Here is a 288,358-nt window from a genome sequence, read left to right as displayed (position 1 = left end):
GGTTAAAATTAGAATTGTGTGACGGAGGCCATGTTTATGGTCAAAATTACCTCTCGCCCTGGAAATAACAGAGATTGATAGGGAAGAAAATAAGACCACACAGGTTTTTTTTCATATAGATTCCAAAATGAATTAAAGACTTTATTAAGAGGGAAACATGCAGCCCTTGCTCAGACTGTCTATCTATGAGATAATGTTATTTTAATATAAAAGTAGAGTTTGGGAAAAAATGTTACCTTAAGAAGCCCAGAATTAAGACATTGGTCCCATTATTCCAGGTGGCCTGAGGCCCCTCATTTTCCTCCAGGCTTACCACAGTACAGGGTCCAATCATAAAAAAACTATAAAGTTATTAAGTTCCCAGGCCTGAATTGGCAGACATACCTACTCAATGCCACATTCCTTCAGCGCCTATGTTTCAAAGTTCAGCTTTCTGACATCAAATAAGCGGTTTTCCTTTTATGAGAACACAGACATAGATTTCTTATGAGTTTATAATGAAGCTTCAATCTGCCAATTAAAATACCCAGACAATATAGATATCGTTGGCCCCATCCATTGCACTAATATTATTATTAGGGCTCTCTCCAGGACTTCATATTTGCAAAGTATTTTGTAGGCTTTAATCATTTTAAGTTGCCAAACGTTTGCCCATTTTCTTTGTGCTTTTCTGTAATTGTTCAGACAAACCACTCCATTTTAACACACAAACGGCTCGCGTGGCGCATCGTGAAATGAACTAATTGTTTTAGTTCATTGTAACGCTAGTCTCAAAGACTGTGAACCCTGGCCATTGAGCCCTGAGCGTGGCCATGGAAAGCCCCCCTATATTCTATTTTTATTTCACTTTTGCCAAGTTCGTGAAGCGAATTCCTCTTTCCCTCTCACTCTGGCGTTTCTTCCTGCCCCAGAGGAACAACGCTGCGTCTATAATGTCTTCTAATGCACTATAAACGCGATGATGAATTGGACACAGGCTGGCTTCTTCTGAGTGGGAGTCCATTATCCTGTCACGGCGTTCCTTTCCTGTAACTTAATTTTTATTGTAACAAATGACTAAGCACCGAAAAATGAAATAGGCCGAGCCCAAGCGGCTCTCTGGCGGTAAGTGCGGCAGAGTGACGATTGTTTACAGCTGCCTTCCATGGGGCTCTCTGCTGACATTCACTGCCCAAACTGCAGTTATCAAAAGCATTTTCTGGCTGTTTATGGAAGCTCTTCGTTCACGGTGACGGCTAATGATATTATATAAAGTGCTTTGTAGAAAAGATCCCGCTAAGAGAAAGAGCGGAAGAGGCAGATTCACAAACTTAGAATTACCTGGAGACCAAGTTAAATTGGAGCACAGGGCCCCGCCTCCCACCAAAGGACATGTCTGTGGGGGAGGTCTCGGAATGACATTTTCAACTGTCCTCTCTCCTGATGGGTGGCTTAGATACCGAGGGACCCACTTCACCTAGAGCTTCTGGTAATCTATCTCCTCCATAAACGTCTGCTGTCCACTTGACCCCTACTTTATAAGAAGTCACTGCCCACTCCTCTCCCTCCTTTGGATTTCTTAGAAATTGGTGTGATTCTCTCAAATCCAAGTTCCCATCGGAAGATGATCTAGTCTCCCTTCGTTAGTTTTATAAATTAAGAGTCATCACCATGTCTAAAAGAGCAAAAAACGTCCTTCTGTTGCCGATGAGGAAAATATCAACCTGAAACCCACAGACCCCCAAAAGTCCAGTAAGTTTGATGTGTAATTAACTTAGCACTTCTTTCTGCATTGAAAGGCATAGAGCCATCAAATCCCTGAAGTGAGTCTGTGACCTATGGCAGGGCAAGGACCACTATCCTCAAAGAGTACAAAGTCAGACGTCTTGACTTCATTAATGTGAACCTTCTGTGTCAAAAGGTGCTTGGTTGAGAACCTGCCTCCAAAACAAAGTGGAGACTCCTGAAAATTACCTTCTGACCTCCACATGGGTGTGAGCACCCTTACACACGCACGTGCACACATACATACACACACACACACACAAACACAACATGCAGATGCAAAAAGAAAAGAAACCTTGGAAAAGAGTACAACTTTGTCAGTAATTAATAATTTATAATGAACGTTGTCTTTGCCATTCTGAAGCATTAGCATATTTTCTGATATTTGTGGTTTAAAAGCAGGGTAGCCACACTTTCCCAAAAGGATGAAAATTTTCCTAAGAAACGCTGAGGAGCAGAGAGACGCTCCAGGATTTGTGTGCCGTGGTTTAAGTGGAGGATGCTTTGAGAGCTGAAGGGGACTGAACCTATTCCAGGAGACCTAGGCATCTCAGCTTATCGTCCTATTAAACCTTAAAGAAGGGCAATCAGGACAATGAAAACTGTCATTTTTCCTGGTACTTGAAGCTGGAGTAGTTCTAAACTACCCCAGATTCATCTACACACCTGCAAAGTGCCATTATGGGAGTTTCCAGTCATTAGACTCTTAGTTACTGAAAGTTCAGTACACATCTCTGCGAACTCTACCCAGCCACAAAATCTAGAGGAACAAAAAAGGATGGAATATTTTTTCTTTCTTTTATTTATTTTTTGAACAATCTTTTCTTGTTTTACATACCGATCTCAGTTCCCTCTCCCTCCCCTCTATCTGCTCCCCCCACCTTCCACCCACCTCAACCCCATCCACTCCTCAGAGAGGGTGAGGCTTCCCATGGGGAGTCAACAAAGTCTGGCTTGTCACCTTGAGACAGGACCAAGACCTCACTCCTATATCTAGACTTAGCAAGGTATCTGTCCAAGGAGAACGGGCTCCAAAAACCCAGTTCAAGAACTATAGAGAGCTCCTGGTCCCACTGTTAGTGGCCTCACAGACTGCCCTAGCCACGCAACTGTTACATTCAGAGGGCCTAGTTTGGGCCTGTGCAGGTTCCCCAACTGTCAGTCCAGAGTCAGTAGCAAGAAGCCTGACACTAGAGAAACTCCCAGGAATCCACAAGGATGACCCCTGCTAAGACCCTAAGCAATAGTGGAGAAGGTACCTGAACTGGCCTTTTCCTGTAATCAGATTGATGTCTACCTTAATTGTCACCATAGAACCTTCACCCAGCAACTGATGGAAGCATGCAGAGATTCACAGCTAGTACTGGGCTGAGCTCCCAGAGTCCAGTTGAAGAGAGGGAGGAGGAGCAATAATATGAACAAAGGGGTCAAGACCATGATGGGGAAATGCACAGAAACAGCTGACCTGAGCTAGTGGGAGATAGTTGTGTGTGTGTGTGTGTGTGTGTGTGTGTGTGTGTGTGTGTGCGCACACACGCGCACATGCAGGCATGTAGGTATCTAAGGCAGGAGACTTGTGAGTTCAAGGTCAGCCTGGGCTTTATAGTGTAAACTCATCTAAATGAATGAGTGAATGAATAAATAAATAAAAGCATAAACCTTAAATCCCCTGGTTTTCAAAGAAAAGATAATCTTTGGGAGTAATCATGGCGAATAGTTACAAAATTCTGAAAGACATAGCAAAGCAGCAGCAGCTATTTTGCTGATATCTAATCAATTTCTGGTATTAGACAAGATGCTCTTGAAAGGGCCATCACGTGTTTCACCCTAATCACAAACCATGAGGCGTTAGAGGGGCTAACGAGGTCTCAACTCACTGTTAACTAATTATCTTTAGGTTGTTGTCATCACTTGCTAACAGTTAGGCTTCTGCCAACTCCACCACTGTGGGTGCCAACCCCAGAGTAACTGCCTCCAAACATACACGCCCCGACAGCGGGCAGCCCAGTACGGCTCACCCCACTGCTGGGGATGGGGGGTGGGGAGGTTGAGGCTGAAATCCCTGCTGTCACCAACACCTTTGCGCCCACAAACACGCACACACTTGCATGGAAAAAGCTTTTAGAAACTTTCATCTTTTTAAAAGGGCAGGACAAAAATCAATAAAGTGCTGCCCTGGCCTGCAGGCGGGGCTGGCTGAGGCGGCATGGGTGGCTGAGCTCTATGAGAAACAGATGGGAAGCTCCCTGGGACCAGGGCAGCCATTGTCTTTACAACCAAATCAACCAACCAATTGGAAGCAATTCATGTCCCTACCACCCCTCACCAAGCATTCCCCCACCCAACTTGCCGAATGACGGTCCCATCTGGATGTTGAGCTCAGGAGCAGAAAGGGGCATCCACTCAGCCAGAGAACCTATGATTTAGGTTCACACTTCACCCAAGTGTGAACCATGATTCATGTTGCGGTTTGAGTCGGCAGGGAAGCTCTTGCTTTTACTTCTGGTTTTGGACATTCTGCCATCAGGCAAGCAAAAATTCATCTGCTGCCATTTACATCCATATTGTTTCAGAATTTTTATTTTGCCTGGCCCAGGCATCCTTTTAGAGTTGGAAAAAAAAAACACACAAGCAAAATGAACCGAGCACAATGAGTCCTTGTTGGTGTAGTCTCTTAGCCACAGTTAGATCCTACAGAGTTCAGGATGCCAAATGACCCCAGCCACTTTGGAAAACTGGCTGTTTCTCATGGAAATAAACAGGCATCTGCCTCAGGGGTTCCACTCCTGGGCATTACCTAAAAGAAATGCAAAGATGTCTCCACAAAAGTAATTAGGCAGGAATATTTGTTGCTATTATTATTCATAATAGCTCCAGATTGGAAAACAACAAACTGTTTGTTGAAGGGAGAAAGGAGGATAATAGATTGAATACTCCTGTGAGAGACTGCCACTCAGCAAGAAAAAGAAACGGACTACTGATACAGTGCAATAGAGAGAATCTCCGAAACATTATGTTCATCCAAAGAAGTGGGACAGAATATTCTGTGATTGATTTCTATGAAGCCTGCCAATCATCAGAGCTGGTCTATAGTAAAAGGAGCCTGAAAGAACAGGGGCTCAATCGACTATGACAGGCCTAAAGAAATTTTTGGGGACGGTGGGACCGTCCTGTATCTGGGAATGTGGAGATGGTGAGCTCAGTACTCTGCTTGTAGTGCAAGCTCAGTTACTTGAGTTTAATCCCCAGAACTCACATAAAAAGTTGGATACATGATCATCTCATCGTCCCAAAGCTGGGGATGGGAGACAGGAGGAACCCTGAGGCTCTCTGACTAGCCAGCCTAGCCCAAATTGCCTTAAACCCCAGTGGGAGACCTCATCTCAGTAAAACCAAGGTGGATGGCATCTGAGGAACTGTATCTGAGAGTGATCCATAGCCTCCATAGGTGCGTGCGTGCACCCACATGTGAACATGAACACACACACACACATTCTGTATCATATACGGAATGATGGTCAAGTTTCTAAACACAGTCGACAAAATACACCCAGAAGAACCCCCAAGGCTTGTTTATGGTATTATGTTACATATTATATCTCAGCCTAAAATCAAAAGTTAGATATTTGGGAAATACAATAGGAACAAAGAGAGGATGAAGGGATCCAGAAACAGAAATGGGAAGCTGCTGCTGATGCTAAGGGAAGCTGAACTTATTAAGGAGGAGAGTAGCCTTGAATGTATGCAGAAATCCCTGGCCAGCTACCCACGACTCTTTGTACAGTCACTAATTGCTTACTGAGCACCAAACACTGTGCTGATCACTTTATGACGCTTTTGCTCGTTGGCTTGCTTTTTATTTGATCCTCCAGATGAGGTTGGGATTAATTACAGTCAGTGGTTCATGACACACGGACATCTCTGACTCTTGACAACGATCAGTTTGATCCTTCTACTCTCATCTTCCTACCTAAAGCCTGGGTTGAGGTCTTATTTTTTAAACACACACACACACACAAACAGGTGCTCGACCTCCAAAGTCCATCTATGCCACTATATCCACTCTTACATATAATTTTATTGATGCCACATGAGCACATAAATATAAAGTTCAATGCTATTTAGCTCTAACTTTATGGTAAATGTTATACATAACCTTGGGCAGGGGAGGTCTACCTCCTTTTCTTTAGTATTACATTACTATGGCTTATGGAAGTTATTATGTACCTTTGTATCATTTAACCTTTGCTACAAACCTGTGCGGCAGGTATTACCCACATTCATAGAAGGTGAGGTTGGAGCTCAGATAAACGTTCAAGGACAGATGGCCAGAAAGGGACAAAAGAAAGATTCAACCCTAAAGCTCTCTACCAAGATGCTATGCTAGATTTTCTACTCTCTGGTGCCACTGTCTGTGGCATATGGCTTTTTCTGTGTAACCACTGCTATGCACATTTAAATGGAAACATAGTAGTTGTCAGGGAATCCACGCTAGGAGCATGTGACAGAATCATCCAAGTCAATTTAATAACTTAGCGGTCATTGTACCCTGGGAGATAAATATAAATGTGTGTATTTAACTTCAATTACTAAATTTAGTTTACTAAAACTCAGACTAGCCAAGCAGAGACTGTCTTGGAAAAAGCCTTTGGAGTGTGTGTGTGTGTGTGTGTGTGTGTGTGTGTGTGTGTGTGCACTTTCTGGAGAATGTCTCAGAACAGCATCCTTATTTTATTTAATCTCTATGCTAAAAGGGTCAGTGCACAGGCGTTGTTTAACCAAGGCCTTGCTCCTCACCTTATAACTGTATACCAGAGGCCATGGAAACTGGATCGCCCTCTCAGGATGCCATTACAGCCAAGCAGAATCTCATTAAAAATCAATTCCTTGGGTCCATAAAGCCAGTTTATTTTATCTTCCTGGCATGCCTGCTGCTAGCAGTTACATAGTTCCATTGTGTGGCAATCTTGTCTGTTAAGGACATCGAACAAAACAGCTATTTAAAGATCTCCATTTTATGTTCAAGTTTATAATTTTACAGTAGTTTAGGTTTTCAGGGTTTGCTTTCGAGTTTCAGGTATCTTGTTACACGTAAGAAGCAGCATTGCCAGCTCCAGGGCGCTGTTAATTAAACATTTGCCTATATAAACGGGATGTTGTCTGATGGGAAAGAGCAGCAGGAGCTCCAGAGTTTAGAGTTCACTGTGTCCCGTTGTCACAGCTCCCCCTCAGCCGCTGCTTTCTTAGGTGGCACCTAAGGTCTTCATCACCAACAACGCGAAGCTCAGGCAGCGAGTTTTCTTTCTGTGGTGACTCAATTCTCGTGTCCCTAAATACCCCGGGGAACCATAGGTATTGGCTACACTTTATAAATGGGGAGATGAAAGCACACAGAGATTCCATGACCTGTGAAGGTCACACCCTGAATCCGCAACAGGGGCAGAAGAAATTGGAGCGGCTACTCCGTCCACATCTGGAACCTTTTAACTCTCTCGAGCCCCTTCAGTGGCTGTAGGGGCTGGCCGATTTCAAAGATCAGTGACCTTTTGGGATAGCGCCTGGCAATGAAACATACAGGCTTAAATTCCTTAGAGTTTGGCTATTGGGCTCCAATGGTGCAGGCTCAGAACACGTGCGGGAAAAGCCTGTATTGTCTGTGCTGAGAGTAACGGAAGCTGGAGAAGGAAGGGTGGGTTGGGATGAGGTAGGAAGACATGAAGAGCATTGCACACAGCAAGGGCTCTTTCCCTGCCACATGCTGTTGACTAGAAAAAAAAAAACACGTCATTTTTCTTTTTTTTTATGTCAAACCCCAGTGTAACTTTTAAAGCCCTCGGTGGAGGGCTGGGGCATAACTTACTGGGTAAGACTGCTTGCTGAGAGGTCAGGAGGACTGGAGTTTCACTCTCCATCACTCATTAAAGCTGGGCATGGCTACACTTGCCTGTAACCCCAGCGTTGGGCACAGAGGCAGGCTGGATCCTGAGAGCTTGTTGGCCAATCAGCTGAACCCAAATAACAAGTTGACAGTCCACTGATACACCCTGTCTCAAGGCAATATAATCACAAAGGAAGATACCTGATGTCCTTTTCTGGTATTCTCATATGGGTGGGCAAAGATAGGGCACTCATGTACTTATATGCGTGTGACACACACACACACACACACACACACACACACACACTCCTCTGGGGAAGATAACAACACTGCCCTCTTGTATGAACTCTTAAAAATCTGATTGCATTTCTCAATAAGCCATTCCTGAGCAACTTCTCTGCAGCCTCGTGTCAAGCTAGGTCTGCAGCACGGCAGTGGATAGCAGAAGGGGCGCGAGGTGCGTGTTCAAATAGGCTTGTGTTCTTCCGCTCCTTTCTGGAGACTTATAGGCACGCCATGGCTGTAGCAAGTCCAAATCGTCCTGCATGGAAGAAACCTCATTTTACCTTGTTTGGCCATGAACTTTAGTGTAACAAAACAGCCTCTCATTAAAAAAAAAATCAAGATATTTCTGAGAAATGAGTAATCCTTTAATATTAAACAAAGGAATAAAACTATACCCACCATAAGGAGTTCTGTCTAAAGCCTAAGGCACAGAATTCTGCCACTAGGAAAGAATCCAGTGGGTTAGACCAAGCCTCCATTCACAGAGAAGGAAGCATAGGTCAGCAAATAAACAGGAGAAAGCGGTTGTGTTTAGATTCACTACTTCCTGAGCAGGGCAGGCTGCTCATCACTCTGCTCCTTTAACAGTGTCCCATCCAAAAGTCACCCGTGCAAACAGGCGTGGTTGCCGTGTGGTTGCTCCGTGCTGCTGTTTGCCGGGGATGAACACTAAGCTGGGGAGCAGGCCCTAGGCAGAGGTCCACACGGGAGCTCCTGGAACTTGAAAAAGACTTGAGTTTGGAGTGGGGAGGGGCTTCAAGATGGCTACGGAGCTTAGGAAAGTTATAAGGCATAGGCATGCATGCTCAGATCCTGCAGCTGTATAATGGAAAAAAGGACATTGTCAGAAGCATTGATGGTTTCTGGGGACAGTGGTAGGCATTTCATGGGGGCCTGAAGAAAGAGTCCTTCGTGGTCCCCTTGAGTCAGTAGTGGGACTCCAATGAGGACACACGGACACTTGCCTTAGGAAAGACCAAAATTAGTCTCCTAGAACGTGGACCTGGACATTGATCTGTGTATATGCTGGTCACGTATAACCCTGCTATCTCAACCATTTATGTACATCAGCTACAATGGGCCCACACTTTCATCCAGGAGTTTGTGCATATGACAAAAACTCTGATCCTTGAGCTTTGTTACAATAAAGCCCAGGTAGGCGAACAGTGGGTAGAAATGAGGTTTGATGGCAAAACAGAATCCTGCTTCTTGAGCAGAGAGGCAGACGGGGAGTGGAAGGAGTTCTTAGGCAGGCCCGTGTAAGGAGAAGGAGCCTGTTCTTGGAACTTCCCCTTGGTGATATTTTATCACAGCGTGGTTTCCAGTCTTGGCTGAGAAATGAAGCTGGGAGGAACGGCCTGGCCCCATATCAGCTCTGACACATTTACAATAATGGAAGACATCTTTCCCTCATAACTTGAAAAACATGAAAGCAGATATTGGCTCTGAGTACGTCTGATAGTCTAACTTTATTTCCTGTCAACAGAAATGACTCTGATTTATATTGGCTCATCGACTTCACACACTCTTGTTCCCCTCATATTGAGAACCCATAGAGAGATGTAATACTCGGCCTCATGATGTATGCCTTTCCAGCAACGCTTTCTGGTCCAAAGCAGACCTCAGGGACCGGGGAAGACACTGGTGTTCTCACTCTGCTGACACTCAATCTTCCTGAGCATCTTTTCAGTGAGGACATCATCCGGGCTTCAGCAGAGCCCTGTGTTGGCTTTGATCTCTAAGCACCTTGTGCATCTGTCCCATGGTGCACAAGGCTGGCTGGCCTGCATCCAGCAGTTGCAGCGAGATGCCGCCTGCTGTGGGGTTTATCCACGTTGGCATCTGGTGCATTATTTTATCCTTCCAATATCTAGGCACATCAGAGGAGGGAGAGAGTTCTGAAATTTTCATTTTCTTCTCAAAATTGATCGATGCTTTGGGTAGTGCACATTGAGTGCCGTGCTTTTGTGGTTACTGCCGTTGTATGTCATCCGCTTTTAAATTTAGAGGCTTTCTTTCCACGGCTCTGTTATGATACGATGTGATACATTGAATCGAAGGTGGCATTAATCATAACTTGTGCTGTCCCTGTATGTGCCTCTAAGAGAGAAAATGTTACAATTAGAATACCGCTCTGTTATTTCTTACGCTTAAACGTTTTGTATTTTACCCCCACTAAAAGATCCTTCTAGATTTATTTACAGAGTTCTTTTATGTGTCATGCTTTGAAGACACAGGAAGGAAAAAAACAACCCAACAAAGTAGCACACACCACAGAGGCTGGAGGATCGGGAGTTCAAGGTTATCCTTAACTAAATAGCAAATTCAATGTTGGTCCGGGATATATGAGATTGTTTCCAAAGAAAAATATGCATAAATTGTCTAAAGTTCTCCTGAAACTTCCTTGTACTGGGCCAAATGTTCTGAATTCCTTTAGTGAAAAAAACTTCCGAGTCCATTTTACTAAACACAACAAAATGCTTTGCACCAATTCAGCTACAGTGTCAACTGTATCATGACTATCACCTGGCTCACAGTAAGTCTGGGTGCCAGTCCCCTGAGTGTGAGATGCCACGGATTAGGAGAAGCCAAGAACTTGAGGCATGCCTTGGTTTTAACGATGTTAAAATGGGAGGGTGAATGGGCCGCTTGTATGGGCTAAGTATGGGTTGCTTGGGTGTTAGATCATGGTGCCTGGTTCTCTTACACAAAATTCAAGGTGTTTTATACAAATTTCTATTTCTTCACTTACAATCCCACCTCAGAAAACAAGGTAAGGGTTAAAATCATTCACACAAGCAACACTTTGTTTTGCCCACATCAGTGTGTAAGCAATTTTTAGGAGCCTAAGTGAGCAAACTCACGTGCCCTTTAGGAATAGGTGCCAGCATCTCCTTTTAGAAAGAAACAGCTACAGACAGAGCTTAACAGTTAGTCCATCAGGCTGGGAGGCAAATTCGTACAGCTCCTGGGGAAGGCATCTGCCAATATCCATCAGTCTTTTGTTTTAAAAGTACAGTTTCTAATAGAAAAAGACTTAGAGTCAGGTACGGTGGTACAAGAGTGTAATCCCACTGCCCAGGAGGGTGAAGCAGGGAAATTGCTACCCAAGGCCAGCCTTGGCTATGTAGCGAGATACTATCTCACACACCCAGGGGCTGCAGACTACAGGTTACTTCAAGGCATTTGAATAGCATGTGCAGGGCCTAGAGTTCCACCCATGGGGTGTAGGGGAGATGAAAGATAAAGAGATATTTATTTTTTAAAGTATCTGGTAAAAGAACAGCAGCGCTGTTTCCCATTCTTTGTGTCTATTCGACAACAATCAAATGTCACATGCCTGATACTTTCCCAGCATTAGAGTGTGAATTCATGCTCTATGACATACTTCCAAATCTTATTTATTCTGGGAGAAAAAAGAGTGTTTTAGAGGGAAAAAATTGGTAACAACCATTAGAAATCTATTGAAGAAATAGTCTATATTATCTGAGTAAAAATTAAAGACAAACATGCCAGTGTCAATTTCAGTCAGTTTATTGGAATGTATGAAAACTCACACAGTTATCATGCGGTTCATAATTACTCATTTTATTTACTAACAGGAATTTTACTTATACATCAATGTGTTTATCGTTTGTTTTAAAACTTTTATTTATTTTTACTGGGGAGTCATGCATGTTCGACAGAGCAGACGGAGGTCAGGGGACCCCTTTGTGGAGTCTGTTCTCTCCTTCTGCCTTTACAAAGGTTAGGGATCAAACGCAGGTCTCCAGACTTGCATGGCCATCTCCTGTATCCTCTGAGCTATCTCGATAGCCTGTTTTATTTTTTTGAGGCAGGGTTTCACTTCAGTCCAGGCAGACCTGGAACTCAGAGCCATCCTTCTACCATAATCTCCAAAGTGCTGAGATTACAGGTTGGGCTATCACACCCAATAGGGATTTTCATTTGTGCAGCTAATATTACACATGTGCTTATGCAATCCAGTAAGAGCAGCGCCTTGCAGGCCCGAGACCTCGATAGTAAATGCCGGTGGTTCCGTGTACTTCCAGAAGAGGGCAATAGTGTACATCTTTGTAACCAGAATCTTGGCGCTGTTAGACATGCCCTAGAAACCTTAAGCTAAGACCTGTCAGTTAGATTCATGTCTCAGTCCTTAGCAGGATTGGGGAAACTACACCTAGGTGACCAGAAGAGACCAGAAGGTGGAAATTGAAGCCTTCTCTTCCAAGGTTTGTAATGTGCCTCGCAACAAAAGATACAGAGAGGACTTGGGCTGTTTGTAAAACAGCTGAGTTCCTTCTTCCTCTCTGAGGAAAGAAAAAGAGGAGGGAGGAGTCAGGGCATAGCCCTGTGGCGTTCATACCTCTGACACAGTAGTCACCTCCCACACTCACACCGCCCAGGGCTTTGATTCCTTCACATGCCAGCCTCACTAGAATTGCCCACGACTGGGCACTTCAGCTTTCCGTTAGCGTGCTCTGGGTAGCAATTCACCTGTTTTTATTCCATTTAAAGAAACTGCTGAGTTAGGTTCCCCTCCCCCAAGTTCTTTAACAAGGTACCGAATGTTTATGGATGAATAACTGTAACTTTGTGTCTGTTGTGTCCATAGCACTGAAAGACACCCACATCAGGAGAGAGTGGTTGGTATTAGAAGCCCCGCGAGTTTAACATCAACACTGAGCCAATACTCCAGCTGTTCCTGGCTTTCTTTTTCAGTATTAAAAAGCATATACCCTATAGAGAGTACTTAAGGAAGACGCTGGATAGAGAACTGTGTGCCCCACCTCCTACACAGGCCCCTTTGTGCTTTCTGTGGTTTTTCTTTCTTACCTAAATCTTTTCTGTTCTGTTAGTCTAGCTGCCTGTCTCCATACTGAAATCACCCTGTCCAAGTCACAAAAGCTATATAGTAAGGCTTTCCTCTGAGGAGCCTTTCAGCCTCCTCAATATCAACCTCTGCACCAAATTCTCTTCTTTTTTTTTTTTTCTTTCATTGAATTAGTCTTGGCATTCTACTTAATCACAATGAACACAAAAATCAAGAGGAGAATAGACAGTGAGACCCTGAGTCACGGATGTTCCCTCAGGCCCAGCATCTAATTTAAATCCTGGCTCTGGGTCTGTGCTGCTTGAAGCCGGTTATTTCTCTTTACCTGACTTCAGTTTCCTCCTAGGGACAGGGAAGACAACAGCGGTGCCTGCTTCCCGGGACTAACTCCAGGCTGGCGATTACAATGTGACAAGACAGGCAACAAGCTTGCTGTGTTGCCAGGGAACGTTAGGACAAATGCCTAACGGACTCCCAGGAGCCAGGAAGTTTCTGAAGCTCACTAGGCTAGCTGGGATCCCTGCTGTTTCTCAGCTAGCTTCCACCTTGGGCCAGTTTCTTTCCCCAAAAGTTTCATTTCTGCATTCACACGATGGAGGAAACATTGACCTTGTCAAGATCAAGTTGAAAGCCAAGGTAGTTTACCTAGGATGTCACCTGGACAGGTTTCCCTGTAAGCTATTTAACTGGGTTTGGTTCTAAAACCGAATTTTGTCTTATAGCTGAAGGCTTCTCCAACACTCATTGCTCGGTGACCGTAGAAATACTTGCCCAGAGCCACTGTAAAAGAATCCCGGGGCAGAGGGAAGCCTGTGACGTCACTGTGGCATCTTGAATTCCGGGACAGAGGAAAGCCTGTGATGTCACTGCGGGATCTTGAATCCTGGGGTAGAGGGAAGCCTGTGACGTCACTGTGGGATCTTGAGGCTTTGCTTTGCTTTCCTCTTTTGATGGACGGAAGAGGAGAGGTCGTTCTTCATTCTGGGGGCAAGGTCCCTTCCTAATTCATTTTCTGGTTCCTCCCTGGCTTAGCATAAATCCAAAGCCCTTTCTTAACTTCTTTTCCAGAATCAGAGGGAAGTTCAATGTAACAAAATTTTATAACTCCTGCTCAGCAGCATATATACTTTCAAAACATAAAAATACTTTTCCCTTGTCCTGCATTATTCTTTTCCTGGTACAATTTTCCTGGTGTATTGAAGTGGCATTCCAAGGTTTGCAATGACTTGGTGGTTTATGATCCTTCTGTGGCTGATCAGACTAAACATAATTCATTCATAGCTACTTAATACTCAGGAAAACCAACCCTGGACTTAGAGAACTATGGTGTGACCTCTGTAAGGTATCATTTATAATTCTAAAATTGCTACGATGGAGATATCAAGACGTGCCAAATGCTATAAACCGAACACCAGCCAGCAAATGGGGCAGCTACTATTGTATTTGCTTTTGCCCTCCTTTTTGGGTAGTTCCCCATAATGCTATTTTTGTTTAAATGGGTTCGGAGGTAATTACCTAGCAGAGGAAAGCAATGTTCACTTTACATTTTATTATTAAATACTTCAGGGAGTAAAAGAAGTCCCCTCTATAAGGAAGCACCACAGAAATGTAAACATTCCATTAACGTGCTGCAGTTTACTAGCCAAGACATGAATTTGTGTGAGCATAGAGGAGCCATCCCGCTATCAAGGGCTAATGGAACCCATCTGCTATTCATTGCTGCAAATTACTTTATGGCGGAAACCCCGACCGAACGTTTAAGTTATCCAGATGGGAACGTGAAGCATAGTGTTTCCATGCTGTTCAGAATGGATGTGTGTTCATAGCACTCTTAACCCTAAAATTTGCAATTTTTACAGCGTCATTTTCTGTATCTCATTTGTTTCCTGAATTATCTCCAACACATTCGATTTTAGGGAATGAAATGTTCCGTGGTACGCCGGGCGGTGGTGGCGCACACCTTTAATCCCAGCACTTGGGAGGCAGAGGCAGGCGGATCTCTGTGAGTTCGAGACCAGCCTGGTCTACAAGAGCTGGTTCCAGGACAGGCTCCAAAACCACAGAGAAACCCTGTCTCGAAAAACCAAAAAAAAAAAAAAAAAAAAAAAAAAAAAAAAAAAAAAAAAAAAGAAAGAAAAGAAAAAGAAATGTTCCGTGGTAGTAAAGTAATGGAATTATCAGTTTCCTGGATGTCATTTAACAACTATTTAAGATCTGCGCATACTGGTCCAGGTGCCGGGGATTGGCAATGAAACCACACAGGAGGGGACACCTTCTCTGCTGCCCCAGAGTTAACAGCCTGAGGATGGAGATGGAGAGGGAACAGCAGACGGCTAGGCAACACGGCAAATATCCTGAGTAAGGCTAGGCTGAGCACAGGAAGTGGAAGAGGCAAGGATGGGCTACAATCTTGTGGGACGTTGGAAGAAGAGCACCTGAATATCCAGAGCAAAACCAACTGTGTGGCCTTGGGCCCCCTAAGGGTTTAGACTCCCTCCAGTAGGCCATACACAGTAGGTCATACATAGTTAAGTTGAATGCTAACACATGAGGTTTGTTATTTGGGACGTGGCCATAGTGTGGAAAGTCAATCGGACTCCTGATGAGGAAGCTCCTCCAACTTCCAGGTGAGGAGCAACAAAGAAAGGCCAGGGCAGCAGTAAAAGTTGGGCGTGACTAAACGGGCCTTTGGGGCACAGAAGCACAGTATCTGGCAACAGTTGGAAGCTGGAGAAAACAGAAACAGACCAGCCAAGCAGGCAGCTCAGGATTTTGACTAAGGGGGTGGAGGAGTCAGGTTAAGTACTGGGTATGATCTTTGGAATCAGGAGTGCCTTGTGAGGTGGAATGAGCGAGAAGGGCCCCTGGAGACTCATGTGTTTGAATGCTGTGTTGCCTGAGATTTCTGTCCTGTCCTGTCCCATAGTTGTTCAGTCCCAAAGAAACACATAGAGGTCTACATTAATCATAAACCGGTTGGCCTATTAGCTCAGGCTTTTTATTAACTCTTTACATCCTACATTAACCCATAATTCTTGTCTGTATAAGCCACGTGACTTGGTACCTTTATCAGTGAGGCACCCTCATCTTGCTTCCTCTGCAACTGGAGGACGACTGCAGACTGAGTCTTTTCCTCTTCCCAGAATTTTCTTGTTCTCGTCACCCTGCCTATACTTCCTGACTACTGGCCAATCAGCATTTGATGAAAACAATACAAGTGACAGGGTACAAGACGGTTGTCCCACAACACTTCTGGGTCCCCAGTGTTTGGGAAGAATTAGGAGGTGTAGCCTTGTTAGAGGAGGTGTGTCACTGGGAGTGGCCCCAGTCCATGCCCTGTCTTGCTTGTCTTCTCTCTCTCTACCTATTGCCTTTGAATCAGGATATAAGCTCTCAGCTACTGTTCCAGCACCCTGCCTGCCTGTCTGCCTGCTTCCATGCTCCCCACTATAATGGCCATGGGCTAACCTTCTGAAACTGTAAGCAAGCTCTCAACTAAATGCTTTCTTTGAAAAATTGACTTGGTCATGGTGTTTCTTCACAGCAACGGAAGAGCAACTAAGACAGAAGTACAAAGCCTACAGGAGACAATAGTAAATTTGACTCTGCCCACCCAGACGGGTTGCACCTGGGGGACCTTCAGGTGTACCCAAGATGTGGCTGGAAATGTGAGTTAGGAGAGAAGATAGGATTGGAGACAGGAGAGTTGCCACTTATATATCATTGAGTAATTTTTAAAGATTTGTGCAAATGAACACAAGCACCAGTTGGCTTCTCTAAGGGAAATTTGACAGATACCATATTCAGTTATTTGGGAATTGTGTTGAAGTAACTGATAAAGTCTTGAGCTTTAAAGCCTTGCAGATAAAGATTAGAGTTTTCAATTCTGTCACTTAGTCTGCGTGGGAAATGTCACAGCTCCTGTTTTAGATGTGTTGACAGAGCTGGACATGGGCTCCCTGACGAAAGTCCTTTCTGAAACAAAGATGGCCCTGCAAATCCCAGGTGGGTGTGGCAGCCTGCCTCAGATTTCAGACTCAGAAAGAGGACACAGAAGATACCAGCTGCAAACTGGCAAACAAGACTAGCAACATCAGTGAGCTCTGGGTTTGATTGAGAACCCCTGCCTCAGTGACTAGACTAGAGCACAGTGGATGAAGATTACCAACAATTTTGGACCTTCCCATGCATGCACAAATAAATACCTGTAACCCATACTCAACATACAAATACGCAGCATGCATACCCTATTGCATATACACATGAAAAGAAGAAAAAGAAAAAAAATAGGTTATGCCTTTACAACTCATAACAAGAAAGAATTTATTTTTAAATGACAAAGCAGGATGGAGAATTCAGAAACTCATGGCTGCACAAGGTATAGAGAGTAAGTGACAGATGAGTGATCAGCCCATAGCAAGACATTGAAATCATCCCCCTCTGGGGCTCAGGGAACATTGTGGAAGCGATTGGAAAGAATGGAAGGGCCAGGGGGCAGGGAGGACTATGAGATGTCATTTTCAGGGTAAAGCACAGCCATTGTAACTACAACCTCCCAGCAGCACTGGGTCTGGGAGAAAAAAACCATCAACAGTCAGGCCATGGATGGAGGAGAGACCCAGGGCACCTTAACTCATAGGTTTAGGAAGTGGGCATATCATTACCTTCAGTTGTCCACCCATGGATGACCCCGTTGGGTTCCAACAGACACTTCCAATTCAATGGTTATGTGATGGCCCTGGCTAAATTAAATAGGCAACAAAACTAAGTCAAGAACATAGGATAAATTCTGGTAAGGATGAGGGACGGGGAGTCTGTAATAGGGATGGGAAGGAAATAAGAGGGCGTTGGAGAAAGCAATCTGTGTGTGTGTGTGTGTATGAAATCATCTCACAGCAAAATGCACACTGAGGTTCTTAGTGGGAAAATTATAGAGGAGCTGGTGTACAACATCAGCTACTAGAAAACTGCTAAGAAATATAGCCAGTTCTTTACGAAGCGAAGCTATCAAGTGAACTCTCTTCAGGACCTCAGGTTTGGGAAGGCCCTTTAAGTGAATCTATTGTTGGAGAGAGAATTAAGTGAATCTATTGTTGGAGAGAGAATTAAGAGAAATTCTCCTGGGGGTAGATCACTTTTTTAATTGCCATCTAAAATTACAGCCATGTGGGATGTAAATGAATGTCCAGTGCAAATGAAGAATGTATTTTTATTTATAGTGACGGGTAACTTTTAATCAAGTCCATATAAGGAGCTGGGTGATAACAGAGACTTACCAAGCACTCTGCGGTGTGGCGGATGAGTTGTGGTCGTATCCTACTAAGTTACGTTTGTTCCAAAGAACAGTCTGTCCGTGATTTTTTAACAATTGTCTAATCAAAAGATTGTTGAGTGACTTCAGCTGTGGAGACACTGGAAAACTCAGCTTGGTTTTTGTTTTTTAATTATTTAAATTTTTTTATGGAGGTGGTTATCTCACTGAACACTTTTGTGTGTACTTTCATTTCACAAAGTAGGTCAGTTTATTCCTGGTCCAACTGCTGATCTTTACTCTCATGTCTCACTCTTAGAAGGCACACCTCCAGCTGGGAAACCCATGAGAACACAATTAATGAACATCCCGATACTGGGCAAAAATGCTACCCAGGACAAGGGGTCACTGAGGCAAAGCCCTGACAGTTTGGTTTTAAACTCTCTGCTCTTTTGCAGTCTCAGGCACCAACAGCTACTAGTGATTTGCAGTCTGAGTAAAATGCAGAGAGGCAGGGCTGCTACGATCACATTCTTTAATAACATTCCAATCTAAAATTGAAAAGAGGTGGTCATCTATCAGATTTAAACAATAATTGAGGATCATGTAATCCAAACACAGGATGCAGATGTAAGTCCAAATGCTGTTTCGGAAGTTAGCCGTCAAAGAATGAGTTCACGCTGACTGAATCTTATTCTGAAAGGTAATGTTTCAGCTGCAATGTCAATCTGCTAGTCACTCCGCTAGCAACGTGAGGCAAATGGCTGGTACCGTTTGTGCCTTTAAGATCACAGGTCAAAAGAGCTAAGTAATGTGATAACAGAGAAAGACAAACACAACCTTTATTCTCTTTCAAAGGCCTCGAAAACAAGGCCTGGAACTACAGTTTAATCACAGGATTTTATGTTTCAGGGTCTCACATAAAAAGTTATAACAAAAGACTAATGTTGAACAAATGATAGCAAAATACATAGTTACCCTCAACTACAGAGTGAAAAAAATGTAGCAAACCCACTAGCCGACACAGAAGGGAGCTGACCAGCCAAACATGCATAATAAATAAAACTTTCTAAAAGTCCATGTAATGATCAGCATTTCAGTCAAAAATCACAGTCTGGGGTCTGATGTTAAATTTTATCACATTCAGAAGTCAGAAAGCCAGCACACTGGAATTACTAAAGAATTTTCTGACATCCATAAACACGAGACGAGATGATTTTCAGTTTTGAATCTTAGACATGCTGTGCCTCCACAAGCAATCAGCTACCACAGAACAAGAGAGTGCATGGAAATTGCTCACTATAACTCAATGCCTGACTGCCATAAAAATAAAAACATACTGAAAGACCTTGTGTGGCCAATTGGGAAGGCAAATACATTGATAACCTGAAAATAACTGCACTGGGGAGCCAGGACCACACCAAGTTAACTGTTCTCTTCAGGAAACCTGGGAGATAGTATCATGGGACATTGTATTTTCAAGTTCCTTTACATTATTATTCCATAAAAGGAGGGTTTTAAAATAAATGTCCCTTTATTGTCCCTTTATTTTATAGCTCTCAATCAATTGTGGGGAATCAACATCAGCTGAGTGATTTTTATCATTAAGGCTGAAATAATCCTGAGTCTATTTTGCATGTAAGAATATAATCCTCCGTGTTCTTTAAACATGATCACTAGCAATGAATTTCATTTGCCCATAAATTAAAACTGTGTTTAAGATAGCTCTTCGTGAAAATGATACGAAAGAATTAAACTATCCCTTTAAGCATTAAAAAATGATAACGTTAATTCAAAAGGAACTGAGCAAAGAGGCAAGGGAAACTCAGGGTCCCAGGAAAGCAGCTTCCAGCTAAGAGCATTTGCACCTCAGTTTCTATGGTTAAGACTCTTCTCCCTGAGCCATGCAAACTGGCCCTGCATTTTCAGGTTTTTCCATAGTGCCTTCTGAAGCATGCTTTAAATTTAATTACGAGTTGGCACGCTCCTGCCCTGCGTTTCCCAGAGCTAGCATTTTTTCTCATTCATTCCACAAATTGCAAGCTTCCTATGTTTAAAACCAATCCTGAGTACTCTGATTGTCACTGTTCATGGGAACAAATTATTAGTGGAAAAAACCCGAACTCAGGTGAGTGCTTCAGGCCCAGCCTGACTCAAAATTCCCAAAGTCAAAGGTACAGAGACTCTACAGGGAAGGCTATATATGCATCCTGGCCTTCCTGGAGCAGAACCTGAGAAGTTTGATGACTCTTCATCGACTTAAATGTTATCAAATATGCTTTCCCCACTCCTCCAAGCTTCTGCAGGCCATTAGTGGCCACCACTCTCTATCTCAGTCCCCCCCTCTCCCCACCTATACCTCCCTCCCAGAAATCTGCGTTACTGGCAAAGAAAAAGCTCAGACTCAGAATCAAGATCCAACTGCAGGCTGCTGGGCTTAACGAGTTTCAGTCCAGGGATCTCCTGTGCCTTTTGGAATGCCACAACTTTAAGGGCCTGACATGTCAACTCGGAAAGCCACGGGAGAGATGGGAAGAAATCGCAAGATATGGCATTTCGGCAATCCAAAACCCGAGAACAGAGTTGTTAATCTCTAAGAGGAAGAGGGTGATTCCTTTCTCCAGGCCCTTCGCCCACAAGAGGCTATCGGTGAGCTTGAAGTTGTATCAAGGAGCGAAAGGCCACCGCTAAAAGCGGCTTGGCCAAGAAGCAGGAAGGGGTCTTTGGGAAGCAGCATCACTCGTCGTCGTTGTCATCGTCGTCCTGGTCCTGGTAGCGAATGTAGACGACCAGCATGACAAAGCCCATGAGGATGCAGAGGGAGCCGACGACCAGGTAGGCGATGCCCAGGAAAGGGTTCTTGCCACCCATCCATGAGATGTTGCTTAAGATGATGAGCTTGTGGCCGCCGAAGGCGCGCACGGGGTAGTTGTAGGTGATGTTGACACGGTAGGCACCCCTGGGCAGGCCGGCCGAGTAGTTGCCCTGACGGATGCGCGCGTACAGCTTGCGAAAGGTGGGTAGCGCCGCCGTGCGCATCCACACCACGAAGTCCTGGTTGATGAAGCCGGTGTTGTTGGGATCAGAACTGAGCTCGTAAACCGGCCGGTGCCAGTTGGGCGGCGGCGCCGTGCCGCGGAAAGCCAGCGCCAGGCTGCCGTTCACCAGGGGCGGATTGCGAAACTTGACGTGGTAGTCGGTCCACCAGGCGATGGCGGTGCGATCGAGAGGCACCTCGACGTAGGGTCCCCCGGGCTGGCGCTGGTGCCACAGAGTGAAGGAGTCGTTGAAGAGGCTGTTGGCGATGGCGCCGCAGGGCGCGATGGGCAGGCCGGTGGCGCTGAGCTGGTAGGGGGCGCACTCGTTGGCCGGGTGGCGCAGCGCGCTGACCAGGCCGCTGAGCTGCGCGTCGTCGCGGGACACGCCGTAGCGCCGGTTGTTCTGGTAGAAGTTGGACAGCTCGTAGTAGAGGTAGACGGGGCCCGGAAAGAGCTCGGGTAGTGAGAAGTACCAGGCGCACGAGCAGTTGGGGGGTGGCGCGCGGCCCTGGCCCTCGGCGGCGCATAGCGAGCAGTTGCCGGTGCCGCCGTCGCCGGTGTAGTCGTACTCCAGCTCCTTGATGCCGTTGGAGGAGTAGAAGAGGCCCAGGCCCAGGCCGATGAAAGCCAGGCCTGCGCAGAAGAAGAGAGGCAGCGTGATGCCGGCCGAGAGCAGCGGCTGCCAGGCCGGGAGACGCTGCTGCGTGAAGGCAGTGTTGTCGGGTTGGTGCGCGCCCCGCGCTGTGGCGCTCCAGGTCATGGCGAGAGCTCGGCCGGGCACCCGCAGCGGGGTCTCAGCCCGGGGGCCTGCGCCTCCCCTCTCCCGCCTCTGCGCGCGCGCGCGTTCTCCCGGCTCGACGGCTGCTCCCCGGGCCCGCCTCCCGCCCGCGCAGGTGAGCCCGGCCCGCCCTCCGTGCAGGTGAGGTGGACGGCCCGGTACCCCGCGTCTCAGTTCAGTTCCGCCACCACCCAGGTGACCTGAGCCGGCTCCGCCCCTGCGTGGCGCCCTTCCCAGGTGAGCAGGGCGGGGTTCCCCAACTCACCAGGCCGGCTCTGGCTCCTCGGCTCTCAAAGTCCTGCTCTCCCTCCCCCTTCACCCCCCAGTTCACTGTGAGTGATGGGATCTGAGTAGCTCATACCTTTGCTCAGGCATCCACATCCCTTTCTGCCTTCTACAGCAGGGCCTGAGCCACTTTCTCCCACGCACAAGCCCGCCTTCAAGCATAAAGTTCCACCCCGGAGCTCACTCCAGGGTGGGGTTCTGTTGGCTTGATTATTTATTACCTTGTTAAGGTTGTTAAGCCTCGTTATGTAAGGAAAAGGGTGAGTCTTCACTTAGTTTTCCAGCGCAGGTTGTAGTATTTCTGTATCTACTCCCACCCCCACCCCAACTCTCCTTTACCAAAGGGACAATTACTTCGAAGCCAGATGTTCCAGTCTGGCTTAACAACTGCGAAAGGTGGAAAGTTCTGTAATTTAAAAAAAAAATGAAATTTTTAAAAAGAATCAAAGACTGGGAGAGTTTGTGGCTTTTGTCTTCTTCTCTAGCTGGTGGGAGAAACCACCAAGGAGGGGAAAAAATGCTGTGGACTCCACGTGACATTTTTTCAGACCGCCTGCTTGACCAGCGCGTTCCTAGGAGATCTAGCTGATATCCACAGTCAAGGACGATTGACTTGCTTGGCCAAAGAAAGGTGAACTAGAAGCATTTATCAACTATGTAAAAACCAATTAGCTCTAAGTGTTGCCTGGGACTCTGTTTTTATTTGTTTCTTTGTTTTTGAATCTAGGTTGATTAGAGCACACCAGAGCCTAGTTCATGTTGTATTAAATCCTTCTTAGCTACTGAAGCCTACTCACGTCTCCAGCTCATAAAATGCAAGTAACTTCGGTGCTGTCGCTGTTAAACTTCCACACCTGTATTGTGTATTGCGCCCAGGAACCACTCAAAACCCACTGAAACTTGGAAAATTTAAATACTTGTTTAAAATAGGTTTAAAAGTTGTCTTCCAAGTTTTCAGCCCTCTGCTGAACAGTGTAGAAGACAAAAGGAAGTGAGACCAAACTGGAGCCCTTGTAGGTCCCCCCCACCCCCAGATGGCGCTGTCCAGGCTGCTGTTTGTTTCTGTCAAGACACAAACTAGAGTTACTTGAGGAGAAGGATTGCTGGCCTGTAGGCAAGTCCGTGGGGTATTGCTTGGTTAATGAATGCCGTGGTTGCTGCCACCTTTGGGCAGATAGCACTGGAATACATAAGAAAACAAGGAACTGGGCGGTGGTGGACACCTTTAATCCCAGCACTTGGGAGGCAGAGGCTGGAGGATCTCGGTGAGTTCAAGGACAGCCTGACAGGATAGTCAGGACTGTTACACAGAGAAACGCTGTCTGGAGGGACCCATGGGAAGCAAGCCAGTAAGCAATGTTCCTCCATGTCTTCTGCTTTTGTTCCCACCTCCAGGCTCCTGCCCTAGCTTCCTTTGATGGTGGACTGTGATGTGGAAGAGCTAAGCCCTATCCTCCCCAGGCTGCTTTTTGCCATGGTAGTTTTATCACAGGAGTAGACAGGCATATATTCCTTAGGGGGTAAGAATCAAAGCAGCCAGTAGCTAGCATATAATCAAGCTGTACACACTGTTTGGTTAAAAGTGAGACCCCAGCCCTCTAACACCCCTATATCCAAAGAGTCTGGAATGTAAATATTGAGTTGGAAGTGTCACCCCAGACCCTGGCCTGGGAATTGCCAAGCACTTGGACTCCAATTCCCAGCCTGCCAAGCGCTTGGACTCCAACTCCCAGCCTGCCAAGTGCTGCCCCCGCCCTGGGGAGGATCAGGACCACTCCCACAGGGTATTAGGCTCACACTGGAAAAAGGAACACATGGTTTTGGGTTTTGCATGTGCTCTCCCTCTGTCATTCCATCCCACCCCATGCTCCTGGCCACCCAAGAGTGCTGCATTTATTAAATGCGGGCATTTTTTATTTGGTCTAATCTGGTTTGATTGGAGTTATTTGTATCAGCAAAGAGGCCCGTCTTAAGATTTTACTTAACACTCACAAGACTGACACTAAAATTAAAAAGCAGAATTATTTTAACAGTGGAAAGTTGATTTTCTTCCATTGAATGGATGCAGGTTGGACGTGCTGGCTGTTGGAGAATACTGCGGAAGACCCTGCTGTCTTCAGGTCTACCTCTCTCCCTGATAAGTCCCCAGAGCACGGTCCATTTCCCCTTACACTCCATCTTTCTTAAGCAGACCTCTTTACCCTTCTGGTGACGTCCTCCCACCGTCTGTTGGATCAGGCTGCAGGAAGAAATTGGTTCTCACAACTTTATCTAATGGATCTTCAGTCTACAGCTGCATGGCTGCCACACCCCTGGAAGCTCACCTGAGGAACTTAGGCCCTTTTCTCCATGACCCTTCTTCCTGGATTTCCCAAAGGCAATAGTTTACTCATTCTGCTGATTAAGGTAAAAATAAAACAGTGCTGTTTCCCAAGTGGCCCATTGGCCACGATGGGCGGTGGATACCAGGCAGGGAATACCTCAGTAAAGATGGCAGGACTTGGCCACCTAACCTGGCCATCAGTTAAGATGGTGATAAGGTCACCTGACCTCAGTCAAAATGGCAGCGGTCACATGTTGTATGGAAAAGCCATGTTTTTTGAGCTGAGGGAGTTTTAAACATAATAACAAGAGAGACCTAGAGGTGTGATCTGCCCTGTCACTGAGCTGCCTTGCCACAAGCTGTGGTGGGGAACAAAGGCTGGAATTAGAAACAACTGCCTCCTGGATCCAACCAACCTTGTTGGCAGCGGTAGTGGTGGCAGGGACAGTTTGAGGAAAAGTGGAGCCTGTGGGACAATGGCGGAGCATTTACAGGCGGGTGACTGATAGTTTGAGGGTTTATACCGTAGCCGATAACGTGAAAACCCGCCAAAACACCACAGGGCCTATGGGAGTACTCAGGGGCAATACTGCAAAGGCTATGGAAGAAAGACGTCTCTTCTCTCCAGGCAGGGTGGAAGCCAGCATGTGTTGTGCTAGCATGGGAGGACTGACCCTGGGTCGTCTGATCATGTTTTTAGCTATGGAAAGCAACCAGAGATGAATGCCAGCGAAGGGCTCAACCATAGCCTTGAAGACTGTGGTTGGCTGACTGGAAGGGGAAAACTCACCACCAAAGCCACTGGTGTGTGTAGAGGTTGGTGTTAGGCAGATAGAAAGCAGAGCTGTTGTAAAGAAATCATTACAACCTGGTTCCGGAGCCCAGGGTTCCAAGTTTCCTCAGCCAACCCACCCGTAGGCAGGAAGAAATATGGAGAGAGCCTGGCTGAGTAACAAGCACCAATGTATACACACTTCTTAGAGGGACAAGTGGCGTTCAGCCACCCGAGATTGGGCAAAAACATGTCAGATATACCCCTCTCAATTCCCTGGTCCTAATTTTTTCCCCCTAAACTTAACTTTGTCCTCTGTTCTGCCAGTACCTTAAACAGGTGTAAGAGACACCAGACATTTCCATACCACAAATGCCAGACAGGAACAGAGAGACCAGCTACTCCAGGATGTGACCAAGACCCAGCTTTCTCAGGTTCCCCCCAAGACGATGGCCACAAATAAGCAGGAAGCAGTCTTGAGAATCTGCCACCCCAATTCTTTTAACCTATTGTGATTAACTTTCTACCTTTTTGTTATAAAAAAAGAGATGGGAATGTTATGGTCTGTCCTGTCCCTTTAAGAGACACTCCCCGCCCACTCCCCCCATCTGCTGAGGCAGGCTGATCTTCAGCTTCCACTTCTAGCCTGAGTGTCTCCCTTTCCATCTCTCTCCCAAAGAGGCAGCTTCTGCCTCTCTCCCTTCTCCCCTTCCCCACCTGTGTGTTTCTCTTTCTTCCCCGCTCTTCTCCCTTCTCCCCTTCCCCCTTTTCCCTCCATAACCCACTAAATAAAACCCACTTTCTCTGCATGGAGTGCCTATTCTTCTAAGTTTCTCACCCCGCGAGACTGTGGTTCCTCATGAGACCAATAGACCGCCAACCAGCTCTCACCTGACGCATGGCTTCCTGCCTAGGACCTGCTGGCCTTCACGGCCCATGGGGGAACTGCAGTGTTTTGGTTTTTTTTTTCCATAACAGGAGGGTTAGCTGCCATTAGGAGAAGGAGAGAGGGGAAACAGGCAGTGGGAAAAGGCAGCTCTCTAGGTATTTGTAAAAAAGAGGAGAAAAAGCCAGAGATAATGGCCTAGAAGAACTTGTACCCTAAAGGGAAGACCTCTTTCTAGCAGGGAGAGGCATGCCATTTGGAGGGAAGATGATGGCACAGACGAGGCTCTATGCAGGCCTGGGAAGCTAGTGCCTTGTTGGCTCTGAAAACCAGAGAGTGAGAAGGAAGAACAGAGGAAGGAGGCAACTGGACTTTAGGCTCTACCAGTTTTCCTGTAAGAATTCTTCCTGCCTAGAGCTGGTAACACAGCCGGAGAAGCTGGTGGGAGTGAGACCCTGAGGCTAGGCATTCTTTCTGCGCAATAAAAGGCAGTATCAACAGCCCCGGAGAGGGAAGAGGTGGTGTGAGTGGGCCAACGGGAGGGCTGAGGGCTCGGGAAGAGGGTGCCTTTAGGAATTCATGAAAGGTTACCTGGGAGTCATACATCTCAGGCTCAGGCTAGACCCAGCTTCAGGGGGTTTTCTGGAGAAATGGATTGGAAAAGAAAATAGTCACCATCTTATGATCCCTGCGGAGGGACGGCTGAAGTGATGAGTCAGAATTTCAGAAAATAGAGCCAAGCTGATGATCCAGAGAGATGAAGGCTCCACTGGGCTGGCTGATGACAAGAAAGGCTGAGGTGGGATAGTGAAGACTAAGGTGAAGTGGTGCTGTGATCCATGTCTGCAGATTCAAGCAAGTTTAACTGGAAAACATTTAAAGAACACAATTTTGTCTGTGCTGAATATGTGGAGACATTTCTCATGCCCTTCCCTAGGCGATATAGGACAATTCTTGCATTGCTAGAAATTTAGAGGTAGTTTAAAGTATTCAGGTGACTATACTATACCAGTTTATGTCGGGTATTTGAGCATCTGCAGATCTTGGCATTCTTCAGGGTTCCTGGAACCAGCGTCCCTAGGATTTTAAGGGATGGCTATATGTGTCCTGTTTTCTCTACCAGCTCATGAATTCAGAGAGTCTAGGGACTGATATAAACCATGTGCCCCTCAGAACTCATTGCGTGACAAAGGCTCTGGGCTTGGGCCTTTGCTTTTATTATACATGTCATCATAATGTATTAGAAGATGCTTGGATCATGTGAACTCTTTCTAGTACCAATCACATGAAGAAATGCATTCATTCTGCGTGATTATTTATTGTATCAATCTTAGGAGAACTCAAGCGGGGGGGGGGAGATTTTCTCATCCAAATATTCCTAAAACTACTTCATTCTTGCCTTCTTTTTTTTCTAGGTTTTAACCAAGTAAGTATTTAATTTTAATTGGTTATAATTAGCATAAAATAAATTGTCATTCGACTTGCCAAATCACTGCCTTTTGGAAGGAAACGAAGAATGAGATAAATATTTTCTTTGTTCCTTTGTATTTTCTCTTCTTTGCTGTCATCTTCTCCTTTTTTCCCTTCTTTCTCTCTGCCAATGCCTTTCCCAGCTTCTTTTTCCTCCAGTGCTGGGGACCCAGCTCAGGGCTTTGTGTATGCAGAGCTGGTGTTACCACTGAGATTCAGCCCCAGGCTTCTTTGTCACTTTCCGGGAGTTCCATAATTCATAGGTCTGTCATCTTAAGTTGTCCTCCTGTTGTTGGACATATGGAGCTTTACTTTGTCAGCATTCGAAGGTATGTGGTAGTGAACTTTGGCATAGAATTAAAAAATTATTCTCTAAAGATAAATTTCTAAAGTAAGAAAAGGGCTTAAAATTCAAACGCTTAAATATATGGGCAGTAAGAGTCTTTCAAACTGTCACATGATGCATTTATTTTGTTACTTAAGCAAAATTTTGTTCTAAAAATCTATTTTTAACCAAGGATTATATTTGCTCTATGTTAATAAGCTGTCAGACACTGGGAGAGTCCCCTGATGTTGGGGAAAGAATGCTGGCCTGGCATGAAGGAAGTCCAGTTTACTCTAAAGTAAGGAACTAGCTCTGTGACTGTAGTCAAGTTGCTTAATTTTTTTCTAGCCTTACAATTGTTTACCTGTATGAATGTGTTTATCATAATGATAGTTAATATCTCCTTCCATGGGATGAATTCTGTTCCTACTCATCTGTGCTGGCTAGTTTTATGTCAACTTGATACAAGCTAAAGTCATCTGAGAGGAGGGAACCTCAATTGGGAAAATGGCTCCATAAGATCAGGCAAGCCTGTAAGGCATTTTTTTAGTTAGTGATTGATGTGGGTGGGTGCCCATTGTCGGTGGTGCCATCCCTAGGCTGGAAGTCCTGGAGTCTGTGAGGATACAGGTTGAGCAAACCATTAAGCAGCACCCCTCCATGGCCTCTGTATTAGCTCCTGCCTCCAGGTTCCTACCCTCACCGCTTTTTTTTAAAGATTTATTTATTTATTATATATACAACATTCTGCCTCCATGTATGCCCACATGCCAGAGGAGGGTGCCAGATCTCAGTACAGATGGTTGTGAGCCACCATGTGGTTGCTGGGAATTGAACTCAGGACCTCTGGAAGAGGAGCCAGTGCTCTTAACCGCTGAGCCATCTCTCCAGCCCACCCTCACCGCTTTTGATGATGAACTGTTATAGGTGACTGTGAGCCAAATAAACCTTTCCTACCCAGGTTGCTTTTGGTCACAGTGTTTCATCCCCAGCAACAGTAACCCTAAGATGTCTTCTTAAAGGAGTTTCGTGGCAATCACTCGTTGAATGAGAAGGTACCAGTTATTGTTTTCTGTGGGTCAGACACCCTTTAATGATTTCATCTACTTCAGAGCACCAACCAACCAGGTGAGGTCAGTTTTGTCATTCCCGATGAATGGATGCAGAGCCAGGATTCTGACTAATGGGATAGAGATGGCCCGAGTTCTCACAGTAGTAAGCAAAAGATGAAGGGTTCAAAGGTCAACTTAATTCTAGGGTCCTGCATTTCAACCACAACACTAAAATTCCTTGACTTAATTTCTCCTAAAGGAACTCAGAAGACTCCAACTTTGAACCAGTTTGCAGTATTGCAGGTAAGTTTTTAAACCCCAGAGATAATAGTCATTTCATTCACTGAAGCAAGGAGTTCCAGAACATCTGAGCTGCCTTTGTTTTTGTTTTTGCAAAGCCTTTGTTTTCAAGCCAACTTTCACATATCTGTTTCTCTTGCTAAAGTAAAAATAACTTCACTTGTCTGGCTCTCCGAAGGTATTGCATGTATTTTATTTAATTCATGACTATTTATGTTACAGTAATGGAGTCTGGGGTTTTAATTGGTGTTCCCTTATATCGGTTTATACTGCTTAAGATTGTTGCCTATTACTCTGCCCGTGGGGCAGCTTTTATTGAAAAGGAATCAAATTAAATTGCCTCATAAAATTACAGCATGTGTTCAGAAAAGTTTCTAAAATTCCATGTGTCTGGACTTCAATTTTCATTAAAAATTGTGCTCAGGAGCCTTCCTTTTTCAAATGTTATGGGGTGGTACCCCCTGGTGGAAGTTCTCCACAAACTTTAGTTAGCCAGCACTGAAGCAAAGGAGGTTCAAAACACAGGCACAACTTCTTTCCCCTTGGGGCGGTTCTTTGTCAAGGGATTTACTGAAAAACAGTGGAGGTCAAATGGTGAACTGTGAGTATGATAAGATGAAAAATGGGACCCAGACAGGTACCATCAGAAGGTCATAAATGACAGAGGTTTTGGGTATGGAATGGTTAGGTTAAAAGACGTCAGATTAACCTGGGAAGATGGGGCTGGTCCCCAGCAGTGTAGAGAATTTGCCTGTGGGGTTAGTACTTGGCAGGAGAGACTCCACATAAGGGAGAGGCAAGTTGGGAGACAGCATTGAGACCAGAACTATGTCTGGAAAGAGGAAACAGAATTGAATCAAAACTGAAACAGGCTGTCCCAGGTCTCAGGTAAGAGGACTCAGCACTAAGGGTGAGGACTGGAAACTGGAAGGGGACACGAAGACAGAACTGCATTTAGAGAACCAGTCTGTGGAAAGAGGCTGTTCCTTTGGCCATGCTTTCCCTGACAGAGGGAAACGTATTAGCTTAGGGAAGTCATCACCTCCATGATGACAAACTGATTCTTTAACTCAGTGACAGTACCTACTGGAAAGTTTAGGACGTCCTTACAAATGTATCAGGAATAAAAAAATTTAAAAAGTTTTCACCTGGTGGTGGTACACATCTTTAATCCCAGCACTCAGGAGGCAGAGGCAGGCAGATGCCTGTGAGTTCAAGGCCAGCCTGGTCTACAGAGTGAGTTCCAGGACAGCCAAGAAAAACAGAGAAACCTTGTCTCAAAAAAGAAACAAACAGACAAACAACCTACAAATAAATACACAGCAAATGTTTTGTGGGACATTTATTCTTTCAAATATGTTTTAGTTATTTAATGTTTAAAAGATATTGTTGAAAATGGTGCATAACTGGATGTTGACATGTAGAATGCAAATAGATTCATATCTATCCTCATGCACAAAACTCAATCCAGCCACACTGAACCTCATAGAAGAGAGAGTGGGAAGTAGCCTTGAACACATGGGCACAGGAGACCACTCCCTTAATATAACCCCAGCAGCACAGACACTGAGAGAAACAGTTAATAAATGGGACCTCCTGAAACTGAGAAGCTTCTGTAGGACAAAGATGCAATCAATAAGGCAAAACAACAGCCACCTGACTGGGAAAAGGTCTTCACCAAACCTATATCTGACAGAGGACTGGTTTCCAAAATCTGTGAGGAACTCAAGAAACTAGATCTCAAAGTACCAAAAATCCAATTAAAAAAAAAAGGGGATACAGATCTAAACAGAGAATTCTCAACAGAAGAATCTCAAATGGTCAAAAGACAATTAAGGAATTGCTCAACATCCTTAGCCTTCAGGGAAAAAAATGCAAATCAAGATGACTCTGAGATACCACCTTACACCAGTTAGAATGACTAAGATCAAAAACACCAATGATAGCTTATGCTGGAGAGGATGTGGAGTAAGGGGAACACTCCTCCATTGCTGGTGGGAGTGCAAACTTGTACAGCCACTTTGGAAATCGATATGACAGTTTGTCAGAAAATTGGGAATCAATCTATTTCAAGACCCCGCAATACCACTCTTGGGTATATACCCAAAGGATGCACACTCATACCACAAGATAACTTGCTCAACTATGTTCATAGCAGCATTATTCACAATAGCCAGAACCCGGAAACAACCTAGATGCCCCTCAACCAAAGAATAGATAAAGACAATGTGGTACATTTACACAATGGAGTGCTACTCAGTGGTGAAAAACAATGACATTTTAAAATTTGCAGGCAAATGGATGAAACTAGAAAAACATCCTGAGTGAGGTAATCGAGACTCAGAAAGGCAAACATGGTATGGACTCACTCATAAGTGGATATTAGACGTAAAGCAAAGGATAACCAGTCTATAGTCCATGACCCCAGAGAAGCTAGGTAACAAGGAGAACCCTAAAAGAGACATACATGGATCCCCCATGGGAATGGGAAATAGACAAGAACTACTAAGAAAATTGGAAGCATGGGGGGGGGAGGGTAGTAGGAGAGGGAGAGAGGAAAAGGGAAGTGGGGAGGAGAACATGAGGGAATGGAATGACTAAGATGGGAGAAGGACAGAGAGGGAGAACAAGGAAAGAGATACTTTGATTGAGGGAGCCATTATGGGGCTAGCAAGAAATTTGGCATTTAGGGAAATTGCCAGGAATCCACAAAGATGACCCCAGCTAAGACCCTAAGCAATAGTGGAGAAGGTACCTGAACTGGCCTTCCCCTGTAATCAGACTTATGACTACCTTAATTGCCATCATAGAAACTTCATCCAGTAACTGATGGAAACAGATGCCGAGATTCACAGGTAAGCACTGAGCTGAGCTCCCAGAGTCCAGTCAAAGAGAGGAAGGATCAATAATATGAGCAAAGGGGTCAAGACCATGATGGGAAAATGCACAGAAACAGCTGGCCTGAGCTAGTGGGAGCTCACTGACTCTGGAGAGTGAGGGAACCTGCATAGGTCCAAACTAGGCCCTCTGAATGTGGGTGACAGTTGTGTAGCTGGGGCAGTCGGTGGGGCCACTGGTAGTGGGACCAGGATTTATCTCCAGTGCTTGAACTGGCTTTTTGGAGCCCATTCTATTTGAAGGAATACTTTGCTCAGACTATATATAAGGGGGAGGGCCTTGATCCTGCCTCAAAGTGATGTGTCAGACTTTGTTGATGCCCCATGGGAAGTCTTACCCTCTCTGAGGATTGGATGGGGGGTGGGGTAGGTAGAAGGTGGGGGGACCCAGAGGAGGGGAGAAAGAGGGAATTGAGATTGGTATGTAAAATGAGAAAAGATTGTTTAAAAAAATAAAAAAAGAAGTAACCAAACCCCCCCAAAAAAAGAAAGAAAAGAAAAGAAAGAAAGAAAGGAAGGAAGGAAGGAAGGAAGGAAGGAAGGAAGGAAGAAAGAGGAGGTATTTGGGATTGTGGCTATACTTGATATTACTTAAAATTTAAAATAACACCTTGATGGAGGTGGGTCTTGTATCTTATCTGTTGCTTTCATTGGTTAACTAATAAAGAAAACTGCTTGGCCCTAATAGGACAGAAAATTAGGTAGGCGGAGTAGACAGAACAGAATTCTGGGAGAAAGAAGCCAAGTCAGTGAGTCGCCATGATTCTCCCACTCCAGACAGACACAGGTTAAGATCTTTCCTGGTAAGCCAGCTTGTGGTGCTACACAGAATATTAGAAATGGGTTAGATCAATATGTAAGAGCTAGCCAATAAGAGGCTGGAACTAATGGGCCAAGCAGTGTTTAAAAAAATACAGTTTCTGTGTAATTATTTCGGGTAAAGCTAGCCTTGCGGGCGGCCGGGTGCCAGGAACGTAGCCCGCCGCTCCTATCACAACAACACCTGATATTATTATGATGTTTGTTCAATCCAGCAGTATATATCTTCTTCAATAATTTGTCTTTCAGTAAAACCTGTCTTCTCTATGTGGGTTAGTTATTTATAGTTCTTTGTTGGAGGAGCCTGCTTGTTGGTTCACTCAGCCCCAAAATAATCACAGAAACCATATTATTTAAAGCACTGCTTGGCCCATTAGCTCTAGCTTTTTATTGGATAGCTCTTACATATTAATTTAACCCATTTTTATTAATCTGTATATCGCCATGTGGCTGTGACTAACTGGCTAAAGTTCTGGTGTCTGTCTCTAGCGGGGCTACATGACTTCTCTCAAACTCCACCTCCATTTTCCAAGCATTCCGTTTAGTTTTCCCCACCTATCTCTGTTTCTCTATAGCTCTGCTATAGGCCCAAAGCAGTTCCTTTATTAACCAATGATATTCATAGCATACAGAGGATAATCCCACATCACCTCCCCTTTTCTATTTAAATAAAAAGGAAGATTTTAACTTTAACATAGAAAAATTACATATGACAAAACAGGTATCAAGTAATAATTACAGTTATAATATTTATATCTACATTATCTTTTATCATAACTAAGGAAAACTATAACTATAAATTCTTTAACTCCATCAAAGACTCCAGAAGGATATAATATTACTTAAGAAAACAGAAAATGCATTGTAAGCTACTTCCAGAACTCTAGAATTGACAGAGACATCTTGCTGCCTGCATAGTCACCCACAGTTCATCTGTACCATTGGGGCATCCAGTCTTTAGCCCACAGGCCCATGGTATTGAGCAGACTAGAAGTCATTTCTTTGTGGGCCTTGCATGTTTAGTTCATACAACATAACATCAAGCGGTCCAGGTAAGAACAGTTTCTTGCCCAAATGGCTAACAAACTCCATGAGAATTAATTCCTGTCCCTCTCTGCAGCTAGACCCTCAGCACTCTGACTCCCTGTCTTTGTACATGGATTGAGCTGGTAGATCCTCTTTTATGAAAAAATAGAAAATTGTTTACTATTACTCAGTAGTGTTTCAAAATGATTGCTGGTGCCTTTAAGTGGTTCAATGAAGCAACATAACAAATACTTCAGGGCCCAAGGATGAAAGCAGAGGGCGTCTGGTGTTTAGAGCAAGATGAGCTGAATGTGGAGAGGCCTTTCTGGTGGGAGCCTGCTGTGAAGGGAGCCTGCTTCAGCTTGGAGGAAAAGGGAAGGTGCAACGCTGTGTTCACAAGAGAAAACACTAGCGCTGAAGAATGGAAATCTCTGCTACAATCATCAGGAGAAACATTGCGGTCCTTTCTGAACGGATGTGATAGAGGTATTTTTTTAAAAAAATAACCACCTAAACATCCTCCTGCACTATAGGACTTACAGCCATTATTGTAGCGATTGCCATGGTAGCAAACCAGAGAGAAAAGGGACGGTGTGTGGAACAAAGCCATTCCATGCAGGTCCCATGATCCAGTCTTGCAGCCTCTCTGGGTCTTGGTCCTCATGTCTGTGGCAAGGGTTAGATGATTCTGCAGCTTTCTTCTCAAAGCTTTTAAGGAAGATTTATCTATTTTTATTTTATGTGCATGGGTGTTTCCCTTGCATGTCTGAATGCTTCACATACATCCCTGGTGCCCATGAAGGCTGGAAAAGAGCCTTGGATCCCCTGGGACTGGAGTTAGAGTCAGTTGTGAGCCATCATATGGATGCTAGAAACCAACCCTGTGTCTCTGTGAGAGCAACAAGTGCTCTTCACTGCTGAGATCCCTTTCCAAGCCCCACTTTTAAGATTTTAAGCACTGTAGAGTAGCCCTGAGTCCAAGATTAAGCATCTGATAGGCTTCTGGGCACAGTGCTGCTGTGAGGTCGGCTAGATCTTCTGCATGTGTTTAATAAGCAAGCCAGCCAGGGAGCTATTGACAAGTTCTTATTAAGCCTGAGTTACCCAACAAGGGCATATGGTGGACAGAAGGTCTGGGCATGGCTGGTCTGGTTCTTCATGAAGAATAATTTGGTATTTGTTCTAACAAAGTAAGATACCATGAACAGCCTCAATGATTTTACTCTGCAAAAATTTTAAGTCTTTTATATAACCAATTTGCCTATTTAACCCATAAACGAATCTCAGTAAAGCCACCCATAGAATAAGACTGTACCTAAGGGGTGTGTGTGTGTCTTTGTGAGTGTGTGTATATGTGTGTGTATTCATGTGTACTGTATCTGTGTGTGTGTGTTAAGAAGCTGATGATTAGATTTAGAACTCCTGGCCTTGCTTTGTGAAAATAAACCAGAGAAGACTGATCTCTGCATTTCTTGTAATTGGAATTAGTATCATATTTGCTAATCTGCTATTTTGGACCATGAAGTATGGCTCTATTGCATGCATGATTATTTAAGCCATTGGGGCTGGGAAATCTATACTGAGCTTGTGTATTGTCTTAGTTTGAGTTTGTGTTGCTGTGAAGAGACACCACGACCACGCAACTCTTATCAATGAAAAGATTTCATTGGAGTGGCTCGCTTACAGTCTCAGAGGTTCAGTCCATTATTATCGCGGTAGGGAGCATGGCCGTGTGCAGGCAGATGTGCTGGAGAAGTGGCTGAGAGTCCTACATCTGGCAGACAATAGGAAGGACACTGGGTGGTATCCTGAGCATAAGAAACCTCAAAGCCCACCCCCACAGTGACACACTTCCTCTAACCAGGCAATACCGCTCCAACAAAGCCATATCTTCTAATAGTGACATTCCCTGAGATGACTGGGGCCAATTCAAGCTACCAACTATATCTTGGCCTGTAACTGATTTCCATGCCCAGAATCAAAGATCATGGAAAGCCTGATTTAAAAATGTAAGCATCTCTAGCATTTTTTTTCTCAGCAGCTTGTTGCACAAGGATGACGAAGGATAGTGAGTGGTAGGATAGCCGTGCCTGGAGGCCAGCCTCATGTAGAACATTGGCCCTAGAGTCCCGGAACTAACATGTTATGGGGAAAACTGCATGCATTGAGATGGGCCAGATAGTAGGAAAAACAGGGTAGGCAAAACTGTCCAATCAAGAAGGAGGAATTTCTCATTAAAAGCACAAACACCAAGATAAATGCCTTCCCTGTCTGTCCACGAAGCCATAGATGTCCCAGGCACTGTGTCGAAAGGGGTGCGTATGTCTGTGGAACTGGTAGAGCTGTAACTCAGGCGCCAGAGTGGAGGGTGTGAAGGAATACAATACAAGGTAACGCTCCTGACCTCCCAGATGGCGATGGGGGGGCACACATAGACACATTCCACATACGCACCCTAAGTAAATAATAAAGGGTCAGATTAGGACAAACCCAATGCCTGATTGGCAGTCACTACAGTTTCCCACTTTGTAGAGGCCTGTCATTTGTTGCCCCTACCAGAAGTGTGAGTATCACGTGACCCTCTGCACCCCATCCTAAACGACCATGAGAGGAACAGCACACCAGAGCCTAAGAGCTGGGCAGGCTTGAAAACAAACACAACAGGAACAAAACACAGGCTTGTGAAAGGCTGGTCCTTGGACGCCCCCTCCCACCCACTTCGGAAGTGGAGGAAAGTCCTTTCCTCCCAGTTGCTCTCCTGTTAGTCCCCACCTCTGGCTAGTCTTGGTATTTCATCCTGATGTTAGGGCAGCAGAGCGCCCTCTGCTGGCACGGAGAAACAGGTACCACTAGCCAAAGGGGCCAAACAAACCCCAGTTTCCCAAACACCTGAAGGTAAAGAACAAAGACAAATGTAACCGTATTAGTGAGCTTGCTAAGATCATAGCTCTCTCTCAGAAGGGACCTGTGGGTTATTATAAATCTTTTTCAAGTTTCTTTTGCATCAGTTTTCAAAATGCACAGAAAGCAGTACAGAAAGTACTCAGAAATCTCGTTCTCTGGCCCGCGGAACAGCCATGTCTGCTAGTTAGCTGTGAGGAGGCGTCTGTCTCCGGCACAGCAGCCTCCCTCCGAACTGTGCTTCACTCCTGGGACAGACTTACCAAGACAGCCCTGCCATGGAAGCTGCCTGTTAGCAGAGAGAAAGAGCTTCTTCCTTGGAGGAAATGCTATCTTAACATTTCCACGGTCCCGGGAGGTCTTCCCCAGGTCTGTTTCCTTATACTGTCCTACTGAAAGGCTGTATCTTGGTCACATTCTTATGCAGTGTTTGCTTGTATACAAACATAGAAAAAGGCTTGCAAAGAAATGTGTCAAACACGTCAGCTTTTATCTCTATGTGATGAGGCTACCAGCAATTTCTCCATTTAATATCCATATGTAAGCTCTCAGAAATAACTCAATGGATGTGAATTCTTTTCAGGAACAGAAGATATAAGAAAAATTTTAAAGAGATTTTTAAGAATTTTTAAGAAAAATTCACAAGAGATGGAAGTTCGTCTCTGGCATGTCCTTAGAGACCTCTCCTGTTTGACAGTGGCTCTCACCCCCCCCCCCCCCCCCCCCGTACGGAGCTCCTGAAGGAGATTTTGAAAACCTCCCTGTACTAGCATTCTATATAAGCATGAAGACCAGTTTGGATTCCCAGAACTCAGATAAAGTTGGGTGAGGTAGCACATGCCTCCCAAGAGATGGGGGATAGGGATAGGATTCTTGGCGGTCCCTGACCTGATAGCTGCTCTATGCGGTAGTGAACATGAGACCCAGCCTCAAACAAGGTGGCAGGTGAGAGCTAGCATCTAAAGCTGTCTTCTGACTTCCGCATACATGCTACAGCACACACGCGCACATGTGCATACAGATACACTTCACACAAACATCGTGCACGCGCATTGAAACAATACATGGATGAAAAAATACATATAGCCACAGTGGTAGTGACAGTTACTTCTTGCTCAGCTAGAGGACAAAGCTGATTAATCATGATGAAGCTCAGCTTCTGTGCTCCCTTCCCTCTGATACATTTGATATGTATCCCAGGCTAGCCCTAAACTCACTAAGCTAATCTTGAACTTCCGCTCCTCCTGCCTCTGCGACCTGAGCTCTGGGATTACAGGTGTGCACTCTTCTCTGGGTTGTGTTGTGCTGAGGCTCAACCCAAGGGTAACCATGCATATATTCATGCATGTATCTCCTGTCTGAACTACAACTCTAGCTCACTGAGGGACCTCAGGAGACTTGAGCTTGAGGAGGAAAACCTCTGTTTCAGCAAGACGGTGTGTGTGCATTCGTTGCTTTTCTTGTGCACGCCATCAGGTAGCAGAGAGGGAGCAGCTCAAGGGAGGGAAAGTTCATTCTGACCACGGTTTGAAGGAAAGCTGTATGAAGGGACGATGTGGCAGCAGGACCCCAAGGTGGCTGGTTGTGTAGTGTCTGCAGTCAGGATGCGAAGAGAAGATCAACAGCTCAGCTTCTAGCGGTTCACAGCGGTTCACAGCGGTTCACAGCCTCCCCAACAAGTCACCGGCTGAAGATCGCGTAAGTATTCAAACACATTTCGCACTCAACCACAGCAGTTCAGCCGCGGGAAAATCCAACTTGTGAGCATGTCAGCCTCCACAGCAGACAGCCACAGTCCTAAACCTTATCCTCCATCCTTCCACTCTACACTGCTCCCCACTTCCATATGCAACGCGTTCCAGACCCAAAAGAAGCACAGAAAGCAGTGGTTTAACATGGCTGTCACTATAGCTGACGCTTTGTGAAAATCGTCGTTTCTCACACTCAATGGCCAAATGATGAAACCCTCAATAAATAACCTAATTCTTCGCTGTTCCCTCTCCTTTTCTTTCCTAACTGCCCCTCCTTTTCTTCTTCTCTTCTTTTTACTATTGTCTTAATTTTTTAAAAACTTTCCTAGCATGGAAACCCCTTTACAAGTCTGGGTGGCCTAGAAGTTAGCTTAAGATATATTTTCAGTTTTGCACAAGCAATCTGCTAATCAGCACATGATCTGCAGTCTTCAGATACAGTCGAGAATAAACAACCAATGGACTTGTCAGTTTTACACATCATATTTTAGGGGATTTTTATTGTTCAATATACCTTATACCATGGAAGAGAGTCAAATGACATAGTGAATTTTTAAAAGATTCTTTAGGATTAATTAAACATCAATGATTTTATTACTTCTTTTGGATAACTTCATACATGTATACAATGCATTCTGGCTAGCCTCTGCCCCATTTACTCTTCTTTGCATCCCTCCCAGAGCAGTATAGTTTAAAATCAGCCATTAATTTATATAAAGTCTGAATTAAACTGTGTCAGAAGGGCAGAGATAAAGTTTTGAGGAAGCCACCGGGCTGGGAGGCAAAGTTTAGGGTTTCGTTCTCGGGGGAGCAAAGTTGGCTGCTCCTCAGGTCAGATCCACGAAGATCATGAGTAGCGATGCCCCTGACACTCTTTGTGTCCCTGTAACTTCTCTCACTTGTGCCCCGCAGTTAAGTGGCGTGTGTGAGCAATGGAAAATTCCTTTGACCCCAGGGCTGAGCCATGGAGGGTCATGCCAAAGGCTGCCACTTTCCAAAATAGGGCCAGCAGAGGTAAGCCTCATTAAATCACACCATCATCCCCCTAGTCTCAAGGGGCTTCCAGGTCTGTGGTGGCAGTAACTATGGTCTGTGCAGAAGATGGGCCCCATTTTAATTTTGCAAAAACCAAGATAAAGCTTCCTATGGAACTCTTTAACTCAGTCACACTTTAGGAAAGAAAGGAGCCTAGTTGAACATATTCTTTTATTGGAGGTATTGAGGATGGTTTTGTGATTTTTTAAAAAGCGTATAAATGAGACTGGGCAGGAAATACTTCAGCTTAAAATGTGGCGTAGAGTTACTATGTATGTGGAGGGCAATCTGTCACCCACATGACAGTAATTCTGGAAAAGGTACAATTATTATCTACAAAACCAGTTAACTGAACAGCTTTGAAACTTTATTAGATTTTCTTTAGTCCTAATTTTTTCCTTTCTCTGTATGACCATTAGATGGCGCTATGCATTCCCAAATGTGAAAAGCCCTGGAAATTCCAGACTGCACGGGAGTCGCTGACATTACTCTTAACATTTTCCTGCTATTGTCTCAATGAAGACACGAATGTTTCAGTTTCAATATAGAATTTCCAGGTTTTCATGGCATATTTATCAGAAACTCAGAACAATCCACAGTCTCACATGAGGTTTAAAAAAATTGCATAGAAAATGTCTTCTGTGAGACACTAGAATAATGCCTCTTCGAGCTGACTCCCTAATCTTGGGACCGCGTGCTGTGTCCCCTCCCCTTCTAAACCCTGTGCTGGTGACTTTTTACAAAGGTTGACAGCCTGCGTGGGTCTAGCTAAATCCTGCCTCCCCTGGTTCCTACCATCTGAAGCATCTACTTGCAAAGAGGCTACAAATCCATTTGCCAAGAATCTGAGGTGAAGTCTGAACTCTGGCAAAACTAAACTGCTTGGCTTGGCTAGAAATTGACCCCCAATTGCTCTCACCAGTAACCAGTTAATGGGAGATGTTGTAGTTTCCCCAGACTTCATCCCCTAGGTACCACTGCCTTACCATGCCGTAAGTCTCCTGGTCCCCCTCCATCTCCTGTCTCGTCTGCATTCACTCCAGGGTTCTGTACCAGACACATGGTTTCTCCCCCCCACAGTTCTCTGAACAGCCTCCTCTATAGCCGGGACTGTAAGCCCCGGTTGATGTTTCCCACTCTGTATATTCAGTCCACGTGTCCACTTTTTCCACTTGGAAGTCCCTGGGCATTCTGGACATTGAGTCATCTGAAATGAGACTCATGCCTAAGCCCCGGCTCATGCCTTTGGGGTGCCAGTGTTTTCCATGCAGCTGCCCTAGGCGGGGCCCTGAGAGGTAAGTCCCGCCCTCTACTCTTACCCCAGTATGAACACTGTTCCGGGTCTGCTTGTCTACAGCTCACCTGCTCGCCAGTTGTTGGCATTCGCTCTGTGCTATTCAGGTCATGGATTAGGTTACATGGATAATAACCGGCCAAACACCTGCTGGATTTGGAGCTCACAACTCACGATAGCCAGTGTGATCTTGGTATAACGCACATCTGGTGTGCGGTACCTGGCAGAAACCCCTGATGGCCTCTCGCCTCCTGAAGACAGATGTAAACTCCTTAAGTGTGAGGTCCTGGGCCAGCCCTACCTCTGGCCCCGTCTCCTCGGCCTCTGTACTCTGTTGCAGGACAAGCTTTGCAGTGCTTGCAAGCAGTGTTCTCTCTCCAGGCTCTGTACATGTCTCCTGGTTTCCGATGTCTACCTCTCCCCTTCCGGCTCCATTTCCTGTAGAAGAAGGGTCCTCCCATAACCACCTCTACTTAGGGTGGGTTCTCAGAAATCCTGGGACCCTCATCACACTGGGCCTCGCTGTTGTAGGCTGCTTAGTCTCCTAACTAGAAGAGGCACATCTATCCTGCTTGCCATGTCTCCACCAGCAGAACCCAGGGTTAAACCTGCAGTAGGCGCTCAATAAATACTTGTATGACAGAAGACCTGCCTACACCATCACCAGCCCACATAGTCTCCTCTCTACTCATTAAAAAATATTTATTATATTATATATTTGCAGTTCTGAGAACCTGAGGCCTTGCATCCACTAGCCAAGTGCACCACCACAGAGCTACATGCCCAGTCCTCTCCTGACTCTTACTGTCTCAGGTGATCCAGGGACCTGAGACCACATCTGTGGCACTCTCTAGACACCCAGTGGGAACATGCAGTCTCTGCGGACCCCTTAGCCTGTGCATCCTCTTCCACTGCACTCTGATGGCGTTCACAGAACAGTTTTCCTGTTTCTAAGAATCAGGCAGCAAATCGTGGTTAAGGCAGAAGTAAGTTTTCCCTTGATTCGAGGGTGTAAGCTTTGTGTTAGTTCTCTGGCCCAAACCTTCCATTTTAGTGCTTAAAAAATATCTTATTTAGAATCATAAGGGTTTGAAAACCTCAAACATTTACTTGGAAAAAAGAGCTACCCTCTCATTCGAGAGTGTCAAGGTCTGCGTTGAACGCATTTGCTGGACTTTCAGGCGAATACATTGGCCTCATTAAAAAAACCCAAGTCCATTTTTCTATGGTAAGCATAAAAGCTTCAACTTGCAAGCACATACTTTGTAAGCAATTTGCATGCCTCAATTCATTCTACGAGAGAGCCTCTTGTACTAGGTGCTATCAATTGTCATTCGCATTTCAGAGACAAGAAAATCACAAGGCAAAGAGCTTTATCAACTTACCCAGAGGCTATGGTCTCATTTATTAAAACCTGTAGGCCTGTTTCAACATGTTGCTTGCTACATGTGATGAAAAGGGAAGTCTGTGTATACAAACGTCTTAGCCTCCTCCCTGAGAGGAGCATCTTTGCCCAGAGCCCGGAAGGAAAATTGCAACCATTGCTGTCTCTCTCTCATCCTTGTGACAGTTTTCTTGAGGCAAGCAAAGCTTCTCTCCTCTTCACAAGCTGGCAGCCATCGTCATTGCTGTTGCTGCTCATGTATCATTAGCTGTTAAGGTGTGTGCGTATATGTTTATGTAAGATGTGTGTATGCATATGTACGTGTGCATGTATGTGCATATATGCACATATAAGCGCACTATATGCATGTATGTATTTATGCACGTGCATATAAATGTATGCATGTGCACGCACACATACATGCATGTGTGTGCATGTTATGTGTTTGCATGTGTATGTGTGTGCACACATGTATTTGTATGTATGTGTGCGTGTATGTATGTGTATATATGCTGAGAAAGAGAACAGCGAGGCAGAGTTTGCATCCTCTTGGTGACCCCATAAGGATTACACTGGATAAGTTTTACTGGGCTGTTGGAAATACTATTACTCTTTCAAATAGTCAAGATTTCACCCAATTTTTACCTGACTTCTATTTTGTCTGTTTCTGTTCTTCATTGTATCTGCTTATTTGACTTTTAATGACTGTTTCAATTGTCTTAGGGGTTATCGGTCTATTTAAACATCCTTAGCCATCAGCAAATGCAAATCAAAATCATACTGAGATTCCGTTTACACCTGCCGGTATGGCTAAGATCAAAAACACAAGCAACAGCTCATGCTGGAGAGGATGTGGAGTAAGAGGAATACCCCTCCATTGCTGGTGGGAATGCAAACTTGTATAGCCACTCTGGAAGTCAGTGTGGTGGTTTCTCAGAAAACTGGGAATCAACCTACCCCAGGACCCAGCTACACTGCTCTTGGGCATATATCCAAGGAATGCTCAATCATACCCCAAGGACACTTGGTCAACTATGTTCATAGCAACTTTATTTGTAATAATCAAAGCCTGGAAACAACCTAGATGTCCCTCAATTGAGGAATGGATAAAGAAATGTGGTACAATTACACAGTGGAGTATTACTCCACTGTTAAAAACAAGGACACCAGGAAATTTGGAGGCAAATAAATGGAACTAGGAAAAATTATCCCAAGTGAGGTAACCCTGACTGAGGAAGACAAATGTGGTATGTACTCATTCATAAGTGGATATAGTGCCATTCCCTGTGAACTTATGGGGGAGGAGCAATTGTATTCAAATTACCACAAGATCCTTCTGCCTCAGCCTCAAGAGTGTGGGATTCCCCCTTCTCATTTTTCTCATTTTCTTCTTCTTCCTCCACATCTTTCTCCTCATCCTTATCCACTTCTTCCTCCTCTTCCTCCACTTCATTACTGTTCCCTCCTTGTCCCCCTCCTTCTTCCTCCCCTCTTTCTTCACCCCTCATACTGGGGATTTAACAAAAGCCCTCAAACATGCTAAGCACACGCTTTACTACTGAATTAGACTGTAACCCTAATCTGAAAGATCTTTATTTCACTCCCGTAGCAGGCCATTGTTCTTGATGATTATTTTGTAGTCTTAGTCTAACCTTAATAATCATTTGTATAGATATAGATATAGCTCCATGGTAAAATGCTTGCCTAGCATATGTAGGCCCTGGGTTCAATTCCCAGGACTAAAAAAGGTAGTTTACTGGAGTTCACTTAAATTATTGCAACTAATTTGTATAAAAATGATAGCAATTGATAATTAACATAAATTACACCTGTGAAACTCATTTAAGCAAACACTGGAAAACATCTGTTAAGAGCTTAGTGCAAAATTTGGGGGGAACAATGTGTATTCTAGTATGCGTCTATTTAAAAATTGAGATAATGGGGCTGGGGAGACAGCTCAGTGGGTGAAGTGCTTGCTATGTAATAAGTCGAGATCTGAAGCAGCCATGTGAGAAGCCAGGCTTTGCGTGCATACCTATAGCATGTCTTAGTTTCCTTTCTATTGATGTGACAAAACACGATGGCGAAGCCAACTTATAGAAGACAGCATTTAACTCGGGGGCTCACACTTCTAGAGGATGAGAGGTCATGTCCATCATGGTCAGGGGAAGGTAGCCAGCAGGCAGGCTTGGTGTTGGAGCAATGGCTGAGAGCTTACGTATGGTCCAGAGGCAGAGAGAGCCAACTGGAAATGGTGGAGGATTTTGAAATCTCAAAGCCCTTTCACCCCAGTGGTACACCTTCTCCAACAAGGTGTACCACTAATCCTTTCCAAATAGTTTCACCAACTGGGGACCAGTTTTTCAAACACAGGAGCCTATAAATGCCATTCTCATTCAAACTACCACACTGGGGGAAGCAGAGGTATGGGAAACTCTGGGGCATGCTGGCCATCCAGTCTAGCTAAATGGGTGAGTTCCAGGTTCAGTGAGAAATCCTGTCTGAAGCAAACAAATCTATGTGGAGAGCAATAGGGGAGGACACCCTGTGGCAACCTCTGTCTCTACAGGTATATGTGAAGCTGAACACACACACACACACACACACACACACACACACACACACACATACATTCAAAAATTAAGATGCAATAAAATTATAAGACAAAGTATTCTGTATAAATTTTGTTCCCTAATGTAAAAATCTGTTCATTTCTTTAAAATAACCAAAAACAATCCTTTTCACAATTAATAATTTAAATGATATATCAAAGGAAAACACCAGAAACAAACTTGCCTGGCACTGTATGTTTTGAGAATGCTGATATAAATCATCAGGTTGTAACTCATGTGTTTTGCCTTATTGCTTAACAAAGCATATCAAAGCAATGTAAACGATAATGCTGCTATATAAATCAACTGGTTATAAGGTTTTTCTGGAGAGCAGAGCCTGGCGAGCTCAGACCTCCAGTCCCAATAACAAAGAGCTTGTCATGCTCGCCTTTGCATCCCAGCTCCTCAGTGCTAAAAAACAGCCCTTCTGGAGTTCCGTCAGCAAGTCTTCCTACACAATCAATCTTTTTGTGTGTTCTTAATTTTATTTTCTAGGCCATCTTCCTACTGAAATACTGCATATAATATATATAAATATTTAATGCATATATGCAGTAAATGTATAAACATATTTAAACTCTGTAGTGAATATAAATGCATTTTTAATAATATAAAATACACTAATGATTTCTTTTTATTTCATGTGCATTGAAGTTTTGCCTGTATGAGGGTGTTCAATCCCCTGGAACTGGAGTTACAGACAGTTGTGAGCTGTCATGTGGGTGCTGGGAATCGAACCAGGGTCCTCTGGAAGAGCAGCAGTGCTCTTAACCACTGAGCAATCCCTCCAGCCCCATTTTTAAAATATTTCATCTTACGACTATTATTCCATGCACTTCTTGCACTCATTTTCATATCAGTTATGACATTTTTATATAATTATTAACAGAGACAAAAATGCAGCTACCCTAAAATGTATAATCATAACACACAGTCTTTAGCTGCTGTTAGGAAAATGGACCCAAAGGGAGAGAAACAGTTTGTGCATTTTCATGGAATCCCAGATGCTGGAGCCATATCCCTGCCTGCCATCCGTTATCTCGAGCGGAGTCCAAGCTTTTAGAGTCATTTCCTAACTAATGCTAACAACCCCAGGTGCTTCCTGATCTCAGTTGTTCCGACTCTGAAAAAAAAAAAACAAAACGAGTAACTCAGGGAAACGAGTAAAATTCCTTTGTGAGCTTCCTTTCTGTGTATCAAGCCCGTGTTTCAACTTCGTGTTCTGGGAGATTGTGTATTCCCAGGCCCAGCTTGTCCCTGAGCTTCCCGTGTCCCTTTCTTGCGATACTCACCAGCGTCCACCTCCCTTTTCTGTCCTGTTTCTGTTTTGTGAATGTCACTGGAGTTGGTCTTTGACTCACAGTTAATGTTTACGCTAAGAGAATATGGGATTTCAGTGCCGCTCTTTGGCTTGATGGGTCTCTTCATGGCTTTTAGTCTGTGGTTTGGTCTTTTTTACTTGAGGGCACGTGGCATTGAACAAGCTGCAAAAAGGATGAGATGGGCGGAAGGAAAGAGTGGTCCCATAAGGCAGGATTCATAGTACTTCCGTAAGGCTGCCTCCTTTAAATCAACTTCAGTTTCTCACTTATTTCTATGGAAAAGTGTGATTTCTCCAACTCAGTGAACAGCTTGGAGGATGCAAATCTGTGATGCCATTGCCTCTGGTGTTCAGAAGGATCACACTGGCTTGTTAAAAACTGTTCACGGTGTCAATCACTGGGTCATCCAACTCCCCATGCCACTCTGAAAGTGATGTCAGAAATGCCCTTGGAGTAGCTTACCAGCTTCTGGAGCTAAAATCTGACTGCTTTCTGCTGTGCTTCTCAACCTTCCTACTGCTGTGACCTTGAATACTGTTCCTCATGCTGTGGTGACCGCAACCATAAAGTTATTTCATTGATACTTCATAGCTATAATTTTGCTCTTATTATAAATTATAATGTAAATATCTGGTATTCAGGATACCTGATATGTGACCCCTTTGGGGTCATGACTCATAAAAACCCAAAGAACAAAAGCCTCAATTCTAAATTTTATCTGTTTATTTAAGTTTGATCAAGTTTTTTTTGTCTATCTATCTATTTATCTGTCTGTCTATCTATCTGTCTATCTATCTATCTATCTATCTATCTATCTATCTATCTATCTATCTATCTATCTATCTATTTTTTACACAAGGTCTCACTATGTAGACCAGGCTGGACTGGAACTCAGAGATCTGCCTGCCTCTGCCTTCTGAGTGCTGGGGTTAAAGTCATGTGCCACCATGAACAGCTTTGCTTGTATTAGTATGTATGTATGTGTGTGTGTGTGTGTGTGTGTGTGTGTGTGTGTGTGTATGTGTGTGTGCAGGTGCCTGAGGAAGCCAGAGAGGGGTTCGGATTCTCTGAGCTAGACCACCCAGTGAGGTGCTGGGAAACATATATTCCTCTGGAAGAGGGGAGCAGATGCTCCCAATTACTGAGCCATCTTTCCCGCACCCAACTGAGAGTTCTAAAAGGTGACAGACAAGCAGGCATTTGGAAGGTTGCAACATAGTAATATGTCTTGGCCAGTTACATAGTCTTTTTGTTGTTGCTGTTATTGTTCTTCCATGAGAAGATGGTCGATGGGAAAATTTTACACTTAGGCAGGATTTCAAGGACAGAAGTCTGTCACACAGTCTTTGTATAAACTTCGTGTAAACAGAGCTCAATTTGAGTTTTCAATTACAAAAAAAACAAGAAAGCATTCACGTTTTAAAAGAAAGATGACAGGAAATGATTACAATGTAAACTGATCAAAGTTGGTCTTATGGTGATTTGTATGCCATTATAGAAATGTTTAATACAAGCTTGAGCCCCTTTATTATACAGCTAAGGTTTTCGTCACAGAAAAAAAAACCACAAAATAGAAATAATCGAAGAAGATCCCTCTAGCAATATCAGCTCAAAAGTTACTTTCTGTTTACCAGGCACCAGTCCAAGTGCATACAATAACTTCTAGCGTAGATAGGAAAGTAACAGGCAGGAAAGGTCGGCAGAGTTTAACTTCCTGCAGTTAGGATGGGTTACCCGGATCCACTCACGACCCGTGACAACCACTGTTCACGTTTAGGGCTACACACCCTCTGTTCATCTTTCTGCCAAATAGGATTCTGGTGAATTGCACCAATTTAAGATGGCTGGTGTAGTAAGAAAACAGTGAAGGCTTCCAAGTGACCCTTTCCCTGTTCACTCTCAAGTGGCTTTGATGTCACACTCATCTGAACTGATAAAAAAACATTTTTTTGTGTGTTAAATCTTAGCACTATGGAATGGTTCAGGCAAAGGTTCTGTCTCTCTCTCTCTCTCTCTCTCTCTCTCTCTCTCTCTCTCTCTCTCTCTGTGTGTGTGTGTGTGTGTGTGTGTGTGTGTGAAGGTTCTTTTAAGTGACCTAAAGGTAATTCTGGAGACCTTAACAATCCAAGTTTGACACTTTTGGTCAGAATGAACTTAGTGATAATACGGGAGGGTCACTGAGTGGACCAGAGAAAAGGCAGCGACGGGTGAGAGTAGAGTAGGTGGGCATTTTCCTTTCCCAAGTTTCTCACACATGCAACACCAGCTAATAACTTGGTTGGTTCTTGTAGTTAATGACCACTTGGCTTGTTAATGGATTGGAACCAAACCAGACATGTTACTGGGGCATGCTGACCATCAGCTGTATTAATAATAGGTTTAGAGAAAAATGATTACTATTTTAAGCTCACTTGCTTCTTCCACAAATGCCTTTGTTGTGTGCCAAGAAAAATATTAAAAATGAAGACATATAGTAAGTTTTAAGTTTTAATTTGCAGGGAGATTCTTGCCTTCCATGACAAGCTTTAATTTCTAGATGTTATTATACACATGCAGACAATATGTTTGAGGTGACTATGTGCAATTAGTTTTGTCTCACCTAAACAATCTTTTTATTGTATATGAAATATGTTTTTTAATTGACAAAACTATGATCAGGGTTTTATGAGTCTGTTTCTTAATACCCTGTCATAAGGTTTTCCAGGGCGGCACCCAACCTCTAGAAATGCATGCAGACAACTCCAAATGTAACATTCTCATCATGGTAGAGTCAGCTGGGGAGCTATGTCAAGAAGTAAACTGATCACGAGAGAGATTTGCGTTTGTTCTTTTAGGCCCAGCAAATATTTAGCCTCACTTGATTTTCCTGCTAGGAAGCTGGCAGACGTGTTTTATGGGGTGCAGCTCTTGATGCCTGGACACAGGACACAGTGTCACTAACTTGATTGTCTTTATAGACTTGTTTTCATGGTCTATTCTGCTCTCCAGCTGGGGACTCGTCTTGAGCTGGGTTTTAGGGCTCTTCCTTTTGTGTCCTCAGAGGACATGGAGTCTGCCTGCTCTTTAAGGATTTCTCCCCTCATGCTTCCTTCCCTGGTTTCCTCTTTCCTGACAGACTGCTGATCCTTGAGCTGCCCTAGCTGACTGTTGTGCATCAGGACCCCTGGGCTAACAAATGCAGACCTCCCGACCTCGTTGTTCTGCCCAGCCTCCACTTCGCCTCAGTTCTTCCTCTGAAGCCATTCTCGGTGTTCACTGTCACAGCCAGAGACTTCACAATAACCTCTCAGGTGTGGGTCTTTTTTCTCACTCCCTGTAATATGTGTGTCGCTTCCCAATATGAAGCTAGTGTCATTCTTCCTTTCTGAGAAATTTTATCATTTCTGTGAAATATTGAGCATTTTCTGTTCCTTTCGGAACATTCAGAAGTAGGACATCGCGGGCCCTCTGATTTAGATGTACGTTTGCATGTTTAGACCTGGGTGCAGAGCAGCTGCGCACTGACACCCACCCCCACATGCCACTGGGTCTCGCCTGTGGAGAATCCCCTTCTTTGTCTTGTATTCAGAACCAGCAGTAGTTCTCTGACCTACTGTGGATTGGATCACTCCAGCGTGGGGCTTAGGCATGCATTTAAAAAAAAATGAAATGGGTCAAAATTCAGCTTAACTGTGTATTAAGTGCGATCAAATTCATATAAATGGTTTTTTTTTTTGACCCTGGAGTCCCTTATTTGTAAAACACAGTCTAAGAACACTGATATCGTTTTCATGGGGATCAAACAAATAACATTTGCCAAGTGTCTGGTTAGAGTGGTGGATGCTCAATACATCATAATACGGCAGCCAATATCGTGGCCAAGGTGCACCACCCACCCAGCAAGGGATCACATGATTTCTGTGACTTGGCTTATTCTTCAGAACCCCTTGAGATAAGTACACTTATGACTTGCTCATAAGCACAGCAATCTAACATCTGTTTTCATTTAATTTGCAATATAATATTTTTATTATATATTTTGTGTACTTTATAACTATTTGAAATTCATAGTCTAGTTTTAAATGTTATTTAACCTGTTTTTTTGCTGTTAATTACATGACATAGTAATAGCTGAGAGTAGTCCATGAGTTGTTACTCTAGGATTTCCTTACACATCCAAGGATTACTAGATGTTTACAGTATAAGAACCAGCTTTGAATCCATTGATGTTCACTGCCAGATTGTTCCCCGAAGGCTGTGACATCTTATAGTAACAGGTTTTGACCTGGCTGTGACATCTGCTCAGTTCTTTATTTCTATTTTAAAAGTGGGATGAGCAATCTGTGAAACTTTCCTTAAGGAATCACAAAATTGGCAGTGATTCAATCAACCCAGCAGCTCATAATTAAATAAAAAAAATAAAAAAAGGGTGCAAGGAATCACATAAAGAGAAACCCAGTTACTGTGTGGTTAAGGAGCACGCGCAGTTACAGGAAAAGGTCCTCCAGCCTTACAAAGCCTGGGTAGCACAGATTTCAAAGTGACCACACAGATAGGGCTCTATTACATTGGTTTCTTTATTGCATTATATACATGTAGTGATCTGGGTGGGATACACAGACATCAAGAACTTCTTGATCCCCTGCCTTCCTTCTCCATCAGGGTCAGATCTGGATAAAAGCTGTTCTAGAGGTGAGGCTTGGGTTAATAGACAGTCCCCTCTTATGGAGACCTTGGACCTGTCTAGTGTCTCCTGGAAGTCACACATCTTCCTGGAGATGGACTTGAAGATGCTGATATGGAAAAATCTCTGCTCCACCAGGGCTGCTAAGTTGTGAATCTGGTGGCTTTCTCCTTGGGTTGTAGAGAAGGAGCCAACTACTGGAGGAGGAAATCAGGGAGGCAATAAGAGAAGAAAAGGCCAATGAAGTGGCTCATGCCTTTAGTTTCAGTGCTCCGAAGGCAAAGGCAGATGGATCTCTGTGAGTTCCAGGCCAGCCAGGGCTACATAGATGCACAGCAGTCTGAAAATGAGGGAGACAGAAAGAGAAGGCACAGCATGAGACAGGCAAAGAAGGTGAGAAAGCATGCGAGCACCCTAAGAAATAGCCTGACTCAAACCATAGGTGACCTACACTTTGCCTCTGGGATTTTTGGGGATCCAACTATCTCACTCTCATCTGTGACTTTAATCTGTCAATTTAGCCGGCAGACTTAAACACAAACACAGAGGCTTCTCTCCCTCTTGAGCCAATGTCTGGCTGTATTCTCCAGGCTGGACTTGAACTTGGGTTTAGTCACCTTACACCTCAGCCTTCCCAAAGCTGGGTCTAAAGGCACATGCAACCATGCGTGCTCAGCTAGGTACTTTTTTTTTTTTTTTGTTTTTTCGAGACAGGATTTCTCTGTGGTTTTGGAGCCTGTCCCGGAACTAGCTCTTGTAGACCAGGCTGGTCTCGAACTCACAGAGATCCGCCTGCCTCTGCCTCCCAAGTGCTGGGATTAAAGGCGTGCGCCACCACCGCCCGGCCTAGGTACTTCTTTTAAACAAGGTCCATCCCTTCATCCCTCCCATATTCTCCGGGCTGGGGAATCTCTACCCTGTCTTGTCTCGCTCCTCTTCTCCAGTACACCTTCTCTTCATTCTGACCAAACCTTGTAGTATCATCTCACAATCTTTAATGTTTCATTTATTCTCTGCCTCAACCTACTTCAGATGGTCTTTGGCCATCTTCCCTCTGTAGGAACAGCACAAAGATCCTCGAACCCTTGTCCATTGCCAAAACCACAGGGCACCTTCCCTCCGTGCTTCTGCAACCCAGCATCATTTGACCTAGCTGACCACTCTCCTCTCTACTTGAACCCCTTTTCCTTTGGCTTCCACAAGCCCTGTCCACAGCACTCTCTTGCCTCCCCCCTTCTTTTATACTTGCTTCTCGGCACCCCTGCCCTCTTCTCCTCCACCGATAAATGTTGGGATTGCTGAGTCGCTCTGTCTTTGTTCTTTTTATTTCCCGTGCCACACTCTCCTTGTCTTTTTTTCCTAGAGCAGAACCTCACCCAGTATTCTAACTTTCATTACTATCTATATACCTTGGCTCCTAAATTTATGTCTTTAGCCCAGACTGTCCCTTAGAGTGTCACAATCACCTAGCCAATTGCCCAGTTTCAGATTTCCACTTAAATGTATCAAACATACATCAAACTTGACAAGTTTCAAATTGAACTCTTCATCTCCTCCCACAAATCTTTTTTTTTTCTCCAGCAATGTTTCTTAACTCCTTAATGGTTCTCCAATGGACTCAGAATCTTAAGCTGAATTCTGCAAGTCACGTTAGATGATTACTTTCCTCATTCCCTTCGTTCAATCTCATTCCCAAACCTGTCAAATTTACCTCCTTAATACTTCTCCCATTAATCTATTTATCTCCCTCTTCATTAACACCCGGAAATCCCAGGCAACAGCCACCCCCTCACAGGATGCCTCTCCACCCAGGATCTTCCCATATATTGGCCATGCGGCCCAAGAAATATTTTTAAAACATAAACTCATCCTGCCTCAGTTCTGCCTCCCACGCTTCTAAGGTTGCCCACAGGGATGTCCTCAGATGTTCTCCTGACTGCCTTCCCCCAGTCTGGCAGTGGGGCCACCTTGTCAGGATAATCTTACCTACTTGAGCCTCGCCTTTCCTGTCTCCCACTTCACAGTCCTCTCTGTTCCCCAGATTGGCCAAACCATGCTGCTCAAACCCTACACTGCTTCTCAGAGGGTCTGCCCCAATCCTGCCACTGCTAACTTCCCCAGAGGACCCTCCCCACCCATCCACAAGGATCACACACGTCAGGGCCCTTGGCCTCCTTCTCTATGCTTGCTGCATACGGTGTTTCTATGTTGTTTCTAGGCCCTACAGGAGTAGTAGGCTCTTGGCTGTCCTGCCCACAGCCCACCCTGGTGCCTGATAGGATGACTGAGGAATGTCTGGTGTTCCTCCAATCTCATCGGCAGGTCAGCTGTGTAGCTCCTCTTCATTTGGGAACAGTCTTCTTTTCCTGCCAAAGCTGAACAGAGGCAAATCCTTCAGAAGTTCTTAAGGTGAGCCAGCTCTTTGGAGGAGCCAGGTCCAGCTCTTTGGGGGAGGTGACAGAGTTGACTCACTGGGTAGACTTGACCTCTTCCCTAGGAGTTCCTTCAACTTGCATACTCTACAGAGCTCTGCCTGAACTGAAGTGACCTCCTACATCCTTGCTCCACTCTTTCAGGAAGCCTTGGTATTTCCAAGAGAGGCCCTTCCCATCAGTCTATTGTCCTTGCTTTCATCCTATAGTGTGAAGCTGTTACTGGCGAGGCCCCAATTCACTAATATGAAACGGCTGAGAACCTTCTCAGAGAGCCATTTCAGGTTCTAGAAAGGGGATTAGAAAGACCAACCTGTTCTATGAAAACAAGTAGGGCGAGAATGTCATTATAAGTATCTTAAGAATGGCCTAGACTTTATGGGAGACAAATTGGTTGTGGCTGGCCCTCGGGGAGCAAGCTTTGTGGTAGAATAGATTAGACCAAAAGGTTTTCTAGTGGATAAAACCTGCAGAGGCCACAAGATGGTTAAGTTCGGAGTCTGTCCACTCCGACAGGAATAACCTAAAGTACTCCTAGAAGAGGTAGCTTGTGAGGCCTCCGCGCATCAGGGTGGTGCATCTGAACACTTTCTGTCCCTCTGATGCAGGACTGGGTGGACCAGTAACCACCTCTCGCGGAGGAAGGGACTTATTACACCCTGGCCATGTCTGTCCCCGGCAGAACCGACCTTTCCTGCTCTTTGTGCAGTGACACACCTCTCCGAGAAAGGAGGAGTACAGGATTTCCATCATTATCATTGCCCTATTAAAAAAACACAAACAAAACAACTAATTACTCTCAGGAAAAAGGGCACATAAACAGGATGAGTCTAAGCTGAACCTTGGGATGAGCCGTCCTTGTAAAGATTAGGAAAAGGTACCTCCCTTATCATACGCCCGCCCCTGGCCAGGGCTCTTGCCACCAAAGGGCAGGGGCTCCAGCCCACTGCTTAGGGTGGGAGGTAGGGCTCCGTGCTGCTGGTCTTCCGCATCCTCCTGGCTTGCCAACTCTCTCTGGGTCTGTCTGCCACGCCTCAGGTGCTTGCTGGCGGGGGCCCACAAATCCTTTCTTTTTGTTCAATCTCTTAGGGCAGCCTCCAGGCTGAAACGCACCTCTAACCTGGCTGCCAGGAGCAAGGATCTGGGAGCGCTCAGGGCGGGGGCTGCTCGCGCGGGGCGCGGGTCTCCTCCACCGGGTGCGCCCCAGTACCCACCCCGCAAGGCCCGGCTGTCCGCCGCGCGCCACGCCCCCGGGGTCCGGAAGGCACAGCAGTCCGCGCCCGGCTTCTGAGAACTTGGAGGCCGGTGGCGCGCGGCTGGGGCCGGGGATGCAGCGGTGGCTGCTTCCTGGTTCGCAGCTCGCCGAGTGGGGGAGAGCGTGAGCCCGCGCAGGCGGGGGCAGGAGGAGCGGGCGGAGGCGGGGGCAGAGACGCCAAGGCTGGAGCTAGCCGGACGGGTCGCTCTTGCTCTCCCGGGAGAGGATCTGCCGGGTCCCGGAGAAGGGGCGAGTCCCGCGCGCTCCGGAGAGACGGTCGGGAACCCACCAGCCCGCCGAGGGCTGGGAACCCGGCTCCCCTCCTTTCCACCTCTGGAGAAAGGGCGGGAGGGAAGGAGGGGAGGGGAAGGTTCCTCGGAGGAGACCGAATGGCCGGACGCAAGGGGCTCAGGCGCTGCTTCTCCCGGGAGCTACCTCCATGCCTGTGGCTGTGGCGAGGGCTGCTCTGAGCCCCGGCTCCCCGCTTCCCGGTGCCAGCTAGCGCGGCCCCCGCGGGGCCCCGGCAGCAGCGCCGACATGTCGTCCGGCACAATGAAGTTCAATGGCTATCTGAGGGTCCGCATCGGAGAGGCTGTGGGGCTGCAGCCCACCCGCTGGTCTCTGCGCCACTCGCTCTTCAAAAAGGGCCACCAGCTGCTGGACCCCTACCTGACAGTGAGCGTGGACCAGGTGCGCGTGGGCCAGACCAGCACCAAGCAGAAGACCAACAAACCCACCTACAACGAGGAGTTCTGCGCCAATGTCACCGACGGCGGTCACCTGGAGCTAGCCGTCTTCCACGAAACACCCTTGGGATACGACCACTTTGTGGCCAACTGCACGCTGCAGTTCCAGGAGCTGTTGCGCACGGCGGGCGCCTCGGACACCTTCGAGGGCTGGGTGAGTAGCGACCGCCTCGCCCCTTCATGTCTGCTGGACCTTTCCTCCTTTTTTTATTCTTAAAAACTCATCAGGGTTCCGCTCTCTCATGGCTCCGCCGCGGAGGGAATTCCCTCTAGACTCTCCCAGGTGACCTGCACTGTTGACGGGACAGCCGTGGGTGTGTGCGGGCGCAGGTGTGACTCTGGGAAGCCGGCCTGGCCACCGGCTTCTTTGTGGACCTGGACTTTGCGCTTAAGGGAAGCCTCTCAGTGATACAGAACGCCGCCCTCCTCCTCTCAACAGGGGCAGAGAGTGGAGAAAAGCAACGAAGGGGTGATAGGAAAGTGATATGGTTTGAGTTAAGTGCTTCAAGCACGTCTGAGGAGAAAGCCATACATTCTCGCGAGTATTATTCATAGTGTTTATGGATGCATGTTGGTTCAGCCACACAGACGTGCACACGTGTTTCAGCATGCACATCCATTACATCCCAGAGGTACAAAAGCTTCACTGGCAGGGATCAGAATGAGTGCATGGCTTTGCAGCCTGGCAGAGTTTTCTTTAGCGCCCCCCTACCACCCCGTATGTATGTGTGTGTGTGGGGGGGGGGGGAGGTGAAGCTTCTCTGTGTTAGCTATTAGTTAAGTTTAGGCAGCCTGGGGTGCATGGGTGCTGCAATCGCGTTTCCAAATTATTCTTCTGAGAAGCGGTGGCCAGAGCACCTTAGGTTTGGTTGTCTTCCCTCTGCGATGACATGTAGCTGCGCGCAACTTCTTACATGCCTCCCGGTTCCCATAGTTCCCTGGAGACAGAATTTCTACTGTAAATTTCTAGAGTGCCTCACACAGTGCCAAACGCCCTTATTTCCTAATCCTCACTCTGTCTTTGTGATGTTGGGGTTATTGTACTCACTCTGAGATGCTGAAATGATAATTACAGTGAAGTGGTCTGGCAAATGCAGCGTGCCTTGAAGACTCTAAGTTTAATAATGGCCTCAGTTCTGACAGGAATGGGTTTGGAACCCGAGGTGACTGAAACTCACAAGCGACGGGACAGGATGGAGATATGTGTTTTATGCTTTGGGGGTGTTGTTAATTTTACCATATGTTCTATAATAGTATCAAAGACCTGAAAGGTCCCGTCCTTTAAATAGAAGTGAGAAAAAAAAATCCATGACTTTTTAACCTCAGTTCTCAAATTATGGGGTTAATTTCACCTCAGCTGGAATTTAGATAGGATCCGATAAAAATACAGTTAAAAATTAACTTTGTTCTTGGGTCTCTCACACAGTAGCCCAGGTTGGCGGGAACTTGGGGACAACCCTTTTGTTTCAACTTTCCAAATAAGTTTACACGTTGTCTGTGAATTTCTGGACACAGAATTGAACCAAGCATGAGAATTTTGAAGTAGTGTTTGGTTGAGAGTTAGGGGGCAAATCTCCAGAGGAATTAGGTGCCGGAGTATGGTGGGACAGGCTGGTCGTCAGCCATGATAGGCACATCTTACTGGAGACAGCCCAGATTAGTCTGAAGGTTTGAGTCCCATGGGAGCTTTTACACACTACCACTTTTAAACATGCTAGCTAGGAACCTGAGAGCGGGACTCCAGCATTGGTACTTACAGACTTCGTGGGCAACAGAGAAAGTAGTTAAGACTGATAACATGGGGCAGAAGTGAAGACCTAGCCATGAGGCCACGATGAAACCTCTGCGTAGGCTTAGCTAACTAGTAGGAACACAGATCTGTTTATTGTTGCAGGGGAGGAAGATTTAAATGTGAATTAAAGTTCAAAAAAAATCTATATTTGCTTAAAATTTCGCCTAGACATTTAATAGGACCCACTGACAGCATCCTGGAAATCATCAACGGTAAGATAGGGCCAGCATCTCAACCATGTCCGAACCGGTGATCTGTCGTGAATTATATTCACTCAGGTGGCATATCTGGCCTATGGTCTAAGTGTTTTGGAACGGAGGGTAGGATGACTAGAGTGTTTTCTTTTTTCGTTAAGAAAATATATGAGGGGGCTGGAGGGATGGCCTAGTGGCTCAGAGCACTGACTGCACTTCCGGAGGATCTGGGTTCAATCCCCAGCACCCATATGGCAGCTCACACCTGTCTGTAACTCGAGTTTCAGGGGACCCAACAGCCATGGCAAAACACCAATGCACATAAAAATAAAATAAAATAAATCTTCAAAGGAAATAAAGAAAATATGTGAAACTACATGGAATACATTCTTCAAAATTATCTTTCACGGAAGAAATGTAGAAATACCTACATTTCCCTATCAAATCCAAGTGTATAATTTATTCACTCAAGTGGGAGAATAAAAATTATACTGGTTACAAGTAAAACTACAAATTACTGACCTAAAAATTTTAGCAAGGAGAGGGAGAGAGGGAGGGGAGCGGAGAAAACATATATAGTGCAATAAAAACAGTAAAAAAAAAATCTAGCAACTACTGGATCATAAGAGAGGGATGTAACCGTGAGTTTGTTTATAAAACACCATCTTTTTCACTAGAGTAAACCAGGAAATCCTCTGTGCTTCATTGCCCAAGATACTTCCCAAGTATCAAGAAGGTAACTGGTGATATCAGCTTTAGTACAGCCTTGTTGGTGTTCAGTGGCAGGAGGAGGGGAAAGGTCCATTTTAAGACAATGTATGCCTGGTGCCTACTCCCGTGTCTGGTGTGAAATAGACATATTTTTATGAGTCATATGCTCATTTTATTCAGTATATATATATATATATATATATATATATATATATATACATATATATATATGATAAATGAAGGTGAAAAGATACAGGTATAATTCTTCTTAAATGGAAATTAATCACATCAGACACTGAGATTAGTAAGACCCCAAATCACTGATTTGTGATTTGAACCCGATGAACAAACTGAGCTAAGAGTAAGGAAGTCTGTAAAGATAACAGAAATTAGCGAAGTGGAAAACAGGAACCCAACAATGAAAAAGCAGAGTCTTTCTCTTTTTCAATTGATAAGCCTCAAGCCAGGATGATGAAGATGAGAGGATACAGGATATAAGTTACCACCACTTGGAGCGGGAATGAGAACATCACTACAGAGCCTACTAACATTATAAAGGAAGAGACGCACAAGTTATAAACAGGGTTATGCCAGTGAGCTCTATAACTTAGATGAAATACACAAATTGCTTTAAAATATATAAACTGCCAATTACTCTCAAATAACTTAAGTAGTTTTATAATCATTAAACTAATTGTGTTTAAGTTAGAAGTTGTCAACAATACAAATTCAGTGTCCCGGGTGGCTTTCCTATTAACTTATATTATGTATTTATGCATTATGACCTGCTCTATAGACATTCTTTCAGAAAATAGAAGGGAATGAAACCTCTTAAATCATTATTTGAAGTAATTCATTATTTGAAACAATACCAAAGCACAGCAAAGGCATTCCAAAACAAGACAGCTGCAGGCAGGTATCATCCCTCATGACCTTAGATGCAAAAGCTTTAAATTGCAGTCAACTAAATCAAACACCATAGCAAGCAGATAGTACACCATAACCGACTGAGGGCTATTTCCAGGGCTCTAAGGCCAATTCAATGTTTGTAGAGCTACCCATGCGCTCCTCCTGTGGACAGCATCCAAGTGAAGGCTTGTATGATCACCTCAATAGATACAGAAAAACTATTTGAGAAAATGAACAATCCACTCAGGATCAAGTTGCTCAGCAAGTTAGAAACAGGAAGGAAGGTCTTCAACCCAATAAAGGCCGTCTATGCAAACGGCCTTAGTGGTGACAGAATGAATAATGTTCCCCTGTGACGAGGGACACGGCAAGGGCAGTGCTCTTTCTGCTTTTCTGCTCCTTTTCCACACCGTCTAAGAGTGCAACAAGGAAGTTTCAGATCACAGAGGAAGAAGTAAAACCATCTTTATTTGCCAAAAAAAGAGCTTGGAGGATCAACAATCAAGTTTAGCTGATTTGCAGATCCAAGCTAATGTACAAAAACAAAAATCAATTGTATTTTATTATTATTATTAGTAGTAGTGAACTATTGGAAACTGAAATTATAAATATCACATGTAAGAAATTTGAAGATGAAATTGGATGAATTAGATAGAATAGACGCAAGCCATTTTTTTTCCAGTGGGAATGCTAAAACATTGCTGTAATAAAGATCTAAGTAAATGGAGAGTATGATGTATTCATGGCTGGGAGGACTCTGAATTATTAAGAACTCTGTTCTTCCAAAATATTCAGTATATTTAAAGCAGACTCAGTCAGAATCTCAGTAAGGCTTGTCATAGAAATTGATAGAGTGATACTGATTTATATAGAGCTATAAAGGACCTGTATTATTTTTTTCAAAAGAACACATTGAAGCATTTGCATTAACTGATTTTAGCGTTTATTGTATTGAGTTAAGTTCTAACCCCAATTATTAAAAAGATCGAGCTCTGTAAAACGTAAGAATTAGTTCTTAAAAGGTTCCCAAGAACATGAAAACATAAGCTAATGTCTGGGAGTAAATTATTGCATAATATAAATTAGGCAAAGCACTTGCAGCAATAACTCTAAAATCTCAACAGTAATGAGAATATCCCAACTTGTGCAATTTAATAGTGGGTAGTATTTGAATAAGTACGTCTGTAGAAAATAGTATATTGTAATATACTCCGTAGTCCGAATCACTAAGGAAATGAAAATGAAAACAAAACCCAACAAATATATCAGTATGTTCCCACTGGATAAGCCACGCCCATAACAAGCGTAGGTTAGGAAGGGGGCAACTGTTGCTCTCCCACACAGCTGTTAGGAATGTCAAATGCTGCAGTCCTGTTGAAAAGCAGCATGGCTGTCTTTTAAAACAGTGAACATGGACTTATTGCATGGCTTAGCTACCCTTAAATGTTCACCAAGAGAGAGAAAGCCATGCATAGTAAGACTTGTGCACAACCCTTCGCAGCAGTTTGGTCTGGGATGGCTCCCAAACTGGAAGTTCACGTGCAAAAAAAGATGAATGTTTACGTAAATGGTGGTGCGTTCGTACCAGCGAAGACGGATCGATGAATCAGTGGCACACGGAGGAACCTGGCCGAGGCGCCAAGGAATTCTTCTCTGTGGCTCGGCCAGATCAACTTCTCTCACACCCACCTCCCCCCAAAAGAACATATATGATTCCACGTGTGCAAAGTTCTGGAAAATGAAATTAAGTCCCTGGTGACAGGAAGTGCAACCCTGGGTGCCTGGGAATTAGGGAAAGGCAAAATATAATGGAAGCACAGGTGAATTCTTTACTATTTTGACAGTGATGGCGCGTTCACACTTACCTAGATACACCAAAGCTTATCAAGCAGTGCACCTGATAGACAGGCCTTGTATAGATCTCAGTCGTACTTCAGGAAAGCATACAGTCTGCTTGACTGTGGAAAAACAGTCAAGATTTGTCATCTTTACTTTGCTGAAAGTGTAAAAGGATGCTAATGATGATGGAACCGAGCCAGCTCTGGCTCTGGGAGACAGCATTGCTTCCTCACGGTAGAAGCCTAGAAAACCCAAACTTAATAAGAGGAATTTATTTAATTAATTTCTCATCTTGGGACAGTTTCATTTTCTCAATTGTCACTCGTTTATTTTCTGCTTCTTCTAGAACTTGTTTGTTTTGTATAATTTCTTGAATTTCAGAATATCCAAAGCTTGCTTAAGGCACTGTCTCTCCCTCACCCCCCACCCCCCGGGGTTATTTGCTGTTGTTTTCTGACTTTTCAAATCGAGCCCTGATATCTAAAACTTGGTGCTGCGTGTAGAGGGTGCGAAGAGGGCAGGGGGAGCTGGAGGCTGCGTCATGGAAAGACCTTGGCACCCCCTCAGGAAGGAAGGACCCGCTTGGCGGGATCCCAGGCTCTTTTCCTGTTGAACCTCCTGAAGACATTCTGTTCTGTGTGGCCATGGAGAGCGGCTCTCTCAGCTTCTCTCTGAGACACCAGATTGATAGTCCTCTCAGGTGAAGCCGCCTGGTTACCTGTGGGCAGTCATTGATCGTTTTTAATTTCTTTCTTTTTTTTCTTTTTTTTTTCACTTGATTGCTGGATCCAGGGGCATGGAATTTTTTTTACACCCAAATTTTTCTCTATTTCCTGCCACTGGGCTTATCCTCTTTTGTACTTCGTAGTGCAGTTATTCACTCCCATGATTGATTTTTTCCCCCCTCTGAGACAGCTGTAAGGAGTGTCTAACACTGACTGGCTTGCGGTGTTCTAGGGGAATGTACTTAGAATCTCCAGGGAGGTCTGTTCCAGTGTCTGGGTTAGCTGTCTAGTCCTTCCATTTCCCCGGAAGATGGATTGTGCTCTGGGAGGGCTGGCTGCTTTGTCATGCAGGTTATGGCTCGGATGGATAGCCACCCTTCTCAAGAGCATATTCCCTGCCATGTTATTTGGTCATCCTTAATTGCACTGTGCTTGCCACTCTCTGAGATCACTTCGTTAATCAATTGCTTTACTATACCCCCTCCTTTTCAGTACTGGGGATTGAACCCAGGGCTTCATGTGGGCAAGCTCGTCTCTCTAACACAGAGCTATGCTGCTAGCTGCCCACTTTCCTTCTATAGAGCATAAACTCCTGGGAAGCAGGGTTCTGTTGTAACCCCAGCGCTGTGAACAGTCTGTGGTACGTGACACTAGATATTCGTCAAGAAACAAAATGAATATATAAAAGAAGTTTCATGTGACTTTGGGGCAAATGATGTGTATGCATTTTGGTAATATCTTTTTCTTCAAACATGTCATTCATCTTCTAAGCCAATCAGTGCTGTAGCTGTTTATTGATGGCATACCCATGTGAGCTTGAAAGACGGGGTTGGATGGTCATGCCCATTGAATATGTTAGCAGAATGGAAAATGCTATGGCTTGTGGGCTGGCTAGTTTTCTGGTGTAGGAGTGCCCAGCCACCCCTGAGCAGGAGATCCTGAGTTTTATAAAAAACCAAACCATCAAGAAGAGCTCCTCCATGGCCTGTGTGTCAGTTCCTGCCTCCACATTCCTGCCTTGACTGCCCTCAGTGATGGACTGCTACCTGCAAGATGAAGCAAACCCTTTCCTCCCCAGATGGCTTTTGGTCATGGTCTATCACAGCAATAGAAAGAGAACCAACGCAGATGGAAGATTCCCTGCTTTATGCATTCCAAGACTCTATGGCCTTTGCATTGGTGATACCAATAAATACTGGTAGTTTCTCCCAGCTGCAAATTCTCAGCCCAGTGTTAAATCTGAAGGCATACCCAAGAAGTACACAACTTCAGCCTTGGAGAGCTGCTGAGGTTGGTGGGTGGAGCCTGAATCTTTGCCTTGTGTGGAGAGCGTCTGGAAAAGAGACGTGTGGTGGCAGAAGTGGGCACGTTTTTATGAGGTGGGTAGCAGTTAGAATAAGAGAAGTACCTGGGGTCTTCTGTGTAATTTTTTTTTTGTTTTATGCAACATGGTCGTTGACTATCATGTTCCCCTTGTATGTTGATGGCGAAGTTCCCTCTTATTAGAACGTAAGAAAAAGATGGAACCCGAGTAATATCAGCTCTTACCCACTGCTTGCCATTCTTACTGTTATGATGTCCAGATTGGCCTCTCTTAGTTGCCACCCAGACACTTAAAACTCTTCCTTGGTTTCTCAAGCCAGACCAGAGAAGCCTAAAGTCTCTGCTTTGGTTAGGGATGTGCTCCTTTGTTTTGCTGCTCTTTCCCCCTTGAGCCACGAGTCTCCCCTCTCAGGTCCACAATCTTGAGTGTGAGAGCCTTCCATCTCTGCATCGGTGTGCACTGTGCTAGTTCCTATCCATGCTTCAGGCCTCGTGGCAGACACTACTATCCCAGAGAACCTTCTCTGACTTGCCCAGGTCTGGTTTGTTGCTCCTTCGATTCCCCTTGGCTTCAGGGTTATTGTGGGTAGGTGACTAAGCATCTTCTTCTTTGGTCATGAGTAGTGTAGCAGACACATTTCTATCTGAAATGCCAAGGTCCACCTGGACATGCCCACCATGGAGGGTGAACTGTGGGCTCGGCTTGATGTTGTGCCTTTAAGAGTCAGTGGGTGGAACAGATGTGGCCCATCCCTGCTTTGCTCAAATGACAGGGAAAAAAAATCTTTCCTCAAAAGGAATGGGAACTCTGATCTGACGATGCTCTCCAGTTGACATCACAGGTGAAAGGCCTTCAATACCTCTGACCCCTCAGAGGTGTTTCCATCTTTGGAAACTATGGAAAGGAATTAAGTTTTGTTATCTGTAAAGAACCTGCAAGTACTCCTGACTCCCACAGGCAGAAAGGTAGTCAACTCTGTATTTGAATCCTGAATGTCGTAAGAGAGTCCTAGTGGTTGAGCGGAAACTTCGCCTGGCCCAGAACTACCACGGTGAGCTGGCAGCTGACAGGCCTGCAGACAGCCTGCAGGTGTACTCCCTCGGCACCAATGCTGTAACACAGAAACGGAAGCCCTTTAGTGCCCTGACACTCCAGTTGGCCACAGACTCCACCACTCCCTGTTCTGGAAGCAGCCCTTTGACTCAGTGCCTTCTCAGTCCTGGGAGGGTTGGAGTTGGTGACACTCTAGCCTATACCTTTGTTTTCAGGATGTGGGGACGAGCCCAAGCTTTGATGGCTCACAGGAAGTGTGACACACAAACTCGAGAACATTTAATATCTGTATGCTGTGTATACGTATAAAGATGTACTTACTTCGATTTATTAAGATAGTTAGTAATTTATAAATATACATCTATATTTATCTAGATAACCTCTTTAGGTCTATAGAATTGTGTCCTGTTCAGGGAAGCTGGCATCGCAGTAATGATGTTGGGAAATAAGTATTGTATGAACTACCCCATTAGAAGACTCTTTGCATTTGATTTTTATTATGTTATAGTGCAGAGGAATGAGCCCAGTGTTTGCATATACTAGGCAAGCACCGCGTCGTGATTTAGTCCACAGCTTACAGAATATATGAGAACTGTGCTCTAATGGGAGTCAGAAGAACTGGGCTCAGCGTGTGACTTTGTCCCTTGTCAGCTGGGATCTCAGGCAAGTCTCCACTGATCAGAGTGTCAGCTTGCTGGCTGCTATCACCAGAGAATTGCACCAGGCTATCCCTGAGGACTCTTCCCTATGGACAGCCTCTGTCTCTGTGCTCTAGGCAGTTACGTCATTTCCTCCCTTTAGGAGTACCTGGCTTGGTTTTAAGAAGTCAATATGAATTCTACCTCATCAAAGTAAGTGATTCCTAAGAATTAAATTGGCCTCAAATCTAAGTTGCTCAGGCTTGGAGAGGATTTATCCTGTGTGTGGATGATCTGTCCGGCATCAACAATGATGTCGGTGTTATTTCCCTTGGCTTAAAATCAGGCCATGTAGTTGTATTTCTTAATTTACACTAATGCACTTCTTGTTCCATGGGGCACTTGTAAGTTATGTCCCTGTTACACGCCCCGCCCCCGTGTGTGTGTAAGAGAGAGAGAGACATAGAGACAGAGAGAGACAAAGACACAGTGAGACAAAGGGACAGAGGGAGGGAGGGACGAAGAGGGAGGTTTTGATAGAAGTCATTCTCATTAGCAGGGTGATTAAAGCTTTGCAGTCTCAAAGTGTCTGTAGCCCCCAGTCTATATATCCACCGTAGAAGACAACAGATACAATAAATCACTTGCAGGACAAATGCTTTAATTAGATGGAAGGAAGGAGCCCAAGGGTATTGGCTATCGCAGCACTGCAGTGCTGTGCCGAGGAATTCTGGAAGGCAGGAAGTTTTGCTGAGTACCATCCAAAAGTTTCCATCCCGGTTAGGAAGCCGGTCCGTTTCCATAGGACCCCGTGAATCAGAGCCTTGGCTGGCAAAGCACGGGGGACTTTGGGTGATAGAAAAACCCTTCACAGGCAACTCACCAGAAGTGCTTTTGCTGTTTACGGCCCTCTTGAAAGTTCCTTTGGTTTTGTATTTTACCCTTGTACACATCTGACCTCACAGGCAGAGGAATGCTGAGCTGGTTACCAGCCGTGTTTGGTTTGTGCTTGTGGTTAAAATTTGCCAGAGGATGGAACCACGGTCAGCACAAGCCCCTTATAATTGCATTAATAAACCAAGTCATTTGGGGCCAGTGTGAGCATGTTCCATATCCGGCCCCGGGAACTCAATTTCAGACCCAGGCTGCATTCTCTGCACAAACTAAGACCACAGTCTGTGCTTTCATGTGTAAGTCATGATTATCCCATGTCCAGCGCTGTCCCTGCATGTCTGTGTACCTGTGGCATGGTGTGGCTTCTGATTCCTTACTGGGCTTTGCCTTGGCTGCCTGTGACATCAGAGGCATGTGTGGGTTAAGTGCCTCTGATTTTTGTAGTCCCATTGGACGTGAAGACTATACTGCACTCTGCCTTCTGGAGATCAATCAGTGCTCAGATAGGTTTCAAACCTTGAAGTTCTTCCTGAAATAGCACCTAAAAAATCATGCATGTTTTAGCTGGTTTGCTAAATGGAAAAGTGTTCATTTATTTACCAGCCTCTAGTCTCTTGGACATGTTGCCCTGTTTGTCTGCCTTTCTTGGTGGCTGGAAGAGTTGAGAGCAGGTTTTAGATTTAGCAGATGGCTCAGAAACCATTTCAGTGACCTGGTTGGTAAAAGCTACAGACTCTTGTTTCTGGAAAAATTTGGGTGTGCTTCTTTTTCTGACCACATTCCGGGAATAATGTCACCTGATTAGTGGTCCCCGGCGCCTGACTCTGGATAATAGAGAGCGTCAGGTGAAAACATCCAACTGAAATGTATCACAACTCAGGCTTTTATTAATCCTGACTCCCATGGTGTGGTTCTAGTGTTTTTTCCCTTGTGTTGGAAGACACCTCTACTCCTCTTAGTCTGGCCATTAAAAAGGAAGGGAAGCCATACATTTTAAGCTTTTGCTTTAAAAGCCGTGTTTCCCTTGAGTTCCGGCTCCTGGTGGACTATCGTAGATAATAGCCAGCTTTGGGACCTATTTGGTCATGTTATTTAAGTATTTTCAAAAGCCTCTGTATTTGAACGGGAGCTTTGAGGTTTGCAACAGATAAAAAGTTAAAAAAAAAAAAAGAGTAAATCTAGGACATGTTGAGTGACCTTGGTTTGGTATCTTCTGAAAATCTAAACTTTCCCCTGTGAAATAAAACAGGGTTTGTCTGTTCTGTAACTGTGCTTAAATCATTTGCATTCTTTGGGAGCCGTAGCGGTATTGTGGTGTATGGCCGTCAGCACGAGCCAAATCAGTGTAGGTGGCAATTCTGCCTTTCTCTTACCTTTGGAGTTGGGGGGGAGGGGGTGTCTGCTATAGCCTGGGTACTTTTCACTCAGCAAAATGATGTTGGAAATTGAGCTGAATGGGGAGCATCTGGGAGCCCTCCCCTCCCCCCACAGCCAGTGGGAGATGACATAAGAATCTGGCCTTCTGCACTTTTGACCAACACTCTTTCTCCACTGCCCTCAGTGTGGGGTAGAGGCAGTGTGAATGCTCACAGGCGTTTGCCAGGCGCTACTGTGTGCCCAGGCGTGTACCAGAGGGGGTCCATATGGCAGCGCATGCATGACCCAGAACTGTTAGCTCACGGAGCTGCTGCCTGCACAGAGAGACGTCAATAGTAGGGGAATGGAGCTCAGCTGGTAGAAGCTTGCCTAGCAGGCAGTAGGCCCCGACTGGTCTCAAACACAGCAGAAACTGGGTATGGTGGTACATGCCTGTAATCGCAATCATTGAGATTGTGTCAAAAATAGTAACTTAAAAAAAAAAATCAAGGGCCGGGCGGTGGTGGCGTGTTGTAATAGGAGCGGCAGGGCTGCGTCCCCAGCACCCCGGCTGCCTGCTAGCTTATGCCCGAAATAACAGCACACAAACTGTATTCATTTAAACACTGCTTGGCCCATTTCTATCTAGCCTCTTCTAGGCTAATTCTCACATATTAATTTAGCCCATTTCTAATCATCTGCATAGCACCGCTAGGTGCGCTTACCAGGAAGATTCTAGCCTACGTCCATCCTAGGTTGGAGCTTCATTGCGTGTGTCTGCCCGGGAGAGCGGAGCATGGCGTCTCTGAGCTCACTTCCTCTTCCTCCCAGCATTCTATTCTGTTTACTCCTCCCACCTATGTTTTAACCTATCAGGGCCAAGCAGTTTCTTTATTGCTTAACCAATGAAATCAACAGATTGATATATGACACTCCCACATCAGTGGTGCACGCCTTTAATCCCAGCACTCGGGAGGCAGAGGCAGGCAGATCTCTGGGAGTTCGAAGCCAGCCTGGTTTACAAGAGCTAGTTCCAGGACAGGCACCAAAGCTACAGAAAAACCCTGTCTCGAAAACAAAAAACAAAACACACACAAAGAAAAAAAACAAAAAAAATCAAGGAAGCAAATGACCAGGCGATAACAAATTTTACAGAGGCTTCAAGTTGGGAAGTTAAAACAGGGTGGTATTAAATAAGAGTCTAGCTGTTTTGTCCAGAGTGGCCAGACACGAGCACACCGACAAGATGACATCTCTGTCATGACCAATGACACAAACAAGTGTAAGGTTAGAGAAAGGGTCCCAGGCAGAGACAGAACCGCCTGCTGTGTGATACCCAGTTCAGGATGGTAAAGAGGGTGGAGCTGGAGCCAACCAGCTCAGGGTCACTGTCGAACACTGCTGCTTTTCAGGTGTGACAAGGGACAAGTCACTTCCATCTCTGGCTGTGAATTTTCCTCTCTAGGGAGGGATGCTAACGTTGGCGACCTTAGGACAAACAAGCCCAGTACAAAGTAGGCCCCCAAGAACCAATAGCTTCGGTTGCTAGTCATCTGCTGAGGGGATGGGTATGTGGACACTCAGAAAAGAATCACACCAGCCAGTAAAAGTCACTCAGAAGGTTGCTTTTAGGACATCAGCACTTTAAGGTGGCCATGAGAAAGTTTCTCAGGATGGGGGAGGTGCAGTCTTGTGGCTGCTTCTCAGATGACATTAACAGAAGCCTCTGCTTATCAAACCCGAGGATCTGCTTCTGTCTGCCTGCTTCAGTACCATCATCTCTGAAGGCTGAGCGATGGGTGGAGAAAGAAACAAGAGTCTGAACTTTGTTCTAGATTTTAAGTTTTCTCATTAATTTTTTTCTGTGAACTTGTAAATATTAATGGAAGGCTTTAATAATTTAAAGCGACAGGATACTTGTATTGCAGTGCTACAATTGATAGGACCCTTAGGTGGTTATTGTTAATAAAACTGAATTTATAGGTGAGAATTAATTAATTAACACAAATAAGATTCTTGTTAAGAATAACTATATATAGTTTATCCTCGCTTACTTTTGAAAGTTCTCTTGCTTGATTATAATTTTATGAATTAGCTCTGGATAATTTTGAAAAGTTTTGGGTAAGGTCAATTTTTTTAAATGATATTTCCTTTAATGTTTCTGACCTTCCCTTGGAACATCCATTTAGTCTGTGTTGAGTATAAAAGGACACATGGGCATTTATTTGCCCAGGTTATGTAAGTTGGGATGCAGAATCCTCATGGACTAATTAATGCACAGATGCAGACAATTGCCACCTAGAGCAGTGCATCATGGGGCGATGCTTGGGTTTCAGCCAGATGCAGGTTCCATTGTTAGTTCTGCCTCCTGTTAGCTGAACTGTTTAACTCCTGCAAGTCAGTCTGCTGTCTGTCCATCTGTCTGTTCATCCATTTGTTCACCCACCTTCCTTCCTTCCTTCCTTCCTTCCTTCCTTCCTTCCTTCCTTCCTTCCTTCCTTCCTTCCTTCCTTTCTTTATCTTGATGTGTTTTTGTGTGTCTCTGTGATGTGTATGTGGTATATATATATATATATATATATATATATATATATATATATATGTGTGTGTGTGTGTGTGTGTGTGTGTGTGTGTGTGTGTGTGTGTATGTGTGGTTCGTTTGTGTCTGTGTTTGTGGTGAGTGTGCGTGTGTGTGCATGTGATTCTTCCTGTAGAGTAGATGCCAAAATTGACCTTGATATCTCCTTCTGTGGTTCTCTTTCTCTCCACCCCCCACCCCCCAGATTGAGACAGTCTCTCACTGAACCTGGAACTCACTGATTGACGAGGCTGGCTGCGCTGGGAGCCATGGAGCCTTCTATTTCTGGTTCCCAGCCCTTGATTACATTGCACAGACACACTGCAGCCTTTTACCTGTGTGTTGGGGATCCAAACTGAGATCCTCATGTTTGCACGCTACGGCAAGCACCTTAGCCACTGGGCCACCTCCCCAGTCCCTAGCCTCAGCTTTTTATCCTGTCAGTGCCCACTTCTCAGGGTCATTTGAGAATTCAGGATGGACTTATGTAAACCTCTAGCACAGTTATATATACCAACACGGAAAACAAAGCTTATTGTTAAAGCCACCATCACGGCCACTACTCCACCCTCAGTACTTATGTATAAAGTTAAGAGCCCAGGTTCTTTTCTTGTCTATGTTGAAAATAGTTTATGTATATTTACACAAAAATTTTAGAGTTCCAGGTATTTTTGAGTGCAACTTTCCTCTTTGGCTTTATATTTGAGGATGAGAAATAGAAATCAATAGGTAGGAGGCAGAAATCCTTAATAAATAAATAAATTAAAAAAACCAATAAATAAAGAAAGAAAAAAAATAAAGGAGTGTGCCACCACAAAAAAAATAAAGTTACACAAAAGATAAATCTGAAAAAAAAAGAAATCAATAGGTACTTCTAGCTACCTCTAAGAAAGATGGCTTCCTAGGGATTGGCGGTACATTCTGTACAACTGTCCACCCTCAAGATTTCTTGCAAGGACTATGGGAAGACAAAGTTCCCGTTGTATATGGCTGCAAAGCTGACCCAGTCTGGTTGGTGGAAAGCTGTCAATGAAGACTTTTGCTTTATTTAGTACTGGACATATTGAAGACTCGAGGTTAGGCAAATCAACAAACCAGGAAGAAACAAGGTTGGAGTATTTAGTCGCAGGGGACTTAAGGAGCCCTTTGAAAAGCTGAAGCAAACATTTTTACTGTTGCAATTAAGGTGAATGATTCTAAACAGCCTCTTCCAATTGAAGATAAAAGATGGTTTTTAGTCTAATGTTCATTGGGCTGCATTGTTCAGTCACGCTTTCAAGCGGGGAGACAACAATTTAAAAAGTGGACCGTTTGGATGTGGGTTTATGGAAGAAATCAAGGGCCCCCAGAGTTCTGGCTGGAGTTTTCAGAAAAATTGAAATGCTATTAGCTCTCATTTTGAGTATGATCATCTGTACTTCTGTCTGTGGTCTGGACACCTGTTCTGGGTCTTCATTGTTTCTGTTGATTTTATATTAGCATTTTCTGAGCTGTGTTCCTTTAAAATTTCAGAACAAAAGTTCATTTGCTCTCCAGGAGGGCACAATAAGGTTTGTACTTGGCTGAGTTGTTCAGAAGTCTCTGTGAGGGGTTGTTTGGAGTCCCTGCTGGGCCTCTTTGGCTTCTCATCATGCGTGTCCTGTACCTGGATTGTGGATGTATTGATTTGCTGGGGCGCTGCTGGGGCAGATGTCTGGGATGAATGAGAATGTGTTTGCGGCTCTTTGCCCTGATGTTGGTCGATGACCCTGCTATTTTCAGCCCCCAAGCAGTGCTCTCTGTGTGAACACCGGGGACCCTCAGCCTCTTCTCAGCATCTGCTAAAGTGTCTTTACTTGGTAAGACTCTGTAAAGGATTGCAGAAAGGAAAACTTCTGGGATCATCTCAATTCTTGAGTGCGAATGGGGACCTAAGCACCACCATCTCCACTCCAGGAGCCGAAAGGTTCCGCTTAGAAACGCATCTTTCAGATGTAGACATTCGTGTATTTTAGGGGTGGGGCATGTGTGACGTCCCGAGAACCTCGAGGAATAGTTAATAGGGAATGGTTCCAGAGGTGCTTTTCAGTCTTTGCCTGTGTAAATAGGTGTAAATGGTGCATGGAATGGCTTGCAAAACTCCTGGCCCTTCCAATAAAATGTTAATAACTTTAACGTGAGTGGTAGGATATGGACTTCAAACCAGGAAAAGTTAGAGGTTAAACATTGCTCATTGCATCAGTTGCCCAAAATATCTTAAGGGCCTCGGGAGAACAGGACACCCGTGAGAGGCATAAGCTACACAGAGGCACAGCTGTGAAGAGATGGTCCCCATTTAAACTCATGGTCCTCAGGCTCTCCTCGTCTCCCAGACATCCTCAAGTTGCTGCTTCAGTACTCCAGCCTGCATTTCCCTTCAGAAATGAGCTTTTCAGGGGTCATTTTGATGCTGTTATAATGTGGCTCTGTAAAACTTACGCATATAAAATTTGATTTATTAATTTTTAAACAATCCTGGGGTGTTCTTTTAGGCAGGGTCCTTCCCTATAGTGCTCATTATGTGGGTATTGATTATGTGACTTCCAGCCATTCTCTCGTGTCAGCCCCGAAAGGGATGGGGTTGCATTTGTACGTCACTCATTGCGGCTCCCAATTTTGCTTTAAAATAGAAAAAAAAAAAGAAGATCCTGGAAAGTGGTTCCTGTGGAGATGTCGCATGAGCTTTCTCGTCAGTATTCTTCCCGGTATCACTGTTTAATTTTAAGACTTACACTCATTTATTTATTTTGTATGATGTGTGCGCACTTGTGGATACCTGTGTGTCATGGGTTTTGTGTGTGTGTGTGTGTACGCACTCATGTGTGTCACCTGTGTGTCATTGCACATGTTTCCATGTAGGAATGCATTCTCTCCTTCCATTATGTGGGCCCCAGGGATTGAATTCAGGGCGTTAGGCCTGGTGGCAAGTGTCTCTGCCCACGGAGTCACGGAGCCAGTAGCCCTGCATTATAGTTTTAAACAGCTGTGTGTCAGAGGAGGTCATGTCAACAGGAAGAAACTGCCCCAGAGAACTGGAAGACTAGCCATCCCCCTCAGCTCGAGCTCCTCACCTACCAGAGAACTGGAAGACTAGCCGTCCCCCTCAGCTCGAGCTCCTCACCTACCAGCGCGCTTTCTTAGGGCTTAGGCAGACCCTTCTCTTCTTGACCTTTCTCTCACCCAGGCCACTGTTGGGGAAGGTCCCAGCCTAGAGACAGAGTAAATACAGGGGAGAGTGGGGTTCTTTGCCGGCACGTGGACTCTCTGTGGGGAATGTGCTCGTGTTCTGAGAAGGCCCGAGTCCGTCCACAGGGTGAACCCCTTCACTGACCTGCAGACTGTACTCTGTTGTAGCCTTGTTTTCAGTTGCTGACAGCCTTGGGGTGGGCCACCTTCCTCACCTGGGCAAACCCTCCCCGGCTGCTTTGTGGGATCACCTCTGTATTCTCTCTAGACTGAGCCTTCCCTCCTCCTTCATTTCCTTCCTTTAGAAGCATATGCAGGCCTCCCAAACAGCCTCTCCAGCTTTGGCTGAACAAGTGACCCAGCCCTGTCTAGGCCTGGCTTGCTGACTTTCCGAGGTGGGCTACAGTGTGTCTCCGTCTCTCCCCCAGAGAAACTGCCCGGAGTCGTCTCTGTATTACATCTCCACAGCACTCAGCCGTCGCTTAGATGCGGTGTGAGGTCTTTGCTCCGACAGAGCCCAGGCATGCCCACGGCGTCCTGTTGGTTGCTCCTTCTTCTGTGTCTCGGTGGCTCCTTTCTTTTTCTAGCATTGTTTTGCTTTTGTGTTTCTCCAGTGCTTACCGCTAAGGTGTTTTTCTGCTTATTTTCCTTTTTCACCTTCTCCGCCACCCATCAGACATCACAAGTACTGGTGCTCCTTGGGGTTTTACCCTTATTCTGTTGTCTTACATCTTCCAAGGGTGTCATCTTTTATGCTTTCCACTGTATCGCCTTTGCACCAGGGACTTCCGAAGCCCTGCGGACCATCTTTCCCGCTGAGGCCTAGAAATGGGAAGGTTCAGAGAGGGCAAAGGACTCTCTGCTGTGTCTTCTTTGACCCCCCAACAGGATTAGGAATAGGGGGACGCATGCGTTTCCTACCTGAGGCAGGCAGAAGAGCACACCACTTGGGAGGCGAATGGGCTTCTGCACAGGTCCCCCGGAACACCCGCTAACCCCGCATGCTCATCAGGGCGCACTCACCGCTTGGGAGGCTAATGGGCTTCTGCACAGGTCCCCCGGGACACCCGCTAACCCCGCATGCTCATCAGGGCGCACTTACCGCTTGGGAGGCTAATGGGCTTCTGCACAGGTCCCCCGGAACACCCGCTAACCCCGCATGCTCATCAGGGCGCACTCACCGTCCTCCTGTCACCGGTGTGTCACTGTGAACATTTCCTTCTCCCTCACTTCTTCCCCCACGTCACTTCATTGGTAGATTCGGATAAATTGGATTACAAACTGCTTCCTGTGCAGATGTCCCTTCTCCATGGGCATCATACTTTTTGGATATCCTCCTCACCTGTGTGGATTATCGACAGACCATAGAGGTGATCTCTGAATGAATAGTTTGGGTGTGGATTAGTGAAATCGCTGGAGAACCATTCTTCACAGACTGGTTCTGCTGTCTCAGATGAATCCTCCTCTGTGCTAGCCGTAAGCACTTCTCTGCTGGAGAGCCTCTTGCTTCCCTTCCCCTGTGACATTCAGGCTGTTGGGGACGATCCGTATGGGCTGGCCCTGGCCACCTCTCTTCCACCTCCTGCATGTCTGACCTCCCAGCTCATACACAGATTAGCATCTCTTGCCTTTGCTCATGTTTTGTTCACTTCATTTTTAGGAACTCTTGGAGGAGGAGGGCAGAGGACCCGTATGAGGCTAGAGAGGGATGAAGGAGGTTCGGCAGGAAAAAATGTCACTCTCTGCCGAGCACCCCCAAGCAAGCCTGAGCACAACCCCCCTCCCCAACGTGTACATCAGTTTTGTCTGTGACAGGAGAGCGGGTTGGTGCTTAGCCCATGATGTCATCATTGGTGACTGGTTTAGGACAGAAAGGTCTATAGAGAAATGGGGGGTTGTGACCCTGGGCACCCAGGGAGGACTTTTTGAAGAAAGTGGGTTCTGGGGTCTCTAGAGGCAGGGGATATTAGCCAGGCAGAAGCGCACACCATTCCTCCTCTTCCTTCTGAGGAGTTGATTTTAACACCTGGAATTTGGCCTGCCTTTCTTTTCATCAGACTGACACTAGCTGAGCGTGTTCGGAAAGGAACCGTGCCTAGTCCACACTGTTGCGGAAATTGGCTTCCCGCAGGCGGAAGTTCGACTCCTGACACAGCTGCCCCTCTGGCTGTGCCGAGGAGATGTTGGTTGGATAGGATACCTTGAAGGGAGGCTTGAGAGAGGGTTTTCTTCTTTCCCTGGAGCTGACAGAAGCGTGTGTGGTAGCTGGGAGATGTAGCCCTCTGGGGCTGTCAGTCCTGATACCTACCTCTAGGCACTAGTACAGCTTGGCTAACTTTCGGGAGGGCCAGAGAGTTCTAGGTGTCCGGCTGTTCTGAGCAAAACTGCTAAACTCGTTTGCAAGTGAAAGACCCTGCTTAAACCTAAGCTGGTTACTGAGTGAACGTAGACAGCTGGTGAAGGCGGATCCCAGTTTTTAAAGCATAGGGTGACTCCCCTTATGCACATCAGTGTTGGTGGCTGTGCCTTGCCATCCTAGCATTAGACAAGGCTTGGAGAGCTACCCTTGACTATGAGTTAATCAGTAAACACCTTTTCAGAGGGCTGAAGATGCCAGAATGCATCCTGCCTGTCTTCAAGCTTTGTCCTTCAGTTAATGATAGACTTTTTTTTTATCTCTTCCTATGGGCGGTTAATGCTGGGCTTAGCTGGAATTTGAGCTACTGGCTCTAGACCTGCCTTTCTGATGGGCTTCAGTACTTCCTACTGTTGGGGCGAAGCCTTTTCTTTTCGAACACCCAGCTTGATCAGACGTATTGCACTGTAAGTGTTTCCACAGGAACTCTGCCCTTTGTCAATGTCACCGCGGTGGCTGTTCACAAAACCCACAGGGCGGAGGCGTCGCCGTCCCCCGGTGAAGATACAACAGATCTTTCCATTCCTCGGTGTGAATTTTCCAGTGGGTTCTGGGTCCACCGTGGTGTCTTAAATTCCAGGGTTTACCTGTTGCCACGTGAGAACTGATAATGAGAGGTCCTTATTGGTTCATTGAAGATTGACATCCAGAAAGATGGGTTTTTTTTCCCCTTTCCCATGAGTGCACATAAGGCATTGGGGCCCAAGGACTATGTGATATCACCTTCCACACAGCCAGGGAGCTTCAGTTCTGGAGAAGGTGACTTTGTCCTGTTTTCTATGTGGACCAGACAGTGTTCTAAGTGAGGGCTTTTTCCTCTGATCCTCCTTAGATATGCTTTCTGTGTTTACTTCCCCCTACTGCTTACAAGGGAGCCTGGATTCTCCTCAATTCTTTATTATTATTGTCATCATTTTTTTTTCAGGCAGGTTCTCCCATGATCTGACTGGCCAACAAATTGTAATCCTCCTGCTTCAGTCTCCCAATGCTGGGATTGCAGGTCCGAGGCCCTGTGCCTGGACTTCACTTTTACCAGTAAATTTCAGTGAAGCAGTTGCCAAAATGACTTGGTTTGGGGCTTGATTAATCAAAGGACTGGCTTGGAGCCTAGTGTACTGCCAGGAGAGAGGGCTTAATACAACTCCAATTAAGAAATGAACGAGTCTCAAACAGTTTTAACCCAGGTGAGAGCTCAGAGATCTCACAGAGGTCAAGCCTTTGGAGTCATGGGGACTGCAGGCTTCGTAAACTCAACCCGGCTGCATCTGGAAATGACAGAGCCCCAGCTGGGAGGATGCCTCCATCAGATTGTCTGTAGGCAAGTCTGTAGGGACATTTTCTTGATTAATGATTGGTCTGTGAGGTCCCAGGTCCCTAGAGCAGTGTCATCTCTGTGGCCCTGGGTTGTAGAACAAAGGCAAGCAGGCTGAACAAGCCAGGGAAGCAAGCTAGTGAGTAGCGCTCCTCCATGGTTTCCGCTCCAGTTCCTGCCTCTAGGTGCCTGCTGCAGTTTCTGCCCTTGCTTCCCCCGTGATTGACACGGAACCTTAGATAGAATAAACCTGTTTTGTCCTAAGCTGCTTTTGGTTATGGTGTTCATCACAGCAAGAAGAACCAAACTGGGACGGTGACCAACAAATATGACACGGGACTGGGTAGAGAAGACTTACCAGTTGATTCTCTCCTCAGACAATGGAAGGATTAGGTTGTTAGGTTTCATTTGCTCTGCAGTGAAGCTAAAACAAGAAGTAGAGAAAGCAGGGTGGGTGACAGATTCCTTTACCCCCTTTCCTTCCGTCAAACGCAGCGTGAGAGCTAAAATCTAGCCTTTTGTCATGAAGCAGTATTTTGAGTAAGGTTTCATTATGTAACATCCTGTGACACCCTGCAAAAATGTAAAAATTGGTCTAAAAATATGTATGAGTACAGAGAAGTTTTGAGCATTTTGTCTATGCCTTTGTCAGGCTGGAATGAGTAGAATTGCTCCTAACAGTAAGGAATTCATCCGGGATATTCAGAACAAATGCTTTCTAGGTGTGTATCTTGCGTGTGAAAGATGAGCCTGGGCTGTTGGCTTATTTGAGGTCTAGGGCCTTGACAGTCGGTTCTCAAGTGTGAGTCGTGTGCCACCAGAACCTTGACGCACGATGACCTCAGGCCATGGTGCATGCCCTGTTGGGTGTTGATTTCCGGTGCTGTTTCCCAGGAAGCCACCCCCCTATCCCGAAATGGTGAGCACATAGAGTGAGGTACCATAGAGCCTGTCACTGAAGGGTGGTAACTCGGGTGTTCGAGGCAGAAGAGCGGTAGCCTGATTTCACAGAGGCAGTGAACGGGCTGATCTTCAGTTCCCTTGGCACCAAGATGGCTAATGACATCCAGCACCACTGCCACCATTGTTTACGGTGCTGGATGGGTAGCAAGAGAGGGAAATAAATGTCACCTAGTGTGACCAAGCTCATAGGGAGCAGGACTGGGGTACCTAGCATTGCTCAGTCATACCAGTACAGATGTGTCCTATGAAGGAAGTAAAAGCAGGCTTGAGGTTCACCGTGCCCTGGGTGTTCCTATGAAAATAACCCAAGTGATTGGCGTGACATACTGAACACACATTTTAGAGACAAATTTAATCCCCTGCCTCCATCCCTTCCCTTTTCCCCGTTCATTTGTTCAAGAGCTTAATGTTTATGTAAAACTTACTAAGAGACAAAAAGTGAGCGGGTCTCGTGTAGTTAGTGCTGGGTGCATGCCTTGGGAGCGGGCCGTGGAGCCTGGTGCGGGACCGTCTGACAGCTGTAGGTACAGCTGGGACAGCTGGCAGGTCTACACAGTACTCGTTTGCTCATGAATGAGATAAATTGGATGGTCAGTTGTACTTATGACCCCTGGCCTGGCTTGCTGACCTTTTCTGGGGGCGATTCTTCTTTCTCCCAAGGTCTGCTTGTGTGACTGTTCACTTTCAGGGGTCCAAACTGCTAACTTCATAAGCCAGAGGAACCTCAGTGGTCATTCAGGACTAAGTTGGGTTTTTTTGTTTTGTATGTGTTTTAATATAGCGATGGCTCTGAGCTCTCGGGTGAGTGGCTGAGGCTAGACTCCAGTGTTCCCTGCCTCACATGCTGGTTTCTCAGTTCCCGACTCGAGTGACCTTATGAAGCTTGCTAAGAGGCCTTCTTTCTATTTCTGTCCCAGCAGTGGCCCTGTGCTCATGTGCCTTCACTTCCCTTTTCTAGTCTGTTTCCTAACTAATCGGTTCCCTCTTTCCACTATTTCTAGGGTGCCCTGTGTGGAATTATTCTCACAGAAATGACCTCCCCTCAAACGCCCTTCCAGGAGGCTTGTTTAGTGACAGTCCCACTGGAGACTGTGACTGCTGTCCCTTTGAAGCTAGAAGGAACCAGGGTTTCCAAGTCGCTTGAGTTCACTCCCCCAGCCATTAGTGTGCTTGGTTTGTCTGGGCTGTGTTAACTTAGACTTCAAGGAAAGAGAGAATCACATCATCTGTAGCCCTTTTCCACGCAGAGAGCACACCTTTCAGTATTTGTGTAAGGATAAGCCACAGATTAGTGGACCATGGTGGAGAAACCACTGCCGGTTGTGCATACTGAAGAGGAGAAGCATCCTGCAGTGTTGCCTCTGCAGTGTCAGGAGGGAGGAGAGAGAGATGAATGGAGGGGGTGGGCCCGGCCGGGCTGGGCTGGGCTAGTCTGCCAAGGTGGGAGCTTCTTGGGGGAAGATTAATTAGGTGTCAGGCTAAGTGCTTCACATGCATTAACTCATCTAATCCTCATAGCTCCCTAGAGACCTATAGATCATATTATAATCCCCCTCTTCACCAGGCAGCGGAGGCCTGGGGAGGTTAAGATGCTTGTCCCAAGGACTGGAGAGATGGCTCGTGGGTAAATGCCTGCTGTGCGAGCCTGAGGACCCAAGGCTGAATTCCCAGCGCTCTCATGAAAGCCAAGTGCGCTGGCGCATGTCTGTAATCCTGAGCTGGGGGCAGAGACGAGTAGATTCTTAAGGCTCACTAGCTGACCAGCAGAACCAGTGAGCTCCCAGTTCAGTTAGAGAGCCTGCCTCACAAAATAAGGTGAACTGGTAGAGGAAGACATCCAGTGTTGACTTCAAGCTTCTCTCTCTCTCTCTCTCTCTCTCTCTCTCTCTCTCTCTCTCTCTCTCTCTCTCTCTGTGTGTGTGTGTGTGTGTGTGTGTGTGTATGTGTGTGTGTGGTGTTTGCATGCGCTCACCCTCCCCAGGACTCATGGGCACACACATGGACACATTTATGCATGTGTACACACACACATGCACACACATACACAAACAAGATTTCTGCCCCAGAACTGGGACAACTGAGCAGGACGCTGGGCTGTGAACTACTGAATATTTGCCTTTTAAGGTTATACCCCAGGCTAGTTTGTAGGATGGATCCCTGGGCAGGAAGGTCACTATATGTCCTATATATGCCTCTGTAATGATGATAAGATAGTGCTGGGGATGGACATGCCTGCTTTGTTCAAGGAACGTTTGGCAGGATGGCACCCAGGTTTTCTTAACAATTTAAAGTAGTAAATGAGAGGATAAGATAAATTAAATTAACCTGGGGTATACCACCTCTTAACACTGTGCTGAATACTATCCACCTACCTACCCACCCACCCATCCACCTACCCACCTACCCACCTACACACTTATCTACCTAACCATCACCCACCTACCCACCCACCCACCTACCTATCCACCTACCCACCCACCCACCCAACTACCTATCTATCCACCCACCTCCCCATCTGACTACCCACCTACCTACCTACCTAACCATCCACCTACCCACCTACCTACCCACCTATTTACCTACCTACCCACCTTTCTTTCTTTTTTTTCCAGACAGGGTCTCTTATAACCCTACCTGATCTGGAATGATATATATAGATCAGGTTGGCCTTGAACTCACAGTCATCCTCCTGCTTCCGCTTCCTCAGTGCTGGGATTAAAGGTGTGCCCTACCATCCTGAACAATATTTCTATTTTTAATTTATGTTTTTTTTTGAGACAAAGTATTGCTATGTAGCCTAGGCTGGCCTTGAGCTCACTGTGTTAGCCCAGACTAGCTTCAAACTCCTTATCCTCTCGTCTCACTTCCCAAGTGTTGGAATTGCAGGCATACATCACCACTTCTGGCTTGATTTCATTCTTTGTAATCAAACAACGAGGAAGTAGGCAACGTCATGACTGATTGTATTGGCACAAGCAGTTGTGCAACGTGGAGTTAGGCGCACAGACAGCGACTTGGGGTGGTGTGGAATTTCCCCACCTGCAGTGCTGGGCTGTTTTATTCTCTTTGGAAATATTTCAAAATTAACTGTCCCAGCACTCGGGAGGCAAAGGCAGGCGGATCTCTGGGAGTTCGAGGCCAGCCTGGTCTACAAGAGCTAGTTCTGGGACAGGCACCAAAGCTACAGAGAAACCCTGCCTCGAAAAACCAAAATAAATAAATAAATAAATAAACAAAATTAACTGTCACTTTGCCAAAAGTCTCACTGCTTCTGTTGTTGGTTGGTGTTGGAGACCAAAACTTGGGCTTTGTCCATGCTAAACCCACACCGCAGCACTGACTTATAGCCTGGTCCCAGGTCCGATGCTTGGTTGGAGCAGGTATCTGTCTTGACTTATGCTAGCCATAGACATGAGGCAACGCAAAGTGGAGCTTGTCTGATAGCAGAAGCAGATGCATGCCCACTTCGGTGACCCAGAGATTTGAATTGGTGAGTGTTCCAGGGGCTTCACGCTGAGCCCAGTGAAGGAAGAGGGCTTTCTCAACAACAGTGATCAGAAGCAGGCACCTACATCTGCCTGCTTGTGGTTTGTGAACCCATTCTGTTAGTGTGGGTTTGTTTTCAAGTCTTCCTGCAGCCCTGGACTTCACCCAAACAGCCGCTAAGAAGACAGATATCTAAGCGACTTGCTTTTCAGCCCCCGCCTTTCCTTCCCGACCTTAGCTGGAGTTGTGGCTGCCTCCTGTGCACCAGTCCTGGTCAGCGTTGTCTAGGCATGGCTTGGGAAGCTAGCCACCTCTTCACTTTGGCTACTTTTTTCTTTGAAACCAGCTCCCAGATGATTGTGTCTTTCTGAGGCTGGGCAGTGAGGATCTGAGGACCAGGGACTGATGGGAAGAGAAATCGAGGGTGGACATCCTGAAAACAGTGGAGGGATTTTGGTTTTTCCAATGTCACCTCAATGCCTTTGTGCCAGACGAAAAGGGGAAAATAAACCCTGGTGGGCCTACAAAATGCCTTTTCTTTTTATTTCATTGTTTTCCCTGGGATGGTGGGATGGGCCGCTGTGGTTCTAAGCAGTCTCTGTGTGGTGATGTTCTTCTGAGTGTCTTCAAGGCTCTGTGGAGCATGACTTAGTCAGTGCTGATTTCTGTACCTTCTTTGGTTGTCCTTGGAACCCTGGGTGGCTCTGGTGACAGCTACCCCTGCTTTACTTGTCTCACCATGCTGTTTCTGGGGTGGATACAATTGGAGCATGTATAGGTGATTTTCCAAACCTCTGTTTTAGTGAAGCTCTGGACTCTGGCTTAATCTCAATGTCCTAGTTAGTGCCAAGCAGAAGCTGAAACGAGAGACACAGACTGTGGGTTCTTGAGGAGGTGCTAGGTCCCTGACATTATATTTAGGCCTCCGTGACACTCTTTGGTTTATATGCCAGAAGCCTAGAACCATGAATGACCTCCGTTGCATTTCAGACTGGCAGAGAGTGCTGACATTAAAATTGCTTTTATCCCTCTAGGGTTTTGCCTTCAGTCAACAAGGGAGGAGACAACCGCTTTTGCTGAAACAGAAAGAAAGAGAGAACCCAGGTTTCCAGGGGACAGGTCAACGAACTCTTTAATGAGCGTGGCTGAGGCAGTGGGATGAAGGGAGGAAGTTAATAGGCCCTGGAAGGAGGGTGTTTCGCTGGTATCTCAAAGTTGATTCATCTAGGGCCAAGAGAGCTGAGGAGCCCACAGGGGAATGCCCGGGTCCTTCCTGTTCCTCCCTCAGAGAAGGCCCCACTGTAGTTCAGACAATTGGCAGCCCTCTGGCTCTGTCAACACCATTCCTTCCTAGGGCCTCCTAAGAGGCTGTGTTCATGGGAGAGGGCATGTCTCCCTGGGGTGTGTCACAGCCAGGACAGACACCTGACTACCCATGTGGTCCAGGTTTACATACTTTTGGGATCTGTTGCTGGAAAGAAGATTTTTGAATGACCAGAAAGGGTTGGGTGGGTGAGAAACATTGCCATTTCAACTACATGTGGTGTCTGGAGAGATAGGTGGCCTGACAGGGCTGGAAACTGATGGAGGGGACAGGGACAGTGCCTCTCCCTCCGATGCTGGCTTTGGAAGCAGGACATGTTTTCTCTTTTTCCTTTTTCTTTTTCTCTCTTTCTTCCTTCCTTCCTTCCTTCCTTCCTTCCTTCCTTTCTTTCTTTCTTTCTTTCTTTCTTTCTTTGTTTCTTTTTTTTTTTTGTATGCAGACTAGAGTTTGATTGAGGGAAGCTTCTTTAGTTCTTCATGGGCCCCATAAAAAGGCAGGAGTTTTATTGGCAGCTTCTTAATTGTAGCTGGCTGTGAGGAGATGGGCTGGGCACTGGCTTTGGTATGTGACTTCTGACCTTTTCTTCTTTAAGCTTACCCATCCTCTGGGCTTGGTGAGAATCAGCCCTTTGCTTCCTTCGTCGTACCTTACGGTTCTGTAGCCATGGGCTCTATTTGGTTTGGCAGTATTTGTGTGTGGTTTCTTACTCACCCCCGTGCCTGTCAGCTTTGTGAAGGCTGGGGCACAGTGCCTTAACAGCTTCTGTGCTTGCGTTTCCAGTGTAGTGCTGGGCCAGAATTTGTTGTATCTGTTACTGTTTGCTGCTGACTGACAAGTGTTGCCTTCTGTAGCCTGGGCTCGGTTCAAATGGAATCTTCCTGAGAGGATTGTAATCAGATTGTGCTCTTTTCAGCGTAGGCTTGGGGCCCCTAAGAAATAGCTTGTCTGCGTAGCCCTTCATAGAATTTGAATGTTTGTTCCGTGCTGTGCGCATTTTCTGCTTTGAACCCTGTAGTGCTTCTCTGAGTTCGTTAACTGTGCTCAGAGAAACAGGATGTTGTGCAGGCCTCTGGTAACTTAAGAACAAAGCCGGGACCCGGTGAGTGATCTCAGGCTTCAGATTCTGTCTGCCTTTCCACTAGCGTGTGCTACCTCCCATACCTGTTAGTACCTACTGTGTGCCCAACTTCAACATTGTTATCTTTATCTCCCACTAGTTCTGTCGAGGTAGGTATTATCTCCATCTTGCAGATGAAGATGTCTGGGCTCAGAGAGTACCTTTTTAGGGGTGCATAGTAGTGTGTGTGTGATATGTCCCCAAATATTCACGTCAGGTGCAGCAGAGGCATAGGCTGGGTGGGGGAGCAGCCAGCATTTGTGTGATGCTCTATGCACGTCAGCTCGCTCGCTTTGAGAGCCACTCCTATTGTGTTGTCTTTTTCCATTCTCTCATTCTTCCTTTCCCTTCCTTCCTCCTGTCCAGCCTTTCCAGGGCTCAGGGTGAGATGCTAACCTGTTCAAAGGTCACCAGTTGTCGACTGCCACACATCCGGAAGATCGCCGGCGTACCTGCCTGCCTTGTCCCCCTTTCTGTACACACACCACACAAAAATGCAGAGGTGGGAACCAGCAAGTCCAGAGATCTGTAGGCATCTGTGGAGATGAGCGCCACTTGCCCTTAGAGGTCGGCCAGTGTGCCTGTTCCACACCACCCTCGATGCCCAGACTGCCTTGTCACCTGGAAGAACCGTTCTGCAACTGGGTCCCACCCCATCACCGGCTCACCAGCAGCGCACTAAACAAATATCTCTTTCCTCTTGTGGATGCAGATACAGTGGTGACCCCACTTATCCTGCTACAACTGTCAGTTCAGGGTGCTGGGCAGTGCTGGAGCGAGCCTCAGGAAGGAAGACGAGGAGTCAGTGCTCTTTCATGGGACAAGATAGGGACATGTGGACATCGGAAGGGTTCTATCCATTCTTGGAAGCGCCTTCTCTTACATCACCGCTCATCTATCCCAGACAGGTGCTACACATCTCTGATGATGGTGTGATCTTACAGTGCTGGGAGTCTGGTCTCTGGGATCTGAGACTAGCAATAATTTCTGCGAAGGCTATAGGTTATTTTTGGCCCTCCTTGTGCCAGTCAGTTCTCCTTCACATGGCCCGAGACAAGGAAATGAGCCACTGCTTCCTCTTCCTGCTGCCTGCTGGAGTACCAGTTTGTTTGGGATGCTAGGGTCCCAGGGTATGGCTCCCCCGCTTAAGCCAAAGTATGTCCTGCTTGTTTAGGAAGGGGCAGAGCTGCCAGGAAATGATTCTTAATTAAAAATAAATCATTGTGATGGTGATTCCACCCCCACCCCTCCTTCTTAACGAGCTGAGCTACATCGGGACAGAGGCATATCATTCTAATCTAGTTCCTCTTTCTTGGAGAGGGGACAAGAGAATGCTGGATTCTGGAGGACCGTGTTTCTAAGCCTTTCTTCTCCTTGTTGGCATTTTTTGGCTAAGGTCCCGTAGAGTTGAATTGCCTGCCTTTCCCTCTCTGAGCAGGAAAACCTTGGGGAGGGGAGCATAAGCCCTAGGAAGGACGGGGCAGGCACATAGACTGTCTCCACTGTTGTTCTCCTCTCCCTTCATTTTCTGTGTTCTGGATTTGGGGACTTGGGTGCACAGAGGACTTACACATGTAAACACATTGGCAATCTGTGAGGTTTGGGGACCGTCGCTCCCCAAGCTGGGAGGACCAACTTTCCCATAAACAGCTTGGCGAATTGTGGGTGCCTCACACACAGAAAGCTGCAACATGTTGCGGTTTTCACAGTCACCCTTGCTGTCAGAGCACAGTGTCTGAGAGCAGCAGTGGAGTCAGCAGGAGCTGGAAGGTGGGACGAGAGTTCCCAGAGCCTGTTAGCAGTTAGACAGCCAGAATCCCCCCTCCCAACTCCTTCTGCAGGGGTAAGCACTTCACTCTCCACCGTGACAAAAACAGCCTACATAAAGACCTTTTAAAATTGGATGTTGTCATCCCAATACCCGGGAGGCAGAAGCAAGAGGACTGTACACATCCAAGGCCAACCTAGTCTACAGAGAGAGTTCCAGGCTGACCAAGGCTACAAAGTGAGACACTGAAAAGAGAAAAAAATAAAATAAAAATGAAAAAAGAAATAAAAAACAAAAGTACGCAGAATTATATTTAACAAATCTATGGTATTGCTTATACTACAGTATCAAGCTATTTTCTCAAAATTTTAGAATTTTGTAATAGAATTATATTTTTATTAAGTTTTTCTTAATTGCATTAGGGAAAACGGTCTGACAGCAAATCAAAATGTCAGTGATGGAAAAATATATCTCCTAGAATGTGGGAAATAGGATACCACTCTATCCTTGACGCTCTGTGCTGGTTCGTAGACTAGCCTGTTACATTCAGGGTCACCTCCAAGAGGCTAGAGATAACAGTTGAAATACAACATAAGTATCACACAAAACTGTAAGATGCTATTGAAGTAATATTGCCCTTGTAAAATTATTTTAAGGATTTATGTATTTATTGTATGTGTCTGTGCGTTTTGCCTGCATGTACGCGTCTATACTCTGTGTGTGACTGGTGCTTGTGGAGGTCCGAAGACAGCATCAGCTCCTCTGGAATAGAGTTACAGGTGGTCAGAGCTGGGAACCAAACTCAAGGCTTCTGCAAGAGCAACAGGGCTTTGGGTTGTTGAGCTGTCTTTGCAGCCCCGATGTTGCACTTCTGAAGGGGCCTGAAAATGAGTGAAGGTAGACTGGATGGGCTTTCTTTGAATTTGGGTGCGTTAATACCATCAAAATGAAAAGGGGCTAGCAATTTTATGGGTGGGATATCAATGAAATGGTTAATTGTGTAGTTTTACACATCTGTCTCTAGGGATCTGATAGGCTAGTCTTTATACTTTTCCGTATTTCTCAGCATACGCATTTGTTGGTTTATCCGTGTAACTTGGTGACCACTGTTTTGCATGATAGTAGCCTCTATTTCACACAATGCTTTGCATAGCTTACTGTATTTTTGTTACTGTTTCTTTCTCTATGTTACAAGTAACACCTCTCTGAACCTGTAGTTCTCCCTTTTCTGTTCTCTTTAGTTTCTGTAGCTAGGGTGGCTTTCTTAAGAAAGATTTTCTGATTCCATTGAGAACTTGCACATTTCTTCCATCGGCATTGGTTGAGTATCTGCCTTGTGCTGGGTTCTGGAGGTACAGAGATGGACTTTAGGACCCAGATGCACAAACTGTTCATGTGTCCCGGAACTCTCTCCTCTCCTCTCCCCTCCCAGTTACCGGACTGATTCTCCCTTTAACTTCTACCTTATGGTGACTTTCAAAGCAGCACAGTATTTTTTTCCCCCCACAGTACTCTGGGGTCCCTTGCTCCAGCTCTGCCTTCTTCATTAGACTCTAAATGCTGAGAGCAGGGATGTGTCTGATTTGTTACCCCTCTAATGCCTAGCATATAGAAGTATAGTGCCTGTAGTAGGCTGTGGATTAAATGATGTGATTCCTGCTTTGAGAAGCTTAGAAGGCTAGATGTGAGCAATGGACTGGATTGACAATCTCAATTTTGCATGTGTAATCAATAGAAAACAAAAAATAACCCCCTTTTCAGCTATTCCCCTTTCATCTTTGAAGGGAGGTCCCTGTGAGGCTCCATTCCAATCTGTCACACAACCCCTGGGACTGTACACAGGAACAGTTCACCCGAAGCTAATTCTTCTCGTGCCATAGATATGACTTTTCTGTGTAAATCCACCCATGAGTCACTGTGCTGAGTGCTGTGACTCTTCACCTTCATTGCTTTTCTGATAATTGGGGTTTCTTGTCACTAGACAATCCTATTTCTTCAGCTCTTCTTGCTGGGCCTATTCTAGTCTTCATGACCCTTTAAAATCTTAATTCTTGGGCTGGAGAGATGGCTCAGCCGTTAAAGGCTGGGCTCACAACCAAAATAAAATCTTAATTTTTTTTTTTTTTTTTTTGGTTTTTCGAGACATGGTTTCTCTGTAGCTTTTTTAGAGGTTGTCCTGGAACTAGCTCTTGTAGACCAGGCTGGCCTCGAACTCACAGAGATTCACCTACCTCTGCCTCCCGATAAAATCTTAATTCTTAAGAAAAGATTAATGTCCTCTCCAGTGGTGTCCACCACAGAGTCCCAGGGAAGAAGAACGCTAAAACCTAGGCACAGGAGTCTTCAAAGATCCATTTTTTCATATATGCCATAAATTGTCTCTTAGAACAAATGGAGGAGTTTCCCTTTTAAAAGGTGATCATCAAATATTTAAATTATGTGACCCAAACTGGTCTTGCAGTTTGCTAATATATTTTTGCTAATATATATAAATATACATATTATATATAACATATAAACATATATTATATTTAGACAATATATTTACTAATTACATATGTTTACTAATATATACATTTTTACACACACACACATATATCAAGGGAAGATTTTTGTGGTCTTATAACTAAGACTGAAAACCTCGACTGCTTTTGCTTTGACTTATGGGCTGTCTCCTGGGTGACTTCAGCATTTATTTCTTACCCCCAGATGGCTCAGGGTGAACATTGTTAGTACTGCTACTTCATGATTTTAATTTTGCTGCCTTTGTGTGTTTGTTAACCGGTCATCTAGGTGAGCACCATCAAAATACTTGCCAAACCCAGTGGGAATTTTGATGGGCCACTTGGGAGAGCTGTTGTTTCCAGCCCACAATGCTCAGGTGAAGTCTCCTGTAATCACAGATCTTCTCTATGATAGAAACTGACAGGTGACTCACAAGGGGTGGACACCTGGAGCTCAGTCAGCGGGGAGGGTTGTGGAGGGTTGTCTTTCTGGTCGGCCTCACATTGCTAAGCCACCCTTTTGAAGCATCCAGAGAACCAGAAGAGCAGGAAGTGCCAGTCAGACTGCCGAGCGCTTGGCATTCCTTCATGGAAAGATGACAGCTCACACAGGGTGAAAGAGGAAGTGGGAGTGTAGCTGGGGGGCATGGAACAGGAGGGTGACCTGACTTTCCATTGTTTTGTGGGCTGCATAGTCTTGTGAGGTGGGTTGTCGGGGGAGACTGAGGGGGGGGATGGGAGCAACCGGAGTCTGGAGCAATTATTTCCATTGTTGCTAGTACCCATGTGGATGTCCTGTTGACCTTCCAAGGAGGAGGGACTGGTACCATTTCATCCTTGTCACTTTTTTATATTCCAGATTGCTGTGGTTACTGGTATTCCCCTCACACTTAGCCCTGGGCTCTCTTTTAAGAACCAAGATTCTTCTATGCCAAATGGCTATGCAATTGGGAAGCCAAGAGACAGAAGGCCTCCACAGGCCATTTTTAGCTTTATCGCTGACACACTTCATGCTCTCTCTCTCTCTCTTCCTCTACACACTCACACACACACACACACACACACACACACACACACACACACACATTTATTCTGCACACGTGGAGATCAGAAGACAATGTGGCGGAGTTGGCTCTCTCCCTCAGTGTAGGTTGAGCTCAGGTTGTCACGTTTAAAGGCAAGTGCTTTTGCTCTTGGAACCTTCTTACCAACCCACCTCTGACATGTTTTGAGAGTCAGCTGATTTTTGTATCATAGGCTCACATAACAGGAGTCAAAGTATTTAACAGACACAGCGGGGTTGGTTTGGTACTTTATCAGGGCTGTCTTGGAAGATCTCCGGGGGAAAAGGATCTTATCGCCCTTGGTTCTTTGCTTCCATGGCTGGATCCTCTCTGAACAGAGGGGAGTTAGCAGTGGGCATCCCATGGTGAGTGGATTGTAAAGTGGAGAGAGAGTCTTTGGAACAGGGTCAGTACCTCCAGTCCTGTGACATACCTGCCAGTATACCTTCCATCCTTGGGTGGCGTGCTGAAGTCAGGATTGCTTCCTCCTTACAGGGTATCAGGGTGCATTGGCAGGAGGGTGTGGTCCTCTCCTACTCTGTGTTCCGTCTGTCAAGTGTTTACTTCATGTAGCAGCTGTTCTTCTTCAGGTCTCTCCAGCCCCTGATTCTTCACAGGACGACTTTGTATCCAACTTGATTGAGAAACTTGAGAATGGTTACATGGAGTGGCCACCAATTCTCCTGTTTGGTGCCTAGAAACCTAAGTATAAGACCAGTCACCACCACCCGGTTTTCTCCAGGAGTATCTCATCTACTTGACCTTAAAATGGTTGGCATTTCCCATATCTGCATTTCTCATGGCCAGCAATGATTTACTCACTTGGCTGATCCAGTGGATGTGTTGTATCAGACAACATGGCCTACCTGCTGTTAGCTCTTGAAGAGGCTTGGCTCATTCCATGGTCATGCTTTTTTCTTGCTGCCTCTCTACCCATTATTGCCTTAGTGGGCTTCTTGCTCTTTGCCCATCCTTCCTTTTTGGAGTTAAGTTCGGGGAAGGTTGTTTTCTCATGTTTCTCCAAACTCTTAGGTTTGGAGCTTCATCTGTTCCCTGGGTCTTCTTCATTGCTATGCCCAGGTTGATAGTCCCGTGTCTCTGCCTGGCTTTGCAGCCTGGAGTCCAGCCATCTGCTGAAGACCACGTATGCATCTGAAAAGGTTTCAGAAACTCTCCAGGCCCGGGATGCATCACCATTCCTCCCAGCCCTGGCTTGTCTGCTAGGTGTAGATTGTGTCACGCAGGTTTGCAATCAGAACTGGATCTGAATGGTGGCTCTCACTCTTACCGAATGTTTGATCTTGACCAAGTCATTTATTTTCCAAGTTACATTGCCTTAAATTTAAAAAAATTTAAATTTATTATTAGTGGTGTGTGTGTGTGTGTGTGTGTGTGTGTGTGTGTGTGTGTGTATGTGTGCATGTAGATTGTATGTGTGTAGCTCAGAGGACTCTGTGGAATTAATTCTGCCCTTCTATCTTTACGTGGGTTCTGGAATTCAACTCTCAAGTCAGCGGGCAAATGCCTTTACCCATTAAAGCATGTCCTCAGCTTCTTTTTGAAATAGAGATAACACTGTCTACTTCACAAGCATCTTCTGAGATAGCCATGACGCCTTTGTACAGTGCGGAATAAGAGTGTAGTTTATGTGAGCAACTTCTGGCTGTATTCTTGTCAGTTAGCACCATTCACGGAGTAATCAAAGCTAATAATCTCGGAGTCATCCCTAATGCCTGTTTTCCTTAGCTCCCACATCCATCCGGTCACCTGGGTGGCAGATCATAATTACAGTTTATTTCCTAGTTTCTCAGGTCTCTCCTCTCTTGATTCCCATTATAGCAGTCTGTGTGCGGGTCCCTATTACTGATCTCTGTGATGAAGCCAGTCTCCTGCTTCTCTTGGCTTCTGTAAGTCTCGTCTCCTGCGTGCTACCAGGCAGCTACTCCCCACTGCATGCACACTGAAGGCCGAGTTTTTCAGCTCTCTTCACACGGCTGTCTGACTTGAGCAACACTTCCTGCATTTCCCATGAGGCTTCCCACCTTGGTGAGCCTCAGGGCTTGGAATGCCCCCTTCCTGCTTTCACCGTACTATTTCCTCATTCTGAGCATTCAGTTTGGATGTCACCTCCTTTTTCTCTGATTCTTTAGGGAGAAGTCAGGTCACCTCCCATAGAGATCTGTCATTCTCAGGGTTCATCATGAATTGACCATGTCGAATCATAGTGTGTTTGTATGTCTTTCATCCTATAGAGATCTGTCATTCTCAGGGTTCATCATGAACTTCCCATGCTGAAGCATAATGTATTTATATGTCTGTCCTTCCTCCCAACATCTAAGCTCTAAAAGACAGAAACTGAGTTCTTCAGTTTAGTATGTCCAGTTTTATGACTGATGTGTAGGAGGCACCATTGAAATGTCTGGTAAATAAATTCTGGGTGACGTTGGCTTCTGAGGCAAGGTTGGGTCTTGGGAGTTCTAGACTGTTCCTAGAGCATCCATAACTGAAGTTGACATTCCAGTATTTTTTTATTGGCTCTCCAGTCCAAAGCCTGACACTGGGATTATCGATTTAGCACTGTCAAAGTGATCCTGAGAATTATTCATAAGCAAAATAAAATATTTCATATATTGTAGGTTTACTTTTTAGATTTATTTTCCCTTTAGGACACTCTGGCAATGTTAAAATGTTCTATTTGTATAAGGATGTTCATGATAGATCCCACAGGTAAGATTTTTCGGACCAGTGTTGGACCATGGTAGACCCCTTCCCCAGAACTAACTGGAGATGTGAAGTAGACTGATTTATGTGAGAGACTCCTGAGTCTTAATTTTCTGTTTTTAAAAGGTGAAGATTGAAACCCCCAAAGCCGTAGGGGTTTTAGAACGGTGCTGCTCAGTATTGTGGCCGTATGTGACTACTTCAGTTTGAACTGAATTCAGCTGAAACAAAATGGAAACCCTCAGTTCCTTATGACATCAGCTGCATTGCAAGTCTTCCTCCGCATCCACACGTGGGGAGTGGCAGCCACATTGGATGACTCGGGTGTAGAACACGTCCATCCGTGCAGAGCGTGCAGAGTGTTCAGTTAGCAGCAGCTTAGGATGTGAGAATCATGATGGGGAATTTGGAAGCCACGTTATCACAGAGGGATTTTCTCAGAGCCGTGGCACAAGAAGTCTCCCCCAGAACACTATATAGTTACTAAAACATTTATATAGATTGTATCACTATGTCTTGTGATCATTTTTAGGGACAGCAATGTTCAGAAAGCAATGAACATGGCATTCATCATGTGGTGTTGCCCGCTTGGAAACGGTTTTCTTACATAACTCAGAGGGGAAGGAGGAATGCAAGTCTAGCAATTGGAAATTTTTTTCCTGTTTTACATTGTAATAAAGACTTAAGAGGCTAAAATGATGCCTGGGACTAAACATTTACATTTCTTTTTAAAAGCCATGTGTGTTTTCTTTGGGCAAAATGATTTGTATTGTTGTATGTTATGGAAACACGTCTTTACAAATTAGCATCAAAGGAAAGGCAAAAGCCTTAACTTACGGTGTGTCCGTGGTGCTGCCTTACCCATGTGGCTTCCAGGGCCTGAGGATCAGGAACAAGCAAAGGCTTATTTCAACATGTCAGGAAGCGCTCACTGGTGCAATTGGGCAGCATCGCGGACACACCATAATCTTTTCTTGTGGGGTAGCCTTTATTTTCACACGGAATATCTTGGGTACCAGTGCCTGAGAGGGACAAGGGGCATTGCAACACTTGGAATAAGAATAGCAGACCCTCCCATCCAGCTCAACACACACACACACGCACGCACGCACGCACGCACGCATACACGCACGCACATGCACACTCACATTTGCTTAAAAGCAATCCAATCATTTTAGTACCACGTTCCACACATGGTCACTAATGTGCACACATACCTGCTTGGTATGTGTGCCTGGTGTATGTTTAGGCACATGTGTGGCCTAAACTTTCAAAAGTCACTTTTCACCTTCCACACAGTTAAGGTAGGGTCATGCTTGTTTCTCCTGAATGTTCCAGCTCTCTGGTCTCAGGATCTCCCTGTCACTGCCTTCTGTTTCACCATGAGTGCTGGTCTTCTGAATGTCTGCTGCCACATCCACATGGTTCTTGGGATTAAACTCAGGTTGTGTCCAGCTTGTGCTGGGAGTGCTTTCACCCTCTCGCCAGTCCCTCAAGGACAGCTCACAGATGACAAAACCTTTAATTATTTGAGTGTTCTTACTGTTTGGGGTAATATCAGTTGTTGAATTCAACCATGCCTATGGAAAATCGCAAACCCATTTGCGTTTGACTGCTTGGTGTTCGTTGCTCATTGTCCACTACTACAGATTTGTACAAGTCATGTTTCATGTGGCTCTGCCACAGAGAGGATGGGGTAGTCAAGTGTTTCTCTCTAGATCAGTTTGCATCCACCATGACCAGAGAAAACGAGGTTCCTTTTTTCTTGGATGCCTGTGCCACTTGGGCCAGTGTAATGGAAGATACGTGAAAGCGCCACAATCCATTGACACCCCTTCTTCATCTGATACTGGGTTACTCCATGATCGAGAGCATGTGTGAGGAGAAGCATCTGCCTTAGAGAAGCAGGTCACCTTGAGTAAGAGACTGCCGACAGATAGATGGTGTCAGTGTCGTTTTAATGGGACGAGTGTCATTAAGGGACGATCCCAAGACACAGCCCCATCCCCCGTGAAAAGCCGGGCAGCCAGAATAAAGCTGTTTAGAGCAGTCAGCTTGTTGGAGTGTTGGATAATGAGCAGGGGTGGTTCTGATGAGGAGTGGATAAGAGAGGAAGAGATCCACTTGTACCTGCAATTTTCTTCTCTATTGCCCACCCCCTCCCCTGTTGGCAGTGGTCCCCTTTTACTCTCTCAGTGTCCGCAGTTGCTCCAGACTAGATACCCACTCACATCTGCAGGAGCCTTCAGTAAGAGAAGACGTGAGACCTCTGTCCTTATGAGTCTGGGTTACCTCAATATAGTCTTTTCTAGTTCTAGCCATTTATCTACAAAGTTCCCTCTCTCTCTCTCTCTCTCTCTCTCTCTCTCTCTCTCTCTCTCTCCCCCCCCCCCCAACTGAATAGTATCCCATAGCATGTACGCCCCACATCTCTATTATCCAGCCGTCAGTTGGAGGACATTTAGCTTGTTTCCATTTCCTAGCTATTGGGAGGAGAGCAACAACATGCATGACTGAGCAAGTGTCTGTCGACTAGGATGGCAAGTCCTCTAGGTGTATACCAAAGAATGGCAGAGCTGGGTGGGATGGTGGATTTATGTTTAGCTTTTTGTGAGTTCTCCACACTGATTTCCATAGTGGCTGCAGCTGTTTGGATCCCACCAGCAGTGACTGATTGTGTGCACCCTCACAACCCCTCCCCCGATCTGTACAACCTCTCCAGCATTTGACGTTAGTTGTTCCATTAATCTTTGTCATTCTGACTGAGGGAAGATGGAATATCAGTTGTTTTGATTTGCATTTGGTAGAGATGATGATTTTTTTTATCTTATTTTATTTTCTAAGATACTTTTATAGCCATTTATATTTCTTCTCTTGAGAACTCTCTGTTTGGATCACAGGGCCATTATGGAAAAATGAGAGGGGGGAGGTACTCTAATTAGTGACAACAGAGGGAGATAAATACAGAATAAGGAGAAATGAGGGTAAAACAAGAGTCAGGGTATCTGAAAAAAAATCATAAGGAACCATACTATTAACTACTAAAAATACCTATAATACTTTAATAATATAAGTTGATATATAAATATACTTTTATAGTTTAAGTGAAAATTTCCCATCTGGGCTGACAATGCTGCCCCCAAGAGCCATAAACTATCTATCAAAAACCTGAACAGTAGGCATGTGAAGCCTTCTTTTGAGTTGTTGGTTAGGGTTGTCCAAGGGACTCTCAAAACATAGGCTATTGCTATTGTCCTTGCCCCTTCCTCCCCACAGAGGTGGGAGGTAAGACCCTCTTGCTGAAGACACCATGTACTTCAGACACAGGGCCCAGAGCACCTAAACTGGGTCTGGCCTGAAGGCTGTCTCCCTGAGGACTAGCTTTGGTGATACCAGAGGACACATATAATCTTCCAAAGGAGGGAAGCAAACAATAGCTTCAATCAGCTATGGTTCCTCTGAGCCACAATGACCAGCATGGCATGCTAACCCTGAATGGGGGCCATAGGTAACCAACGGCTCTCTAGTTGAACTTAAGGTACACTCAGCAAGAAGGAAATCATGCCCGGTGCTGAGCGCCTAGTCAACTCCCTATATATGAGTTATGGATCTTGGAGGAGAGCCTGCAACTGTCACCTTACTAGCCAACACAACTCCTAACTACGTTCTTCATATTTGTCCTTATGCCCACAGAGAAGGGTAGTCCTCACCCTGATCAAGGAACTTTCCTCTGCAACAGACCGAGACCATTATAGAAAAGCACAGCCAGTCAAGATGCAGAATTGTGGACCCAAAGTCCCACCCGATGGCACAATGCACAGCTGTGCCCAAGGCTCAGGGATCATTGCAGATGAGGGGGCAGGAAAAATGTAAGAGCCAGAAGAATAGGAAGTTTTCTGTGAGATGGCGTCTCCTAGAAATGTTAGGGAAGCTCCACCCGTTAAGTTTCACCGACATGGCTGCCCAAATGTGACCTGAACAAAGAGGAAACCAATGGGGATGCTGATGTGGAAGGGAGAAAGCTCTCACCCATAGACGAAGAGCTACAGAAAACCAAGAAATGCGGAGAGTGGGAGAAATAGTCTTCCCCAGGGAAGAGCACACAAATTACCTAGTACAAGTGGTCAGCCTTGAAAATATATACATGTAAGTCCACATTATGTGGACCGAACAGGATGTATTTAAGTATTTAGGAATGTGTAGGTGTGTGTGTGTGTGTGTCTGTGTGTGTGTGTGTATATGAATGAAACAACAATTAAAGAAAACGAGGCCATGAATTTGAAAGAGAGCAAGAGGCAGTGAACATAGAATGCTATGGACGAAGAAAAGAGAGGGGAAAATATAATCTCAGAATAATTTTTTGAAAAAGAGAGAAGGCATAGTCGGCTGCGAGAACAGCCCAGATGGTGCTGATGCTCCACTTTCGGTGCTTGCCAGTGTGAGCGTCCTAATGGTGATGGAGTGCAAAGCATGGGTGGGGGTTGGGAACTGTCCAGGGGTGTGATGTAGATGGGGGCATGGCTGTGAAGATGAAGGTGTGTGCTATGAAGTCTTGGAGCATGTGCTCTAGGCACCAGAGGACCACCGTAGAATTTTAACCAGGGATTTCCCTTTGGGATGGGTTGCCATGGCAGCTCAGTGGGTCATAGATCTGAGGCTTGATGGCAGGAAGCTATTGGCATAATGGGCCAGATGTGAGAGGCGCATACATGCAGGAAAGCAGTGGAGGAGAAGGCGAGAGAGGAGATGGGCTTGAGAGGGGCCCAGCATGTGTAACATGGCCACAGGCAGGGATGAGAGGGACACCAGAGTGACTCCTCAGGCCTAGTGTGAATCTGGATGTAGAGTCTATGTAGGAGAGAGATGGGTGTGGAGGTCACAGTGTTGACTGATTCTTTTAAGTGCCCATTGCACAGTTGAATGAGCCTGAATCTGTGAGGAGACGGGTGATGGAGACAGGAATCTGGGAGTCATCTACATACGGAGATCATTAGAACCACCTGTGTGAGCTAATGTTGGAGAATGCTAAGAGTTAAGGAAGAGACAAAGAATGGAGTTGCAGGGACGTGATGAGGCAAGAGTGGAGGGGTGGGTGGGAGAAAAATCTCTCAGGAAAGCTCAGAAGGATAGGCTTGGTATCTCAGGAGCTGGGAATGAATGGTTTTCAAAGGTCTGGAGTTGAGATAGCCAACTCCAAGTTAGCTTTAGTGTTTCATAGCAAGGTATAGTGGGGTAGAAATCATGAAGACAATGTTTTGAGCAGTTTTAGAAGAAATGAGAGGGAATCAAAAAGAAATCAGAAGAGATGCCAAGGACCCAACGGAGAGTTGAAACTCTGGGTTTGGGGCCAGAGAGATGACACAGCCCACAGAATGCAGACATTGAGGACTTGAGTTGGATCCTAAGAACCCACATGAAAGACCATACCAAACAAAACAAATTCAGATGTGGTGGTGCATGCTTGCAATCCCAGTGCCAGCCAGGTAGAAACAGGTGAAACTTGGGGCTTGACACCTAACGTCTGGTCAAACTAACGAGCTCCAGGTAAAAGTAAATGCCCTGTCTCAAATAGAAAACATGAGGCAGAGGAGCAACTAAGGAAGACACCTGAGCTTGACCTCTGGCCTCCACAGGTACAAGCACACACCTGTGTGGATACCTGTCCATACTATATGCACACATGAACATGTGCACAGTCATACACATATGTACACACTTATACACACACGTGCACATTCAAACACAGACACACATGTGCACGCACACACACACATACACACAGTGGCTCCAGGTATGTGACTCTAGCTTGTGTCTGAGCAGAGGCAACAGATGATAAGATTGGCCCTGGGTAGAGTTTTACCAGTTAGATAAGGCTGAAAGGCAAGATGAAAGAGAGAGGGCAGGGAGGAGTGGATGTGTGGGACAGATGTTAAAAATAAAGGACACATGGCCAAAAAGGGCCTAAAGGGCTAACAGAAAGTAGTTCCTCAACTCAACCAGAATCAGGTGTAGCAGGAGAAGGACAGGAGGCTGTTAAGGGATGTAGGTTTCTGGACAGAGACCTTCCAGAGTGTGGCCCCGAGAGTAGGCGACAAACACTGTCTGGCAGTAAAGGCCGGGAATGGAGATCAGCACCAGGGCAATTTCACTGATGTTGAATTCCAAGGCTGGCTGAATGACTTAGGTGAGTGTGTTTCCCTAGGTCCTCAATGCTTTGAGCTGTCCTTTGGGATACAGAGGCAGGTAGAGCACAGCATCTTGGAAGTCTCCTGTCCGTTTGTGTAAGGTACAGAACGAAGTCGGAGTTCCTGACTCTTTTAGGAGGAAAAGTTTGGGCAATGAGTATAATTTATGGTAATATTTTACATGCCCACATTTTGCTTTTCAGTCATTCCATTCTGTTTGCAATTTAGTTTGGTAATTTGCCTCTGGGAAATGTATTTTATTATTATTATTTTTAAGACAGGGTCTCTCTGTGTAGACCAGGCTGGACTCGAACTCGGTGATCCACCTGCCGCTGCCTTCCCAGTGCTGGGATTAAAGGCGTGTGCCACCACCGCCTGGCTGGGCAATGTATTTAAAGCTCCCTTTTAGTTCATTAGCTTCTGTAAAAGCGATGGGAAGGGATGCGCCCTTCACCTGCTTCCCTAGACAATGGATTAGTAACAGAAGCAGCTGACCTTGTGAAGTCTATTTTAGCACTTTCCAGTGCTGGGGTAGGCAGTGGAGAGAGGCTGAATTCTGCACATTTCTCTGCATTTCACTTTAAAGTTTCATTTGCCACTCCATGCGTTTCTCTTTTTATTTACTTATTTTTAAGCTGAAGGCACCCATGTTTTCTGTTATGAAAACGAAACGAGTCAGATTAGCATGTATTTTGTGGTTTCCTGTGATGTATACTGGTGAGTAGTCTTGTTTCTAGCTCTTGGAGAGCTTCAAACTGAGTTGAAGAAGCAGGGTCCAAACACAAGAATACATAGGCTATCATACAGGATTTAAGCAAGCAGGCATAGCAGGACCAAAAAGACACATGTAAGGGGTCAGCAGGCAGGGGGCCTTTAGGGTGGTTGGCAGTGCAGGAAGGTGATAATGGCGTTAAGATAAAACAGTAAAGAGAAGAGTTATAGAGAGAGACTAAAGCTTGGGCGTTGCTCCATCCTTATTCGTTCTGCACCTCCCATCTTGCCTTTTTGCCTCAATTTCCCAACCTGTAGAAGGCAGTCTGTGTTAGCTGATGAAACTAATTGCAAAGCTCTTTTGCAAATGAGGTCTGGCCCTCCCGATGTATGTAGGAGTAGCATTTGCACACTTAGGAGGTGTGTGATGTTTTCAGCTAATAGGATTTTATTTCTGTTGTTCAGATTTACCGGTAAGATTAAAATGAACAATATGTCTGTTTATTACAACCCTTTCCTAATGAGAGGAGACTTCTAAAACTGAAGGAACTTTATGCAAACTGGTAGGTGAGGAAGGTCATTCCCATTGCTTTGTATCCTTTTGTAGTTCTTTATTTCGTTGAGAAAAGGTCACAGTGAGTGAGAAAACAGCACAGAAAGAAAATCCAGACTTTTGAGGAAAGTATTCTTTGACTTTGCCTGTTGACCTGGGCCTCCCTCAGGAAAGCCAGTGGAAATAAATTGTAGGTTGGCTGATCATCACTTTGAGGGAAGCCCAGCTTGGCATCAGGTACTTTGGAGGCAGTAGCTCAGAGTTCACAGATTCCTGAGTGTGAGGAAATAGGAGCCAGTCATTGCAACCTTAACATTAATTGCTTTGAGAATATGAATGGTATTCATTAGGCAAGGAAGCTTGTATCCAGATTTGATAATTAGAACAAATCCTTATGTGAGCAATATCCTTCAACAATCCATGTTTCATGGTGTGCATGCATGCGTGTGTGTGTGTGTGTGTGTGTGTGTTTGTACTGCCTCAGTTGCCAAAGGCTCTGAGGCACTCGAGGCTCCCACAACTCTCTGATGCTGTTGAAAGTTGGACGAGAGGATCACAGCTCTCCCCAGCCTTGAACCTTCTGAGAATACCTGTCAGGACTCTTGCTCCTGGCATCTTCTCTGCCTTAACAGCGCCCTTTAGCAAAGGCACTAAATCTGAGGTTTGGGAAACAATGTTTTTGACTGTAGAGAAATTTGTTGATTGTATCCACTTTCCAACGTGTCCCATCCCTTCTGGAACAACGAGAACTTTCCCCCACATCAGCACAGCAGCGATCTGGAACTTAAGAGCCAGCAGAAAGTATGGCAATAGGAAAAGAGGAGAGAGACAGGAAGATGAAGACAGTGTGAATTATGTCTGTAGAGAAGAGTGGAGTCTGTAGCTAATCCTCAAAGGGATCTACGGCCACTTCTACCCTAGTCTACACTATTCAGACACCGACATCATCAAGGGACATGGTGCCCAAGAAACCAATAGAAGATGCTGCTGCCCCAGCAGGTAGAGGAAGAGACCCCATGCATCAGATGTTAGCTATGTTGTAGCAGCCACAGAGGTTCACCCTGGGTGAGGTCACATGGGTGAGGTCACGGTGCAAGAGGCACACCCCAGCTATTCTGCCACTTGGTTCTGCTCTCCTCCCCGGATTTCCCTATTTCGGCACCCTGCATGGTAGCTGGTGCATAGTGGTGTCTGATATGTGTTTATTGGATGAATAGTTGATGTGTTGATGCCAACTCCTCGGCTCCAGCCTAGTTGAAGGCTTATGACCTGGAATCAGTTAGAAAGAATGTGACCTTCCCAGAGATGATTTAGGCCCTGACTGTAACTTTCTGATAATGATGATAAATATTGCGTCCCCACTTAGACCACAGGCTCTTGACCTGGGTGGCTTGGAAGAGCTTCCAGGTGTGTGTGAGCCTTTATGAAATGGTATGTCAGGTCAGGATTTCCCAGGGAGAAAAGTCAGATGAGAAGTATTACATGGATTGGGGTGAGTCTTCCTAGGTTGCCTGGGGCCACTAGTCATGGCAGCAATCTCTAATGCAATTTCTGATGCAGATTCTGGACCCTGGCAGCCCACCCCAAGCCTCTTCTTACCCATTACCAGCATTTCCTCTAGGAAGAGTGAAACACGCTTCCTAGATGTCTGGCTTTTGAGCCTTGTGTGTTTCTCACCAAGCAAAGGCCTGCTCTCTGATATCTGTGGGGTCCTGTGTCGTACCGAGGACAGGCAGACCTCCCCTGAATTGTAAGGAAAGTGGCAGAGACCAGAGATGTCTGTGCTCTGCTGCTGTTCAGCAGACGCTGATGTTTGTAAGGTCAGGGGTCAGAGGACTTACGGGTGATGAGCCCACTGGCAACTGTACCCTCCTGTGGTGCTCCTCATCTGTAAAACGGGGCTGGTATTAAATATATTTTTACTGGATGGCAGAGCTAAAACTGCAGAGCCACTGCGGAAGGCTTTTGTGCAAAATTTACTATTTTCTTTAAACGTAAGACTGGAAGATGTTTGATTATAATGTCATTTTCCTCTAACTAAAAACGAATTCCTGGAAATATTTTACAGCCTTTCAAAATGATATTCTGTATTTGCTTATAGGTACCCCAAACAGGGGACAATCACTGGTTACTGTGGAATGGATGTCCATCCGTGCACATTTTTATCCATTAGCCGGAAAATGTTCTGAAGCAGGTCGGCTTGTGCCAGACCCTGGGAGACATGGATCACACAGCCTGGACTTCCTTTACACAACCCAGCTGTCTACCAGGCCCCATGTTTCCTAGCTCTGTAGATCAGCTTTGCCCTACTATGCTGAAGCATGGACTAGGAGCTGCGGCGGGGTGTTGGGATGTTTCTGGACAGGTGTGTAAGCAATCTCCGCCGTGTGAAGATAAAACAAGGCAGGGGTCCTCCGTGTGCAGCTGGCATGACAATCACTTGCAGGGTTTGTTACACAGGTGGCTGGGTCTCACCCTGAGCTCTGAGTCTGTGCATTTGTAGCAGGTTGACAGGGGGTGCCCATCCTGCTGGTCTTGAGATCCCGCTTCGAGAACCACTACCTTAGGACCACCTTGGGAATATTGCTCCTGAGAAATTAGCGTGGCATCAGCATGATTAACATGAATTTTGTTGCTGACTTATGGTTCCCTTTGTTTTAGAATTCAGAAATCACATCTGCGGCTCAACTGTAAGCCAGCTTACACTGTTTATGTTTTCATTGGCTCTCCTGTTTCATTTCCTTGTTTCAATTTTCACAAGTTTATTGTAATTTTATTACTTATACTCCTGTATGTTTAGTTTGTTTTGTAGACTACACTATATAATAATAAATATTATTTCAGCCAGCGTTCTTTTCCAGGGCATTTGGCTTTTACATTAACACTAAGCTCCTCAATGTTTTTGGACTGTTTAATGCATTAACTATGGGCAGCAGTCTCCTCAGAACTGTTGGATTATTATTGTTGAGTAATTAGCAGAAGAATGGAAAAGAAAAAACTGGACAGGAGAGGTAACACTTTTAAGGACATAGAACTTCCTTTTAAAAATTCACAAAGATCATATGGTCTACATGCAGAAAAATTCATATTTCTTAGTAATGCAATATATGTACATGCACATACACACATATATGGTAAATATATAAATATATGTGGTAAACATATATATGCACACACACACATATATGGTAAAGTCTCTAAAATTTGAAGTGATTTGAATGCTAACATGATTCCACAAGTTGAGAATTCCCCACCTGACTTCATGCAATGGGTTGTAGCTGTAATTGAAATACAGGTGTGCTCAAAGTTTCGCACAAATCATCTCCAGGCTATATGTTTCAAGGTATGTCTGGAACATAAATGAAGTTTATATTTAGACTTGGGTACCGGTCTCAAGACTTCTCATTAAGTAGATGCAAATATTCCAGCATCTGAAAAACTGCTTGCATTTCAAGTTCCTTTGATCCCTAGCGTTTCTGCTCAGAGATATTTGACCTGCATGTCTTCCTAAACTGACAGCCCATCAGACACTGTCTTTGACTGTTGATGGCAAAGGCAGGCAGGGAGTGGCGGTAACAGCGAGAGAACAAACCATCCGCAGTGGTTGCCAAACTTTGTTTGCCAGAATTTGTTAACTGGGATGTTTATAAAGCCTGATGTGGGGTCAACATCCTTAATTTGTCCATCAGGCGATTCTGGTCTAGGGGAGCTGGGTAGGCCAAGTTTTGGAAGTCCTTACTCCCTAAATGGATAAAGGGATAAAGGATAAAGGCTGGGCTGTGTCATTATCATTTTTGGCTACTGCATTCTTGTTCCGATTTTTTCTGCCGCCTTTGCAGAAATCAGACAGTGTAATGTGTATAGTGTCATCCCTGTTACTCAGCCTTAGCCGCAAAACGTTACTCACGATGTTACATACTCATTGGCAGTTCGTAGCTGCGCTTCTGATTCTCTCTGTCTCTGACCCCACCCAAACCCACCCCAGTTCATTTCTTCCCTTCCTCCTCTGTGTTCCTTGCTCTTTCTTCTGCTTTCAGCTTAGGGAGGGTACTTGTCTGAGAACAATTCTGAGAAAGAAGTTATTTTGGAAAATGTGTTGGGTGCTCCTCCCCTGGGCCCTCCCTTCCCAGGAGTGTGAAGAAACTAGCACGTTATGTGGCCTTTGCTCAGCCTGAGACGCTGACGTCTGGCCAGCTGTGGGGAGCTGGGCAAGGAACACCTGAGCATTGACATGGCGATGTGACATGCACAGCTGGAAAGGTCTGGTTTTCTTTTGCATTGCTGCCTCCAGCTTTCTTTTCATCCATCTGGTGATGGAATCAGGTTGGAGGTCTGTAGTAATTGATAACTAATTGAGAGTTAATTTTCTCTGAGCTTTACTTGGGTTTAGAATTCCGTGGGGGCAGTTTTTAGTTAAAAGTCATATTTCTTAGCTGAATGCACATTTTAGAATAGATTTGGAGTTACAGAACAGTTGGGAAGATGACCCAGATTTCCATACGCTCACACTGTTTCCTCTATGACGAGTGTCTTCCTGTGGTGCGTTTCACAGTTTATGAACCAATAATGGTTCTTGCACTAATTAAACCCCATAGTTTCTCTGCTTTCCTTACATTTTACTTTAATGACCCCTTTCTGTGTCAGAATCCCCTGAGGATTCTATAGTTACTCAGACTTTCCTCGGCTTCCGTGTGCTTCCCAGATTATGAAATACTAACCAGGCCTTTTGTACGGTGTCTTTATTTGGTTTGTCTGTTGTTTCTTTTGTTGTTTCTAGGGTTTGGGAAGGAAGACAGCAGGGCCTGAGTGACAGGTCTGTTGACATCAGAGTGTGCTAGTGGACTGCCCTGCACATACACGCACATAGAGAGCGGATGTACATACATGCATTCACCGGCCTGTCGCCACGGACGTACGTCTTGTTTTCTGGGCTGCACTGATGCTTCTTGGGCATTTCCTATGATTATCTCTCCCCCCGTCTATATTGTAGTCTTTGAAAGGAAGTCACTATGCTCAACCCACTCAAGCTGTGGAAATTATGCTTCATTTCCTTGGCAGGATAATATGTTTATAAATAAGTTACTTAGAATTTTAATCTCTTCTCCTCATTTACTCATTCAACATATATATATATATATCCATGTGTGAGTGCAAATATATGTGTGCATATGTATACACATGCACGTGGAGCCAGAAATTGGTGTAACATGTCTTTCTCCATCACACTCCACCTTGTATATTGAGGCCGATCTCTCAATTAAATCCAGGGCTCACCAATTCAAGTAGTCTCCCTAGCTAACTTGTTCCAGGGAATCCCATCTCTGGCTCTTGAATGCTGGGATTACAGATATACTACATGCCCATCTGGCATTTTTGCGGGTGCCAAGGGGGGCTGAGCTCTAATCCTCATGCTTGTAAGATGAGCGCTTTGGCCAGGGAGCCCTCTCCCAAGCTCTTATTCAGTTATTTGAATCAGTATCGACATTCAGCTTTACACTTTGCTAGTGTTGACCCAGGAAGCTTTCCTAGTGACCTGTGCCACATCACTGTGAGAGTTTTTGCTGGAGTTTGTTCCCCAAGTTTTCTCTGGCTCCTTACGTAGATGCTGGAGATCAAATAGGTCATCAGATGCTTTACGTTGACGTATTTATGCTCACCCTTAGAGTCATCCATGTGAAGCATCTTGGGGACCCACAGGAGACACAGAACCTTTTTGGACACCGTTCTTTCTCACTCACGGGGCCTGCTCTCTCTCATTCCCTCAGCTTGATTGTGGTCTCAGTCACTGTTCTTTAAACTGTGTAATCTGTCCTTGGAGTCAAACGTTCTGCAGTTCAGCTGTCTTTCTATGGGTGGCTCTTACAACTCTCTCCCTTCTGCCTGGCTTAGTTTTAAGTTTCAAGTCTCATTTCTCTCTTTCCCACGCATTTCTCTGTAGTGATTGCCCTATACAATCAGTACGTTTGAAAACCAGAGTCATTCCAAACTAGTTGCCCTTCTAGAAGCTTTCAGGATAAACCTTTCAGTCTTTCAGATACGGGAGCCCTTTCCATTCTCCCCTACTCTTTGCCATTGGGTCCTCCTGGTTTTCCTCTCAGCCCTCTGGTCTCTCAGTTTAGTCTGTCCCCAGGCTTGTCCTCCAGACTGTCGCTTAGGTTGTTGCTAGTCTAATATTTTGAAATTCTTCTCAAGTCTTTTTTTTTTCCTTTTTTTGAGACAGGGTTTCTCTATAGCTTTGGAACCTGTCCTGGAACTAGCTCTTGTAGACCAGGTTGGCCTCAAACTCACAGAGATCTGCCTGCCTTTGCCTCCCGAGTGCTGAACTTTTCAACTCTTAGCCTGGTATTTACTGACACTGTTAAGCTGCACAGGGTTTAATATTCCTTGCTGCATGAAGGAACCTCTCCCCCAGGCCTGCTGGAGATGAGGTAGGTGTTAAGAATAGAGTCCACCCTTTCCTCTGTCTCCCATGTCTAATTGTCCCTTTAAAGTCATCTTCACGCTTCTCAGTGGCATTTGGCGGCTTCCTTTACTGAACTTTCCCCGAGGTCCCATCCCTCAGAGTGGCATCTCCTCTGGTTCTCTTTTCTCCCTTCTCCGTAGATTTGTTCCCCCCTTGCCTGTCACCCCTCCTGAAGTGTTTTATGGATGTTAGTGATTCCCTTTTGAGAAAGAGCCCCAAATAATCACCGCAGCTTATCTTCACACCACATTTTGCCTTTATTTCTAACGTCTTACCAGTTGTTTCTATTTCAGGACCTTTGTGTCCAAACTTAAACTCATTTCCTTCCTTCTGAAACAAGCTCTTTCCCCAGAGTTCCCTGGGTGATTAATGGAAACAGAGTTTGGCAAGTTGGGTTTTTGTGTGTGTGTGTGTGTATGTGTGTGTGTGTGTGAGTGTATGTGTGTGTGTGTGTGCGTGTGTGTACAAAGCAGATGGTAAATATTTTGGGCTTTGTGGGCAATAAAATCTTTGTCATAACTACAGTCATGTGCTGCCTAATGATAGGATACATCCTGAGAAATATGTTGTTATGTATTTTTGTCATAGAATGTCATAAAAGGGAGTTACACAAACCTGGGTGGTGAGGTTTATTCCTGATGCTATCAGGAAACCAGAGAAACAGACAGGAGGTGCAAGCATCTGCAACATGCCATGCTATTTTATGGTGAGGCTGTTTTTGGTAAGTCGGAGTGTATTTCCAAATAATGACAAGCGTGCTATAGAAATGCGCAATCCAATAGCCTAGTTGTCTGTTGTCAAGTGTTACGTGTAGGACATAATTGCACAGGATGTACTCATATATCACTGGCAGTAAAGTGGATTTGTTTTTACCCCAGCATCACCACAGACCCATAATGCCGTGTGCTGAGACACCCCCATCCCTAAGGTATCACTGAGTGATAGGAGCTCTTCAGCCTCCTTCTTGGCTGACAGGGCCACTGTCATATCAGCAGTCTGTCATTGGAGATTCGTTGTCATATAGGTCATAGCTATAATCATGGTTGCTTTTAGAGCAAAGGCAGTCACAGATAATCTGAGACTAAGAAAGGTGTGACCATGTTTCAATACAACTTACAAAAATTGGCAGCATGTTGAAACTGGCTCCAGGGCACCGTTTACTGAGTTTTCTTCTGGGTCATTCGACCTAAGATGACATCCCTTTGGCCTTTTTATTTGTTTGTTCTCTTTGCAGAGTTTTCACTGATTGCACTATTCTGGAATCACCCATATTTCTAGATCATAACTACGGTCACTAGTTGAGTAGATAGCCCCACCCTCTGCCTGACATTCTCCATCATTTTACCTGGTGCTGAACCCCCTGGTTCTCCCTTGGTCTTCATCATGGGGTTGAAGACACCAGGGTGCAGGTATTCCTACCTTTTCTTTCTTCCTCTAGAACACTCCTCCAAGCCCACTCTAGTGTGTGCCCTCGTGCTGGCTCTGTCTTCTCCTGTCAGGCTCCTGATTCAGAGTGACCTCACCCTCCACTCATAACTTGCCTTTGGGGCTCAGTGTAGGTACTACTTCCCAGGAAGAACATTCTGGTGGTTCAGTGCTCTTGCTTCTCTTGGTCTGAGTAGCCGTGGTCATGTATCTGTACCTTGTTCAGTTGGGACTGTACCAGGATGTCAGGATGTCATCTCATCCCCTCCCACCTCACCTGAGCTTCCAGAGTGGTTAAGGACAGCCCAGCAGATGCTCAGTCAACAGAGGCAATAAATTCTTTCTTCTAACTCTGTTCACTCCCATGGAGCTGACTCAGTCCATGGTACTATCAATGGTCTCTGGTCCCGAGCAAGCCATCATCTCATAGCATGTCCGGATGCTGTTCTCCCCTGAGTATTCTCTTTTCTCCAGCCCCCGTTCTGATGCAGATCAGGTCAATAGCATCCTTCACTATGATACTGAAAAAGCTTTTTAATGTGCACCCACCACCATCTTCTCTCCACTTTCAACACCCACATCCTGCGTGTCAGGGTGTGACATGTAAGAACGATGCTGTGACACTTCCTTGTCACCTCAGGGTCAGGGCCAGCCTCGAGCATGTCATATTGGGTCCATACTGGACCTCAGCCCTGTTCCTAATCTCATTTGAACAGTGCATAAGTACGAGTAGCCCCTGGTCAGTCCTCTGTGACTGAATCTGGATGCCTGTCCCCTGCTACATTGAAAACAGCTAGCAGAATTCTTAGACATGGTCCCATCTCTTGTTGGGTTTTCATCTCTCTTCCTCTAGAAGATGAGAAGGAGCAAAGGTGTCATGAAATAGCTGTTGACATAGATATTTGGGCTTGATATACTTTCTAATGTGCTCGAGATTGAGTCTTCTCAAGATAACCCCGCGAGTGAGCCATTAAGTAGACAGCATGTAAAACACCTTGAAATGATTAGATTTTTCTCTTATTACATGCTTAATTTTGCTGGGGCCTTCACCTTCTTCCTCCATTACAAATGGGTAATAAGAATCAACTGTATAGAATAATTATAGGATTATTTATATCATTTAAAAATATCCAACATCTTTAGATTAAACTGTCAGGCTAGGGGTGGGGCACAAATGAATAGTTATTTCATTTTGACCGAGATATCCTAATCTAATATTTCATCTTTCCTGTGGTTAGTCCCTTAAAAGAAAAAAGAGGTCCAGTCCTGAACCTGTAAAGAAGATTAATAAAAGAGGGGCCGACTGTGAAGCCATGGACTAGGAGGAGCAAGCATGGGAACACGCCTCCCTCCATCAAGGTCACAGAGATACACACCCCTTTCATCCCATTAGGAAAACTCTACCCAGCATAAACAAGTGCCCTACTGGAATACCAGGAAAGAGATATGGCGGACTCATGCAGAAGTGTTCTTTATAGGAAATCTGCAGTATGGAGAGTATATAAAACTACGGGGTTCCCCTCTCCCACCCCAGCCTCTGCTCTGGTGGGAGCTCTTGGGGTGACTATCAGGAGCAGGACAGAAGCCTGACACTATTTCTGGTTTCGGGAGTCGAGAGAGCATTTGACTTTTTTAGAGCTTGGCCCACTCTTTTTGGTCCCTCAGGGGCACCGTAAGCCCTGGCTGTCCTGGTGAGCCTCTCAGGAGTTTAAGGGAAGAACTGTGGAAGGAAGTTTTTGAGAACTGCAATGTGTCTGTTCAATTTGAGTTTTCAATCCCTCCAACTGTAGAGTTGGAATTGAAATGTGTGTTCACTTGTGCACACTTATAGGCACACACACACACACACACCCTCACAGGAAACACACACACCACCACCATGACACAGAGTGGGTCATTTATGCCTTTTGTTCTCTGTTTGGAAGAGAAAAAGAAAACATTTTAGTCTTCAGAATGATCATTCAGAATTGCTTACTGATTCCTGACTTTCTGTTTTTATTTTTGTTTTGTTTTGTTTAGTTTTGCCGTTTGTCAAGACAGGATTTCTCTGTGTAGCTTTGGTGCCTTTTCTGGAACTCACTCTTGTAGACCGGGCTGGCCTCAAACTCAGAGATCCGCCTACCTCTGCCTCCCAAGCGTGGGGATTATGCATGTACCCCCACTGCCTGGCAATTCCTGACCTTCTATTGTTGAAAGAAACGTAGAAAAACTGATGTGTGTGTCTATGTGAAAACAAGCCTGAGCTGTGTGGAACCCCAGATTTAAATTTCTACTGACTTGTGTGTTTAGCTGCTGGGAGCGGGTGTGTACGGCTTGTTTTGAGCCTTCGAAACATTTATATTTTAGCAACAGAAATGTTACTAGTCTTCAGATGTCTTTGCAAGTCCTAAACAGAGCAGAGTCCAGTTTTAGCAGGACTAGAAATGACTGACGGTTTCACCACTAAAACAATGGTAGTGTTTTCTTTCATTTTAAATGGGTCAGATTTTTTTGCAGTCATTGTTTTTAGTAGTTTTTTTCATCAGTGGTCCATTCGTGTGCTGAAAGTTTGTAAAACTGAGTCAGAGCACTGTGAAGACAACAGAAAGTGAGCAGGCTCACAGTGTTTGCCTCAACTGCCCCCTTTCCCTTCGAAACTCTCCTGGAGGACATGCGCAACTGACTTGGGCCCAGCCACTAACTAATGGGGCCTGGAACTGCCCACCACTTCTCAGGAGTCCCAGCATGGGTGTGCCTTCCTCCTTAGGAGCTCCTGCTCTCTTCAAGAGCTGGGGGCAAGGCCATCAAGTTGACTCCACCCCCACTGGTCTTGGTAGTAGGAGGCAAGGCTAGAAAACTGGGGTGGGAAGAGGGTGATAAGCACCCTCAGGTGATGATGACACAAATCTTGCTGGGTTTCAGGGAGCCCATGATGTGGTGACCTCGTGTGCAGGCTGGCATGGGGTTGAACACAGGCACACAGACCCGTGGGCCCTGTGCTGTAGTAGCATGGAGGAAGGCTGGTGAGGCAACAGTGGGGGATCTTTCAAGGATTTAAATCTTGACTCTTGGTCTTCCATGCTTGTGTGACCTTGGCTAGTTCTAAAAGTCTATTGTGGCTCCATCTTTCCATTCGTTTAATGGGCATGGTGGCACTTAGCCTGCAGATAGTTAAGGTGAGAGATAAGGATGGTCAGGAATTTAGTAAGGACTCAGGACACTGATGAGTTCAAGAGGAAGCTGTCCCATTTTATTAGAGAACTCAGGAGCCTATCTCCTTATGGATCGCTGATGCTGTCATGGAAGAATTGGTACTCAAATCATAAGCTTGATGGTTTAGTCCTAGGGGAATGATGAGAATGCTTCCCTACAGTCTCAGGTTCCTTTGTCATTAATGCAACAATTTAAAAAGCAATAAGGAAGGAGCCACCTACCCCATAATTTCAGGCATAGGAACCTTCTTCCCGTAGATGTCTCTTATGCTGCCTGCACACCCTACACCTTTTGCTCAAATCAAAGCCTTTCCCATTTTAACATGCCAGATTCCTCTGCTTAATCCAGGCTGAGATGAATATTGAGGAGATGGCAGTTTCCTGCCTGTGATCAATTCTAATGGCTTTTGTGAAAGGAAATGGTTGTAAGTTATTATCAGTTAATTAAATGAGTGTTTCCCTTGAGTCGTGTGCCCAGGCCTGTTTAGAATCATGGAACATTAGGGCTAGAAGGTTCTGAGAGAACTACATCATGGAGGCTGAGCCAGTGGTGAGGGTGACTCGTGTGAGTCCTGCAAAGTGGTGCCATTGTGACAGACATTGGCTGGGGAGTGTAGGGGTGGGATGCTGACGGAGTGTCATTAACAACGTGCTGGCCCATAGGAGCGCTCCCACTATGTCTGAAGGACTGTTTTTGTTATTGTTTTTTATATTTATTCCATTTGTTTAGGAGTGGAACATACATGTGTCCGTGTGTGTGTGTGTGTGTGATGGTACATATAGAGAGGAAAGAAGTCAGCTTGCTGGAGTTGGTGCTCTCCTTCCACTATGTGAATTCTGGGGATCAAATTCATATTGTTAGGCTTGGTCAAGTGCCTTTGCCCTCTGAGTCGTTTGGCTGGCCCTGTCCCTTCTTCTTTTTTTTTTTTTAAACAAAACTCTGTATTTTATCCTGCAATAAAAATTATTCAAGAGTATATGGATGGCTGTAAAGATAGCAGTTGAGATCAGAATTTAAGATTAGTGGTATCCCTGTGGATGTTGGGGTCTCTCTGGGAACCTGACAGCTATGCCTTCACCCTGTTCCTGGGCGGTTTCCTCTTCACAGGTGTGCCTGGTGGGAATTCCACTTCCTACCTTACTCTGGGAATTCCTGCTGGCTGGCAATGGCCCCATGCTGGGAGGCATCCTGTGAAGGTGTGAATGGACGGATGATTAGTTGATAGGCAGAAACAGAGGTTTTGCAAGTCTCAAGTAGCAGGAGAGAAGGTGTGGCTATGTAGTGGTTGGAGGGGACAGGCAGGACTTGGAGAGCAGGTTCAAGGGAAGGAATTTGCGAAGAGGGGTTTGGGAAGGTTTGTGAGAGGGCCCACATGTTCTCAAAAGCTCATAGAGGATGGTGCTTTATTCTGAAGGCTCCAGGGAGGAGGGGGTGATGGGAGTGGCGCTTTGGAAGGAGTCTTTGGTTAGCCAGGTGTAGACATTCTTTGTCTACTTTGTGTGTGTTTTGGGGAGGAAGACCAAGAGTCCTGTGTGGATGGGATGCCTCAGTGCTGCGAGAGGTTGAAAAGACAGATCTGCAGGGTTTGCAGAGCTAGAGTGGCTCCAAGATGTTTTGTTTTAGAGGTTACAAGAATGGCAGATTTAGTGATTCTGCAGTAATCGAAAACTTAGGTGAGTTTGGAATCAGAGCCATTAGGGTTCTCAGAGATCACTTAACTCAGGATTCTGAGGTGATGGTTTAAGGTCTGACTGTGGTAGAGTTTTCCAGAACTTTGAAAAGCACCAGATGCCACCCTCCACTCATTTCCCCAGTTAATTCAGTCTGTGGATTGTTGGTAGGGTCTTGGTGTCTTGCTTTTGTCTCTCAGAGATGTTGAGTGGCTTACCCAGGGTCACAGACAAGAGAGGACATATCTAATTCTTGAATCTAATCCTCTTCTGGCATTGCTCCCAGACAGATGCAGTGGATATGTTAGGATAGGAAGGTGAAGTTTCAGAGCACAGATTCCTGTGGACACAACCTACATATGTCTTTTCAAAGGAAGATATACAAATGGCCAAAACACACAATGCCACCAAGGATATACAAATCAAAGCCACAGTGAAGTATCATCTCACTCCAGTCAGAATGATTATTACAAAAAATTCTAGTGAGACTGTGGAGGAGAGAGAGAGACAGAGAGCATGAGTGAGTGCATTACAGGAACTTGAGAGAGCTAAAGAGTGAGGAGGGCCGTGAAAGAGTGATATTCAGAAGCCTTGGTCCTGAGAGAGTCTGGAAGGGAACTACCAACAACATCAAATGCTATAGAGAAATCAATGGTGATGAACACACTTGTGTTTGAATGGTGAAGACTGAGCAGTCATTGGATGTGACGGGAGGATGAGCTGAGGTTGTAAGAGCTAGTTAGATGATGGGGAGGCAGAGCATCAGATTATAAAGGAGAGCATGCAGAAGGAATGTATTAATTAAATTTTTGGTTTATTCTCTTTTTCTTATGATGTGAGTAAGACTTTTGGGTCTGAATGATATTTAAAGTGGTTGGATCATGAAAGATGGGTTTATGAGCTCAAGTAATTGAAAACTCAAGAAGACTAAATCATATAACAGGAGCCACAGGTTGAAATATTGTCAAAGCTTGAGGTCTCCTCCTGTCTCTTTACCTCATCCTCTAGTTTTGTGTGATATCAAGGGTGCCAGGTACTTTAAAGTTGATGTGCTAGAGCAAAGTTAAGCAGGAAGTGAGACGTTGTCTCTTTCTTGCATATCTAGAATTCCTAGTTAGATCTACTTAAATGTCATGCCCAAACTTGAACTAGCAATGGCCAAGAAGAGAACGTGACATTGTGTTGATAGCCAGGTAGAGAAACAGTGTCAGTTCTAGGCTGGTGTGCTAGTTACGTATCGCTGTGGTAGAATACTTGACAGAAGCAACTTAAAGACGGGAGGGGTTACTTTGGTTCACAGTCCATTGTGATGGAACATTCATGGCTGTGGGAACTTGAGGTAGCACGTTCCATTACAGCTGCAGCCACGGGGCACAAAGTGATGAGCGTCTGTACTCAGCTTGCCTTTTCCTCTTTCTTTTGTCCAGGACACCAGCCAAGGGAATGGTACCACCCACATTGATGGTGGGCCTTCCCTGCTCAGTGAACCTAGCCTAGATAGTTCCTCACAGATATGCCCATAGGCTTCTTCTCCTCAGTGATTCTCAATTATGTCAATTTGACATTGCTAACTGTCACAGTCTGTCATTGTGGTTATAGAACCTTGTGCCCTGATTAACAACTAATCTTAGGTCACAAGTGCATCCTGTAGTTGGGGTAGGGTCCTAGCTGAACCAAAGGTCAGGAGCTGCACTAGGAGTTGCAGTATGTATCATGATCTAGAGAAACAGTTTTCACTAAAACTGTGGAGGACAGAACTGGAGTCAGTGAGGGGAAATTATCACTCTCATTACATTCTGCTCATAGGGAAAGAGTTTCCCATGAAGCACCAGGATACAACAGGCCTGTTGTTGATGTAGGCAGTCAGCTTTCAGTGATGTTGTCAAGCAAACACCAGGAATAAGTGACAATAGCTAATCTATCTTACCAGCTCCAAGACCTCGTTTCTTTATAACACAGTAAAGAATGCATCTTTACATTAAAATTCAGGGTACACTTACATGCATATTAAAATGCAAACAAAAATATCAAGAAATTGGGGCTTGGGGAGATATCTCAATGCACAAAGAACCTGGTTCACAAATACGAGGGCCTGAGCTTAGACTCTCAGCACCACAGAAAAGGTGCTGTGTATCTGTAGAGGGCAGAGACAGGTGGATTCTTGGAGCTCCTTGGCCAGGTATGAGCTCCATGCTCAGTGTGCAACGTGACTCAGAAAATAAGATAGAAAGTAGAAAAACAACCCATGCTGGTTGCTGACATCCATACATACATGTATACATGTGTGCCCATATGCACATGAGAACACACAGAGGAACGGGGATATGCAAATTTTTATGAAGCAGTGCTTTTCCTTAAAGCTTGCTGTGTTTACATTTTCTGTTCTGTTGGATTCTATTTAAAAGTCCCTGCGATATACAATCTACTAACGTGTTTTCCCGTCCCTATACAGTTTGAAACTCTATGCTTAGGTCCCCTGTCCAAGCACATCTGCTTCAGATGGACAAGGCTTATAGATGGGGCTTGAGTCTGACTTCTCATGAGGACGGTAAAGCAGGTGGAAAACGAGGAGGCAAACCTGTTGTATGTGTGCTAGCACCCAATTCTGTCAGAGAACTCCCAGCCCCTTGGGGCGAAGTGGCCATCTCTGTGGACCCTCTGGGCATTGTTGGCAAAGGTTCTCACGCTGGTTGTGGGTGCAGGGTGGCAGAGGTGGCCCGGCAGTCTGTCTGTCTGCAGGCTATCAGTGGCTGCGCCAGCACTCATGGCAGTTTGTGCTCTGGGGTTGAGTGAGTGTCTGCACTCCTTGTCAGGCCTCTTTGCTGAAGGTGAGGGAGTGGCTTTTAAAAATATCTTTTTGACTTGAAACAAGTCAAGGCGGAGAGTGGAGACAATTACACTCTGACATCCTGTTTAGTCATCTCTCCAGAGACGGTTATTTTCAGAACCACTCAGTGGAGGTTCACGGGGGGTGTCAAGGTAGTTCGTATGACATTGTAAGTTAGTGTTCGTCACGATACAAGCAGGTTGAGCTGAGCACGGAAGGGATTTACAGTATGGTAATCTCACTGAGCGTAGGTTCCATGCAGAGAAAGGCAGAGTTTAAGAACCGGCTGCCAAGGCGTCTCATCAGCCCTCATTGTTCGTCATGATCAGAGAGTTCAGTTTTATCCCATGCTTTTTTTGGTAATAGTCCAGCTGGCCTTGGTGAGCTCCCAGTAGATCAGCTCCACTGTCTCAGTGGGTGGGTGCACCCCTCGCGGTCCCGACTTCTTTGCTCATGTTCTCCCTCCTTCTGCTCCTCATTGGGACCTTGGGAGCTCAGTCCAGTGCTCCAGTGTGGGTCTCGGTCTCTGTCTCTATCTCCATCCATCACCAGATGAAAGTTCTAAGATGATATGCAAGATATTCGTCAGTATTGCGCTAGGATGGGGTCATTTCAGGTTCCCTATCCTCAGCTGCCCAAGGAACTAACTGGGGACCTCAGCTTGGGCACCTGGGAGCCCCTCTAGGGTCAATTCTCCTGCCCACCCTAAAGTGGGTCCCTTAACTAAGAATTGTGGTTCCGTGCTCCCCTATCCAACCTTCCTTTATCCCGATCCTCCTATTTCCCCAAGTCCCCCCTCCTTCCCTTCTACCTTTTCTCTCCCCATCTCCCCTTACCCCCTTCCCACCCCACCCCCAAGATCCCACTTTTCTCCCCGGCAATTTTGTCTACTTCCCTTATCCAAGAGGATAACGATATGTTTTTCCTTGTGTTCACCTTCTTACTTAGCTTCTTTAGGTTCGCCAATTGTAGATTCTGTGACCCCTATTTATGGCTAGAAACCAATTATGAGTGAGTACATCCCATGTTCTTCTTTTTGGGTCTGGGATACCTCACTCAGGATAGTGTTTTCTATTTCCATCCATTTGCATGCAAAATTCGAGAAGTCATTGTTTTTTACCGCAGCGTAGTACTCTAGTGTGTATATATTCCATACTTTCTTCATCCATTCTTCCATTGAAGGGCATCTAGGTTGTTTCCAGGTTCTGGCTATTACAAATAATACTGCTATGAACATAGTTGAACAAATGCTTTTGACATGTGATAGAACGCAGTTTTGATCCTACGCAATCTGCTGGCTTGGTGGGAGCCTAGCCAGTTTGGATGTTCACCTTCCTAGATATGGACGGAGGGGGGAGGACCTAGGACTTACCACAGGGCAGGGAACCCTGACTGCTCTTTGGACTGGAGAGGGAGGGGGAGAGGAGTGGGGAGAAGGGGAGAGGGGTGGGAGGAGGGAGAGAAGAGTGGGAGGAGGGGGAGGGAAAGGGGAGGCTGGGAGGAGGTGGAAATTTGTTTTTTTTTCCTTTATTCTTTTATCAATAAAAAAAAAATAATAAAAAAAAAAAAAAAAGAACCGGCTGCCACAGGACAGAGGGAAAGCCTTGGAAGAGTAGAGCGACCACACTGTATTGTGAGAAGTATCTAAGTGGAGTGTGATGTAAGCATAAAATATGCCATAGTGACTTAGCGAAGACCAGTCCACTCTGAGGGGTCTTTGTTTACCTGTGGGTACAATAAGAGCAATAAGTAGCACTGTTAAGTTCTGTAATGGAAGTTGGGCAAGCCAGAAATAACCTCAAGCTGTTCCCTGAACTCTTAGAGAACAGGGAAGCTCTGTGGTGGAGGACCAGGCCACTCCAGTGCCAACTGCAGTAGAATCACACAGGTCCTCCAGTGCAAAGGTCCTCTGCTGTAGCATGTGGTTTGCAGCTTATTTAAAGTGCTGGTCTGCCCCCAGAGGTCACTGGTCTATACTTAGCTGGACTTTCTTCTCTTAGGTGAAAGGTCAAAGGCAGAAGTGGAACCATGAGCGGAATCGGAAGGATTTATTCGAGGACACGTGTAAATGCACATATTTTAATCTACAGGCACCTCGTGCTGCAGGGTTTTGAAGTATGGGTAGACAGGGAGTTTGGCATCCTGTAGGAAGAGGCCAGAGCCTGCCAGCTCAGGTATATGGAGATGCAATAGACCTGCAGGGCACAGTTCCACCCTGGGTGTTCGGCTGTGTGAGGGTCTTTAGAATACAGTCCTGATGTCTCAGCTGACAGATACCCTCAAGGGCTGTTGAGCAGTCAAAATGAGCTAATCCTGGTCATAGACCATGCTAGTTGAAACAGATGGAGACTCTTCATATGTTTGACTCCACAAAACTAGACCTTTGGAGTTGACTGAGACACATTTGCTCATCACCCTGTGTGTTGTCATCGTCCCTCCAGCTCCCTAACTTGACATGGGGTTTAATGGCTCCTGCTAGAGATGCACATAAGACGGGGTGGCTCCGAAGCAAGCAGCAATTGCATGCTTGCTCCTGTGCATCAAGCCATGCAAACGAGGGAGAGAAGGCAACTCAAGAGGAAGCCCTGGGTAGACCGTTTCCAAGTCACGCTTGCTCAAGATTTCACTTACTTCTTTGTATTTCTACTGCGCAATGGAAGATTCGGATCTAGTTTGTGCCTGTGATTTATGCATTTAGTCTTCTCTGTAAAAAAAATATTTAAGACCCACGAAAGCAATTCAATATTAAAATATAATGTGTTGTTTTTTTCTCTTTCTAGGTGGACCTGGAGCCTGAAGGGAAAGTGTTTGTGGTAATAACCCTCACAGGGAGTTTCACTGAAGGTAAGAGAGAGTTTTGAGTGGTTTCTGGTGTGTGTAGTTTAAGAGGAATGTGTGTCAATGGAAATCATAACAGGGACGTTTCTTGAGAGATGCTTTAAACCCACCCGTGTAACTTGGGCTGACTGAACTCCATTGCCCAGAGTCTGCCAGTTCAGACTGCTGAGTTAAATGCCTTTTGTAGATCTGCCAGCCTTGTGTTTTGCTGTCACACTCACCGACTTTTTGCTCTGATCCATCGTTTCCCAGCTGAGCTGCGGGATTGTTTTGTTTCTTTTGAGTCAGGCCTATTAAATTCTACTCCAGATTCTGTTTTTGTGCCAGGTCTTAGCTTGCCTGTAAAAGAAATTTGAGGACCATGTTCTCTTTCTCATAATCTCCACTTCATTGTTCTCCCTTAAGAGTTTCTGTGCTTTAGTTGATGCTTCCAAACTGTCTCCCACAACCAGAAGCCAGTTTTGAAATTCGAGGCAAAAGACATGTATGTGAAATGAAAGATCCAATGTGAGTAATTCGATCTTTCAAATAATTCAGCAAATGACCCAGTAAATCAGCTCTGCGGTCCAAGATGCAGAACCCCCTACCTTTCTGAAGGTTCCTTTGTGTTTTCTACTGACCATTCCTGCTGCTCAGGGCAAGAACTACAAGGCTTTCTCACTCCTGTGAAGTATTTTCTTTTTCTTTTCTTATAAAAGAAAAAATCTTTAATTGTGGGCTTGCTCACAGTTTTAGGGTAATTATCATATCATAGTCAATTATCATAATCATGGGAGGAGGATGACTGCCCCCGGGGTGCTGGAGCAGTAGCTGAGAGCTGCCTCCGGGTCTACAGGCAGAGGGAGGGGGCAGACAGATAGACTGGGGGCCTGGAATGGGCTTTTAAAACCTCCAAGCCCATTCGTGGTGATGCACTGCCTCCAACAAGGCCACACCTTCTAGTCCTTCTAATCCTCTCAAATGGTCCCACTCCCTGGTGACCATTCATTCAAATGTATGGACCCATTGGGGGCCATTCTTTTTTTCTTTCTTTTTTTTAATTATTACTTAAAAAATACCAACCCAAATTCCTACTCCCTCCTCTCCTTCCAGTCCCCTCCCTCTCCCTCCACAGACCCTTCTCTCACTTCTCCAACCCTAAGGAAATGCCATGCACCCCACCCTGTGGAAAGTCCAAGGCCCTCCTTACTACACCTAGGTTGAGCAAGGTTTACATGCAAAGAGAATAGGATCCCATGAAGCCAGTATATGCAAGTACCCACATCCCAGTGTCACTATCAGTGACCCCTCAGTCTGCCCCAGCTGTCAACCCCCTTCAAGGGGGCTTGGTTGTTCCCATGCTTGTTCACTCCCAGTGCAGTTGGAGTTGGTGAGCTCCCATTAGCTCAGGCAAACTGTCTCAGTGGATGACTCCTTCATGGTCTTGAAATCCTTGCTCATACTCTCATTCCTTCCTGTGGAGTATTTTCACCCATTCTAGAAGCTCATGTAAATGGAATTGTATAGCATGTTATTTGGGGGAATCTAGTTTCTTTTGCTTAGTATCATTTCTGAAGAATTCATTCATGCCATTGTGCACATCAGTATTTTTGTCTCTGTTGTTAACAATATTTTATTACATGAATCCACACCCATTTGTTTAGACATTGGGACTTACCCTGTCAGCATCTGTTATGAACAGTGCTTCTGTAACATCCTTGAACTTGAGTTTTGTGAATGAGCACTTTTTATTGCCTTCGGGGAAATTGGTAAGAGTGGACTTGCTGGGCATTAGAATGGTGTGTGTTTAGTTTTATGGTCCCGCAGATGGTTTTCTAAAGTGGTCCTTGTTTATTATACCCTCACTAGCAATCTACTGGTTCTAGACCCTCCATGCTCTTACCAACACTTGGTGTGATCATTCTTTTTAACATTGCCTGCTCTGATGGATGGGAAATGGTGTTTTGTGGCTGCAATATGCATTCTGGTGATCTTGAGAACTTTCTCATGTGCTTATCGGCCATTTCTATTTCTTTTATAGACGTGTTACTTTAAGTCTTTTGCCCTATCCTCTGAACATTGCATATTATTTATGATTTTTATTTTATGCTTGGGATAAAACCCGGGACCACATACTTGCTAGTTAGAGCACCCCACCATGGAGGCAATCCCCAGCTTCAAGTTAAGATGAAAACACCAAATGCCTTTTGACTACAATTTATAAGAGTTCTTATCCTATCTCAACGAGAGGCCTTTGTGAAAATACACATGACAAGTGTCTGTCCCGTGTCCCTGTGCTTCCCTCCTTGTCTTCTTACTCCAGATAGACGTGGGGGTCTCATGGGTGTCCTGTGAGTGTCCTGCACTCAGCTCATGCTCACCCCTTTTTCGCCTTCTCTTTTTGAGATGGGACCTTACTATGTTGCCTAGGTAAACCTTTAAACATGTCAACCGTCTGCCTCAGCCTGTCAAGCTTTTAATTTAGGTTTCCACATGTTTTAGAATTTGGGAGTTTTTAGTTACAGTCAGGCTCAATGTGTCAGCATCATCTTTCATAATTTGTCCATTTTGTGTCTCCTTTTTAAGGTTTTTTTTTTTGGTTTTTTTTTTTTTTTGGTTTTTTTCGAGACAGGGTTTCTCTGTGGCTTTGGAGCCTGTCCTGGAACTAGCTCTTGTAGACCAGGCTGGTCTCGAACTCACAGAGATCCACCCGCCTCTGCCTCCCGAGTGCTGGGATTAAAGGCGTGTGCCACCACTGCCAGGCCACAGTTTCACTTTTACGTTGCGGCCAATGTGTCACCTTAATGGGATATATTCCATGATACAAGAGGAATTCAGCGTATAGTCACTGATTCTAATCTTGTTATTATGGGACCCCTTGTGGTAAAAGATCCCCATTCCCATTGAGCCACCACAGAACTTAGGTTGAAAATCAAATTACCACCTGGGTGGGCCTGTTTTTGCGTTGTCTCTGTCTGTTGTGTTGATCTGTTTGTCCGTCTTTGGCTAATACCACACTGCCGTTCTCTCTGTCCATTTGTAGTAAGACTCAAGCCTAAGCAGTGTGAGTATGGCAGCTTTGCTCTTGGTTTCGTCTTACGTGAGGTTATGTCAGCTATTCTTGGTATTTCGAGTTTTAATGGCAGTTTTAGCATCAGCTTATCATTTCACACAAGAGCCTTCTGAATTTTGGAATGAAACTGGGTTGATTCTCCAGATCAATTCAAGCAGCGCTAGCAGCTTACTTATTCTCGGTGTCTTCCAGTCCATGAACATGGTACATCTCTCCACATAATGGCTTTGAATGTTGCCCAGAAGTACAATTAGAATGTTCCGTATTATATAATTTTCGATATAGAGCTTGATCAAGCTTTAAAATATATTTTTTTTATTGTTAGCTGCTTCTAGGTTTGTGATGTTGGAAGTGGAATTTTGAGGATTTCATTTTAAAAATAGTTTATAGAAATTGTTTTGTTTTTTTTTGGACATGCTGTGGCCTTACTACTAAATTCACACTACTTTTACTAGCTGTGTGTGTGTGTAGTAACCATGTTGTCAGTGGACAAACATAAGTTCATATGCTTATGCCCTTTTAAATGCCCCATTGTATCCCCAGGTCACTGCAAGCTTGTCTCATACCTACCCTTTCTAAAGAGGAAGAATTGTCATTCTCCTGCCTCAGCCTGCCGAGTAGCTGGAGTTATAGGCATGCACCATCATAATCGTATTTCTCGTTCCTTAGGATGGAAAATCTTTAACCACTAGGCTCTTTACCTGTAGATATTTCCCAGGCTGACTTCATCAAAATGAAACCTTTTCTGGCTCTTGTTTATCTTTTAGCTCCTTAAACAAATTTTTTTTTAAAAAGTAGGGGTGCCTGTTAAATGCTTTTTCTCACTGAGAGTGTCCTACAGACCTTCTTGTATTCCTCCTCTCTCCTTTTCTAGCAAGTAGTCACATTATTGGCTTGATCCTCTTAAAGGCACGGCATCTTTCAAGAATGGAACTGTTTCATTTTTCTTACTCCAGGACAAGTTTTAAAGCCCTAGGGCACAGTGCTTATTCCCCAAGCTCAGTTAATCTGGTGATTTGTTAGGAATTCTAATGATTTTATGTCCTTTTAGCTTTTTAACGTTTTAGCTCCCACAGTTTCAGGACAGCTCGAGTCTCCCTTGTACACATACAGTTAAGGAAGATATGTGCATTGAGGGAGTTGACAGATTGAAGTCCTGTCTGTGGTCTGCTCCTTTTTATGATTTCCTCAATGTCTGGCCATCTGGAGGTCCTGAATTTTACCATTCCATTCCTCAAGCTGATGTAACTGTGGCTTCCTTTGTATCATGGGAGGATAATCAGGGGCAATGCTTACGGATAGGGCTCTTGCCCACTGCGGTTCTCTTCCCCCAGTGTCTGATTCACTCTAGTTTGCACCCGGGTTAGGTTGTTCTTTGGTTCTTCTATTTTCAACTAGCTATTTTCAAAAATATTGTCCAGATATTGTAATTATTCAGTGTCAAGATCTTCTACCGTTTGAAGTCCCATGGAGATTTTCCAACATTGTAGGTTGTTTGCATGCTTGGTGTTGATGTTTTGCAAATCGGATCCAGTCACTTTGTGAAGCAGTATTCTTTCTCCCTTCCTCTCAGCCAATGCCTCTTCCTCATAGGGAGAAATGGTTTTAGTGTTAAGGTTTGCACTATGTCTACTCAGCTCATTAAATGGTGCCCTTTGTGAGCCTCTAAACTTAGCAGAAAACCTGGTCTTGTCAGACATACAAAAATTGCCAAGATTACAGTTTGAAGGTTTTCTGTCTACTCTCAGCAATTTTCTTTTGTTTTATCTGGAAACAAATGAGTGTAGTCTTGGCCCAGTGGAATAAAATTAACGAAGTATTGCATGCACGAGCCGTGATGCAGGGAAACCCCACAGTGAGAAAAGAGGCCGGAAGGGGAGTGGGTGAGATTTTGAAAGTGTGGTCTCACCTTTCTGCATTGCTAGAGAGATCAGTGACATAGTCACGCATGCTATAGCAGGCCTGGCTATGCTTCAGACATTGTGGGGTGTGTTTAGGTCCACACTAGCTCTCTTGAGCAGGATGCTACTAAGATGTATCTTCCTTACCTGTGCTTACCTGAGAAAACACCTGATCTTCTCTCCGTGTTTAGTCCTAAATTTTTAGTGGTAAGAAGGAAGAAATGGCAGATTATTTGGGGCTGCATTTTCTTAGGTCATAGCAATTGTATTCTGTTTGGAGCTGACCCTGTGTGACAGGCCGAGTTCATCTGTGGCAACAATATATCCCTTTAAGCTAGTCCTCCTTTCTCCCTGTCTCCATTCAGAGTCTGAAGAGTTGCTGATAAGGAAGCCAGCCAGTTCATGAACTAAGGGCACTGTGTCAACAGAGTTTGCCCTTAGTCCTCTACCCCTTGGTGTGTCTGCATGTTTTAAAAGATGCTAGGGCCCATTTTGCACTTGACAAATAGACTTTAATGTTGAAACTTTAAGAGAAGTGGCATCTGTGTGGGGGATTGGTTTTAGGAAGCTTGGAGTTGTTCTGTCTCTACGGGAGCATTGTCTTTTCAGTTTGGATTCTAGACTGGGGCTCAGTTTGAGCTTCTGTCACAGAATGCAGTTCTCTCAGCAATGCAGAGGATGGGATTCATATTCTCTCTACCTCCCTCTTTCCCCTCTCTCTCTTCATTATCCTCCCCCACTGCTAGCTAAAGCACCTGCCACAGCTGTGGCAAGAGCCTGGACTTGGCGCTAAGAGCGTGTCTCTGTTGGGCTTGCTCCCAGCAGCCCCCTTGCATTATCCCAGAGATAGCAGGACACACGTAGTGTGGAGGTGCTGAAGGTGGAGGCATGCTGATGGGGGACATACAAAGAGACTCGGGACAGGACAGTCCCATTTGTCACTGCCAGCGTAACTGTTGAACAGTGCTATCTTTCATTCTCCGAAGGGTGCCAAGTTGCTAAATTGCAGAGTCACACAGTACTTCTAGAACTGGAAGTGATAATGGAGTACCAGGGAAGATTCTGTTTGTGTATGTGCAACAGTGTGTGTGCATGCACGTGAGAGTGTGTGCACGTGTATGTGGAAGCCAGAGGTTGACGTAACACTCTCCACCTAGCTGAAGCTGGAGCTCACTGATTCAGCGAGACTGGCTGGCCAGCAAGCCTAAGGATCCTCTGTCTGCCTCTCTAGCTCTGGGGTTCCAGGCATGCACCCCTGCCTGCACCCGGCTCTTTTCAAACACGGGTGATGGGAATGGAATGCAGCTCCTCATGTTTGTACAGCCAACACGTTACCAAACGATCGTCTCCCCAGCCCCCGGGGAAGAAATTAAGGAGAGAGAAGCACGACCTGATTTGGTGTCCGTTGTTATAAAGGCTAGGGAGGAGAGAGTTAGATCGCAAGCGCTCAGAATGCAGAGCGCCGTTGGGAGACTCTAAGGGAGAACTACTGGGCGTGAGCAAAGTTGGAATATGAGGGGATAAGGAAGAATGGGTAGCACTGGGCCCTGTATGGAAGCCAAATCAATAGGACTTGGCAATCCACCGAGCGCCAGGGATGGAGGAGTCCTAAGAATTGCTCAGATGGCAGCTAGGGTCATGGCCAGAGTAGAAACATCAGACAGAAGATAATGAATTTAGGCTGGGGCAGGCAGAGTTTGAAGTATTTGTGAGAAGTCCAGGAAGCGATGTCCGAGTTGAACTGGAAATGAAAGTGTGGACTGTGGCCAAATGTTGCTTCTGGGATCAAGCTCTAAGTACCAGATGGAACTTAGAAACATGGATGGAGGGACCAGTGAGAGCCAGGTCTGACCAGCATTGTAGCTCTGTGGAACACCAACCTCTAAAGACTTTAGCCTATGGTGTGTCAAATCAATTCAGACTCTGTGGAGGATTTACTTATTGAGCCCTCATCTTTACTAATGCACTCCTTGCTGAAACAGTATTCTTGGGATGCTTATCGTATCCTAGGCAGTTCCTCTAAGATCACGTAACATACTCCATGGCATGAGGATGTTTGCTGATGGAGACTGAATAAATAATGTAACATGAAAGACTTTATAAAGCAGTGTTTGCATTGGGAATAAAAGTAGTTCCTTCATTAAAACATTTTTTATAAAAACTTCTAGAAATCATTGCTTTGTAGAAGCCACTAGGCTAGGCCTGGAAGAGAAGCCGCTCATGACTGAGGAAGGTTTACCCCTGGGGCGAGCAGCATTGTTACTGTGAAAAGGCTGTTTTATGTCAATCTTTTCCTTTTTTGGCCCAGTATTTCTGGGGCTTCTGGTCTAATCCGGATGGAATTTATGGCAGCAGCAAAGCAGACCTGGATTTTAATAGACTTTAGATGCCACTAATTGATGTGGCTGCATCAATGGTTATCAGTGTTGGACTGGGTTCCTCTCAGAGCCGGGCAGCCAAAGAGAATTTCCAAGTAAAGGGAAGTGACAGATATGTGTCAGATTAAACACATAACTGCTTTATTTGGAAGGGAACCAACAGAAATAAAGTGATACCCCTTCACCCAAGCATGGGTGGAGAAGATGTTGCTGTATCCTTCTGTTATTGGAAAATACAGAGTGGTGTACAATTTGGAGAGAACATGGGTTTGTCTGGACTCAGGGTTCCTCAACCTTAGGTGTTTGGCCCACGGCGTGAAAACCCCGCATGACATGCCACCTGATGGAAGCCCATGCCATCAGCGAGGAGGGAGACTGGTCTTGAGTCTAGCTAGGCTTCCAGATCCAACCATGGGTTCCTGAGGACAGAAGAAGATCTCAAACGCCACTGGACGATGCAATCAGCAACATCCAGAGGGAGGACATTTTAAAGGAGGAGAGGTTTGGTTTCTTTGACCATAACTTAAAAGAAAAGAAAGAACCAAAATAATGGAAAGGAGACATTTTAATCAGGTGTAATGTATGGATCATTGTTATGTGTGATAATTGTATGGGATTGTTAACATTATTTAAGTAGATTTGTGGTATTGTAATTGTTTAAGATATAATGAGCATCTATTATAAATTCATATTTACTAACGAAATGTTAGAACATCTGTGGCTTATGGATAGGGTTAACCATGAATCGATCGATTTTGTGTGTGTGTGTGTGTATGTGTGTACTTGTGCTTGTAGAGTTTAGAGGTCAAGGTTGACTGTTTTCCTCCATCACTGTCTACCTTACTTTTTAAAAATTTTTTTATGATTTATTTATCTTTATTTTATGTGCATTGGTATGAAGGTGTCATACCTCTTGGAACTGGATTTTCAGACAGTTGTGAGCTGCCATGTGAGTGCTGGGAATTGACCCAGGTCCTCTGGAAGAGCAGTCAGTGCTCTTAACCACTGAGCCATTTCTCCAGCCCCTCTACCTTATTTGAAGTTAGTCTTGTCAAACCCGGAGCTCACCAACTTGGTAAGGCTATACCTACCCAGTGAACCCTGTGTTTCTGTTTCGACCTCTCCTGAGGATTACAGGTGTGTACCACCACACCTGGCTCTTTAGGTTGGCACTCAGGATCTGAACTCAGGGCTTCATCATGAACTATAAGCACTTTAACAACTGAGCCAGCTCTTCAGTCCCTGAGAATTGATTATTGAGTTTACATAGTAATTGCATATTGTGTGTGTGTTTCTTGTGTTGGCCAGTCTAATTTTGCCTGGTTTTGCAGTGTCATTAATAAGAAAGTGAAAAGTAAAATAAAATAAAATAAGAAAATACTTATCTTTGAAACAAATACCAGAATCTGGGGTGCTTGTATGACATCAAAATGCTGCCTTAACTTTGAACACATGTGCTGTTATTCCTCTATAAATTGAAGCTGGGGAGTGGTATTTTGAAGGAGGCTATTTTATTCTCAATTTTCAACTTTTAATGTATTATGAAAAGGTACATTAAAAATTGAAACGTCTGAAGGACTTGAGAGAGATTTTTAATATACCCACGTGCTAAGTTGTGAGTCAAAAGCTGCAGGTAGGGAGCGGGAGGGAGAGTCCCGCCTGTCATGAAGTTCTCATGCATCACGACAGCTGGATCAGCTCCTAACAGTTACATAACATGTAAGAGAATTTCCTGAGCTAGCCAAGTAAATCGAAAGAATTGGTAATAATAGAAGTATCTTCTTTTCTTTTTCGAGACAGAGTTTCTCTGTAGCTTTGGAGCCTGTCCTGGAACTAGCTCTTGTAGACCAGGCTGGTCTCGAACTCACTGGAGTGCTGGGATTAAAGGCGTGTGCCACCACTGCCCAGCTATTAGAAGTATCTTTATAAAGATAAAACAACAGACATCCCTCAGGGTTTGTTTCTTCTCTGCTATCCACAAAGCCTTTGTGTAAATACTACAGTCTGCCAGTCTCAGGGAAGACACAGGAGAAACAAACTCACAAAACCCTTGTTAGTTGTGGATTTGAAGATTGTCTAGGTGGAGAAGGGAGTGCGTGTCTTCTGCTTTTGCCAAAATCTTGTGTCGTCACGTGCCTCTTTGACTCATTGCTTATAACTGACAAGCTTCTCAGGGGTGATGTGGAGCAGACACTGGAGGTTAGCAACCTCTCTCGCAGGCAGCGGGCTAGAGTGCAGGGTAAGATTCTGACCACGACTCTTGCCTCAGCTTCGAGCTCGTGTTTCCTGTCTCAAACCACTGCTGGATGATCGTGAAGGTCTCTCAGACAGTGCGACCCATGGGTGGAGAAGTCAAATGAAGTGTGAGCTGCTTGGAAGCTGCAGCCCACAACCTCACACTCTCTCTCCTGCTTCTCACGCTGTCGTGCTTGAGGGAAAATGGTTACCTTTGCTTGTAGTTGATTTATAGCAATTTTTTTTTGCCATCTTTGAAGCCCCATGACAGCTTCTTGGCTTCAATTTTTGAAAATTAGCTTTAAATTTTATTCACCGTGTGTATTGCATTAGCCTCAGGAATGAGTGAATACTTTAGAGTTCTTGCAGGCCCGAGCAATCCTTGTGGCTGCCGTTAGTGAAGACAGGAGCTGTGGAAGTGACAGAAGAGGAACCATACTGGCATACTTGAGCTGGCATACTTGAGGGACACCTTCTGGGGACTGGAAGTGCCACACTCGCTCTAGAAGGCAGCCTTGCTTCATTCATTCCTCCTGGTGACAGGATGGCCTCTTAGCTGAGTCTCAGAGTCCCTGCCATCCTGTATGGTACCTCATTTGCTTCCAATACACTGTGTGGCTGGTGTGATCCTCAGGGTGCAAGAATTGAGTCAGTCTGGAGACACTGCCTTCTCTGTGACCCACTGGAAAGTAAACATCAGAGCCAAACTCCAGTATGAGTGACTCCAAGATCTTCTCAGGGTATTCATCGGTCCAGAGCTGGGAAGCCTAATGCTATGCACTGTGTGAAGAGCAGGAAGAGACAGAGGGTGGGGAGGAGAGGGAGAAGGAGGTAGTTGAACTCACTTTGATAACAAATGTGATAATGACAGTTTATTTAAAAAGACAGAACCCCCATGACCTAATCACCTCACATTGCTCCACAACAAGCCAACGCTTGAGTCGAGGGTTGTGTTGTTTGCACATTTGAGCTTCAGGGAGCACATTAACACCACAGCCCAATGCTCGAGTGTCCAGGGGTGGCATAGGGCCACCTTCCCAAGAGTGGCACTTTTATGATGCTTTCCGGTCTCAAGGTTTCCTCCCTGCAACCCCTCCTTTGACTTGAAGATCCACATCACCTGGGAAGGTGATTTCTGCGTGCATGAGACCCGAGTCAGGAGTTTCATCAGACTGAGGTTAGGATTTACCCAAGTTGACTGCCATCATGGGGCCAGTAGAGTCCCTTAATGGAGACCCAAAGCTAGAGCCAAGAGTCCAGGGTAGGGGCATGATGGCTGTATCTGCCTACTTATACCCCAAACTCTACTTTCTGTTCTCCTACTGTCTTGTTGATTTTTCTAAGTCATCAAAATGTGACCCTGCAGACTGGAGAGTCCTGAGGATTCTCACAAAGTTCTGAGGTCCCAACCTGTTTTTCTTGTATCACTTAAATGTTATTTTCTCTTTAACCTTATTGACCGCCATCTTGCTGGTGAAAGGGGGTGGCAGGTAACACTTCAGGCTCCCGAGTGCAATCTTGCCTGAGACTGGACAGTTGTCAGCGTGTTCTTCATTGCCACACACTGCAGGGGGCAGGCACGCTAGTTCTGCTTGATGCCATTGATGGCGTAGTCACGGTTAATGTTTGGAAAGTTACTCTGTGGCAGAATGGGGAGCATGTGTAAGGATGTTTGGGGGCACGGGCAGTCCCGCTGCATCTCAGAGAAACCACTTGTGCAATGAAGTTGTTCCCTGGGCACGCCATTTTGTGCCTGTGACGTCATTTCTACCTTGGAAGAACAACAGGCAAACTGTAGTAATGGAACTTGGCAGTTTGTGAAATATTTCCCTGAGAGGATTGAGTCAGTTATTTCAAAGAGGACAATTGCAAATGTTTGGTGCCAGCGACCAAAACCAAACCTTTACACCATAATTAGGCTTTTGGAAAAAAATGTATCTCTGTTATTGTGGATTTGACAGCATCTCGACACTTAACGTCTTTTTTCATGAGTGTGCTGTTTATATCGATTCAAAATTGCGATTTTTGAAATTGTGCGATGAAGCGCACCAACTTTTGGAAGAGCTGCATGACTCGGTAAACACGTATTTTCAAAACGACCAGTACAAGATGCTACAATACCGTGGTCACGCTGCAGCTGGAAGAGAGACTAGTGGGTTTTAGTGTATACGTGTGCAAGCCTTGCATCCCACCCTGGAGCTAACTTTCACCATCCCAGCATTTGTTGAGTTTTGATGAATCAAAGAAAAATAGTCATAATTATCTGAAGGGCTATTAAAATACGTTCTCTTTAAGCTACCCTCTATGTGAGGCTGGGTTTTATTTGTTCTTCAACTAGAAAAATGCCGTCATGGGTAAAGTACAGAAACAGACGGGAGAACAAAGCTGTTGCTTTTAAGTCAGGCATCAACTAAGTCTTCAGATTGTAAAACAACGCGATCATTAGCTTTTGCTTCATTTTGCAATATGTAGTCTCCTTTTAAAACGCCATGGTACTACGGAATGGTTTGTTGTTACTGTGTTAAATAAAGGAAGAAATGTTGTAATTTTGACATTTCAATCTCTAATGTGGCCACCTTAGTAAAATCTCCACAGCCTGAAACTCTTTCAGCACCCAGTAGCTTTAAAGACCATAACCCAAAAACTTTTCAGAATTTCTAGGTCAATTTCACCAAAACCACTTTCACATGTTTGTTTATTCTATATTGAGGACTAAGGACCATTGGATGACATAAGCAACTGGATTAATTGGTCATGTTTGTGTTTGTTTGTTTTCAGTGTCCTTGGGTGGGCTCGAATTTGTGTTTGCAAAACTATACTGTTTTGTTATTGTTATCACTATGGCACACATCTTTTTAGCCAACTGCACTTGGCAAGGCTGCTCTCAGAAAAATTAGGCCAGGAATGATAGTGTGACAACTCCAGGCTTGGCGGTTACACGGAGCGCCATGCTGACTATTTAATTTGGGCAGATCAAGACAGCCATAGTACTTCTGAGTGGGTGGGCAGAGCTCCGAGAGTTAAGAGCTGCCCCCAGAAACAGCGCTGTGACTGGGAACCTTGCTCCGTGCATGCATGTGTGCGTGTGTGTGCACGTGTGTGCCTGGGCCACCAGCCTGTTAACAGAACTGATCAGAGCTCTTGCAAAAACAGTTTCACTCTTTTCGGGTTGCTTCAGAGGCTGACTTTTCTATATTGAAATTGCGCCGACGTCAGATTCTCTCAGTGGAAAAAGAGTTGAGTGGGACAAAAATTATTTAATTTCCAGCGTTTATTCTAATTATATTTCAGTTTTATTTCCAGCCGCTCCTTTTCTTTCTGCTCATTTTGTTCAAATGAACGAGACAGCAGATCTCCATTTCCTTGGTCAGTTGTGTGGATGTGATGGTCTCTTTCTGAGGTTTCCCCCGGCAGAAAGACACGTTCCTCTCCCCCTTTCCCCTCTGATCCTTATCTTAAGCGTCATGATCCCATCCTGGACTCTGAGACTTGCATTCTGGGTCCCAAGTGAATGTTGGATGGCACCAGCACAGTAGCACTCGTGTGTGCACGCCAGAGATGGCCTAAGATGCTGTAGGTGGCACCTCAGCCCTTACTCGGTCGCTGCCTCTCTGAGTGTATGTTTGACCAACTGCACAGTGTGTGGGATATGAGCAATGCTTCTAAATGACTGTTGCTCCAGTCTTGTTGATCAAGAAGAGGACTGATTATTCGTCGGTCCACCCATCCAGCCATATACGAAGTGCTTATATATAAAATTATGTAGTGGATGTATGTGTTTAGGCATATATATGTATAATATACTTTATAATGATACTGTTTTGTTCTCACAGGACTCAAACTTTAATGTGTGGGTGGGTACTCAAACAACCAGGCATTTTAAAATTCTGTGATTTCCTTGCTCTGCAGGAAGGCGGAGTGAGGAAGCAGTGGCTGGGGCGGGGGTTACGTGTGTGCTGCGCTGTTCAAGTGGTCAGGGAGGGCACAGCGCGTCATTGGAGCCACTGAAGGAAGGGAGGAAGGGAGTAGGCTGCAGCAGGAGACAAGGAACGTGACTAGTGTGACCCTCAGAAGGCCAGTGAGTGAGGGTCACACCAGGGAGAGGAGGCCTGCGATGTTTTGTGTGTCCTTGTTGCTGACTCAAGGTCAGTACTCTGTTCCCATGTCACTTACGTGCAGCTCCCTGCAGTGTGGTGCAGCTTCTCATTGTGCCAGGTGAACATCCTCCTGTAGCTCTGGGTAGAGGCCTGGAGAGGAGACTGTGCCATCCCCCTGACCCTCACAATGATTTCGTGCACGTTGCTAAAGCAAAACTGATTTTAAATTTATCGTGAGAACGTTCTCAAATTCTGCAAATTTTATACCGGTTTTTCATTGTTCCAAGCTACACTGGAAGCCACCTAACCACTCAAAGTCACTAGTTTCATTACAGTTTCCTAACCAGTCCAAGTTGGGTTTGCGCTGAACTTGAGTCTGGAGGTATGTAACAAGTCTGTGCACTGCTCAATGTAATTAGCTGTAATTTAGTTCGAGTTATGGCTCATTAAAAAATGACTTGTTTATGTGCTTCATCCTTCAAAAACACAGGCCAAAAAATTTAGGCTGGAGCCTCTATTCTTATCTCGAAGTGAGCGATCATTTGTTGTACAGTTTTAATAGATGTTGGTGGCATGTCTGTCCCCTGGAAGCCTACAGCTGTAAACAGGCTGAAGCCTGGCGCGGGAGATTCAGTCTGCACCTTCTGGGAGTTTAATTCTTCCTGCAGATTGATGAAGCTTACTTGTATCCTGAGTCCTTAGGCATAGGATTTACCAAGCACTGAAAACAGGAACTTCCAAAGTGTGAAATGGTAAGAAGGAAACTTCTCTGAAAGTAATGAGTTCACTTGAAATTTTCGAAAAAAAAACAAAACAAAGAAAAAAAAACCACAAAGAAGTAAACAAGCAAAAACCCAGATTTTCGGGCCTCAGACACAATCAAAATCTTTAGCTAAGAGATGAAAGTAGCCAGTTAGAGCAAGGCATCATTTTGACTGACTTTTGACCTTTTTAGGATACTTCCATTGTGTGCTAAGTCATCTAATTTGATCAAGGAAAGGTTTTGATGGTGACTGGGAGATTTGGCAATTGAAAAGCCACACAGGGAAGTTTACTGTATAAAGGAGTGAATTTCTTTTTTATGTTGTCATTGTTTGTTGTTTTTTTGAGACAAAGAGTTTTCTTTCTTTTTTCTTTCTTTCTTTTTTTTTTATAAGCGAGCTCTGGCTGTCCTGTAACTGGCTTTGTAGACCAGGCTAACCTCAAACTCACAAATATCTGCCTGTCTCAGTCTCCTGAGCACTGGGATTGAAGGTGTACTCCACCACTCCTGACTAGTATATTCTGTTAAGAGTTGACCAATGAACCAGCCAGATGGCTTAGTGGATAAACCCTGAAGACCTGAGTTCAGTCCCCAAACCCATATGGTGGAAGGAAAGAACTGACTCTGTCAGCTAACAGCCTTGGTGATGCCTGCTAAAATCTCAGTCCAGCCTTGAAGGTGATAAAATTCGAGTCTATAGGCTCCTCCCTTTCTTAAAGGAACAGAACCTGGCAAAGGCAATGTTAAGTGATTCCTGTTAAAATAGCTCGGATATTTTATAGTACATAGCCTAAAAACAGGTGTGGTTGGCAGTCTGTCTTGAAAACAACAAAAACCATGAAAATCTGTGTCTTCCACCCTGTGTTTGTCAGTGTTTTGATTATAATGGCACCTGTGTGCTAGTTCTTAGAAGCAAGAATGGATTGAATAACTCCGCGTGCACTTCTCTGTGATCTGAAAACATGAGAGCATCACGCTGACTTTCTCAGCACTGTCCTGAAGAGGGGTAGGTGTGCAATATGGCCTCAGAATGGCGGTGTTTCCTGCCCCCTTTGTGAGGCCTTCCTCATTGCTAATTCATAAGCCCAGTACCTCAGACTTTCTTTGTCTCGGCTTTGCTTTGATCAGAGTGACTGAAAAGTCAGTTTTGTGATCTCTTGCACTGAATCTAAGATCTCACCTCCTGATCTTTCCTATGTAGAGACTATTATGGGATATGCCTCATACTGAGAAAGAGGGATCGATCAGCTATGGTTATATAGCTGGGATAGGGAGGCCTTCAGCATTAAAGATGTTGGAGGAAAACCTGATTTAAAAGTGGCCCGCGTGTTCATCAGTGACCCTTTTTGTGCTCTAACCATGTAATTTGCCCATTTACATCTCTGTTGGAGACATTCTGGTAAAGACTACTTAAGTCATGAGTTCAGGTGTTTCTAGAAGGAATAGTTTATTTCCTATGAATAACATACTGACCCTTAAATAAATGGAAAGTCTATAGCGTCTGTTCTATGGGAGGAAGTACATGTCTGGTTACCTCCATCTCATCTCCTGGATACTAAGGATCCCTGAGCCAAAGGAGCCCCCAGTAGTTCCTAGAGCAGATAAGAATATCCCCTCCGATCGTGGGCTTTCTGTAGGATCCATGCCTGAAGACCGAAGCTTACTCTAGGAGGGAATCATACTATTTAGCAAAAATGTTTCGTAAATGACAACTCAGTAGGACTCTGACATCTTCCCTTCCTTAGGGGCAGCCGAGGGACACAGCCTCTGCTGTGGGAGGATCCCACTCAGGAGTGTCTGGCTTGTCAGTATTTTCTATACCTCTTCCTCAAGTGTTCTTTGGAAGCTTGGATTTCTACATTCTTGTTCTCTGCTTTCTTGAATGCTTCAAAATGTACCCCAAGTTCAATCTGTACAAAGGCTTCTGTCCAATATGCAGAATACTGACCATCTTAGTTAGGTTTCTATTGCTTTGGTAAAACGCCACGATCAAAAGCAACCTGGGAAGAAGAGGATTTACCTATTCTTAGGCTTTCACATCACAGTCCATTATTGGTAGATGTCAGGGTAGGAACTCAAGGCAAGAACTGCAGTAGAAGCCATGGATGAACACTGCTTACTGGCTTGCTTCTCATGGCTGGCTCAGCCTGCTTTCTTAGACAGTTAGAACCACCTCCCCAGGGGTGGCACTGCCCCCTGTGGTACGGGCCCACCTACGTCAATCATTAGTCAAGACAGTCCACCACAGACTTGCCTGCAGATCTAAGTTACGTAAGCATTTTCTCATTGTGGTTCCCTCTTCTCAGATAAGTCTAGTTTATATCAGGTTGACATAAAAATAGCCAGGACAACTGACTCTGTCTTTTTGGGTGTACTTTGTAATTGGGGATGGCCAAATACCCATGAGCTAAGGCAGCTGCAGATTCACCTTGCTTTGTATAGGAGGACAATGTTGTTGAAGTTTCCCCAGTTGAGCTCTTCAGGAAGGGCCAGGCTTTCCTGTGCACCACATCCCCAGCAGTCCTTGCTATCTGAATTCCCTTCACACCTCCACGCATCCATCCTTGGCCTCAATGTGTTCGGAATATGAGCATGTGTCCATGTAGTCACTGGGCAGTGCATGGTTATGGGGGATCTTTAGTGGGAAAGATCCCATCTTTGCTAGAGTCAAATCTAAAAACACCTCCCTTATCTTACAGAACTGTTTCTCTCACATCACTTAGCCCCCCCCCATTCTGCTCAGAAGTGCCTTCGTTTACAGTTAGGGATTATGTAGTTTCACTACTCAGAGGGGATTTGTGGTGGAAGAATTGAAAACGAAATCTCTACCATTTTTGTTTGTTTGTTTGATTCTGAAAAAGAAGTCCTGCCTTCAGGTGGGTCTTTTTAAATCGGTTTGCTTTTAGACATATTAATGTTGCCCGCAGTGTGACAGACTCAAAAGAGCTAATTGCTAACCTTTTATTTAATAGCAACAATGGATGGCTGTTGTGTGTTGGGGGGGTGTCTCTACTGTGCTGGAGATGGGGGTGGGTGGCTGGAAGCCATTAGCTTTAGATCAGATAAATCAGCTCTGCCACACGCACCTGACTATCTGAGTGACTTTGAGCAATGGTTGCCTTGTGTATCCACCATGATACCTACCCCCAGGATTGCCGGGAAGGTTTCAGGAGATTATACACACAAACAAGCACACACCCACGTCCTTACCTTAGGGTCTGATGCAGCCTATGGACCCGCCCACTTTTAAGGAAATCGTAACCCGTTTACTCCTAGGCTCCTGGCGATGAATCATGTAAAAGGCCCTGGAAAATAATGCGATTGCATAAGTTCTGCTTCTCAGCCATTGTTTCAGATTCTAGACAGCAACTGAATGTCACAGGATGTATGTCATAGCAGGGCAGGGGAGGAGCAGGAAGGATTCAGTCTCCATCTACCTTGCCAATTGCCAGCCCTCTGGCCTTCAGGGAACATATATCGCCCCTAAGTCAACCCATCAGACCTTGTGCCCCTCCCCCACACACCTTGTGCCCCATTTCCTGAGGAACTGCCTGCAGGTCCAGCTAATGCCGGGCTCCTGCTGACTGTCTTCTGGAGGCCAGCTCCGCTCTGGTAGTAGAGATGTGTAGACTGACCCTAGCTGTAGGCATCCTCAGTGTTCTGTCTTCTTGAAGGAGTGTTCAGACGTTAGCTTTGCAGTGATTAGACAGTCAGTGTTGCCAGCCAGGGAGTTACCGTTTGGAGTCCCTTTGCAAAGCAGCCCCACATTGACTGCTTCCCCTACTATAAAGGAATCCAGTGTGTACCTTCTCCCCGGGGCTCTGTTAAGATGAATATACTCATCAATATTTACAGGACATTTCTAAGTCCCAGAAACAAAATTTGCCTTAAGAGATTGGATGTGACCTGACCGTGGGAGTGGCCACTTACCTCGTTATTGATTCACAAATAAATGGAATTGGTTCATTCTTTGTGGATTTTTTTTTCTTATGGCCTTTGGTCTTCCCTCAGATAGTTGCCTTCACTTATTAAATTAGTCCTCATTTATAAGGTAAAGCATGCGGAGTTTGTGGTTTGAGCCTGACAGCCTTGGTTGTCTTTGAGTCATAGATAGCATCTTTTGCTTGAGTCCATGAGCTGGTTTTGTTTGCTTGCTGGCTTGTTTTGTTTAAGGCTTAAGCACCACCCTGGCCCTTTGTAAATGCAATGGGGTAGTAAAATGTTCAAGTGGCAATGCACCCAAGAATCCTGCGCTTGCGTGATTAATTAATACACATGATGCATATTTTGTAGGCAAAATTTTAATTTTATTACACGCGAAAGGGGGAACATGCCTGTCAAGACGTTTCTTTCTAATCTGCTCTGTGTTTCGTGGGTGTGAGGTAATTACTGTGGGATGAAGGAGGGTCAGTAGCAGCAGCAAACAAATGTCACGAGAGCGTGTCCAAGGCTCTTTTCTCCAAGGCCTGCTGGGAAGTCCAGCTTCCAGGAGAGAATGGAGTCCAGCTTCTTCAGGGTGTATGCCTCTTGTTTCCAGCAGCATTTCTAGCCTGTGAAACGAGGTGGAAGGGACCATTGAGGTTGGATTTCTCCTTCCCATTGAATTCTTGGAAGCCATGTTTCCTTTATCTGAGAGCTTCCGTTTGGGAGTTCAAAGACAAGAGCCAGCTGTGGTCAGTGTGCGTGACCTTTGTCGTCTGGTTGTGAGGACACAGACGAGTGTAGACGTGAGGGCCAGCTCTCTTGGGTGGTCACCTTCCTCACCACCACCATTAACTTGCACCTGTGACGCGGACTGGTAGACCCGGCTAATTCTAAACCACATGCATCAGGAAGCCTGCTGGGAAGGGCAAGGCCAGCTGCAGTTCAGAAGTGGAGAGTGATGGCAAAGATACAGAGAAGAGAATGGGATGTGATGGGTGCCATCTTCTTCTTAGCTCTTCTGTCACGTTGGGTGTCAGGGACTTTAAGCTTCCTGGAGACAAGAGCAGCAGAGCCCAGCAGAGACAGTGTCCTAGTGACCACTTAGACACAGGCACCATGTGACTGACAGAGGGTATCTTTACTAAGCAGAGTGCTGAACCACCCTGGAAGCTGTCATCTTCGTGCCCATGGTTTATGCATTGCTCTTTGCTCCTGTCCTGCGTCATCTTAAGTGACCAACATAGCGGGCATCAGTGGTTGAATAGTAGGAAATAGAGTAACTCCCTTCTCTTCACTGTCTCTCTCTTACACACATAGACACACACACACACACACACACACCTTTTGGAATCTCTTCCTTCCAAAGGATCCATGGATGGTAGCCTCTTTCAACCAATAAAACACATGGATTTACCAGGCCTGGTAGGCTGGTGGGATAGATAGTTCTCAGGGTACCTAGAGGGCTTTTACAACAACAAAACTCAAGATAACAAGGGTAGAATTTACACAGCTCTCACATACACAAAATAGGAATAAAATAAATCAAAGAAGGGTTATCAATACACTAGATACCAGGAAAGAGAAATAGGAAATGAGCCTATGAAATTAGTGTATCACAAATAATGCCTTGAACCTGGCAGTGGTGGTGCATGACTTTAATCCCACCACTCAACAGGCAGAGTGGAACTTTGAGTTCAAGGCCAGCCTGGTCAAAAGAGAGAGAGAGTTCCCGGGCAGCCAGGGCTACATAGAGAAACCCTGTCTCAAAGAAGCAAAAAACAAAACCCAACAAAACAAAACAAAAGAGCCTTGAGCTGGGTCTACAGAACATTGGCACACTGCTTGCCTAGAATGTATTAGACGGTGGGTTTCATCTCCAGAAGCACAAACAAACCAAAATAAATCCAGAGGTAGGAACTTTGAGGGTTTACCCAGCCATGCCGTGAACCTGTGCTGAGAGTTTTCAGGTTTTAGGAGAAGAGAGGTAGGGTACTTGGATGCTTCTGGCCAGGAACAGGCACTAGGATAAGAATGCCCTAGAGACAGCTCTACAGAGAGGAGGCCGGAGAACCTTTCCCCTCTCCCCTCTTTCCTCTCTTCCTCCTCATCTTCTCCCCACTCTCCTCCCTTAGAAATGTTCTCACTTAGCCCTGGTTGACCTCTCACTCACTATGCGCTGAGTATGACCATGAACTACTCCCAGTGCCTCTCCCTCCCAAGTGCCAGCATTACCAGTGTGTCACTACACCTGCGTCAGGCAATGCTAGCGATTGAAGCCGAGCTTTGTGCACGCCAGATGACACTCCCTGAGCTGAGCTGCATCTCTCCTCAGATGCTGGGAAGTCACAAAGTCCCTGGGGTTTCTGAGTCCTGAACACGGTGAAGAAACTTCCAGAGACTACAGAAAAACAAATTAACTGAAAGTATCAGAAATGATTTTGTCTGGTGCCCACACAGGACCAGAAATAATACCTATGCCCACCAACAAGACTCCAAACCTCAAGAAAGAGGCTTGGAACACTGGGTAGGGCACAAAGAACAGAGATGAGTCTTGCCTCCCTGGTGAATTCTGTTGTGGTCCACCTATTAAGGCATATTTTTGGTTGTGAGCCTAGCCTTTAACGGGTGAGCCATCTGTCCATCAGATCTTAAAAGCAAGATCTGATAGTATCAAGCTATCTCCAAATACCTTAATTGGGTTGCAGCTGAAACTGAAAATGTACTATGAAACTGTCTAGCACTCAGGAGGCAAAATTCACAAGGTCTGACACCCGATCAAAAATTGCCAGGCAAAGAAGCCGGACACTGTTACCCATAATGAGAAACCTTCACTTGAAACTGACCCGGAATGCAGATGTTAGAATTGATCGACAAGGTAGTTAACCCAACAATAACTGTGCTCCTGGGTTTAAAATGTTAGTTGCAAACGTGGAAGATTTTTTTTAAGTCCCCAACTGTATCTCAAACCATCCCCAAGGAGGCCCTTGATGAGGTCGCTGAGGGCAGTGCCAGCACCTGATGGAGCAAGCAGTTGTCACTCACCATCTGGCTCTAATTATTTGACGCTCATCCCTCCCGCTGTCCCAGAGTCCTGCACTCTGACGTCTACACCCTGAAATCTGTGGGCCCTCCTGGGTCTTCATTGCTTACATCTTTCAGCTTCTCTGCCCTTCAGCCGGTGTTCTTCAGGGGTCAGATCCTCCTACCCCTCACCGTCCGCAGGATCTGTTTCGATCTTGGCTTGGACCCTGCTATCCACTCCTCTGTCTGTATCTGTGGTCCCTGGTCTCCTGAGCCCTAGCCTTCATGTGCCTAGTCATGCACTGGGCACTCCCTCCTGGCATGCATCCTTGCATTTACCACACATCCTCTGTCCCTATGTTTATCTGAGTATAAAATGCAGCAAATGATGCATGAAATTACTCCCCACCCCCACACCCCTGCTTCTCAGGCACTGCTTTGTCTCGTTGACTAGCTTTTCTGTTGCCTTCCTGAGTCTCTGCCCATCTTTCTTTGTCTTATGACTGGGTCCCCGTTATTGGAGAACCTCTGAGCTTCCAAATTCTATATGAGTTCTCCCCGTGAACCCCGGTTCCTGCACACCACACTCCACCTCGTCACCATTTTCCTCCCTTGTCGATACCTTCCCTCACTGTTTCCATCACTGCTTCCTTCAGGGATGCCAAAGCTTGAACCCAAGCAGTTCTCCACCCACGTCTTCTCTCTTTCCCGCTAAACCAATAGCAATCTGAGGTTCGTGTTGACTGACTACGCTGTACCCTTCCCTCCCTAACATGGTGATATGTGTCTAAACGAGACCAAGAGAAGGTGAAGGAAAATGGCCCCCCATCATTTCCCCTTTTAATAAGCTACCCCCATCCCCATTCTTGCTGTGCCATCAGAGGTTGTGTGTTTTGGAAACTGCATTCAACCTCCCATTTTTGTCTGGGCAAAGTGCTGGAGAAGAGAGTTGATTCTGAGCAAGGACGTATAAGCCATCAGAGAAGACACGGACGGAGTGTTTATAGGAATTTTTTGACAGCGTGCGCTTTAGACTGTGCTGTGTGATCTCTTTCCTTCTCTTTGGGTAACAGATCCCTTAACGCCATACTGGGTCAGCTCCATCACTTTCCTCTCACCCTCATTTCAATCGTGGTAGAGTACCCAGAACATACTCAGCAAATTTAACCAGCCACGTGGTGTGCAGGGCTGCTGTTCTGTCCCTCTCCTGAGCTCTCTTTCTGTTGCAAAATTGAACCTGAGTGTCTTCTGTCCCCAAAGGGCCACCATGCTGCTTTCTGTCTCTTACAGTTTCAGTATTTTAAGCACCTCACACAAGTGCCGCCCGACAGTGTCTGTTCACTTTCTCCCAGGCTTTTCCCCCCTGCACAAAGTACAGAGTCAGCCACATTATCACGTGTGTCAGAATTCTGTTCTTTTTATTTTTTTAATCCCAAAGCTGTCTATTATCTCTATATAATATTGCTTACCTATTCTTCTGCCAGCAGGCACTTGAGTTACTCACCTTCAGTTTGAAAATATATTTTTTATATTATGAAGGTTGAGCCTTGTGCATTTTGAAAAGTTGCCTCCACAGAAGTGGAGACTCGGCGTCTCTACCTTGGCTCAGCGTTTTGGAGTGGAGAAGGTGAGGCCTTGTCCTGAGATAGTTTCACCTCCCGATCTCCTCATTCTCTCTTTCTTCTTCACATACCCCCCTCCCTTGCCCCAGTAGGATTCTCTTAGTGTTTCCCTCCTCCTCAGGTAGGCGAGAGAGTAGTTTCTGTCTTAAAGCACAGCAGGCCCCCCAAACTGATACCCCTTTCTCCTCAGGCACATTCTGAAGATATGGGAAAGTGGTCTTTCTTTGTTACCAATAATGCAACTTAACCTAGTGACAGAATTCAGGAAGGAAAGTAATGGGACTAAAAAATTATCAAAGTGGGGCTGAAGAGACGGCTCAGTGAGTAAGAGCACTGGCTGCTCTTTCAGAGGACTCAGGTTTGACTCCCAGCACCCGCATGGTAGCTCATAACCATCTGTAACTCTAGTTCCGGGGTATTTGGTGCCCTCTGTTGACTTCTGTGGGCACCAGGCATGTGCCTGGTGCAAACACATACATGCAAGCCAAACAGTCATACACATGACTTTTTTTGTTTTGTTTTGTTTTTTTGAGACAGGGTTTCTCTGTGGTTTTGGAGCCTGTCCTGGAACTAGCTCTTGTAGACCAGGCTGGTCTCGAACTCACAGAGATCCGTCTGCCTCTGCCTCCCGAGTGCTAGGATTAAAGGCGTGCGCCACCACCGCCCGGCTTACACATGACTTTTTTTTTTTAAATTATGAAAGTGCATAAGCGCTAGATGTGTTGATGCTTAATTGAATGAGATAGCCATAGGCTTTTATAAGGAGCTCTCCCCCTGCCTCGGAGAAGGAAGGGGGAGGAAAGAAGGGTGCCCATGAGGAAGAAGGAGAAAAAGACATAGGAGGAAGGTGACAGTTACCTTGCGTCTGATAAGTCAAGATCATTTATTCATTTAATATTATATTCCCATGTGCCAATATCATGGCATCAGCTTGTGTCCCGGTGACACACAATGAATGTGATAGTATTTGTATTTTTAGTATGTTTCACGGACTCAAGAACAAAGTAATCTCAATACTTTTGGTCATGCTGTGTAATAATTACCATGCCCGCAGAGGGACCGTAGCCTTGACAGACCTGACAGACCCGGTGAACGAATCTAGCTGGAAGGGTTTTGTGACTGCAGTTCGTGTGTGTGAGTTTCCTGTACATGCTTTTACGTACTGATGTGGAAGCCGTACCAGCGCTGCTTCTCTGCTCCAAGCGTAAAGTCAAAGCCCTTTGACCCGCTGATTAAACTTGAAAAGGGAGAGTGTGTCTTCTGCCTCCTCAAAGGCAGCTGTTTATCGAATTTCCCCACCCTGTGATTGTTTTACATATGGAATGCTTCCTGGAGAAAGATCTAACATCTGCGCAGGTCTATCCTGTTCCTTGGCCGTGTTTACTGAGGCGGCTTCTGGGCTTGTGTTCATACACGGCAGGCTTCACGTCCAGTGGGGGGTGAGGCCCCGGCCTGCGGTGTAGACTGAGCAGATCGCACGTGGAGGCACATTTTGTGTCTGACAGATCGGGCTCTTATTCCCCATGATCCTCATGACAAACGTGCCAGCATATTTCAAAGAGCTCACAGTCTTGAGAGGAAGGTCATTAAATAAATTTCAGCGTGAGGGGTCTTGACTAATGCACACAGACCCTGGAGGCCTCTGGTAGGATCCAGGTAAAGATGAAGCAGGGTTTATGGGAATGTGCTGTGGATCTATGCGTACTGCCAAGACCCAGCCTAATTATGGAGAGTGTTGCTTCCTTTTGCCAAGAGGATCGTCCAAGAATCTCAGGGCAGCAGGAATCCTCTGTGAATGGGAGCGCCAACTGTATGCCTCCTCTTGACCCCAGAATCAAAATTCCTCTGGTGTTTTTATTTTTGGTGCTGAAAGGTGCCAGTTAACACACGGGATTCACTAGAATTAGTAAACAGCAAATAGCAATGACTGGAAAAATCTCTCAGAGACAAGAGAGCAAGGACATTAACACTGAGACCCAGGCCATGTTCCATCCTGGGAGCGAGGCTCCACCTCTTCCTAAATTCCTATTGTGGTTTCAAATGAGGGGCCATTGTTCACTTTCCTTCCTAAGAGAAGCAATATATTTAACTTTGGCCCTCTGCCTGACTGATAGGGAGCGGAGCTCTGTGAAGGCAACACCCTTGGCTTCCCATCTGCACAAACGTGCCGCCCCATCTGCCTTCCCGCGCGCTGCTTGGTTTTCAAGGTCCTCAGCTGGAGGTTTGCTGCTGTGTGCTCCAAGGTTGGCGACAGGGCCCTGGATTCCCAACTGCTGGCGAATACGGGGAAAGAAGTCAGGCTCTTAGCTCTTTATAACGGCCTTTGACTCAAATTTGAAAGCAAATGTCTGATGTGAGAATCTGTGCTATTTTAAGGATTTGAAGCACACCACAAAAGGCCAGCACTTTGTTGAATAGTTTGAGTCCATGCAGGTGTCCTGGAGCAGAAGTTTTCATTTATTTCAAAGCAGCAAATACTTCTCCCTCAAAATGAGAGCTGTACAATACAGGTACTGCAGGGTTTCTCACCTTGACCACGCTTGCTGTTAGGGACAGGATAACTCATCGCCAGTGGGGACTGTGCTCTGCACAGTAGGATGCTTAGCAGCTTCCATGGTCTCTGCCCATAGATGCCAATAGATTGTAACAACCAGAAAATGTCTCTAAATATGATAAAAAATACCCTGAAAGAATCGCAAAGTCATTCCTGCTTGAGACCCAATCCAAAATGGTTCATGAAACTGATTTTTGAAAACAAGGAAGTCATATGTTAGTGGTTGGATTAGGTCCCACCCGAGAGCTCTACCCAGGGTCCCCTGATGGGTGGGTGATACAGAGAGCTCTGGGTATCGGAGAGCAGGGTAGAAGAATGTTAATTCTGTTTAACAGTTAACAGAATGTAACTGTTAAAACCTGGGGCATAGAGAGCCTGTAGCAAACAAAGCGAAAGAGCTGATTAGGAGGTGCACAGGTAGGTGGAACCCTTGTACAGTAGACATTTGTGTGTGCATACTTTACATCTAAACCTGGGTGGACTTCATAAAGGGAAGAGAAGTGACTGGGTGAGGTCTGCCAGGCTCCAGAAGCATCGTGGTTTAGCTACCACAGTTTGCCTTGCCTCCCCACTTCCCCCAATCTTCTTGTGCGTGTGTGTGTGTGGTTATGTGTGTGTACATGTGTGCTTGCTTGCATGTGTGTGTGTGTGTGTGTGTGGTTATGTGTGTGTACGTGTGTGCTTGCTTGCGTGTGTGCATGTGTGTGTGGGAATGGGTAGGTAGGTGTGAGCTCGTGTGTACCTGCGGAGGCCAGAGAAAGACTTTCAGTGTCTTCCTCTATCATGTTCCACCCATTTCCTTAGGACAGTGACTTTGGCTGAGCCTGGAGCTTACCGCTTTCCTGTTAAGCTGGCAGCCAGCAAGCTCCAGAGAGCCTCTTGTCTTCCCTGCCTCCCCAGCACTGGGACTCCAGGTGTGGATGGCCACACCCCACCTTTTGTCATTAAATGGGTGACAGGCCTCCAAACTCAGGTTCTCATGTTACTGCAGCAAGTGCTCTTACTCCCTGAGCCCTCTCCCCAGCCCCCAGTTTGCCCTGCTTTGCCAGGTTTGCCAGCCTCAGATGCATGGCTCTCAGCTCAGGAATACAAGTTGGCCCTTAGTGGCATAAAACTCCAGCTCCCATGAGGCTTAGCAGAACTGGTTCTGCTCAATTAGTGGCACTCGATTTCAGACTGGACCGGAGTTGTTCCAAACTCCCTAGATGAGTGTTTGCTTTAAGGGACGTGCACTTGTGTGTATGCTGGTTCTAGACCAGTGGTTCTCAACCTTGCTAATATCAATATCTGATATCAGGGTAGCGGATATGCGACCCCACCTGTGAGAGTCATGACTCACAGGTTGAGATCTGCTGTTCCAGAAGCTTGGTGCTGTTTTCTCCCTGCACTTTGAACATGGACTTTAGGAGGAACACTGGGAATTTGGCATACACCACTTCACCTCTGCCCCCTCCCCCCAAGAGAGGATGAGAAAGCATTGTTAGGGTCTGTTCTCCAGACAGGAGTTAAACCTTGTAAAAACCAAAACCAGTTCCACTAAATGAGCCACTTGTCGCCATGAAGAGAAAGGTTTAGAAAAGAAGGAAGGTAGGGAATTGACTGCTTGGAGGTCTCTGTCCGTCTGTCTTCCTAGCAAACTCAACCCAACCCTACTTGGCAGCATAAATGCAACATTAAGTCAGCGGCTAGCTGCTCCATAGCTTAAGGATGTGCCCCTCATCCCAGTGATCTGTCTGGCTGCAGGTGAAGGTCTCTTGGTCTGGATAGCAGTGTTTTATTTTTTTCCAAAGATCACATGACTATAGCAGTTAGCCTGGAAATGGAGAACGAAGAAGTGAGCAAAACTCACTGACTGTATGGTCATCTGTGGCTGTACTGAGAATCCTGGTCCCAGGGGTCCCACAGTGGTTAGCTTCCCTGTCCTGGAAGAGCCGACGGTAGCATGCCTCCATTCTTGGCAGTCCCTGCCCTGTGTCTTAGATTGCAGGGGAGTTGCTCATATGGATGGCTTGGGTTGGCACACAGGCCCCAGACCCGCCCTTTCCCTCACCTCCGGCCGCAGCTCCCTCTGGCCCTTGATGGAGGGAGATTGCTACATATATATTCATGTATATAAATAACACACACACACAGTGTGTTGGTTTGTTTCAAAAGAGGAGTAGAGTTCCCAGGATGCTTCTCTCTTCCATGATTTCATTGCATTTCCTGAACTTTTCAATGGATCGCCTCTTAGCATCACACTATGCAGCTAGTTTTAGGTAACATTGACAGAAGTACAATCAAACATTATTCAATTGAATAGGAAGCTTAGTGTAGTGGTATAGCCCTGGTATTTGGGAAACTGAGGCAGGAGGATTGCAAACTTAAAGCCACCCTATAAAAAACAAAGATTGATCTGGGTTTGGTGGGATCCGCCTTTAATCCCACTGGGGAAGTACCTTGAATTCCAGGCAGCAAGGACCATAGAGTGAAATGTTGTCTCACAACATAACAAAACAAAACAAAACAAAAAAAACAAAAAAAAAAAAACAAGGAGTGTGTTTGATTGAAGTTATTGAAGTTGCAGAAACTATTCTTACATTATTCTTAACTTAATACATGTGAAAGCAATTTACACATTATAATATTGCCTTATCAGCCCAAATCAACCTTTGGTATTGTCTTTCCTTGGTCACAACTTGCCAGAACTTGGAGAAGAAGGTGAGATTGCTGTAGAGACCTGTCAGGGCCTCCCTGTGACGTGTGAGGTTTCACTTCTCTGTCTGGTCCCAGCCTGGAACTGGCTTGCTTTAAAATCTCATTCTTACATACCTATTATTCATATTTTTGCTATGTCTAGTCACAGCAAAAGACACATAAGGACCTGAGCATGTCCGACTCTTTTACACTGCCCTTTTCTGGTTCATGCGAGCCTGGCTTCACTCATCCATCCATCCCTCCATTTACTCATTTCTCCTATTTATTCTCTCTGCCTACTAGCCTCACCTATCCTTGCTCCTACCTCGCTATTGGCCGTTCATCTCTTTCTTGGGACCATCAGGTGTTTTAGACAGGCACAGTAACACAGCTTCACAGAGTTAAACAAATGCAGCGTAAACAGAAGTCACACACCTGAAAATAATATTCCCCAACAATGAAGTTCTGCAGAGGCCTCTGGGCAAGGAAGCGAGTTCATGAGGCTTGGCTTTGGGGAGGTCAGAAGTCATCATGCCAAGTGAGTGTGGCATAAGTAAAGGCTCAGCAGGAGGTGGGCATTAAGCAATACAAACACCACAAGTGTGAGGTTGTCCTTAGAAAGGGCTGCTGGGCTAGGTTCGAAGGACCTTCCTTGTCTTAGTTAATTTTCGATCGCTGTGGTAAGACAATGTGACTGAAGCAACTTATAAAAGAAACTGGGCTTACAGTTCCAGAGGTTAGAGTCCGGGACCATCGTGCTGGGGAGCTTGGCACCAGGCAGGCAAGCATGGTGTTGGAGCAGTAGCTGAGAGATTACATCTTGAGACATAACTGTGAGGCAGAGAGAGAGAGAGAGAAAGAGAGAGAGAGAGGGAGAGAGAGAGAGAGAGAGAGAGAGAGAGAGAGAGAGAGAGAGAGAGAGAGAGAGAGATCAAAGCCCATCCCCAGTGACACACCTCTCCCAGCAAATACATACCTCCTAACCCTTCCCAAACAGTTCAGTTCTGCCAACTTGGGACCAAGTATTCAAACATATGAGCCTATGGAGGTTGGTCTCATTTGAGCCACCACAGGCCTTAAATGAAAAGCTACATGTAGGAATTTGAGCCTGTTATCCTTGATCCCAGATCCAGGCACCTAAAAGCAGTCACCTAAGGCAGTCACCATGTGCTCCTCTTTTTGGAGAAGCTGCTCTTGACTCCCAGGCCAATAGAGAACAGCCAGTGGTGCAGCTGGAGACAGTTTGATTTGTTTCATTGTTCAGAAGAATTTTACATGTCCCTGCCTCTTCATACACACATGCTGCCACACTGACCCGCTCCCTGCTGGGCAATGTGTTTTCTAGCACCTTCCATGAAAACGTTCGGACAGACAAAACCGTGATCTCCTTAGTTATTGATTCAAATGACAAATCTCAAGTCAGCAGACACATGGCTGAGGGAAAGAGCTTCCAGAGCACACCCAAAGCTACAGAAGCAAGACTAGCCCCCCTCACCCAGACTGTCGGTATTAGGGGTCATCTCTGAATAGCCCTTCAACCTGAAGAGTCCAGTTGTGTTTTGTGTTCGCGGCAGACAGGGAAGGAGGACAGCCCCTGCCCCTCACCCTGTTTTGTGTGGAAAGGCTGTAGTTTAAAGTCATTTCTGTTCAGAATGTCTTATCTTCAGTTGGCAGTGTGAAGCCAGGCACCCATATCTTTGTTCACAGAGGAATTTTATCAGGAGAAAACTTGGAAAGTTTTGTGTGAAGATATTGAACTCTTCCATCTCTGGTGAGTTAGGGCTCGCCTCGGATGGAAGTGGAAGCGGAAGTGGGGACGTGCTGGGAGGGGGCTCTTGCTGAGAGCAGTGGCGGCTTCCCTCTGGAAGTCCTATCTTATCACGGCACTGCACCCAATGCAGGCTAGTGGAACTCTCTTACCTTTGCTCTGATTTGGGCAGACAGTGCTGTTTATGGCTGACTCTTCCAAAAGGTCGCTTCATAATGCTCTGCCTAAGTTTGATGTCTGTGTGGATCTCTAACCCGCCCTGACACACTAAATGTCTCAGTGGCGGGGCTGTTTGGATAGGTGAACCATTTTGGTGTCTGTGACCCACAGAAGGTGGTCTCTATCGGCATGGTTCTGAGAGTCCATGGTTGCCGACATGACTTTGTTCAAAATGGTTTTGATTCCTACCCTGCTTTTTTTCTATGTGGCATTAAATCCCCTTTTTGGAAAAAGGAGGCAGACCTGTTTTCAGAAGCTTTGGTTTTTATCCTTTTTCTGGCTTAGATATTTTAGGGGAGTCTGAATGCCGTGGTCCATATCCCTTTATGATACTCAAGGCCAGAGGTAAAAACCATGTTCTTTTTATTTTTAAACATAAGACCTCCTACACATTAGGGCATCACTCTCCCACTGAGCTAGATTCCCAGCCCTCTTTTTACCTTTTATTTTGACACAAGGTCTGGGTAAGTCACTTCTGTTGGCCTTGAACTTTTTCCACTGCTCAGGCAGGCCCCGAGCTTGCCCTCATTATAATACATTGAGAGGATACAAAACCATAAAATTTCGTCCTGACCTGCAAGACATTTTTTAAAAGAACGTCTTTAAGAACAAAAGGTACATAAAATGCAGAGGCACCAGACTGTGTGCACACAGTGTGGAAGGGGCACAGAAGGCGGCCCCAGCACCCCGAAGAACTGGAACTCGAGGAGGCCTGCGCCACCAAGCCTGGCTAAAACAAGGTCCTTAAAGGAAGCCGAGCTAAAGCAAGATGAAATTATCCTTTAATGATCTCAGGGACCCCTCCAGTTTTACACGAGTTTCCAGTTGGTCCGGGGAATGGAAAGAAACACAAAACGCTCCATTCCTCAAACATCACGTGGCGCCACTCCTGCCTTCTTTTTCAGTACAAATGCTAAACGAAAGGCAAGCTTGAGGGCCAGGAAGAGCAGTCATTTCCGTGTCCTTTCCATCTGATGACCATGTTTACATTAAGTCTGTAGGCTTTGAGTGACAGCTCGCACGGAATCTTGTAGAACGCGGTCAACGTTGTTTCTCACCGCAAATGGTGAGGTAAAGGTTTGCCGTGGAGCGGTGGTGGTGGTGGGGGGCTGCGTTCCTCCGCCGGTTTTGATCTTTGCCATCAAAGATGAAGTTGAGTATTTTTCTAAGTCAGTCTGTACAATAGCTCAGTGCCTCCTTTCAAAACAAAGGCAGGCGGTCACACCCAGGGTTGCTCCTTGCAGAGTCTCTGGGAGTCCTGGAATGTGTATCCCTTAGACCTTGCCACAGTTGAGTAGCTACGGCGGGTGGTAGCTGCTGAAGGCAGGTCTGATTCAGTTCATTAAGGACTTGACAGTGAGGTTAACAAGCTTCATCCTAAAGAGACTGGGGAAAGAGAAAGACTGTGCTCATGTGCTCGAACTGTCAATGGAGAGGAAAAATCAGTGGCATTTGGATTATTTTTTAAGACACTGAAATTTCACATTTCAGTTTTGCTATCTTATTTAACTAGACGTTTTATTTTAAAAAGTTAAAGAAGTGTGATTTTTCTATATATTCTGACCCAAATAATCTTATATTCATAGGATTTTAAAACACAGTATAGGTTTTATTCCTTCCCCTCCGTGCATATATGGAAAGTAGACTTGCTGTCTTACTTTTCATTAACCTTCTTTCAATTTGTGTCTTGACCAGATTGAAATATTCAGTTGAATTCCATGGAACCAATATGAGGCATGTTTCTTCTCTCACAGGAAAAAAATACTTAGTAGGTTCTTTAAAAAAAAAAAGTGCATGAGAGAATCATGGTTCAAACGAAAGAGAACTGTTTGTTTGGAATTGCGTAGCCTATTTTTCTCTAACGAAGATCTATGGATGATCATCGGGTACATGGATCATGCTCTGTGTGCTTAGGAATTAGGGAAGTCTAGTTAAGACCATAATAAGTGGAAAGGATTCAGAACACTGAACCTTGGTGAGACTGGGATACCCTAGAGTTTTTAATGTTATCAGTGAGGCTGCAAAACGGTACAGCCGCTGTGAAAACCAGTGCAAAACAGTACAGCCACTGTGAAAACCAGTGCAAACTGGTACAGCCGCTGTGAAAACCAGTGCAAACTGGTACAGCCACTGTGAAAACCAGTGCAAACTGGTACAGCTGCTGTGAAAACCAGTGCAAACTGGTACAGCCGCTGTGAAAACCAGTGCAAACTGGTACAGCCATTGTGAAAAGCAGTGCAAACTTGGTACAGCCGCTGTGAAAACCAGTGCAAACTGGTACAGCCACTGTGAAAACCAGTGCAAACTGGTACAGCCGCTGTGAAAACCAGTGCAAACTGGTACAGCCATTGTGAAAAGCAGTGCAAACTTGGTACAGCCGCTGTGAAAACCAGTGCAAACTGGTACAGCCACTGTGAAAACCAGTGCAAACTGGTACAGCCGCTGTGAAAAACAGTGCAAAACGGTACAGCCACTGTGAAAACCAGTGCAAACTGGTACAGCCGCTGTGAAAACCAGTGCAAACTGGTACAGCCACTGTGAAAACCAGTGCAAACTGGTACAGCCGCTGTGAAAACCAGTGCAAACTGGTACGGCCACTGTGAAAAACACTGCTGTTGGTTTCTCCCAGAAGCAAGCGTAGATGGGTCCTGTGAACCAGCAACTCTTTTCCTATAGGCGTTTACCCAAGAGAAATGGAAGCAAATCTTCCTGAACTGGAAAATGCCAAACCATGGGATGCTTTGGAACAGCCCCGGCAGTGAAAGCATAGGGAATGCATTGGAGCTTGGCATCTGGAACATTCCTCATTGTGGCTCCCAGTGGGCTTTGAGATAGAATGTGACCCTCTCTTCTCAGCTCTGCACCAAACAATATTTACGTGCTCAGTGGATGATGTTTATCAGTCTGTTTTAAAACTCCACCATGCAATCAATACAGATATGATAGTTCTTCTGGTGAAGTCGGCCCTTCTCCATTCTGTGGTCACAACTGTTCCTTCCTAGTATTATTTTCTGCTGTCGAGGTGGCCGCTCTGCATTTCTTTTGTTGAGTGTTTTCCTTACTCCTTTGCACTCTCCTTTCCTGTCCGTACTTTAGGCTGTGTCTTATAAACAAAAAGAAATCAGACTCCCCCTTTTGAATTACATTGAGGTTTTTCCTACCCTTATATTTTGCCAGCTCCATTTCCCTCATATCTGCTGGCTGTAAAATAGAACCTCTGTAAGTGGTTATGCTTGGAATCTTAATATGTGTGTAATGAGTTCTAAAGTTCGGCGCTGCTTGCCCCACTTAGAGCAATTTAAGGTGCTTTGCATGCCTCTAAAACCACCCACCTTTCTCCTGGCTTACACACAATTGTTTGAGATTTTAATTTTTGTCTTTTGAATTCTCATTAGATACCATTGCTTGCTTTTTTTTCTATCATTGTTTATGTGTACCTACATATTTATAATTTTTAGATCACTCTTTTTTAGGAGCGTAGACTTTTGATGAGCGTCTCTCCCTCATTGTAAAGCACCCTCTTTGTGTTTACATAGCGAAGGTATTTGGTCATGAGTCATCTTTATTTTGCCCTCATTCTCAGAAGCTAGTTTTTCTAGTTACACAGACTCTAAAGAATGAGGAAAAAAAAAGTCACTGATCACTTAGCTCAGCCTTTTGTTTCTAGGGAAACTTGCCACTCAGCCCAGAGGCAACATGTGGCTTGTATAGGTCCCTTCTGCCCACAGGATAAAGGGCATGGTTTTTTTGTTTGTTTGTTTGTTTTGTTTTGTTTTTTGCTATTTTTTTTAATGTTGCCTCTGTCCAACTTCGTATTTTCATACCAGGGCTTTCAACCCAATGGGATCATGTCTTAGGGTTTCTATTACTGGGCTAGAACACCGTGACCAAAAGCAACCAGGAAGGAAGGGGGTCTACTTCATCTCAGAGCTTGCAGTCCATCAGTCAGGGAAGTCAGGGCAGGAACTCAAAGCAGTAACCTGGAGTCAGGAACTGAAGCAGAGGCACGGAGGAGAGCTGCTATGGGGCTCACTTCTCAGAGCTTGCCCAGCTTGCTATCTTATACCATCCAGTACAGCCTTCCCACCCACACCAATTACTAATCAAGAGCATACGATAGCCTTGCCTCCAGTCACATCCTTGAAGCACGTTTTCTCAGTTGAGAGTTCTTCTTTCCAAATGACTCTAGCTTGTGTCAAGTTGACACAAAACTTAAAAGGACAGATCACTTGTGTTAACAGTTGGTTTGTTAGCTGCTTTCCACAGCCTGTGTCCCTGGGTATTGGTCCTCCTTCCACCACACCTGTCTGTTTCCCTTGATCTAAGTCTTCTCTCGAGTCTTGCTGGTGACCCAACCCCTCCCCCTCCCCTCTTACACTTGTAGACCGGCACTGAACTTTGAGTATTCAAGGAGTTTCTTGTCTCTTACATAGTTTACATATCTCCAAATAAGAGGTCGTATATCCAGGTTCTCCTCTGGGATCAATGACCTTCCCAGCCTTGGGTAGTTCTTTAGGTTTAGGGTACTAGGCATGAGTTTCCTCTTATTGCTGGGCCTTAAGTCCAATTTAGATAGCTGTTGGTTACCTCCAAGGTAATAGTTCCATTATCTCATTGGGCCAGTTCCTGAGGTTTGTAGGCTTTAGAGATGGGTAGGGATATTAGCTGCTTTTCTTCCTTGGCACCTTCTGAAGCTCCTTCAGATACCATGAGGGCCACAGTCCTTGAAACTCTTACTCAGTGTCACAGATTGAGTTAGGGTAGTAACAGAGAAAGGATCTTTGCAATGAATTTTAGTACGATCCATTTCTGGTGGCAGAAGGTTGACAGTACTCGGTCATGGAGGATGGAATTCCTTCTGAAACATCTATTTCCGTTAGAAGTTTATCTCCTGTCCCTGTCCACTCTTTGTCTATATTATAAGCCCAAAGACAGCATGCTTAATTTCTTTTAAATCTTTCTAATTTTACTTTGTTCTTGTTTAATTCAAGGAATAATATAATGGTTGAACAACAACCAAAGTCCCAATTCTGCAGTCAAGATGTACGCTTTTAATCTGTCAGCTTCTGAGAGGGCGTGGCCAAATAATATAAATGACATTTGATTAAAGGAAGCATCTCTTCACCTCTTTTTTTTTAAATTATGAAAACAAAATGACCGGTGTTTAAATCCTTCATGAGTGTTGCAGGGAATTTGACGGTGCGATGAAGGTGTCTCAGCTTCTGTGTAAGGCTTTGTGTCCGTGTGAGTCCAGTGAGCAGGGCGGTGGTGTTGAAGATCGTGGCGAACCAGCCACACACCAGAGCTGCTGCCACTCCTAACGGTGCCATGCAGCTGGAGAAGGAAGTGACTAGGCAGCCGTCTCCATGGCTAATCCCCAGTAGGTTTTCTAAGTCATCCACCCAGAGCTTGGGATCTTGGAAAGGACCTTAGGAAGCTACAAATGGAAATGAGAGGGGCAGGGCCGAAAGGGAAGTGGAAGAAGCCAAACGAATGGGCAGGAAACACATGTTTATCTGGAAAAGATTTTGGTTGGACACTTTGTTTGTGAAAGAGGTGTGTGTGTGTGTGTGTGTGTGTGTGTGTGTGTGTGTGTGTGTGAGGAAGGAAGGCCAGCCTGGGTCTGGAGGCTGAGGTAGTGGGGTTGGAATGAGCAACCCTGAAGCCTCAAGTGAAAGAGGAAAACAGATTCCCAGTGAGAAGCCCAGCTTTCATAGGACAGGGTCTGCCCCTGGGGTCGCTTCAGAGTCGTTATGTGCATTTGTTCTGTGAGAGACAGTGGTAAAATGGTAGCTTTACTATGAATATCAGTCATCTTTAGAAAGATGCGGAGAGATTTGGGGGATTTAAAACATAGTTGGCAAAGCACCTCAGAGAGTGTGATGCCATTCATTTAAGACTGTGTATCTATGTTATGTATGTGTTTGGCATGATTGCCAAGGTATTTGGTGGCTATTTGTATAATAAGGATCAGGATGACTTTTAAAATTTTTTTATGTATTTATTTGTTTTTTTTTTATTGCAGAAGACGGCATCAGATGCCTTGTAACAGGACTTACAGGAAGCTATGGACCACTGTGTAGACGTTAGGAGTTGAACCCAGATCCTTTGCAAGAGCAATTAATGCTCTTAATGGTTGAGCCATCTCTCCTGCCCCAAAGGTGTTGCTTAGGCAACTTTTGGATTGTTTGATTGATTTTTAGACACGGTCTCACTGTGGAGCCCTGGCTGTCCTGGCACTCATTATGCAGACCAGGCTGGTTTTGAACTCACAAAGATCTGCCTGCCTCTGCCTCCCTAGTACAGAATTAAAGACATGCCCCACTACACCTGGCTTTAGGATGACTTTTTGATAGCTTCTGAACCGTGTGCATTTCCCATAGTGATCATGTATTATCCTTCCGGACAAGAACAGCAAGAACGAACCAAGAGTGACTCGCTGTAACGTTTGCAGCCACGTTCTGGCTGCACTGACCCTTTGCACAATATGAAAAGGTTGACAGGACAGCAAGGTGCTTGTGAAGGGCTGCTTTCTCTCAATGAGGTTTTGTAATGAAAGACAAGGAAAATATCCGATAATTGGAAAATGCTTGCATTTTGAGCAAATAAAACCAGCATATATCATCTAACTTGAGCCCCAGGATGACAGTACTGTACTATTTTGAGATTTTTTTTTTTAGAGACGAGCATTGAGAATAAGGATGAGATGTGCCCCTAAACGAGCCACTCCAGACTTGATGGAAGAGAAACTCTTCCCCCTCATTCTGAAACCTAGTGGTAATCCAGTGAAGAATTTTCTTTTTTAAATTAAGAATGCTGGAGAAGGGGTAGCTGCAGATTTATCATGGGTGAAATCAACTGATAGAAAATGAAATAGTCATAGACTCATGGGAAGAAGGTAGGAATTTTTAATGTTTTCTTACAAAAGAGAACTGTAGGATTCTAACAAGTGATAATCAAAGACAAAAGGGAATGTATGTGGTTAAATTATTTGTGCAGAAAACAGCGGTATCATAATAATAATTGAAAATTATGTTCTGCTCAAGCTCCATTCTACAAAGAAGCATATTGGAAATGCACATAAATTATATACATGCATATACTCTACATGTATTTATAGCACACAACATATGTCTATCTATGTATGAATATAATATATGTGAACACATACATATGTGGGAATATATTGGCGTGTGTGTGTGTGTATAAATAAGAAATCAGGACTAGGCTAACACTTTCTTCCTGGGCTATTTTTTTTAAAGTCACTTATGAGTGAGTACATATGATATTTGTCTTTCTGGGCTTGGGCTACCTCACTCAATATGATGTTTTCTAGATCCATCCATTTGCCTACATATTTCAAGATGTCATTATTTTTTCTGCTATGTAGTACACATTGTGTAAATGTACATTTTCCTTATCCATTCTTCGGTCAAGGGGCATTTAAATTGTTTCCATGTTCTGGCTATGACAAACAATGCTGCTATGAACATAGTTGAGCACATGTCTTTGTAGTATGCTTGAGCATCCTTTGGATATATACTCAAAAGTGGTATTGCTGGGTCTTGAGGAAGGTTGTTTCCTAACTTTCTGAGAAATCGCCCTACTGATATCCAAAGGGGCTGTACCAGATTGCACTCCCACCAGCAATGGAGGAGTGTTCCCAAGGGATAGTTTACAAAGAGTGTCAGGACAAACACACGTGAGTAGATTAGGTGCGAGGTAAGAACCAAAGAAGGAGACTAAGACTTCTTCTAGAAGTCCTGAGAAGGAGAGAGTTTGCATTTTGGAGTTCTCTTAGATTCTGGAAGCAAGGAAGAAAAGGAGGTGATGAGAAGGGGGTGGAAGACCAAGGTGTCCTCTCAACACGGTGAGCAGTTTTCCCGTGGCTCTTGGTAAAACTTTGGTGCTGGTTCAGAGGGTCACAGTCAGTTCTGTTGTGGCCTGCTTCCCGGTAGCCAGGGATACTGGAGTGGCAGTGTGTGCTCGACCTTCATGGTTTGCTCACAAATGCCAATCCAACTCAGGAGAGACAGTCAATAACAAGCTGCTTCCCAGTTCTCCTTCTGCATCGGTAGCTGGCCTGTTCAGCTCTCAGAATGCTGATCTTTACGTAGGCCAGTCTTCCTCAGAGGGATCTGGATCCTTAGTAAGCCCGGATGCAACTGCAGAGCCAGAGTATCATCTGAGTTTAGAAGCTGCAGTCGGTCATATGGTTAGACTCTTTTAAGAGAAGCCAGAGAGCCTGTGCTTTTAAAATCCTTCTGGCTATTTTCTGCTGTTTAAGAGGGCATAGACCTTCATGCTACCTCTGTCATTGGCAGTGGCACAAGTTCCTGGAACCTGGGCACTATCTTAATTCAGCAAATTCTCCCTCTTCCCCTCCAAGAAACTGCTATTCTCAGCACCTTTATGTAGCACATCAGAGGACAAGATATGCATCTCCCCTGATTTCTTCTTCACTTAGCACCTGCCAAAGGCTCCTGCCTATGGGCAGTGTGTGCTCACTAAAGTGTGCGCTTCACCCTGTGGGTGGTGTGTGCTCACTAAAGTGTGCGCTTCCTCCCGTGGGTGGTGTGTGCTCACTAAAGTGTGCGCTTCCTCCCGTGGGTGGTGTGTGCTCACTAAAGTGTGCGCTTCCTCCCGTGGGTGGTGTGTGCTCACTAAAGTGTGCGCTTCCTCCCGTGGGTGGTGTGTGCTCACTAAAGTGTGTGCTTCCTCCCGTGGGCGGTGTGTGCTCACTTAAGTGTGTGCTTCATCCCGTGGGTGGTGTGTGCTCACTAAAGTATGTGCTTCATCCCATGGGTGGTGTGTGCTCACTAAAGTGTGTTTCACCCCGTGGGTGGTGTGTGCTCACTAAAGTGTGTGCTTCATCCCATGGGTGGTGTGTGCTCACTTAAGTGTGCGCTTCCTCCCGTGGGTGGTGTGTGCTCACTAAAGTGTGTGCTTCATCCCATGGGTGGTGTGTGCTCACTTAAGTGTGCGCTTCCTCCCGTGGGTGGTGTGTGCTCACTAAAGTGTGTGGTGTTTCCTCCCTTGGGTGCTGTGTGTTCTCTTAGGTGTGTGCTTCATGCACATCTAGTCTTTGTCCATGTCGCTGCTGTCTCGAACAGGGATCAGCTATATTCACATTTTCATACGTCATCCTTCCCAGAAAGAGCTCCGTGATCAGACAGTGGCTTATTCTGTGTGTTTGATAAGATGAAGGCAAACTCTCCTGCTGTTCCACCTCATTCCCTTCCAGAGATATGCCTTGGCAGTATGTGGTAATTCTGGTTCTTTCGTGGCTAGTAACTTAGTTACTAGTCACCTCGAAGGTTTTCTGGCTTGTTGTGCTCATAATTGTTTTTTTCCCTATATATTTACAAATGATAAAACAGCTTTCTTTCCTTCCTTCCTTCCTTCCTTCCTTTCTTCCTTCCTTCCTTCCTTCCCTCTTTATTTTTTTCAAGACAGAGTTTCTCTGTAGCTTTGGAGCCTGTCCTGGAACTAGGTCTTATAGACCAGGCTGGTTTCAAACTCACAGAGATCCACCTGCCTCTGCCTCCCAAGTGCTGGGATTAAAGGTGTGCACCACTACCACCCTGCAAAAACAGTTCTTTCTATAGGATGAAAAAAAAAGAAGAAGAAGAGAAAGACATTGGTTACTGTTACTCAGCAGGTTGACAGCAGTAAACAGAATCTGGCCTCTTCGCTGGTGTCGTTGGCTGCTTGACCCCACTTAACCTTCCTGTTAGTTTCCGAGTTTCCAGAAAATCTATTGCTTCCCAGGGATACCAGGAGACTCGATGTGAATGAAGGGCACACAGAGAGAAAGAAAGTTAAAGATGCAAGCATTGCTCTTGCCCTGTTTCAGAATTCTCCAAAAGTATTTTCACATAAAATAGCAAATCAGGCGGGTGTAACAAAGAACGTGTGCGGGTGCAGCAGTTACCTCTTTTGAGGAAAAGTTAAAGCCAGTTTAAAGAGACAGCAGAGCCCCTTGCTGCCTCTGCGGAGCCTCGCGTGATGTAACTTTCGGTGCAGAACAACGTTTTGCAAATGAACCCTTACCATGGTATTGCATGGGGACTGCTAGTCATATGAACCCTTACCATGGTATTGCACAGGGACTGCTAGTCATATGAACCCTTACCATGGTATTGCACGGGGACTGCTAGTCATATGAACCCTTACCATGGTATTGCACAGGGACTGCTAGTCATATGAACCCTTACCATGGTATTGCACGGGGACTGCTAGTCAAATGAACCCTTACCATGGTATTGCACAGGGACTGCTAGTCAAATGAACCCTTACCATGGTATTGCATGGTATTGCTAGTCAAATGAACCCTTACCATGGTATTGCACGGGGACTGCTAGTCATATGAACCCTTACCATGGTATTGCACGGGGACTGCTAGTCAAATGAACCCTTACCATGGTATTGCACAGGGACTGCTAGTCAAATGAACCCTTACCATGGTATTGCACGGGGACTGCTAGTCATATGAACTCTTACCATGGTATTGCACGGGGACTGCTAGTCATATGAACCCTTACCATGGTATTGCACGGGGACTGCTAGTCATATGAACCCTTACCATGGTATTGCATGGGGACTGCTAGTCATATGAACCCTTACCATGGTATTGCACGGGGACTGTAGTCATATGAACCCTTACCATGGTATTGCACGGGGACTGTAGTCATATGAACCCTTACCATGGTATTGCACGGGGACTGCTAGTCAAATGAACCCTTACCATGTTATTGCACGGGGACTGCTAGTCATATGAACCCTTACCATGGTATTGCACGGGGACTGCTAGTCAAATGAACCCTTACCATGTTATTGCACGGGGACTGTAGTCATATGAACCCTTACCATGGTATTGCACAGGGACTGCTAGTCATATGAATCCTTACCATGGTATTGCATGGGGACTGCTAGTCATATGAACCCTTACCATGGTATTGCATGGGGACTGCTAGTCATATGAACCCTTACCATGGTATTGCACAGGGACTGCTAGTCATATGAACCCTTACCATGGTATTGCACAGGGACTGCTAGTCAAATGAACCCTTACCATTATATTGCTTGGGGACTGCTAGTCATATGAACCCTTACCATGGTATTGCATGGGGACTGCTAGTCATATGAATACTCAGAAGTTCTCAAAAATAAGTATGTGGGTTAGCAGGCAGGTTTGCAACACTGAAATGTTGTCAAGAAAGGTTCCTTTTCATTACACTGCCAAGCTTGCCCTGCACCCTGTCCCTGTCACAGGCAGCTCCTGAAGGGGTGTATCAGGGCTGCAAGGCTGCTGGCCCCTGGAGACTGGAATGTGCATTTCCTTGCTGGGGCGCCAGGCCAGCTTCCTATTTATTTAAGAGGCCCTGGGCACCTTGGGAGCCAAGTAGAAGTTGTGATGCAAGTTTTAGCTGCCGAGCATGTTAAAGTTGCCCAACGTGTCTGACTAAAATGCGATTTAAAAGATTTCTCAAAGGCCTGGTGATGTAAGCCCCAACAGGATTAGGTAGTCTTTTATAGTCCTTTAAATTCCAGCCTAAGTAAATAGAAAGCAGGTACAGACGTTGAGGGAGTTCCCTTTGTCCTCTGGCTGTAAAGTAGGGTGCAAGTCTGCAATGGGGTGGACAGAATACATACTATGCAAAGCATCAAGCAAGAGAATGGTGACAGTGAGCGCCACTGCGGATGATGCAGACTTCAGGGGTTTTTGTTTGGTTGGTTTTTCCAAGAGACAGGGTTTCTCTTTGTAGCCTTGGCTATCCTGGAACTCACTCTGTAGACCAGGCTGGCTTCAAACTCACAGAGGTCCCCTGCCTCCATCTCCCAAGTGTTGGGATTAAAGGTGTGAGCCACCATCCCCTGCTGACTTTAGAATTTCTATGTGGTCAAATGTCTTGCAGAGTCGTGTGTGTGTGCGTGCATGCGCGCGCGCGTGTGTGTGTGTGTGTGTGTGTGTCTTCATGCACATTTGCTTTTGAAGCAAAAAGGGGCACATGGGCAAGAATGCAGGAAAGAGTGAGGGCATGTAGGTAGAGTCCTTGCGTAGGCATGAAGTGTGCAGGACCCGCAGAAGCCTGGCTCACAGAGTTGGGGTATAGAAGGGATAGGGATACACTCTCGGGTTGCTGTGGTACAGGTGGGGGGCATTTTACCTTCCTGAGGGTTTGATGGAGGCTGCTTGGTTCTGAGGCAGGTAGGATAAAGGTAAGTCGCGTTGGAAAACAAAAAGAAGTATTGTGGGAAGGATGTAAGACGGGAGCAGCATAGAGGCCAGCCACAAGTAGATTCTGCTACGATTTCTGGTTAGAAGGAATCTGGGAAGTTCTTGGTTCAGGCTGCCACTCTGCAGATAGCCACAGAGGAAACACAGAGAGTTGGATCATGAAATATTAAGAATGCAACTGAGCTGACCTTTTAGTCCATCTTTGCAGTAGGGAAGGAGTAAATGAGTAGGTTCTTGGTAATTAGACTCCTACAGAGAATCTAATTTGTATGTAGATGTGGTAAGTGTTTAGTATTGCAATACTTATCCCACTTTGTGACTGAGCTGTGTCTTAGGCCAATGGCTAGACATGGGGCGATACCTTCAGCCTCATTTTGTCATCTCTCAACCAGGGAACCTTAGAACCTCTTCACTTGGGGGTTACTGAGTGACTTCTGGTAGTGCACTAGGGAACGGGAGGGGGCAGTAGGCTGCTTCTGTCCAACACTGCAGGAACCTGGCAGGACTATTATTGGCTATGGCATTCTCCACAGGGCACAGCACCATGGTGCATTTTATGTTCTTGAGACAGAAAGCATGAGAGAGCAAGAAATTAGGTGGTGTGTTAGAGACTGCAAATTCCTCACCCACAGGGTGAGCCAGATACAATTTTAACTGTGTCAGAGCCTCTGAATTCACTGGCCTTTTAGCCAAATTCATTTGGACTCCTCTTGCATTTTCTTCTTTGGGCTTTCTAATTTAGACCCTGCTCCCCTCAATCCTTTCCTTGTGTATATCAGCTGTACAAGATAGGGGTTCCTTATGCCGTCTCCATACGTGAGTAGAAGAGACTTGGCTTACATTGACCTCTCTGGTTATCCATGCTCATCTCTCTCTATGTTCCTTTTTGCTTTCTTGTCTGTTTAGGCTATTTTAAATTTAGGAACTTTTTAAAATTTAGACTCTTGCTCTGTTGATGACCCTCAGTGCTCGGGGCTCCAGCAGTCTCAGCCTCCTGGGTGCCTGAGACCATAGGTGTGCCATTGCACCTAGCTGACCCCACTTCTGCTGGAAAAGAATACAGCGGTTGTTAACTAGATAGCCTATATGTTCTTGTTTCCTGATGTGTGTGTGTATATACACATACATATATGCTTTAGCAAAACAAAAATCTTCCAAGTTGATTGCTGGATATGAGGAAATGTACATTTAACAGGCATTAGTCTCCCCCTGAATATCTTTGAAATATAGCTTTGGTTTTTGAATGCCACGTTGTGTTGCTTTGTGTTGAGTATTTTGAATATGGTACTCAATGACTCTTCCCAGACAGAGCAAGGAAGACTGTGCTGGCTGGTCTGTACGTAGGAGTCCTGTCACCAAGAACGTACCACAACTCCTGGCCAGGTTAGGGTCTCGGCTTATCTTCCTGCAAGCCACTTTCAACGCAGACACAGTTCTCTTCATGTTTATGAATTTAAAAGGGTTTAGTTTTGTTCTGAAGTAGTTGTCTTACATAGGATTGGATGTACTGATGTGTTTATTGACTATTTTCATAGTTTAAATTTGTATTTTATAATCTCTGCCTCATTTTTACTTGTTTGCTTATTTCTTTTACTAGTTCCTTCTATCATCTCCCTCCCTCCCTCTCTTCCTTCTCTAGGGTCTAGGGTATTCTAGCCAAGTGCTTTACCCTGTTCTGTTTCTAGTCTTCTTTGTTACTTGAACTTGTCATCCTCCTGGCTCAGCCTCCCAACTAGCTAGATTTCAGGCCTGTGCCACCATGACAGGTTGATTTTGACATGTCCTAAGGAGTAACCCTCTGCCATGTATTGCAAACCCCTTTTCTCTAGGGTTTGTTTCTATCAACTTTTTTCTTTGTGTGTTTTACCAAGCAGACTTTACTTCGAATCACGAATCTGTTCATCTTTTAAGTCATTAGGGTTTCGCTACCTTTCCTCCATCCTAGGAGGATATTATTTTTCTGTGCTTTTCTTATTTTTCTACAATTCCTCAATAACATATATCTGAGATTGACCTGATTGGTTTCTGTGAACTTGACACAAACCTAGACATACCAAAGAAGAGGGATCTTAATTGAAATGATGCCTCCTTGGGGCAAGTTTATAGAGATTTTCTTGATTATATTGGCTGTAATGGGAGCGTCCAGCCTCTGTGGATTGTGCCACCTTTGGACAGGTGGTCCTACATGGTATAGGAAATCAGGCTGAGCAAGCCATGAGGAACAGGCCAGTAAGCAGCGCCCCTCCATGGCCTTTGCTTCAGCTCCTGCCTCCAGACTCCTGTTCTGATCCCCTTGGTGATGGAGTGTGACCCGAGAGTCATTGGCCGAAGTAAACTATGTTCTTCTCAATTTTGGTTGCTTTTGGTCATGGTGTTTTAGGCAACACCCTAACTGAGACAGGCTATTTTAGCAATTGGGTGCAAAGTTACAACCAGATAGCAAATTCTGGTGTTTTGCTTACATAGAAGGTGATCGACATTGATGATATTGTACCGTATTAACTTAATAGCTAGCTATAAGAAGGGGTTTCGAATGGGGGTTTCAAATGTTCTCATAATGAAGAAATAATAACTGTTTGAGATGATGGGTAATCTAGTCATACTGTATCGAGCAGTTCACAATGAATAAATAAATATCTTGAAGCATTGTTCCATAAGTTGCTCACAGTTATTATCTGTCAATCTTCTATTTTTTTCTAGATTTCAAAATTATTATTAATATATTCTTGTGTAGCTCCTTAAATTTTCTTTATACCAGTTATTCACTTAAAAAACATCGTGAGGAAGTCAGCTTCACTCTGTTCCTCCCAAGTCTCTGCATATGTTGGGGAAAGGCTCATATAATGATGTGGAAGACATCGCTCGCCATCTTTAGATGTTGCCCAGCTTTTGAGGCCTTCAGATTAGGAGCCACTAGTTTTAAATATCAGATTAGAAAATTTTGAACCCACCCCAGGTTACTTCCCCCTAATCAAGGCTAACAGAGGTGGTTCTGTGCAGTCTGTGTTGGTGAGATGTGAAGAGAGATGGTTTCCCTCATCAGCTCACGGCTGGAACCGAGGTACCAGACAGCTGTATGAGGATTGGAAGACCATGCATCCTGTCTGTGCTGGGGAATTAGCCCAAGATAGCCTATGTTCAACAGACAATAGGATCCCAGGAGGTCACATGGTCTAATCTTAGAGTAAGGGTTCTGACAAGCCTGCCCATACATCCTATGATTCCCAAGTACTTGGGAAGCTGAGACAGGAGAATCAAAGACTCAAGGTCTACCTGGGCTCTGGAATGTGACCCTGTATCTAAATAAAAGGTAGAAGGTGGCTGAGTAGGCCGTCTAGTGGCAGAGTGCTTGCCAAGCGCGTGTAAGGCCCTGAATCCAATCCCAGTGAAACAGAGATGAATGAACTAATATAATAATCCTAAGGTCATTAGAGAAGTGTATTTTCTAAGACGTTTTCAACCTTGAAGAAAGAAAAATAATTTAGAAAGTACGTAAGGTGTCCAACTTGCTCATTTATTTAGTCTGATTCATTACAGTTTTTATGTATAATATTGTCTATATGTATTGTAGTACTTCAGAGTGTGTGCATCTATGTGTATAGGCACACATGTATGTGCATGTGGAGGTCAGGGGTCAACACTGGGTATCTTCCTCTGTCACCACCTTAAATTTTGTGGGTGTCTCCTACTGAACCTGGACCTCACCGATTGGCTAAACTAGTTAGCCGAGGAGCCCCGGAGTTCCCACTGTCTTCATCCCTGCTCCCCCAGACCTGAGATTACAGACCCATGTCAGCATGCCCAGTTTCTTTAAGTGGGTGTGGGGGATTTGAACTTAGGTCCTGATGCTTGTGTGGCAAGTCCTTTCCAAGTCATAGCCTCAGCCCATTTCCCTTGCTCACCCACAGCCACCCTCCAGAGAGACCGCATCTTCAAGCATTTCACCAGGAAGCGCCAACGGGCTATGCGAAGGCGCGTCCATCAGGTCAATGGACACAAGTTCATGGCCACATACCTGAGGCAGCCCACCTACTGTTCTCACTGCCGGGAGTTCATCTGGTAAGACGCCCCACTGACACTCAGCCCCCTCCCCTCCACATCCCCAGCCTCTGGCTGTGCGAGGTGCCCTTGGCGTGTGTCTGGTTTCAGGAGAACACGCATAGATGAGGAGGAATGTTCTTTGGACCTGACCTTTGTCTCCTCTGTTAAGGTGTTGGCCTCTTAATCCCACTGCTAAAGCAACAGCAACAAAACAAAATCAAAAAAACGGATCCAAATGTTAGCTATCATTTCTTACACTGGTAACTCCATTGAAGGTGCTGATGAATCCAAGGCATGAATCAGAGAGGCAGAAGCTAATCAATTGATAAATTAGAAAAGCTGCCTGAGGAAAGAGGAAAATTAACAGTATTGCTTGGAAGAAGGTGTGGCTCAAGCGAGGAGTTATAGGAAATAATTTTTTGGGGAAAAGCCTAGTTGTCAGTAGTGTCCAGACACATAGCATATAGTGCAAGTTCATAGCCTTTACTGGTCCTACACCACAGTCTAACCTCCAGCAATTAGGAACTAATGTAATTAAAGGCCGAGAAATTCTAAAGACTTGGGGCAATGTCTTACAAGATGTAAAACTGAGCAAGCAGTGGCAAGTCTATAGCAGAAAATTAATGTAAACAATAGTTACTTTCATTGAGAGTCAGGATTAAAGCACACTTATGGCATTTGTAAATAGAATTGCCCCTCCTCCACACCAACACACACACACACACACACACACACACACACACACACACACACACACACACTTCCATAGAACATTGCAGGGAAAGACCATAAATCAAGCTATGGACCAACAGGAGATAGTGGTAACACTCCTGCCCCCCTGTGGACGCCAGAGAGAAACGCAGGGATAAGACAAGGGAGAGGGCTGGTAGCTGCAGTACTGTGGTGTGCTTAGTGTGTGCACATGAGCATGCGCACACATGTGTGTATGTGTCTGACTGACTCTCTACATGTGTTTACTGCCATCCGTGTGCGAGAGGCGCAGTGAGGTAATGGAGGCGCTCGTGGCTAAGGTCAGCCTCCCCACGGTTTTCACTAAGGATTCAGGAGACAGCTGACCCAGGAACCCTCACCCCCTACCTTTCCCTTCGCCGGGGCATTCTAAGCCACCAGCTGCTGTTCTTTGCGCCTACTGGTACTGAACAAGGGCTTGGAACCCCACACTGTCTGTGCCTCTTCCCCGAAGTGATGCTTTCCCTAAGGGACCAGAGAACACACTGCATCTTGAGAGCTGTAATTACAGACGCCATTGCTGAACTGTTTGACTGACAGTAGTTTTTTTTCCCCCTTTTGTCTTGAACAGGGGAGTGTTTGGGAAACAGGGCTATCAATGCCAAGGTAAGAAAACATGTCTATAACCATGTCTAATCGTGTTCTTCCCTGTAAATATGGCAATGCCAAGAACAAACAGGCCAGGCTGCCTGTTACCCATCAATACTGTGACAACTCTCCCCAAGTCACATGGCACCCGTGTGGCGACTCTAGTTCTTACCAGACCCCAGACCCTGGATGCTTTGACCATATGGAGGGAATTTGTTCATTTCTAAAGTAAGGACGTTCAGAAGAGTTTAGCTGCTTCAAGTTTGCCTCTTCAGAAACACGAGAGGACAAAGAAGTAGTACCAAGCCTACCCATGAGTCTTGAATGTGAAATTTTGTTTTCACATAACAGTGTTGGCAGGGTGAGCCTTTGAAAGTTGATTGATGTGTTTATGTCACCTGCATAAGGTATAGATACTATTATCCAAATTAGCTTTATTTTTTAGACTTATGATTTCAGGGGAAAAAAAAACAAAACAAAAAAATGAGGTGGCTCAGTGGTTGAGAGCACTTACTGCTCTTGCAGAGGACCCCCAGAGTTCAGTTCCCAGCACCTGCATGGCTACTCATACTGGGTCAACTCCAGTTTGGAGATCTGATGCCCTCTTCTGGTCTCCGTGGGCACTGCATGCATGTGCTGCACAGCTGCACAATCCAAACACCCATCAACATAAAATAAAAAATTTAAATGAGATATTAGCATGTACCAGGCCGTGGTCCTACTCCCTAGCACAATCAATCAATCAATCAATCTGTCAATGTGAGGAGACTTTTACAATTAAATACCTCTCATGTTCACAAGTTGAAGATAAAATCAGCTTACTAGTATTCTTGCAGACATAGGAAAAGGCGAAATGGAAATGGGAAAGAAATTTCCTCCCAGGCAGGTCCATATGGGCTGGATCCACTTGGCCCTTCGTGCTTACTTCACTTGCTGTCGGCCTGAATGTCATCGGTCTGAATATTAGTGCTGGGCATTTTGACTTCTCCCTCCAGGTGATTGGTAACTCAGCACCACATGGTCTATATTGGTAGTCCAAACGTGAATAAGAAAATCCTGCTGGGAGTGGTGGTGCACACCTTTAATCCCAACACTCAGGAGGCAGAGACTGGCCAGACTCTGTGAGTTCGAGGTCAGCCTGATCTACAGAGGGAGTTCCAGGACAGGCTTCGAAGATACAGAGAAACCCTGTCTTGAAAAAATAAATCCCCTTTCTTCTTTGTAGGAGGTGGTGTAGTGTGTTTTTTCACTTAGGAGAACTGATTGAGACACCCTCTTGAATCTAATTTTTACTTTTACACGTGAAAAATTCCACTGAAGTCTCCAAGTTAGGAGAAATGAGCATGTGATTAATATAGCAGCTGTAACTGATGTCCTCACACATTTTTAAAACAAAAACCAAAAACAAAAGAATCATCCTGCCAGCTCACAATGGGATTAAACTTGAAACCAATAGCAGAAAGATACCTGAAACCTTCATTATTTGAAAAGAAAACACTGCATTCTAGGTAGCACAGGAGGCAAAGAAAGCTTACAAGAACATCTTTAAAAAATCTTGCATTAAATAAAAATGAAGAATATAAAAGCAGGTGGGGCACAGTGAAAACCATACTCAAATGGGAAATTTGTATCATTACATGTACTTAGAGTACTACTCAGCATTCTGAATACTCAGGAAGTTGTCTGAGCCATTCTTCAATTTTTTTTAATTGCCCACTGAGCACTCAGAACAATGCAGGCAATTGCGGGTAGACCTCAGCCATATGTGGAAGATTTGAAGGAAGGGGCGGTCTGAGGGGTTATGGGAATCAGAGCGGGGAGACAGGTAGAAAATATTTTCTTGGGTGAGTTATTCTTTGAGTTTTATCTTATTATAAATGTTAGCCACCAGGCAAGTAGACTATCTTAGAGACAAAGGAGGAACACTTCTAGAAAGATCATACAGTTTAATTTTATTGAAGTCAATGGGTCTCATAGATAGAAGGGTGATGTTAAGTAGCACAGTGGCCCCTGAGGGATCTGGAACCTGGCTGGGTTTGAACCCTGGTGATGGCGGTGAGATGGCGCTGGACATGTTCAGTCCTGCGACCAGGGTCATACTGTGAAGAGATTCCTCCGAAGCTGGGTGCAGGATGCAGTACAGTCAGGAAGAAGGGAGCAGCCCAGGACAGGGTGGCAGACAGTTTGCGCTGAAACAAAGGTCTTCCTAGGGTAGTGTCCACAGATGCAGGAAGGAGGAGAGCACTGGCTGCCAGTCACTGGCATGGGCAGCTTTGGTTGCCTGCTGCAGCCGACTGTCCCGGGAGCGTCTGATAAATGTGTAATTGCTGGATTTAATTTCCTAGTGTGCACCTGCGTCGTCCATAAACGCTGCCATCATCTCATTGTTACAGCCTGCACTTGCCAAAACAATATTAACAAAGTGGATGCCAAGGTAAGAGAAGGCTGGTCTGCTGATTAAGCACCCAATCTCCCCCGCTCCGCCCCATATGCTCTCCCTCTTCCCTCTCTCCCTACTTTTCCTGCTTCCTTTCTCCACCCTCACCCCTCCCCTCAGTCTTCCCATAATCCTTAGAACCCACAGTGGGGCTGGAATCTGCATTTCTGCTCTCTGATTCGGCCTCAGCTTGGGTAGCAGTGACTTTGTCTTGCTGTGACAGAATGCCCTACTCATAACTAACTGACAGGAGCCAGGTTTATGTTGTCCCATGGGGTCAGAAGTTTCAGACTACCAGGATGGGGAGGGGTCCGTGGAAGAGAACAGTTCTTAGCAGGGTGGAGAGGAAGCTACACCTGGAACTTAGGGTGGGGCATTACTTGTAAAGTTCTACCACTAAGAATAGCCAAATAGCTCCCTCCACTGGCTAGGAACCCCTTGTGTTCTGAACACAGGCTGGTGAGACAGAGCTCGACACCTTGCAAGGACCCAATCAGTGGTCAGCTGCGCAAAGCTGTATGTGCCACTTGCATCATTATACTCCGTGCTATGGTGGAGAGAGAGAGAGAGAGAGAGAGAGAGAGAGAGAGAGAGAGAGAGAGAGAGAGAGAGAGGCCAAGCTTGGACAAGCACCTGGATTGGAATGCTGAGTCTGGCTTCCATAGTGATGCTCTGGCAGCTCAGAGCCTCTCTGTGCATCAGCCTGAAACATCTAGGCCTCACTCAGGCATATTAGCAGTGGTTAAATAGAACTGACAAGTATATTAACTGTAAATAATGCTTGCTAAGCAAAGAGGCCCAGAGCCTCCTTCAGCTTCATAGGAACTCCAGGAAAATGTCTCAGTGTGGAAAAGCTCCCGTTGCATTTGCCTGGGGTGGGCATATGTTCTAAATTCCAGAGGGAGAACGCAGGGGGAGTGTGGGTTGACATTTAGTGGACTTGCGGATGCTTTTGGGGAAGTCCAACTTGGGGACATGCAGGGTAGGGACACAACACACAAGGATATGAGCTGGAAAGAGGCCAGGAGAGTCCACAGAGGAGCCGTCATTGTCTTGCCCTTTCTCGTGGTGCACCTGTAGCTGTGGCTTCAAACTGTGAGGTTGACAATAGGGGATATGGGGAGGAGGTCCGTGAGACGTGGCACCGTGAGGAAACTCCGTTCAGTCTGCACTCGCATCGTCTAACTGCAAATGCCACATGAAGACTGGAAGGGCTGAGTGAGGTGGCCCCTACAGGGGTCACTTTGGGATGGCTTCATTCTCTGACCCCGTGTCTTCTGAGTGACAGTTTCTAAAACTAAGAACTGTGATCTGAATATAAAAGTGAACAGGAACATTTTAATTTCTGTGTCTTTCTCCTAATGGCGAATAGTGTAACACGCACCTGCATCTCGGTCCTTGTATGGTTCACGAACAAAATGTGCTAAGGCTTGAGAGCTGAGCGTGGAAGGATAACCTACCGTGCTCGGGGGTTATCGCGATACTTGGCATTCGCGGCGCTCCTCTTCCGGTTATTTCCAAACCTATTCTGTGAGAGCTGAGCTTTCTCCTCTCCCTCCAGATTGCAGAGCAGCGCTTCGGAATCAACATCCCACACAAGTTCAACATTCACAACTACAAGGTGCCCACATTCTGCGATCACTGTGGCTCCTTGCTCTGGGGGATAATGCGACAAGGACTTCAGTGTAAAAGTAAGATGCAGAGGTTCCGGCCTCCCACGGCTCCATGGCAACATCACACGAGACACCTGTGGAGTTCTGTAGGCTCCAAATCTGACCCAGGGCTGAACTTTTACATGTCCCTATTGGAGTTGTGTCATTCACGTATCATTTGTTGAGCATGTCGTACGTGTAAAGAGAATGCTATCCGATCTCTAAAATAATATTAGAAGATCAAGTTAGATGTGGAATCCCGTGATCTACCCTGCTGGCTGTTAGCTACTCATTGCTGAGTGTAGACTGAGCTCAAGGGCACTTGAAAGGGGCACTGGAGGAAGTGTGGGGAAGGAGGAAGAAGGTTCAGGTTCTAAGTAAGAGCTGGTTCCCACGTGAAGTAAGCAGCAGTTGGATGTCGGTGTAGCAGGAGCTGCGTGGGTGGTCGGCAAGAGCCCTGTGATGTGACTGAAGGAGCAGGTAGGGCAAAAAGTGAAGCTTTGATGGTGGCTGGCATCTTACCAGCCATACCCAGTGCTGTTCAGAGCTCTTACTTCTTCAAAGGCTCCGAGTGTCTTGTTGGGGGTTGTTGGCGCTTTTGGCCTGGAGTTCATCTTCCCTTAATATGTGATTGTCTGACTGTCGTGGGGTCCACCTGAAGCCTTATCAAACACACACTCGGATGACAGCTTCCTCTTGGCTGTCTGGGATAGTCAGACTGCGTCTGCCAACAGAAGGGACCAAATTCTAGTGAGGCACAGTGTGACACACGCCTCTAATCCCATCACTCAGGGAACCAACATAGAAGGAGTGTCGGGGTTGATCTACACAGTGAGGTCCAGAGCAGCCTGGGGTACAGAGTAAGAAAACCAACACAAACAACAACAGCCGAGTTCTCTGCCCCCCTAGCATCTTTTTCATCCACCTGGAAGGGCAGCCAGCTCAGCCAGAGGCTGAGGCTGTGGTGGAGGTGTGGCTTGATGCTGGCCTGAGGGTCTCTTCTGAGTGAACCACTTCCCAATTTCTCCTATTTCCCGCTAGTATACAGATCCGTGCCTGGGACTGATCTTCTCTTCTCTGTCCCCGGTTGCCCGAGAACAGCATACCTCCATTGACTTGGCTCCTACAACTTTTATTTTTATTGTGACAGGGTTGTTCTGAGAGGTCGTTGTAGTGCATGTCCCTCTGTGCCAGGCAATTTCCCACGGAGCTAATGCAGCTTAAGCTTCAGACCTCGCTCTGCTGGATGTGGCATTCTTTCTCATAAAGAAAGCGTCCCCAAAATGACAAGCTCAATCCCTGTAAAATCTAGTTGGTGGTGTGCTTCCAAAGACAGGCCAACACCATCAAAGAGGCGCTTGTCCCACACGGCTTCAGTCGGCCCTTCCATCAGCAGGACCCACTTCCGAACACCAGATAGGAATTTATTTCTGCTGGTTAAACCTTAGAGCCTTCACGAGCACAAGAACCGTAGCTTGCTTTGCTCGCTGCTCCAAATGTCATCTGCCCTGACCTTCAAGCACTTTAAAAGTTGCTTTTTTGTCTTCCCCTACTTAACAGTTAGAACCACAACCCCACCGGATAGACTTTGTGGGCTAGGAGAGCCACCTAACCACAGCAGTACCCAGAAAGGAGCTGGACGGAGCTCTCTCCCTCAGAAACCCCTCTCTACCTTGTTTGAACAGTGACCTAGCTGCAGCATGTAGTCAGCTGCTTTTTATTTCACTGTTAATCGGAAGGAGGGAATAGGTCCATTGGCATGATTCTTTGTTATCCAATCACCTGCGATTGGCACCGCGATGAACATTTTAATCTCTGCATTGTATCTGGCTGCCAAGGCAGCAGCGACTGTTACACTTGATTTAGATGAGTCTATCCCGTCAAGTCACAGTGAAAAGAATCGAAATCTGCTATTTGAAATCTGTTATTCTTTCGTATGCTAGGATTTCTGCTTCTGCACAAATCAGAAATAGATAAAATGTCAGGAATTGTTCTGAGTATGGGTTTAATTCTGTGAGCTGACATTGTCAGCCTGCAGTATTCTTCCGCCTCAGTCCTTAGGCTTTTAACGTTCTCTACTGCACGGGATGACTCTGGATTCTGTTTTCTTCCCTCCAGTATGTAAAATGAATGTACATATTCGATGTCAGGCCAACGTGGCCCCAAACTGTGGGGTGAATGCGGTGGAGCTTGCCAAGACCCTGGCAGGGATGGGTCTCCAACCAGGAAATATTTCTCCAACCTCGGTAAGCCCTTTGCCTTTGGTTGCCTATTATTATCTATTTTTCAGGTGTGGTGAGCTCAGATGAAATACAGGGAACATAATCACTGCAAATACACTGAAAAGGTCTTCTGCATTTTTTTTAAAAAGTATTTCTCTCCCATCTAAGAGTTTTGTATGCAGTTATGGCAATCAACAGTGAGGATGCACGTGTATCAGGAAGCAATCCCTCTCCTTAAAATCAGCTTCCCATCAATTTGGTCTGGTAAAAATCTCAAAACGTAGGTGCCTAGAGTGTGCTCATGGCTGATGACCAAGCTGACAACTGGCCAGTAGCCACAGGCCTCAGCCTCCTCATTTCCAAAGGGATTGCCTGTGCTTCTCCATTCCCGAGACTGCATCATGTGTCTGGGGTTGAGAATCTGTCTGTTATGTTCTGCAGCTCACAGCTTCTTCCTCTGGACACTCGGTAGTGGGTGGAGTGGTTCAGTTGCCCCGGCTGTGTGTGGTCCTGCATCCTCCCTAAGGGACATCCAACTGATGTCCATCAGAGCCTGGGCTGCTTCCCAGCTCTTACTTCTGCTTTTCAGCCTGTGTCTGCAGGGAACTGGGGATAGCCACGCCTGGATGGCTGTGAGATCAGAAAGAGGTAGGTGGAGAGCCAGTTCAGGAGAGGCCCAGACCCACCGTGAAGTCATCTCTGAGTGCTTTAGAAGGAAGTCCAGTCCCTCTGAGGTTCTTCCTAACTTAGAAAGCAGCAGTACTACCATTTCATTCCCTTTTACAGAAAGGCTCCTGCCGAGATCAGGGCTTGCACTGATGGTGCGCTTCAGGAAGGCACTGGCAAGTCCACCTCTCTGCCTGCTCGTGGGTAGGCAGGTAGGATGCTAAAACGGTGAGGTGGGGGTCCTAATGCATAGGATGGTTGGTCCTGAGAGGGAGCATTGGGTATGTCAGGATGAAATAAGGCAGGCTATGTGACATAGTCCCAGAATGGGCAGTGCCTCCCTGTCTCTCAGACCAAGCACCTTTAATGCTATGGTATTTAATAGTGGAGAAACCAGATTTAATGCTGTGGTATTTAATAGTGGGGAGACCAGATTTACCTGCTGACAGCGCATCATTAAGAAGAGAGAATTATAAGTCACCAGAGAGAAAATCTGTTTTAAAAAGAGATTAAGGAACGCAGGCTCTTGAGTTTTTAACTCCAACCAAGAATTCGGGTGGAGGAAGTCAAATTTAATCATTTTTCTATTTTTGAAAAGTTTACAGGAGATTGAGAGGAGGGAATCTAGAAAAACCATTGTATTTTAAATATAACCCATTTTCTTATATTGTTATCCCTGTTTTATGGTGTTACATATTTTAGATCCTTGAAGGTGCAGGCTGTGTCTTGGTTAGTTTATTTTCAACTTTTCTAGCAAGTCCCAGCAGGGTCTAGAATCCAGGCCCAGCCTTTAGAAGGAGGTGCACTAAGAACGTCACAATTCGCATTCTCAGAGTGAAGGAGCAGCTCGGTGATAGAGAACTTCTGAGCGTGCATGAAGCCATGGGGTCCATTCTCAGCACCTCAAAAGACAAAAAAAAATTAAAAAATAAATAAACCCCAGGCAAACAAAAGCAGCCTCCTCGGGGCTGGAGAGATGACTCAACAGTTAAGAGCGAGTATTGTTCTTGATAGGATCAGAGTTCAGTTCCCAACACCCGTGTCAGGTGGGTCACAACCACCTAGCTTCAACTCCAGGGAATCCAAAACCCTCCCCTGGCCTCCATGACACCTGCACACATGTCCACATGCCCACACACAGACACACACACAATTAAAAATAAATAGTTTAGAAGCAGCCCCGTGTTCTCAAAAGGCATTTAAAGATGTAAAAAGTAAATATGACCATTTTGAAATAATAGGGTGATTTAGTAACATTTTAAAATTTAGTATGGAAATGTGTGTCTGTATATTGTTTTTAAAATGTATAATGGAGAAGGCTGCTGAGATTTTAGATTTACCCACCATAATTCTTGCTGCCCCTCCTCTTTATTTATATAATTTAAGCTTTTGTCTTAAAAAAACACACACACACACATGCTGGTCCTGCTGCTGTGACTCTGAGCAAACATGAAAACCACTCTTTGCATGAAGTGGTCGCTAGGTGGCTCTCCTGGAATTGACTGCTCTTAGAGAAGCCATTGCAGAAGAAACCAGTGACCAGCCTAAGTCACTGGCATCATTGCAGAAGAAACCAGTGACCAGCCTAAGTCACTGGCATCTTTATTTCTGCACATTCTCCACACAGCAGGGCGTGCATACAGAGCAGAAGTGGATGGTGAGGGGTTTTGAGTCGAAGAAGCTAAACATTTGCCCAGGGCTGACTTCCCCACATGATGGGTGGAGGCTGAGATGGCTCCCCGCCCGGAAGTTATCCCTATCCCTACCTGCCTTGTGCTCACAGGAGTTTCTGCATTCCTTCTCCTTGCAGAAACTCATTTCCAGATCGACGTTAAGGCGGCAGGGAAAGGAGGGTTCCAAAGAAGGAAATGGGATCGGTGTCAATTCTTCTAGCAGATTCGGCATTGACAACTTCGAATTCATCCGGGTGCTGGGGAAGGGGAGCTTTGGGAAGGTGAGTCTGGACTTTGACCAGCTGAATTTAAGTAACAAATGCGCTGTGTGTGTGTATGCTGTTTGTGTGTGTGTGTGCTGTTTGTGTGTGTGTACTGTTTGTGTGTGTGTGCTGTTTGTGTGTGTGTGTGTGTGCGTGTATGCTGTTTGTGTGTGTGTGTGCTGTTTGTGTGTGTGTGTGCGTGTGTGCTGTTTGTGTGTGTGCTGTTTGTGTGTGTGTGTGAGTGTGCTGTTTGTGTGTGTGTGAGTGTGCTGTTTGTGTGTGTGTACTGTTTGTGTGTGTGTGTGAGTGTGCTGTTTGTGTGTGTGTGCGTGTGTGCTGTTTGTGTGTGTGCTGTTTGTGTGTGTGTGTGAGTGTGCTGTTTGTGTGTGTGTGCGTGTATGCTGTTTGTGTGTGTGTGTGAGTGTGCTGTTTGTGTGTGTGTATGTGGGTGCACACTGGTCTTTCCCACGTGTACCCAACCGTCAGGTCTCCCTCACGCTCCCTCCTGCGTCGCTCTAGGTGATGCTAGCCAGGATAAAGGAAACAGGAGACCTGTACGCCGTGAAGGTGCTGAAGAAGGATGTGATCCTGCAGGATGACGATGTGGAATGCACCATGACGGAGAAGAGGATCCTGTCCTTGGCCCGCAACCACCCCTTCCTCACCCAGCTATTCTGCTGCTTTCAGACTCCTGTGAGTATGACCGGTGCTCCCTGCCGCCCAGCCCATGTCTCCAAGAGCCGAGATAATGCTGAGATGTTGACGATATCAGGATGTTGTGTGGAATGGGCTCTAAAGACGCTGGCCACTTCTGGTGACCTGGGCAGACCCCTTCCTTTATGCTGTCCCATAGAAGGGTCACCTCAAGGGTTGTGTGCCCTGATATTGAAAAGGTCTTCTGCATGAATTTCTTACATCAGAGAAGTTATCAAAGTCTAACAGTAAAGTGAATGTCACGGGTTAGCTTGGTGAATTTGGCTATAGTGTTCTCCTATATTCTGGATAATCTTGGACCTGAGTGAAAGAGTTGAGCAGGACCCAGAAAGAGCACCTTGATTTGATTCATCCCAAGACCCTGCTCTTGGCCTTAAAGACTGTCTAGTACTTTGGACTAATCTTGGGGTTTGTCTCTGTCTGTGGTGTTAAGAGTAGCAATGTAGGATTCTTTTTGCTGCAGTCAATAGAATGCTGAGCTAATGGTTGTTTAAACAGAAACCAGGGTGGTCTTGGTTCATTTGGACAGTCGTTCCTGTTAATCCACACAGTGTAAAGTGGCGGTGACCCCTGGGGTTTGACTCCTTGCCTGCTGTTGTACATGCCTTCTACTTGGTAGCAGAGAGTATTTGTTGTATTTACACATCCCACTTTGACGGAACAGCATCCAAAGCAGAGGCCAGTAGGTCGCATGGACCACTTTCCTTTCTTAGCTTGGGGCATCTTTTTTCAGCAGCAGGGGCTGGAGAGGAGATAGCTCACCAGGTGACCTGATGAATCATGACTGTCTTATACTACTCGCTTGTTTCATACTCTGGGCCAGGCCACTCTGCTGCCTTTTTAGACTTGGATCCATAACAGGGCTTCTCTTATCAGCGAAGAGGGAAGGTGACCTCTATGAAGACACCCAGGTCGTAACAGATGACTCAGAATTTTCCTGCTGTCTGGGAGACTGAGCCTTGGGTGCGACCCTTGTCTGTGTTGCTATCAGGGAACCTCAGGTGGTGTGGGAACACATGGAACATCTCACTTGACTGGAGATGGAAATTAACAGCTAAGCTGAGGCCAGAAGTGAGACTTTAAATTTGTTGGTAAAAAAGAGTACTCCCCACAGTGGGGAAAACAACTCCCACTGAACTGGGGCTGAAGTGAGCATCAGGTGTGTGCAGAGTTCAGTACAGTATGAGACTCTGAAGCTGAGGAGGGCCTGACTTGTAGATGGAAGTTTTTGTCCTCCCCGGTCCTGCAGCCGTTCAGTCCAAAGAAACATACAGAGGCTTATATTAATTATAAATTGTTTAGCCTATTATCTTGTTATTATTATTTTGGTTTTTCAAGACAGGGTTTCTCTGTAGCTTTGGAGCCTGCCCTGGAACTAGCTCTTGTAGACTAGGCTGGCCTCAAACTCACAGAGATCCACCTGCCTCTGCCTCCTGAGTGCTGGGATTAAAAGCATGCACTACCACCACCTGGTGCTCAGGCTTATTATTAACTAGCTCTTACAACTTAAATTAACCCATAATTCTTCTCTATGTTTAGCCACCTGGCTTGGTACCTTTACTCAGTAGGGCATTCTCATCCTTCTTCCTCTGCATCGGGCTGGTGACTCCATCTCTACCTTTTCTCTTCCCAGAATTCTCCTAGTCCAGTTGCCCCACCTATACTTCCTGCCTGACTTCTGGCCAATCAGCATTCTACTAGGACAATACACATAACAAATTTTTACAGTGTACAAGAGCATTATCCCACAGCACTGACTGAAACTAGACCTGCACAGGAAAGCGGGACCAGGCTGTGGAATGCAGCAGAAAGCTGCTGAAGAAACAGAAGTAGAGGAATGACAGGCCCTGTTGCAATCTTCTAGGCGACAAATAAATCCAAGTGTCTCTGTCCTCACTATCACAGGAGACCTTTCAAGGAAGTTTTTGGTTCATGAAAGCACATGCACATTATATGCACATCATCCTTTAAAAACACAAACAGGGACTAGAGAGGCTGCTCAGCCGTTAAGAGTCCTGGTTGCTCCCCCACAGGACTCAGGTTCAGTTCCAAGCATCCACATGGTATCTAACAACTGTCTATAAGTCCAGTTCCGGGAATACTGATGCCCACTTCTGGCCTCTGCAGGCACCAGGCATGCGTGTAGTACATAGACATAAATGTAAGCAAAACACCCAAAGACATAAAATAAATAAAAAATGCAAACAGTGCTTTACTTTGACCATGATTACATTTGTTTTTTTAAACACAGTAATGGTCAATCTTGGAAATTGTTTCATATTTATGTACTTCTAGCTGCTTCATTTTTATAGCTGTATAATATTTTAAGAACATGCTGCGCAAGGCATGGTGGAGTATGCCATTCATCACAGCACTCAGGATTCAGGGACAGGCAGATCACTATGGTTTCAAGGACAACCAGGCCAGACAAGGCTATATGTTTAGACCTTAGCTTTTGCATATATGAATATATATACTTATGTATGTGTGTATACATATAGTTATATATAATATAATTTACTTATTTAATTTATTTATTTAATGTTTAATTAACTACTTGGTCTTTTACTCCAACCCATCTTGCAGTAAGTTCCCTTGTACTTTTATCTTTACATGTTTATAGAACGTTTCTACATGACATATTGTTAGATGTAGTTTTTCTCAGGAGACGTGTGTATTTAAATTTGAATAGAGTCCACTTGTTCCTTCCTCCATCACAGTGAAAGGCAGATAACATTTTATGGTCTGCCCTCGAGGCGTTGTTCCAGTAGTTCTGCTTCTGCTGTCTTATTTAGTCTGTGCAGTGACCCTAGCAGTAATAACATTTCAGAGAGTACAGGGATTTCCATCGGTGGGTCTTTCCTATTGAAGGTCTGATGTTTGGCCACAAGGTGGCAGTCTTGACCGCAAAGTGAGCTTGACTTCGCCAGCACAATGACACTCTGGAACATTTTTAAAGGGTGTGAATTACAGTTGTCTCCAAAACAAAGACCAAAGGGAATGCTCCCCACCTCCGGGTTACAGGGTAGAAAGAATGATGGAGCCCAAGAACCAAATGAGTTCTACACATGGTAACACTTGGAGGCAAGGTTTCCATTTTAACCTCTGGGAATTCTGGGGAGTCAGGTGCCTTCATCTGCAAGATATTCTCACTGTAAGGCTGGGTGTAAAGGGATGAAAATGTTAGTCCCTAAAAGGAAGGACAAAGTTAGATGACTCTAGCTGCTTGATTCTACAAGCTATGGCCTCTCAAATGACTGGCCTCTTCTCTCAGTGGCTCTGCAGTGAGCCCAGATAGGGCATCGGAGTTCCACATCCACTGTCTACCAGTTGCCATTTCCCTGAGAGGATCCTTGTTCAATAATGTGGCATCCCTCGTGATCCTGTAGAATCCCTGTCGCTGAAGCCCAAATAAGTGGGGAGCTCGTTAAGAGTCCCTTGGGCTGGTAGTGGTGGAGACATGGTTCAAGTGTAGGTCAGGCTGACTCCGGCCCATGGGTCACGTGTAGTCTCACGCCACGCATAAGTCGCCGCCCACTTGTGCTGCTGAAGCTCTGCCTGCCGAGCCTCAGGACTAGAGATCCAAGTTCTCCTGGGTTTCCCCGGTCTAAACGGCCTGAGAATGCTGTAAAACCCCAGGAGGTCACAGGAAGAAAGTGAAGTTTCTGAAGGATTCAGTGGAGGATAAAGAGCCGTCTCGTGGTTCAGAGGTGAGGCTAACTAGCAGGTTACCCACACCCTAGTGAATAAAAGCATAAAAGTTCTTGAATGCTGAGGCTGCCCTGTGATGAACACCCACTTCCCCATCCCGGCGCCCCCCACATGGAAACCATAACGTGGGAATCTGGGAGCTCCTGCTGTTCTTGCCAAAAGGAAAACAATAAGCAAGTTTCAAATACTAGAGACTTTATCAAGTTTTCTGTATAGGTTTAGGAATCCATAAATGTTTCTGCCAAAATCTCCCCATAAATATTATTGTTTATAAGGGTAGAGATCACTTAGAGTTCTGGAACCTTCTGATGGCATGATGCTTTCTAACACTTGGTGACTCATGACCTTTATTGAGATTTGTAAAAGCTATTGGACCCGCTGGTTTTATTTTTCATTGTCTAGCTAACAGAAACAGTGTAAGAAAAAGATCGATATATATAAGGATGTTTAATCTGGGGCAGTGTGATGTGGTGGGTAAAGGCACTTACCGCTGAGCCTGAACACCTGACACTGATCCCGGGGCCTACATAGTGGAAGGAGAGAAGTGATTCCCTAAAGTTGTTCTCTGACCCACTCACATCTGCTGTGGTACACACACTCACACACACACACACACACACACACACACACACACACACACACACACAGAGGGAAGAGAGAGGGAGAGAATAAATAAACGCTTTTAAAAGATGCTTAATTTTTAAATATGGTTAATATATTATTAGTCCATTGTGAATATTTTTTGATTGACAGCTACTCCATCATTCCACCCTCAGCTCTAGTACCCAGCATTGTTCTTTCTGTTCATGTCAATTTTTAAGATTTGTTTTCCTGTGCATGTTTTTTTCCACTTAAATCTTCTCCAGATCTATGTGTGTTATCACAAATGATAGGGTCACCTCCTGTTTTAAGGTTGAATGATATTTCATTGTATGTCTACCCCACACTTTCTGTGTCCGTTCATCCGTACCATGGCTAACGCTGCGGTGAGCGGGGCATACAATTCTCTCTCCAGTGTGCTGACTTCATTTTCCTTGGATAGACACCGAGTTAGTGGAATTGTTGGATCATGTGCATGTTCCATTTTAACTTTTGAGGTATCTTCATTCAGTTTTGGATAGTGGTTGACTGACTCGCTGTCCCACCATCAGTGCAAAAGGTCCTCCTTCTTCCCCACTGTTGCCAGCACTCACTCCTTTCATCATTTTAATAGAAGTTCTGGCAGGGAAGAGGTGGTGTCTCAGCACGGCTTCACTTTGCATTTCTCTGGTGGTTAGTGGCAAGCATTGTTGCTTCATGCATCTATTGACCGTTTATAGTTCTCCTTTTGAGAAATACCTGTTGAGGTCTTTTTCTTTGTTTTAGATTTTTGGAATTGATTTCTTTTGAGTTAAATTGAAACAACCTGAGCTTCCTGCAAAGGGCGAACACTTAAATAATGTACTAACTGAAGAGGATTTTCTCCCAGGTATGAGCGCACACACCTGTAGTCCCAGACAGGGTATGTGAGGTAACATCGTTTGAGTCCACAAGGTCCAGACCTGGCTGGTCAGTTAAAAAAAAAATCAAAAGTCCTTTGTATCAGACATTGTCCTAATGTATCAGACATGTATGATTAATGGCATGACGTCCTCATCACATAAGATAGACACAGTTATTGTCCTTGCCTTGTTGGCAGTTCAGGGAAACATGGAACTATTAAAACACTCCCTCCAAACCAAACACTTTTAGGAAACTACAGGTCTAGAAGATTCCAAGAAAGAATAGAGAATTTACAAAGATGGGTGGTTTGTATCTACATCAAGTTCTGATCGAGACAACGAGCTGGCTTTTGTCCCCCATACATGCACCAGCAGGAAATGATGCCAAAAATCTTACCGGGACTACAGCTGAGTGGTGGGATTTCTGGGGAAGTGCGTCTTTTTCAAATATGTGTTGTGTTTTAAACAACAGAGATAGAGAGGAGGATAAGGCATTTCTCAGCAAGGAGCACTTGGTCACTAGGGACCTACGTCTCAAATCTGGTCCATGCAAGTTAATTCACTTCCAGGTCCTGGCATCTTCAATAGTGGCCGCCAGCCTTTTGGCATTTATGGCCTAGAATGGAGACCCCACTGCCTTCCTTCCAAGGCTTACCAACTGAGTAGAAGGAGCTCAGCTGAGGCCAGGAAGAGAGAACTGGGCTACTGAGTTTGAGAGAGACAAATAGGTGGGGATAAGAGGCTTGCCAGAGGGAGAGACAGGGTGAGAGGCACCGAAGACAGAGGGGCAGGAAGGAGCTGTGTTAGTTTTTGTTCAGAGACCCAGTTTCAGAGTAGGGGTTCTGCTTGGAAAACACAGGATGCCCTGCACCCAGCACATGGGAGAAGGGTGCACCAGGTCCCTCCTCACTCCTTATGGGCTTGGCTCTGTTTACATCAGCTTCTCTGGTGGCTGTAGACCACAGAGGCTCCCAGAGCCAGGAGGAACAGGCTCTTTGCTGCAGGTTTCCTCAGAGCAGGGGCTGCTGGCCTTCCTGGGTCAGCCCTGCAGAGGGAGCTCCTGGGTCAGCCCTGCAGAGGGAGCTCCTGGGTCAGCCCTGCAGAGGGAGCTCCTGGGTCAGCCCTGCAGAGGGAGCTCCTGGGTCAGCCCTGCAGAGGGAGCTCCTGGGTCAGCCCTGCAGAGGGAGCTCCTGGGTCAGCCCTGCAGAGGGAGCTCCTGGGTCAGCCCTGCAGAGGGAGCTCCTGGGTCAGCCCTGCAGAGGGAGCTCCTGGCAGCCCAGAAGGAGCCACTGCTCTTCCCCTGCGGGTCTGCACAGCCAAGGCCCCATTTCTGCAGGCGAGATTGTTCGGAGTCTGTACACACAGGCAAAAGTTGCTCTCAGCAGACTCCAAGTATGTTAGGGAAGTCACCCGGCAGCACGAGGGCAAGGGAACATTGCTTTCTCCATATTTTTCTCTCCATTTATTTTCTATTAGTTATTAGTAAAGCAATGTGTGTAATTGTGAGAAAGGCATTATTCTTCTACCCCTATTTTGGGTGAGTGATAGCTTCAGAACCTTGAGTTCAGTCTCTTGCCTTCTTAGCGCCCAGTATCTTTAAGAAATTCCTTCTTTTAAAATTTCAATCAGTTACACATCTCCACCCAAAATTATGCCCATCCTTCTAGTGGGCAGGGTACCACTGTGTATGCGCCTCAAGTGGACAGGGGCTGCATGCACAGGGCACAGCCCACACTGCATTGAACACTGAGCTGCTGCCAGCAGCTGGATTGGAAGGAGGCACACTCAGCTCCTGGCACAGCATCCGTTCTCCATGCTCTGATGCTGTGCCATCCTGGGCAAGGAGGAGAGACCCCAAGGCTGCAGGTTAGGAGAGAAGAAGAGATCAAGGCAATGAGAGTCTGAAGAGGCCCCTGTGAGGTTCAACATGCCTGGTTGATTCTTGGAGTCTAAATGTACCAGTTCTGCAGGATGGGTGAAAGGTAGAAGCTGGAACTTCACTGAGACCTGACACCCATTCTAGATACTCTTACTAATTACTGCTGCCTCAGAAAGTGCACTCTGATGTTCAGTAAGTACCTGCTGGGCAAAGTATCTCCAATATTCACAACAATCCCGGAAGTTGAAGACGTTTGCATCCTTGTAACAGTTTGGATAGTTGAGGTCCACAGAGGTTAAACAGTCTGTCCTTGGTCACAGAGCAAGAGCCAGTGTGTATGGAGCTGTGTGCGTGGCTGTTCCCCTGTACCAAGAAAGCTCCCCTCTCTGCAGTGTCTACATCTGGGAAGCTTTTCCACCCTATGCGTTTTCTGGCCTTTTGTGAAACACCTAAGGATATTTCTTCTGCTCCCTCTGGAACTAGACTTCCTCCTTTCCCTGAGCAATGACTTACTTCACATGCCGTTTGGTCTGCTTACGGGTCACTTGCTGTAGTTTGCCTTGGGCTCAGATGAAAATAGAAAGCTAACTAGAACACGGTATTGGTGTTTCCCATCCCTGCTCGCTCCCAGCCCATCAGCATGGACCATCTTTCTTTCAGATTGGTAGCAATGGAGATAGGTCCACAGACCAGATTAGGATGTCTAGACCTTGCTGTGTGTTGGGCTGACCTCCTCAATTGACAGCCTCTGAGGCCTTGGACTTCTTGTTGGTAAACAGAGTATTGAACATGAATGGGAAAAAGGAGTCAGAAGGTGAAGCTGTTCATCTGCCCCTGTCTCTGGCTATTGGGAGCAGAGAGACCCAAGATCCTGAATTTCCTGTAATCCCCTGATCTGAGTGCCGACAGCTGCTCTGAGCAAGAGACCTTCAGGAGTTCCTGATGGCAGGAGAGTGGTTTCTGGTGGGTTTAGCTGGGGCGTGGCTATCTCTATATAATCTGCCCCTGAACACAATAAAGGGGGGCATTCTTGGGGAATTCAAGGATGGCCTGTGTCACTGTCTCTCTGTCTGTGTGTGTTTGTGTATTTTAACCTCCAGCCCCCTCGCCCGAAGCTCGCGAACTTCTGCGCACAGAACGCAGACATGGGGGGCGCGGTGTGCGGCATCTGGCTAGGTCTGCAGGATCCTTGGTGTGACCAGAGCAGCAAACTATTGTTGTTGAGGTTGTTTGAGTGTGACTGACTTGTTCATGACTGTCACCAACACCGACAGTCTAGACGGTAAGCAGCCCCAGCGCTTTCACATCTGGAAAGACGTTTGGTGGCACTGTGTGTCATTTCCTCTGATGTCCCCAGTCTGCGCCAGAGTTAACCTCCGTCACGTGTGCTCACAGTGACTGGAAGTATTCGAGCTGGTGATTGCGTGGTTATGGCTTTCGCTTACCACAGTGAGTCAAGTTGCCAAGCCCCTGTCTTCAGCAGTGCCCTTGGAAGTTCAAACACCAAGACCGGCTCTGGGGCTGAAAGGAGATGGTCTCGTGGAAAGTCAGCCCTGCCTCCAGGTCTGGAGGAAGCCTGGCCCACGTGAAGTGGTGCTGGGAGGTTGCGCTCATGTGATATGCGTGGCTAGTTGTCCTTGAACTCTGGATCCTGGGGATGCTCTGACCCACGTGTCAGGCTTTCCACAAAAGATCAACCAGGGTAGCTATAAGACCCAAACCAACTAATACCTTAGTTTCCTCGTTGCCTATACATAGTCCCTGGGTGTAGGCTCTCACCATGACTGACATGGCTCTCTAAGCAGGGTCTGAAGCTATGTCTGTAGCTGGAGTGGGTCCACCCTACCCTGAAGACAGAGATGCTGTTGTTAAAAAAACAACAAAACAAAAAACCCCGACCTTCTTGGGCAGAAACCATAGGCTGTAATGTGTTCTAGTGTTGAAACACTTGAGTTTCTTGTGAATACTACATCACTGGTTAAAACTTGATTATGTCTGTCTCTCCTGGGCCCCAGAAATAGCCAGTGTTTCTCATGAGTAGAAACAGCCTTATTGCAAGTTAGCTTGTAGCACAAGACAGGAAAGCGTTTGTTCATCCAGACCACAAATATGGAGTGCCTGCAACATGAAACCTGGCTTTTGCCCTGAGGATACAGCAGGTCACAAAGAAGAGCAGGCTCTGCCTTCATATAGCTGGCCTAGGAAGCTGAGGACCTGAAGCTGTCCTGTGTGGGCAGACGCTGCAGGTGGTCAGCCTCCTCTGGAGGCTATTCTTAGATTTCCACTCTGGTCAGGCTCAGTACAGCCACCTGCTTGGAAGGGAGTATAGGGGCATTTAAAGCTGTGTTTGCATGCTCACGACACATTTATTGTTGATAGGATGAAGTGATTTGGGATCTACTGATGATTATTAGGGAGGGTTGGTTCAAGCCCCACATAGCTTCTGGCTAGTATTGCTCCAGGATACAGGCTCATGCTGGGAGGCAGGCTGGGAAGAGTGACAGCCCTAGCTTGCTTGCTTCCTGTTCTTCACCCAGATGTTTGTGTGGTCTTCTCTCACTGACAGCTCCTGTCCCAGGCTTCAGGGACATCTGTCTGTATCTCTGCTCACCCCCTGTAACCTCATGAGCCCCTTGGACTGCTCTTCTCTAAGGCCCCTTTCCTGCTTCCTGCTGTCAGTTAGCACGGTCCTGCCTCACTGCTACATCCCTGTGTTCTAGAGAGATCAGGATGCCCTTTCTTCCCTGGAGGGCCAAGCAGGGCCTTCCCGCTTCTGTCCTGATGGAGGCTTCCAGCTTGCCGTATGCTCATTCAGCAGAAGCGCCTGCTGTATCGTGAGCTCATTCCTTTTTGCCCACTCTGCTCTGCCATCATTTTTCTCTCAGGAGTTGTGGAGGGAGTGCTGGAGCTTTGCCCAGAGCCTCTTCATTTCATCCTCACGGCATATGATATTTTCAGTGTTAAAATATAATATATAGTTCCTCCATCAAAACAGGAGTGCCATTCGGCCACCTCCACTTCCAACCATACCCCTTCTCCATTTCTTTTCATTGCTTCTTGGGGAGCCACTCTGGCATTTCCCTGGGGAGCCCAGAACCATGTGCTCTTTGGTATTTTCTAAGGAAACGTGAAGTAGAGATGAGCCACTGTCCACACTTCCATACCAAGCTCCATCTACCAATGGTGAAAACTGCTTAGGGTGAGTTAGACACAATCATGAAACACAGCCAACAAGGTGGAGTTGGCCTACAGCCTGCCCAAAGTTTATCTTCTGCGAGCCTGGAGAATGTGGGCCTGGCGTTTACCTGATTGGTTCCTCTTTATTTGGGCTTTTGGACAGATCTGCAGAGAAAGTTCCTTTTCACGTTGCTCAAAGCATCACCCCTATCATCTGATCCATCTCAGGGCTGGTGAACGGTTATCATTTGCAGTGAACCATAGATAAGATCCTCCTGCTCATCCAGCACCGTGTCATATGCCTTCTTTCCACATGTGGTGGGAGGAGCCTCTGTGGGACGACTGTCCTGTGCATTGAGAGCCACCCAGCAGCATCCTCGCTAGCAACTTGCTAGGTGTTAGTTGTGCCCTTGAGTTATTGCCAGGTCTCCACCCCCCGAGGAGTCTGCCTTGGCTTAAGACTGTGACTCTGTATGACTATCAAATAATCTGTCCTCAGTCTCTAGTCACATGGGCTAAAAGACTGTTTCCTACAGAGAAAGCAGTGTGTCAGATTGTCCTTATAAAAGACTACATGGGCCAGTGGGTAAAGGGGGCAACCACCAAACCCAGCTACCCAAGTGCAATCCTGGAACCCACATGGTGGAAAGAGAGAAATGACTTCTACAATTGTCTCCTGACCTCCACATTGGAGCCACGGCATGCACCTGGCCACACCCACATAAATATACACAAAGAAATATGATTTTTAAAATCTATGTATTATCATGTTTCTCTGGTAGTGCTGACACCTCCTGACAGCTGTCAATGTCTGCACTGTGGCACTTGCTGGTCCAGGACTCCTGAGCTGGGGGACAGCAGAAGTGTGCAGGGTTTGTTCAGTGTGTGAGTAGCTGACTAGTGCCCGCAGGGCTCTTGTTAGCCTAGAAGTCTGCTGACAGCAAGGCAGAAATGTGGGGTGCCTAGGGCACCAAGGAGCCAAATAGGGGTTCGCTGAGTGTGAGTTTTAAGTGGGTTGTGCCCAACTCAAGGGGCACAGCTTCTCTTGGTTTGGAACCTCATCACTAGGCAATACTTTCACTTTCTCAACAAGGCATGGAGCCAGTGCTTTCTTATGAAAGCCACCATCTCTGCTGGAGCCCCACTGGGAGGCTTGTCTGTGAACCAGAACCCTGTCCTCAACAGGGCACACAAGGCTGGATTACACACACCGATAATCAATCCTGTAGAAAGATCTCCCAACTGATATGGAAATAACCTGCTAATGACCACATGAGTGTGTTCGGAGGGAGGCAGACTTGTGGTTTTCTCCTCGACCCAGGGTGGTGATCTCAGGAGTGAACTGGCATTGAGGAGGGACTGCAGTTCCAGTCACTGGGGAGCTGGGGGCGGGGTGGACTATAAGGACAACTGGGGCAGGGTGGGGGTCCAGGGAACGGTTCAGATGGGAGATTGGGTCCACAGCCTCTTGATCTCATAGACGCTGCACTATCAAATTCTCCACTCCCTGTTTGTGGAGACAAAAAAGAGGCGAGCTACAGGCAGAAGCCCACATGAGGACGGAGATGGGTGGGAAGCAGGCAGAAGGAAGATTCATTACATGCTTTCACAAGAGGAGACTCAAATACTCAGAAGTCGGGTCACCAACAGACTCGGAGGCGTTTCTTGGATCTGGCAGAAAGTGGGGGGTGTCTCTGTCTTTATTTTGCATCTTTTGCAGGTCCCATCTCAGCTCAATCAACTCGTGTGGGGGTTTTCTTGCGGACTTACCAGTGTCCTCTCCCTGAACAGCCCTTCTATTCTGTTTACACCAACTATCCTTCATCTCATGAGAGCTGTGCTCTTAACTCTTGTCCCGCTTGCTGTGACAAATTATCTGATGAAAGCCACTTAAGGAAGGGTTTGCTTTGGCTCACAGTTTGAGGGTACAGTTCATCATGAGGGGGAAGTCATGACAGCAGGAACTGGAAGCAGCTGGTCACATGACATTTACAGCCAGGAGACCCGCTGAACACTAGCATCCAGCTTGCTTTCTCCATTTTATGCAGCTGGGGACCCTACCCTATGGGATGGTGCCACCCATATTTAGGGCGAGTCTGCCTAATCCATTGATCTAATCTAGAAAATCCCTCACAAGTTTGTCTTCTGGGTGGTTCTGGATCCTGTCAAGATGTTTTCCTTGTCTGGAACACAGGCTGGTCAGGATTCATTATAAAACTCAGCTGTAACAAATCTTCGCCTTGTTGGTTGTGAGTCCCCAAAGTTCTGTTTGCTGTAGTGGAAGTGTAAGAACTGCTCTTATCAAAGATGGGTCTCTGTTCATATAAGATGCACCTTGACTCCAGGGTCTCACAAGAGGGTTGCTAGGTGACTGAATTAACCCCAGGCATCTTACAGGGTGTGCAGGGTGACGAAAACCAAAATAAAGCCGTTAGACTTCATCTCACTGTTTCTTCTGTGGAGTCGTTGCAATCCTTCTTAATGTGGTTAAATTCAAGTGGTTTCCAGTTTGAGCATGGTGCAATCAGATTTCCTCACAAGGGTGCTTTCCACCGTGACCTCTTTGACGTCAGTAACTGCTTCCTGTTGATGTGAACTCTATTCACCCAGCTGACAACTTGGTCAGCGAAAAGTACTAGAACAGTGGCTTAGGAGCCCTTCAGTAGGGTGCTGTCTGTTCCCAGAGATCCGTTCTTGCCCACAGCTCTTGATAGCACTCTGCAGATTCAGTATGGCTTGTTATTCATACAGAAATACTCCCCAGCAACTCTGAGAATTTGATGAGTGTAGCAAGGGCGTCCGGTTCAACAGCGCCTTGAATCACCACCTAAATTATTCATAACCATAGATGTAATTGCTATTCTTTGAATTTTTTCTCCATCTCCACTGTGGCCAATGTGCCGTGACTGTTTCTTACTAAAACATTTCATTCCCATAACAACTTATCTGCAAATGAAACATATTTGTAAATCAGAAGGATTACGCAGTCTAGTTTTAAACAGAGAAAAGTCTTTCTTGGTTATAAGAATGAGTAAGTGTGGTTCTAAGGATGAGTAAATGCTACAGTAGGAGAAGAGATTACTAAGACTGCTAAGTCCTCCACAGCATATTGCAGTCAGCGGGTAACACCTTTGTCTCACAATGGCAGTGTTTTAAAGCCCATAAAGCTGAGAATCAGAATCCCAATTTAATATTAGAAAATTAGGAAGCTGAATAGAACTGAGTGCTTGGTCGATACCCTTTTGGTTATCGACCCAGTTTGGGGACACCTTAAAAATACTTCCTAGAGCCGGGTGATGGTGGCGCACACCTTTAATCCCAGCACTCGGGAGGCAGAGGCAGGCGGATCTCTGTGAGTTCGAGACCAGCCTGGTCTACAAGAGCTAGTTCCAGGACAGGGTCCAAAGCCACAGTGAAACCCTGTCTCGAAAAACCAAAAAAAAAAAAAATACTTCCTAGAATGAAAAGTCCTTACCTCATCAATGCCATGTGGCATTAAGAAATGCGTCTGTGCCCGAACAGTTGGGCATGGGGGTGGGGTGGGGAGACTTTCATCTCCTTAGACCTGCTAGCCTTTGGGTTGGCCTTTAACTAGCTATGTAGCTAAAGCTGGCCTTGAACTTCTGATTCTTCTGCTTCCCAAGAGCTGAGATTATAGGCATGAGTGGCCACACCAGGCTAAGGTGCTCTGGATTCTTGTCCTACACTGAGGGATCAGGGAGCCATTTTTAAGAGTTTGCACATGCATCTCTGTATCTGTGTGTGTATGTGTCTGTCTGTCTGTCTGTCTCTCGCTCTGTGTGTGTGTGTGTGTGTCTGTCTGTCTGTCTGTCTGTCTGTCTGTCTCTCGCTCTGTGTGTGTGTGTGTGTGTCTGTCTCTCGCTCTGTGTGTGTGTGTGTCTGTGTGTGTGTGTGTGTCTGTCTGTCTGTCTCTCGCTCTGTGTGTGTGTGTGTCTGTCTGTCTGTCTGTCTCTCTCTCGCTCTGTGTGTGTGTGTGTGTGTCTGTCTGTCTGTCTGTCTGTCTGTCTCTCGCTCTGTGTGTGTGTGTGTCTGTGTGTGTGTGTCTGTCTGTCTGTCTGTCTCTCTCTCTCTCGCTCTGTGTGTGTGTGTGTGTGTGTCTGTCTGTCTGTCTGTCTCTCGCTCTGTGTGTGTGTGTGTGTCTGTGTGTGTGTGTCTGTCTGTCTGTCTGTCTGTCTCTCTCTCACTCTGTGTGTGTGTGTGTCTGTCTGTCTGTCTCTCGCTCTGTGTGTGTGTGCGCTCTGTGTGTGTGTGTGTGTGTGTGTGTGTGTGTGTGCGTGTTGTGTATAATGGATAGCTTCTGGGGGGTTGCTCTTCTAGCCATGGTGGTTGAAGCTGTAGTGAGATGGTTATGATAATACGGTGATGACAATGAGAGTTGCCATCATGTTTTGAGCACTTCCTGTCAGTCAAATGCTGGTCAAAACTCTTGACTTAACACAGTTAGTCCTGGTAGAGCTTGAGTTTAGACATCTTGCCATCCCCATTTCACAAAGTGAGTTGACAGAGGGAGGGAGAGAGGGAGAGTGTTAGACAAAGGGAGAGAGAGTATGAGAATAAAGTTCAGGAGGAGCTGCCTGTGCCTACTGAGAACCCGAGTCCACAGCTCAGGTGTTGTCACTGGGTAGCGTACCTGTCAGTGAAACAGGGACTTGACGCTGGGCACAGTGTCTCCTGGATTTAGCTTTATTGTCTGCTAACAAGTTCTATTTATTAGGAGTCTATGGAAAGGGCCTGGCACTGTGAGGTCTTTTGCTCCTGTTTATCTCTCCCGTTATCGTTGTTGCTATAGGCATGATTGTCCTAGATTTTAAATCGGGAAGCTTCTTGCTCCTTAAAAATTTATATGTGTTTTACTTAAAATTTTCCTGGAAGCTACAGAAAACCTACACAAGGCTATAAAAAAAAAAGAACTAAAGATAACTTCACAAATTCAGGAGGCATCGTTGTACCCAGGGCGAGGGGCTGACCAGATCTCCGAGATGGACTGAAACCGGAAAGACACAAGGAACACTGGTGCCCTCCTTCTGATCTCACTCTCTCCAGTCTTGTTTCTGCTCCACTCTACATTCCGTGCTTTGTTCTTCACCTTCATTTAGCCATCTGTCCATCCATCCGTGCGTCTATCCATCCACCCATCTGTGCATCCATCTAGGTCTGTACCGCTCTGTTATTCTGAGGAATTGCATGTGTTTATGCCACAGAGGCAGTCTCAGCTCCCCGAGTCACATTTCCGCAGTCCTTACACAGAGCTCAGATTGCATCAAACTCATTTCAGTTTGAATGTTCTGGCAAAGAGCTGACCATGGGAAAGTAGGCTCCTTCCAATTAGTCATGTGCTGGAGGTGCAGTGCTTGCCTGCATGGGAAGGGCAGTGCCATCCCTGCACAGACACCCCCAAAGGTGTCCTCCGCGGCCTCCTTAGTTCCTTCACACTCCTTAGGTGCCATCACTTTGCCACTTGTGTCGTCTTAGCGGAGCTCTACCGTGTAGCCAGGCTTCACCTCACCCAGCTGCGTATCGATTTCAACTTCCAGGAACAACCTATAAAGAAGAACTTTAAGAAGTGTTTCCGGCTGCCAGCCACTGCCGGTGTAGGAGATATGTTTATCAGGATCCTGTTCACAGAGAGCCAGGGCAGAGAGCTGGCACAGGCCTCCGTGGGTTAATGGACCCAGGGTCGATGACGACAGAAACTTTATTATTGCCGTGCACCAGCTCCTTGAACTCTGTGCCTGTAACTAATACAGGGCGTGGGGACAAAGGGATTTCTGAGTTGCTTTTATTCCCCCAGGTGTTCATCATCCATCCCATGCTGATAGCTTGCATTTGTGGTTAGTTGAATCAGAGACCAGGAGAGGCACGCAGGGTAGACAAAGGGCTTGGCTTTGGAGCTGAAGCTCACCCCGTCTCGGTTTCCTCCTCCACAGGTCAGGGCAAACCTGCCTTGAAGGAGCCAAAGCCACAGGTGACGCTCCGCAGAGGCTCAGGCTCAGCTTCTAGGAAAGGAGATGTTAGGAATCATGAAGCAGTTGTGTGGACACATTTTGAATGCAGAGAGAATCCCCTGGCTGTCTCTGCCAGGGTAGGATTAGAAGAGCCCTCTCTGCCCTAAGCGTGACTCACAGCCACCTTAATCCATCACACAGTCCCTCCCTAATGCAGGATTCCCCAAAAGGACTTCGTCTTGTGTCACAGCACAGTGCATTGGGCAAGTAACCCTGGGGACTAGTTCTTGACCAACATGGGTGCCAAGGGGAGTTGTAGGGAAGAGGCTATGGCCCACCTCCTGGCATACAGATCTCTTCTGTGGGGAGATCGTCACCACATGTGAAGGCTTCCTGGAGATCGATGCAGTTCATTCCAAAGGAATAAGATTTCTCTGGGGTGATTTGGTTTGTTACTGATGTTTTATGATACATGACATATCCCAGCGCTCCCTGGGGTCTTTTCAAGCCTAATCCCACAGATGTCACATATTTTATCCCAGGCACTGGATTTAGGATTCTAATGCAGTAGGTGAATGATCGTGTTTATTGGGAGTTGAGGACCCTGTAGTTCTCAGTTGCGGGTGACCTAGGATGGGGTCAACACCTCCTACACTTGCCTCTTGCTTCTTCCAAGGGTTGATTATACATCTAGCAGCCGGGATGCAGAGGACTCTGTGCTCAGCAGCTTCAGCGCTCAGCAGCCTGTGTTCTGCCTGGCGTCAGACCTGACCTCTGTGCATCGCATCTGCCCATCCTCTCTCCATCCTCCTCTGGCCTGCCCTGTTCTTCACCTTCTAAATCGACCAGTCAGCTCTTCCCAAGAGTTTTCCTCAGATCCTCGCTAGCCTGCAGGATGTTCTCTCTCCCTGCCCGCCACCCTGCTGGAGCCTTCTGCCACCCTTCCCACCCTGACTGGTGTGCTCCGTCTTCATGTCTGTGAGCAGGTGTAGGCCCACATCTGCTTCAGGATGCATGGACCTTACCCAGGGCCTGCAGTTGTGTGTGTGTGGTAAATGGTGTTTCTTGCTCAGACCGTTAAAGAGAGCAATAAGGTCTCAGACAGCTTCAGGAGGTGCCGTGTACTCAGACCCTTGCAGCTCCCGGGATACAACACACAGCCAGTTGGCTCCGGTTTGAGATGCCATTCCAATAAGCGTGAAGCGGCTTGAGAGAAAGGGCGGTTATCAATGACCCGCGCTAACAGAGAGCAGGGTATGAAGGTCCCGTAGCCACCTTCCGCTTCCCACTGCCTAGATGATGCTTTGGTGAGAGGCAGCTTTAAAATTACACGTTTTCCAGTATGTTCTCTTCCTGCTCTCAAGTTCCAGTGAGAAAAGAGTGTGGAGAAAGACCATGAGAGTTTAGAAACCTGCAGCAAGTCCTGAGAAGTGGAAAGGGATGCCGTCCCGGATCTCACAATCTCAAGCTGACGTCTGCCATTATATGGGATTTTTTTTGGGGGGGGGGTGTCTTTTCTCTGGCTATAACTGAAAACATTCTACACGTCCACATTCTCTTCTGAGCTGAAAATATCTTCATCGGAGCCACTAGCTGTAGCAGCATCAGATTCTGTGTATCGCACCCTTGCCACAGGTGATTCTGTAGGTTGAGATCTGCCCTGAACCCCGTGCTATGGGCGGAGCCAAGGTGGAGGAGATAGAGAAAGACCCGAAGGCAGCATGTCTTACCCTCACTTCTGCTATTTGGCCCAGGGTCCGGCCTTTTAGATTTTGGATATGAAAAGATACTGTGTGTGGAAGAGACTTCCTTCTTAATGCCTTTATCTTTTGATGCCCGCTGCTGCCTTGGAAATCCTTGCCAAGGACACTGGCTTACAGTTGCCTCAGAATGACTGCTTGCCTATGGACTCTCTCCCAGTAATGGGATGTTCAGAGCGACTAGAATTCAAATGGCAGGCTGCCAGCCACATCCCTGAGGAAGGTGAACAGGGTGGTTCACGGGAAGCATAAAGCTGTGCTACTTGTTCAGAGACACTTCAGGGAGGCTCCCCCATCTTAGTCTTCCGCAGACCCCTGGGGCTACCACCCCAGCTGAGTCCTGTCACAACTTCCTGTGCAGGTATTGCTTCCCCAGTTGCCTCTGGAGGGCTAAGCTTCCACCAAACCCATTTGCCAATGTGGCCCACCCACCAGACTCTGGCCCGTGGAATACAGGACAGCCATTGCTCATCTGAAGCCACCCACCCCATCCTGCCTCTCCCTTTGTCACTCACACTCAGAGGACCCTTAGCTTAGTCACAGGGCTTGCTCTATTTGTATGGCCTTACCTTGGGCTATGGGGAAACCTGAAGAGCTGAGGTGGTAGGAGTTTCTTTATTTTTGTGAACTTTGCCCTTTTGTTTCTAGCTGATAGAAAAACAGATGTAGTTTACACATATACACATCTACATATACAAACATTCACACCACACACACACACACACACATGCACACACACATACACCACACACACACACACACACACAGTTGTTTGCCTTCCCTTCTGACTGAGGTTTTACTTACTATAGGAAGTAGGAGGTCATGGGTTATGCTGCCCTGATAGAGATCAGTTTGATATGCAGCAGCAACACCCTGGGAAGTGAGCCAAAGCCAGACTTCCCGCCACCAGGAGCAAAATTGGTAGCATCTGAAACCCCAAGGAAAGGCGGGTTCTTGCATGTATGCATCCTTTGATAAAATACCAGTTTGCCCACACAGTGACCGCCCACATCCCCATCCCCAGAGAGGGCAGCACCATCTCTGAAAGACGGCACTCACCTGCAGGCCTTGCCTCACAAGGTTCAGGCACCTCCCCAGCCCCCCCCCCCCCACACACACAGGTGTCAGATGTCCCTGCTTCCTCTACCACATCCTTCACAGCTTTTACCAGAATGTGTGGGCTTGCTGTTTATGTTTTAAGAATCCGTGTTTCTTGTACCAGCCTTTCTCAGGTGAAAACATATCTGTTCTATGTCTATGGGCTTCTTTGCGGGGTCTCCAGCACCCCACTCAGAGCTCAGGGAAGGAAGTGAAGCAATTCACTGATGGTAGAGGCCCTTAGACACAAGCCTTTTACCCTGTGTGTCTCAGCAGTTGCGTGTTGGATGGACCTTTCTGTCATGAAGCAGTCTTATGGTCCATGAGTCATTGGTGCAGAACGGGTAGTCCCTAGCGGCTGTGGAGGAAGCTTTGTTGGGTGTGCATTGTCCCTGCCTAGCAGGAGTCACTGCAGGTGGGACCTCCAGTGTGCTTTCCGTCCACTTCTAGTTTATGGCCTTTTGATGGAGGAATTTCTAACAGGGGCTGCCAATTGAGGTTTCCATTTAGCTGCGTTTGCTAAAGGAGTTTACCCTTTTTTTGTTTTCTCTTCATTTGTGAGGAATGAAGCACCCTCCCCAGTGCCTTTTGATTAACCCTGTATGCTCCAATGAAGACCTTTGTCAGCAGACTTACTGCCCACGCGCTCTCCTCTTGTGGGATCTTTCATGTGTCAGGCTGGAGTGAGAACTAAGGTCTCCTTATGTTTTCGCTGTGTAGAAAGTCAGGGTTGTGTGGGACTACCTAGGGGATTTCCATGCCATTCTCCCCTATGGGATCAAGGACCTGACCCCACAGGACCATCGTCTGCTCCCAGACAGCAGTCTGCATGTTTCATGGAATATCTGTCTCTTCAAGGGAGCCCAATGCTGATGAATGAACAACAGGCTAATCATCTCCCTTGTGCTTCCTCTAGGACCGTCTGTTCTTTGTCATGGAGTTTGTGAATGGAGGTGACCTGATGTTCCACATTCAAAAGTCCCGTCGTTTTGACGAAGCCCGAGCTCGTTTCTACGCTGCGGAGATCATTTCTGCACTCATGTTCCTACACGAGAAAGGCATCATCTACCGGTGAGTCTGTGCTGGGCGCTGCTTCTGATTTACCCCCCGGCCCGGCTCCACGTTTGGCCGGCCTTCCATTTCTCACAATCATCAACTAAACACTTTAGCAATGACATCCACAGAAGGAAGGCCCAAGTGTTCGTTAGAGTTAACACAGAGATGAGCTCTGTCTCCGAACTAAAATGGTCAGCCTGTTTGAATTCCAGAGAGATTAATAGTCATGGATTGGGCCAGCCAGCATTTACTGTGGTAAATGGATTACTGGATTCATTTTCAGCTCTCTGTCTTTCCATTCTAATATTTGAAGTGAGTTGGTCAATGTGGACCCATTCTGTTTTAAGAATCTGCAGCTGAGCCAAACAGTGTGTCCTGACTATTGCTGGAAGTAGCTGTAAGGTAGCGTTGAGTTTGGCCGACGTGGGGTTTGCCAGTCCACAGCTAAACCTATGGAGTGGGGTTGACGGTAGTATTCATGTGTAGTCTCCCAACAGTAATTGATTACATTTCATGGCACAATCTTTTGGCCTTAATGAGCTGTAATTTGAATAGATTCAAAATCAATGGCTACCCAATGACGCATTCATCAGAGAGACGGTGGATGCATAAGAAATGGAATAGCCAGCGAATGTCAGACCGGGTCATGTTGATGTTTCCTTTCACCTGCAGTCCGAATCCCACTCGTTAAAGCATGTTATAACTTGATTGCCACATGTGATGGCTAGTTTCAGTGATCAGCTTGACATAATCTAGCAGAACCACCCCAAAAGGGGAGTGATGGTCCAATCAGGTAGCCCGATTTTCTGGGGCCTTTCCTTACACAGCACCCTGCATACAGGGTGATAAAAGCACAAGCTTGCTCGTTCAGGTTGAACATCCTACTTAATTCCATTTGCTTTGTGAATCTTGCTCTATAGAGCACAGGCATTGTCACTGGCTGATGGTGTTTCTGGAGAGGCAGTATCTATCCACATTCTGGTTTACACTCAGTGTCTTTTATCTGTGACTCAATCCTAATTTCTAGTTCAGTTCTGATTTTCATTTATTCTTGAACTCAGATCCCCACGTTCATTAGAGTCTAACTGATACGGCTGACTTTGAAGGGAGAACATTTAATCAGGATAGATTAAAGTGCTATTTTTGTCTTGTGGATTTGTTCCACGGGGCACTTTAATTCTATCCGGCTCCTGGCGGGGGCCAGAGACTTAAAAGTGAGGATCTGAAAGCCAAGTCCTTGGAATTCTCACACAGTCAAGGGCATCTCTGGGTCCCAGAGAGTGAGCTGGATTCAGGAATTTAGTAAGAAACTTGAGAACTTGAGACATCTCCATTTATCATGTGTATCCCAAGATGACCTTTATAAGAACGGAAATGCCCTCTCTAGAGGATTCCTTTGAGCTGTCGAAATAAAGTTATGGGTTGTTTGGTTTGGGGGGCTTTATTCCTGGGCATATGTGACTTATTTTCCATCAAATTATAAAGGTGGCACTATTGGTAAGTCATCTTCAAGAAGAATCTTTGAAAGAAGATGAGGCGCTCTCTTTGGTGTGAATTTTTCTTTTTTCAGTGACCAGACCCATGGGAAAGATCAGAAGACAGGCTTCTCACACTTCCGTATTTCACAGCTGTGTACTTACCCTGACTCTCGGGAGCATTTGCCAGCGAGCCTGGGGCCTGGGAGGTGCAGCAAGCCTAGGGCCTTGGAAGTGAAGCTGCAGAACACTTTGCCTTCATGCTTTCTGTTGCAAAGTCTGCAGCCCACCAAAGTCCCCAAACCAAAGTGAGAGGGAGAGTGGACAATCATGGAGTCAGCTTTGACAAAGAGAAAGAACTGTTCATCCCTGTGACCTGGGTTACCAGGCACCTGGTCGGTGCATGCATGGATAACTTCTATGTAGCTTGGATGATTTCCAAAGTCAGACTCTAGGAGAAAGTAGGGGAATACAAAGGCTTGAAGGCCACGTATAGCAGTACAGGAACCTTTTCACGTGATGCTTCATACACTGCATTAAAGGAGAATTCAGCCATCTCCAATGCTTCAATTCCAAACCACTAAGCCTGCCAGCACACACTTTTCTGTCTCTGATATATTGGATAAGGAGGAGCTTGTACAGTTTAGATTCTGGTGCCTCCTTTCCATGTTCTACTCAGACATGTGTGAGCCTGACGGCATTAGGCCCCGTGCAGCCCTCAGCAGGCTGCACGCTTGGCAATCAGTGTTCACCCCTAAAGTGCCTGTGTGCTGTCTCGCTGTTCCATTTCCCAGGTGTGAGGCAGCCGTAGAGGCTGACGCCAGACCCGCATACTGTCTTTTCCTCTTCCCCTCACAGAGTTCAGTATTCACCTCGGACCTTTCCTGAAATCCACCTTTGATTTCCCTTCAGCTTGGGAGAAAAACCTGCCTCTGTCTCGTTTGTCATTTTCTGTTTCCTTTTCTTTTCTTCTTTTTGTTTTTTCCTTTTCCAATGCTGGAGATGAATCCTAGGACAAGCGCTCTAACACATCTAACGTTCCCTAGGAAAGTCCTGTTACCTGGGCTCTGAATACAGTGGCTGACTCTGAAGATAACCTTCTCAGACACTGCCCACCTCTTTTCTCAAGGACAGGATCAGGGTACTGGGAGGCCGGTTGGTGCAGACACTTGTGTGTTGGTTAGGTGTGGCTCTGCTCGGTGGCTGGAGATTCACAAGGAATCTGCCTGCGCATCATTTCTGAGCTGGGGTCATGGCAGATGCTTCATGCTTGAGTCATTGTTCCCTGCAGTTCTCTCCTTCTGGAAAACTGGGTCAACGTCTCTGATTCCTGTCTCCTGAGACCTCCCTTACTTCTCAGCGTTTCTTATTAGCAGGCCTGCAAACTCCCCAAATGTCTGTCTTTTGAGTCTAGAGTTGTGTGATCGTACCTCACCTCTATTAGGGTCCATTTCCACATTTGTGTTTTCCCTCTGCATGTAATAAGAAAAATCTCTTTGGATAAAGGTGCGAGTCAGCTTCAGGATGTCTCTTTTCGCTTAGTCATCAAATGGCGTCATTCTTTCTTCTGAGAAGCAGGCTCACTCACTCCTCGCTTGCTTGACTGCAAAGATGGCTACCCGCCGTCATCTGTTATTTTTTCCAGGCCCTTGTAATGTTCAGAAAGGGCCAGCCACAGAAGCGCTAAGGATGTGAGTAACTTCAACGTGAGATTTTGGTGGCGAGCGATCCCCAGAACTTCTCAGTCACGTTCCTGCCTCCTTCATCTCACACTTTGCTCATTCAGACACCACTTTTCCATCGTCTCCAGAGAGTGGCCGTTGTCCCTTATTCTTTTTCTAAAGGTGTATGAGGAACTCGGGCTTTCCAGCTCTTTGGAATTACCTGGCACTCCCTCCCCATGGGAAACTGTAGGCCTTTGCGCTTCCCCTGAGCAGCCCTTAGAGATCCCTAGTGTTCCGTGCCCATCAACTCACTTCCAAGGACATGAACATAGCAATGAACAAAGCCAAGATTATTCCCTGGTGGAGGACATGGCCCAGTGATGGGAAAGTTGTCAGTCAGGTGATCACACACACAGCAGCTGCAAGTGTAGCCAAGGCATGAAGCAGGGAAATGCAGCCTCATGGTCGAGAATTCCCCTAGGGCAAGGGTCTGGCTAGGGAGAGACAGATCTTCTTAAGGAAGTGACCTATAGGCTCAGGACACTAGTGAAGAAGAAGAGAAGACTATTGTAGGCAGAAAGAACAGCAGATGAGATGCGAGTGGCAGGTTCTGGAGCTTTTAAGAGCCGTGTCGCTGAAACCAGTGAGGCATATTTTCCCACAGTTAGTATTCCATTATCCCAGAGTGGGCACAGTCATCTGATGACTTTAAAATTTTATTAGATATACCTCATAAATAATTTATTTGAGACTTAGGTAAGCTGGTCATGTTGCCAATCCCTGGAGGAACCATCCAGTCGCTGTGAGTTTTTTGCATCCGCGTCTCAGTGTTTATACCCAACAATAAGGTTATTAAAGTTTAGAAACAGTGGAGGCCTCAAAGATTACCTAAGGCCAACTTCTTTTTCACTAATGAGGAAATCCAGGTCTCAAATATCCAACCAGCAAACTGTTTCTCACAGTAGGGTTCTGTCAGGATGGGCTATCTGTAGCAAACTGCTTCTCACAGTAGGGTTCTGTCAGGATGGTCTATCATCTGTAATTTATAGTTCATCTCCAGAAAACTGAAAATATGATTAATCTCTGACTTCCCCCTGGTTGAAGAGTTAATGGGGCATTTTGAGGCATTCATTGCTGTCTCCTCCATTTCACTGAGGAAAATCCAGTCAAGGCTAGCTATGTCGGCTGACAGTGTGCCGAGTGTTGTGTGAGGAGGCACACATCTGAAATGAAGGGAGTACAGTTCTGCTTTTTGAGGCTTTTTCCCCTCTTTGGTAGAGAGAGATGGATAATCCACAGACCATGAATGGCCGATAGATTCCAAAACCAGAGCATGCCAGTGTGTTAGTCACTTTTCTTATTGCAGTGACAAAATCCCTAAAAATGGCAATGTAAGGAGAGAGTTTGTTCATGGTTAGTTTTAGACCATCATGGACGGGAAGGTATGGCGGAATTCACAACAGCTTAGTCTGGGTGGTAGCAGACCACCTAGTGGTTTGTTCCTATTTGGGCAATCTGGGAAGGAGAGCGCGCTAACCATCATCAATGCCCACCTCCTGTGAGCCACTTTTGATAGCTAAGCCACATTCCCAAAGGCCCCACAACCTACCAGATAGAGACCAAGAAATCCACTGGATGCACGAACCTGCTGGGGGGCATTTGCACTTGCAATAAGGCAGAGAATAGCCATTCAATGTAAGACATCCAGGCAAATGTCATGGAGGAAGCGATGTCTGAGCTGAGTGTGGGAAGTGAAAGCTGAACAAAGATAAGGTTATTTGACTGTGAAAAGGGGGCACACTGAAGTAAAACAGAGAACATTAAAAGTATCCGGTGACCAGATAGGTAGAATTGAGAACTACCGGAGTTGTGGGAGCACCAGAGCCTAACGGTTGATACAGGAGAAGATGAGGTTCCGCGGGGGCGGCTGGAATGAGACTGTAGGGCTTGACATGTTCGACTTGTGCATCCTTTAGGATTTGGCACCACTACCATCACAGGAGGCCTAAAAACGACAACTGCTTAAGCCGTATAGAAACACATACGTCTTGTGAAACTCAAGGTTTAGCTCTGCCACGGAAGCTCCATGCAGTCCCATGGGATCTGGAGGTCGGTGTTGAGGACCTATGTTCTGACACCTTTATGGCCACCTCCTAGTCAAGATAATTGCTAATGGTCCATGGATTGCCTCTGACTTTGCTTTCCAAGTAGTTAGAAGGGCAATGCTGAAGGGCACTGTTCCCAACTGGGTAAGCTCCCTTCTTGTAGGTGTATATAATGCTTACCATGGAGTTTTCTGGAACATAGTCATATGGCTACCCCAGCTGCAGTGAAGACTGGGAAATATAGTATAGCTTCCCGAAGACTCATTTCCAACTGAAGACTGGGCTCCTGTGTAGTGATGTAGTGAGAAACAGCATCAGGCACATTCTCTTCCAGGGAGCCTGGGTTGAACAGTTTGTATGATAGGAGAACATTTTGATTTCACGTGCCGTCAGGGAGTAGTGGCCCATGTGGACATACCCACGGGGATTGGCACTCCCCAGGAGTGTCCATGGGAGGCAGTTACAATCTTCCTTGTAGACAGATAACCATGACTGAAGTGGGAGTACCGTGGTAGGACAGCAGAGCCTCAGAGTAAAAGCTCTCACTGAGTAGAACAACCAGGACTTAGGGTTGGGCCCAGAATAAAGGTGTGAGAGTATCCCAGGTGTTGTGATGGGTAATTGAGTGACCAGTGATACCAACAGCTAGGCAAGGCCAGGAGACCAGGGAAGGTGTAGGCCAGAGCGGAACGCGAGGAGCTCTAGAAATGCATCGGGCATGTGAGGGTTTCTTTGCGCTGTGCTTCTCAACCTTCCTAGTGCTGCGACCCTTTAATACAGTTCCTCATGTTGTGGTGACCCCAACCATAAAACTGTTTTCATTGCCATCATAACTGTAATTTTGCTACAGTTACGAATCGTAATGTAAATGTTTTTTTTGGAGATAGAGTTTTGACAAAGGGGCCGCAACCTACAGAATGAGAACCACTGCACTGTGGTGGGTAGGAACCTGGAGCCAAGCAAGAGAACGGGGTGAAATTAAATAGTCCAATGTCATTAGCATATAGCTGTTAGCTCAAATCATGAAACCAGTGTGAGCAAGTGGACCAAGGACAGGATCTCGGGGAGCAGCTCCCATTTGAAATCTGCCTAAACATGGCTGCAGGGCTGAACAGATGACAGCTAGTCTGTAGCATTTACAGTAAATGGCCCCCAAATGGAATTCCATGAGAAATATAAAGGAGTAGAAAAATAGTCTTTTATTGTAAAGTCTTTGAGCTCGCACGTTTGTTCTTTCTGCTAAGGGAACAATTTGGATGATTTTCCATGAACTTGGGCAGCGAACCCAATCCTGATTCTGGAGATATGGGCAAGTTGTTGAAGGCTTTGGATCTTTTTATCCCTCATACCTAAGCATAGAGCAGTGTCCCTGTGGAGCGGAAGTGGAAACTGCACCTGTGAAGCCTGCCATATCTGGAAGGACAGGACTTTTGTGGGCATCACCAGGTGGCGTTGGTTCCTCCCACTTATGTTGAACCAGCGAAGAAGCTGCTGGTGAGATGGGGGAGGGGGAGGATTCTCCAGACAAATGGAGTTTAAGTTACTAAATTCACCCCTTTGAGGAGCAGTGACCCCCTGTCCCCTGAATTCTTTTCTTTGTATTTCAGTACTAGTTTTGAAATGATACGCTTTATTTCCTTGTCATGTATTTGTTCAAACCCTTGAAGAGATTTTCTAGGGAGGCTGCTGGGCCTGTGGGACAGGTCACAAGACCTGAATTCTGAGTCTTTTTGTTTAAATCCTGAATGTCTCTAATTTTGTGCCAGAAAGACAAGTTGACGCTTTGTTAGCTTACTCTTGTATTAGTGAAACAGAACTTGAGGTGGCTAATTTGAGGGGCGATTCGAGGACCCTTCTAGACCCTCAGTAGACTGAATATCCATCCTGAAGTTTAACCCCAGTAATGTCTTTTCTGAAAGGGCCCAACTTAATGTCGGAACAAAGCATCAGCCCCGGAACACTTAATTGTCCTGTGTACTGCCTGCCTTAAATCACGGTAGCTGTCCCGGCATGCCATGTCTGTGCCCGGCTCTAGTGTCAACAACAGCTTGGTTATTTGTCACTAATTGATAAATGTGCTAATCAGTTTCCCTGGCTAATGCAATTAGGCCACCAGTTTTGTTCTTTTTCCTACCAAATTGACCACAAAACCCGTTTCCCATTGTAGTTACCCACAACTTGGATTTATCTGCTAAGCAATACAAATGCAGCAGGTTGACCTTTCTGTACCGGCTGGACGCCGCCATTTGTCAAAAGCAATTGAACTGGACAGTTCAACAAATGTCTGAACTGCCTCCTCCCACTCAGCTTGGCTCCTGGGGATCAAAGAAGGATAGCAGGAGTCCCGCCCTCCAGCTGGGGGCTTGTTCATGCCCTCAGTCAACACTTGATGTATATCTGTAGTATTCCACACAAGCCCTGGGGAAATACAGAAAATAAAATAGGCAGCTCTCCTTTCCCCTCAGGGAGCTGAAATTCTAGCTCAAGTTGACAAAGGTAAAGTTGGTCAGATGTTGGAACTGTAAACGCTATGAAGAAAGGGGCTGATAACGGAGGACAGAGTCAACAACACTGATTTTACAGCAAGGGTCAAGCAAAGCTTCTTGGATACTGGACATTTTAGTAAAGGGAAGAAGAAAGGTGGCAAGGAGGTTCTAGGTGCATATCTGTTGGGAACACATTCCTGTGATGCTCGGGGAGGGTGGAGCTGGGTGCGTCCAGGATGGAGCTGGGTGTATCCATGGATGCTGTCACCGCAGGAATGGAGCAGGGTGGGAACCATCCTTTCTCTGGCAAGGAGACACCTCCCTGTAGGATGGGTTTTATCCATTCAGCTCTAATTTCATATGGTAAGTGATGCCATCATTTTTCAGCAGATAAGGAAATTTCAGGCTGTAGGAATTCAGTAAGTGGTGGTTGTTCAACGTTATAAAGGATGTGTCGAAACTCTGCAAGCCCCCATAATGATACCTTTTGGATTCTTTTGGTGTTAGTTCCCTGTGCCTATGGCTCAGCGTATGGATTGACTTTCTTCTCTGTCTTTGCCTCCCTCCTCTCCTTGCCAGCCTCACCTCTCCTAATCATTTTTACCTCAACCTAATTGTCACCAACACTGTCTTCCTGGCTCTAAGCATCCTCAGGTTCAGGGTGCCCATGGCAACGTACCCTGCACTACTTTGGCATTGTGCCCCTCAGCAATAAGACACTTCTCTCTTTTATAAAGATTTATTTATTTATACCTTTATTTTTATTCGTGTGGGTGTTTTGTTCACCACATACATGCCTTGTGCCCATGGAGGCCAAAGGAAGACATTGGATCCCCCTGGAACTGGAGTTAACAGATGGTTGTGAGCCATCATGTGGGTGTTGAGAATTGAACCCCGGTCCTCTGGAAGGGCAGCCAGTGCTCTTGACCTCTGAGCCATCCCTCCACCAGCCCCTACCTGAGCCATGTCTTGAGGATAGGGACTGTGGTTTCTTTATCCCAGTGCCTAGGATGGTGACAAGAAGCTCAGATGTTTGTGAGTGGTTTGGGGCCTGATCAAGCTCCTAACCTAACCATATTCTCCCTGTTTTAAGGCAGCGGTCAGGGTTGGGACTATATCATCTTTACCATCATTTATTGATCACTACCGCGAGCCAGCTCCATGCTAAGCTCTGTATAAACGACTCCGTTTTTTCCCATGTCATCAGTTAATGGCACTCGATGGTTTACACTGGTCCAAATCCATAATTTCATCAGGATTCAAAGGATGTGCTTGCTTTTTTAATAAATAAAAGCCTTCTGAGAATTTTCATTTACTAAAAGGAATACTTTGCCTATCTTTTTTTTTCCCTTTTGGTATTTTGAGACAGGGTTTCTCTGTGAAACAGTCCTGGCTGTCCTAGAACTTACTCTGTAGACCAGGCTGACCTCGAACTCACAGAGACCCACCTGCCTCTGCCTCCGGAGTGCTGGGATTAAAGACGTGCACCACCACTGCCCAGCTTGTTTTAACAGTGTTTTTCAAAGTATATGGGATTCTTTTGTTTTAAGGTTTTTTTTTATTGTAGACATATGCATGTTTACCTGCACGCATATGTGTGCACTGCAAGTATGCCTGGTGCCCACAGAGGCCAAAAGAAGGCACTGGATCCCCTGAGACTGGGTTTACAGACAGTTGTGAGCTGTCGTGTGGATGCTGGGAATTGAACTTGAGAACTCTGTGAGTTCAGCAAGTGCTCATAGCCACTGAGCCATTTCTCTAGCCCTCCAAGTATAGTTTTAATTTTCTAATCATTTCAAAATTGGGCTGATAATTTTGATGAGAATGTAATTCTCATCCCATTATTAATGGGATTATAAAGCATTTTCCCTTCTTACACTGGTGGTCACTGCCCTGATTCTTCTACACATTTCTCCCACTGATGACTTTGGTCCACAGCATTTCTGATTTTTTTTTTTGCATGGAACCATGTTGGTTTCTCAGAGTTACATCAGCACTGTGTACAACGTTCAGACAGCTTCTTTGGCAGTCTATTTCATTTTTTCTCTTTCCTGCTAAAGTGAAGGGAAAGCATCAAGGGGCATTGTAATTGGACATTCTCTGTGTGTTCCTTTAGCCTGTCTGTGTCCTTCATGGGCGATGGGGAGTCTGGTAGGGGCCCCTTTCTACAGGTTCGTGTAAGTTGTTCAGTGGCGTTAACTTCTGAATGTTGCCAGGGGGTATGTCTTCAAATTAAAATATTCTTCACAGCTGACCGTGGTGCAGCACACCTTTAATCCCAGCACTCAGGAGGCAGAGCAGGTGGATCTCTGTGAGTTGAGGCCAGCCTGGTCGACAGAGTGAGTTCCAGGGAAGCTCGGGCTATGTGGAGAAACCCTGTCTCAAAAAAAAAAAACAACTAAACTAAAACAAACAAAAAGATTTCTGCAATAAATACATGTCTTCATAGAGATCTATATTCATTAATGAGATGTGTGGGTTTTTTTTCCACTGAGATTTTATTGTTGTTAGTTTGTTTTGTGAGATAGTGTCTGGCTTCATAGCTTAGTCTGACCTGGAGCTCAGTGTGTAACATATCCAGGCTGCCTGTGAATTCAGGATCTTCCTGCATTAGGCTCCTGAGTGTTTGGAACCCAGGCAAGTGTGACCACTCCCAGCTCTGTATTTTATTTGTTAAATGAACTTGGACTGGAGAGATGGCTTAGTGGGTGGAAATCATGGTGAAAAAGGCATAACCAAATCTCCAAAGTTGTCTCCCACGTGCCTGTACACACAGAGCCTGATTATAATAATAAATACAAATTTTTAAATATGACGGTTGCATTTGTGAGCTCATTACAATGGTAACCCTAAAATAAATAAGGGAATACTTCTAAAGAAAAGATTTCAAAGTATGAAATAAACTTACTCTTGCTTTTCTGATTATAAGAGAAGCATAATAGTGATTTTTGAAATTTCACATATAAAAAGTAAAAGTGAAATGGCTTACAATTCTATGTAAATAACCATTTTTCTTAGAAATATCTTCTCAGAGTATTTTAGTGGATTTACCTTTTGGAATGGGGCCAATTAAAAAAAAATGATCTTACCCTGCATGACAGTGTTCTGGTCAGCAGTACGCTGAGCATAAAGCAATTCCATGGTGTTCTATTGATGGGGACAATATGGCTGTCTCAGTCTGTGTAAGGACTGTGGAATCCATACAGCGATGACGTTGGTGAAGGATGCACCCCTCAGCCTGTGCCCCTTTCAATGTACAAGAAACTTTTTCACCATTTTTTTCTTTTTTTGTATCATAGCCATTTTATTTTATCATGGGAGTCATATACATCATCTTTTAAACCAACATTAAGTGATATGTTTTGATATGTGAACACATGGTGTAAACAGTGTTCCAAATAATGCTTCCAGAGAGGTTCCCAGTGACCTTTCTGTTATTCCGCAGCCGTCCGCAGAAGCAGCTAGGGACTCTGTACAGAGGTCATACGATGACTACTTAAAAACTGGAGAGGGTCCCGTAAGGCTTCTCAGTAGTGTCCTGGAGAGTAGAAAAGGATGGCTTGTTTTGGTGGTTTTGCATTTTAAACCATTATTTATTATTATTGTGTGTGGTATGTGTGAGGAAGGGCAAGAACCTGCCGACACACACATGTGGAGGTCAGAGAACAACTTTGGGGAATCTGTTTTCTTCTGCCACCATGGAACCCAGGGGTGAAACTGAGGCCTTTGAGCCTACTCACCAAATGCCTTTTATCCTAGGAACGGTCTTGCTGGCCCAAGGATGCATTTGGATTTTTGGCTGGTTGGTTACTGTGATCTTTGTTTTGTTTTGGTTTTTGAGACAGGATTTAACTGGATAATGCTGGCTGGTCTGGAATTCCTATGTAGACCAGGCTGTACCTGAACTCACAGAGATCTGCCTGCCTCTGCCTCCATGGTGCTAGAGATAAAGGAACGCACACTATGGCATACTCCCAAGGATGGGTTCTTAAGGGGACTTTGTAACAGTGGTTGTAAACAAAGGAAACCACTCAAGTCCAAAGCCCTCTTCTGAGTCAGGAGTACTGTCTGCAGCGGAACCGTTCCTTGAGGGCCATCGTTTGCGCATTGGCTATGGGGGTCTGCGTGTGTGAGACAAAATAGGTGGCTCTTTTAAACCTTATTTATTTTTTTTGTATTTTCAGCTGTTCAGTAGTGAACAATAGAGGCAGTACTGGCACTAGAATAAAGCTTTGGAATCAAACTCAAATTCAAAAGCTCCACAATGTACAGGTTTTATGAAAACAGATAAAACCTTAACTTATAACTTCATAATCTGCAACATGGGTCTGAGAGTGTGTCCTCCCCCCTGGGATATCGTGAATTTGACTCCTGTTCTGGTATCAGCTAATGTCCATGATGGTACACCCACGTCAAATAGCATGGAGCTACTAAAAGAAAGACCGCTGTACATAAAAGGAAGAATAAGGCTACAGTTGTTAGCCAGACTAATTCGTCTTTGACAGTTCAGTGGGGGGAGAAGAAAGCTAAAAAGTATTCTGTGTGCTCATTTTAATCCTATAAAAAAAGAACAGCAGAAGCCATTTATATATGTCCATGCGTGGAGAAACATATAGAAAAGCCAAAAGGAAAAGTCCAAGAGTTTGGAATGGAGTGGATGGTTACTAGTTGCGCATTTTATATTATTATATTTTCTTTTTTTTGTCCAGGAGTGAGAGGTAGGCAGAACAGTGAGATGCTCCTAGGCCAGGGCAGACGGAGGACAGAAAGCCTTCACCCGCTCTGACGTCAGGCTACATCCTAGACTGCTTCTTTCTTGCTTGTTTTTGCTCAATATAAGGTATCATGTAGCTGCTGGCACAGGACATAGCGATATTTCTTCATTTCTGCTTTACTTCCGGCCACATTTGTCCAGCAGAATTCATTGGGAGAGAGGGGTGTCAGGAAGACTGATGAGCCAGGGGCGCTCTATTGACTGAGGAGCCAGCATCAGTCAGGCCTGGGAGGACAGGCCTGTCATCCCAGCTACTCAGCAGGCTGAAACAGGATGGGTACAAATGGAAGGCTAGCCCGACTACAGGGAGACTTCAAAGCTAGCCTAAATAATATAGGGAGACGCTGTCTCAAAATCCAAAAAGAAATTTTTAAAGGACTAAGAGTCTGGCTTAGAGGTAGAGCTCTTGCCTAGCTTGTGTGAGGCATAGGTTCAATTCCCAGTCCTATCCCATTATGGTATTAAATACCATTTTAATATAATGTTAAAATGTACATTATGCCTAGACATGCCCGGAAAGGAAACAACTGTTTGCTGCTTTTAAAGGAAGACAGTGAGAGCTAAATCTCCCCTGTACTCCTGTCCGCAGCTCCCCAATTGCTTTCTTCTGCTTGTATGACTCCCAGAAATGGTCTGTGCACATGTAAGCTGCGTGTTTGAATATGTTTCCGACTGAAAAGCAAATGGTGACCTATCCATCCTACATGTACGGAAGTTGTTCCCCGGGGTCTAAATAGATGGAATCTAAGCCTTTACAGAAAGGTGGGGCGAGCCACCACTTCTCTCTGACGAGTCTGAGAGTGTCTGAGCCCTGGACAAACTTTGTTTGTGTTGGAGAAACTGCAGGGCTTTTCTGATTCTGCAGCAGGCTGACAAAAGCTTATTTTAGCAGCCTAGCAACAAAGCTGTCTTCCCTGTGGGGAGGAGTCGCATCGATCACTATTTCTAACCGGGCCTCAGAATAGCAGCGTGTACTTCCCCGTGGCGGAGGGTGTCAGGCGGCAGTAGCACATTGTTTGCCAGACCCCGAAACCAGACTCTGTCCAGTGGAGAAAATCAGGAGCTAGCTCCTGTTCTTGAGAAAAGGTGAGAACAGCCAGGAGCTCCAACCCAGACCCAGCTTTTGGAGTGAAGCAAGAAAGGGTATAAAAATTCCAGATGATCCCAGAAGTGTGCAATTTGCCCCTCCCAAGCTCGCCTAGTGAGGATTTTAACACTTTGATGAAGAAATGGGAGTGAGGAGTAGAGAGGGAGGCAGGTAACTGAGTCACTGAATTTTTTCTTTAGAGAGCCTGCCATGGAGAGAGAGAGAGAGAGAGAGAGAGAGAGAGAGAGAGAGAGAGAGAGAGAGAGAGAGAGAGAAGGAAAGAAGACAGCACGCAGGGCAGAAAAGCAGCCCTTATTTAAAGAAGTCCTACACAAAAATGAGACAGACGCTGGTGTGGAATTAGCTCTCAAGGCTGGGAAAATGTTGACCAGCATCAGTCATGATTTGGAACTGAGAATGCTGCTAGGCCTTCTACTTCCCTGAGACGCTGAAGATGGTGACAGAGTATTGGCCTAAGAAGCCCTGAGGTTTTGCTGCCTTCTCTGTGAACAGGTTCAGACATGCCAGAGGCCATCAAGAGTTTCCTTCTGACTGATTTATGTGGGTGCTCGCGGTGCTTTCTTTTCCCCCTGCAAGAATCTGGTTGAGTAATTCAGAAGGTTAAAAAATAACACAACAGAAACAAGTGAGAGAAGGTAGCTGAGGTCCTCCATCTCTGCCCGGAAGGTACGCACTGGCTGGAGGCCTCTGTGAGGTCTTTGTTTCTCCCCTGCAGGTCCTCAGCCGCTCCGAGAAGCGCGCATTTGGTGTTCTGTTCCACCACCGTTTAAGAAGTAAAACCCTGTTCTCCACAGCTTATTCCTGTAAACTGGGAAGTGTGTCCTCACAGGCCAGGTTCCCAGCATTTCCTGGCATCCCAGCCTTGGCAGCGGGCTTGGGAAAAACTGAAATGTTTTATGGCCCGGGAGACGAAGCATGATGGCAGCGTTCGTTCCCGCCCAGTGCCCAGTGCCTCTGAGGGCTGCTAACTTCTTTCAGTCTGCTGCCCCTACTGTCTTGTCTATGCTGATAGTCAGGTTTTATAAAAAGAAAGGTAACGTTAAGGCTCACTGCCCAGGGTATCTTCATCGTCATCATCATCCAGGAAGTATCCTGCACTGTACTTTGTGGCTTTGTTCCTATGGTGTGGGTGCCGGGATTCAAATCCATGAAGTCGTGCTAAGTGTGTGCTCCACCACTGAACTATACCTTGGCCTGTACACTTCGTTGTTGTTGTTGTTTTTTGTAACTCTGAAACAAAAACCTTGCTGTTAGAGGCTCAAAATGCTATATGTCCTAAGAATTAATACTCGGGGTTAAAATGCATCAGAGTTCAACATAAGACACAAATAACAAACCAATCTATTCAATAGAAGAATCAAGTAGTGCCTGTAGTACTGGGTGAGCTTAGATTAGCTTACCCAGTGAAGAGACAGGTCAGGTCCTGTGGTGTCATTTGTCAGAGCAGTCCCCATGTCACTCTCAGAGCCCCATTAGATAGGACATTTGCCAGGATTTTGATCTGCACAGACCCTCAGGTGCAGAGCCTTGGCTGTATGTGCACGAGGTATAAATTCATCTGTGCTCACGACTTTGAATTCATCTATACATCTATTCATCCACCCATTCATCCTCCAGTGTTCATTGAAACCTACTATTATTGAGAATATAATAAGTGATCAAGACAGGGCAACTCCCCACTTATAGGAAGGATAAATCTTTGTATCAAGCTGTAAAGAGGGAAAGGCTAGTATAGACAGAAATAAGTTTCTCATTACAATTTCACCCCCTAGAGCTGAAAAGGAGAAAGAGACAGAAAATGTTCCGTGTCTGTCATTATTGCGTGTCTAAATTAGTTCTTAGTCTATTCGGACTAGCGTGATAAGACACCACAGGCTGATGTGTACACACAGAAACTCATTTCTCCCAAGGCTACAGGGTAGGAAGTTTAAGATCAAGTCGCTCATGTCTGGTGGGAGCTTTGCTGGTGTATAGGAAAGATGCAGCCACTGGACTCTCTATGGTTTCTTTGAGAACGGCACCATTTATGAGCTCCATCCCCCCCATAAGCTAATCACCTCCCAAATGTCACACCTCAAAATACACAGTGAGTCTAGTCTTCTCGTGTGAATTTGGGGGACAGAAGCACTCATTCTGTAGGAATATTTCTCCTGGAGTCGCCTGTCTTCAAAATGGAGGCCAGTGAGGTCTCCAGTAACACGGTTAACCATAAAGAACTTCCATATTGGGCCGGTGAGATGGCTTAGAAGGTAAAGGTGTTTGCCACCGAGCCTGACAACCTGAGTTTCCTCTCTAGGACCCCATGATGGATGCAGAGACCTGAACCCTGCAAGCTGTCCTCTGATCTCCACATGCATTTCTGACACAAATAAATAAATGTAATAATTTTATAAGAAATTATAGGTATTGTACAACTAAGCTTTGAGTTATAGAAGGAAGGAGCCTATGTCGGGCACAGCCAGAAGTATTTATAAGTTACAATTGTTTCTGGCTGTTAATTCACTTCCTCCAAATCCCTAGGGCTCTTGGTCTCACCAAGCCTGGCTCCATTTTGAATTTCAATAGCTCTCCTGGGAGTTTCTCAGAAGCTAGGGTAGTACTTAGCTTTCCCAACCATAGTGAGCTTTTCCACCTATTGGAAACATTGAGCTCTGCCTCTGTGTCTGGACAGAAAGACTGTGTTCAAGAGAGCCAGTCGGTAATCTGGGCACTTGGGGAAATGCTGGAATCTTGTCTTTCCTCATTGAATTTCTACACATAGGGAGTGGCATCACGTACAACAGCCTAGGCCAGGGGTAGTGGTGCCACCATCCATGCCATCCGGGGACTTGGCTCCTGACCGATTGTGCTACTCCACTCTAGCTAAGTTTGCAATTCCTGGACTCCTGGGTGAGCCCTCTCCAGAAAAGCTCTTACTCCATGTTTCCTTAGCAAACCTGCTGCCCCACCACCCTCCCTTCTTTTCACCGTCAACAAACTGACAGAGATGGGTCCCAGCCCCCTCATGGCCTCTGTGAAGAAATGAGAAGTCTTATCTGTTTGGCAGCCCTTATTCTCAGACTAAGAGGAGAAAAGAAAGAGGTGTAAGAAAGGGGAGCCTTCCCTTCGTCACACAGTGGATCTTGTGAATAGGATTTGATGAAATAGTTCAGAAGAGATGCAGTAAGAAAGTTCCTACGCATGGTGGTCGTCCGAGGAGCCTCTTCCAAAGCCCTGGTGTTCAAACGGGACTACCATCTCTGTTTTCTTTGAAGGTTACACACACACACACACACACACACTGCCTACATATCCCTGATAAGGTCTCCTTTCCTGTGACACCAGAAACACAGGCCTAAAAAAGAGAGGGGGGAGAGAGAGATTCACAAACACACACACACACACAAAGAGAGAGAGAGACGGACAGACAGACAGAGAGAAGGGACTCCAGTAGACTAAAGGGCTTTTATGCAACACATGAAACAGTCACCCTCCTGCTATGTGGATGTGGTTTGTCCCCTCCAAAACCTGTGCTGGAATTTGGTCTCTGATGTAACAACGTTGAAAGACTCTAAGAAATGATTAGGCTAGGTGTGGCGCACACACCTTGGATCCTGGCACTCAGGAGACAGAGTTAAATGAGTTCTAGGGTAGCAGAGAGCGAGCTCCAGTGAGCTCCAGTCTAGCCAGGGTTACACAGTAAGACCTTGTCTCAGAGAGATAGGGGAGGGCCGTAGACAGAAAGGGAGGTTAGTGTAGTCCCTAGTGGACTGAATTAGCTGTTGAGGGAACACAGAGCGGCCCCTTGTGCTCTTGTCTCTTCTGCAGCTGGCGTCTGCCCTCCTGCTTTTCTGCTGTGTCATGGTAGCGTGAGGGCCCCGCCTCCTGTGTGTGTTCAGTCTTAGACTCTCAGCTTCACATACACGGGCGGAATAAACTCCTTTCTTTGATACCTTGGCTAGCCATAGGTATTCTGTTACGGCAACGAAGGATAGACTAAAACACCTGCATTCATTGTAGCGTTACCCATGACAGCCAAAATATAGAAATAACTATGTCTAGCAAAAATTGGATGAAGAAAATTTGCCACGGAACATGACTTAGAAGGAGGAAATATTGTCATTCATAGCAGTGAAGATGGTCCGAGGGGACATGGCCGTAAATTAAACTAACACAGGGGACAAATAGCATGGCTTTATTTAGAATGTAATCCAATGAAGTCAGGCTCATAGAAGCGGAGGAGAATGGTGGTTGCCACTGTGTGGAGGGAGGTGCTGAACAAAGCTCTCCAAGTTTCAGGAGATAAATAAGTTCCAGAAATCTATGCTATAACGCAAGGATTATAATGAACAATGTGTGGTGTGTTTCAGTTTGCTTAAGAGGGCACATCGTGTATCAAGTACTTTAGGCACAAAAGGAGGGGAAAGGCAGGACATTTTGGACAATGGTATTTAATGCACCACTAATTACAATGATGGGTACTTATATCCAAACATACCAAGTTGTATGCGCATAAGTATTTGCATCTCTTTGTGTATACCTCAACAACTTTAAAAAGAAAAACTCCTTCTCTTTGGTTCCTCATCTTTTGACACCGTTGTTGACAAGAGAAATGTGTTGAAAGCCACCATGTCCCCTTGATTCCGAGAAGCCAAATTACAGGGGCTGATGACTTTTAACTTATTCAGAATAATAGTGCTGGCAGCTGGCAGAACTTTTGAACTTCCTTATTACAGAGGTACTAAGGCAAGGGAGAAGGCAGAGGTCTTAAAAGCATGGCAGCATAGATGGGAGTCTTGTCTCTACCTGGGCAGTGTTTTCTCTTGAGGTACAATGACGGAAAGCAGCCTGGTCATTGACGTCCTCAAGACCATCCAGGCAACAGTAAAAGAGAAGATGGATCCTAGCCAGTCAAGGGTCTGACCAGTGGACTGAACACACTTCCCTTTTCGATGAGACGTCAGTCTCCTGCAGAAGGAAGCTAGAACTGCTTGGTGTCTATCAGCCTTTGTCACTGTCTCATGGAAGCCACACTGGCAGAGCCCCTTGCAGTTTCGGTTTTGGCCGTCCCGTGTTCAAGGTCATTTCTTTCGCAGAAACTGGGGAATTTGATCTAAGATAAAAAATGGACTTAGTTTTGTCCATATTACTGAGGGAAAGATGAAAACGTTGATAACGGTTAGCTTGTCTTGCTTAGGTTACCATCTGGATATATTATTACAAATGAGACCTTCTTAGCATGGGAGGAGAGCTGCCCGCCTCCCCCCCCCCCCCGCACTGATCCTCTTCCAAGGCACCAGGACATACAGTTTCCAGGAACTGTGTTTGAGGTGGACTGTGAGCTATGGAATAAATGCATGTTTGCGGTTTTAACTGCACTCTTGGTTTGGACCCGTTGTCTTGACTTAGCACACCACAGTGTACTCATTTGCCCTTGCTTGGCTGGTGCTTCCCACAAATGCAGACTCATGGTTCGGGCACCCCTCGTCCCTGTTTAACCATGAAGGAAGTTTCTCCATTATGCCCTTATGAGGATCAAGAAGTTCTGAGTACCTGCTATATATTGTGTTTGCTTTTGAAACTCAAAAGACAAATAAAATAGGACCTTTCACAGAGTTTTGTCTGTTGGGCTTCCAAACGCATACACCCCCCAACACACACACACCGATTGTTTAGGACATAGAACCCTAAAAGCTCAAAGTAAAATGCAAGTGGTTCTACAGGAGCTCCGAAAAGACAGCTGCTGTTCAGGAGGCCTTGAAGAAGGGCTGTCACTTAAACCTGTTCCAAGGTAGGAAGCACCTGCTAGGTAGGTAGAACGAGAAGGACAGAGGCAGGGAAACTAGGAAACTGTGAAGACTTGGTGTGACTCACTATGACAAGGATTGGAGCCCAGGAAAGAGTCAGGAAGAGATGACAACCGAGGGAGGTTGAGGTCAGAGCATGGGCAGTTTTGAATTGAGGCCAGCAAGTTTCAGCTCTCCTTGCCTGTCCGTGGAAGCCAACAGAGGTTTGAGGAAAAGACTACCAGGAGCCAGCCTAGAAGCCGAAGAATGCAGGCAAGAGACAATCCTAGCCCTAAACAGGCCAGTGGGGCGAGAAGAAGGGCAGGAATGGTAATACAGTACAGTGAGAGCGGACAGGATGGGAGACCTGGGGATGGGGACAGAGTGTGAGGACATGGATGGGAGACCCAGTAGACGTGAAAGGTGGTCCAGGATTTCCAGCGAGGGACTCTTAATTTCTCCCTAAGTAACCACAGCAACAGGGTGACTTTTGCTTTCAGTCTTTGTGTTTGGCAAATCAAGACAGTCCTAGTAGCTATACCCAGAAAACAGTTAGAAATACAGACATCAAAAGAGATACCACGGTAGAGGTTTATATTCGAGAACCATCTGCCCATGTGGTGTTTAAACTCTGGGATTCAAATACTGAGGAAGAGCCAAGGCTGAAGGTGCATGGGAGGGTGGGTCCTGGACAGAATAGTCCAGGAGCACAGCTCCATCATGCTCAGTGGATATTTGCATAATGGTTTTGTGTCTTCCAGCAGACGACAGTTGCACGTCTTGAGAAAGAGGTGCCATTTTCAAATTTGCACAAAGGCGCCATATGGTCTGGCAGGAACGATGAAAGTGAATGGAGACAGGGACCAAGAATGGAACCTCCTAGGGAACCGCCCGCCCTTCCAGGGAGGGCAGGGAGGACACACAAGTGGTTGGAGAGTTAAACCGGCTTATTGTGTTTGATGGCTTCCAGTTAGTCACACAGGGAGCTCTCGTGTGCCTCCTGTTTAGCCACTCAGGTACCCTCAGCATCATCCCCTTCCCCACACCAGCTGTTTGCCTTGATGCCAGCAGGTGGGCTGGTGACCCATCTCTGCTTGTTTAAGATACAGAATTGCCACACATGTGGAGGTATGTGCTCTGGAAAGTCAAGGCTAGGCAGGTGACTGTCATCTCAGTGAACAGTTGTCTCTGTTCAGTGACAGTGGCGATGCCTGCGGGCTGAGCCGGGGAAGCGGTGCTCTCTGCCCTTGTGGCACATGTTATCACAGCCATGCTCTAGACAGCCAAGATTCAAGCAGGGGCAAGTCCCAGCCCAGGGCAGGAGAAACCTTTGGATACAATAAAATCCTTCCTTCTTTGGGTCAGGCAGGGTTGGGGAAATTTCTTGCCCTGCCGGCTGCATAAGGAAGAGAAGAACAGAACTCCGAACAATGGCTTGGAAGCTGTCCTGGATCTCTCGTGGCTTAACAATAAAGGCTTGCAGCCTCCCTCAGATGTGCTGGTGAATACGCTAGGCATGTTCCTTGTAGAACAGAAAGCATGTTCCTACCCTGGCACGGGATTATCTGCCCACACAGACCTGTCACGGCTGCCTCTGGCAGTTCTGACCCGTTTGCACGGGTGGAAAGTTACTGGAGTGAGGAGGCGTTGAGGGCACTACCTTTCTGGCCAAGAATGTGCTCACCTGACCCAGATCACCGTGTGTCAACGGGATCCAGGCCAGTCCAGGGAAACATTGAAGTGACTGATCATGCAATTCAGGGAAACATGTCGGTCTGAGTGGGTGGGGCTCTGCCATGTTGTTTTTCTAAGTCAGGCAGGCCATGTTCTACCTGTGAAATATTCAAAACACGAGATTCAGAGTCGATGCTGTGCTTCTAAATTTGAGTAAGAAACAGAGTCCCTTCAGATATTTTGGGCTTGACTACCTGAGAGCTCTTTTTCAAGTGTTAAGTGTCCTGGCTTTTCCTGACTGTATGGACAGGAAGCCCTGCAGGAGTTCAGAGAGTCAGTCTCATTGAATTTATCCTGTAAGTTGCCTGGCGATGCGTGTGCGTGTGTGCGTGTGTGTGTGTGTGTGTGTGTGTGTGTGTGTGTGTGTGTACGCATATATGAGGAGACCAGAAGATGACAGTAGGTCACTATCTACCTTACATTATCCCTGAACCTGGAGTTTGCTGATTCTGCTTGGCTTCATGACCAGTGAGCACCAGGGATCCACCTGTCTCTGCCCATGGCCCCGCCCACCAGGTTCTCTTTTTTTAAAAAAAAGAAAGAATTCAAAAGCACAAGTAATTTTTCTAAGACCGCGGAGAGGAACCAAATGCCAAAGTCCCCAAATGGCCTTCTCTGGAAAACTCAGGAAACTAGCTGATTTCCAGGGGGATTAATTTATTAGCCTTGAACAAGAAATCGATTCCATGTGGTAAGAATTGTGTTCTTTGGTTTGGGCTTAAAGGATCTTCTGCACTCCTAAATGGCTTTCAATGTACTGTTCCATCGCTTTGGAGTTTTTCATGAAATGCCTTAGCAAATTTCATCAAATGAGCCTTTCAGCTTGATGAAGGACTCCAGGACTCTCATTATTCCATTTCTTCCTGAACTGACCTTTTAATTTTATGCAAGATGCACAGGGGCAATTTGTCTTGTCTGGTTCTAATAGCGCATTGCTGTAAGGGTGGTTAGTCGCCAGGCACACGCATTCGTCACTGGCGGTTGTATGTACTAGCTCAATTCTTCTTACATTAACTGGAGAATGGGGGGGGGGAGAGACAGAGAGACAGAGAGAGAGAGAGGAAAGGGGGTAGAGAGAGAAAGAGGAGAAAGAATTTTACCTCTAGATGCAGAGAACGCTCTGATCATTTCTCTCCCTCAGGCCCCTCTATATACAGAACACTGGTGAGATGTTAGGGGGAGATACACAGGCCATAAGGACTTCACATGTAAGAAGCATGGAAAGGGAACACAACCCGATTTTGAAGTAAGAGAATTAACAGCAGCTCTGTTGACTCAGAGCAGCACCTTGTTTGGCGCTAGACAGAGGAAAAGTAAGCTTGAGAAGGGTTTAAGAGTGAGGCAAAGCATTGCTGCTCAAAGGAGAGGCAGTGCGCTTGCACTAGGAAAGGGTGCAAGTGGCTCCAGAAAGGAAGAAGCATGTGTGAAGACAGAGTTTGTCATCTCAGGACAGAAACAGAAGGGAGGCCAAGCTAGGGCCTTCTACCTACCTGTAGCATAAGATGGGTTTTTGGTTTGTTTGTTTTTTTTCCCCCTGTAATCCATTTAGCATTAGTACTTTTAATAAAATATACTAAAAGTAAATTGCTTGGAAAATGAAACTTCAAAATAATACATAAGATAGAAGCCAAGGGCTGGAGAGATGGCTCAGCCATAGAGAGCACAAACTGCTCCTCCAACGGCCCCAAGCTTCCTTCACAGCACCCATGTCAGTCAACTCCAGCTCCAGGGAGATCTGGCTCGTTTGCTTTCTATGGGCACCTGGCCTCATGTGCACGCAACCACACACACACACACACACACACACACACACACTTTTAAAATAATAAAAAATAATAGCATATCTTAAAATAGAAACCCAAATCTTATCAGACTCCAGCAACTATGTAATCATTGGCTAAGAGTTGTGAAAGTCCCTGCATTGCTCTCTCTTCCCCCTCATCTCACCGCTGGCCAGAAGTGGTGTGCAGACAAGTCAAGGGGTCACACTTTGAGTAACAACATTCTATGATAAGGACAACCCATGACAGGACAAAGGGCTCATGGGAGGCGGTGTGTGGTGTTCTTCAAGGTCACCGAGAGCAGACTAAAGAACCTTGGGGATAAAGACAAGGTCAGAGGTGCCGGCATGACTGGCGATAGGGGACCACAGACTCCAAAGCCTTTCAGGAGCTGCTTGCAGTCCCAGACATTTGAGAGAGGAGGTCAGAACCGTATCCAGAAAAGCGTGAGTAGGGTGAGGCAGATGGGACGTGGTGGGGCTAAAGAGAGGCATGGTGGTTCAGTGAAGACACTGGCTGTGAAGTATTGATGTCCAGAGTGGGCAGGTTTGAGAATGTATTCAAAGCCTTAAGAGATTGCTTGGGTGCTGTCCCAGTCTTAGGCCATCAACAAAGGAGGGGACCCTAACAAACAATGCATCTTGACCCTGGGTCCACTGGCCCAAAAGAGTTCTAGTCTGCCAGCTCTCCAGCACTTCCCACACCCTTCCAAGCCAGCCTCACCTGGCGTCTTAGATTAAACAAGTCTAGGTGACTAGAGAGGAGAGTTCATTCAGATGAACAGCCATTGATTGGGGTCTACACGTGTAAAACATCATCAGGCACCAAAGGGAGCCCCCAATGAGAAAGACAGACATGAGAGAGAGAAAGGAGGCATTCTCATTGGGAAGTTCACAAAAATCTCATGAGAACAGCTTAAGATGGAATTTTGCAATTCCTGCCCTCTGCCTGGCCCTCCTCAGAGCCCAGGCCCTCTTTGGCTTTCCCTGGGAAAGACACACAAACATTAGTGATGTGAAAACACACAATTAAAATATTAACAGGTTTAGGCATCCCTGAGTGTCTAAGCAGCAAAGACTGGGGGACTATGGCAAAACTGGTAGCCTTTGAAGGGCCTGGGGTTCGTTCCTGCATTGACTCTGTCCGGCTGGTATCTGCTGTTCGGTTTATATCCTAAATCTATTCGGCAAAGAGAGCAGAAGATAACGGTTGGGTGTTGGAGGCCAGCTTGGTTTGATTCCATTGTAGTGTTCAAACATAAGTGTCCTGAAATGAACTCCTTGGCAAGCGTGTGGTTAAATTTTTGGAGAATATTATTTTTATAGAGTGGAAATAAGGTTCTGCAGTCTCAGTGGTTTGGGGATAGCAGCAGAAGTCAGTGATGTCTCTCCTTGTCCTCCAGCAGCTTACTTTGCCTAAAAGGACAGGTTGCCTGGTGGTACCTAACTGGTATCCAGCAGTTCAGGGTGAGCTAAGTGCTTTCTGGGCACTACACCAACCTGAATGGAGACTTTAATTCCTTTCTTAAGGCTTCACAATTCTGTCTCAGTCCTCGTGTGGACGGCAGGTATTGTGGCTGGCTGAGGGGGTTTAACCATTTCTGGAAATATGCTGACAGTGGGCCTTTGTCTCCCTAATACACTGGAAACAAAAACAAAACACAACCTTCTTCTGAAAACAAAGCATCCATCCAGAGCCCAAGAATGTCCTGCATCAACAGTCCTAAGCCTTCTGCACTCAACTGAAGAAGTCTTTCATCCCAGATGATGAGCCAGAGATCGGCTGCTCAGAGATCACTGCCAAGGTCAAGTCCTCTGGCCTTGGCTAAGAACTTACTGCACGTGGCAGGAACTTGGGAGACACCTGCAGAAGCAGGGCATAGTGAGCTACTGATTATCTGTGCGGACAGACAGACAGACAGAGTACTCGGTGAGCAGTTCCAGGCTGCAGGAAGAGTGTGATGGTGGGGTGGGCGGGCTGTTCCCAAGCCGTGCATTTTCTCTGCATTAAGAATGATGCCTTTGAGTGGGTGTCCTCATCATGGGGTCAAGACTCTGATGGGGATACACACTGAGCTAATGGGAGCTCACCGACTTCAGCCTGACAGCAGGGGAATCAGCATAGGACCAAACTAGGCCCTCTGAATATGGATGACAGTTGTTTGGCTGGAACCACTAGCAATGGGACCAGGATTTATCTCTAGTGCCTGAACTGGCGTTTTGGAACCCATTCTCTTTGGAGGAATACCATGCTCAGCCTAGATATAATGGAGAAAGACTTGGTCCTACCTCAAAGCAACTGCTAGACTTTGTTGACTTCCCATGGGAAGCCTTACCCTCTCTGAGGAGTGGATGGAGGGTAGGAGAAGGGGGAGGGAGTGGGAACTGGGATTGGTATGTAAAATGAAAAGAGATAGGTTTTTTTAATTTATTAAAAAAAGGAATAATGCCTTTAAGTGTGAGTCATTCAGAAGTCTTGCTAGAGGAGATAGGTTTGGAGTTTATAGGAAAACAAAAACTTGGGTCTGTGAGAGAAAATAAGCTGAGAGTCGCTGGGGTCACAGTGAGCTGAGGTCTAACAAGGGGAGTCATGGAATGTGTTAGCGGAGCTGTGGTTTGGGATGCACACATGAATCATGTGAGGAGTCTGTAACTGCCCTTATAGCACCTCTGTGTATAATACACAACCCATGTCTGGATAATGGGGCAAGGCTCTGTTCTTTAGACTGTAGAATCAGAGCCTCTTCGATACGTCCATTAATATGGGGCTTTAAGTTACAATCACTTCATTCTTCTGGCAGAATCTTGTCTCATTTCCCCCCAAACCCTACAACTTACAACTGTGAAGTCTTTCCCTTGTCCTGTTTGTGGTACAGGATTCCTTCGTTAGTCAGATACAACATGGTCACCTTGGACACTGGTTCCCAGGAAATGTAAAATATTTCTCTGACTGAGAAATAATTACAAGAATGGACAAATGGGATTCCATGAAGTTAAAAGCTTCGGCACAGAAAGAAATTGTCAACAGAATAAGGAAACAGCTTATAAAATGAGAGATAACCTTTGCCCACTATAACTGGACAAGCAATTTCATGGAGAACTCCCAAAATATTAAGCACCCCAAACCTTCCCATCATTCAGTCAATGAATGGACTAATGAATTGAATGAGATGTAGCTCCACGGATACCTGGACTCAATCCCCAGACTGCATAAAGTAGAGGCTTCAGTGTCGTTCTCAGCTACATATTTTGTGTTTGAGGCTAGCCTGGGTTACATGAGACCCTGAGGGAAGGAAGGAGGGAAGGGAAGGGAAGGAGAGAGAAGGGCAGGGGAAGAGAGGGGAAGGAAAGGGAGAAAAATATTACTTGAAAAACACTTTAGTGGCAGAAAGAATATCCAAATTAACAAAATCAGAAATGAAAAGGGGGACATGGAGGAAATCCAGAGAATCATCAGGTCATATTTCAAAAGCCTGTACTTCACAAAATTAGAAAACTTAAGGAAATGGACAACTTTCTGGAAAAATATCACTTACCAAAATTAAATCAAGACCAGATAAGCAAATTAAACAGACCTATAACTGCTGAAGAAATAGAAACAGTCATCAAAAGTCTCGCAACCATAAAAGCCCAGGACCAGATGGTTTCAGCTTAGAATCCTACAAGATTTTCAAAGAAGAACTAATACAATACTCCTCAAATTGTTCCACACAATAGAAACAGAAGGAACATTGACAAACTTTTTTATGAGGCTACAATTACCCTAATACCCAAACCACAGAAAGACATTACTAAGAAAGAGAATTACAGACCAATCTCACTCATGAACATTGATGCAAAATACTAAATGAAAAACTGGCAAATTGAAAACAAGAACACATCAGAACCATCATCTACCATCATCAAGTCGACTTAACTCCAGAGATGCAGGGATAATTCAACATATGAAAATCTGTCAATGTAATCCACCATATAAACAAACTGAAAAAATAAAAACTACATGATCATCTCATTGGATGCCAAAAAAGTGTTTAACAAAATACAACATCCCTTCATGATAAAGATCTTGGAGAGAGCATGGATATGAGGAACTTACCTAAACATAATAAAGGCAATATACAGCAAGCCAACAGCCAACATCAAACTAAATGGCAAGAAATCAGGAACAAGACAAGGCTGTCCACTCTCTCCATATCTATTCAATATAGTTCTTGAGGGCCTAGCCAGAGCAATAAAACAACAAAAGGAGATCAAGGGGCTACAAATTGGAAAAGAAGAAGTCAAACTCTCACTATTTGCTGATGATATGAGCGTTTACATAAGCGACCCCAAAAAATCTACCAAGGAACTTCCACAACTAATAAACACTTTCAGTAATGTAGCAGGATATAATATTAACTAAAAAAAATCAGTAGCCCTCCTGTACACAGATGATAAATGGGCTGAGAAGGAAATCAGAGAAAGATCACCCTTCACAACAGCCACAAATAGCATAAAATATCTCTGAGTAACTCTAACCAAACAAGTGGAAGACATGTATGACAAAAACTTTAAATCTTTAAAGAAAGAAATTGAAGAAGACACCAGAAAGTGGAAAGATCTCCCATGCTCTTGGGTAGGTAGAGTTAACATAGTAAAAATGGCAATCTTAGCTGGGCAGTGGTGGTGCACTCCTTTAATCCCAGCACTCAGAAGGCAGAGGCAGGTGGATCTCTGTGAGTTTGAGACCAACCTGGTCTACAAGAGCTAGTTCCAGGACAGGCTCCAAAGCTACAGAGAAACCCTGTCTCGAAAAAAAAATGGCCATCTTACCAAAAGCAATCTACAGATTTAATGCATGCTCATCAAAATCCCAGCAAAATTCTTCAAAGACCTTGAAAGAATGGTACTTAACTTCATATGGAAAAGCAAAAAACCCAGGCTAGCCAAAAAAATCTTGTATAATAAAAGAATTTTTGGAGGCATCACAATCCATGATTTCAAACTCTACTACAGAGCTACAGTACTGAAAACAGCCTGGTACTGGCATAAAAACAGATAGGAGGACCAATAGAATTGAATTGAAGACCCAGATATTAATCTACACACCTTTGAGCCCCTAATTTTTGACAAAGAAGCAAAAATATTAAATGGAAAAAACATATTTAAGAAATGGTGCTGGCATAACTGAATAACAACATGTAGAAGAATAAAAATAGATCCATATCTATCACCGTGCAGAAAACTCAAGTACAACTGAATTAAAGACCTCAACATAAAGTCAGCCACACTGACTCTCATAGAAGAGAAAGTGGGAAGTACACTTGAATACATTGGCACAGAAGACCACTTCCTAAATATAACTCCAGCAGCACAGACACTGAGAGAAACAATTAATAAATAGGACTTCCTGAAACTGAAAAGCTGGAAAGCAAAGGACATGGTCAATAAGACAAAATGACAGCCTACAGAATGGGAAAAGATCGTCACCAACCCCACATCTGACAAAGGTCTGATCTCCAAAATATACAAAGAACTCAAGAAATTTGTTATCAAAAGAACAAACTCTCAACACAGGAATCTAAAATGGCTGAAAGAAATGCCCCAAATCCTTAGTCATCAGAGAAATGCAAATCAAAACTATTCTGAGATGCCATGTTAAACCTGTTAGAATGGCCAAGATCAAAAACACTGATGACAACTTATGCTGGAGAGGTTGTGGGGTAAAGGGAACACTCCTGCATTGCTGGTGGGAATGCAATCTAATACAGCCCCTTTGGATGTCAGTGTCACAATTTCTCGGAAAATTAGGAAACAACCTTCCTCAAGACCCAGTAATACCACTTTTGGGTATATATCCAAAAGATGCGCAATCGTGCCACAAGGACTTGTGCTCAAATATGTTCATAGCAGCATTGTTTGCCATAGTCAGAACCTGGAAACAACCTAAATGCCTCTCAACCAAAGAATGGATAAGGAAAATGTGGTACATTTACACAATGGAGTACTACACAGCAGAAAAAAATGACATCTTGAAATTTGCAGACAAATGGAGTGAGATAACCCAGACCCAAAAGGAGAATTATCATATGTACTCACTCATAAGTAGTTTTTAAACATAAAACAAAGAAAACCAGCCTACAAATTACAATCCCAGAGAACCTAGACCACAATGAGAAGTCCAAGAGAGACATACATAGACCTAATCTACATGGGAAGTAAAAAGAGACAAGATCTCCTGAGTAAATTGGGAGCATTGGGACCTTGGGAGAGGGTTGAAGGGGAGGGGAGCAGAGAAAAATGTAGCGCTCAATAAAAATCAATAAACAGAAAAACAAGAACAGTTTAGCATTTTTAGTCATCAAGGAAATGCCAAAATACCACCACACTGAGCTGATTCCATATACCGCAGTTGGAGCAGCTATCATTAAGAAAAGAAATGAGAACAGATGTTGGTGAGGGTATGGAGGAAGATGAGCCTCTGCTGGCAGGAGAATAAACTGGTCCAGCCACTATGGAAATCAGCGTGGAACTGTTTCAACTGGACTAAAAGCGGAACAACATGTGATCCTGCTGTGCCACTCCTGGTAAACGGCTGAAGGGAGCTAAGTCAGTATGTGATTCACGTCGCCTAGACAGTCATGGAAAGACGAGCAGTGGCAGAAAAGGTGGTGCGTCCACACAAGAGAGCTTTATTCAGCTGGGATGGGGAAAGAAATGGTGTCGTTTACAGAAAAGGAGGTGAAACTGATAACGAACACGTTACACTAAATAAGCCCGATTCAGAAAAACATATATCATGGTTTCTTTCATGTGAAGAATCTAGGTTTAAATATGAATATTAATATGTGAAATATAAAAGGGATTATTGGTGAGAGGGAGGGGCCTGGGAGGAAGAGGGGAACAAAGGAATGAATAGAAGAAAGAGAAAATGCCACATTTTCTCTCACATGTGGAGTCCAGACATCGCCACATGTACGTGTGTATGATATATGTATGTGTGATATGGAGGCAAAAAGGAGGACTGTTTAGGGGAAGAGCAGAACCACTGGGAAGGAAGAGGACAGAGGGAGTGATATGAGCAAGACAAAAGATTTGAGTATAAAAATATAATGAAGTCCGCTGTGTCATGCACTGCAGTCGGTAGTGAGAAGAACCAAAAATTATTACACACATGTATGAAGCGATCAAAGAATAAATATCAACGTTCTGTTGAACCTTCTATTTGTGAAGAGATGTAACTTTCCTGAGTAGTGTACATGGGGACCAATAGTGTCCCTGGAGAGGTTCCTTGATGATACCCTGGGTTGGTGGCTGTTTAGACTACAATCTGTTAGAGCTTTGCAGCCTTGGGACTGTAATAGAGAGACTGAAGTACTGAGGAAACTGACCAAACTCATCCAGCCGTTATTACTGTGCGAAGATTACTCGAGCGTGCAGACAGGAAAGACGTTAGTCCTTTCTCAAAAGGCCTCTCTGCCCACTGCTGTTGCTGAGAGGCAGGCAGTGGGACTCTGAACTAAAACTAAGACCTAAGCTAAAAAGTGAAACTTCCTGGTCTCTGATTGCTTCATGCTTCTAAGGTTTGGGAAACTGTGACAACTCAAATGCAGGCATTCACTGCATTTTTTTTTTATTAAGAACTTTGACAGAACTGGACATTTTCTTTGACTAGTGTCAGGTATTTAAAGAATAAACAGCTAACCGGCTCTTTTGGGAAAACTGGGCTCTTTGCAAAACCAAGTGCTGGAAAAAGAGTGACTCAGAAACTGTTAGCAAAGTTTCCCAGAGGGAATTTCTTGGGAAAATTCAATGTCTTCTATCCATTTTGCTTTGCTAGGAGACCACCATTAGCTAGTGTCCTAAGTGTGTGTCCCTCCTCCCCACTTCCCCGCCTCTCTCTCCTGTGTGTCCTTACTCTAGAGATGATCTAAAAAAATATAGAGAAACTCCAAGGTGACCTTGGAGTCTATAATCCACTTAGAGTAATTGAGAGTTTTTATTTTTAGGCAAAACACAGAGGACAAAGGAATAGTGAGCATAATCCAGAATTAAACAGTGAAGTGTTTAACTCCCAGGACCTGGGAATGGTCTCCTCTTGCATGTCTCAGACTTCTGTTTAGATGGCTCAGGCTTATTGGGATAACAGGTAACCAGAAGGAAGAGGCCTGCCGAAGTTGCCTAAGTGTGGTTGTTGGAAGGATGCCTTCCCCCCCTCCCCCCACCATGTTTTCCTATACTAGTTTCCAATGCTAATGCTGGCAAAGTGTTATGTTTAGCCCATTGCCAAAAGCATTCAGTATCTCCCCTCCAGAGGCTGGACCTGGAGGCTCTCCCCACTTCCTGTAGGACACATACCCCTTATTGCACCATATAAGGCAACAGAACTAGACAGAAAATGGCTGTCCTTTCTCTGCTTGCTTTTTCCAAGCCAAAGAGAAGTTCTAGCACTGGCCAGGAAAGCACATGGCTATCTCCCATCAACTGAACATCTTTAGAGGACCAGTGTTGGTGCTGACGAGGTCTGTTGGGGCTGTCTTGTAAGACAAGCTCTGTGTGTCTGTCAGAAGGAGACAGGTCAAGATAGCACCTGACCCATCACGTATTTATTTTTTAAAATAAATTTTGTTGTGTGTATTTGATACTAAACAGCAGGATGCAATAGGATGCTTATAGACAATGGGATGCTTACCATGGAGCATAGTAACATACATGAACAGGAAGCTAACTTTTCTTTTTTAACAAGAGCAGCTAATCTCTAGTTCTTGAGCAACATTCCACCCAATCTTAAAAACATTTTTATGAGTTGTAGATCTCATATGTACCTATCCAGGTTCTTTCATCCACAGTCCAGTTATGTGGCTCTTTCCAGTCAGCAGGAAAGTCAAAGCCCCTGCCCCTTTGATAATAACAGTAATACTGCTGGTTATGCTAGCCTCTACTCTTAGAGCCCTCCAACGTTTATAGCTTTTGTTAGGCCTGAGATGTAGTTCAGTTGGTAAAGGGTTTGCTGCACAAGCATGTGAGCCTGAGTTCAGTTCCTCCAACCCCCACAGAAACAGCCAGATGTGTTGTTGTGGCACGTGCCTGTGATAGTAGTTCTGGGGGTGTGGGGGGAGAGGGGTGTAAGGAGGTGCCGGTGGGAGACCTTGTCTCAAGAAAACCAAGTAGAGTGCTCCTGAGAAGTTATACTTGAGGTTGACACCTGACTGGCCTTCACACACATGTCCACCAAGGCAACAGGGACTCCACACACACATACACACAAAATTGGGTTTTGGTTATGTTTCAATATGGAGAGTTTAAGTCCTAGGGCCCTGTGCATACTAGTAAGTCCTCTGCCACCAAGCTGCATCCCCTGATCCTCCTTCTACTTTTTATTTGGAGACAGGGTCTCACTAAGTTGCCTAGCTGTCCTTGAACTCACTCTGTAGACCAGACAAGCCTTAAAAACTTGTGATCCTCCTGTTTGTCTCCCAAGAAGCTGCGCCACCATGCCCAACTGCTGAATTCACTCTACAGATCCTTTTCTCAGTATGGGTACCGTGTTTCCAGCTAACCTGCCCCTAGCCATCCCTGCTCTAAAGGCTCTCTGATTGTGGTTAGGAGCTTCTTGATAAATAGCGAACCTAGTTCTGATTCTGTATCCCTGGAAATCATTCTTCCTGTTCTCTTCATGTACTTGCCCTGAAAGCAGCCAGACAGGTAGATGGTTGTCCACACCGTCCTCTCCCTAGACTCCCAGAATCCCTCCAGCCCCATGTCTTTCAAGCTGTTTGAACTCTTGTCTTTTGGGAAATTCACTGTATGAATTTTTTCTTTGTTGAGTTTCTGTGGCCAGGAAGTACAGCCACACAAACATGGTTTTCTGCACATCAGCCGTACTTGGTTTTCCGTACTAGGAGAGCCCAAGGAATGGAGTTTGTAAGCCCTTCATCTTCTCTGAACTAGCAAGCCCACATGCAGAATTGGTTCCATTCTCCTGTGTCCTTAGAGCTAGGCCCAGCAGCCAGGAGGCCCCTTGCCACCCATGGCCAAACACTTCCCAGCATCTGCCTGAGCCCCCCGACCCATCACCCTGCTCCACGCCAGGCTTGTCTACAAATTAAACACACTACCAGGTGTCATGTAAGAGGCATCTTGGCAAGGAGAGTCAAGAAGGAGGTTTTCTTGGCAAGCACAAAATACAAGTACTGTAAAGAGCTACTAAATAAATTTGTGTTGGTTTAGCCAGGGAATTTCAGTCTTGCGGGACTTTGGGGTGGTGGAGGGAAGTGGAAGGCTGAAAACATTTTGTAAGTCTCAACTGTCAGCCTGATGACTCTTTATTTGCCCTTCCTAAGAAAAATCTGTGACTACAGACATTTGTAAAGTCGTGGCCTCTTGTTTTAATGATTGCTTTTTCCTACTGTGAGACAAGGTGCGGGCAGGGGGGCTGGAAACCCCTCCAACCTTTGATCAAGTTTAAGTTGGTTCTTTGTGTACATAGCATAAAGGCGGCAACACACTGCCTGCCTATCAGGGAAGCCGGCTTCTTATGGCTGGATGGAGACCAACACTGGGTCTGCAGGAATTCATTTCTGAGTCACTGGCCCCGTTTAAAAGAGGGTATAGAAACCCAGCTCACACAGAAGCCACTGTCATCATTTCCCATCCCGTGTAGCTGTTGGAAGGAGGTGGGAAGGGGCAGGAGGAAACCAGGGCTGGGTGAAAATGTCTGACGTCATTCACTGGAGGCGGGGCTTGGCACTCCTAATGGTGCGAGTTCACATAGCAGGTTCTCGCTGTCAGTAGATATTCCCATAGATAGCTCCTAAAAGCATCAGGACCTGGTGAATGGTCAGGAATATTGATCTCGAGGGGCCTCCTCTTCACGCTTTATTTGGTTCAGGTTGCAGGGATACACTGTGAAGCTATTGGAAATAAAATCAACCCCCGTGATGACTGTGTGTACTGTGGACACTAGGTAGCATCAGTGGTCAAGGAGGGAGTCTATGACGACAGGTCAGGATCCTAAGAACCACAAAACTGCGGCCCTCTAAGGAAATAACATTTAAAATAAACATGCCTTTGCAGTCTCTTCCCAATGAGACCCTTAGCAAGCCTGCCAGTGGTCAGTTTTCCTTTAGTCTTGTTTTAGAAATCATGGCCCTAAATAGCACAGAAGTGAGAGAAAGCGATGAAGGCCAGGACGTACTAGACAACAAGGCCCTGAAAGATTTTACTGTACTTAGAAGTAGACTAAAGGGAAGCAAACATCCCTGCGCATACAGGAAGGGGGTTCTAATCTTTCTCTTGTATCGCCCCTTTCCTACCATGTCCGCTCTTCCTTTCTACAACGCCCACAATCATAGCGTAATTAGGAGCTTGTTGGAAGTGCAATTTTATATCACACTTACATCAGGCTGTGACTATTTCACAGAACCCAGACACCACGAATGAGGTGTGCAAAGATCTGACTACATGAAAATACAACAGTTACTGTACACAAGACTTACAAAACAAACTAGACAATAGTATTTGCCACCCACATAACCAAATTATTGCTATCCACAATATGTAAAGAACGTCTTCACATAATCCAAAAGAAAAACAGCTCAAGTTTCCAAATGGATAAACTATAGATAAGCAAGAAAAATGACCGTCATTAAATATTAAACTTCTTTATTTTGACATGTTTCTGTATGAAAATAATATTTTAAATACTCAATGTGTAAGTGATGTCTTTAGCACCACAGTTTCAAGGAGCAAAAATAAAGTAAAATTTGAACAATTGAAATGTCTATAGAGAAGAGTCGTTTCCCACTATGGTTTCTCTGAGGAACAAATTATGCAAGCCTGTCATGGAGAATGAGACGGGCCCACAGCTTGCGTAAATCCCTCCCAGACATTTACCGAATGAGAAAAACAGATCACTTCATGGTACCGTGTGAGAAAGCCTGAGAAGAAAAAGGCTATAAAAATATAAAACCATCGTCCTTCCCCCATATTTTTTTTCAGAAATAGAAAATTTGAAAATCAGAAAAATAAAAAATATTTTCAAAAGGCATAGAAATCCTATTTCAAGTATTTCTCTGCATTCTTAATCTTATAAAATATTGGTTATCTTCACAAAATTCTGTAATAAAAATATATTATTATTTAGCCAGTCCACTATTAGTAGACAGTAAGTTAGCTAGTTTCCAAGTAGTGTTATTAAACATGATGAAGTAACAAACATGTTTGTAAAATAAAATATGTCTGTTTGTGGTGCAAAGAGCAACACCACCGCGCAGGGAGACTGCAAGCCGAGCTGGAGACCTACAGGAGCCTGTGAGTGTAGATTTGAAAATCTTTTTGTTGCTTTGTGTTAGTCATTTTTGGTTTTGAGGTTTTATTTCGATTTTTTGTTATTGTCTTTTGAGGCTGGCCTCAAGCTCCAGGCATTCTTCCTTCTGCAGCATTCCAAGAGAGAATTATAGACGTGTGCCGTCATGACTGGTGGCATCTTAGCGGACTCTAAACAGCCCCCCTAGAGGCAGAGCATTGGGCCCCACTCCCCAACCTCATGCTAGCTGTCACCCGTCACTCGTGATCTCGGGTGGAAAGAGAGCATCTGGCTCCACTGAGGACACACTCCTTAGCTTTCCTAGGTCCTCTGACTTCATCCCTCTCTCAGGTAAGTGAGTTCATCCCCTCAAAGAGCCACAGACGCTTTCCCCCAGCTGTTAGCCAGTAACCATTTCTGCTTTGGGGTCTAAAAAAAACAACCATTTCCAACACAGTTGCTGTGAGTCAGTATGTGCTGCCATCTCTCCGCAATAACTCCTCCCTCTCCACAGAAAAACCCACTTCTCATCGACACACACAGCTGTGCACAGTCGACGCCGCTCTCTGAACCTGCTCCCCCAGCCCTAATCCACGCCACCATTAGTTTCCCTTCCTTTCAACTCTCCAGTCCCTTCCTTACTCGTCTCTTTAGGTTTCCTTTCGTCCTCCCTAATCACGTTTGAGATGGTCATCACAGATTGAGATTGTAAAATCACCAACCCTGTACCACCCGTGTTCTGCTTTGGGCTTTGAGTGGCTTCTTCTCTTACTCTTGGGTAAAGATTCAATGCCTCTCTGCACCCTACCTCATCTGGCTCCTGGGATCTCACGATTCCTTCATGCCCAGTCCCCTTCCCAAGATTCCAGGCCCACTAGTCTGTCTTGTTGGATTGTAACAAGTAACCCGGCAGGCAATTCCTAGAGTTCTCCCCACCCTCGCGCCCACGCTTTTCTCTCCTCTCTTTGTTCATAACCTTCACCCTCAGCCCCTGTTGCTTTCCTCCACTTTCACACTTCGTGTTTCTTTTCAGCTCACTCATTGCCGTTCTAATTAGAATCTTAGCTGCTGCTTATCTGATTGTCTGTCTGTCTCTGTCTCTCTGTCTCTGTCTCTCTCTCTTCTCTCTCTCTCTCTCTCTCTCTCTCTCTCTCTCTCTCTCTCTCTCTCTCTCTGTCTCTGTCTCTCTCTCTCTCTTTCTCTCTCTCTCTCTCTCTCTCCAGATCTGAAGACAGCGGTGCTCTTTGCTTGCTGTTGGATTCGGAGCCCCTTGCATAGTGCTTGGCTCCTGGACAATGCTCAGAGAGTGGGTGGGTGGGTGGGTGGGTGGGTAGGTGGGTGAAGGGAGGGCCATCTGATTGTGGATGGCACATGATATGCTATCTCCCATCCAATGCAGACCAAAATCCTCTTTTACTATTTCAGTGATGTTTCAAAATGCACTCACCAAGTTAACACAATAATCTTGCTTTAAAAAAATTTTCAAATCTAAAGTCAGACACTGAAAACTCAGCCAACCCTAACCGACTTTCTTTTGAAATTAAGATAATAACCCAAATCCACGCTCTTGGCAAACACCAGCTGTTAACACCAGCACGCCAGCCTCTGTGCCTCAGAAGAGGGTAGCGGGTCATCTTCTGCATATTGAACAGTGGGGAGATATTGCTATGCACCCTCAAGCTTGGATGGCCTGAAACCCACTGCACTCTTTCCTTCTGCACAAGCCAAAACGGCAGAAGGCTGTCTACAGAATGTTAATGGCACAGTTTACACTGGTGTGAATAAAATAACCACTTTGTCAATCAGGATGATGATCAATTCTCTCAGATGGTTCTTTATTACTGCAAGTGATGTCTTCTCAGGAACAGGGTCCTAAGAGGGGGCCAGTGGCCCCATTACATAGAAGGGAGCAGTCTCGAGTTCCAATCCTGCCTTTTTCCCTGGCTAGCTGGAGGATCATGGGGAAAAGCCTACTTCAAAGGGATGCTTTGAGGATAAAATAAGTTAGCACATATAAAACGCATAGCATTTGATGGGCATGTATTTGTTACTTATTATAGTGCTGTTAATTCTGATTATTCACAAAAACATTTTTCAGGCCCACAGATCTCTATTTCTCTTTCTCTCTCTCTCTCAAACACACACACACGAGCAACAAAAACATAGAATGTTGGTGGACAATTCACTATCAATTATTTTAAGATAACTGCACTCAGTGTTTTATTTTATTAAATAATCATCATGTTGATTCAAATAATAGAGTACAGACGAGTTGAATTCGTGTATTGGATTTGCTACATGATAATCAAGAAAGAGATGGGTCAGCAGGGAGTGAGACGATGCACAAACGGGACAAGACAGGGCCTGCAGCGAGGAGCTGCAGCTGGTGCAGTGTGAGGCTGGAGCTATAGTATAGTATCTACCCCTGTGCTTCTGTCTGCTGGTGCAGTGTGGGGCTGTGCTTCCACCTGTATTTGACAATTTCATCAACAAATAGAAAAAGCCCATTGCAATAGTGAATATAGACTGACTGTGAATAGCCTCCCAGGTTCATTCTTATTCAGGGGCCGGTTTCCCCCACACTTCCTTTATTTCTTTTGGAGGGACAACTGAGTCTAGGGAACTGAGCAAGAACTCAACGCCATTCTGTTTCAGTTCTCTGGGGGATAGCTCAGGGTGGAAACAAAATAAATCCAATTTCTGAATCTTCTTTGTCCTCAGCCGCTTGGGAATTCTCTCTGAAACTACTGTGGGCATTTTAAGTAACCCTGCTTACCCGGCAAGAACAATGTACCTTTCAGGCAAGTTGAGAGGATAAAATAACTCTGCCTCCCTGCCTTTGCATGCCAGACAAAAGCTTCAGCTATTAAATACCAGTGCTCAGTGAGCTAATGACTGGTGAGCTGGCATTGTGTTTGGCATCCTAGGATCTCAGCCTCTGCCCTGTGTGAACTTGTAATCTTCATCGTGTAGCTGTGTTAAGTTTGGCTGTTGTGTTATGTGTTGGCATCTGGTGCCAAGGAAGCTCCAAAGCCAAAAACTGACCTCTGCAGTTTGCTGGTTCAAGTCAGAAGCCCTGGAGTCATGTTGTTTGCATTTGGTCCTCACTCCAATAAAAGTATGGTTGATTCCCAGTGTGGAAGCTGACCACTGCTGGTCATGGCTCAGTAGCCCTAGGGTTGGTCGACTGCCCTTTTAATGTTCAACTCTTCCTTCTGGATGCAAGCCAGCCGAGGGACAATGGCTCTGCTGGGCCCTCCTGGCCCTGAGATTCTCCTTCCAGATCAATTTCCTTTCTCCAGTTTCAGTCAGAAGAGGGATTTGAACTTTCGTTTCAGGTTTCTCGTTTTCCCTCTAGATTTTGTCTCCAGGTGTGTGACACATGGCCACGCAGCTCACTTACTTCAAAACAAGGGTCTCAGTGAGTTTTGTGCGATGGCTCTCCCCTCCCCCTTCAAGAATCAGCCAGGCTCTGAATTGTTCGGAGCTGCCCGTGTTAGGCATCTGGAATCCATCCATTTCCCTCTGTGGCACCTGCTGCTGGACTGAACTAAACCCAGAAAAGAGTGAGGCTTGGGTCTTGCTAAGGGAGGAGAGGGTGTGTGACAGAGCCTTCTAGAAGTCAGCTCAGGGTTGCCACCTTAAAAGTCTGAACTGAGTGGTCTAAAGACAGAGTTGGCATTAGTATGTCTGTCTAGGATAGCAAGACAGACTTCAGAGTGTCCACTTCATGAGCTGTTTGAGCTCAGGGCAGAGCGGATTTTATCTTATGCTATTGAACCATCTTTGAATCCCAATGTGAGGTGACTGTTTTTGCATTATTAGATAGCGCCTGGTATAAAGACCCACTACAGCTTTTTCCTCAGGACTCACGCAGTTCTGAAAATGCCTAAAATTAGACTGAACTGTCTGGTTCAAGCTGTGTAACCTGCCTCTGTGGCCTTGGGCATCTTATGACCGGAATGAGTCACATCAGGTGTGTCGCCCCAAAGTTGTCCCACAGAGGGCTGGCAAACTGATGAGAGAGCACTTTTCTGTCCTTAGCCTATCCTACTGCCCATGACAGCTGCTGAGTAATAAAGCAACGAAGCCTCCTCCTACCTGGGACGTTAGTCACACGCCATCTTGAGCAACCAGCTCGGCTGTAAAAGACCGTTGTGGGTCTCTGTCGGTACTTGTTGCTCTTGCCCAAGATCCTTTTCGAGACTTCAGCAGGCATAACGGCTTCAGGGAAGCTCAGAAACCCAATAACCTTGTTTGGAAATGTAAGTGAGAGTGTTCGGAGCTCAGGCCCACACAGGCCTGCATGGCTGGGCTGGTACGTGGTGTGGACAAGGCCAACCTTGCAGGCCCAGTCCCTGTAGTCTTGCCGTCTCCTGTACCTACATCCTTTCTGATCTCTCCTCAGCCAGGGGGTGCTTCCCAAGAATTTTGTGGTTGCTCTCACAGGAGCCAGGTGACAGGTGTTAAAGGGACCTCCTGTGTCAAAAGCCACTGTGGACAGCTGGGAGAGGCCATGTGCCTGGCAATGACCCCCTCCTCATGTGACAAAACTATATCATCTTCATGCCCCATGCCCACAGTGCTCCTGTGAGTCCAGTATATAGTCAGACTATTGTCCTCATGTTTTGGGCACTGGGTAGAGAGTGGGCAGAGAGGAGATGACAGCCATAACCACAGTCACTGAAAGCAGTGGCTTCTGTGGAAGGGAGATTTCTGTGTGGAATGGGGTGGCACTGGCTAAGAGGCAGAGGAAACTTGCCTTGCCAAGGTGGGCACACAGGTATTCAGCTGACCTGGGTCTTATGTCCCTGACCCTAGAGACAGCTGTCAAGAACAGGGGAGCAGAAGAAAGTTCTGAGCCAAGAAAGCTCTGCTGGGTTCTTCGCAAAGCATTCTGGGAAAATGGGGCGTCATTTTCATTCCTGGGCATTTTCCATTGACCACTGTTGTAAGACGTACCAGCTAGGTTGTGCCAGCTCACAGGAAACCACAGCTGGTATGCCAGCTCCGTCTTCCCCGCCCTTCTGAGCCACAACATGACCCAAGTTGGACAAAGACCAACTGTTTCCCTTAGATCTCACAATCCAGTGGCCTTTTCTCAGATCAGGGATTGCGAAACAGACCCATGAGGACCCTGACCAACAAACTATGAGTGTAAGACTCTAGAGAGCCATCAGCCCCACATACTGTAGATACTACAGCTCCCAAACCAAGTGGCCCAAAGCTAGAGTAGTTGTACTAGTTGACAATTAGCTGCCCATCTCCAGCTATAGGAAATCTCCAGGTCGGCCAGCATCCGTACTGGATACGCGGCCTTCTTCCCACGTCCCAAAGACAGGCCTGCGGATTACCTCTGAGCACATCGTTCCTTTAAAAAGCGAAGGATAGACATCTCCCCATGCTCTCTGCTCTGCTTGGGTGGCCGGAACCCGCGATGGTCAGCAGGACTCCTTCCCAGCCAGTGCTAGTTGAGGCCTTCCTTGGTAATGGTGCCCAGACTGTGGCTAGTGATTGACAGCTGGATGCTAGAACCTGTACCAGGAGAAGCTGTGTTAGAACACTATTGCCTTTGACCTGCTGATAACTGTTGTCAGGCTGTAGATGGGAGGCGTGCCTGCCTACACTGAAGGGTGTTTTGGTTTGGTTTTTACCATACAATCCACTTCCCTGCAGTAGCTTCTTCTCTAAGAGATTGGGAGAGGGCAGAAAGGGCCTTTATCTGAGATCCCCACTGTCTGGGCCTTCTGTGACCTGGTGTGTACTCACAGAGTCAGCGGGGTGGGGAGTGTCCTGCTGTTTCCTGGGTCACCTTATCTGATTGCTGATTGCACTTCACAAAGCCTCTGCTTCCTCTGCCCTCCCTCCACCTCCCATCCCCACCCTACCCCCCACTGGCTTCTCAATCCCACCACCTGGTTAAGGTGTCAGCCTTCCCCTAGACATTCCAATGGCTGCTAGCTGATTTCTTCCGGTTCTGCAGGGTACCTGCTTCCCCCTAACTAGGCTGCTGCTTGTCTTCGTAGTAGTAACTAAGTAGCAAGAGCGACTTCCAGGACAGGTACCAAAGCTACACAGAGATCACTGTCTAGAGAAAAAAGTGACTGTTTCATGAATGATCACTGGGTGAACACTGATGGGCAGAAATGGGTCCTGATGTAGAAGGTGCGGTGCTGGCAGGCGGATCTTTTAGGGTTACTGAGTACCTGGCAAACCTAGAATATCACAGTCTGCCTTAAGTACCTATGTGGTTATCCCATTCATGTGGACTCATCTTCTAGGGCCCCTGTGGCATATTCTGAGAACTGGTGTACATTTTCCTTTTAAATCCCAACAACACAAAGCAGTTTGTTCAGCAATGTTTTAGGATGTCCAGAAAGCTCATGTAGCCGCTGTGCTCTGGCTGCCTTATCTCATGCTGTTCTTGATGTCTTTCAGGGACTTGAAACTGGACAATGTGCTATTGGACCACGAAGGTCACTGTAAGCTGGCCGACTTTGGGATGTGCAAGGAGGGGATTTGCAATGGAGTCACCACAGCCACCTTCTGTGGCACACCCGACTATATTGCTCCAGAGGTAAGTGCACCTGCCTGGTGTGTCTTTTGAAATCTGAGCTCTGGGAGTAAGGAAGCTAACGCCTCTGCTCTCACTGAATGAACGGTCATTGAAAATGTCCACAATTAGTCTAAATCAGGGTTTAAAACATTCTATTTTTTTTGATTGACTCTTTCATGGCTATTTATTTTGCTCTTTAATCTCTACCCAGTGATTCAATTCTAGTCCCTGTAGCAAATCTAAAGGAAAGGAGTTATGTCTCTTCCCTACAGAGGAATGAACCTAGTGTTCTTCCCTCCCCCCCCCCCATTAGATACTTCCAAGCCATTCCTGTTTTGAATATGTATCCGTCATTGTCTAGCAAGTCAAACATTCTGGACCACTTAGAAGAGAAGGCGCCTAAGCTCTTGGTCTCTAGCAATGAATGAAACATGCACACCAGCACAAGAGACTCGCTTTTTCGTTTTGCTATCACCTCCTAATCCCTAGTCATGGAGACCACCTTTGTTTAGCACACGCACAAGGCACCTCTCACACCATCCCCTTTGCACAGATCCTGCAGGAGATGCTCTATGGACCTGCAGTGGACTGGTGGGCCATGGGTGTGCTGCTCTATGAGATGCTGTGCGGACACGCACCCTTTGAGGCGGAGAACGAAGATGACCTCTTCGAGGCCATCCTAAATGATGAAGTTGTCTACCCTACCTGGCTCCATGAAGATGCCACGGGGATCCTCAAATCTGTAAGTCTGACTTACTCATCCAGCTTCCAGCTTGTTACAAAAGAGCTGGCCTCATGGGCCTCTTGTGTCTTTTCTAAATATCTTCTGTTAGAACATTGTGTTTCAGAATGGAGAATCATGAATTTCTCTCGGGCTGTTTTACTCATACACCATTCTTTTTGGGACAACTTCAGTATCGACGGGCAATAGGAGGTCGTTGCCAAAAGTCAAGTGTTTGTTTCTAGCACTTAAGGCTGAGTCTGAGTGAAATGAGACACCTGCTTCATGTAGTCAGGCCACACCGGAGCCAAGTGAGTCAGTCCCAGTCAGCTCTGATTCTGCTGGCAATGTCCAAGGACCAGAACGGAGGAGACTTCCTCTCAGAGATGAAAGAGGAGTTGGGTGTTTCTTCAAAACCTCCCTAGAGCTTTGGGCCACCATGTCAGCTTTTTACGCAAGACCAAATGCCAAGCTCAGGTTTCTGGTCTAATATGATAAGGTGCTACCATGAGAAAATCTTCTTTTGTTGTTACTACATCAAGCTCCCATGCCCATGCCTTACTTTGAAGTAAGAAAGAACACCTTTAATCCCAGCACCTGGGAGGTAGAGGCAGGTGGATCTCTGTGAGTTCGAGGCCAGCCTGGTCTACAGAGCTAGTTCCAGGACAGGCACTAAAGCTACAGAGAAACCCTGCCTTGAAAATAAATAAATAAATAAATAAATAAATAAATAAATAAATAAATAAATAAATAAATAAATAGAAGGACATGGATTTGATGCCCTTAGGTTGAAAATAAAGCAGTATAACCACATTAGCTGAATTCAAAACTTGTATGCAGAGAGATATAAAAGTTAATTTTAAAATATACACTTCAGTGAAAATTAGGGCAAAACATCCTCTGTTGAATAATGTTTATGGGATCTCTATGGACTTTTATCCCATGAGTATTATCAACTTATATTTAGTTCATTTACTTTTGTGATGTTAGATACTCTTTAGATGGGTTTGAAACACAAAATAAGTTTGGTAAACATTAGCTGCCATATGAAAGCCTTGTCCCCTCCAAGATGCTCCAGATTTACAATCATTGCTGTTTTAAGAATATCTGTGCAGGTCCCTGCATGCTGGGACTGAAGATGTGATTGTCCCTGAGAATTTTGTGCATCACTCAAAGTGGAAGGCTTACAGAAACCCTGCTCAGGTGAATATTGTCAGTGTGTGCCACCACTCACAATAGGATTAGAGGAGCTCAGGAGCCATTACTCCCTCCCCAATCTGAGAAAGCACTGATGCTGTATAGGAGTAAAAATGAAGCACTTTAGGGTTCTATCGAATGTCTCTAGTCTAGCTTGATTTTCATAAGAACAATTTATTCTAATAGTTAGACATTTTAGAGTGAGGGAGGAGGAGGGAAAAGACAGGGATATAGGCTTATCTCTGCAGACTCATGCCATGAACTTTCTTAACTTTGCGGAAGGAGATGGACTCACCTTGGTTGGCCACAGCTAACCTTGATAAGAGACTGTGGTGACACTGCGTTGTCATGCTGCCGAGCAAAGTCTGTTGGGCTGTGACCCAGAATCTCGTTCCTTGTGACTCGCAAGGCATTCTGGGCTGTGGCCTACAGCAGCCACCATCGTCTTAGTAATGGTTTTTCATGGGGCCTGGGTCATGTCTGGCTACTGCAGCTGCTTTGACATTTTTTTGTTTAATAAAAAAAAAGACCCCAGCATCTGTAATGCAAAAAAAAAAAAAAAAAAAAAAAAAAAAAAAAAGGTTAGTTCAAACTATGAAGGCCACTATGCTATCACTGAGGGCAGGAAATAAATGAATAAATGTCGCAGGTCTAAGAAGCATTTGGAGACCCCCTTACTTTTTCACTAGGTGACTCTTGAATCTGCTTCTCTGAATTGTTTCCCTCACCTTTTTTGAAGTTCCCAATCTTATTCTGGTACCTGAGGTCCTCTTGAAATTGTTCCTTCAGCTAAATCAGAATCTACGTACCGCCAGTGTTTATAGCCAAACTTTCTGGACCCTAGAGTGATACTGAGAGAGGCTAAGAGTCACGTGAAATTATTAAGACTGTTTCTCCTTAAAAAGTTAATATAAATACACAGTAAATACTTTCCATAACTAGCCTTTGTCATCAGGAATACCTTCACAGACACGTTGTTCTGACACAGCCTCCAGTGCCCCATTAGCTTCAGAGGTGCAGGCTAGGGTGGGTGTCCCCTCTTCTTGCAGAAGGACTGTGAATCCTGTTACTCCCTCTCTTCGCCTTTCCTCTAAACACTCTGTTGGCCACAGAGAGCACCTTAGATCACACCTATTCCCACCTTGGGTGTCATCTCCATAGTAAGGAACAGGGATCCAGGCTGACAGCGGTGAAGTGGCCTTAATGAGGATCCAAGTCCGCCAGTAAAATGGAACCCACCCATAGGGCTCCTGCTAGGGTTAAAGTCAGTACTGTGTGGAAACCTCCCAGGCACGCAGCAAGCAATACTCCTATTCATGCCGTCAAAGAATCTGACCTCAAAGTCACTGTAAAAACACTTGAAAGTTGTCAGACAAAAACTGACGTAAAAAAGTCACCGGGAGAATTTCTGGGGCAATTTTTTATATTTTTGTCTCCCTGCCTAAAACTGAGGAACTTAAAGTCTGCAATTGAGAACACGGGACTCGATTTTACCAAGAGCTGGAACACTTGAATGGAAAAGTAACCACGAAAATCGCTGAAGAACAATGCCGTACTATCAGAAATGGTAATCAGTCTACTGAGGCGAGCGTTGGACACTCCAAAGAGAGAAGCCGCTCTGTTAGGTGATCAACATCTGTGTTCAGTTCAATTCAGTAAATGTTTCAGGTAAATCTTTGGCATGCCTTTGTGCGAAGTGCTCGGAATGTGGAGATGGCAAGACCTGGCCTCCTCCTGTGGCCCACAGTCAAGGAGGAGTTAAGGGCCTGTCAGTGAACAGTTCTATCCAGGAGAATCATCTTCTGAGAACATTCCCTCTCCAATAAGAGGAAGGTAACACAGGAACAAGACAGAGAAAATTCCATTTAAGCTGGGTGGAACAAATGGCGTTCACTTGCGTGGACAGGGAAAGAAGGGTGTGTAGGGAGGGGAAAGGTGTGCAAAGCCTCGGGCAGGAAGCAGCAAGATTGTTCCAGGAACTGTGGTGCCTAGTTCTGTGCCATTGGAGCAGAGGGTGCCGTGTGGAGAGCAGTAGAACACTGAGGTCAGGGTACACAGGCTTTGATGGTCCAGGCGGGCATTTAGAGAGCGGAGTATATGTATCCGTCGATCACTTAGCTCTGGGGCTCAGTACAGATGGTTAAAAATTATCTGTATGAACTTCAGGAGTAGATGTTGAGCCAGAGAGGAGTCAAGAGCTGTAGGGGTGTGGGGGATGGGATGGAACACAAGGTGCTGAAGAAGACACAGTGGGAAGCCAGGAAAGGATGACTTCAGACTGCATAAGTGTAAAATACTGCGGCATGTCTGCTGAAATAACCAGTCATACAGTGTGAGCCTCCTCAAGGCTGCTGCCCGCTGGGAAGTGCTGGCGAGATGGGCCTGCATGGTCCTCGTCCAGTACACGGGATGTAGGAATGAACCTGTGTTAGCAATTAGGTAAGGCAGAGCAGTTTAAAGACAGAGCAAGTTTTATTTGGTTGTGCAATGCCAGATGGAGCTCTGTTTTCCTGACTGATGAAACCTTGAGACCCATGGCATCCGAGGGCATGGTGGCTTCAACTGTCCCTAGTGCTAAATGATCAGCTATTGGATGCTGTCAAAAGATTTATACAATAACTGAATACTTACAATTTAACATTAAGAAGTCCCTAGTGCTGTGAAAGTATGCCCGCATAGCAACACTCTTCTGGTCTGATAGAGAAGGACATCTTGAGGAGACTTTAAGACTAAAGAGAAATGGTCCCTCTATAAAGTATATAGAGGTCCTGGTCCTGACGGGGGGGGGGGGGGGGGCGGGGCGGGAAGTCCCTTTGAGGAAGTGATAGGTAGCTTGGATGTCTGATTATTTGGGATTTTCACATAATGCACCCTGATCACATTCACTTCCCAGGTCCATCCCCCCTTTCTTGTGACCTCCCCTAAAGAAAAGAAGAAAAAAAAATACCAATTCCAATTTGTGTTGCTCATATACTCATTGGAGCATGGTCAAACTCCCAGTGTGATCAGCCCCACTAAAAAACAAAAACAAAATCAAAAACAAAAAACCTGAGTCATTCCTCACCCTGAGTGAGACCTCCAGGGATGCAAAGAGCAAGGCAGCAAGGAATGCAGAAGACAGGGCTGCAGAAACAACAAGAGCCCAGGGAACATGGTGAGCCCAGAAATGTGTTTGGCCTTTGAAATGGCAAGGCAAGTATGAAACATTTCAGACAAGCGTGCGTGATCACATGACGTCTTCTATCTAGAAGATCACCAGGCTGTGGTAGGATGAAGAGTGGATGAACCAGCAGTGTATCTATATGCACATGGTTCCTCTCCAAACAATCCAGGATTGGAAGGGAAACAGCTGAAGAAAAGCTGGGTACACAACAGTCAAGTCTGAACGCTGGGTAGATCGAGGGCATTCCACTGTCCCCTTCTCATTATATGTCTGAAATTTTCTATGATAGAAAACGTAAATGGGAGTCTTCCACAAGCGCTGTGAGCAGACAGAACTATCTTCAGTCTGTGGGGGACACGAGCTCTCATGAAAGAATAAAGGAAAATGGTTTAATCACGTAAATCTACAGAAAACGATGTGAGTGCCACAAAAGCTCTTCCGTGGATTCATTCAAGTAAGAGTCAAAGGACCCTAGAGTCATTTTCCCCACTGTGGACACATTGGGAAGATAGACAAAGTGATCAAGTGGATTCCCCCAAATTTGTCTTTAGGGTCCTGAAGTGTGTTTAAAGTTTAAATAGTCAAGAACATCCAAGTCTAAACACTCCCAGCTCAACTCCATCCATCATTGTGTGAGCTCCAGTTTCATCCTATAAGGTTGTTAAAACTATATGAAATCTCCTTCCGGAAGACAAGCTCCCCCTCTGCCTGGTGCCTTTTCCTTCTGCCAGTATGCCATTACTGGGGTGATTCCCATTTCTTTGGGGTGCATTATTTCTGTGGTCTGATCGTCAGATGAAAAGACAGGAGTGTCTCTTTAGAACACCTCCCTTTCTATTGTGGGTCATCTTCTTGTGGCTTCTTGAGATTTCCTTGGGATTTTTTTCAGAGGTATGGTCAGGACTGTTCTGGAATGAGTTTCCACTAAGTGTTGTGCATGGTGTTGTTTTTCTTAAAAACCAAAGGCTACTTGAGTTCCCTCTTTGAGAAATGGAAGGCATGATTATCAGTCACCACCTGTGGAAACTTCACAGCTCTCTTTTGTGTAGCTACCCCGGAATTGTTAAAAGCCGGTGATTCATCAGTATAGTAGAGTCATTGACTCTCCCGCCTTCAGGTGGAGAAGGGACAGCCCTTGCTCATTGTCCCAATGAGAGTGAATGGTTGGCAGGACAGGTTTCAGTCTCTTCTGACTTGTAATTCAACATCAATTCCTGCACGTTTTCTTCTCGTCATTGCCCCATCTACTCCCCTCCTGACCTTGGCCACCCTCAAGATGGTAGACATTTCTTTTTCGAGACAGGGTTTCTCTGTAGCTTTAGAGCCTGTCCTGGAACTAGCTCTTGTAGACCAGGCTGGCCTTGAACTCACAGAGATCTGCCTGGGATTAAAGGCGTGCGCCACCACCACCTGGCAAGATGGTGGACATTTGAAACACCCATGTATGACTGTCCAAAAGTTTTAGACAGCTGTGGGGCTAGGAAAGTGGACTTCTGTGTAGGAACATCACTCATGGAGCATAGGATTAGTAAAATAGAAGACACAGATTTTAGCCAGGAAAATCTATTTGAGAAGATAAAAAATAGCTACTGATTCCCTGCACTAAAAATAGCCAATGGAAAGACTGCTTCCTCTTTTACTTCCTTGTCCTTTTTGTTGTTGTTTTATTTTGTTTTAATTGTATCCATTGAGCCTGTGAGATGATATGGTAGTTTGAATGTAATTGGCCCCTATAAGCTCATAGTGAGCAGCACTATTAGGAGATATTAGCCTTGTTGAAGTAGGTATGGTCTTCTTGGAGGAAGTGTGTCACTGTGGGGGTGGGATTTGAGGTCTCCTGTGCTCAAGATACCACCCAGTGTCTCAGTTCACTTCCTGTTGCCTTTGGATCAAGATGTAGGGCTCTCAGCTCCAGCACCATGTCTGCCTATAGGCTACCATGTCCCATCATGATGATAATGGACTAAACCTCTGAAACTGTAAGCCAGCCCCAGTTAAATGTTTTCCTTTATAAGAGTTGCCATGGTCATGGTGTCTCTTCACAGCAATAGAAACCCTAACTAAAACAGATAGCCAGTAAAAGACACTTACCTCCATGTCTGATGACCTGAGTTTGATCCCCAGGACCTACATGGTGGAAAGGAAAGAACAGTTACACAAATTTCCCTTTGTAGAGAACAAAGGGAATCTACATGTGCCACCCTGGTACACACATGTACATGCATACACATAATTACATATATGTAATAAATTGAAAATGTAGATGTTAAACACACATGCATGCTGCAAACATCCCATCCCACCTCTTGCTCAATGACGAGATCATTAAAACTGACATTAGCCTCCCAGTTAACAGATGTTTAATGATACATGTTTGTATAAAAAGTAGATACAGGCTTTCTAGATTGCTGGCCTTAAAGGTCTGTTGTTGTTGCTTAAGCTTGTCCTTGCTTTTAAGAAAAATACTGTCTTCTGTGGTCACCACATTGCCACGTTCCCTATGCTCACTCTGAATTGAACCAAAATGCTGATAATCATGACACACAATGCATAGTTTGCATTGAGCTTTGGAGGTTCACCTGAGCTTTGCTCATCTTCTTCCAGAAAGGAAGGCTTGAGAATGTCTTCAAGGAGTCCCAGAACTTAGAGAGGGGATGCCCAGCTCAGAGGTGCTGAGTCAGCGCCTGTGAGAGATCACCTGATCTCATGGTTACTCAGATGAAGTCAGTGCCCTGCTGCTGAGCTCACACAGGTGTTAGCCAAGTGCTGAAAGGAACTTCTAGCTTCTCCTGAGTCACCTCTGGCAGTTCTGGAAGCATTGTAATCTCGGCATCAGCAGGAGGCTGTAAAGTGCTTTTGTTCCCGAGCTTTACAGAAATTACAGAGGCTGTACATGTGTGGGTTTGGCTGTCATCGAAATGATCACATTTCATCAGCCGTGCATTGTGTGCAGAATCCCTGCTTGCCTCTGTCACAAAGAGGGGACCCACAGTGAATTCTGGGATCCTTCCCTACCATGAGCCAGGCCCTGGCAGTGGCCAGGCAGCTGAATGGGGAGCAGAGAGGATTCGTTACCTTCTCCCTTTCCCACCCCCTCTCTTGTTGGAGCTTGGATGGCTCAAGCGGGGTGACAGAAAGGGGTCAGCCAGCTGAGAAGAAGGGAAGGCGGGGACAAAGGCTTGCAGGGCTCCGGTTCCAGACCCTAGAGCTGGGTTTTCAAATACTGTTACACAGAACACCCCAAAACTAGCTGTCAGAAGAGAGAGAGGTGGCTGGCATTCATCCTGACAAGCTCTTCTTCAGGGCTGGAGGAAGAAGGAAGAAGGAAATAATATGTCCGTAGCCTCTCATGGAAGCTTCTGGTAGGACTGACACCTCCTGGAAGCAACCTATTGACTCCCATCAAGGATAACAAGGCAGGCCACAGAAAAGTGCACGTCTTCCCAGAGACCGCAAAGTTTTGCTTTGTTTTCTTTTGTTTTGTTTTTAAATTCCTTCCACTTCACAGAATGTTCATTTCCTGAGAGCCGGGGCTGCTGCATTTTGTTCACAGGAAGTTGTGAAGGACTTCCTCTCTTCTTTTTCCTCTGTTTTCAACTAGACCTTTCACGCCACAGGTCTTTTTAATCTCCACCTCCAGCTCTCCAACTAGGAATATAAAGCTGTCAAAGGTTCTGGGACACGAGATTGAGGACAGCCTCTGCATCAGAAGTCCTTTCTAAGTTAGGAAAATTCTAAACAGAAGCAAGATTCTTGATTCGTGGTCCTGCATATGTATTATCTTTGATGTCTAAAGCCACAACTAACTATCCACTGCAAAAAATTAGATCTTTGGTAGCTGGCAAGGAATATACACAAGAGGAGCGTACTGACCGGAGTTTCCACGGAAGGAAACATGGGCATTCAATGTGTCCTCTGAAAAGTCTTCCCAAGCACTCCCATCCTTACAGTAGCCATTCTTTCTTTAAAAATATTTATTTTACCTTTTGACCACAGTTTCATTTCCTTCATCTCCTCCCAGTCCCTCCCTCCACCTTCCCTCTGCTGCTTCTTCCATTTACCCCTCCTCTGTTTCTACTCAGAGAAGGGCTGGCCTCCCATGGATATTGACAAAATATGGCTTATCAAATTACAGTAGCTATATATATATATATATATATATATATATATATATATATAATTTTTAACTTATATGCTATATATGAGTGTTCTGCCTGAAGTGGGCATCAGATTTTATTATAGATGGTGGTGAGCCACCATGTGGTTGCTGGGAATTGACCTCAGGACTTCTAGCAGCCAGTGCTCCTAATCGCTGAGCTGTCTCTCCAGCCCCTACAGTAGCAACTCTTGAGGGTGGTACCCAAACAGAAACATTCATGTGGCTCGGGCAGGTGGGGTACCAGTGTCAGGGAGAATGCATTCCTTTTCCTTGCACACTTCAAAGAGGAAGAACATGAAGTTGAGTGGGTAGGGAGATGGGGGAAATTGGGATGGGTTGGAGGAGGGGAAGAATATGATCCAAATATATTATATGAAAAATTCTAATAATAATAAAAGGAAGTTACTAGAGAAGAGTGGAGCCTGCCTCATTGGCCACCTTGCTTCAACCTAGTTCAGGGAACATTGGCCAACTGAGATAAAAATCATAAGCCCAAGTACATGATGCTGGGTTCCATCTCTGAGACACCTCTGACCTTTATCCGTCCCAACCACATGGCCTGAATGAGGTTCTCAAGATGGCTTGGGATTCAGGAAAAGCTTATGTTTACAAAACACAGGACAGGCAGGTAGCGCCTACAAGGGATCAGTGTGTGTGCAGGCAGAGGCTGCTGAGTCCCAGCCGCAGGCTGGGAGACACAGCCAGCATTCTGCCCTATTGTGGGGACAGGAAGAATGCCGGGCACTGATTGTACTGGATTTTGATAAGAGGAAGAATGCACCGTGCCTCTGGGGAGAGCTCACAGAATATCTTGGAAGGTCAGTCAGTTAGAACCTGCCAGGTGAGGCTAGGTCAGGGAATTAGGCTGTAGCAGTTTCTTTTCTTTTTTCTTTTCTTTTTTTTTTAATACAATAAAGTCCATCCCACACAGAGAGCAAGCAGCGTTTATAGCTAAGGAAATACAGTCATCTTCAAAGTTCCAGCTCTTTTCTTCCAGAACGTGAAGGGCAAAAGTAAGAAGAGAGAAAGATGAAGATTATCGACTCTGATACTGACACAGACCATAGGACACAAGCCTTGCTGTGCACCCAGGACTGCAAATATAAAGACAGAGCATTACTCTGGTTCAGACTTCTCTAAGGAAAGCCCTGTTCCCAGGAAAAGCCCTTCTGTCACTTGATGGCACTGAGTAAGAAGGAAGACAGGGAAGAGAAGAGACGTGAAGGAAGGAGAGACAAGGGGAAATTTTTTAAAAAACTTATTTTGACTTTCCTTGTGATATGGTCCCTCTTCCATCCGCCTGAGCTTACTTCGCCCATCCAAGCTGCCTGTCCGGCCAACAGCCCTCAGACCTTTGGAAACATGAATGTGTCCCGTTATCATCTCTAACACATCAATCAACCTTTAGTTGCTTGTAATAAAATCAGGTGGTCAAACTGAAAGATGCTTCAGGCTCTTAGAGAAGCAAAGGCTTTGCTTCCCGTTCTCACGCCACCCTCTTACTGGTGGTACCCATCTCAGTCACTTCACTGGTGGCAGGAAGAGAGTGTCGTGTGGGCCCAGAGAGCATCTATACCAAGCACAGTTTTCATCCAGGCAAAGTTCCAAGGGTTAGGCCATGATTCTTATCAACCTAAGTCTTTCCCACAGTCCTCTCCGGTCCAGAATCCAAGGGAGGCATTGGTGGCCTCCAGAAGAGGTGAAAATTAGGGACACAGAGCAAAGGCTTCTGGTGTCACAGTACGAATCCCAGCTCTACCACTTACAAACCACATGGCCTTGGATAGATTATGAATGGACCTCTCCCTTAGGCTGACAATACATAAGATGGGAATAGTAAGCATGGTTGCTCTAGGGTTGTGAGCTATGAATGGGAAGCATTTAACTCACTGCTGGGTGCGATGAAAAAAATGGTAGCATGTTCGTATAAAAATGGCTGCTACTCACTAAACAATAACAGTTAAAAATACTCCCCTTCCTTTTCTCCATGCTCTCCACACCTACGACTGCCCTTAGCTAAGCAAGTATGCACACCGAAAGGGTTGTTCTTCGCCATATCTATGCGGATTGCTAGCCTTGCCAGTAAGTCCCATGCAGGTCCAATGTGAGCATCCAGAGTGACTCTCATGTGGCTCACCCAGGGTCCTACAGCAGCACCGTTCCATGTGAGAGCCTATTCTTTAAACAGTGCAGCTGACTTCCCCAGAGATATTCCAAAAATCCATTTTGTGGCCTCTCCCTCCGGCCACACCCCACCCTTCTCCAGGGATTATCGTCAACTTCATCTCAGGTGTGACCATCTGACTCTGTGTTCCCCTGTGGAAAAGGGACATCAGCACCAGGTCACCTTAATGTCTGTCCTCTTTCGTGCTGCCTCATGCTCTAACTCACACTCCCAGCCTTGTTCCTCTGTGGCCACGGCTCTGAGGTAGACTGTGTTCTTGGCACCGATCATCCTGAGATGTGTGTCCCCAGCTTCTCCACGGGGAAGGGTTGTGAATGGACAGAGTTGGCGGCTGTACTTCCCAATTGGGTCAGGCTCTACTAGAGTCAGAAGCAGAAGGTAGGGGCCTGCAGTGTGCACCCACAGGGCACATTCTGCCAGCCTCTCCGGGTGGCCTTCAGGCCCTGTGCCCATAATGAGATTGACCATTGTGGCAGGGAGCCAACCTCTGCTTTACCATCCTGTGTCCTTCCTCTGTCTTCCTTTCCTAGATCTCTCTTTAGAGCCATGAAATGCTTTCCTCCTGTTTCGGAGTGGCTCCCTGGAATACTGATCGGGGAGTCTTATGGCTTGATTGCCTTCCCTTCTGGCTTGGCAGCAATAGCTGCCAGGTTTGTCTGCCTTTTGTTTAAGGTCCTGAAATGGAATGAATGGGGAAGGTCATTCTGTTTGCCCAACAGCCAAATCCAACCATTAACTAGAACATACAGTGTTTTCTGACTCCTGGGAGTAAATGCTATTGTCTAATTGCTCGGTTTATGTAACTAGCCCTCTTCCTAAGAAATCAGGCATTTTGTCCACACCCAGTATTCTGTTCTGGTGCTGACTTGAAGATATTTGCTGGACATTTGGATCAGATGTTTTTCACAGGTCTTTGTTTGTGGGATCATGTTTAGAACTTCTCAGTGAAACATTCGGAACTATAGGGGGCTGCAATTTTTACCACGGCTGAGCTTTTGCTTGTGTTGTTTGTTAGGAAGGCATCAGCTCATCCTCTGCAGGAGGCATTCTGTTACAATGTCCATTCTGCTTGTTTTCATTCAACTAGTTCTATCATATGGATTAATTACAAAGCAAGAAGGGGACTCATTAGCCATTGACCATAAATGTTCATTTCGTGTATGGAGATGAGGTAAATGTAGACCATGGAGCAGTCTAACACTTGCTCATAAACGGTATTTTATAAGTCACATTAAATAAACACAATATACTTAAGTTTCTAAAAGAGAAGTCAGGCATTTTGAAATAGGATAAATAATTATTGCCACAGCTTTATGTTTTCATGGATTCCACAGCACATCTGAATCCATTTGTCTCAGCAGTCATCATTGTACAGGGCTAGTCTAAACTCTGTCACCTACAACAGCTCCGCACTAACACCTCCAAAAAGGTGTTCAGCCTACAAGACGTGATCAGTCCTGCACCAGACACCACTTTGACAGGAAGTTCCATTGGCACCTGTTTTCGTTCACGGGAATCTCCTTTGTGTGGGTGCTGTGGATGAAATTGCACACGAGGCTCTGAGTTCTTGTTTTAAAATTGACTCAGAACAGATTTGCTGTCAAACTTGTTTTTCAAAGAACACTCCCATCACTCCACAGTCGAGGTTTGGGACTGTGAGAGCAGAAAGGGTTTTGTTCTCTTCCCTGACTGCAAAGGGAATAACAGGCAGGCCAGACAAGCCTCAGGGTCCAGGCCGGCCTGGGTCTTTAGTCTCTTCTCTTGGAGCCTTGGGGTAGAAGAAGACAGAGCTCCAGAGAGTTTGAGACTAGACTCCCGTCTGGCATCGCTTGAGGACAGCTTTGTGACAGGCACTTCACGCAGATATTGTCACTTGCTTACTTTAACACACAAAGTATAGAGAAATCCCCACTTTACATGGGAGCCGTCTGAGTTCCAGAGACGTTAATAGGCGTTCAGGGCCGCTCAGCCGCGCAGGCTGCAGCTGACGTACGCATGCAGGTCAGGAACAGCCAAGTCCAGCCAGTGACCCTCTGCGGTCCACCCCATGTATCCTTCCTGCTCTGCAGACATTCTCTTGAGAGAAGCTTTAACAAACCTGGCCAGCACCATCCAGTACACCTCACTCTGAAGCTGCTCTCTCCCCTAGATTCTGTGTCCTGGAGCTTCCCCGTCTCTCCACTTTCCCTGGGGAATGCAGGATGAGACTGAGATACCCTCCCACCCCACCCTGTGCCTCTCTCTTCTGCCCTCCCTCCACAGTGAGATTTACATTTGGGAAGGACCCAGCTCCCCTAGGCCCCTCACTCACTCTCCCTGGTTTACAAAGTGCTTATGTTGGCCCTATGAACCACCTACTTCCTTTGGTCAATATGCTCAGCATCTCCTGAGGCCACATGCTTTGCCTTCCTGGCAAACTTTTCCACTTGGACCATCGTCAGGGCAAAGGCCAGTGGAGCGAAGGTCTGTTTTAAGAACGACCTTAGACAGGGACTGTTAGCTCACTGGAGTTACCATTTGAGCCCATTAGCAACAAGGACAAGTTGGGAGGTGTTTTCTGATGAAGCATGTAGGTGACCATTCACAGCAGTAGGGCCAGGGTGTTCTCCAGGGTGGCAAGTCCCTCCAGCCTTCAGCTCTGCCTCTGTAGAATGTGTGCCGTGGCCCACGTCAAGTCCAAGACTGGTAGGAAAGATTCTCTTAACTCTCCAGTTCTGCATGTCTAGAGAGAATAGTAGTGTAGGGACCGTAATCCACTCCCCCACAGAAATCCGTTAGGGCCCACCCCAGTACCTCCTCTTTACAATGGTTCCTGTCTTAATAGTCAACCCTTTCTGGATTCTTCAAGTCTAGTTCCTGTCTCCTGTCACCTTAGATCCCCCTTATCTCAGAATGAGTCTTATTGGTGTTCAGTAGCCCAGGCTAGCCTCAAATTTGCCCAGTCCTCCTGAATGCTGGGAAGTAGAGGCATGAGTCACCACGCCAAGGCAGAGCTTTCTTCTTTCTCTGTTTCGTGGCCAGAAGCCATGAAAGCTGGCTAGTGACACCAGGCTCATGTGTGGCATTATGTACGGCCACCTGGGGGTCTCATGCCCACCACTGATCCTCAGGCCATTCCTCTGAAGGAGTGACAGCTCAAGGGTGGAGGTACCCCATATCCACACCTGACCTTCATGTCATGTGTCATCTCCTGCTTTTTAAATGATAACTGGCATTATTTTAAATCACACAATGTAGATTGAATGAGATGGTCTCAGCTCTGTTCACTCACCCACCCTTCTCTCTCTCTTCCCTTCTTTCATCAAACAGTCTCGCCCACCTTCCCACACGTCACTGAGAGCTCTCACCCCAGCCTGCACCCCATACAGACGTGGTTAGTCATCTCTGTGTGGTGCTTGATATCTCAGGTACAAACCTGAGCTTGTCAATCACTCAGATTTACACCCTTATTAAACTAAACAATAAGCAGAGAGGTTCTCCAGAGGTTCATATGCTTAGTCAGGAGCTGGCGTGGCGATGGTGTTATGCATGCCAGCGTGTAAATCAGGAGCATATTGCAGAGGGTTGACATCAAGGGGGGCAGGGGCTGATGGCCAAATGAGGAACATTACATAAATCATAGTTTTAAGCTTTACAATCAATGACAAGGATGGCATCGGTACAACAGTGGAAACAGTTGTTGGGCAGACAGCCTTGTGTAAGCTTGTGGCGGCATGTATGCAAAGACATGTGCTTCTAGCAGAGTCTTCTGGGATAAGTCTTGTTATCAGGGGCCATGCAAAGCCTTGCCTCCTTCACAGACCTCCCAGCTTCATTAAGGTTTGACACAAGTGACTCCATTTTGGTTCTGACAGCTTTCATAATCTTACAGAATATGTGCTTTTGTTTTTGCTCCCCTGACTGCTGCTGTTGACACTGCCATTAACACTAACGCTGGAGGACTTGCCTCTGGTACTCTGTCGCACTGCCTGGGGAGAGCCTTTGACGTTAGACTATCCATCCACTTATCCTTAGGCATGTTTCCTATTTAAATCCTTCTAGAACTTGTTCCCAACTCTTCCTCCCACTTCACTACAAGCGCCGTCGTTTCTGAACTTGCCTGTCATTTCAACTGTTTGTCTCAGCCTCCTGCCTAGGCTCCCGTTCCCAGCCCTCACCTGTTCATCACGGTGTGGCCAGTCTTCTTGCCTTCTCATATACTTCAGACAGGTCAGACTCACCACCAACACACTTCCCCAGCTACCTCCATGTGCCCACTGTCCCAGGCTACCAGCGTTTCTCTTGGCACCCCAGGTGCCTGAACGCATCTGGGTGTGTGTGCTGACTGTGTGATCAGGCGTGATTGTCCTCTTCTTCACGGATCCTGCCCTGCTCTCCATCTCATCAAATGCCACCTCTTCCATGATGCTGTCCCTCGCCTTCCTACCACCAGGCCCAGTGCTGTTTGCTCAGGCGTCCTCCAGGCTCTCAGAGCACTTCGCCTATGTTCTTTTCAGTGTCTCCAGTGTGTGTTACAGTTTGCTTGCCTCTTCTCTGGATCTGTACTTTGATGGAATGATTCTACCTTTGTCACCTGCACAGCCCCAAGATTAGTACACTGCCTTGCATTCACCAGATACCATGTAGGCTTTATAAGCGTGATGGAGGATCCTTCCCTTTTTGTTTAATTGGTATTGTTTTTGATAATTTCTTAAGTATCATGTTTGCATGATACTTATTCTTCTCCCTCCAAAACCTCCCACATTCCTCCATGCTCCCTCTAACATTCATTGCCTTTTCTTTAATTAATATTGTTACACACACACACACATACATATATACACACAGACACAGAGACCACAGACATACACATACATACATACATAGTGGTTGGGTCCATTTAGTTTTATTCTTATGTATACATATATACACACAGACACACACATACGTATATACACAGTGGTTGGGTCCATTTAGTTTTATGGATTTAAGGCTAACCGCTTAGGATTGGATAACCTATCTGGAAACTCATCCCTAGAGAAGAATGACCCTTCCCTTTTCAGCAGTCACTGGCTGCCTCTCATTTAGGGGTGACGCCTTGTGAAATTTCTCCCATCCGCTTCGGCATGCCAACTGGGATTGTCCCTATGCAGGCCTTGTTGAGGCAATGCCTGTCTAGAAGACACTATCCATAGCAGCCATCCTGGTCCTTTGGTTCTTGCATTCTTTCTGCCCCCTCTCCAGCGATTCTTCGTGTGTGTAGGGGTTGCATTGTAGATGTATTCATTGGGGTTGGACACCCCATGGTCGGTTGCTCCCTGCATTTTGACCAGTGTCATATAGTCTCCAACATTGCAGAGAAGCCTCTTTGATGAGGGGTGAGAGCTACGCTGATCAGACTGGTTGCTCAGACTTTCTTGTCATGTGGAGGATGATTGTGTCTAGGTTTTAAAAAAATATCAAGGTTATTGGGATGGAGACTCAACAGTTATGAGTGTGTACCCATGTTCCCAGTGTCCATGTAGACAGCTCACAACCACCTATTACTGCAGCTCCTGGGTGTTTGATGCCTCTGGCCTCTGAACTTATGTATACTTACCCACACAGAGATACACAGAGATACACATAATTTAAATAAAATATATTAAAAAAATTAAATCGATACTATTCAAAACGATTGATCAGAATCCCAAGAGACGATGTCCAGCAGCAATCGGTCGTCCTGCCCCATGCTAGAGGCGTGCTCTCCAGAGAGTCACACTGGGTGGGTCGTCCTGCCCCATGCTAGAGGCGTGCTCTCCAGAGAGTCACACTGGGTGGGGCGTCCTGCCCCATGCTAGAGGTGTGTTCTGGGATTTTTGTCAGCCTCAGACAATGCCTCTTGCTCTCTGCTCCATGGGAGTTCGGATTCAGTGCCAGGGGCAGGGACGAATGAACAGAGTCAGGCAGCAATGCTTCTGCCACCCTGGCATCTAGAGTCCTGCACTGACCCCTTTTCCCAGAAGAACAAGTTGCACCCACACATTCACAGGATGTCCTCTCTCCCAACACTGGCAGGCCTGGGAATTTCCCACAAGCCATCTGAGTCTTTTTCTGTGCTACTTTTTTTTTTTTGTCTCAAGTTAATTTTTTTTTAATTTCATTATTAGTTGTCAGTGAGCTTTTAGATTTGCAGTTGCTTGTCCATGTACCCTGCTCACATTACCATGGAGAGAATTCTCTCTCTCTCTCTCTCTCTCTCTCTCTCTCTCTCTCTCTCTCTCTCTCAAAGAAATTTTCCTATCTTCCTGAAGAAATAAGTTTCTCAGGCGAGATCACAGGCAGTATGAACTTCTGGCCCTTATATAACGGAATAACTTACATGTATTTCTGAAACCTGTAAAGGCCTGGGGTAGGTAGGTATAGACTGCTGGGACTGGACCTGTGACTATTTGAATGCTTATTTTATTTTGGGTCCTACCTCTAATCCAGCACCCTAGATCTCCTAATTCTTTGTCACTTGGAGAAAGGAAAAGCCACTAAACCCCATCAGGGTCTTCATTCTTTACTGGCTCCCTTTGACACTTCTACTTCTTCTTCTACTTCTTCTTCTTCTTCTTCTTCTTCTTCTTCTTCTTCTTCTTCTTCTTCTTCTTCTTCTTCTTCTTCTTCTTCTTCTTCTTCCTCTTCCTCTTCCTCCTCCTCCTCCTCCTCCTCCTCTTCCTCCTCCTCCTCTTCCTCCTCCTCCTCCTCCTCCTCTTCCTCCTCCTCCTCTTCCTCCTCCTCCTCCTCCTCCTTGTGTTTTGCAAAGTAGATGCCCTGGAATTGCCGTTGCTGAGGCTCTTTTGTCACTTTTTTCTTTAGCTTTGATCCGTCTCGTTTGAACCAACACTGGGAGCTTTACATGGCTTTCTGGCATGGCCCAGATGTCACTGTCTTCTGTGTTTGCATCAGCCACAAGATTTTCTTTGGAAGATCTTTAAATTCACTCAGTAAATTCAGCCCCAAACAGTTTCTATAAACACAGTCTTACTTTTGCTTTGTGCTTGTAAAGTCTAACTTAGAAAAGATATCTGGGGACTGTCAAAACTTGTCCTTACTCTGTTTATAGATAGCTTGATTTAGAGTTCAGAGGTGTAGCTCAGTGGTAGGGTACTGGCCTCACCCACACAAAACCCTGGGTTTGATCCCCAGCACTAGAAATTAAGGTTGGAAGAAACACAAAGTAACTTGATTTAAATAAAACCGCAAACTTTTTGCTTTATTTGTTTCCCACAGTTCTGGGGTGGGATTTACTTAGCACAGTACCTTGCTGTGCTAAGTAAGCACTCTAGTGCTAAACTATACCCACACCCTTGTGTTGCTGCTCTGGTTTTGTCTTACTCTATAGCCCAGGTTGACTTAGAATCACCACCTTCCTGCCTCAGTCTCCAATGGGGTTACAGGCATGTGCTACCACCATGCCCAACCCAAACAAAACTCTCCATTCAAGTTCAGTGTTTTGCTTTGTTCTTAATGAGAAATAGTTTGAAGTTAAAAATGATATTCTGGCCCTGAAAAGTGAATTATTCTCTGAGTTCCTTCATTAGGAAATGATGAAAACACAAAGACCATTTGTAAGAAGCAGAGGAGTCAACCAAAATGCCTAGGAGCTGAGTATAAGAATATCTCCCAATTGATATGAAGGCGGAAGATTTGTATTCAAACAGTACTTGACTATGTGGCATTTTCTTTTAGCTTTTGGTCTCTGCAGTCCTGCATTCTCGCCTATAAACCCATTTCAAAACAGAAGAGGGGCATCTTGAATGCAGAAAACGTTCAACCATCTTAGCCACAGAAAGACAAGCAAGCAACCCACTTTGGTTTGTCCTAGAACGGGTCGTAGAAGTTTTAAGAGTTTTTTCACCCTTGCTGCCATTTTCTAGAGATCTCAACAACAATGACTCTCACTTTTCTCTGTGGTCTGAGGAGAGAGCAGGAACCCTGGCCAGCGCTGTGGGCCTCAGAACAATGGCACAGCTGTTCCTAAAAGTAGCCCCATTCAGAATCTGCTTGCTGTCCACAAGGAAAGACATCCTAATTCATAAGGAGTTGCCTTTCTCTGCAGAGGAAAGAAAAACACCTGGTATTTACAGAGAAGAAAATTGGACCCTTCAGCCTTCTTTTAGTGGCCGTGCCCGAAATGGCAGTGGGGAAGGCCAACAATCCACTCAGGCAGTCTCGACTTTAAGGCATGATTCATACGGCCTGTGCTGCCCAGAATGGAAAATCCAGCTAGTGAGCAAGAACAGCCAAAATACCTCCCAGGAGCGCCGTTGCCAGGGCTGGTGCCTGCTGTCTTGTGATGGGGTTGCATATGAGTGAATGAATGACTCTCTCTTTCTTGCACTCTCCTAGTTCATGACCAAGAACCCTACCATGCGCTTGGGCAGCCTGGCTCAGGGAGGCGAACACGAGATCTTGAGACATCCTTTTTTCAAGGAAATCGACTGGGCCCAGTTGAACCATCGCCAACTGGAACCGCCTTTCCGACCCAGAATCGTGAGTATCAAAGTCATTATAATAGATGTTCCCTTTTCTCCAGGTGAAAAAAAAAATCCATGGAAAAGCTGGAATCTCCCATAGGATGACAGAGTAGAGATTTGCCAGCCCCTCCTGGAGATGGAGACTGGGCAGGTTGCCCCTGAGACAATGTGTTGATTGCATCTCACTAAGTTTTCACCTCTTGTTCACCCCACCTCTACCCTCCCTTAACCTAAATCAAAATATCCCAACATCTAATATGCCATAATCTGTTTTAAGTTTCCCTAAATTCTAGGGCCTAGCAGAATTGAACTGATTAGCAAGTCATTATTCATTTCCCATTTTCTCATGTTTCTTGTGTTTTCATCTGTACCTTTCCCAAGCCCTCAAAAATATTTTAAAAGGTACAAGGTACTCCTTCACTGAGCCTGGCTCCTTGGCCTACACAGTTTGTCATAGCTACTGTGACAAAGGACTCAGGCCAGACAGGCGGAGACTCTTTGGTGAAATGCTGAAGATACCAGTGGTACCAATCTAAGCCACAAAGCCTGAGGGTGGCCCACCTCATAGTCTTTGAGCTGAGCTATACATAGATGCCTCCGAGCTGGAGGACAGAGAAGCCTGGCTCAAAACAGATCAAGACTATCGGGGAGGAACCATGGTCTGAAGGTGGAGAAACAAGTGTCCTGGGGTCACGTGAGAGAAGTGGGAGGCCTGACAATGATTAAGAAGAAAGAAAAGGGTCTCTTCAGCAACCATTTATAAAGATGCCATTTACACAGCTCTTCGGAATGGAGTGAGCTTAGCCTGCAGCAGCCTGTCAGGCTTTGGCTGCTCGGCAGCCAGGGAACCCAACAGCTCCAGCCCAAAGTAATGGGATAGACACTTATTTCTCTGAGCTCAGTAACGCCGTGAAATCACTTGAGAGCCTCTTCTCACACGGGTAGAATGTGTGCGAACAGTAAGTGAGGTGAGCATGAGTTTACTCGACTTCTGGACAGATGTGATCAGGCAGGCCCCGTCAGTGGGGCCTGTCAGAAAGCAGTACCTCAGTGAGGTGGAGGATCATGGGTGAGTGAGTAAGCAAGTCGGGGTGACCACATTTATTCTTTAGCCTCCTGGCAGGAGTCGGTGACTAGAGGGCAGGACATGGAATGAGTGACTTAGTGGTTGGCAGAGGCCATAAAAATATGCATGTGGGGGACTGGCCATAAAGCACCACCAAGTCACAGCCATCAGAACCATAAATGATGCTGCTGACCAATGAAGAGCAGCTCTCTGAACTTCTTGGAATGGGCTGCAACCCACATAAGAGGCAAAAATCCCAGGTACTATCTATATATACAATGTGACCATGGCTTCCTTTTTTTTTTTTTTAACAGAAATCCCGAGAAGATGTCAGCAATTTTGACCCAGACTTCATAAAAGAAGAGCCAGTTTTGACTCCGGTTGATGAGGGACATCTTCCTATGATTAACCAGGATGAGTTCAGGAACTTTTCCTTTGTGTCTCCGGAACTGCAGCCGTAGCCTCTGGGGAGTGACAGTCACGGGGGAATGTGGATTTTTTTTTTCCAGGAATTTCTTTTGTGGGAATTCCTCAGCATCCGCCTTAGAAATACCACCATCACCTTCAAGGAGCAAATGTTCACAACTCCTCAAAGGGTGGAGCTTCAAGAGAGCCACTCTCTCAAGTCCCAAGGAGCCATGGTACACTTCTGTAATTGAGACTGAGATGTTACAGAGATGTGCACTGCTCGACCCATGAGTCTATACGGCTATGTCAGGCTTGGGGTAAATGACAGAAACCGAAAGGAGAGGCGGTAGGAAGAATATAGTGGCTTCTGGAAATTATGAGCCTAACAGGCTTTCTTACTGAGACCAGTCTAGAGTTTCTGTGAACCACCTTTCATTCTTCTTTAATCCAATATTGTGGTCTGCAAAAGACTACGTGCTAATGAAGAACTGAGGGCTCTCTTTAGGGAAATGAATGACATTCCAAATAGACTGACTTACTCTGAAGAAACAGACGATGGGTGTCCCTCAGGCTCCCAACCTACAACCCAGTATTGAGAAGGAGGTTGGACGTCGTGACAACTGTCCGTCTCTTCCTTTCAGTAACGAGCTATTTATTGAGTGTCACACAAGAAGGTGCCGTGATCGCCCTCAGTGTGCACGGCCGAGCCACCTCCATGTTGCTCTCCTTCATCCTGGGGTCCACCGAGTCGCGTCTGCGCTCTGTGAAAGGCCTCTTCACATGGCATAGGCCTGGCGTCTTTGTCTGCACACGCTCTCTTGTTTATAGAAAGGCCGCCGCCACAGAACCGTGGCCAGTGGTCTGTGGCATGCCGCCTGTCAGCTGGTGGGATCTGATGGCACCCACCTCGTCCCAGGCTGACTCACTGGCGAAACCTGGCACACCGTTCACGTCCATGAGAACGCACGTGTGGCTGATCCGTTGGCAGTCTATTTAAGTTATGTTTTCAGAGACAAGGTTGTTTGATACACACATTATCAGTTAAAAATGGATCTTGGAAACAATGCCGGTGGCAAAGGCGTTTCATGTGTAACCATATATACAGTTGAAAGGTTTGAATGGCTGGAAATAAAGGCATTTTGTAGCAAAAGGACATTTTGTGTAAAGAATGACTTGCTCTCTCCCCCACTCGGAAAATACATTTCTAACCGAACTCCAAAGCTTTCCACAGCTATTAAAGCTCAGGGCTGTAGGCAAAGACATAGAAGAGGCATTGGCATAGCTCCTTATACCCCTGAGGACAGTGTGGTCTATCTCACTCATCAGTACCCCTACCAGTGTCAAGAAGTGACTTCTGGGTATTGCAGCCGACTAATCCTCAAAATCTCAGCAGCTAGACAAGATGTTCCTTTATCATCCATATACAGTACATGTCCGTGGCTCTCTATCTTCTAATTGTGCCCTCTAGAAAGGAGAGCTCCTAAGGGCCACAGAGCAAGAAGAGAGATGGAGGAGATGTTTGCCGTTTAAGCACCTCCTCAGAGGAATGCATGTAACCTCTCTTTCCATTCGATTGGCAGATCTTGGCGTCCTTAAAGATGCAGACAGCCATGATGGTGGTATAGTAGTGAGCACAGCTGCCTTCCAAAGATGCAAAGCGCCTAGGAGGAGAATTAGGAAATGGCTGAGCCAGTACCACAGTCTCTTTTTGTACCAGTACCGTGGGTTCTTTTTGGCATTCCGGGATTAAAAAAATTTACTTCTGCATGAATAGAAAAGCTGGGAGCCTTCCTGAAGCTGTGTTTAGCCCAATTCAGTAGCCCTGCATGCCATGTTTGTGTGGTGGGCAAGAGTAAATACTGAAGTCATCTTACAGCTGACATCAGAAGTGCTCAGTGGAGTTTATTGGTTTTCCCAAAGTCTTGATTTTGGTAAAGGGTGGACCTAGATCCAAAGTCTAAAGCTTTTCATTCTACCCACCGTCTGCTGGGGGAGGAGGTGGGGGTTCATTCTGACTTGGGGCTTCTTTGTCTTTATGCCTAGCACTCATTATGGTTGCTTTATATAAAACCTGTTGTGCAAATTTTAAGAGCATCTATTCATTCAATGCTCCTATGAAGCAAGTACTCTCGTCTTAACTGTACAGATGGGGAAACTGAAGCACAGGACAATTCTTTCCTTTTTTTTTAAAAAAAAAAAAGCTTGTCCAAAGTCACAGAACAAAACATTTTAGGGCCAAGATGGGGATCAAGCAGTTTTTTTTCCCCAGAGATTTTGCTTTTAGCCCAGATTAATAAGGTTTTCCAATTAAAACCAATTCTATTTCCCCACCTTTGTGGGGTTCTGAGAGCAGTTCAAAGGGTGTAGTATGGGGTGAGCTGGGAGCAGGAAATAAGCTGCCAGTCCACAGGAAGTTGTTAGTCATCCATCCCCTGTGCAAACTTATAGATCTGCAGGGGAGACGGCTTAATTTGCAATCAAGGGCGGAGCCTCCCAGCCCTGATTCAGGGAACTGGGGCAGGCCCAGGTGATGCAATAGTGACTTCAATTTCCCCATCTTCCAGAAAAGGGGAGAAAGAAGAAGTAGTCTGGGTCACGCTGGGTCTCATAAACTCCATTTGAACCCCGGGAGGCAAGCTCTGAGATTTAGCAGCACACAGTCCTTTTCTCTTCTTGGAGGTCTGTCTATGTTTTGGTAACTCCTGATCCCCCTTTCATGGGCTGGGCTGGTGCAACCATCACAGCTGCAGCAGGAAGAAGGTGGGTGTGTACAGCCACCCAGCAGCCCACTGCCAAGACAAGAGCAAGGATTGGAACACTCGAACTGGCACGTGTTGGTCTTCACTGGGTATAAAATGCCTCCGATACCCCAATCACTCATTGGTTCTTCACCACTTCCAAGGTCACCCTGATTGCTTCTGCTGACCTAAACCGACCAGTTGCCTGGGATGCTCAGGCTTACGGCCACCCTGGCTCATATAATTCCTCCCTTTATATCGTCTGAAGATAAGAGTCTGCTCCAAGCCCAGACGTGTGTGCAGGAAATGAGCCGACTAGTCATAGGTTCTCCTGGAAATGAGCCCTGTGGTCACAGGTTCCTCTGGGCTGGGCTGCAGGTTGGAAGAGGCAAACTCAAGCCCAGCTCTGTTAGATCTCTTTCTTCCCGTGCTGAATTTGAACCAAAGCTGAGGGCGACCCTGGGCTTCACCCTGTCCCCACCCAAACCCTACTCCTGATCAATCGTCTTTCCCTTCTCCTGTTCCCTCCTCTATTCTTCCTCCCCTTGGTTTACAGAGCCAAACCTGCCACACAGCCAATTTCCCAATCAAAATGACTTAGAGTCTTCATCTATGTGTTTATTCTGAAGGCTCCTTTAGAACTCAAAAATGTCAGCCGCCCTTCCCATGGATTTCTGCCTCTGTCATCATGCTGTGGGCTCCTGGCCCAGCACAGACTACCTAGGAAAGCCATGAGAGACCAGAGACCTCGAAGTAAAGAGAGCAGACTTAGTGGGCACAGATGATCCCACAGACACCTGGTGTTCTTAAGCCAAGGGAATTATTTCTCCGGTGTTAGTGTTCTTGTCTGTGAAGCATAAATGACAGCAGCTACCTGCCCGGTGTGACCTCAGTGACCGCATTTAGTCAGCACAAGGACACTGTAGGTGCCAGGGTTAGCTATCATTCTACCAGCTGTTCTGTGGAGCGTGTGATGTCCATCGGAAAATGGACAGGGAGGAAGAGGAACACCCACACTCTTCCGGCTCATCTCATACAGATGTTGAGCCAGTTCCAACTTCAGGGGATTCAGCTCTTCTGCTCAGCTTCAGAGCCTTCTCAGTTGACTAGAGCTGCGGGAGTTTTGAATGAAGCCCCATACAGGGTCAGTTTTAAGTTTCAAATGCAACTCACTCTAAAATAACCAGGGGAAGACATACCCATGGTTTTTTCTCTTCAGTATGATGACAGGCATTCTTTCGCCCTGCTAGATTTAACTAACAAGTTAAATGAATCATTTGATTCACTTCTGACTAACTAGCACAAGGACCACACCCATCCTGGGTACCTACTGGGCAACCTATGATGGCCATTGAGCATGCTGTGTGATCAGTGTCCAGAAACAAAGGTACATTCAAGATGTTCGGTACGTCTTGCCATGCATAAGAGTCTGAAGCCAAAGACAGAACCCGTCGCCTCTTCCCGTCAAGCAAGCTATCTGAAGATGTACTGTGCCTCAAGAGACTCCACAGACCTGCAGACTCCTCTGAACACAGCCCTAAATGTCCCTGCCACACGTCATCTCCACAGTTGCTGTCTTATGCCACCAAGGCAGTTCCTGGCTGACAGAGACTTAATTCTTCCAGTGGCTTGAGCCACAGCTCAAGAAGAATCTGGGTGAGACAAAGTGAAGGCTGTGCTAAGGCCAAGTGTGGACAGGTTCAAGTGTGTTACCAGAAGTCAGACAATCTTTAGAGACATTTCAAATTTAGAAACTAGCAAAAGTCTAGTCGTTATTTGACCCAACAGTGCCAAAAATACCCTGGGTGACCTCTCCTGGTCTTGCAGCCTGGACTGCTACTGGCTAACTAAACAGGTGGCTATGCTCAATGAGTCTCTCTACCCTAACTGATAACTGTCCTGTCAACCTTTAAACCTCCACTCGAATCTACTCTTTGTCTGTCTTTTTAACCTGCTCTCCACAAGTATCTTGTGCTCTCTTAGTCTCAAGATTCTTTTCAGACACACACAGATCCCTCATTCTCACGGTCACATGCCTCTTACCCCATTGCCTTTCCTATTTCCCACGCTCACGCAGGCACAGATTAAAGAAAGGAGAATCAGAAAGTGAAGACAAGCGCAGGAAACCTGTGCTCCCTTGGTAGCAGATACTAACAGCAGTTGCTAGAGAGAAGGTAGGACTCCAGAGTGTTTGTTCTTCCTCTAAGTCAGTGGTTCTTAACCTATAGGTTGTGACCCCTTTAGGTCAAACAACCCTTTCACAGGGGTCATCTGAGACCATCTACAATTCATAACAATAGCAACAGTACAGTTATGAAGTAGCGGTGAAATAATTTTGTGGTTGGGAGGTCACCACAGCATGGAGAACTGTGTTAAAGTGTTGGGAGCAGTGAGACCCCAGATCCTGAATTTCTTGTAATCCCCTGATCTGAGTGCCTACAGCTGCTCTGAGCACGAGACCTTCAGGAGTTCCTAATGGCAGGAGAGTAGTTTCTGGTGGGTTTAGCTGGGGCGTGGCTATCTCTATATAATCTGCCCCTGAACACAATAAAGGGGGCATTCTTGGGGAATTCAAGGATGACCCGTGTCGCTATCTCTCTGTCTGTATGTGTCTGTGTATTTTAACCTCCAGCCCCCTTGCCCGAAGCTCGCGAACTGGGTGCCAGTGCACACAGCGCAGACACAGGGACGCTGTGCGCGGCATTAAAGGGTCACATGATGATGAAGGTTGAGAACCATTACTCTAACGAAAGGATTTTGTCCAAGAAGAGGATGGGGTGCTCACTGATAAAATGAACTGTAGCCCAGGGACTGAATTCTATGAGACATTCAGATGGATGTTGGCAAAACTTCAAGACAAGAATTATTTCAACACTGTTTCTGAAACACTGGAAGAAATGTTTGTCAGTAGGAAAAACTCACCACTACCTCAAAAGTCACGTCTTTGTCTTTATTGTGGTGGAGAGGTGGGTATGATGCACTCCACAGTGAAAGCGTGGAGGTCAGAGGGCACTCGTGGGAGGCAGTTCTCTCCTTCCACCATGTGGGTTCTGAGGATCCAGCTCTGGTCATCAGGCTTGGCACCAGACGCCTTTACTGCCTGAGACATGTCAGTGACCTTAATCTCATGTCTGTGTTACCTGATGACTCCTAGGCTGCTTGATCAAGGATGAGTGGTGTGTTTTAACAACATATGTAACCAGGTCTCAACTCATTTCCTTGTGGCCAGTGCGGGTTAAAAGAGCAAAGGTTCCCAACATGTGGTTAATATCAGTCTGAAGCAATGATTCTACAGCCTTGAGACAGCCTTGCTCACTTGAATTGAGACAAATTTCAATCCTTCCTTAAATCTTACTTGAGATGTCAAACCTTCACTATCATAACTGTTAGATTACAGTCTCCCTCTAAAACTCTTCAAGACAGAGAGTTGATGCCAAGAAAGCAGGCCGAGCTGTGGCCTTGCAGCCCTCCCCCTTGCAGACAGGTTTATAGTCTGGGCCTTAGCAAGAGACAAGCCAGACTAGATCCCGTGGGAAACCTGCCCACCACTCACTGGGGAAGCCATGAAAATAAGAAGCCCTCTTGATCCTGGCTAATTTGAAAGCTCTTTCCTCCAAGAAGCCCATCCTAATGAGCTTCCTTTTTTGGAAATTGAAAATGTACTCTCTCTCCATGGAAGGCCCCATCATGTTGCGTCTTCTAAGGCTCTCCTCAGTCAGGGTCATGTGACTCTTTCTGCTAATAACAAGCCTCTGGAGGGCAATCTCATGGCAGCCCTTTCCAGACGCTTGCTGTTTTAAATTATAACAATAACTAAACTCAAAAATGAAATGACATACTAAAGTACTACTTTGTTTCAAAACTACACACACCCTTCCAGGAGATTCTGATACAAGTGCCAATAAACCTAGAGAGTCATTCATTCATTAAACTGGGGGTCATTGAGTACTTATTATATTCCAGGAGTAATCTAGTTTCTGGAAAACCTAGAATGATTCAAAATAATAAATAGATCCCTGCATTCCTACAAATGAGGTGACCATAAATGTGACATATTGTAACATTTTTTAGGATCTTATATTACTTTTATTTATGGGCATGTGTCTGTAGCTGTCCACAGAGAACAGAAGAGAGAAGTGGATTGCCCTGGAACTGAAGTTACAAACACTTGTGAGCCGCCTGATACGGGTGCTGGAAACTGAATAACTGTCTTCTGTAGGAGCAGCACACACTCTTAACCACTGAGTCAGGCCTTCGGCCCCCAAATTATATTCTTTACCAAATCTTACTAAGCAGCAGGCTGCTTTGTTTAGATTATTGCCTCCATCTTGTCCTAATCGAATTAGCTTTCTTAGTTACAAATGCAAGTTACAACCCATGCTGAGGAGAGTCTAACAAATAAACATGAGTTATATTTAAATATGAAAAGTTTCAAATTAGGGAAAGATGATAGCTATAAGACTTGACAGCACAAACAAAATTATTAGGCAGAGCAAAATATGTTCAGCAAATTTTACTAATATTTATCTAGCTATTTTTAAGTTATAGGGACACAACCAAGGCAAGATCCTCATTATTGCTGCCACTGTGAGCTCTAATGAAATACACCAGGCACCTGTGGCTGCCAAATGAAACTTGTACGCCGTCCTCCAGAGTAGCAAGAATTGTGTCTCAAATGAGCCAAATGGCGAACCCACTGAACACTGCCTTGGTTTGACTACGTCTAGAAAAGTAAACTCCATTCTAGATGCCATAATGGAGGAAGAGGAAGCTGGGTCATGTTGCAGGAAAGTGAGCTGATTGACAGCAAGAGAAAAAACGCAAACACCATGAGCGCTAACTAGGGTTAGCCTCAGAAGAGAAGCAAGCTGGCATCACAGCCACCTAAAGTAATGCTCCTTGACTTAGGAAGGAGCTGTTCCCCATAAGTCCATTGTAATTAAAAAATCCCAATGTACAAAGTGCATTGAAGCCACCTAACCTACCTCTGCTTAGGCATTGATGGGTCACATGACTGACAACGCCAGCTCACTGCCATTGTCCAGCATGAAAGTATCATACTGCATATTTCTAGCTTATAAAAAGATCAAAATTCAAAGTTACAATTACAATTTCTATTGAATGCAGAGCATTTCCTACCATCTTAAAGTCTAAAATAGCAAACGGCCCCTTTGGTGACTTGGAACCATCTGTATGAAAAAAGGTATGGGGTAATCCTTAGGTGATATCTAGGAAGCAGAATGGTGTTAAAATAGGAATAATTTTGCAATAATAAATGCAAAGAGGAGTAATTTCAGTGCTGACAAAAGGGTCTTTGTTTTTTCCTCCAGTGAGTAGCAATGATAAGAGATAGTGTTTGGCTTCTGACAGTTTGGATCCTTGAGGGATTAACATGAGCCCACAGACACCTTCGAAGTGAGCTAGGAATAATTGCTATTGTTTGTTATTACTTTTGTTTAACGCTGCAGAAACTATGACCAACTTTTGCTCAATCTGGCTTCTGTGGTTTGGATCTGTCTGTTGTTGAGACAAGCTCTTATCATGTAGCCTAAGCTTGTCTTGACCTTGTGACCCTCTTGTACTAGCCTCTTGAGATGCTGGGACTACATTTATGGGTCACTAGGCCTGACTTTGTGGCTTGAATTTTGAATGTTCCCCACGGGCCCATGTGTTGATTACTTTGTCCCCAAAGTGGTGCTATTGGGAGGTGAGGAGGTGGGGCCTATGAGAGGAAGTTAGGTCATTGATAATATGCTCTTATGGGGACACTGGGATCCTAGTATCTTCCCGTCTCTTTCTGCTCCTGGATTCTAAGAAGTAAACAGAATTCTTCTACCATGCTTTCTGACTGTAATATGCTATACACAGCAGCAGACCAAGAGACCATAGATTGAAACCTCTGGAAATATGAATCAAAATAAACTTTTCCTCTTTAGAACTTGATTCATCTCAGTTGTTCATCCCATTGATGGAAAGCTGACTGACACGCTGGTCTACTCTGGTTGTGCTGCCTGCTAGGCAGAAAGGTACTAGCTTAATTATGTAAATGCTAGACTTAGAACTGGGGCACATCAGGATGCAATAAGGACTATGGAATCTGTGGCATCACCAAAATGAATGGTTTCAAAGAGGTACGCAACTGTCTGATGGGCATCCTTCTGAGAGAGGAGTTTGCCATCAGTAGGCATGTGCAGTCTGTATCCTGGGTGAGAATGATGGGCAGGAGCCCTTTTCCCAGCCCTTAGAAGCAAGCATGCCACAGTCTGGAATAGATTTTGCAAGCATACCACAATTGCCCTACCGACCCAAGTGGGCCTGGAGCTGGCTCCCCATCATTTTTCCACTGGCTGCCTGCCCAAACCTCTGCTGCTTCATTGTTCCACATGGTCATGAGCTGAAGGAACTCAGCAAGTGTACACACGATGCTCAGCAAAGAAGTCAAGCAGATGGCAAGGGCTCTCAACCCCCAGCAGAAGGAGAGGTCTCTTGGGATTCGGTTCACAGAATTTGCTCTCTGTGGATTTTAGGAAACCTTGAGGTTCACACCCATTTGTTTGTGCCTGGGGCTTGACTGCCTTCTAGGAACAAGAGTTGAACACCTTCCTACCAGTGCAGGACTCCAGGTAGATGTCTGGGGAGGCGTGTGTTGAAAGGAAGGCCTGCTCTGGTATTGAAGGGACACGTGGTTTTTGTCACGAAAGGTTGGATGTACGTACTTACTCCATTTTCTAGTGGTGGACAGTGGCTGGTGCCACATCTTCTCCTAAGTGAAGGTTTCATGAACTCAGTGGTAGCTTAAAGTCAGTGGTGGGAATATTTACACCATGGAAACGAGCAAGTACTAAAGAGTGAGAACCTTTATTACTTTTATTACTTCAGAAAACTTAACAGCACATCCCTGGGAATCGTCAAGTCATGAGAAACATCGTTGTCTTTGTGCTCTGATAACTAGCAGTGAATAGAGGGGCCTACAGTCAAAAAAAAATCATTTTCCTTCTGGACAGACCTAGATTTGGCCTGACTATGCTCTACCAGCTGCTGCCAGTGGAGCCTGGGGATGGCTGGATATCGAAAGCACTGGAGACTTGGTTTCCTTGTTTATAAAATAAAAGCGCTAATCACTAGAGAGGAAGACCAAATGCCCTGATCTCTTACTGAACGTAACTCCCTCTCTGGGCTCGCATTCTAACAACAACTGCCAGAGACAAAGAGCACAACCCTTGGATTTTCCTTAATTTTTTTCTTAAATGTGGCCAGCGTTTCTAGACACTTCCCTGCCTTGTCCTCAGACCTCGCTGGCCTGTTTATCACCACATGACTCTACCTATCATGAAATGAGAGCCAAGTCATAGCATTTCGGGGGCATTGGAGCTCCTGCCTGGATCAGTGAGATTATGAAAGTTCTCCAGATGGTTCCACCGTGCAGCCAAAACCTAGAACTGGAGTCTTTGAGTCTGAGTCTTAGGTAAATTACGGCTTAGCAGGTCTTTCTCCCAGAGAACAAGGATGGAAAGGAGTCAAAGATGGGAGAGTGTGAAGAAAAGGGAGGCACATTGTCAGAGCATTGCCTATGGTCTCCATTTCCAGCTACCAGTCAGTCTTGATGCAGGGAGTTCGTGGGGGAAAGTAGAGGCATTATATGGGTGGCTCCCAGGCCTCATTACAGAACCCTCACTTTGCAGCGGATGGAGACTGTTGCAGAGATCCGCAGCTGCTCCAAATGCAGAGAATAACTGACTGCATGTGTGCCTGATAAGTTAATCTATAATTCAACCCTGCACCTAAGACTCAAGAAGTATTGCAGAAGGTGGGGGAAAGGATTGTAAGAGCCAGAGGGACCGGGAAGTCTGCTGCTAGATCGTGTCTTCCAAACATGACAGGGATGCTACATCCATGAAGTCTCAATAAGATGGTTGCCTTGGCAATACCTTCACAATGACTACACCAGTTGATATGCCGGTGGGAGTGGGGTAAGTTTCACAAGGCATCACCATGAGGTGAAGTTACAATCGATGACTTCTAACAGGATGAATTAGTTTGCATCAGGGGCAAGCTCCAGGAGATGGGTTATCCAGTTCCAAGCAGTCGGCCCTAAACACACATATGTAAGACTAAAAATGGACTCAGTAAGTGCTGTGTGTGTGTGTGTGTGTGTGTGTGTGTGTGTGTGTGTGTGTGTGGTATAAAATAATAATTACAGAAGAGATCATGAATTCAGCGGGAGGAGCTGGCTAGAGGAGAGTGAGAGGTAGAAATGATGTAAATAGAGTACTTGTAGATGGAATTCTCAACCCAATTAAACTTAAAAAGAGGAGTGTTCTCAGAGGTAAGATCCATAGCCGTTTGGAAACAAGGTCTTGAGTGCAGCTTTGAGGAAATAGACCTGTAGTAAAAGGCAGGAAGCAGGGAGTTACAAAAGCTTTTGCCACCCACCTCAAAGGGTAAGACATGACCTAGGGGACTCCTCTGTTCATCTTGCACCCCACTAAAGCACCAGACCAGGCCCTGGGAGAACCACCATGAGCTGAGGAGCAACCCTGCATCCACAGGCTCAGCCTGCTTTTCTGCTGGGCAGCTGCCTCCTCAGAATGTTAGAGCCCGGCTGGGAGTCCCAGGGCTTGCTTCTGGGGATCGCTTTGATTCAGGGAAGGTTAGCAGCAACTGCCAGTGTATACTTACGGGCTCCACCGAATATGAACACGGGAGTCAAGAGACACGGATGTCAAACCTGACTGTGCTTTTACCCTGCGCTGCTCCTAACCCTTGCCCTCGTCATTTAAATGGCAATCTAGGTTGGATGTCTCTTATACAAAGTGCTTGGCATCAACAGCGATGAATGCCTGCGGAGCAGGGACTTTACCGCCCACCTGAGAAGACCGTGAAGAGGAAAAATAGAATGACTTGTAAACCTCCAGCTCTTGCTATGAATTGCAGCTTTTTTTAGCATAACCAATTCGTTTTACAAATAGAGTCCTTATTTTTTATTTATTTTTAATCGTGTGTGTCTGTGTGTGTGTGTGTGTGCACGTGCGTGTGCACATAGCGCGTGTATGAAGGTCGGAGAACAACTTGCAGGATCCCAGGGCTCAAACTCAGCTCTTCAGACTTGAATACAAGTGCGTCTTCCCAGTGAGTCTTCTTGACAGCCCCAAAGTAGGACCTCTTAGCTCAGCATTTCTCTGTCTCAAGATGCCAAAATCATCAATTAAGGAAGGAGGGAGGGAGGAAGAGGGGAAGAGAAAAGGAAGGGAGGAAGAAGTCCTTTTCCAGTTTATAGTAGAGGAGGGTAGGGTCTGTTAATGCTTCTAAGAGCAGACCCCTATTTCTTGGTTTCATCTACCTTATCGCCAGACACCTCCGCTCTCCTTGGCTTTCCTTTTGCTAGAAGAGGATGATGGAAGTCGAACCACGAGGTTTCCATTCTGAATGAAAATTGCTGTCCTACGGGGACATTTTGCATGGTGACACGGATACCAGGATAAAGCAGGGGCACTTCATCCCAGTGCCCTTATTTCTGAGAAAAGTCAGGCTGATTCAGTATAGACCACAGTAGCTTTCCGTGTCAGACAGGGCAAGAGCAGGGTTGAGACAGACTAAGTGTCTTTGCGACACGTGGGGCTGTTCCCTTTTCAGCTGACCCCCGATAGGGGAATCTGCAAAGGACCTGTGTCTCCCACCTGACTTAGTGACACATGTCACTTCCTCGTGACTCTGGGGCCTACCAGACAAACCCTCGGCAGTGGTTGATGACTTGCCGAGGCTGGGAAAGAATGGATTCCTGCTCTCGGGAGGGCTGTAAAGGCATGTTGGAAACACTGTGTCTGGAATCCTGTGCTCTGCTGCTCAGGAATGCGGCTTTGGGTAACTTTCTGGTCTGACTTACAGGAAGATGCAGGGGGGACCAGCAGGAATGTTGTAACAGCTCACATCATCTTGGAAAAATACCATTCAGGGCAGCCTGGCATTGTCATTTCAGGAAGCAGCTGCTCGTGAGTCAGCAGGCTTCTCTTTCTTGTGGCTTCAGGAAGCGTGACCAGAGCCTCACCCATCTCCTCTCCAGGGATACTTCCATGTGCCAACCACGTACGGATTTTACTGGAAGGGACGCAGAGGGGAATCCTTGAAGATATTCCAAGCCCACACCAAGGGTGAAGGACAGGATTGGGGGAAGGGGCCCCTAGGTCTCAGGCTCTACCTGGGGCGCTTGGAAATGTTTCCAGCTTTTTGATACAGAAAAACCACGTGGTTTGTAACAATAAAAGTAGGTGGAAGTCTCTACTACAGATGGGGTGGCAAGGCTGACACTTGGCTCAGTGAGACTGTGGAGCCAGAAAGGTCTGAGAAGTTTCCAGAAAGCTGTAGGTTCATATTGTGATCAGGCAGCTGTTTGGGCTCCAGGACCGACTGTCCTGCTGCAGTCTGAATGGGGACAGAGAGGAAGGGTGCAGGCAGAGGAACTGGCTCTGGCTTCCTCTTTTGCCAGCTCCAAAGAAGTCCCTGCAAATGGTAACTTTGGTCTCAGTTACCGGCCAGAACCAGTATTTTCTCAGAAAAATGTAAGAATATGAATGCTGTTTGGAAATGTCTAAGAAGTACAAGGTGGGGCAAAAACAAAGGAAACAGAGACCCTCTGAGGAGCCAACACCAGTGTGCCCCTTAACCTCGTCCTCCAGCCGGCCTGTGCTCACTGCACATTCTCGCGCACTTTTTGGTTAGTGACAGTCCACTCCTCTCCCCCTCGCCTCACCCCACAGTGTCCCTCATCAGCTGCATGTGGAAACACAAGCAATGTGAACTGTCGGACCCCACTCCAGCCTACTCAGTCAGTATCTCTCGAGTGGGGCCATCAAATCTGTGCTTGGCTAGCCCAAGTGATTGTGTTGGGCACTCAAGTTTGAGAACCCCTTTCTGCCCCTTTCCCAGTCAGGCTGTATACTTCCCAGAGTCCTGACTTTCTCCTATGCTCCAGAAGGCAAGGCTCAGACCAAAAGCCACGCCAGGAAGTAAAAGGAAGAAGCCTAGTCGTCATTTGCCCATACCCCCCTGCCAAGTCACTTACCTCGTGGGCTCTTTGCTTCTCCTCTGTAAAGGAAATATTTAGAAAAGTTGAGTCCTTGAGGTTAGGTAGCCCTAGTCCAAAGGCCTCATGTAGTTCAGGTGTCTGTCTCATTCTCCCTCCTGATGCTCCTGCTGTTTCTACCCAACGACAAGGGTGGATCTGTGCTGGGCTTCTCCTGATCCTAGGTCAGTGTGTGTGTGTGTGTGTGTGTGTGTGTGTGTGTGTGTGTGTGTGTGTGTGTGTAAAAGAGAAAGAGAGAAGGTGTGTTAAGGTACACACAAGCACACTATCTGCAAATGAAATGGCAACACAGAAGGGAAAAAGTCACCTCAGAGAGCCGCTGGCCTGAGTAATTGCTCCGCACAGGCAGGAGAGTCTTCGGTTACGAGCTCAGATGAGTGGGGAGAGAGCAGTCAGGGTGGCTAATTAAAGCATTCCCCAATGGGAAGCTTAGTCTTCTGTCACCTACTGCCGCAGTAAAGACAAGAGTCGCTCCGTTTCTACTGGACCAAGCATGGGGTGCAGGCCCAGGAGGCCAACACAGGTGTGGGGCGTCTCACTGAGGAAAGTAAGGCAAGTGATCAGAGGCCCTGGACTCTGGAGGTGAGACAGGAGAGATCTAGACCTGAAAGAGTAGCCGGACAGAGCCTCGGTAGTGGACATGGGTGGGTTCCTTAAACTTTCCCTCCCCTCCTTAGCTCCGGTAAGGGGACCTCAGACAGGAAGCCTAAGAAAGCCACCTCAGAAAAGCCTCTGGATGTAAATTTTGGAAGAACAGGTCCTGAAAGAGAGTTCTGAGGTCTGTGGAGGCAGCACCCTCCACTAGCTGCAATGCTCAGTCTCAGAGTAGAGAGGGCACTTTCCTGTGAGGCCTGTTGGGTAAAAACCTTTTGTGGTCAGGCCTGAAAAGAGTCACACAGGTTTGTAACAGAGAACCAGCTTCCTCTCCTCCCCCAAGGAAACTGCAGTCTCTTCCTACCTGCCTCAGTCTCCAGCTTTAAGGCCAAGCTGGGCAAAATTGACACTTGCCCCTGGACCGTGGCACGAGATTTTTGTCCTGGTTAAAGTCACCTTCGCCTGAACATCCAGGCTCTTGAGTCCTGCCATTTTAGGCCACAGTATCTCTGGGAAACAGCGGAGAAGATGAAGCACAATCTCCCATCAAGCATCCGTGTTATCACCATGTGCAAGACTCTGGTGCTCGGGAGTAAGTGTCAGCCACCCCTGAGGAGAGAAACACTCGGATATTTCAGCACTAATCATGAAAACACAAAAATCGGCTCTTTGTATTTATTATTTTATGTGCATGGGTGTTTTGCCTGCATTTACGTCTGTGCAGCATGTAAATGCCTGGTACCTGTGGAGGCCAGAACAGGGCACTGGACTCCCTGGTGCTGGAGTCACAGGCAGGTGTGAGCCAACATGAACGTGCTGAGAATCACACCCAGGTCCTCGGGAAGGTAGCTAGTGTCTTACATGCAGAGCCATCTCTCCAGTCTGGAATTGTGAGGACATTTGTTTGACATGCCAGTGTCACCCAGAGTACTTTACTAGTTGCTCTGTTTGCTTCCGTATCCAGGATACAGCAGGTTTCTCAGATAACCGGCTCTTCTAGTGTCTGAAATGGCTAATGGTGGGGTGTATCTGTGTGTGCGCGCACGCACGCATGCATGTATACAAGCACACGTGTGGAGGTTAGAGAACAGCCTTGGGTACCATTCCTCAGGTGGTGGCCATGAGACAGGATTGTTCACTGGTCTGGAGTAAGATAGATGACTACCCAGAACACTTCAGGGGTCTGCCTGCCTCCACCTCCCTAGCTCAGGGATTAAAAACATACACAACCATTCTGAACTTTTTTTTTAATTAAAATTTTTTCATTTATTTTACATCTCCTCCGATTCCCTCCCCTCTAAACACCCCCTTCCCCCAGCCTCCTCTGGTGCTGGGAAGCCTCCTGTTTGCATAGTAAAACTACTTTACCAACTAAGCCATCTATCTTCTGGTCCCGTTATGTCCTTCTGCCTCCCCAAGTGACTGTGAATATATCTGTGTCTGAGGTGTCACAGTAATGACCCACAACTCCATTCATCCTCGACTGACAAATATTTAATCAGATTTCAAGTTATAGTCTTTAACAAGGAACTGGAAAGATAGTCCTCAAACTCCAGGAAGACCTCCAGACATGGTTCAACAGGACGGGCAATGCCTGGGGTCCCTCAGAGGGTGGCCAGACTCTGCGCTTGTTTTCCCCTATCTGCTCTGCAAAAGAAAGGTAAACAGTATTCCTGTAAGGCTGGGTGCTTCTGTCTTAGTAACATCAGCTGGAGCGGAGCTTTAATGACACAGCCTGAGAAGCCCCCCCCCCCCCCCCCCCCCCCGCAGCACGCCGGCAGACATTCGGATTCAGTCAACCTGTGGTAAAACCCAACCAGCTGGACTTTAAAAACACCTTTCTGGAGAATTCCCTTGCGATATCAAGTTCGGAACTAGCAGACAAATATTGGGATCAGGAAACTCGAGTGTTCTCGCCTTTGGGGCCTCCGATGACCAGCATACCACCCTACACAAACACTTCATAAATATTTATTGAGTCAACGGGCAAAGGAATTCTTGAAAGTGCAGTCAACCTTGCCTGTTACCTGCAGGTTAGCAAGGACCAACAAAACGAGGGCCAAACCAATAGCAGCCAGGTCAGGGTCTTGATCAGGCAGAAAGACAAGGGTAAAAGGGAGCAAGACGAGTGGTTTGAACGGTCACTGGACAGTGGGGCACATGCCCTTGAGACAGTTGCTGCCTTCAGAGGACTAGGTGCCTCTCCGCTGGGACCTCCTGGAGTTCTACCGCAGCTCCATCTATAAAAGCAAAATCACCACCTAAAAAAAGGGGGTTACCTCCCTCCAAAGCCCTGCATCACCTCAGGATAGTCAACACTCCTTCCTTCAGCTCACAAGCGCCTTTTTGCGCCGCCCCCACCCCCCGCTCGTCACTTGCTGCTCTCCCTCTGTACTGGCCTCCTTTGGCGCGCAGATCTAACAAGATGCTGTTTTTCTCCTGGAAACCTCATTCCCTCTGCCTGCAAAATTCATTTCCTGACCCCCGGCTGGGAAGCTTCCTATCACATAGCAAAGTCCAATGTGACCATCAAATTACCTTATGAAAACATGATCCGCCCTCCCCACAGGAGCCCATCAGCCTCCTGAGAGCAGCGCTCAGCCCGTGGTGTTCCAGTTTCAGTGGCTCCCTGGGATTGCTTTGATGTGTACAGAGACATAAACAATCAGGGTGATTTGAACCCAAGGAAAGAACTGGAGTTGGGGGTGAGAGCTGTTCAAGGCAGACAAGGTAACCCAAGCGACAGTTCCAAGAGATTTCAGAAGAGACCAGAGGAAAGGCAGAAATCCCTTCACTGGGGTCAGAGCTCAGCGACAGAGCCTAGCTCCCACGGTCACGTTCTCTCCAGGCAGACTGCCAGCTGGCCCCAACAAGGGGAAAACCCAGACGGCTGCACAGGCCAGTGAAGTCTTCATACTGTGCAAGCACCAGGCGCGGGCTGCAGGTGGGAGCCGCGCCCCGAGAGCGTGGGCAGAGGGCTCGCAGTAAGCTGAACACAGAGCTCCCCTGGGTCAGGTGCACCGCGGGGGCCGGGTCAGGTGCACTGCAAGAGGCTGGGCCGGCGCCTCCAGGCTGGTGCTTGGGGCAGCCGATTTGGCTGCTTGACGTGCTGATGCCTTGATTTGGTCTGACGTGTGGAGGCTGCTGTGAGAAGCAGCCTGGATTTTTGACATTCAGCAAGCTAGAAATAACCAGCTGAGCTCCTGACGCTGGAGCTGCAAATGTCTTGCTTTTCCCAGGCAATTGCCAGATGGAAGTGGCTTCTCCCTGAGCAGACTTGCCCTCCAAGTATCAGGAAGCCTGGGTTCTCATATAGACTCAGCTTCCAACTGCTGGGCCTTAAGGGGAATCCCTTGATTTTAACATAGCCAGCTTGTATGTAGAAGGGGGTTGTTGGTAGCAGAGTCCCTTTGCCTCTTTAAAAAAAAAAAATGACCCTAAGCGACGGCTGTTCCTCCTAATTGTGTCATTTGCAATATGTATATATATATATATACTGTCTAGAAGCTTAAAACTCTGAAAATCCAACCTGGGTAAGACCATCCTAACTGAAAATGATGCTGAAGCCGATGTTATTTAGTTGGTAGACTGCTAGCCTAAAATGCAGGAAGTCCCAGATAGGACCCTCCGAGTCATAAAAACTGGACATGGTAGCATATATCACGAGTCCTACCTCTCTAGGGCAAGAGGATTAGAAGTGTAAGGTAAGGTCATCCTTGGGTTCTTAGCAAATTCGAAGTCAGCCTGGGTTACATGAGACGCTAGAAAGTCTGGGTCGGGGGATATGAATCATGGATTCCGTGAGAAACCTTTGAAATCTGTAGGCTCTTCCTGAAAAGTCACACCTGCCAGACGCTGCTTACAGTGGCAGAGGGTCACTGGAGTACACCACGGCCCCATTTTAACATCTGCAATCTTTGCAGATCCCCCTGTGGGCCAGGAGACTCACCTGCAACCTGTCCCCAAGGTTTCTCCCCCTTCCAGTCCTCATACACGGGCGGCAGACTTTCCTCTCTTTTCTTCTTTAACCAGCCTCCTCCCTACTCTCATCCTATAAATCCTAGTACCAGTGTGAGGTGCCCGTAGCAGAGAACGAGTAAAAGAGAGCACTTCTTGATGCTGTTCTTTTTGATATCTTTCCCACAAAGCTGGGGCAGAATGCACAAAGGTAGGAGGCAAAGCCTCTTCTGCAAGATACCTCCCACGCACCTCAGAATCTAGCGAACTCTCCACTCCCTCGGCTCAGAGCTACCTGGCTGGGGCAGCAGCTGGAGCAGCAGCTCCCTAGCAGGTAGTCCGGATGAAAACCGATTTCTTGGACAACGGGTATCTATAAAGAGGCCCTGGTGAACAAACTTACAATAAACAATGTTACCAAAGGGTAATAATTGGCCCTCACTGCTACTGTGTTGCTTTGGCAAAACGATAGCTCAGTGCGGGATAGAAAAGCAGTAACAACTTCACAAGGGGCTCAGAATGGAACTGAGCTTTAGCACTGCCAGGATATTGGTGGAGATGCAGGCCATGACCTTGGGAATTTGGGGGCAGCCTAGGCTATATACAATGAGACTTTATCTCAATAATAGTAGTAGTGATAATGATGACAATAATAAATGATGATAAAAATATATGAAAAGCAGAGCCAGGGCCAAATTCCCTCCAACACCCTCAAAGATGGGGGACCCACTACCCACTAACACTCACTTCCCTCAGAGGCCCCAGCCCACTTGTTCCAAGTCAGCTACGTTGGATGGCTTTTCTGTTACTTTAACTTCCAGGAAGACAGATGTCTACCCCTAAAGTACAGCACAGTGCAGCAGTAGCATTGATCTCAGTGCTGCTAGAATCCGTTCCAAGGACCAAATGGAAGAGGTTGAGCCTAGGAGCCACCCGCGTGCATAGCCTCACACGACTTCATCACCTTGTGCAAGTGAAGGTATGGAAACCACGGACAAGGCAAGTTCAGACTAACGACTTCCTGAGTGAAAGGGAGAAAGATGGCGAAGATGTACAGAAAATCCTTAGGGGCAGAAAGCTGGGTGACTCCTGCTGAGATGCAGGCCTAATATCCCTCCCGGCTTGTTCTCTACAAACACTAGGGTTTCTTTGGAAGAGAAAAGAGATTCTTGGCCTTCATATAGAAAACACAATGTGGGCGCTTTGTGGCTGTCTTGGCTTTTAAGAGGGTCACAGGCAGACCAGCTTCAAGGTGTTAGCTGCTCTGCTCACAACCTTGAGAAGACAGCCTTGATCTTGCCTAGTTTTGCCTTTGCTCAGAGAAGCAGACTCTCTTGCGGGAAATGGCTGGCCTTAAAAGAGATTCTATGATAGCTGAAGACAGTTTAGCTTCCTTTCTAGTCTCTGAGTTTTGGGGGAAGTAATTGCTGCTGGGGTAGATGTGTCCTGTGTCTTTTATTCTGGAATTTTTGCTTACGTGGACAGCCACTCAATGTACAGAATTTCTTAAAATTCACTAGAGCGTGCATTTCAATGGAGACTGAGTTAGACAACAGGAAAGATAATTACAAGCAAAATCAAAGATTATGAATTATAATATTGGGATGGGACTAGATTTGGTAGGTGGAAAAGAGTGGTTATTCCATAGCATCCTGGAATAGTGAGATGGTCAGAGAGGCACAGATTCTGTGCAGTGAAGCAGCATTGAATTGAAATGCTGAATCAAACTTTGTCTCATTATTGAGGGCTTAACATTTTATTCAAGCAAGGATTTATATTTGTCCCAAATGTACTTATAATGCCAGAAAGACTTCCTGAATGATCCATTCTTTTTTATTGTTGTTGTCTTGTTTTCAAGACAGGGTTTCTCTGTGTAGCTTTGGAGCCTGTCCTGGAACTCATTTTTTTTTTTGTTTGTTTGTTTTTTTGTTTTTTTTTTCCAGCCAAGCTTTCTTTTTTTTTATTTATTTATTAAGGATTTCTGCCTCCTCCCCGCAACCGCCTCCCATTTCCCTCCCCCTCCCCCGATCAAGTCACCCTCCCTAATCTGCTCGAAGAGCAATCAGGGTTCCCTGACCTGTGGGAAGCCCAAGGACTGCCCACCTCTATCCAGGTCTCCTAAGGTGAGCATCCAAACTGCCTAGGCTCCCCCAAAGCCAGTACGTGCAGTAGGATCAAAAACCCTCTGCGATTGTTCTTGAGTTCTCAGTATTCCTCATTGTCCTCTATATTCAGCCAGTCCTGGAACTCATTCTGCAGACCAGGCTGGCCTCAAACTCAGCAATCCTCCTGCCTCTGCCTCCCAAGTGCTAGGATTAAAGGTGTGTGCCACCACTGCAGAGGAACTGGCTTGGGAACCGCCCACCCAGCCTCCCACAGCCTGGAACTGCCTTGTCTGTCTCTCTATGCTCTGCTTCTGCAGGTGTCCCCAAGCTCCTGCCACACGCAGTAGGTGCTTGGCCAAGGACAGCTGCCTGGACCTGGGCAGCGAGCTGTAAGTAGCAGATCTCTGGCTCACATATCTGAGACCAGGGACCTCTTCAGCTGAGTGAAGAAGGCTCAACTGTTGACTCCAGGACATTCTTGGCTCTATATGAATGCATTGTTTTCAAAAGCAGATATTTTTCTTTTTGTCTCCAGTGCATTGAGGAGACAAGGCCCCAGTGCCAGTCAGCACATTTCTTTAGTCTCTGCCTGCACTTGGTTGGATACCACTGTCAGACCCGAGGCCCCCACACACAGACTCTTCTCTGTGCAGTCTTCAGGGATGGGACAGCCAGTGGAATGCACTCAAATTGTGGTCTATTCTTAACAAGAGAAGCCAGGACAGCTTGGGAGCTTATCTCTTCTCAAATTCTCTGAAGTGTTCTGAACCAAAAGTAACTAAAAAAGAATGCACATGTTTTGTCCTCAGATATTAATGCTTCTCTAAAGCTGTCTGGTTGGCTGGAATGTCTAGGGTCGCTGGCCAAGAGGGCTTATAAGTGTGAACGGGAACTGTGTTCTGGATGTCAGAACTGCTCTCTGCGCCTCACCTTCATCCTTCTGAGATGGTTGTCTGCTGTGTGTCAGGCACCACAATGGCCCTTGGATCCAGTGACAAAGACATACTGCTTATTACCTAGTGGGAAAGACTGGGGTTAAGCCAGCAGGCAGCAGTTAAATAGATAATTATCAAAGAAAGCCATAGAGAAGGGAAGTAGCGTGCTCTGCAAGCAGAGACTGAGTCCGTATCTGATCCCGCAGGGGTGAAGAGGGCAATGCAGGGCCTTCACAGAGGGAGTCCCATTTGAGATGAGCATTGAAGGAGAACTAGAAAGGAAAGAGTCAGGGTGTGCTTGGGTCACAAAGGGCTTGTTCACTGGAGGAACAGAAAGGAAGACCTTGTAGCTATGAGGAGAGCAGGCATCTGGGGAAGGGGTTGGGGTGGATGGCACAGGAATGTAGAAGCAGAGCTGAGGATATGAGTTTTTATGCTGGGACAATGGACTGCCACTTCAGTAAGAGGGTGAGGATACTAAGTTTCTTTCCGGATTGCCATGGTGAGAAAATGATCAACACAGACATCATTGCTAAACTCTCACCCCGTTCACCCATTGCATAATCTAATGACCACCCAAGCCCTGCTTCTGTAGCTCTGGGCCAAAGTAGGCGTTGTCTCCCAAGACCCACAGAGAGCACCCCAAGGGCTTGTTGGAAGGTCCAAGGGCTAACCCAGGCTCACCGCTCAGGCATTCAGATCTGAACTCCCTTCCTTTCTGCCAGCATTTTCCCTCCTCTCTTAATGAATAAATCTCCTTCAGGTTACAGCCCACATGTCCCCATGCCCAGACAGGCTCACATCAGTTAGGTCATAGTAACCCAATCCTAAATTAAATAATTAGCCCAAGGCCAATGGGCTAGTCAGCTACCATAGCTGGGACAGTCTCTGGGTTCTCTGAACACAGGCAGGCAGATGCTTTCCTAGGATGGAATCAAGGGCTTCTGTGCAGAGAAAGAAGGAAGGGCAGTATCCCATGCTCTTCCTTAGGATCTGTGTTTATTCTATCTTGGTCAGGTTCCCAGCATCAGCTTTTGAGGTGGTCAGAAACTCACTGAATAAAATGTGGTTCCTTATTTGAAAAACGTTGTCTAGATAAATTCGGTCCTTCTGAGCCATCAGCATCCCTCGTCAATGGCACTGGATTTCTTATAAGTTCCCCCGCCTGGCTTTTTCCTGAAACCACCAGGAGAGTTGAAACAGGTATGTATATGAACTGCCCACCACCCTGGATAACCTCAAGAAGACATCTTAACCCTCAACAGTTCTTGCCCTAAAAATCAGTGGCTCATTCGTCTTGCTTTATAGAGCTTGGCACAGTAGGCAGCCCTGTGCCTGGGCCTCACCTCAGCCCTCTATAGAAACCAGAAGCCGGCTTGTCCATCCTTGGGAATTTGAAAGGGATTCTGGGAGTACTCAGACAAGCTGCTGGAAGCGCTGTGTTATTTAGTGACTTCTGAGTGAGGATATTTCAGGGCCCAGTAATGCTCTTGAATTAGATGTGAGTCTTGTGCCAGAGGTGGCACTCTCCCTTCATCAGATGTGGTGGCAGGGCACGAGAGGTTTTATGGGCAACTCCCTGGAAGAGAAAGAGCTCGACAAATGGGATTTACAAGTCCAGCTCTGTCCTTTCAGATGAAACCCCTCCCTTCAACCCACTTCTCACTCTGAGTTGATCTGGCCTGACAGCTGCCAAGTTCACCTTCTCATCTCAGGGCCTCAGTTAGGTGCTGGCATGAAGCTTCCTCTCAAAGTCTGCTCCTCCTTCAAAACGCTGTTCTGACTTTCTTTGGGGTGAACCCCCACAAGAAAACACCCACCGCCTTGAAATTCTTCCTAGAGAAGGTAGTTCCCGGCAGCATCTAGATTCCCGGGAGTTTATAAATATATGCGCCAGAATTCATCTGCGTGAATGCAAATCTAGATCTGAAGAGAAATGATACATAAACAACTCCAGAGAGCACACAGCTCAAGCAATTCTGTGCTGCCTTGTTTTAAAATATCATTATTTTAGTTGGCAGGTAGCTGTTGCCTGTGCCGATGCAGTACAATGTGGTACTTCAGTAGACATATACTTGGTGAAATGATCATAGCCAGCTCATTTAGTCATAACCACCTCTCTCCATATTTATCCTCTCTTGGTAGTGAGGACATTTTAAAACCTGTTCTTTTAGGCTTTTTATTTAGAACTTATTTATTTAGAATTCCTATTAGCTATAATCACCTTGCTGTGCTCTGTAGCTTTATTCCTTAGCTGGGTACCAACAGAATCTCTTCTCTGTTCCTCACCTGTGTATCATCCGAGTCTGTCTGTTTGGGTCCAAGGACATGTTTACTAAGAAGCAGAGCCCAAGTCCAGTCTAGAATGTGATGGAAAATAGAAGAATGTATCCTCCGCCGGCCTCTGATTGGCCATTCTTTCTTTCACCGGCTGACAGAGTGGCCACCTGGCTTCTCCGTGCTCACTTCCCTTGTTGATAGAATAGAGACAATGTCAACCTTATGCTGCCGGAGGACAGGGCTATTGCGAAACTTATTTACTGTGCGGTTCGTGGATGAACTTGTGCAAAGTTCTAAAATAGTACAAAACATAATGACCATGTTATTAAGTAAAACAGTGTTTTCCTTCCGTTTTCTCTACCCTCCCTGGAGGAAACAAACAAAAGTTATGGGCCAAACTAAGCATGTGTGAGGGCTGGCCTAAGTAAGCCGGAAGGGATGGAGAAAGCCAGCCATGTGGTAGGGCCCACCCAAGGATTCCTATGAATATTGTGTTCTTCTGTGCTTCCTTGGTTGTCTTCACAGCCTGGACTTCCTGTTGGAGTTGGGGAGAAGTCTGTTCTGACTTCTGGTGGTATAGTCTGAGCATCATAACACTGGTTCCACTAAGAGCATTAGCCCGCCTGTCTGCCCCGTTTTGGAAAGCCTGAAAAACACCAGGAGCATGCTCCCAATGTGACAGTGGCTCTCTGCACCAAAAACTTACCAGAGACAGAAGCCAGGCCCTTCTGGTCCTTTTTCAAGATGCAGTGACTTCCTGACAATAAGTAAATTCTTCTGTGGGAGAAAAGGGACTGTGGTCCCTCCCGGAGCTGTCACCAGCATGTCTGGGATCTGACCCTCCATTCCCAGTCAGTGCAGGTGGAGTACAGAAGGACTCTATGGTTTGGTGTAACCTAAAAAGTTACAACTTAAAATAAAACAAAAAACTCCCTAACCCTTTGTTACCTCAAAAACCTTCCCAATGTATGGGCCGGGAGATACTGTATCCAACTGAGATCCCCCACATCCCCATCTTTTTTCCTTTGAGGCAGGATTTCACTATGCTGTCTAGACAGACCTCAAACTCACAATCCTCCTGCCTCAGCCTCCTGAGTGCTGGGATTATGGCTGTGTACCACCATGCCTGTTATCTTCTTTTTCTTTCGAAGCTAATAATCAAGAGACACCAGTGACTGGAAAAATAATCATAGTGATATTTTGTAAGTTTGGAACTTTCAGCTTTATCCATCCAGTTTAGAGAGGCTTTCTTCGGAAAGATAATGATAGGGGTTTGGTCGGGTGAGAAGGGGACTAAGGCTGGACCTTCGGCATATGGGTGGCTTAGGACTAAGTCCTTCTATAGTCAACGAGCCTTCAGAATTGGTCCTGTTTTGTCTCTTTTAGTAAAATGTGTGTGTGGGGGGGGTGGAATGGGTGAACACATGTGCAGGTGCGAGCATACTTGTATGTGGAGATCAATCTTGGGGGTGGCATTCCTCAGGAGCCATCTACCTGTATTTTGAGACAGTTCCTGCTGGCTTAGGTCTCCCCAAGTAAATGAGAACAATAGGCCAATGACTGCCCGAGCCCCACCCGATCTGCATCCCCAGTGCCGAAATCACAAACATCAGTCACCAGGCCTGGCTTTCTGTGCGGCAGCCAGAGGTTGAATGCAGGTCCTCGTTGCTTGCACAGCAAGCGCTGTACTGACTTTGTCTCTCCCAGGCTCTTCCTGAGTAATTGTAACTAAAGCAGACAGACTTTGGCAAAAGCAAAGACATGGAGCCATCGCTAAAAATCTCCACCATGCTATCTTCTAGAAGCAGCCTAATTTTCCCTTCTCCTTCTGACAGTCAAATGCCATTTATGTTATCAACCCAAGGTTACTGCGACTTTGCCAAGTAACCCAGAGATGAGACTGTGTGTCTGCTAAGCCGGAATTGGGGGGGGGGGGGTGTCCCAGAAGAGGCCTCCAAAGTGAATGGGATGCAATGAGCCAGGTCCCCATATAATATATCCAATCCACCCCTCCCACCTGCTGTGCTCTCCAGGATGGAAAGACAGGCTCATCACACACGAAGAACAGTGTCTGTCCTGTCTCCAGGACTTCCCCTCCACTCTGTGATCAGGGCTCCCAGCCTAAGACTTCCTCCTTCTCCAGCAAAAAAGCTTGTCTGACAATGGAAAGACCTGTGAGCATGGATAGGCTGGTACACTCTTGAAGCCATCCTCAAAGTTCTCAGAGCCACGTGTAGGACTTTCTCCTTTCATTAACAACCCCTTACACACACACACACACACACACACACACACACACACACACACACACATACACACACACACACACACAAATACACACCGTTCCCTGGCAATGCCACCCTCATGCTGCATGGAGCATGGAAGGCCTGGAAACAATCTCAGGGCTGTGTTGACACTTTAGTGCGCTGAAGTCAAGAGGCAGCTTTCCCAGGAAACACTTAAAAGGAGATTGGATGTCTCTGTTTTGAATTATGGTGGAGAGAGAGTGAGTGAGAGAGAGAGAGAGAGAGAGAGAGAGAGAGAGAGAGAGAGAGAGAGAGAGAGACTAAAACAATATGTTATGAGAGGCTTACAGAAATCCCAAGGCCAGAGCACCCTAAATACGATTTTTATGACCTACTTGGAATGTGGTACACGTTGCTGTTTTGGGTTCGGTTATTTAAAACAATTGCATGACATCACCATGTAGTCACTGGTCTATGTTTATCCCCACGGCAATCTCTAACAAATGGTGCTGGCACCAGCCAGGTGCTGTTTCACACACTGCACAGCAGGCATGGCAGTCGGCGTTGCATTGCTGCTCTGTAGAGCAAACGTTTCCTTGCACGTTAGACTTCTGATTTCCCTAGTCCTGCTAACAAGGGCCCTCAGAAGGGCATTTTGAAATAAGCCCACTTTTAGCTTTATCTGCTGCTTGCAGTATGGTGTCTTTTCCCACACTTCTTATTTTGAGAAGAGCAAAAAGAACAAAACTTCAACATCTACAAAATTATGAATTTTTTTGTTTGTTTCCTGTATACTTCTTCAACCAGACTCGAGTTTTCTGGAACAATGGTTTCCCACATTTGCCTTAAGTCTCTCCAGACTTCTCCTCTTCTCCTCCTCTTCCTTCTCTTTCTCTACCTTTTCCCTGATCCCCTTCCTACCCTTCTGATCCCATCTGAGCATCATTTTTCAAACATCCTTTTTTTATGTGTGTTTCCTAAGAATGAAAATGTTCACTTACTATGGATACCCAGTTCAGATTTTAACTGTTATCCAAAAGTTCTTCCTAGGTGTGTTCTTGAAGTTTATAGTAGGAGGTGCTTCTGCTGTCATTTGCTTCTAAGTGTGTGTGCATGTATGTACCTGTGTGTGTGTGTGTGTGTGTGTGTGTGTGTGTGTGTGTGTGTGAGAGAGAGAGAGAGAGAGAGAGAGAGAGAGAGAGAGAGAGAGAGGAGGTAGAGCAGAGAACAACCTCAGCTATCATTTCCCAGGAGCCATTTACCCTGTTTTTTTGAAGCAGGTCTCATTGGTCTGGAGCTTGCCAAGGCTAGACTGGTGGTCCAGATGTCCCTGGGACGCATCTGCCTCCACATTCCACTCTGGGGTTACAGCGATGAGATCAGTGGGTGCTGGTGGGAGAACTCAAGTCTAAGTGCTTTAAAGGCAAGCACATTACTGACAGAGCCAGCTCCCCAACACTACTTCAAATACTTTATCAGTTCTGCTGGGAACTGGTCGTTAACACAAGGATTATTTAGGAGGCTGTTTCACTGGTTCACTCAAAAATGTTGTTATGATTGTTACACTTTGTGGGTTTGGGGGCTGTTTGTTCTGAGGCAAGGTCTCATTGTTAGTTTAGATTGGCTTGCTCTTTTGCTCTGTCAGTCCCTTCGCACTTGCTTTGAGACGTCAGGAAAAAGACTATATATGAATCTGAAGATATATAGACTTGTTCAAACCTTTCAAATTCTCAATAAAACTTCGTTTTCCTCGGTCTCAGTCATCCATTCAATGAGTGTGTGTGTGTGTGTGCGTGCGTGCGTGCGTGTGTGTGTGTGTGTGTGTGTTTGCTTTTTCGTTAGAATTCTCTTGGGTTGACACGTAGCTTTCACAGTTACGCTCTTTGGTACATGCAGGTTCTTGAATACCCTAGTGTTCCTTTGGCCCAATAATTTTAGTTTTACAAGCATGGAAGTCTGTGCTTTTTCTTTCTTCAAATATGACTTCCTATAATTTTCTGCTTCAGAAATGTAGTTTTTACATATATGGTAGTTATCAAAAAACTTAGGTTACTTGGATATCCATTTTTAACAGCTCTGTGTCTTTCTTTGGCTCTTTTGAGGTAACTTTCCCAGTGTGACTTTCCACTTCATTACTGCTGTGTATAACTGAATACAGTTTTTCTGTCTATTGAAACTTTTCATTTGACTATGTGTAGTTTTATTTCAAATATTTCAGGCTTTATTTTGTTTTATGCACAATAATCTCACTTAATGTCTACATATCTGTATTTAATGCCTTGCTGTTTGCTTTTAAAATTGGAAGTTTGGGATTCAGAAGCACTTCTGAGTCAAGATTGAAGTTGGAAGTCACTGACATACCAGTGGTCCCCAAGCTTTTGACACTACTATATGATCTATTGTTGTGTGATATTTTGATAGCATTCTGACAATAAAGCTTGCTTTGAACCAGAGGGCAGAGCTAGACACTAACTGACCAAATTAACCATAGAGGAGTTTTTGTTGTTGTTGTTGTTTTGTTTTGTTTTTGAGGACAGAGTACACATAGAGAGACAGGAAGTAATAAAGCAGGGCTTAGAGAGATCTCAGTCCTCTTGGATGGAGGAACAGAGCGATAAGAGATCACTAGTGATTTTCCTGCTACTTCTCTGGTCATCCACATTTTACTCTGATCTCTGACTCCCGATTTTTCATTGATAAAGAATATCTTATCTCCTAGTGCTATGATTTTACAACACCAGCATGGTATCAAAGCAGAAATTTGGGAACTTATTGATTGAGCACAAGTTCCTTACATTCTGCCCCTGAACATCTTGAATTGTTAGGAATAATTTCTGTGGAACAAACCTTGCCAAATCTTGGTGGCTTTAAATAATAACCAGGGGTTGAGCTGATAGTTCTTACAGTCAGTAGTTTAGGGTAGAACCACTGTGATTCATGGGTAGCTATGGGTCAGCTAAGAAGCCCTCCACCAAGGTGTTGACTGGCTGTCAGCTGAGGCAACGAGGGTAACAGGTTATCTTTCACTTTCTGGCAGGCAGGCTTAAGTTTCTCCACATGGCATCTGCACAGAGTTCTTGGAGAGAGAACAGAAATTCACAAGACTTCTTAAGGCCGAGGTTTTGGAAATGGCACAGTATCCCCTCGGGTACCACCCAGAGCAAAATGGGTGGCATGGCCAGTCTTCACTCTAAGGGTGGAAATATAAAAACTGTCTCTATGGGAGAAGTGGTAACGTGACATTGTGAAGGGTTATGGATCCAAGGAAGGAATGGTTTGGGACATTTTTGTCAAGAAGAGCCTGGAAGTGAACTGCATCTGGGACTGGAGGAGTTTTCATTAAATATAAGGAGAAAAGCTGTCAGTCCAGAGCACATTAGTAACTGGGGAGCATTGCATATATATGAGAAGTTAAGTTAAGAGTCGGTCCAGCCCAGCACTCGGGAGGCAGAGGCAGGCGGATCTCTGGGAGTTCGAGGACAGCCTGGTCTACAAGAGTTAGTTCCAGGACAGGCACCAAAAGCTACAGAGAAACTCTGTCTCGAAAAACCAAAATAAAAATAAAAATAAAAATAAAAAAGAGTAGGTCCAGCTGGAGCCAGGCGGTGGTAATGCACGCCTTTAACCCCAGCACTCGGGAGGCAGAGGCAGGTGGATCTCTGTGAGTTCAAGGCCAGCCTGGTCTACAAAAACTATTTCCAGGACCAGCACCAAAGCTACAGAGAAATCCTGTCTCCAAAAACCAAAAATAAAAAAGTAAAAAGAATAGGTCCAGCAGCAGCTGAGGTCCTTCATGTGATTTAGGACTAGTTCTGCACTGACTGCTATAGCCAGAGAACATTCTGGGAGCCCCGGGGGGGGGGGGGTCAATTTCTGCTCTGCCTTTTAAGGGCTATTACTTACACAGAATTCTGGCCAGACCTCGGCTCTACAGTGAAGTTGAATATTAAGTACTGTTGGGAGCAGTGAGACCCCAGATCCTAAATTTCTTGTAATCCCCTGATCTGAGTGCCTACAGCTGCTCTGAGCACGAGGCCTTCAGGAGTTCCTAATGGCAGGAGAGTGGTTTCTGGTGGGTTTGGCTGGGGCGTGGCTATCTCTATAAAATCTGCCCCTGAACACAATAAAGGGGCATTTTGGGGGAATTCAAGGATGACCCATATCGCTGTCTCTCTGTCTGTGTTTGTGTATTTTAACATCCATCTCCCTTGCCTGAAGCTCACGAACTGGGTGCCAGCGCACAGAGTGCAGACACGGGGGCGCGGTGCGCGGCAAAGTACTTTGAGTTGATGAGTCGGAGTTAGGGGTGGGGCAGTCGCTGGGTAGAGGAAACCTGTGAGTGTGGAAAGGAAGGAGCTATGGGGGAAAATTCAAAACACAGACGGGGACAAAGATGGCGGAGAGTGCTTGCATTTTGGCCAACATCCTTAACTGATGGAGAAGCCAAGGGCTTGAGCAACGTGACAATCCCCAGGAGACAAAAGGGAACAGGATCCAAGTTCTCTCAAATGATTTTCTTCTGTAGTTAAACCAGAAGGAATTTATTGCTTTTAACAACTGAAGGAACACTTGTATCAACAAGAATTCTG

At 45.8% G+C, this 288,358-nt stretch overlaps 2 protein-coding genes and 2 long non-coding RNA genes across 4 annotated transcripts; 1 reads left to right on the top strand and 3 right to left on the bottom strand.

The window, feature by feature from the left end:
* Positions 1 to 18,533: 18,533 nt before the first annotated feature.
* On the bottom strand, positions 18,534 to 22,183 carry Tmem30b (transmembrane protein 30B). The gene has a single exon (XM_075948026.1). It carries the CDS (start codon positions 21,808 to 21,810, stop codon positions 20,749 to 20,751), a length of 1,062 nt encoding a protein of 353 aa, XP_075804141.1. The 5' UTR covers positions 21,811 to 22,183; the 3' UTR covers positions 18,534 to 20,748.
* A 32,424-nt stretch (positions 22,184 to 54,607) lies between these two features.
* Positions 54,608 to 258,984, top strand: Prkch (protein kinase C eta). Its single transcript, XM_075947467.1, has 14 exons — positions 54,608 to 55,532; positions 117,077 to 117,140; positions 163,494 to 163,644; positions 164,948 to 164,982; positions 167,310 to 167,398; positions 168,963 to 169,092; positions 171,172 to 171,299; positions 173,752 to 173,895; positions 174,397 to 174,570; positions 194,580 to 194,734; positions 236,335 to 236,473; positions 237,006 to 237,194; positions 256,233 to 256,376; positions 257,741 to 258,984. The coding sequence occupies exons 1-14, from the start codon at positions 55,170 to 55,172 to the stop codon at positions 257,885 to 257,887; spliced, it is 2,052 nt and encodes a 683-aa protein (XP_075803582.1). The 5' UTR covers positions 54,608 to 55,169; the 3' UTR covers positions 257,888 to 258,984.
* A 12,763-nt stretch (positions 258,985 to 271,747) lies between these two features.
* LOC142835161 (uncharacterized) lies at positions 271,748 to 272,654 on the bottom strand. Its single transcript, XR_012907758.1, has 3 exons — positions 272,611 to 272,654; positions 271,960 to 272,256; positions 271,748 to 271,812 (listed from the first exon to the last, which is right to left on the bottom strand). It is a non-coding gene; the product is annotated as an uncharacterized LOC142835161 (long non-coding RNA).
* A 1,008-nt stretch (positions 272,655 to 273,662) lies between these two features.
* On the bottom strand, positions 273,663 to 275,469 carry LOC142834989 (uncharacterized). Its single transcript, XR_012907704.1, has 3 exons — positions 274,785 to 275,469; positions 274,274 to 274,486; positions 273,663 to 273,893 (listed from the first exon to the last, which is right to left on the bottom strand). It is a non-coding gene; the product is annotated as an uncharacterized LOC142834989 (long non-coding RNA).
* Between the last annotated feature and the right edge of the window lie 12,889 nt (positions 275,470 to 288,358).

Source organism: Microtus pennsylvanicus, chromosome 14 (assembly GCF_037038515.1).
Source record: "Microtus pennsylvanicus isolate mMicPen1 chromosome 14, mMicPen1.hap1, whole genome shotgun sequence".
Lineage (NCBI taxonomy): Eukaryota > Metazoa > Chordata > Mammalia > Rodentia > Cricetidae > Microtus > Microtus pennsylvanicus.
This window is presented reverse-complemented; position numbering and strand designations above follow the sequence as displayed.

What these genes read in the sequence shown, in the direction of transcription:
- Prkch (XM_075947467.1), top strand. Translation starts at nt 55,170, where the DNA reads ATGTCGTCCGGCACAATGAAGTTCAATGGCTATCTGAGGGTCCGCATC. An exon ending in CGGACACCTTCGAGGGCTGG is followed by an intron (nt 55,533 to 117,076) that starts GTGAGTAGCGAC and finishes TTCTCTTTCTAG; the next exon opens with GTGGACCTGGAGCCTGAAGG. An exon ending in GAGAAAGGCATCATCTACCG is followed by an intron (nt 194,735 to 236,334) that starts GTGAGTCTGTGC and finishes GATGTCTTTCAG; the next exon opens with GGACTTGAAACTGGACAATG.
- Tmem30b (XM_075948026.1), bottom strand. Translation starts at nt 21,810, where the DNA reads ATGACCTGGAGCGCCACAGCGCGGGGCGCGCACCAACCCGACAACACT.